This window comes from Epinephelus lanceolatus, chromosome 18 (assembly GCF_041903045.1).
Source record: "Epinephelus lanceolatus isolate andai-2023 chromosome 18, ASM4190304v1, whole genome shotgun sequence".
In the NCBI taxonomy this organism is placed as follows: domain Eukaryota; kingdom Metazoa; phylum Chordata; class Actinopteri; order Perciformes; family Serranidae; genus Epinephelus; species Epinephelus lanceolatus.
In genome coordinates this window covers 23,197,037-23,466,239 of record NC_135751.1, presented here as the reverse complement: position 1 = coordinate 23,466,239, position 269,203 = coordinate 23,197,037, and the positions used below count along the sequence as shown (strand labels likewise).

The window sequence follows — 269,203 nt, the reverse complement described above, 5'->3', positions numbered from 1 at the left end:
TGCAAACCTGCGATATTTAGAAATATAATATCACATGATTACAACTACATACCTCATGTTTGGAAGTCAGAGAAATATGGTTTTCAACACACAAAAAAACAGTTTCATGAATAGTTATGACACAACTGAAAGTAGTCAATAGATCTATGAGATTGCACAATATGAACTAAAAGTTTTCTGTGTCTAAACAAAGCTATTAGCCACAAATTCACATGGCAAACAAGTAAAAAATGACATGTTCATACTGCACTATTTTCACTATTAATCCTCATTAATGCAATTTATGGAAACATGAGAACACCAACCCTTTCTCCCTCCAAAGTCGTCAGCAGTGACTTGCAGCTTCAGACACTGATGAAAAAGCTGTCCTTTAATGTTTGCATGAAACACGGCCTGTCGCCGTTATAGTTTAATGGCGCTCAGGGGCCAGTGGATGAAAATTAAGGCAACGGTAGTCTGAGTGGGACGGGTGGGTCCAACAAACAATGACTTTCACTTGGGAGAGAGGTGTCCGTGGCCAAACCCTGTTCTTTTTTCCCAAAACCCAACCATGTGTTTTTGTTGTTGAAGGCCAAAAAAAACCCATCAATTTGTGGTGTTTTACCAACGTAGTACATTTATTTTGAAAGTGACTGCATGTAAACAGTCAATTTCCTGCAAAAACGGAAGTGTATTTTGAAGGAAGACAATGCATTTAACAAGCGTAACTTGACACGGCATCCCAAAATGTCAACAACCAACACACCCAGGGTACCTTACACATCGCATATGAATGTGGAATGTCTATGACCAAACCTTGATATGTGACGAGGTTGGAGTGAGAATGTGTTGAGAGTGTGTTTAGAAATTTAAAACGACAGTTTGAAAATTCCACGGCCATATTCTCCCAGGAGCAGAGTTGGGTATAACGCCTTACAAAGTAATGCGTTAGAGTACTTTGATTACTTTTTGCAGTAACGAGTAACTGTTAGTAACGCTTTAGTTTGCTGTTTGAGTAATCAAATACTTGAGTACATTTTCAAACAAGCCATCAGTTACTTCCGTTACTTTTAGAACGCTGGTCCTTCAGCTCCGAAACAGCAACGGCTGTCTTTTGGTTCTAATAACGGAGATAACGTTAAACCTATCAGTCCGAAAGAAGCCACGGAGCTTGTGGCTCGCTACGTGGTACAAGAAATGCTGCCATCATCTACGATGGAGTCTAAAACATTCCACAGGATCGTCAGTAAAATCCCCACGACTCTGAGCTTTCTGAAAGTCACTATGTCACATTACACGATTGTGGAGTCATAAAATCGTGCCATGACCCTTACCCAACTCTGCCCATGTAACACTGGGGGGACCATTTTCAATTTTCACCCTCTGCGAGCCAGTCCTTGAGGGGAGTCTGGAGGAAATTCCCCCCAGGAGAATTTTTAAGAAACTGAACAACTAAACTGACTATTTTAGAGCAACTTGAAACATAGAACTTAGATCAGAGGTTTTCAAACTTTTAATCACTGAGTGCCATTTTAAGGAGCCAGCATATGATTGAGGCCACACAGGAAAGGTACACACACACAATTAAATTTTAATGCATACTACACTATGTCTTTTTTATAAACTTTGACAGTATAAACAATGGACAGTGACATAACCTACGTAGCACTTAAATTACATTGTAGTTTTTCACTTTTTAATACATTTAAAAGTAATGAAATAGAAAGACAGTACAGCACAGGTATATGGATTGCATTTACCCACAGTAGTGGGTAGGTGCAACAGCTTCTGTTGGGGTACGGCAACACCATTTGCACAAACCACAAGCAGAACTGCAATATGCTGTAATACTAAAACCAGTAATAAAAATGCAAGGTTGTTAAGTTTATTGTGATTATGATTACATTTGCTGATGATATTTCAGACGGTGGTGCATGGTTGCCTGTGACAGCATACAGTAGCAATTTTTTTATTTAAATATATGTTTTATAATAATATACTGGGGGGTGCCTACCCAATACATATTTAAATTTTTGCTGAGGAATATACAGTAGTTATGATTAAATGCTTAATACAACATAATTTTTGCTGTTCAATTAATACCAAAAGTTCATACGCAGTTTTAATTTTTTTAGATTTTACACATTTTCCCCTCCTTCTCAAGTACCATAACTAGCATATTTAAGGATTAAACTGTATGAGAAAGAGAAGTAATAACTAAATTTGACCAATTCAAAATATGATAAAAGCTCCTTGAGACATTTTGATATAATGTGATACTTCAGCTGCTCCATACTTACAATACTTCACCTTGTCTCAGGTGCGTTCACTGACCTGCCAACACAAAGGACATTTTGAGCATGTGGATTCATCCTTAACTCTGTGAGAGGAGGAGATGCCGCTATTAAAATTAAATCAATCTGATTTATGCTGCCATCGATACACTTCATTTGCAGATCCTAAGTCTTAAAACAGCCTTGGGACTTTTGTTTTTTGTTCTTTGCATGTCACGCTTAAAAAGCTGACCTCTGAAGGGCCACTGTATTAGAGTAAAAAAAAAGGAAAATCCCGAACTTGGCATGTTATAAGCACTGTTACTGGAACTGAGGGCATGCAACAATATTAATATGCTCATTCAGGCACACCGTGATGCGCTAATGTTGACTTATTTGAGGTATAATCTGTATTTTTCTGAGGCACTGGTTTGTGATTTCTCTCTGAGTTTGCCATTCAAGTCTTAGCCAGCTGTAAGAAATATAAGCAGTGATTTAATATTAGACAAGGCAGGGATTCAGTACGCTGCTAAAGCCATTAAGAGCTTTCTCTTCTCTTTCATCATGTCCAGGATAGGAGGCCTCACATTGCCTGCTGCAAGGAGGAGACGGTGATCAGCGGATCAAATTTGGGGCCATAGATAATGTATGTGGCTAATTTACAGCTTGGAGGTTTCTTAATCTCGTCCTGCGCCGGTCCTGAGGTGACAAGCAAAGCTGCATTCAGAAACTCTGAGGTGTAATCAGCAATCAGAAAAAGGAAGCCGGATGTCAGGCTTTTATAAATGGTTTCCTCAGAGGAGTTTGATTTACCGTCCCGAGCACAGTTGAACTTACAGTGTGTGTGTGTGTGTGTGTGTGTGTGTGGAAGCGATGAAGGGGAGGTGCAGGGGATGCTTGAAGAGCTGGGTGAGCGCAGAACTACAAATTACATGTCAAAGCACAATAACCCAAAATCAACTCAAATGTTTCCATGTCTGAGGTATCGATTTATGCCAGGTTTAGGCAGTATAAAACATCATAAGCACTTGAGGTCTTGCCCCTTGACCCTGCTATCCCCACAGGGAAAAACATCTGTAACAGCTGCAGAGGGAATGGAGCGACATGAATTTTGTGAGCTGGAGTTCTTGTTGAAACATATAAAGCCCATTTTAGTTTTTATTTATTTAAACCCTGACAGCTGCAGAAATTACTGCTCTCCTTTTATTTCATGATTTTAAAATATAGTGCTCCTGTTTCAGTATTAAACTTGTATATGTAAGTGTAATATTGTCATTATTTCTCCCATTTTCTTGCATTGGACATTACCTAACCACACAAGAACCAAGGCTTCAAAATCCATCCAAAAACCTGGTGAGAAAGCGCTGAATTTTGGTTTCAGTTTAATATTTGTATTGGCCAGTAAGAACTAAGATACATACAGTACTGCTAATAAATAAGAGCAATATTTTTTGAGTCCTTTTTATCAACAAAAACAAAAAGTATTTACTGTGTTTATTATTACTGTCTAACTAACACATTATATGTGAAACAGAAAGCAGAAACATACCGCTGAGCCTTAGATACTGTAGCTGTGTTTCCACTGTTTTTATGCTCCTTCCCTCCCTGTCTGTCCATACAATGATAAAAAGTTATTACCATCCCTCTCTTTCACTTCCTCACAACAACACTGGCAGACGCATCGGGTTTTATTGGGTTCTTCTGATTTTGGACGAGCCGTCCTCTGACCCGTGCAGACCTTTCTGTATTCTGAATTTAATTGCGCCTAAAGCAGGTATGCAGGGTTTACAGTGCAATCTTAGCCAAACAGAAAAGATGACATGGATGACAGTCTTAAACGAAATGGACCGTGACGGCGGGATATAAAGTATTTTATTACTGTTTAGAGAAAATAAAACAAGAAAGACATGGACGGCAAATGTGAAAATAACTAAAGTTTGTGGAGTTCCAGAGATTGGAGTCACTGAATAGTTGATCTCAGTTGCTGCTGAATTTGCAGTCGTTATGTTGTTGTTGTTGATTTTAAAATCCAGTTCTGATGTATGCGTTCTTTCTCTTTTGTCATACATCACAACTTTTTGTTCTAAGTTTCCAAAATGTGATGATTTAGAGCCACTGATAACTTGAAATGCTAGTTACTGCCTCTCTAGGTCACAGCATGCACATATTATGAGGCTTTTATTTTTTATTTTCTGTCTCTTTGTGGTGGTAATGCATTTTTTCTTATTCTTTGTGGTCATTTTGTTTTTCTTTGAGGTAAGTTTATGTCTTTTATGGTTGATTTGTTTCTCTTTCTAGTCGTTTTATGTGTCTTCGCAGTCCTTTTGTGTTTCTTTGAAGTATGTTTGTGCCTTTTTTGGTCATTTTGTGTGTCATTGTAGTTTCTTTGCATCTCTTTGTTGTTGCTTTGTGTCTCTTTATAGTTCCTTGGCATCTCTTTGTTGTCATTTTCTGTGTCTTTGTAGTTCCTTTGCATCTCTTTGTTTTGGTTTTGTGTGTCTTTGAGGTGTATTTATGTCTTTTATGGTCTTTTTGTGTCTCTTTGTAGTTCCTTGCATCTCTTTGTTGTTGCTTTGTGTCTCTTTGTAGTTTCTTGGCATCTCTTTGTTGTTGCTTTGTGTCTCTTTATAGTTCCTTTGCATCTCTTTGTTTTCATTTTGTGTCTCTTTATAGTTCCTTTGCATCTCTTTGTTTTCATTTTGTGTCTCTTTATAGTTCCTTTGCATCTCTTTGTTTTCATTTTGTGTCTCTTTGTAGTTCCTTGGCATCTCTTTGTTGTCATTTTCTGTCTCTTTGTAGTTCCTTTGCATCTCTTTGTTTTGGTTTTGTGTGTCTTTGAGGTGTATTTTTGTCTTTCATGGTCTTTTTGTGTTTCTTTGTAGTTCCTTTGCATCTCTTTGTGGCCACTTTGAGTCTCCTTCTGGTTGGTACGTGTTATTGTGAGTGACATTTTGCAGGTGGGGGTCAGGGTGGCCCCTGACACTTTTGGCCCCCAGACCTCTGCCAGGTAGGCCCGCTCAGAATCCACCCATGACCCAGAGTAGTGCCACGCAGCGTCTTCAGATGCTCACTTGTGTGTGCCAATATGTTAGACACCACGTGAAGTGATGGCTTTAACATAGCAGTTCTCATGTATTTGAGTTATTATCTCTTCAACACATCCAGCCATGTCTTTTTTTCATAAGGATGCTGTTACCAGTCAGGGGGTCATATCCTGTCTTCATTAAAATGTTGGTCTTAGCAACTAAACTGCAATAAACAAATCTCAGTAAATCTAGAAACACATTTGCAGATAACTTATTGGTCTGTGGATGTCACGGCATAAGCGCTTATCCCCACATCCTCCCAGAGGGACCTACACCAAAGTGGGAAAGGGGCACATTACTCATATTTATGGAAATTATCTGGGAGAGCTCTCCCATGGTGCTCGGGCCTCTCAGCGGGTGCCATGCAAACTCAGACGATGATCTCTCCAGCAGCTGCCTAACTGAGACAGACCTGTGATTCCCATCAAAAGGCCACTGCAGGGTTTCCAAAACAAAACACAGCAAACATAGTTTGATCAGTCCTGTTGGGACTGGTGTTGATGAAATGTGGCTTAATTGAGGGATATGTTGATGAGTTTTTCCTCTGCAGCAGCTATAGGTGGTTAGAGGTTGAGAGAGGGGCAAAGGCTTTGTATTAAACTCACTTTGAAGGTAATTGTTGGCCCTTATTTGACCCCAAGATGCTTCTTTAAAAAGTATGACAAGTCATTAAAGACCAGGGTTTGAAAAAGTATCTATTGGGTTCCAAGAGTATTACACATTGTGATTGGATGTTGCAAAAGAACAAACTTTATATCTATTAATAATAAAAAGTTTTCAGAGCCATATTAATTCCAATATATCACAGGACACAGGCCTCTTAATTTGGATGACATCATTCTCATTCATTAGAAATTAGTAGGAGTGTGTTCTTAACATTCAAAATGTTCTCTACAAAGTTATGACGCATTCAAGTGCTTAAGTAAAACCCCAAATCCGAGCCAGTTTACCTGTCACCTTTCCTGCTTTCCTCTTTGTTTTCTTTGTCTGTTTTTTTTAAACTTTCATATCCTATTAAATCTAAAATAAAACAGACGTCTTAGGTTGTGGCAAAATCTGAATGATGTCACAGTTTTCAGGATGTGACCCAGACTAAGAACTTGTACATGATTATGAAATGTCAATGTGTCAGTATCATATCAGGTTTCCTTTAGCAAGCAGGTTTTCATACGCCAAGACAAAGGTGACTAATGCAGGTATGTTTGTTCTCTTCTATTCGCGATTGATGGCTCAGTTCATCTGCTGAGCTTCACTTTAAAGCCAGCAGAAACTGAATTGAGACTTTGTCTGTTGTCAGAATTTAGTGCTTAGGTTTATGGTTTAGCTGTAATTCCAGACATTGACATTATAATTTACATAACACTGCACAGCTTTAAGGCAAGCTTGAATATAACACCTCCATAAGATATCTGGGGATTATTAATGTGAAAAAGCTCCATGCCAAATAGCTAAGTTAACCTTTGAGTTTAAGGATTTAGGATGGTAGATGTAAATATAAGCTGTTTAATGATAGTATGTAACTGGTTATTTCTCAAGATGAGTTTCAAGAAGGAGAAGTAGCATTTATTTCTGTAAAGTTGAAATGAATTAATGAAGCGAAGAAGGCCCAGACAGGCCCTATACGACGACGGCATGTCACCCTTACTCTGGAAAAGTCATACTGAGACGCAACCGAAAGACGACAGCCAAAAAGAATATTTACAAAGGCAGTGAATCACCGTTTTGTGTGGCTTTGCCTGAGGCAGGCCACTTTTCTTGTGCTTAAATCAGAAGAACACGTAATGAAATACGTATCCAACTTATGACGTTTTAACTATCAGTGCTGGGCGAGCCAACTGCGAGCATGTCACCAATGTTAAAGAGTTTTATTTATTCTCTTCCGCTACAGTGTTACAAAGGCAGGTAATGTGTTGTACTAGTAAGCGCTTTAGGCTTTGAGTTGAGATGACCACAGTATTTCATAGTCAGGGAGACTGAATTATAAGGAAGTTATTAGAATGAAAAACTTCTTTGAAATAATGACTTAGTATCTCAAAATAATGACAAACTTTCCCAAAAGAGTTGCTTAATATCTCAAAATAATGAGAAATGATAGTAAGTCATTATTTTGAGATACTAAGTCACCATTTTTAAGAAAATGTCCCATTATTTTGACATTTTAACTCATTATTTTGAGATATTGAGTCATTATTAACTGATAATTTGAATAAAGTTTATCATTATTTTGAGATAATCAAGTCATTATTTTTTAGAAACTGAAGCTGATCAAGTGCCGCCCCTAGCACACACTGGACGTGTCGCGCTGTAGCTCATCAACAGACAACCACGCAAAGTTATTACTACTTTTACTCAAAGATCTGTACTTCCTCCACCATTTGGCCATTGTCTTTATAATGATGGGATAATGTGATGATAATGATCTCTACTCATCTATTCTTTGTCTCACACAAGACAAAGCAACAGCAACAGAGTTCTCTTTATACATCAGTGGTGACTAGAGGAGTCGAGCTGCCGTAGGAGCAGAGAAAAAGAGCTGCTACAGGAGCTGGTATGTACAAGCAGAGAGTGAGTGGGGGGAAAGTGCGTTTAATTCCAGGGGTGGTGAGACTAGAAATAGGACAGTGGCTTGAAGTGCCACAGGGCGGTGTGTCCAGGAGCACGACGCATGTCTAGCTGCCGCCGATGTGGGGTTGTACATTGAAAATAATAGAGACATACTTTTTTGACACATAAATTAGCTGCCGGTTGTGTTTTGGCCATAAGTCAAGAAATTTTGAGAGTTGCACTTGAGATAGTTCTGAATATTTTTCAGGTCTTCTCTTGTTTGCCTAGCTGCTAACTAAGCAGCAGTTGTAGCATTACTAGGTGCGTTAGCCTCACCCTCTCCACTTTCAGTGGTGGTTGGACGGTGTGTCAGAGTCTGTTAAAAAGTTATGAAACAATCCATTGTGGCACACAAGAATGCCTGTACACTTGGCATAGTAATACAGCTAACTGGCTAATATGCAAAAATAATTACAGGTGCCGCACAGTGATGTAGCGTTAGCTAGCTCACATGATCGCATAATGATTCCTAGGCAACAGTCAGCCTATCAAAAATGTTGTGTACTGTTAACTAATAGGTTTTATGAATAGGCTGATTATCTTGGCTAATTTGTTAGATTCACGTTAATGTGGATTTTCAGACACATTTTACTTAAAATGCTTTCATTAGTTAATTAGATTATTTAGAGGTCATTTGGTGGCCCCCCAAAAGTAACTCTGAGGACCCTCTCGGGGTCACAGACCCCCTGTTGAAGACCCAGGATTTAGAGGATCTTTTTTTAAATTTCATCACACTGGCCGAAATAGGCTTCCATAGTATTAGCGGTGTCACAGACTCAGAGTTCACATTCCTCCTGAGGCCAGGATGGATTTATCGTGCCTGTCCGTAAGACTGAATTCACATTTCTGTCTCCTGAAAGTATACCAGACTGAGGTGGCCTCTCACTTATTTTTGATGGCCTTGTGTGTGAGAGTGTATATATCAGCCATCTCACCTTTTTCAGGCTTGGCGCGGACAGCAGGCGCCGATGGAAATGCAGGGTGGATGCCACTGACCGTCATGCCATAGCGCGCTGGCCTCTCTCCTTTACCAGCAGGCAGACAGGAAAGGTAAAAACTGGGCCCTCACTAATATGTACAAACGCTGTTTCAGTCCGTGTAACCTGAGCGTCAGGGGAAAACGGCGTATGAATGACAGACATTTCATTGCTGCGTGCATCTATTAATCACAGACTCTCACTTCTCTCGAGTGTTCTGCTATTTCTCTATTTTCTCCTCTCCAAATGTATAAAAATCAATTGGGAAAAATGCTGCTTAACAGGGATTTAGAGGAAGTTGAGCAGTAATTTAAGAAAACTATCAAGCAGAGGAAGGAGATCCAGCTTCCCTTGGCATTTTAGAGTGCTCCAGAAATTGCATGATGGTTTTGGCAGGTTCTTCAGTTTGCTGTTTTCTTTTTTCTTCGGTTACATGCGCCTTCCCAATGATCAGATTCTGGCAACCACAAACTCTTCCCAGTGGACATCCTCAGGCTGTATTCCATCCAGTGTCCATCACAGCTCAGGACAGAGTGAGCCAAAGACCTGGCCATGGACCACACCTCACTGACCGGTAAAACATGTGTGTTGTTTCTTTAATTAATTGAATAGTAGAGAAATAAAATACACCCTAAAACAACCACTATGTAAAAAATATAGGGTGTCATAGATTTCCATGACTTCACAATGTTCATTGTTTCTTTTAACATTTAAAACAAGAAGAGAACTGGAGACCATCTTGCAGTGGAATCACTTGAGCCGTTTTACAGTGATCTGCGACTCAAAACAATTGGAGGGCGAGGCAATGGCCCCGTCCCTTCTTCCTACACCTCTGCTTCAGGCTCTCTTGCTCAGACCACACTAATCTTCAAACTTAGCCTTCATCGTGATCTCAGCTTGACATCTGAAAATTTCACAACTGCATCTCGCAAGGTTGTGATGCTACGAGGAGACAAAATCTGTCCACAGACACTTAAAACACCTGGCAAAGCACTAAAAATGCTTCTGCCCACTTCAGTAGGTGCCACCAGGACCCTTTTTTGCCATGGTGAAGCACACACACACACACACACACACACAGATTCACAAGGTAGAAACGATACCAGCCGTCACAACATTGCAGCTGGTTATCATTTATATTGCAATCTATGAACATATAACTCACCCATTCTTGTAAATTTGGATAAAATATGTCCTACCAAATAAAAAAAGATTAAAAAAAAGAACTTAAAATGATATCTTTTCAACATGCTAATTTCATTTTTAGAGTAAAACATTATTTTTATAGGATTTATGTGCATTAAATAAATATGATTTATAAAATATTTTAGATTTTGTGTGTGTGTGTGTATGTAAAAATGCTGGCCCTTTAATGACTCTGTAAAACTCTGTAAAATTACTACAAAAACATCATTTAATTGGACATAAAAGTGAGCTACAGTGCATCTCAAGGACTCCTGTCTCACTCCCTGGTTTCTATAAAGGCGAGAATGCTGCTCAAGAACTGGTAAGCTTTACATTTTAGGATATATTCATTAAATAATAATGCTATTGAGTGTGTTTCAACCATAACATATCAACTCTGCAGCCCTGCTGAATCAAAACTGAATAAGAATTATGGTTTAAAAAATATTATTTTGATTAGCAACTTCTAAAAAATAACCTGACAACTCATTACAACTGCAATGAAATTCATAAATATATAACTTTGTTGTCAGTTCCATAAGACGTCGGCTCTGTCAGACCTTACCTCTGACATCCATTATGTTATTTATTGCTATTTAAGAAAAAATTGAATCAATGAGAGGTTGGCCCTTTACAAGGTTTACAGTCAAGACTTTGATATTTCAAAGAGTCAGAGACAAAGACTAATACTAAAAATTAAAATTAAGAATAGATATATATAAAAAGACAAAGAAATAATACACTCTACTACACAAATGAGGGCTGTCCTGGTCACAATATATGACTCCAAAATTAAAGAAATCTCAAAATACAGTTCCGATCACATAGACAGTTCTGACATTAAAACATTTCCTTCTTTTAACTTGTTTAACCTTCACCATGCTCATTTATACTCATTAATGTTTCAGGAGTCACATTAAACTCATTAAACTTGAACTGATAAGTGGCCATCCTGGGAATTTCAAGGAAATCATTATGTTCTGTGATAATATGTGTAAACTGTATCATGCCTGGCTGTTACAGCAGGAGTGTATGACTGGTACAGTATCAAACAGTATCATGTGTTCATCTCTTCTGTATCTGATCCCTATGGAGTTGCTCCCTCTAGTGGAGCAGGCAGCGCTTGTTTAATCACTCTAGGGATAATTTCACTTAATCAATCTGATATTACTTTTTCACAGCACAACTGTAGTGCTATAAACACAGATTTGTGTAGAGCAAAGTGTTACAGAGGTGTACCCCCTTCAATTAAACACTTAAACTGAGCAGGGATCCAGAATAGAAAAAAACTTGTGAAAGCCTTCGAGGTGCTGGTGTGATTCTTCGCCATGTATGTCTCTGTTTATGTGTGTTATCATGTAAACATGAGTAATGAAAACACAACCGTGGCAAAATATTGTCTGAGACCTATTAAGTTAATTTCAATTTAATTGTTGCATCTGGGGAATCATTAATTAATCAATCAATCGCCCGCTGCTGTGACAAGGCGCCTGGGCTGTAGGGCGCAATGGAAACCACAGCTGGCCGTATGTAAATGGGAATTAATTAGCAAGCTTACGTTTCAGCGCCCGTATTTGGACTGAAAACATTCTAAGGAGTCCGAGCCAGGGCAGGAGAGTCTCCACCAGCCTGCTGTGGTCACATCCCATCTCTGTCGGACAGAATAATTTCACCTCATTACCTCTGCCATGTATAAATAGAACTCTTTCCACCCACCAGCTCTTTAACGACATGTGCTCTTTAAACACCTACAATTAACCCCTTGTGACTAGGGCCTTGTGTCTACCCCCATGTAGGCTCTGTGCTGAGCGTACTCCCAGTGGATTACACCCCCCTCCAACTCACGCTGAACCCATACACCCCATTCAGGCTCAGTCCAGTCCACTACACCTCCACCTCGGCTTGCGATCATTAAACAGCCATATATCTTGTGTTGTGTTTTCCCTCCAGCAGGATTTATTGGGTGACTGATAGAGTTTACAATGTGTCTTGAGCAGCACAAAACACGTCATGACAATCCGTACACGCATCGTGCTTACCGTTCCACCCCCCCCAAAACATGCCACACGTATGTCAGCCCACCCTCACACCCACCACACACACATACACACAAAAGATGTTACATGTCAAGTGATTTTTGAGTTGAGTCATAAGGCAGTTCTGTCTGAAAAAGAGAGAGGAAAAAAAGAACCTCAAAGTTTGTGATACGGCTCCCTGGAGCCCACTTGGTTGAAGTTATTTGTGGCAGGTATCCAGCTGATGGACTGTAACATGCTTGACATTATGGCTCTTCAGATAGAAAGATATAGTTTTTCCAAACCCACAGGCGCTCCCCAAATCTCAATCCCTCCATCAGGGAGATTTGCATGGAGGGTCTCTGCTTGTACACATGAGGTAAGTGCTGCCATACACAATGGCCCCATTGGAGTGTGGATCATAGTTTATTTCCCCTCAAAGGTCCCTTCGACATCTACAGTGGCAATCACCTCAAATCTTCCCATCCTTTCACTCATTTGTACCCATTTTAACAAACACAGTCAGCTTGTTCTAGACTTATTCCGATATTGTCTGCTCACACAAATGGACAACACACATGTGAGTATACATACTTAACACCCAGGCCTATCCACACTGCAGCGTGGCTGAGCTATAGCTCCTGGTAACAGACCGGGGACTCGCTCGCTTCCTCCCCACGGCAAATAATTCAGTCAAGTGCTACCTCAGAAAAGGTGAAGCTCACAATGGATTTCTCAGATATTCAGCACGAAAACCACAGCTTTCCTCACCCAGAGCACCACCTATAATCACTGTGTCAGACTCCGGCTCTGCGGCGACCTCAGACAAGTTGTTCTTGGACAGGTACCACACCAGTGGCGGGAGTCACCCGTGCTAAAACTGGCAGTGTAAAGGACTTTTCTCCAGGCTGGTGTAAGAAAAAAAACGTCCTAGCTATCAATTCTGACAAGATATAATGGCTGCTTTTGGTCAATGACGTGTGTCCTATTTGTCATGTTTGTCATGTTAGCAAATGACTAGCTAACTGTAGTTTTCCTCATGTAAGATGTGATGATTAAAACCTGTCTAGTGTATTTTGCTGGATTGGAGAATTACTCTAGCCGTCAGAGGACCTGCAGAAGCTCCCGAATGTCTTTGTTTTACCTAAATCTACACAAAGGTTTCTACCTCTATATTTTGTTTTCATTTTACATATCAGCCTTTTATTACTCATAGCTGTTTTCCTAACCTTGATTCCCAGTCAGTGTGTGCTGATAATGACATTACCATGGCTATTGTGGTATGCTTCATGACTTCGATTGTTTGTTTGAACCCGTGCTTTGGGGCAGACATGATGGAGAGAGGAGCAAGATGGTGAAATATTTTATACTCTTGTCAGACTTCCTATAAATGAGGATCATAGACATAGCAGCGTTAAATTCAGTGGCTGTTGATCTTGCTGAGGTTTCAGACTTTGCTGCCATTTACAAACTTATCAAGTAGATAGATATTTTGCATTGCTACAGTCCCATTATTTTAATTTTAGAAGAATAATTCATTAGATTAATCAAAAATTTTTTGATTTTTGTCCATTTAATTTGTGGAACATATTCATATAGTGTTTTTAACTTGGAGGCAGGGCCTTGTTTGCACTGTCAATTTATGTCCAATAAAAGTGCTTATTTTTTCCATTGACATGTTCAGATTATTTTTGTCGGTGTCGGACAACTTACGGAAAGCATCCCTACAGAGATGGACCTTTTTTGTTAAAGAATAAGATCCCTTTTGTTTAACTAGAAACAGACACAAAATCAGCTCCGCCAATTCCACCAGACTCCATTCATTTAAACAGTAATTTTAGAATTGTAAAATAAACTTAATTCAAACAACAAAACTGACAAAACAAAACTCACAAACACTGTCTTGGTTTGTTTTTCCACTGTTCCAACTATCGCCAACTCTGGTCTTCTTGAAATAAACCCTTAATTCGCCCACTTAGATGTGAAAACGTGGGGGCTTTATACACGCTAAAATTGCTGTTTATTTATCTTTAACGAAAGGTCTATCTCTGTATGGATCCTTTCCATAAGTTCTCAGACACTTAGAATAATAATCTGATCCTGTCAGTGGCAAAAAAGAAGCACTTTTAGTGGATATTAATCGAAGGTGCGAACATGCCCCGGGTGGTTATACTGTAGACTGTTTCCCACTGCCGATTGCAGCGCTCTTGTTCAATACTGGACCAAATTACAAAAAATGTTGTTACAATTAGTCACTAGCCCTTTTTAAATAGGAATTGTGCAAACCTTTTTCAGCATTGGCAGTATAAAAACAAAACATAAACAGTGACGTGGGAGGGAAGCCGTGGCTAGTCAGTCCTTCGGCGATTCATTCGTAAGTCAGCCCGTTCTTCACAGTCCCCGTCATTAGACGGTTAATGGCCTCTTCGTTTGCGCGAGCAAGGAAGGTGCACAATTCTTTGTCTCCCCAGTTGCTCATCTTTACAGTGTCTGTCAGGTTTGCGTTTCCCTCTTGCTACTAGCTGCTCGCTAATTCTTGCTATCAGCTGTTTCCTGTTTATCCACCTACAGTGGGTCGCACGTGCGGCGTCATCAACAGCCCCTCCCATGGCGGAAAGCCGCCTCGTTCGTTTCAAACCAAAAAGGTTCCGCCAGTATGTCAACCCAAGAGGGGGAAAACTGGGCACCTCGGATCAACTCGCCAATCCGGCTCTGTGTGTCTAAACGCTTGCAGCTTGCCGGCAAAACGGCCCAACATTTGCCAAAAATCTGGCAGTGTAAAAGGGGCTACTTAGACATAAAAAATAGAGGCCAAGTTGAAAAATATTGAACTTACTAAACCTAAAGTTGAGAAATTATTTTCTACTTTTCCAGTGGTTACATTTGCAAATGTTTTTAAAGTCAAAATGTCTTTTAACATTATTGATTATTTATCCTCTTGTGTTTTCAGGTAATTTTCTGTAATCCAAAATTTTTTATTCAGGACTTTAATTCAGGAGGATCGTTTTTGAATTAGAGAGAAAGATGATTTCTACAAAAAAAATCCTGTTTATTATGACAATGACATGCTCATGGGGCAGGAAGACCTTACCTGGAAATAGCCATGTTCACGCGAGGCATGTGCTGAATATTTACACCGTAATTACCATTGCATGCGACATGTGATGCAACCTGGGGAAATCACTTTGGCCTGTGTTAATTGGAGTCTAACTGCTCTCCAGACTTGCGGCTGGTTAGGCATAATTTGGCCACGGCAGTCTGATCTATGTCAGCCCGCTGCATCCTAATCACAGCCAGATAAGAAAAACAGAGGGAGTCTCACAGAGCGCTGCACACACTGGAATATATTTTCACATAAACTGTATGGGGTGATGTGTTGAATGTTGAAGTTATTTTAATATTCTGGTGTGACTGATATCAACCACTGATAAACCAGGCTTTTCTATTTAAACGTGGCAGTGGGGTTAGAGAAATACTGATATACTGTACATTAAACCTGATGTGGCCACAACCAGCATCATGTTGTGTCTTAGATATATTGGATTACATATATTAGATTAGAGCTAAAAATATCATATACTATACATAAGCTGCTGGAGAAAAGATCCTTTAACAGTCTGCCCTGGATTTATCTTGAAGTGTTAGCTGTGTGAGTATGAATGAAAGTCCATTTTTAATATTATATAAGGTAAAAAGCTGGATACAGTTTCCTAAAACAAGACAAAAACCACCTCTTTCTTTCCACAGTCTTACATCCTGCCGGTCTTACACCGCCTCTCAGACGCTGGTGGGGAAGTATGAAGACATTAGCTTAATGTCTCAACTCCAAAAGATGTGGCTGATTTAAAACACCTAAAGGAAGCACATAACCATGGCAGCATTTGGCCTTGCCTTGGATAAATAAAAGGATATGGTTTCTGCAGTAGTGACAGTCTCACATTATATATACTGTAAATGTGTCATCATGCCTCCGCCTGTGCCCCAGAATGATAGTTTACCTGAACTGATGGAAATTAATGGTGATGTGTCACTGTATCCAAGGGCTTTTGGTTTATATATTTTGACTTCTGATTACGGCCTGCATAATCACAACTTCTTTTTTTTTTATTCCCTCCCAAACCGTCGCACGCGTTCGTGTTGACTTTGTGGTTTTCCTAAATTGGACTCTGGCTCCAGTTGGCTGAGTTTCCAAAGCAACCTTTAGCCTTATCTGCTACTGGTGGGGACAAACAATGAGGTCTTTTACTTTCGTGACTCCCTCTTTACCTTTCCACGTCTTTAAGTAAAAAGGCTATTAATGTGAATATGAGCTATATTTAAAAATGGGCAAACAATATTAATAGCTGACATTTCAAATATGGTGTAAAATATGGAATATAGTGTTTGAACTAACTGTGATATTTAGAATATATCCCATCATTTTGTTTGTATCTAGCTTACAAGACCTTGTCTGAACATAAACATACAGTAAAAGAACAGATATACTTCTCCACCATGTATAAATATCTTTATTTGAATACTGTTGGTAAAAAACATCTGCAATATAGATGTTTAATATTTCAGTATGAACTGTACAAAACTCCTCTATTTTTAATACTGTTATTACAACTGCTAGTCACACGTAACACATTTTTATTTCGAAACAAAACCCAAAAAAAGGATAATTTTGCAACAGTATATTGCTTTTTCTCTCCAGTAGTTCAGTCTTCCTAATCAAGCTTGTTTGAGGACAGGACATTTCCTCAGATGCTGTAATGATCAGTCGACTTAATGTATAGCCTTTCTGATGGATGAGGCTGTGGTTCATTGAGCTGAGCCAACTCCTGCAACACATAGGGGAGGAGATGTGTAGTGTTTTCCTTGGTTTGACTCCTAGGTCAGTACATTTGTTCAATGCAAAACGTCATTATTAATATAACAGGAAAGAGACCAGACGATCCCCTGTTAAGCCATAAAGCCATTCTTCAAAGCAAAATTTGTAATGAAGTACTTGATCCTGTATCTGCCACTATGACCCAAAGCTAAATGGCAAATTTGTTAAATCAGAAGGCTGTTTAAGACTTATGCACCATGATAGCAATGACATGAATAAATGTAAAATTGTGAAACAAAAATGTAATTCAATGTAATAATAATAACAATAAGAAGAGCTCTCTTCAGTGTTACTCACATTGGAGTTGCTGCCAAATTACACAAAAAATAAACACATTCACAGTTTGAATATGACGTTAATGATATGTGGCTTTGTCAAGACTTACGTCATTAAAGAGGAGAGCTTTCAGGGTAAACTTCCCTTTGGCTTTATGAAGTCTATAGCTCAGGTACCCTTGGGAGTCATGCTAATAAATTTGGTTAAACAGGTAACACACTTGTCTTTATACACGTGTGTTGCAACATGTGGCTTACACACTCAAAAAACAGGACAGGTGTAATCAATTTAGTAAATTCTCTCATATTGCACTATCGCTAACTGGTGCTTCCTCCTCAGGCTCCACCTCACTCAGCTGCCCGACAGACTCGCTGCTTCTTCCCACTTTAACCTGAATAGCCGCAGCATGACCTGAAGCACAGCCAGTTAGCCTCCACTAGCCTCCCAGCTAGCCCCACCTCTCTGTTTGGATCCAACCAGAGCACCGAGCCCTGGTTTGTTATACAGATTAAAGTGGGAAGAAGCAGCGGGTTTGTCAGGCAGCTGAGTGAAGTGGAGCCTGCGGAGGAAACACTGGGACCGTCTGGATGTAATAGTCCGTGGAGGTGCTGCGGTGCTCGGCTGCACAGATAGGAAACCCCTCGGCTGACAGGATGTACCACTCTCTCACTCTGCTACTTTGTTTATCTCATGCATTCCTTGGACTTCCGGTTTCCCTTTTTGTGTTACGTACGTGCCACTTGGCCGTCGGATGTAGTCCATGTAGTGTGTTCAAATGCAACTGACACAGGGCAACGTGAGGCAATGTAGACAACGCAACAGTTGGCTTTCGTCGCAGCTAGTTCTTTGATGTCGGTTTGGTGTGTCAGCACCTTTAAAGCGAATGCACCAGTGACATCAAGTGGGGGGCCAGTGGTCCCTTCCCTACTTTCCACCACATTACTACTGGCCTCCTTGCTTGAAACACACCCATTTACAAAAGCTGTCTTCATTTTGATCTTAACTACACAACTGTAAAGTTTTATGGCTGCATTTTGCACGGTTGCGCAACCCAGTCTCACTCCAAAGTTGTCAAAATCCGGCACTTGGTGACAAAAGTTAGGGTAGGGCAAGCGGGAAGGGTGGTGGATGGGTCCAATTACCACCGACTTTTAACCAGGAGGCCGATCTTTCCTTTTCATAAGATTGTAAAGCCAAACCCTGTTCTTTTGTCCTAAACCCCACCACATGCGAATGTTGTTCAAATGTAACCACGTGCATTTGTTGTTGAAGGGAAAAAGGATACATTTCCTGTTAAAACGGAAGTAACAGGCTGAAGTTGACAAGTTTGCGTCCCAGACAACAACAAACAACAGACCCAGGGTACCTTGCATGTCATATCTGGATGTTACGAGGTTGTGTGGAGTGAGAATGTGTTGGGTTGCGATGTTATTGCATTGACAGAATCTTTCCACACAAATAAAGACAGACATAAACACCTGGCAGAACAATCAAAATGACTTCTGTGGTAGTTCCCGCTACAATATGTGTCTCCAGGACCACATTTTGCCATAATGACTGACACACTCACAAACTTACAAGATGAAAACAGTACCAGCTGTTGCGACATTGTTGCGCCAGGTAATAATTTATTTAACTGCACATTTTTCAGAAATAGCAGCATTTAATCCTGATGGTTGAATTACACTCTTCCACACATTTTCATCTTATTATGAACACAAGTGAAGCTCACACATCCGTCCACATCCAATCACAATCCAGACTACTAAGATTCCCACGTAACTGCCACTGTAATAATATTCAGCCTGTGTCAGCACAGAAGTGTGAAAACAAATTAGGACTATGATTAATGAACACTTCTAACAACTCCCATACTGACCACGGTGATGGGACTCCCAGTAAAGACTGCCTCCTGCCTCCAGAGCTAACATTAACCCCTTCAGCATCAACACCAATGCTCCCTTGACTCTCATCAATCCAGCGCTGACAACTGTACAACTCGTTCTCCCAATCAGCACGTTAAAGGTCTCACTTCCATGATGCCTGTCTGCTGTAAGGCCATAAAAAGAGGAAAAAAGTAGACAGGGTTCTGTTTTAAATGTCTTATGGAAAGCATTTTTTCATTTTGTTTGTTTTTTTCATGTCCTCTTAAAAGGATGTTGTTAAGACTTGTAACCTCCGGATTATTTTTGGCTTTGTTGTTAACTGACAGGGTATCCTTCCCTCAACATGCATCAGTGTCCACACATAAACATCCTCGAGCAGGATCCACGTGTGCCAATGTACAGCATTTATTTATGTTATATCCCTGGTGGTGATGATCCTTCAGCACTTGACTAGAATGCAATCAAACCGAGTGTGTGTCAATATGAGCTAAAAGACATCTTTGTCTGCTCCACAGTTCCTCATCACTCACTTTTCTCCACTGATACTGTACAATAAGAGCAAGCAGGAGAGAACTAGCTGGCAGGGATGGTGTGCTCTGCGCTGACAGCCATGTTGGAGTTGATAGACACGACGTGTCAGCACCCAGATTGCCCTCAGAGAGCGATGACGGTGGCCTTTACAAGGATGTCTTTCTGCGAATTAGTCACTGGGCAAATATACAAAAGCTGCCCATTGCCTGGCAAGCAGATTGTCCATCAGTGCTTAAAGTCCCTCGATGCCAGTTTGGGTAATTACTGAACTTAAAAGGTCCAACTGATATCAAAGGGACATATTTTTACCCTGACCCACCTCCTGTTTTATTTTAATCATTATTTTTTTGTGCATCTCATCATCTCATCACACGGTGGCATCTGTCTAGTGAAGGGAGATGTTAGTAGTCCAGAGTAAACTGCTGTCACACACCTGTTTTACATCATAGCTTCACTAATCCATCTTCAAAAACACACTCAAAACACTGACTCGAACACAACAGCCCAAACTGAAAAACAAGGGGACAAGAACTGCACTAAATATAGACTTTTTACTTTCTAACTTGAAGTCTATGAGTGTGAAATCTAAATCATAAAACAGTGTGACGCTTTAGGGGGTGAAGTATATTGCTTACAATACAAGGTAATTACTCACATTCATCACTCTGGTTATAAATGGAAATCTTTTCCCTCCTCAAGGCAAGCTGTAAAGTAATATAAACATTTACCCATAACCCAGCTACTTTATTAGTATAAAACACACCATATTTGCTCAACCTGCAGCTCTTTTCCAAGCATGTATTATGCAGTAATCTGCCTATTTTACAGTAATAGGTTTTAAATGTAATAAAGAAACACCAAGGGCACGTTTTGCTGCATGGGAAAAGTCATAAATCACAGTGTGTCTGCAGAGTGACAAATTACTGATGTCATCAACATGGCATGCCAAAAGCAGAATCTTACCGTCGGCTGGTGCACACTGACTTTTGGGCCAACACTGCTCACAGCATGGTGGTAAAAGTCTGTGAAACAAAAAAACCCAATCCTATCCCATAGCAATTCCCACGGTTAGAAGTAGTGTACAGTATAGACAGTACAGGACTTGGATGGTAGACAAACATCTGCTGTGATACTTTGTGGCTTCCCGGATGCTTTTGATACAATTGATTACAAATTTACAATTGACCGATTTTTGACAGGTTAAGTTCGTGGCCTTTCTCACTGTCTCCAACAGCCAACACCCTCAACTCATGACATACCGACGCTTATTTAGTGGCCCTTACACATTACAGTGTGATGCTTTAGGTACCCCCACCCCCTCAGCACCAGGAATTTACGCTTGTTTCATGCATTGTATCTTTTTAAAATAAACTTCAGTTTTTACAGGAAATATACAGTTTCTGCTCGTTAAATGTATACAGTCTCTTTTAAAAAGACGACACCGTTTGGCTCAAAATAAGTATGTTTGTTACCAATGTAATGTAATGTCACGTGACATACATCACTAACACGGTATGCTACAAATACTAGCACACTACATTGTTATGAAAAAATATTCGATTGACTTTTGGTTTCACACGGGTTACAAAAACAGCAGTCTTCCAGGTGAAGGTCTGGAGTTTGTTTGAGCCGTCCATCTCCCCTGTCACCCACCATATGGGGACTCTCTCGTTCTTTATACCACAGCAGTTGCTCGAAGTGTCAAAAATACCGCTGCCCGGTGCATCTCATACCTACACCAAAGGGTGTCTCGGCACAGTGATGTCTGATGATGTCAAGGGCAACAGACCTAGCATCGGTATTTGATGAGTTGGGAGTGAGACCAGGTTTCTCTCTCTTGTTTTGTTAGGAGATATTAATTTCTATATATCTTGTAATGTGCCCAAAGTTCAGTGAGAGCCCTTCCCTTTTCTCTGTCTATGTTTGCTGTCAATCGAGAACATGGTGTTTCTGTTAATATGCAGATGACACACAGGTCTCCATGTCTGCCTTAACTGAACATCTCCATCCTGTTAACAACCTTCTTCAATGCCAAATCAATTAATGGCTCTAGTTTCATTCGCAAAATAAGGATACTTTTTTATTTGATTTTATGTAGGATCTTCTCATAGACATTTTTCTCACCTATATGTCTATATATTCTGGTTTTGTTTTGGTTGTCAAAGTTCTCTCTTAAAGCACAACTTTTTTCTCCCCCCTTCTGGAAGTGGCAAAAGATATATGCCTGCATGAAAACTCACCCTATCTTCAATGCCTCCAAGGACACTTTCTTGAAGTCATGTTTTTGCTTTTTGTTTTTTTTTTTGTTTTTTTTTACTTTAATCTTTCCTGTGAATGCCAACTTTCTCAATTTATCTGCCATATCCACTCTAGAAACTTTTCTTGGAAGCTTGATCCTGCTCCATCACTATGGTCTCATTCTCCCTTCCATTTTAATAATAATCTTTATTGCAAACTATCAACACATACAGTAGTATCAGAAGAATACAAATGAAAATTTAAAAACACAAAATAATACAAAAATACAGAATGAAAAGCACTGCCAAAAAGTAAAAGACAACTAAGATAAAACATATCTAATACAGGGAGCTTTCCCTGGCAGTGATAGGCTCAATCAGCATTGCGTGAACTTGTTTGGAAAGAGCTTGAATGTTAATTTATATGTAAAAGTCCTTTTTCTTGGGTCTTTTAACTTAACTCAGCATTACAAGAACATTCTAAATGACTGCTCTGTAAAGCATTAACTGCAAAAATATATGAACAGTAATTAATACACAGTGTACCCTCTGAAACTCTGTTATTAATAGTCCATCAAAACCTGCAAAACCACCAGTAGAAGAAGAAATGCCCCTAATTTCTTTAACGGGCCAGGGAATATTGAAATGAGCAATCCCACCCTGGTAGATGGTTACAAATGACGAAGAACCACTGGAAAGATTTCTACTCAGCACTCTACCTGTATAAGTGTGACTACTGTACAGACCAGAAATTATACAGAGACAAAAGTAAACATCTCTAAGCAATGTTTGCTTTACAGCACACCTCATTTACCATGAAAAAAGTTTACTGAATTAAGGAAAGACACGGTGAGAACGGGAAGTGGCGAAAGGAAAGGAAAGCTGAAAAACAAGAGACATAGGGCCAAGGAGAGATACCGAACATCATGTATGCACACATGAATTAATCTTTTAAAATTTATTTAAGAAAGTGTGCGGTTGTATTCCCTGGCAGCAGGCCACATCAGTCATACAGGTGTGAGATCTGATTCACTCAGATGCATGCTCGCCCACAGCTCCTCTCTGCCGCAACGTTCAGACATGTTTATTTGGACACAAGCCATAAATCCCAAGCTGTCGGGGAGGCATGGGGTGGGTCTGCGTATGGTGCAGGAGGCCTGTCCTGCTCCAATGATAATTTGTGGTGTGGTGCATGTTTGACGGCCTACAAAGAGGCCTCAGACTGCCACTGGCTGGCTGCACCTATGGCCACGTCCACTACAAATAAGCCAAGGACCCTTATTCTGCAGAAGGAAATATTTTATAATATAAAGTTATTTTCCTGAATTTACCTTCAGAGGTCTTGGGAAACTGTTTTAATTTTAAAAGTGTATATATATACACTCTGAGGGAGAGGAAGAATGAGTTCAGTGAAAGTAGGACGGTAGGTAATAAAAGAATTGGAAACCAAATTAAGTCTACAATAAAGCCACATGACATACTTTCTTGAAATGACATTAAAAGCTTCCTTCTAATAAACTCTACAAGTACAGAAATACAGAACTTTACATTGATACATGTTGAGCTGATCTTCAAAATTTTAATTGTGATTTTATGGGAACTCGTTGGATAGCAATAGGGTGTAAATTAATCCTATTCATGAATGATGTCAATGATAACCTCCCAATCTCCTTTGGGCCCTGTACCTCTTAACCTCTGCTCTCTTCCAGGTCAACACACTCTGGACAAAGTCAATTTCCTTCCAACACTCCCTCATCCACTCGCAGTGTTTATAGACCTCCCTCTTCAGGGAAAGGCTGCTAATTTAAAGCTATGCTTGTGTCACCTGGTGAACCTCATGCCCCAGGACCCCGATCGGAACTGCTATGGGTCAGAGGTGACTGTCTGGCCCCTAGCTTATCAAAGCTGTGTTTATTTAAAGTCTACGTGCAGCAATGGACGACAACAAACAGAAGGACCACAGGCTATGGAGCAGTTTATTGGCAAATCCTGGTTGGGACTACAGATTAGGCGTGTACTTTTCAGAGTGTATAGCTGTTGAAATGGCAGCATTGTCACTCTTAATCCTAGTGACGATGGCTTGCTTTGCTCTGGAATACTGTAAGGTGAATGCGCCTCGGCACCTTGTGACATTCACAGAGAACCTGCAGAGGGGCTGAACTTGGGTGCATGTTTACAGGCTTTCCTTGGATAAACAATCTGTCTTGATTGGCACTTACTTGAGTACCCCCTACAAATCTGACTTACATCTGAGCCACAGGCATGTGGAACATATGGATAGTTAACAGTTTTCAACCTCTGCTAATATATTTATGGCCAGAGGTAACTGTCAAGCTGAGAGACCAGAGCTGTCCAACTGGATTCCTTACATTCTCCCATTGCATAATGTCATAGATAAATCAAACATTTCTTCACACTTGTTATGCCTTTAATCCCAAAGCAAAAGATTATGGAAACACTTGTAACACAATACATCAAATACAAATACATCAGAAAAACAGCTTGGGGCTCCATGGAGCCTGCGGGCCCTGCTCTAGGCATTACTTGCTACAATTTATTGAGCTAATTACTAAGGTGCTGAAGAAGCAAAAAGAGGTCTGACAGATATATTCTGAGATTGTCCCAAGAAATACAACAGCATTTTTGTTTTGACCAAGAGTCCCAAAACATCATATGTTTACATCCAAGTGACAAAACCCTCTAAGAGCCCTAGTGATTCTGACAGCAGCATAGGAGGTAGTAAGTTGATGTTGTGATAGAGCATCAGTCCGCGTAGGGTGGAGGACAGAGTGGATGGTTGGGTCAACCAAAAATCTGACCGGAGGCTGCTGTTTGTTTCCCATTTCCCGCATGACCACAAGTGTGGCTTTAAGTGTTTATTAATGTAATCTTGACAACGAAGGCCCCAACAAAGTACTTGTTTGAAACCAAAGTATGGTCTGTCTTTAAACCGACCACTCAGTATTTTTTGTTTTATCTCCACCCTCTACTGGACTTTATGGGTGATACTGCACTCCAATCATGAGCATGCATTCGCCCTAAAAACTTTGCATAAACTTAGCCAATCAGAGCATACCTATCCAAATCGTGCAGTGCCCACAGTATACATAGGAGGCATATGACATCATCTGTTATCCTTTCATTTCCAGCAACCATGTTTGTACACTGATCAGTGTGGCTTTGTTGATGTTATGTCCCGACAGGGCGTTTATTCATCTGACTCCACCCACTGTACCCATCGAGTCCAGTAGAGGGCAAAGCTAATGTAAGATAGAATGAAGGTTACATTACTGTAACCCTTGTTCTATTAGCATGGGTGGAGCCCCGTCTAGGGCCTTGTTGCTCCCACACTGCTTGCTGAAGAGGGTGTAGGATAGCTGTCATATGCCTCCTATATATATCTCAAGGCAACTGAATCAAATGCAACTGGACTTAATTTTGTCTTAGAAGACGTTTCACCTCTTATCCAAGAGGCTTCATCAGTTCATGCTTGTCTGACTAGTCAGACTAGTTCCAGCCTCATGAGAGATAACTAGCGTAGTCAGAGATAACTATGACCTGGATAAATGAGAATATCCACAGGCTCATATACTTTGAGCTCCGCACATTTTAAGGTAGTCACGCCCTGATTTGCTGGCTGCATGTATGCAAAATTCAGTGGGCAAATGCATGCTCTTGACTGAAGGATAGTACTACCCATAGAGTCCAGTAGAGGGTAGAACTTGTGCTAATAGAACTAGGATTACAACATTGGGTTACAAGGGGGAGGGATTTAATTTTTCTCTAACCAATCAGTAGAGATCAACGACTCACCCAGAATCTGACGTCATTAGTATCCATGCCTCGGGGGTGCCGAAAACAAGCGAGCATTGCCCGTTTAAAATGTCTCTGTCGTCATGCACGCCCAGCTGCACCACCGTTAAATCCAGTTTAGCAGCTTCCTTAATTTGGTCCGCCATTAACGCGAGTAGTGGCGAAATACCTCAATAGCATCGTTAATGTGGTCTGTAGGATCTGTAGCGGTCACCATTGTTGCTATCCTCACCAGTTACCTACTGGCGTACAGCTTGACATCAGCGTGGCACTGATTGGCTAATCGCTAGACCTGCCCCCACCCCCGGCGTTCATTGGTCCGTCCATCGTTTGGACAAGATAAATCGCAAATTCATTGCAGTATGCCAGACCAGAGATGCAAGCCTACTCAGTTGAGTGGGTGGGGTCTATGGTCTGGAACCAGGCTACTTAACCATAGCACTGGTACATCATAAAACTGATACCTTACATATTTTGTCATTTGATTTGAAGGCAATTTTTGACCCATCATGTAAATCATACTGTAATATTAACCCATATGCCCTTATTATACATCTTAAAACATGGGATAATCCTGGATGATTCATGCTTTATTGGTTGAATACAACAACAATCAGTCAGTTAAAACGAGTAGGAAATAGGTACACTCTCCAGTGGCTTTTGGTGCTGATAGGTGGGTATACTGTAAATGGCCAAAGAGGTGGGTATGCCCTGTTTACCTGTGTGTACTCCCTACTACACCACTGGACATGAGTGTCATTATAACACTATTACTTATTATCTGGGTCTTTGTACATGAATATTTAAAAACATGATGAGATATCTAACATTATTTTGGTCAAAATCAATTGTGACCTCACAGGGAAGTCATTAGATCAAGCTTTGGGGACCGCCACACACGACTGTAACAGAGTATCCTGAGAAAAGGTGAGGTGTTAATCACGTTTGACCCAGCTTTGTTTTCCCACCAGTCTGCACTGTACGTAGCCACACATGGTGTCAGGGATGGCTCCCCTGGTTTATTTACTCTCATCTCTGAATCTCTGAGAGCTGTGTGTGGCCTCCATGCTCCTGCGCTGTAAAGGCACTGCCAGAGGAAACGTAACATTTTACAGTACTCTCTACTGGTGACAGATCTAACACACGTGGCTGGTGGAGCTCAGACACAATGAGAGAGATCTGTTTCAGACTTCGGCTGTGACTGTGGATGAAAGTATCCAGAGGTCAGGTTTGTATGTTAACCAATGGAAGTATTTCTATAAAACCGTAATGTTTTAGTGATGACAAAACTTGACTGCTAAGCATTTCTGAAAAAAAAAATCCTAACTGATATCTGATTATTTTTCAGCATATTAAATTCCATATATAAGTGGCACACAAGAGTGCACTGTTTAATGTGAAACCACTGCCTGACCAGAAGTTTAACTTCCCTTTTAATAATGAACAGATCCATGTGGCGCTCTGCAGCTCTATATGAGAGGTGGAGGAAAGTCACCCCCTTTGTGCTTCACTTACTGCTGGCAGTATCAGGTCACCCATCCTCTGCGGGATTGATTTAGATGATCTCTCCTTCCCAGCCTGCTGTGATTGGCAATGGAGGCAGGTTTTTATTATGCAGTGGCAGGACCTGACTCCATCTCATTATGAAGTGTGGAGGGGGGATAGAAGGAGGAGAGGTAAGGGCAAGGGCGGGTGGACTGGGATAAGTTCCCCTTTGTGTACACACAAGGAGGTAAAAGGCAGACTGTATGCAGTGGCTAGGGGATCACTCGAGTGGCTCCACGGGTCCTGTCGCGTGGCCCTGAGGCTTTCCTTTGGTTAGCACGCTCAGCCCTCCCTGTTCACAGCTTTAGAAACGTACCATACAGTACGGCCACCCATTGCTCTGCCTCTCGTTGACACTCATAAAAGGAGAATACCAGCTGTTGTTAAATGATAACAGTAATTTTGAAAGTGGGTTTGTTGTATGTGCACATTTTATTCCAGTTACTGAGGTTAATCGGGTTATGGGAAGGTCATGGTCAATGATTTGGACAATTTACCAGTCAACTTAAATTTGGTGGAAATGTTACCCCAGGCCTAGTTTTTCTTCAGGTTGGCCTTATAAGTTGCTAGTGACGCAATGCAAAGTATTCGCACACCAACTTTATCAGTTCCTCCATTGTGTCTTCTTAATGCATCCATGATGCCCGCTATTTGATCGACAAAGGCCAGATGGCAGAAGTTCAACACAGTGAGCAAAATCTGTGTGCATTCACGTGGTTGCAACTACTTAATACCCGTACTGCCATGTTTGAAACTGCTGCCCCTCTGACGCTTTCCCCTCATTGAAATGACTGGAACTGGCAAGTTACCACACAGCAATGTAAAAGCCCCATTACTTAAAAAGCTATGACAAAAAGGAACCTGCTTCTGGCTATTTTGCAACAGAAGTAGTACGAGTATATTCCTGTCACCCACTATTACTAACACCCAAAGCCCAGAAAGAAAGACAGGAATATGGTGTGTGTAGACAGAGGGGGGCACATGCGTTCGTCAATGATGTATCATCTTGTTATTCCCTCTTAATAACCAGTTCATCATTCATTTCTTTATGATGTTGAATAACCTCAGCGGAGACAAGATGTAGAGATGTCTTGCAGAGCATTTGTGAATCAGTTCTGTGCAGATACAAGACAGTTGTGGTTTACAAGCTCAGCAGCTGAGTATAAAACGAGTTGGTAGTGAATCTGTTTCCTTGCCCTGTTTTTCTCTCAGTTCCTAAACTGGAGAAACCCAACGTGAGAGTTTTGAGGGACTATGTTTTACGTTCCCTGCTAACCGTCTCAGACATTCACCCCTTCCTATTGAGAAGGGCATGCGTGGGCACATGTGGTCTTAATTACGATGTTATATGATGCAAAAACACTATGGCACAGAGAATCAATGAGGTATGAAGTTTTGCCATGTCCTCTTTCAGATCCCATCATTCAATCCAGGAAACTTGGGCAGAATGCTGCTTTTTTTGTGCCTTCCTCAGCACACACCACTTCCTGTGTTTGACTGTAAACGCTTAATGAGTTGTTAGATGCATATAATAACTGCAAATTATTATGGAGAGTGACTGTTGTCCTTTAAAAAGGTTACATCAGTGTCTGGCAAGCAGAGCCAGAGAAACTCTGCACTGCATTGAGCACTTGAAGCGTGTTTCACCTGGGACATACTATACTATGACTTTTTTTCATGATTTTGGACGACATGCTATACTATAACTTTTTTCATGATTTTTGAAAACATACTATACTATGACTTTTTTTCATGAAGCTCAGAGTAAGTTTAATCAGGACGCCTTTCTTTGTGCTCATTCATTCAACTCTCCCCATCCCACTCCCACTGCTTCCTCAAATTAGCTGACTATGGGTGTCCACTCAAATCAAACGTTGCCACGATCTCTCTCAGCCAATCAGGATGCCACTGCAATATTTAAATCTGCTCTCTCTTCTGCTGCTGTCAGCCATCATTTTAAGCAGAATCTTTGTGCCCTCCTCCACCCGGATCACCTCCAGCCATCGTATCCAGAGTCCAGGACAAGCTCAGCAAAGGCTCATTCCTCTACTCATCCAGATCATCAGAACTTCTCCATCTTCCTCTCATCTCATCTTCACCACCTCTACCACCACCAGCATCTAGACCCCGGGGAGGGGTTCCATATTTAACTATGGATTCATCACCCGCCTTAAATCATACCATCTCTACGGGGTCTGATTGCCAAAGACTTTTCACATTTTGCATTCCTGTGTGCACATGTTAATAAATCTTCTTTTTACTAAAAAAAAACGCGTCTCTCCTGATTGAAATGATGTTGGACGAAATGATATACAATGACTTTTTTTCATGATTTTGGACAACATGCTATACTATGATTTTTTTTTTTAAAGATTTTGGGCAATATACTATACTATGACTTTTTTTCATGATTTTGGGCGACATACTACACTATGCCTTTTTTTCATGATTTTGGGCGACATACTATACTATGACTTTTTTTCATGATTTTGGGCAACATACTATACTATGACTTTTTTTCATGATTTTGGGCGACATAATATGACTTTTTTTCATGATTTTGGCGACATACTATACTATGACTTTTTTTCATGATTTTGGGCAACATACTATGACTTTTTTTCATGATTTTGGATGACATACCATACTATGACTTCTTTTCAGGATTTTGGACGACATACTATACTATGACTATTTTTTCATGATTTTGTTCGACATACTATAGTAACTATTTCTTTGATGATTTTGGGTGACATACTACACTATGACTTTTTTTCATGATTTTGGACGACATGCTATACTATGATTTTTTTTAAAGATTTTGGGCAATATACTATGCTATGACTTTTTTTCATGATTTTGGGCAACATACTATGACTTTTCATTATTTTGGGCGACATACTATGACTTTTTTTCATGATTTTGGGCAACATACTATACTATGACTTCTTTTCATGATTTTGGGCGACATACTATACTATGCCTTTTTTTCATGATTTTGGGTGACATACTACACTATGATTTTTTTTCATGATTTTGGACGACATGCTATGACTTTTCATTATTTTGGGCGACATACTATGACTTTTTTTCATGATGTTGGGTGACATACTATACTATGACTTTTTTTCATGATTTTGGACGACATACTATACTATGCCTTTTTTTCATGATTTTGGGTGACATACTACACTATGACTTTTTTTCATGATTTTGGACGACATGCTATACTATGACTTTTTTTCATGATTTTGGACGACATACTATAGTAACTATTTCTTTGATGATTTTGGGTGACATACTACACTATGACTTTTTTTCATGATTTTGGACGACATACTACACTATGACTTTTTTTCATGATTTTGGGCAACATACTATGACTTTTTTTCATGATTTTGGATGACATACCATACTATGACTTTTTTTCATGATTTTGGGCGACATACTATACTATGACTTTTCTTCATGATTTTGGATGACATACTATACCTTGAGATTTTTAAATGATTTTGAACAACATACTATACTATGACGTTTTTTCATGATTTTGGACAACATGCTATACTATGACTTTTCTTCATGATTTTGGATGACATACTATACCTTGAGATTTTTAAATGATTTTGAACAACATACTATACTATGACGTTTTTTCATGATTTTGGACAACATGCTATACTATGACTTTTTTCATGATTTTGGACAACATACTATACTGTGACTTTTTTTCATAATTTTGGACGACATGCTATACTATGACTGTTTTTTTCATGGTTTTGGGCGACATACTATACTATGACTTTTTTTCATGATTTTGGGCAACATACTATACTATGACTTTTTTTCATGATTTTGTTCAACATACTATGACTTTTCATTATTTTGGGTGACATACTATGACTTTTTTTCATGATTTTGGGCAAAATACTATACTATGACTTTTTTTCATGATTTTGGGTGACATACTATGACTTTTTTTCATGATTTTGGATGACATACTATGACTTTTTTTCATGGTTTTGGGCAACATACTATACTATGACTTTTTTTTCGTGATTTTGGGCGACATACTATGACTTTTTTTCATGATTTTGGACGACATACTATGACTTTTTTTCATGATTTTGGGCAACATACTATACTATGACTTTTTTTCGTGATTTTGGGCGACATACTATGACTTTTTTTCATGATTTTGCATGACATACTATGACTTTTTTTCATGGTTTTGGGCAACATACTATACTATGACTTTTTTTTCGTGATTTTGGGCGACATACTATGACTTTTTTTCATGATTTTGGACGACATACTATGACTTTTTTTCATGATTTTGGACAACATACTATACTATGACGTTTTTCATGATTTTGGGCAACATACTATACTATGACTTTTTTTTATGATTTTGGACAACATACTATACTATGACTTTTTTCATGATTTTGGGCAACATACTATACTATGACTTTTTTCATGATTTTGGGCAACATACTATGACTTTTTTTCATGATTTTGGATGACGTACTATGACTTTTTTTCATGGTTTTGGGCAACATACTATACTATGACTTTTTTTCATGATTTTGGGTGACATACTATGACTTTTTTCATGATCTTGGACAACATACTATGACTTTTTTTCATGGTTTTGGGCAACATACTATACTATGACTTTTTTTTCGTGATTTTGGGCGACATACTATGACTTTTTTTCATGATTTTGGACGACATACTATGACTTTTTTTCATGATTTTGGGCAACATACTATACTATGACTTTTTTTTCGTGATTTTGGGCGACATACTATGACTTTTTTTCATGATTTTGGATGACATACTATGACTTTTTTTCATGGTTTTGGGCAACATACTATACTATGACTTTTTTTTCGTGATTTTGGGTGACATACTATGACTTTTTTTCATGATTTTGGATGACATACTATGACTTTTTTTCATGATTTTGGACAACATACTATACTATGACGTTTTTCATGATTTTGGGCAACATACTATACTATGACTTTTTTCATGATTTTGGACAACACTATACTATGACTTTTTTCATGATTTTGGGCAACATACTATACTATGACTTTTTTCATGATTTTGGGCAACATACTATACTATGACTTTTTTTCATGATTTTGGATGACGTACTATGACTTTTTTTCATGGTTTTGGGCAACATACTATACTATGACTTTTTTTCATGATTTTGGATGACATACTATGACTTTTTTTCATGGTTTTGGGCAACATACTATACTATGACTTTTTTCATGATTTTGGGCGACATACTATGACTTTTTTTCATGACTTTGGACGACATACTATGACTTTTTTTCATGATTTTGGGCAACATGCTATACTATGACTTTTTTCATGATTTTGGGCAACATACTATACTATGACTTTTTTCATGATTTTGGGCAACATACTATGACTTTTTTTCATGATTTTGGATGACGTACTATGACTTTTTTTCATGGTTTTGGGCAACATACTATACTATGACTTTTTTTTCGTGATTTTGGGCGACATACTATGACTTTTTTTCATGATTTTGGATGACATACTATGACTTTTTTTCATGGTTTTGGGCAACATACTATACTATGACTTTTTTTTCGTGATTTTGGGCGACATACTATGACTTTTTTTCATGATTTTGGACGACATACTATGACTTTTTTTCATGATTTTGGGCAACATACTATACTATGACTTTTTTTTCGTGATTTTGGGCGACATACTATGACTTTTTTTCATGATTTTGGATGACATACTATGACTTTTTTTCATGGTTTTGGGCAACATACTATACTATGACTTTTTTTTTCGTGATTTTGGGCGACATACTATGACTTTTTTTCATGATTTTGGACGACATACTATGACTTTTTTTCATGGTTTTGGACAACATACTATACTATGACGTTTTTCATGATTTTGGGCAACATACTATACTATGACTTTTTTCATGATTTTGGACAACACTATACTATGACTTTTTTCATGATTTTGGGCAACATACTATACTATGACTTTTTTCATGATTTTGGGCAACATACTATACTATGACTTTTTTTCATGATTTTGGATGACGTACTATGACTTTTTTTCATGGTTTTGGGCAACATACTATACTATGACTTTTTTTCATGATTTTGGATGACATACTATGACTTTTTTTCATGGTTTTGGGCAACATACTATACTATGACTTTTTTCATGATTTTGGGCGACATACTATGACTTTTTTTCATGATTTTGGACAACATACTATACTATGACTTTTTTCATGATTTTGGATGACATACTATGACTTTTTTTCATGGTTTTGGGCAACATACTATACTATGACTTTTTTCATGATTTTGGGCGACATACTATGACTTTTTTTCATGGTTTTGGGCAACATACTATACTATGACTTTTTTTTCGTGATTTTGGGCGACATACTATGACTTTTTTTCATGACTTTGGACGACATACTATGACTTTTTTTCATGATTTTGGGCAACATACTATACTATGACTTTTTTCATGATTTTGGGCGACATACTATTGACTTTTTTCATGATGTTGGGTGACATACTATACTATGACTTTTTTTCATGATTTTGGACGACATACTATACTATGACTTTTTTTCATGATTTTGGACAACATACTATACTATGACTTTTTTCATGATTTTGGATGACATACCATACTATGACTTCTTTTCAGGATTTTGGACAACATACTATACTATGACTTTTTTTCATGATTTTGGACAACATACTATACTATGACTTTTTTTCATGATTTTGGACGACATACTATACTATGACTTTTTTCATGATTTTGGACAACATACTATACTATGACTTTTTTCATGATTTTGGATGACATACCATACTATGACTTCTTTTCAGGATTTTGGACAACATACTATACTATGACTTTTTTTTCATTTTTGTTCGACATACTATACTAACTATTTCTTTGATGATTTTGGATGACATACTATACTGTGACTTCTTTTCAGGATTTTGGACAACATACTACACTATGACTTTTTGTCATGATTTTGGATGACATACTACACTATGACTTTTTTTCATGATTTTGGATGACATACTATACTATGACTTTTTCTCATGATTTTGGATCACATACCATACTATGATTTTTTTTTTTCATGATTTTGGATGACACGAGTTTGGACTTCATGCTATACTATGACTTTCTTTTCATGATCTTAGACAACCTATTATACTCATGATTTTTGACGACATGCTACACCATGACTTTTTTCATGATTTTGGATGACATGTTATACTATGACTTTATTTTCATGGCTTTGGACGGCATGCTATTGTATGACATTTTTCATGATTTTGGACATAATCAGATCAAATCAACTTTATTTGCACAGACTCAAAGGTCCAGTAAAAACATACAACAACACATACTATACTATGACTTTTTTTTCATGATTTTAGACAACCTATTATTCTTTAACTTTTTTCATAATTTTGGACGACATACTATACTATAACTATTTTTCATGATTTTGGACAACATACTATACTATGACTTTTTTTTTCATGATTTTAGACAACCTATTATTCTTTAACTTTTTTCATAATTTTAGACGACATACTACATTATGACTATTTTTCATGATTTTGGACGACATACTACACTATGACTTTTTTTCATGATTTTGGACAACATGCTACACTATGACTTTTTTGCATGATTTTGGACAACATACTATACTATGACTTTTTTGCATGATTTTGGACAACATACTACACTATGACTTTTTTTTCATGATTTTGGACAATATACTACACTATGACTTTTTTTTCACGATTTTGGACCACATACTATACTATGACTATTTTTTCATGATTTTGGACAACATATTATATTACTAACTGATCTAACCCCCAGCAGAGGTCCGGAGCAATGGAGTGGCGATAACATGTCTCAACTTTGTCTATGAGCTTTAGTATATGAAGCCCAGCATGATAGTGGTGCTCCACACAGACCTGCCACCCTCAGCCTGCCTTTCAGCACCTTCTGGCCAACAGAAAGGGCTTCTTTGTTCAGCCGTGTGCTTGTGACGTTCACTCAAGCCATGCTTCCATTAGCAACAGCCTGCCAAATAACCAGGGATTGTGATGGAGCCTAATACCCACTGCATATGTAGTATTTACTTAAGAAGGAATAGAAAACTGTCCCTCCTATAGCGTCCAGACACAAGGCTACTGTTATAACTCACCTTAGTCACACTCACTGCCTTTTACCAGCATGATTGACTGATTGATTTCACCAGTATAGGGTTGCCCCATTTCTATATTTTTGATTTATTATCATCATCCTCACAGGGTTGATAATGATTAGACTGTTAACTTATTAATTCTCATTTTAAAGAATACCATGAAGCTAAAAAGATTAAGGTCAAAATGAAAAGTGTCCCACAGCTGACCAGCAGTAGCAGTTTGATTTAAAATCTTTGGTCCAGCTGTACAATCTTCCATGTAGTCAGAATTTTAGTTGAGCCAGCAGACTTTGCTACACACATTCAAGAAATTCATATTTTATTTGAGTCACCCAAAAGGTGTTTTATTGCACATGAAACACAATCCTGTACAAACATAACGAAAAGTTAACTTAAATTTCCCAAAACTTCTAGGAAGACTAAAGAAGTGACACCCTGGATTTGATTTGACCTGCAGTATTTTTCCACTGGGTAGACCTGATATTCCATGACCATGTTCAAAAATAAAGTATGCCAGTCTTTTGCTTATTTTACTTGGATACAGTGACACAGATTCTCTTATCACAGCTTTCCTTTTACTCACATTGTCCCGGTATAGACTCCTACAGTATGTGAATTGAATCCAGGCGCTCAATTCAAACATGTCTCAGAGACAGACTCACCTGCTGAGCCAAGTCTACAAGTATATGGAAATAAAACAATATTCAAACATCTCTTTTAAAATAAACATTTGCACTTGGTCGACATAGCTGGCAAATGCTCTTCTACGCTGTCTCTATTTAAGGAAATCCAATAGGTCTCTTCATATTTTCATGGATTACAATGATGGCCATGCAACATAAAATCATTTCATTAAAATGATTTCTACTTCAAATAAAAAAAAAAAAATTCAGCCATCTTCTTCTGCCTTCACTATGTATGTAGGTGCACAGCGTAGAGTGCAGCTGACCTTTGAGATTTTTAATCAGCTAAAATTATGAAAACATCAAATTCCATTGAGCAAACATTTTTAATGATAGTGATTACAAATCAGATTAAACACTTAAAACAATGGCGATATAACTATAAACCAAAGGTGCTGTGAAAATTTATTATTGGATTAACAGATGAACTGATGGAAATAGTATTCCATCTCTTGTCCCCATGATAATTTGCATAACTTGAATTATGGGTGTGACCTCTAGTGCTAAACTGGAACCAGCAACGATTAGTTTAGCGCTTTCCTGTAAGCTAATTGTCTGTCCCAAAGCAACTGGGACATAAAACATGGAACACACCACCTGTTACACCTCAGATGTCAGATTATATCCGTAATCTCATTCTTTCGGTCATTACCCATAGCTCATGACCATAGGTGTAGGCTGGGACGTAGATGGACCAGTAAATTGAAAGCTTTGCCTTCCAGCTCAGCTCCCTCTTTACCACGACAGGCGTCTGCAGTGATACGCCCATGTTATTGCAGAAGCTGTGCCAAACCGCCCATCCATCTCATGCTCCATTCTAAGCTCAGATTTGGAGGTGCTGATTCTCGTCCCAACTGCTTCACACCCTAGTGTAAAGGTCACGGTGTGATGAAGCCAATAGAACCACATCATCTGCAAAAAGCAGAGATGCAGTCCTGAGGTCACCAAATTGGACCCCTTCCTTCCCCAAACCGCGCCTTGAGATCCTGTCCATGAATATCACAAACGGAATTGGAGACAAGGGACAACCCTGGCGGAGGACAGTGCCCATCGGAAATGTATGCGGACACAGCTCTCACTTTGGTTATACAAGGACCAGATAGCTCATAGCAGCAACCCTGGTACCCCGTACTCCTGCAGTACCCCCCACAAGACTCCCCTTGGGATGTAGTGGTAAGCCTCTCCAGCCTTCCATCAGCTGATGACTCCTAACCACCTGTAGAAAATGAGGAGGAGAAAAAAAGGGATCAATATTGTTGAGACAGAATGACTTGCTGTTCCGTTTGTCTTTTTATTTACCAAAGCCTGCTATTTTCCACTTTTACAATCTTCTTTGTTTGCTTGACCAATTTTATCTGCATTGAATTTCTGGGGAAAACAAACAAGGTTACAGAGCCTCATAAAGGGGCCTATTCTTAACATTTCATTTAAGAGAAAAAAAAACCAGGGTCATTTTTGTGTATTTTTGTCCAAGACGGGAAACCCTGCCCATCTTCATTTTTACTGGAACGTCTCTCTTGGGGATTCGCTGTACACGTTAACTCTCAAGGTCCAAGGATGCTGACTCTACTTGTGTTTCTGACAGACATTTGCCCATTTCAGGTACTAAATATCCACAAATGCTTGTCATTTGATTATCTGCTCAGATAATCCATAGTACATATCAAACAGTGATGTAACCAAGCACATAGGAATTCCTTAGTCCTTTACCTGACTTAAACTGTCCTAGCAAACACATACTGAAAAGATGCATAACATATTTGAAAATATTAATTGACAGAACCACCAAATACTATGCTTTTTCTGTTTGCTAGACTGATGACAACCAGTGTGTGTGATACAGCCACCCACTCATTTGGACACACTCTTTTCTGTTCAGAGGTGTAACACAAATTTAGGCATAGTTCTGGTAAAATGTAAATTGTGGTTAAACATGAACTGCCCTATTCAAACCTAGGCAGGGCAGTCACCGCAGAGAATATTTTGGTTCATTTTCAAGACCTTCCGAATAGTTAAAGAAAAGTAGTGTGTGTTTTGTTTATTGGTGGTAACTGTCTTAGTAACCAACTGTCAGATGTTGAAATTAAGCCTTGTTTTACATGCTTTTAAAAAGTCTGACCACTTTGGTGAGTCCAACATACTTGGTTATAAATCTTGCAGGTACTGGAGAGAGATGCCGCACATGCATTAATTTTTCAGGCCCACCGCACACCTTTCCACAGGACTACACCAACAAAACAAGGAGTGTGGTCAGGTTTTCCAGTCCAGCCTAATTAAAGGGGAGGAATATGAAACATGTGTCCTGTGCTTACAAAGGGCTGTGGTAACCAAATGCATCACCAAGATCAACACTTATTTCAACAACCAACAGCCATGTCGCTGTTTACAGAGAGCCATATATTATAATGAAGAAAGGTTATACTATGAAGGCAAAGCTGAAATGCAAGTGGAATTAATTGCCTATTATGAATACTGTTGATATTTTTATTCGTATTTCTTTATGTCAGTATAATCTCACCACTTTGGTTGTTGGCAGTAATGCACCGTTAAGCTCTTATGACCAGCAAACATGAAGCCACTGTGCTGAAATTATTGTGACTACAAATCAAATATTCTGAAAATTAAAGATGAATTAAATCAAACACAATACATTTGGTCATTTTAAAGTGAATAAGAAACTGTCTAACTTTGGGAGGGCATTATTTTTAGATCAAAATATGTTACTCATTCAAGAATAATTTGATTTACTATTTAATAATCCCTTATGGTGAGTTGTTTGTTAATGTATTAAAAACCACTCAAAACGGATATAAGTTAATGTGGATCATGTGACCAATGCCCTGCTGAGTATAGAAGGAAGTAGTCCGCATAAGGAGGCAGGTTAGGGTGATGGATATGTCACAAAGCACAGGACTTTCTCCCAGGACTTTCCTCAAGAGACTCATATCGGAGCTGTGTGAAACCAAGTGAACTTTGAGTCATTTTAAGGTACTTTGTCACCATTTTTCCCCCCTAAAACTATCCAAAGTAACTTTACTTGCCTAAACCTAAAGACACCTTAACATGTTACTTTTCCTAAAACTCTACTTAAGTCTACTTGCTTAAACCATATCTACGTAAATTTACATGTAATGTCTTTTGTGGGGCACTAATTTGTTAGAAATCAGATGAACCTTTGTGTGTGCATTTTTGTAAGATAGCATATGAATCTTTGTATGAGGATACGTTGCCTCGGTACCAAGTCGATGCCAAATTTCTGAAAACATGACAAGCTACTTGTTTTTCTCCAGCACCGGTGGTACTAGGGATGCAATTCTTACAGACCTGACAGAGCAGCATTAATGCCTACAAGTGTTCTAGTCTGCCATTACATGCCAAGAAAGAAGAAGAATGCCTACCAACACAAAAAAACAACAATTACACAAGTTTAGCTGTAGCAATGGCTTCATCTTGACTCGTCAAAAAGAGGTTAATGTCTTTTGTTATTTTTTTTGCAATAGGAGTGCAATGTATTTACACAACGCTTCAAAGTGCCAGCAGAGTGACGAGGAGGAGCATGTATTGTGTTCTGAGTACTAAGAGTTGAAAAATGTTCAGCTTTGGGTAAAATGCTGCGCTCCTCACTGTCGCTTTTTACCCAGCCATCCAATCACAGTGGAGGAGGGATGGGACAAGTAGTGTACCACAAAGACCAAGCATCCCATTTCACATGTACAAGTGCTGAACAACAAAGACAGTGGAGGAGAAATATGTTAATATAGTGTAGGCAATATAAGTTACAATGTAACTGTAATGCAATCAAGAGCAACAAGGAACCTGATGTTTCTCGTGGTGTTTCTTTGAACTGGAGTAGTGGCTGACCTTCGTGTATAATGAGCCTATTCACACAATAATTGCTACATAGGAATACCTTGGGTAAACTAGTAAAGACGTATCAAAAACAATCAGGTGGTCGCAGTAAATCCTTGCCTCTCTGTGAGGAATTGGGAACAGAGGTGCTCAGTGAAAGTTTCAGTCCCATCTGCCAGCGAGCCCATCAGGACCTGGAAACCACACTGCTTTCTCTCACAAAAAGTCTGAAGGAATGAAGAGTGGGTTGGTTCCTGGGAGGTTGTGGCAGGACCTGGCTCACCTCAGCTCATCTCGGCCTGCGATACGCTCCAGTGTAAAGTATAAACTTCTAAAGCAATAAGGGTTTTTGAGAATTTGCATGGTTTTAGAGGAACAACTTGATATCATGTCAGGGGAACTGGAAGAGTTGGTGTGTCTATTTTGAGATTTCCTTTACCTCATAATTCAAAGGCACTGATTAAAACATGAATGCCCTTTTGAAAGCTGAGTCATGTTGGGAGTGCCATTCCCGTATTTCCCCTGTAACACCCTTGGAACGAGGGTCGACTCATACTTGAGCCCTGCCGTGAAGTGAGCAGTATCCCATACTCATGATGAATGAGGCTCCTAGCAGGACGGTGGCAAGGAGGACAGCTCCAGTGTTATCGCACAGCGTCTTGAAGCACTACACTTCTGAGGGCCCACTCACCTGGGAGGGTCCAGAGCATTAGGGCCTTCATCAATCACACCTAAGCCGGTCTCCACAGGCAGTAGCATGGACAGGCCTGACACAGCATTAAACAGCAAGCTACTCCCAAAATATAACTGGTAACTTTAAGTTCTGACCAAAAGGCTCTGTTGGGAAAAGTATTGGTATCACTGTTGCAAAGATAAGCAAGAAACTGTTTGCTGTTAATTAATAAAGTTAGAAAAGCAAGGGACCTTTTACTTTTGTTTGTACAATGCTGAAAAGTTACTGTTCATGCAAAATAAACACTTCATTGTTATGATAATATTAAAGTAATAGGAATCATTACTCAAACAAGACTTCTCATAATTCAAATTGAAGCAATGTGGATTTTATACAAGGCCCACGTTTAAACCTTCACAAACCTACTTGTCTGTGCTATAATTGGTCTTTGGGGACTCCCAATGGCTTTTCATAGAGTCATATTATCCTTGCCGTTGCCGGACGTTTTTCAAAGCTCGAGCAATCAATGCGGAGTTAATGAACCCAGTCCTGGGGCTCCTGTAGCCCACTGGAGGCACACGTTGAGAGGCCCCTATACCTGAGAGATCCATTTAAGGGTGAGATATTCCAAGCGGAAAAGCCTATTGGTAGCCAGGCCACAGTTTATAGGGGTCAGAACAATTGGGAGAAAAGCACACCCAATCTTTCAGGGGTCCAAATGCGCAGTAACACTGTCAACACACAAGGGAGAGCAGGACCCCTGAGGGTCGGTCATAGGGCAAAGCCTATGCCAGAGCCTCTCACCTTCTCCCATAAATCCTTACAATCTGAGCTCCTACTGAATGTTGTAGGAAGGTCAGGTGTTTGGGGCTTTCTCTGGAGAGGCCAGAGTTGTCCTGTGCACGCCTATCACTGTCGCAGAGAGACCCTTCAAACTTTTGACCTCTTCAACTGCATGCTACTGGTTACATTTGATACTTGAAGCAATGGCGATTGCTCCTGAATGGCAGTGTCAGTAAATACACTCCCAGCCCAGGCATGAAGAAAGAATGTTGTATGTTTCTGCAAACCAGGGATACGTTTGTACGTCTCATACGTATCAAAGCAACATTTCTTATGTGACTTAGAACTGATTACGTGTAAATGTGCTGATTTTGTCATCAGGAGGTGGAGCAGTTAATGGATGGCATCACACCAAGACCACTCTTCATGATCAATTAACAGTAAAGGTGGCACCAACTGGGTATTTTAAAAAATCCAAATCATGATCTTTTCCTAACCATAACAAAGTGTTTTTTGTGCCTAAATATAACCACACGTGAAGCACGATGTTGTCGAAATTTAAAGTTTCAACATATCGGCAAATGTTGTACAGAAACGTACAATGCCAACTTTTATTGCAGTGATTGGGTTCAACCGAAGTTCAAAACATGACCGAATTATCAAAAACCTGTGGAAGAGAAAAAAACTGAATGTCAAGCTATTGTTGAATAAACTTGCTTTGTTTTTAAGGCTGCCATGGGTTTAACTTGCCCATGGCCATTGTCCATTGTGAAAAAAAGAAATGCACTTGTGTTACTTTTTTCAATAAAACCTCCCACCAAATGGCCAAAGCTGTCCAATGAGCCTTCCAGCACACTGCGGTACATTGTGGTACACTGTTATGTACCCTGAGCAAGGTGTGCTGTGGTATCTGGCATCTGTTTTTTCTAAGAGGTGGAGCGTGCCTGTCTGCTGTCTGCTGGTCCGGCTTCGGAGGCTGTGGGAGAATAGGAGAGTGAGCAGCTATTTGGCTTGGCCCGGTCAGGACATGTGTACTGCACTACAGCGCGCTGGATAGGTGGATGTGGGCACTGGAAGTTGGCATGGTACATTCATACTCATTATGACAAGCGCACACACGCACATGTCCACACACCACACACAGACAGATGGACACATACACACACACACAGCACCTCTGGTGGATCCATTCCCAGAATATTTTGGAACTCAACCAGCTGCATGTACTGTATAGAGTGTATGCAGGTTGGCCGTTTGGTTTGGCATTGCCAGTAGACTGGAAACATGTCATGTGACTTCTGGAAAAAGTGGTTCCCACCAGCCTTATGTCTACATGCCAAACTGAGACATGGGCGATAGAATGCAGCACAGTCTGTGACTATTACAAGCTCCAAAACAAGGTAGGTAATTTAAGATACCTGCTGACAGTAGGTGGGTGTGTTAATTTATGCTTTTAGCAAACAATCTGAGTATCCATCATTTCTGTATTCGTCCTAAAATTCTTCAAAGCTTTGTGTTACCTGTACAATCATCATATCGTGTAAGGTGTTAAACCTGCAGCTTCCATGAGTTAAAGTAAGTTAGATGACTTAGAAACATGGTGCGAACAGGGCCAACAGCACTTGGGTGACCCAGCAAGGTGGCAGTTCACCTGAGCTGATAAACAGGTCGACAGAAACACAAGTCTGTTACCTTAAGAGGGATTTAAACCAGCAGACTTGCAGGGGCCTACACTGACACTGACAGCTTTATAGAAGCATGACACTGGCAGGACTGAAGCAGTAAAAACACTAAGACAACATACACCTTAGGAAATAATGATTCCACTCGCAAGTATGGTAAGTTTGTTTGTGTGTGTTAGTGTATGCATAGTGTAGCGTGTGAGAGCCACAATTTGGCGTACAAAACCCCATGTCTACATGCTTGTGTTCATGCAAATGCAAACAACTTGGCGTGGAGAAAGCAGCTTCTCTGTTCACTCAGGGTCAAGCGAGCGAATAATTATAGGAGGTGGCCTTCTCTGGAGTCTGTTTATAACTCTGGTAAGGGAGAGTGTCAGTGGCAGAAAATGTCATGCTTGCTTCATAAATACAATACCACCTTGCCTTTCTGAAGTGAGCTAAGAGCAGGGCAAACCTATGAGTGACTCCAATGCTACCACAGAAGCACACACACCCACACAGACAGGCAGCCAAGGCCAAACAAGACCAGCTATCTACATCTAAACCAGTTGACACAAACAAAGAAGCATGTAAACGCAAGCACATACAAACATGGTGGTAAAATAAAATGGCTGATGTCAGAGTCACTGGCACGTTTGGGCTGACACCTCCTGGGTGACACACTGCTGTTCGCAGGCCAGGGTTGCAGTGTTAGCAAGCTACGGTACCACAGCCACAGAGGACAAAGACAGCCTTCATGTGGTGTTCACTCAGCCCTGGAGACTACTTCTGGTTTTGTGTGTCTGGAAATGAGAATGTGAGGTGGCAGTGAGACCCCATCGACCCAAAATCAAGCACAGGAGTTATTTACACACTTGACATTTACTGGAGTTTACTCTGTCTTTCCTTCCCAATGCTGCTCCAGCATATTATGCATGTATACATCTCCTTTCCTTTCAATTTTGGATAATTGCAAAGGAGCAAAGGTACAGTGTGATTTCTCCAACAAGCAAATTCTGATTTCCCTCAGTGGGACATGGTTTCAGTTTTCACCGACTTCTATAATGACAAAGACAAGGCCATCACCAAGGTAACCCTCAATTTCAACACGTAGCAGTTTCAGTTTCTGATACACCAAACCTCTCTCCCTCTCCAACACCACTGAGAAGGAAATATTAGTTCCTTAATAAAACATAATTTTGTCTGGAGGCTGAGCCTGGAGGCCCTACGAAAACAGATGTTGTCTTGTCATGTTAGCAATACCACGCGTGAGGCCGGGGTCTATTTCATTCTGTTTTCATACTGAGCGGACTTCTTCCTCTCTGTCTGCTGTCTCTCACGTCAGTTTGTCTTGAAAACGGAGCCGCATTCCACACACTGTCGCCTTAATTTGCCAGCCTGATTTGAGGCCTGTTCTTGAGATGACAATATTAATTAAGGGCTAATTAAAGTTATGCAAACAAAAGCTCATATTCATATTTTCTCTGCAAAAGTAACCATATTAAATCAGAATAAGGCGAGCGGTGGCCTCGTGGGCAGACAGAAGTTGAAAGCTGCGCGTAATTAAATAACGTGACACCTCTCGGCCTGCTAGCTCCCCGTTAAGTAACCCTCCACAACATGAGATACATTCCAACACTTTCGTTTGTGTGTCTTGGAGTCAGTCAGCCCTCATTGTTAAAGCATGACCAGGCCACCGGAGTAGGGGAGGAATACAACCGTCCAAACATATGACGTGACTGACAAGAGGGATCCTCCTGAAAACAGCGTGGTGCCTCACAAAGGGCAGAAATGCTGTATGAAATTTGAAGGTATCTTTTTTCAGTATGGTGTGTTCTTCATTGGCATCTATTGGCTTCAAGAAACAAGAAAAATGTGCCACCTCATTTTCTTACTCACACATATTGACAGAAGTATGCTTTTTTGCCGTTTCAAACCTGGCTGTCAACAGAGAACCAATCAGATGCCTGCAACGGCTGTAACACTGTGTTTTCATTGCTGGTATGCATTTTAACAATACATCATCCCAAGGCTGGGCACCTCAGACTAAACACACGTCATCTATTGTTTCCAAAGTGGGCAACGACTCAACATCGAAAGGCTAAAAACAAATCTAATAAAGTCTGTTCATGTTTGTGAAGAAAGACCTTGAGGACAACGCTGTGGTCAGAAACAGATGAAGGCAAATGGTTTAAAGATGCTCTATCAGAGGATTTGTTTTCAAGACACTTAGAGCTACGGAATTGCATTGACTCGATCAAAGGGGTTGCAGCTATCTTTGCAGGTCTGCCTTTGAAGCGATTCCACAAGAGTAGTTTGAGATGCGTCAAAGCTCTTCCGCTTCTCTTTTCCTTTTCCCTTTGATGCCAGTCCAGCTGAGACATCTCTCTTTCTTTCTCCGGAAGTGATAGGTGGAGGGAGGGGGTGGAAGCTGCTGGCCTGACTGCAGCAGAGACAGGCTCCATGGTGTTGAAACGCTGTCTGAGCTAGTGCAGGGCTCAACTCTGGAAACACCAAATGTACAGAATGGAGAGAAGTTGCAGGCCTCCATATGTCCACCCACGCACCTCAGTACAGGCTGCACCAATGACAGGCATAGGAACAATTTAGAGTGATAAGACGCCCAATGTCCCCACAGAATTTCTCAATGAGACCGTTATCATAGTTTAAACAGCTCCAGAGACCCGTGCAGATGGTTGCATCTATTCAGTTTCAGTGAATTCAGTGAGGTCTGATGTTATTCAGATGGACACAAGTCTCTGTCAAAAGTCAAAACATGACTTTCAGAAGTACAGTGCAGTGTATATTCACTCTCTGGTGTACATTGGCTTGGATTATGCAGACAGTGTATGTTTAAACCAAGTCTGTTGCTGAGGTCTGAATGAACACACGCCGAATAACTGGACCTCTTTTCTGTCCATCGTCCTCAGTGTTTCATCAGAGCCAATACTGCACAGTTCCTGTTATGCTTAATTAGTACATGACTACGAAATCATAACATAAGCAGTGTCAGGTTCCTGCTGCCCAAAATGCTCGTTTCTAAAACAAACTGTTGCTGCGAAAGCAAGGTTTCTGAAACGGTGGTGGTGAATGTAACGGGTGTGATGGTGGCGGTAAGTACGGTGGGTGGTGTTTGGCAGTGGTGCAGCTCTGTGGGTTTGGAGGTCCCCTATGTTTATGCTTTTGTCAGACACTGTGTTGGCCCCCGGGCCAGGCCCCTGGAGGACCCCTCCTGGCTGCTGCTCTCGCTCCTGTCTGCTTGCCGTGACTGCTCCATAATAAATAAGCAGCTGTAGGCCTGGACCTGCGTTCTGCATATTCTCACACAACCTACTGTAAATGAGAGGGGAAGCTGCCCCAGCCCCAGCACTTCACACACTTAGAGCGTGCTGCACTTACCGTGTTACACAACGCTGGGTGAAGCCAGCATCAGCTTTGCTCTGTGAATCATATACTGAACTTTGTATACTCTCCTTTTGCAATTCAGTGTCACCTGTCCGTTATCTGCGTTTTTGCGACACATTTCAAATTGAATAGAATGTGTTTAATTAATCATATCTGCCTGTCCTTAGCATTAACTTTCTATGTTGCAATAGATAATAACTTGCTTTTGCCCTAAGGTTTGATTTCCTAGGTGACTGCAGCATTTTAGCAGAAAATTAGCAGAACTGAAAGCCAATGAAACATCATTTACAGAACGCCATTGCTCTAAATTATCAATAAAACTGTTGAGTAATTTGCAATTAGAGTTAAGGAGCAGTGTGTAGAATTGCGTGGCATCTAGCAGTGAGGACTGCAGACTGCAACCAGCTGAAACTTCTCCCATGTGCCAACCGTGAACTCCGGATCCTTCAGTGTTCATTTTTCAGGAGGTTTTTACCTGGAACCAAATTATTTACAGAGATATCTTCCTCTCCAACACAAACAGAACCGACGACTTTAACTGGTAAAAACACTGAATAAATCAGTTTCACATTAAAAATCTGTGTTTTTACGATGCTGTTCAACTTGTCGCAGAGGGCCGGCTAACTACAGTGGCTGCTGCGAAAATGCAAATGGCCCTATTGAGAGCCAGTGTTCAGTTTGTCTTTTCTGGGCTACTGCGAAAGCATGGCACCGCAACATGGCGGACTCCTCCCTCCAGACACTGTATGAGCAGGCTGTTCTCAGACAAGCACATAGAATACTATCTGATGCTTCCCACAATATCCACACTGATTATAAGCTTTTGCCTTTGGGTAGATGACACAGGATGTGCAAATTTAACCTGAATCATTTTAAAAATTCATTTTTGCCAACCTCAATTAAGATTTGAAATGATGCATAGGTGTTGTGTTGCACTTTAATCATGGTGCTCTGTTGTGTGCTTATGTTATGTGCAATATATGTAAGGCTGATGTGCAATGCTGTTACATGTAGTATGTGTTTTTATGTTTGTTTTTTTATGGTGTATGCTTTTCATTTCTTCTGGACTATTACTGTAAGGCAGCAATACTTGTGCAGCTCCTGAGTCCAAGACAAATTTCCCTAAGCGGACAATAAAGTATACTGTATTGTATCGCATCGCATTGTATCGTATCATATCGCATCGTATCTTGTCCGACTCTATGGATGAGGACCTGCTTGATGTTTCTTATTTTTAGGGAATAATACACTAAAGAAAACATACATATTATTCTATATTCCATTTCTGCCAAATATCCCCCAACACACTGGACCTTTAAATAAACATGTACTAAATTAAACAGGCAAAGCTCTGATGTCATTTGTCTGATGATATTAAATAAAGGGGGCCTATTACAGACAGTATGCAATAGGTCAAAAACTACGGACCGAGAACCAAAAGTGTCTGCAGAGGAAATTAAGGTTCAGGTTGAGCTTCTAAAATAGTTTCCGGAAAAGTTCCTATGATTAAAAAGGACAAATGGAAAGAGCCCTGAATAAAGAAAAATATAGTCAGGCATAACACTTCAAACCGAGGAATAACAGCATGAGAGAATCTTGCCTTCTGGACCCATTTACACATCACTGCAGCATATATTGCGGTTTTAACACTTTCTTAGAGATCATTAAGCCACAGAAATTGCATTTGTCAAAAGCTTATTTTTGACACCATGGGTACACTTGCACAATCTCCACATCCAGACTCCCCCAGACCCCATCAGAGCGAGCTGGCTGGAGGGTACTTCCACGCTTCAGAGAAGTATCAAAACTTTTACATCAGCAGAGGAGCCTCAGTCACGGTGCTGAGTCTGGCCTTTTTCTGACAGGTATAAACACACAGATATAAGTCTGCACCTCGCAGTCAGAGGTTCATTTTCAGGGAAGGCCCACAGTTGGCTGAAACCACAATGCGGTCATAAAATGCACATAGAGCGTAAAAGCCAGTCAAATGGACCCTGGAAGGCACCTTGGGTGCAATTCCCTTTCAGCCAAAACTTAAAAAACTCTGGTAATCAGGATGGCTGCAGGGCGAACGTGGCTTATAAGAGGCCCTGATGACAGACCCTCAGTTAAAGACAGCCATACTCTTTAAACCTGTGCACCTCAACTATACTTTAACGTCATTAAGGTTTATAGTATTGGCATCAAGTTGCATGATCAATTTAACGTGTCAGAGTCTGAGCTGGGATTGCTTGCACACAGCTCTCAACAAAGAGGTGGCTGAGATGGCTAGCAGCTAATAGTGCTAACAGTGCAAACAACAGCAACAGTGCAGACAGAGCTAATGGTGTTAACTGAGGGAGAACTGGAGGGTGGGCGTTATGCTTCTGCAACAATGACACACAACCACTGTGGGTCAGGACCACATTATCAGCGGTAAATTCATTAATTAGCTACCCAGCAGGATGCATTTTTTTCCCAATTCAGACTGGGCAGAACATGGTTGGGGAAGAAATAACACCAGTGGGATACACACACAGAGACTCACAAGCACTAACATGCTTGCACAGCTGAACCAGCTGCAAACAAAAAACAAAAAACAAAAAACAGAAAAAACAACGTGATCTCATCCCTATTCATCATATTTTGACGATTGCGTTAATACAATAATGCTGATGGCAGCCTTTTCTGTTGTGTCTTGGTACAGAAGGGGTCGGTAACTAGGTTTAGTCAACAAAACTACTTGGTTTGGGCTACGAAAAGATTATGGTTGTTGTAAGTCACGTGAGTCGACTCACACGACGAATGAGTGACCAACAATACATTTGACGAAAGACTCATGACAAAATAACTCAACGTTGACTTATAGTTTTACACAGGGCAAGAACACTGGTCTCCTGGGTAAAAGTCCTGTGCTTGTCCTACTAACCTTCCCTTCCACCTGCCCCAAGCAGACTGTCTAGCTCTCTGAACTACGTCTGTTGCTCTGACCATCTGATAATGACACAGCTGGGTTGTTAAAAGTCCAGCGCATCTCTTACAGATGCTAAAGGGTGCATTGTTCATCCATACCTGACGCTGAGGGCAATTGACCAAGTGCTAATTTTTGACGCAATGTGAGTGAGACCAGATTGAAAGAACAGAGAAACTTGTATTACATCACACAAAGAGGGAGCGTGACTTAATTCTCTGTTCAGGACACCATTACGCTACCATATCTTTATATTAATGTTCTCAATGTTATATACAGCTCCTTTAAAGATGACGAGAACTCTGTGTGAACTAATGGTTGTCATGGCTATGTCAATATTAATCTTTCACTAATAGCCCTATAATAACAAGTTTGCACAAATGTATAGGACAGAGTTAGAGATGGTTATTTAATGTATGAAGTCCTGAGGAAAAAAGACCTTCCAAAAACTACCCACTCCACTCACACCATGTCTCTGGCATGCTGTGTGAATATGAAATGCAAAGCAAACTTTGGACTTGGTAAGCATCATTAAAACGTTGCCGCTTGTTATTGCAATGAACCAGATGCCTCCAGCTGCCTCAGTTATTACATAACATGTAAATTCTGTCTGGTCTACCCTTTAAGGGACCCTCACATTTTAAACGTTTCATGGTAAATGACAACAAAATGTGACCGTAAACATTTATTCCGACAATTAGCCTGTATCTCTATGTTTGTGTCTGCAAACCTAACCTGACAGTGCAGACATGCTATCATGCCAGATGTCTTGGAGTTAGCCCACGCAGCCTCCGCTGGGGCTCAGGGGAGAGGCCAGACATGGCTGTAAGATGGCCAGAAGGTGGAAATTTGTGAGGCTCCAAATCCCCTCTTGCTACCATGAACATCTTTTTAGTTAGCATCTAAGGAGAGCTAAAGTGTGTGTTCTTTGGGGGGAAAAAATCCAGCTGATATCTGTCAGAGTTGTTGGTTTGCTTGCTAAGGTGCTAATATGCAATGGAAAATAAGTTATTAGTGGCCTTTACTTTTGTTCATGTAGAAAATCCCTTATCCTGCATTAATTGTTTTTGAATCAAAGATAATTTCTCCCTCAATTAAACTCAAAATGGGGATGTTGCAACACAACATCTGGTGCTTCATCATCTGGGAAATGTATTCTTGTTTATATCTGTATGCATGTGTGTGTGTGTGTGTGTGCATTCACTTGCAGCCTGGGAGTATTTACATGTGTACACTGGAGGAAGCAGGGCCTCCAGGAATTTGATACACCATCCCACTCAGGAAGAGAGCCCAAGTCACACACCAGATAACACCTCAGTAGAGTCGGGCACTGGATGTTTGGTTAAAGCCACATGCATTATGCATGCCCTCTCACTGTAAAAGTACACATGTGTCAAAAGGCTCCCATCATCATCACTCCACTTGACAGATCCGCTTCCATGGTACAGGGGTCCCTCAAGGAGACCTGGGCTCAATATTGGAGGGGAAATCAGTCATGACACTAATGAGGCCCAAGAAAAATGCTCTGAGATCCAGTCAAATTCTCCTTATTCATAATAGTCTTCAGGGAGGTTATTTCAGATTGATTTCATCTGTTAAACAATCTATTCAAGTCATTTTCAGAGAATGTGTTGTACTCATATTGTCAAGACCACAATCGTGCTGTATCCTTTCTATTACATCCTGTAACTTCCCATAAGGCCCAATGAGACAGATCTCGCTATCTTTCCTCCCATCTGGCTTCTTTACATGTGCTCAGTTCCTCCTGGGGTCAGTTGATGGTTAGAAATTCTCTGCTTGTGTCTCGGCTTGTTTTAGTAAACACAACCTCCTTTGCATTAACCCCAACAAGATGTTATCTGCTTTGGTGCCTTCTGATGCACAAGAGTTGCCACTGCTCTTCCGTCATGAAGATTTTCAGCGTGAATCCAATAGAGTTGTGGTGGGAAACACCACACCAACAGGCCATCGCCTTTGACCTGCAAATAGCAGGAAGAGGAGGAAGAAGCCGAGGTTTGACCCTCAGGGGGCCATTCCCAGACAGGGAATCTAGAGCGCTGAAGGAACATGTGTGGTTTTGATATCCGCTGTGCTGCTGAGCAGGAAACAGAGGTGAATGGCATGGGGAATCATCTGTTGATCATCTGGGATATTGGGCCCAAAAGGGCTCCACCTGTAGCCTATAGAAAACCTTCACACAACAATTTGGAAAAACCTTCACACAGCATGTGGACAAAAGAATATTCGAAATGCTAAATGGACGATGTCTTTTTTGCCGCAGAAGACTTGAATATTATCAACATACAGCCATGGTTGGATTAGTGAATGTGCCTACCAGGCACAGACCCAGGGACCCAAAGTGTCAGGGGCCTCCTGGCCTTCACCTCCAAATTAACACATACTGACCAGATAAAAACACAAAACAACCAGAAGGAGACACACAATTACCTTAATTAGGCACAAAAAGACCCTAAAGAGACACAAAATGACTGCCAGGAGGCACAAAACAAACACAAGGAGACAGAAAATGACTACAAAGAGACACAAAACTACCACAAAGAAACACAAAATTACACATTACCTCAAGGGGACACCATATTACCTCATAGTGACACAAATAGTCCTTAAACAGATACAGAACAACTGAAAAAGGCACAAAATTACCTTAAAAAAACACAAAATTGCCTCAAAGTGACCCAAAATTTCCATAGAGACACACAATGACTAGCAAGAGGCACAAAACCATCACAAGGAGACAGAAAATGACTACAAAGAGACACAAAATGACCAAAAAGACACAAAATTACCTAAAAAAAGACACAAAATCCCCTCAAAGTGACACAAAATTACCTCAAAAAGACACCTAATGGCTACAGAGAGACACAAAACAACCAAAAAAGACACAAAATTTCCACAAAGGGATACAAAACCACAAAAAGATGCATAAAAACTACAAAGTGAAGTAAAGTCACCACCAAGTGCATGTGTCTTGCTCCTCATTAGGAGAGGCAGTGGGACCTTTTACATATCTGTGCCCTCATAATCCACCCATGCATAGAGCTACAGTAAACCTGCTTTGACTGTGGCATCTGTGTGATCCTTCACCAGCAGAATGACACCATTAAAAAAAGAGAGAAGAAAGAGGTTATGGACATTTGGAAAAGGATTCATGATTGAGTTCGCCTAATACACTTACGCAACTGCAAAAGCCAAATCAGGTTTGTTTAAAAAATGATGGATGAGCTGCAAATCCTTTGAATATTCAGATTTTTAGATGCTAGCTGTGAAGCCCTGTCTTGGTGTGAGGTTGCTTCTATTTTAGTTGCAGGCGGTAAGGCTCGGGGGCTGCAGCAGACACTGTGGCGCTGCAAGTCCCAGGCAATGTTAGCCTGGCTGTGCTGCTCGAGGGGGTTTTACACCTGAATGTGAGAGGGCCCGGAGACGTCAGAACCATGTAAGCCAGAAGACCCCCTACAGCGCCTGTCCCAGCTTCAACTGGGTCTGCCGGCAGAACGCCTGTCAAAACAAGGATTTCTTTTGGTGAAGGGGCTTTAAGTGAGTCGTGGCTCTGACAGTGATAAATGGCCTTGTCCATCGAATATGAATTTGCACCCACAGAAATTACAAACCAAGATAACTTTATTTGTACAACGGAGCTGGCGATAAATTCAAATTCAAGCACCTGATGAATTGGCACATAAATGATCCGTACTCTGTAAAAGGAATTCTCCTGGTGAGCCCGCAAGGAATGAAACAGCAACAATGTGGTTTTCTGGTATATAATAGCCTGTTTGCTTTCAGTTGCTTCAGGGGTGATTAGCCTTCTCTACGATAACAAAACCGTACCTGTCACTCGCAACAGAATCATGCTACAGCCGTGTAACACGATCTGCTGAGCCTATGAGCTGTGAACAGCGGCTTTATTGATTTTTTTGGAGGTGGTTGATATTGTCACATTTAGAGCAGCACGTTGTATCTGTTTTCAAGGAGTCCAGTCACGTGCGTTAAAGTAAACAAATTGAGTTGCAGGGGGTATGGTAGGGTTTGCAGGGGGTGGGCTCATGTTGTAGGTTGTGACACATGCAGATCTTGTCAGGATCAGGAGGAGCATGTTGGGTTGACGACAAGGCAGAGGTGGTCAGGAAAACCTGATCTCTTTCCTCAGGGAGGACCAGTGTACTGTGGCTTCCTGTTTAAGGGGACAAAGCCACGGTGTACCTTAAGACGCTGTATCACCTCTACCATCCCACGTCAAGCCACATCACCTCCCACTCTACCCCATCCATCCCCACCTCCACGCGCGCTTTGATTTCCAGCCAAAGCAAACAGCAAACTTGGCAGCCGCGGTCCCCGTTCCCATGGTGACAGCGCACAAGGGCACAGCGTTGGCCTTGATGATTTGGATCTGCAGGGACGGACAAAGAGGCCAATTCAAAGCCAGCCGAGAGATTTGGATGCAGGCAGAGCTTTCTGCTGGACACTGGGCCTGAATACACAAGAAAAAAAAAAATCAGCAGCATGCAAGACTTATCGCATCCAATCAACCAAGTGATATTAACACATCCTGTCACTTGGAGGAGACTTGCTGAACAAAGAGGGCGCTTGTCAGGGTTGGATGGGACCAGTAATAGGGGTGTAATGGGGAAGGATACAACTTCAGCAAGTGTAATTAACTCTGTGTACTGTTGAGAGAGTCATGCTGTGTCTGGTCTAAAAATATGTCACAGTAAAGAGGGTGAGGACTCATGCAGTCTTATATTTGGTTTTGATTCATAGAGATTTGTGTGAAAAAATAATCTAAAAGGTCCACTTATGAGCTTTTTGGGGGGGTAGTGCAAACACATCTTAAGGTGATTGCAACAAAAAGTATCCATCAAAAGTTACAACCACAGTTACATCTGACCAACAGCATTATCTGTATTGATTTAGTATCACTCTGTCATTATTGATTAAAGATAGGCTAGGCAACTAATTTCAGTTATATTTGTTGAAATTCTCTTTACATCCTGGTAGCAATCAATAAATGAAATACTCTGGGAAAAAAATTGAAAAAATCTCATATCTGTGGCTATCGCAGGCCTGCAATCAACCCATCTAATAATCTTATTCAGGCCCAATGAAATGATTGTATAGCTTACCTGTCTGTCAGACAGAGGGCATTCCTATCGAGAGGGCTGATTCAATGGCAGAGAATTCTGGAGAGGAAGCTGATATTCCAGCATTGGCATCAACTGCTTACACTGCAACCCAAAAAAGGAAAACGGACTTATCGAAAGGAGAGTCTAAAAGGGAGTCTGACGATAAATGACATAAAACACAAATTTGCATCTGGTAACCAAAGCCAAAGTCTCACTGCTGCAACTTAATGTTCATGTTAAAGTAGCTAAAGTTAGCCAGAGCCTTGAATCAAAGTGTGTCCTCTGCCTCACTCCCCACCGCCAGACCACATCCACAGGAGGAGAGCAGGCAGCAGCTCCAGGGACGAACCCCCAACCAGGGTCCGCAGCAAGACAAGTTCAACCAGTGCAAATCCCCACCAGATCAGTTGACAGGTTAGACCTGGCACTGCTGCTGGACACTTGGCCATATTCAAGCCTCTACAGCCAGAAACCGAAGGTCTGTCTCCCAAACTACTGCCCACTTTCCTCCTGTGGAAGCAGTCCACAATGGCAGGTAGCGAGATGAAGGAACGGTGGGGTGGCTGGCGTTAGCTTGCCAATTCTTGTCTCACTTGTGATCCGATAAAGAGTAAAGGCGGGGCAAGGAGCGTCTGAGTTCATGTGCTGTGTGCAACTCTACAATGAAATAAGATCAACTGAGTCAGAGGAGCTGCAGCAGGAAGGTGAATTTATTCATCTATTTATTTTCCTTTCCCAGATTCCTGCCTACCCCACATTAATCTGAATATTTGGGCCTGTTGACACATTGATTGGGTGAAGAAATAAATGCAGGAGACAAATGTGCTCATCAGAGGTCGTTGAAATTTATATTACCTTTTTCTTTCTTTAAGTGGATACAAGATTTGACAAGAAATGTTAGTTTCCATATTTGAACGGTTGCATTACAACAAAATTGTCACTGAGTTTAGTCACAGCTCATATTTCCTTAATTGAATCTATCACAATCAAAACACAAGGAATGTGGGGGGTTTTTTCATAGGCAACCCAGCAGATTATAGAAAAATTATAATACGGTATAATAATAATTATTTCAGTTCAAGTGAATGGGATGTTAGTACGTGGAATACAGCATTAATCTCCCTGCGACACCCAAAAGTTTCCATGAAACATTACTCAGGTCGACATGTTTCCCTAAATTCCTTAATTCCTGTTACTTAAAGTCTGAAGTTAGTTTTAGTCTGTTAAAGTTCTCAGAAGTAATTTATTTCTTGAATGTCATTTCAGGAATACGTCAAGCAGCTGCTACCGAAACTAGCAGACGACAATGGATGAAATGCTTCTTTTGCAATTAAGCACAACTCAGAGCACTTTCTATTAACGCCTGGGGGGAAAAGGGCTGAGCTATGTGATCTGTAACTCAGACAATTTGTGCCAAATAAAACCTGAATAAATCAGAGCCATATTTCAGCGTTGCCTCACTGAGATGTAAATCTGGGTCTCAGAAAGGCTCTGTGGCCTCGCCCTGGGACTGGAGGTAGTGTGTTATTGTTGATTAAAATGGATTATGGGTGAGATTACAGTCTGTCTCCTCCCAAAGTCCGCTCTAAACTAGCCCAGCGCCAGCAGTCCAGGTCACTCCGAAGAGAAATAGACTTGGTGAGAGAGGCTCTTTCAAACCAGCCCTACAGTCTGTCTGACTGAGTGTGGTTTCAGTGACACAGTGCCTTTTTCTTTTTTATTGGACCACAGAGAGGGATAGGAGTCGATTGAGTGAGGACAAGAAAGAATGAAAAGAGAAAGCAAGAGGGGGAGAGAGGGAGAGGGTGAGGGTGAGGGTGAGTGAGACAGAAAAGTAGACTGATATATAACACCCAGACAGAGGGAGCGACAGCTATCAACATGTGCCTGCGAACTCCACAGACTGACCAGTCCTGTCTGCTGGTGGGCAGCCAGTTTGTGGACTGTGGCTGTGGTGACGAGTCCTCACAGGCCTGGATAGAATGTTTTCACATCTCTGCTAGAACACAAGTTCATGCATACAGCCAAGACTGCTTTGACACTGATGGAGGAGCTCTATCAGTGAATAAAGTACCCTTAATGCTCCGTGACATTCATTCACTGAAAGATGAATGAATGAATGCTTAATAGACTATAACAAGAGTAAGAGTCTACTGCCATGCTTGCAGTGTGAGGTATAGTTCAGTAGGGCCCACATGGGCACAGTGGTGCTTTGAGTTAAATGCTAACACCAGCAGGCTAATAGGATCTCAGTGGCAATGCTAACACAGGATTTTTACTTCTGTTTCGAATTGATGCCGTACCCTATGCCGGAGTCTGGCGTGCACCACCCTAGAAATGTACCTACACGCCACGGCGAAACAGACCTCAAAGTTTTTATTTACTTTAATTCAACAGACAATAAACAATAAATTGTGAAGACAATAAAGCCCCCACAAAAATAACATTTTAAGTCTTGTGTGTGATTTATTCTGGCTTCGTATGAGTAGAGAAAATCTGCTCGTCGCTAGGCTAACTTATTCAAGACAGTTGTTTTGTCTGTGAACCTTGTTAGCTGTAATGGAGCAGAATTTTGTAACATTACCTTTGTTAAATGTTGCTGTTGTCCCTGGCTTCATATGAGTGCAGGAAAAGTCCACTAGCCACTAGGCTAATTTATACAATGTAAAATGCCACAGGCTTGTGCTAAAAACATTAGCATGTTGTATTTTGGGGGAAAATGTGCTAATGTGCTAATTGCTATCAGCTGCAGCACCAACGTAGAGCACAATACTCGCGGCTCGTACAAAAACGAAATATAAATCTACACCTTGTGTGGAAATGTCATCGTCGCCCACAGGAAGGAGGAGGAGGAGGAGACAGCTAGCACTGTTAGCAATGCTGAGAGCCCTGCCAACTCGGGAGCGACCAGTGTTGAGGTGAGTGACCATAGATGGCTCACTTTTGATGGTGGACTTGACTTCTCTTCTGGCGGAAATGAACAACCGGCGCACCAGAATTTCCTGTCAATGGTCCAAAAGTCCGTACCATCCAATAAAATGCTTTCACACTAGTAAGGGACTGGACCATGGTTCCGTTTGGTCCGGACAGAGACCACCTCTTTTGGCCGGACCAAATTTCGGCCGTTTGGTCCGGACTGTGGTCCAGCGGTAGTTTTCACACCTGCGGAACAAACTGGAAAGTCCAGACCAAACGACTTAGGTGTGAAAAGGCCCTAAGTTATTGAATGTCATCCCTAGGGGGACATGACGCCTACAGCATAGCATGGCTAAAAAGTAATAACACCAACCATATTTATTTAAGGCTACACTGAACATCCACCTCTTCTGATGAGTAATGTGAATAAATTGCTTGTGCTAATCCCACTCTTAAGCTTTGAGCAGTTTTTAGACAGTCATATCATTGTTTTGGTGTGGCAGTATGAATGTGGCTCAGTGCCATCAGCTCCACCCCGAGAGTGAGCTTAAAGGTTTTGTAGTGCACACAAAATGAACTAAAAATTCTGCATTCAGCTATTGTATTTATAGGACATAACTTTCTCTGAGTGCTGAGAGAATTCTTCCCGATGATGCAACTCTGAACTGTCGAATGGCATTTTCCTTGTACTAGGGCCCTACTGTGGGAAATGTCAATGAGGTTGATTGCAAAAAATAACATAGACTCATTGTATTTCATTGCTTAAGTCTTCACCCAAGGATTGCTGGAAGGGATAGTTCATCCCCAAATGTATCTTTGAGAAATCATGACCTGGTTGCTCAACATAATCTTCAGTGAAATGAAGATGAAACTGCTCACAACAAGGTCTGTGTGTTATCTTGAGTAACTGAGTCATGATTTCTGGAAAGAGACATTGCTGTTGAGTTTTTCAAATGTATTTTTTGGCGCTTTTAGCACCACAAGCTGAGTGCCATCTGCTTCGATTATATTAGAGAGAAGGCAGACATCTCTACGGCTGATATCTCCAGCACTCAGCAACTCACACTAAAACAATCTAGATTAATAAATAGCACCATGGGTAAGAGGGAAAATATGTGTTTTTGTTTTTGATGTTAACTGTCCCATTCATTAAAAGTGACAGTTTAGGTTTGTCCACAGTTCACACACCTGTGCTAAAGATACATGATCAGATGGGACTTTGTGTTAAACTATGGAAAATGCAGCCACCACAGCTGTCATACACATGTGATCACTTTTGTTTTAGCTCAAAACAGATTCATCATTGTAAATGCTACAGTAATATCACACTTTGTCAAATATGATTTTATGTTTCGTAACTTTCCCTTCTGAGTCCTCCATGTCTCGTCTGTCTCTGTATATTTTAAAGGTAGCGCCATGAGATTTAAGGTCCAATTAAGATAACAGGCACAAGGTTGTAAAAAAAAAAGACACTCACTGCAATTGAGTTGATTACCCCTGTCTTAGCAAGAAAAATCTTAAGGGGATGGCTGAAGTGTGTGTAACAACCAGAGTGGTTCTGTTGTCATAAGGCAGTATTTATTTCTGTTTTTAATTAAAGAAAATGACTCCCATCTGTTAAAAGGTTATTGTTGTGCCTGTTATAAAAGGTTTCAGCAGAACAGTTGATTAATTGAGCATGTCTTCAGTGCTGCACTCGAGCTGGAGCTGACCAACCAATTATCATAATCCAGAGCTGTTTATTTTTTCTCCGCTGCCAGTCATGACACGTCGGCCGAGCCGGTGGTTTTACATTGCGAGGCCTGGTGACAGGAGATGCTCAGTAGCCAGTGAGACGGCGGGAGGAGGCAGGACAAGGCCTGTTCAGTCTGTCAGTCATCTAAAACGCTGTAATGACTGAAAGTTGATATGTCTGGGTTGGCTGAGCGAGCTGTACACTACCGACAGGGATGAAGAAAACACTGACACATTCAGATCAATTTAGTTCTGACCTAATTTACTGTATCAGCTATGATTTGTGTTTCTTATTTTCAGGTTCATTTCGTGGTCTTTTAATATCCCGAGGCCACACAGTGAGAGGACGTCACCAGTGATGCTACAGTATGAACAAGTAATACTTTAACTTTTTGATTTAGCGCTCTGTCTTCGCTCTCTTTAGAAGAAATACAGTCTCATCAGGCAGTTATTGGCTCCATTACTGATGCATTACTATAATGCATTCTCTAATGGAGGAAAAGCAAAGCTGCATTTACTGTTAGCTCATGAAAACCTTGGAAATGTTCAATCGGCTTAAATAGTAACAGCTGATATTTTCATTGGCCAAAAGGCAAAAAGTCAGGTTTCAACAAGGCTCTTTATTTTATGTCATTCTGTACGCCGCTATGTTTAGATGACACATTCACTGTCTCCTGCTCCAACAAAGTGAGCTTAGTCACATTTGGTGACCAAAAGTTGCTGCGGCTTGTCGACAAACGTCTAGCACATTAATCAAACGTTGCCCACAATTGTTTTGTTTTCCAAAAAAAATGAAGTATTTACTGTATGTCTTCTATTTTCACTTTTGGCAAAAGAGAGTAAATGTCAGAGTTAATAAGAGGTTATCGGGAAGGAAAAAGTAATTAAACTCCCTCCCTTTAGAATGAGTCCTTTTACAGTACATGCTGGCGGATATTTCTCCCTCTTCCTCTGTCTAGACACGCAGGGCAGGACTGCAGCTTACATACTGGACAAAAGAGCCATACACGTCTCTGGAGAACTGTGAAGACCAATCCAGCATTTCAGACTTCTCTGACCTGGGCTATAAACGTGAAAGAAACTGGGGAATCCACCATGTTTACCACCAGGTAGTCAGTTTGGGGGTTAAAAGAAATTGTAAAGGGGCTAACAGAAGCCACACAAAATACTGATTTCAACTAAAAGTGCTACAATATGCAGTAGTGGAGCACCCTCACCCCAAACTTACCCTGGTAGTCTGGTAAATTCTGGCTACTGTGCAGGTAGCCAACATGAGTTTAACAGTGGCCACTAAGGAAATTAAATTTCCTTTCCCACCTTCCATGCTTGATAATGGCCTCCTCCAGAAACCTGCTCCCTCCTGACCTTTGCTTCCACCTGTTATAGTCATGGTCTGCCTCATGTCACTCACCTCATAACATTGACAACACCGCTCCACCGGGTGTTAATTGCTACACTCACTACTCAGTGTCCCGGCTAATACTCCCTCGCGGCTGGCAACATGCGTGCCCTCGTATTAAACCGGTGGCACAACTGGTATCTCTGTGTCGCAGTTAACGACAACAGATGTGATCACTTTCCCAGCTACACCTATTTTCTATTGAGAAAAAAAACAAAAAACAGATTTCCAGGTTAGCTCAACAGCTACTAACGCTTGTAAAGTTTGTCTCAGGAGGAAACACAATATATTGTTTGTTTCCTTTTGCTTGGGAACAACTTGGTGGGAAATTGGAGCCTGAATGCAGTCCTTGTGTCAAAATCCTAAAGGCTTGTAAAGTTTTTAAATTTTATTTAGGGAAAAATATATCACACCAGCCAGGAAATACTTAAATGTTCAGCTTAATCTGAGGTGGAATGTAAATAAGTACATTTACTCAAGTACTTAAATTTTAAGGTACTTGTATTTTACTGGAGTATTTCCATTTTCAGGCTATTGTTAGTTTCTATTCCACTACATTTCAGAGGTAAATATTGTTCTTTGCAATCCACTATATTTATTTTTAGCTACGAGTGACTTAGTTTATTTATCTTTTATATCAAAAATATAAATTTGCAAACAGGTTATAATATATTCTTATAGGTTAAGCCACCGAGCAGTAGATCAATTTAAAGTATAGCTTCACCTTTAACAGCTGCAACATTAAAGTGATGAACACACAAATGCATCAATCATTATTCTTCAATAATATAATATAATATATAAGTCTGAAATAGATCTTTCTACATAATGAGTGCTTTTACTTTCAGAGCTGTAAGTATATGTTTTGATGCTAATATAAATGCAGAGTACTTTCGCACTGTAGTATTTCTACTTCTACTCAAGAAAAAGATCTGAATGCTTCGACCGCTTCTGAGCTTATGTATGTAAAAAAAGTCTTGTAATTGCAAAACTGAAAATTGCTTAGAAGACTGATATCTATTATCTCTATAAGTATAGTAAAAAGTCCAATCTGACTTCCTGTAGTCTGAGAGATTGGCCTTTAGTGTAAATCGAAGGCTCAGCCATCCATGGAGGAGGCATGAGGCCGTGACCCCTCTGTTCTCCTCTACCAGGAATGGAGGCTGCTGAAAGCATCATTAATTGCCAAATCACACAGAGACCGTAAACATCAGTAGCCTGCAAGGACATCCCATGAGAATCTTGTCGGCAAAGATGGAAAAAAAAATTGAGTGCAGGTTAAAGTCAAGCATTTTTTAGTCTTTTAATCTATTCAAATCTTGCTCTCAAAATTATTGTTTTTTTTTTGACAGGAAAATAATATTTTGAATAATTCATCATATCTGCAGTTTGATTTTTACAGTATACGCTGAACACAAGCACTCTCTCAGATATAATGTTACAAGTTAAAATATCTGTTAAAGTGACACTTTCAGCAGCTCGTAAAATTCCTACACTGTACCCTCGCTGCCAAGAGACTCTATTTTTCCTTATCATGTACAGTATCAGACTGTGAAAGTGGAGCAATAACATCCTTGAGTGTGCCTTGCCGGGGCAGTCAGCCGCCGTCCGTGGAGGAAATTAAAGTGAAATACATCCCCCCGCCTGGCTCTCGCACGTCACACACCCATAAAGCACTTCTCTGCGATTGTCATCTTTACAGCCTACATGTCGCTTAAGGAGGTTTTTTTCATGTGGCTGAATAAATCAATGTTTGAATATTTGTGATTTGCCTAGCAACAACAATCAAATGCAGAGAGCATTGCTGGCAGTGAAAGAATGGAGCTTGGTGTGTGTTCTTCAAGTGGCAATCTGTATTAATGCCAGTGAGGAAAGTGGGGTCAAGGACTTTAGTTTACTGTTTAAAGTGTTTTCATTGGGGTCGAAATGTAACTGAATATAAACCAAGCAGAGTGAAAAGTTCTATCATCAGCTTAAGAAAGTATTACATAAGAATTAGTAAAGCTTTAAAAGTAAGAAGTCTTTAGAGTTTGTGTCTGAAGTTCAGGTTGGTCGGGACTAGCCTGCGCTCACACTGAAAGGACCTTTTCATCCATGACAGAATGAATCAGAAGCATAATTTGGAGAAAGCTGCTGACAGAAAATCAGTTAGGAAAATATTTGGACGTCCATACACTCCCCCAAACACATCACATGTTAAAAATACAGAAGTTCCTGCACATGCGTGCGAGATGCAGGAGCTGGGGCGCCTGGCCGCCCTCTGGTCTCACTCCATCCGCCCCACACGCTCTGTAAATATCCCATCATCCCCAGGTGGTGGAGACACTAGTCAAGGCCAGGAAACTGCCAGCATGACGGACACATGTCTTACACTGCTATCCCATCGTACTCCCCCACGCACCCCCAGCTCCACCTCCCACAAGCAATACTTCAGATCCCATCCTCAGTCATCAGACCCCTCAGTTGATACATACATACAATACAATACAATACATAGGCGGGAATTCTGGTGTATTTCAACCTGACGTATTTCCCATAGAAGTGGCTATGGGTCACACTAACATTGCACAACACATATCTCTGAGTCAGGACCAAAAGTAAACACAGAATATGTAGGGTAGATTGCATTATTGGCACTTAATACTTTCTATTATATGGGTTACCATTTGGGTGAAAGTCTCAAGGGAATGGCTGCCTGTGTTGTACATTACAAACACACTGCTGCAGTCACAGTGCAAACAAAATGGGATTATGAGTCCACAATTTGTTCGAGTGGTTCAAATCTGAAGTGGTTCATTTCCTGGCAGACGGTGTAAAATACATAAATGTAGAACAAAGTAACTCTAACCCTCAATTTTACCAACCCTCAAAAATAATTACCATTCCCTCGACCATTACCACAAGGACAACATTTATAATGTACCCAAATAACAAAACAAAAGAATGTTTTCCTCAGGGCGAAACATAAAGGTTTGTTTTATGTGGGTCAAATAAATCATTTCAAATCCAGGTACATGACAAGTGAAGTGCAATACTCAGAAGTTTATGATTAAAGGTTTAGTGCAGTGGTTCCCAACTGGTCCAGCCACAGGGTCCAGATTTCTCCTTAGTCATCAGTTCAAGGTCCACACAGTTTAATACATTCAATGTCATACTTTCCCTTGCCCATGTGTTCCAGCTAGTTTGCTGTCTCTGTCAAGCAGTTGTCCGTTAGTCATTGACTCTACAGCTGGAAATGGCACTTTAAAATAAAAGCTCTGTGCTGGTAATTCTGCGACCCACCAGTAGGGAACCACTGGTCTAGTGTGAGCAATTTAGTGGCGCCTAGCTGTGAGGTTGCAGAACTGCAAACTGTTAGGAGGACTACGGTGGCAAGAACATGAAAATGCAAGTGGTTCTATCTAGAGTCAGTGTTTGGTTTGTCCATTCTGGGCTACTGTAGAACAACATGGCAAACCTGCTCCTTACGTAGATATATAAACGGCTAATTATAAAGTAACGACAACACAACAATTCTTATTTTCTGGTGATTATAAACTAATGAAAATATAGTTCAATTAATATTACGTACCATTTCTACCAAGAAACGGTGCTAAATTTTTGTTTTATTTTGTTTTGTTTTGGTTTGGTTTCTGCAGTGCTCAGGACCTGAGACCTGACCTGTAAGTATACAGGATGACTTTTCTGTAACATATTCATCTGGTATATGAGCAGGGGTGTAAATATAGACAGTGCAGGCAGTACAATAACACTAGGGCCCCTGGGGTGGAGGGGCCCATAGTGAGAGCAGGCCCTTGCAAGTGATTCAGATTGCCACCTTGGAAATATACCTGTGTTCAATGATAGATGATTAAAAAAAGAATATTATTAATTTAAAAATGGTGCTATTTGCTGAAAATGTCATCAAAAAGGCAAATCCATCTGTGTCATGGTTTTCTTTTTTCTTTTTACTTTTTCAAATAGTTTGTAGCCATATAAAACAAACTTACATGCTTTTTCTATATGCGATAAAATATATATAAATATAGCCTACTATAAAAACTACTCAATTAAATTATCTATTTCTTATTTTTTTAATATTTAAATATATACATAATAAATAAACATAATTTCAACTAAAGTGTGTGCAAGTTTTGTAAGTGTGGTACGAAATTGGCAGCATCTTCTAACATTAATTAAAAAATTATTTTATAACTGTTACATACAATTACATACAAGTCTGATGAAACATGTTTTAAAATTAGAAGGCATTTGGGCTATTTGATTTAAGTGTTTTACTTACAGAAAGAGCAAAACGTTTACAAAATACAGCCTGTTTAAAGGAAAATAAGCTTTGACTCATCCTTTAAACTACTATGCTCAACCTCTGAATGCACCCCAATCTGCTGGTTAAAACTAAATGACCATTATTCAGTGTTAAATTCACCGGATCTAATAGGCTAAGAGTTAGATACTTTTTATCAGATTTGTTATAATGCTATCTAAAAACATTTTCCTCTCAGTTTGGCGTAACAGACACACACACACACACACACACACACACACACAGACTCTCCAGTGTAGACTAAAACTAGGGTGGCAATGTCCAATTTATTAGCATGTTGTTTCAACTGCAAATGAGTGCATATGTGAGTCAATCTTGCACAGGAATTGCAGATCTAGTTCCATCTGTGGAAAATGCCATATATAAAAGTATATACAGAGTGCATGACTTTTGTTGTTAAAATGTGGGGGAAACTTTTAAATAGTATAATTTTAATTTGGAAATCTTAATAATTTTACAGTAAGATCTTCTGATTCATGTGTGCTGACAGGGATACAATAAAAGGCTTGAAGCAAGAGATACAAACATTTGCACATTTAGAAAAGAAGTCTGTTTTTTTACTGATGCGGTGGGACTGTATACAGTAAGGCTGCCATGGTCCATAAATGTAAATCAGCATGGCTTTTCTGAGAGAGAAATATATGGTCTGGTTACAGCAGAGGCCTCTGAGGATTAGCCTTACTCTCGAAGCATCCTTCAAGATGATGCAACAGGTCAGCAGTCAGACACTGTTGGCGGTCTGAGCTCCACGAAGATAAAGGCCTGATGTGAAGTGAAAGAAATCTGGTTTTAAATCATTTTCAGTGGATCTTTTCTGCTGTCTGTCACCGACTGCGCAGAGTGCTTTCTTACAGAAGCTCATTGGTCCTTAGCCCTCATGAGAGACACCAATGAAGCAATGCATCACAGTCGTTTTAACGCTTAAAAGACTCAGAGGAAAAGAAAAGTGTTCACAGTGGACCTGGGACTGAAAGAAATGAACCAGAAACCTATGTGTATATGCATGTGTGTGTGTTTGTGTTGTGCATGTACATGTGTGGGCCCTTGTGCGCTTCAAGCAATCTATAAAATTGCTTCTATTTATGCGGAGCAGAAAACAATAGATTTTATATGTTTGCATATGTCGAGGTAATTCCATAGTGGATTTAAAAGCCTAATGGCCTGAGTTGGAATCACTGAAGTATTTGGGATCTAAGATCTGATAGTTATAGTTAGCGACACAGTTGCTGGCACAGCTTGAGCTCTTGAGTTACAGAGAACAATGTTTAAAACGCACAACTCTGAAACTTTAACCACTGTAACCTTGTGCAAATGGACTGCAAACATGCAAGATAGACATCAAACAGATACCGAGAAAATTCTCTGATCTGTGGATGAAATGGCCAGTTCAGCTATTAACAAAACAGGCTACATTTATGTGCTATTAGGGCCATTTATTTTCAAAGAGATGGAAACAACAAGCTGATTAGTTGGACATTGCACCGCCCTCATTTCAATCTACAGTGGAGAGCCTGTTTGTGTGTCGGGCCAAACTGAGAGGAAAATATTCTTGTTTTAGATTGGATAATAACATCGCAAATCTGATAAATTCAATCTAACTCATAGCCTATTAGATCCGGTGAATTTAACACTGAAGAATGGTCATTTAGTTTTGACCAGCAGATTGGGGTGCATTCAGAGGTTGAGCATAGTAGTTTAAAGGATGAGTCCAAACTTATTTTCCGTCCAACAGGCTGTATTTTGTCGACGTCTTGCTCTTTTTTTCTGTAAGAAATTACCAGAAAATAATTAACTAGCCCAACTGCCTTGTAATTTAAAACACTTTCATTGCACTTACATGCAATTTTAGAGCAGTTATTAAAATTATTTCGCACTTAGTGTTACTACGTGTTGCAAATTCCGTACCACACTAACAAAACAGTGTGTGGGTACATGTGTTTCTTTGTGCATATGTGTGTATCCCTGTGTGTTGCTGCGCTCATAAGAATTCCTGAGGGATAATCCCATAATTAGGACAGATAGCACAGGAAGTTTATTCAGGTGGGCTTTTTAAACAGGCCTGTCTACCTACTCTACTGTATAAGAGACAGCCAAGCACAAAAGGCTGGAAATGAGAGCCTGTTTAGGTGCTTTCCACTCATACAAGACTATGAGATTAAGCACAGGAATCCTATCAGAGAAATCAGTGGTTTTACCGGTTGCAATCTGGCTGTGTGGTTGCAACAGGCTGCAAATGCTGCAGCTGTCAGGAGTTAACTGTTTGATGACAACTTGTGGAAATATGTTGTGTACAGACAAATTTATGTATGATATAAATACGGTTAGTGTTTAGTCATAGTTAGAGGGGGGAAAACCTGTATCCAATCATTTAAATGCTGGGAAAGCATGTTTAAAACTCACATAAGAGACACTATTACATTTAATATGGATATGATTAATTAATCAGTACCCGACAGCCATTAACACTATGATGTAATTCAACAGCAACATGTTTTAGTAAACTCCATGCACGTTTCCATCCCCATTAGTTTATGTTTTGATGACTTGCTGTAACATTATCATGCAGGGATTTGAAGGCATACAACGTTTTTACCAGTGATTAAACAATCTAACACAGCCTCAAAATCGCCATTGCCAAATGCACCAGACTCCATTCAAATAAACAGCAATTTTAGCATGAATAGAGTCAGCATATTTTCACATTACCTGAGTGAATTTCAGGTTTGTTTCAAACAAACCAGAGTGGGTGGTTGTTACAAGAGTGGGAAGATGAACCAAGATGGTTTTGTCAGTTTTATTTTGTGTCTGTCAACTTTCAATGAAGTGTGTTAAACAACGATTAAATTGCCATTTATTTGAATGGAGTCTGGTTGGTTTGATGGCAGTAATTTTGGGGCTGTTTCTGGTTAAACAAAGAAGGAGCTTACTCTCCAGCAAGAATGTCTGTCTCTGTATTGATCCTTTTAATAATCTTGTCAGACATTTATAACAATCTGAGCCTGTTGAGGCCAAAACAGGCACTTTTGGTAAATGTAAACTGACGATGCAAACATGCCCTGATATTAACATTGCAGCCTGGCCGCTGCTCTCGCTCAATAATGGACCAATTCCAAAACCTGTTGTTCCCATTAATCACTTAGACACAAAACTGAAAAATAAGGGTCCTGGCTGAATTTGATTTAATTTCCTTTACTGGTAACATACTATTGTTAGCTTTCATATTTTTTGGGAGCATTACACTCAAGTATTTCACTCAAAAGAAAAATAACAAACTATCTGGCTTGTGCTGAACTTACAACAAAGCCAAGGCTGCACTTTTGGACACCCAAAACAAACTCTCTCTGGGTCAGAGACAGGAAGCAGATGGCCTTCCTTCACTCTCCATGTGGGATCATATACCCTCCATAAGCCCATTAACACCTATGATACAATAGCCACACCGCCGTGCGGTGCATTAAACCAAGGTTGCACATCTTTAATTCGGCTGATCATTGTTTTCTCTTCTGACGAACACAAACAAAGCCACAACGAGGCTGCGTAGAGCCATTAGTTGTAAATTGCCAAGAACAGTGTGAAAATCCAGTTGAAACCATGTGGTTTTAAACTGCCTCCTCCTCGCCATGTTTTTGGAATCACTTCCAGCTGCTCCACAGCCACTAATGGCACCTTGGGCCCACATTGCCGTTTTAACACCGGCCAAGTCTCAGCCCCCTCCTGCCCGCTAGAAGCTGAGGAGGTTTTCAACTACTGTTGAACAAATGATTTTAGCCCGTATTACGAGCAATAAAAAGGCGCCCTGCTGAGCGGCCTGAACGTTGCGTTCATGTACATGACCAGATCCTACAATATTCTAACAGTAGCCTAAGTGGTTTATTGTCAGGGTTTAAGGAAATCCAAAAAGACATACTGTATAATCAAATGAAAGTCTTTAGATACACTTTTAGAAAAATAAATGTACAATACTCAGTTTAATATTCAATACCTACAGCTACAGTTAATCACATCACTCAGCCTCCTTTTTTGTGCACAATTTTTATTATTCTTCAAATGCACTGCACAGAGGTCTATATAATCCAAGGCCAGTGGGACCAAATGTGAGACATCCACCCCACCCCACCCTGATTTTTTAAATGTGCAAACTCATATCCTACTATATTATATTATATATCATAGGCAAGAAAGCTATACAGTATATTATGCAATAAATGAAAGCTTCTATAGTCTATATAAATCACACATGCTGTGCACCATAAAATATTGACACTTACGTGTATGAGGCTACGGCAACACCACTTGGACAAACTACATACAGAACTGTAAACAAGAACCTCTAAATAATTATAATGGCAATTTTTTAATGTTATTTATGATTATAATTACATTGGCTAATGGATATTTTGGACAGTGGTGCGTGGTTGCCTGTCGTAGAATAGCACCTTTTTTTTTCAAATTATATTTTATAATTGCTGCCTCAATATAACAGACTGAACAGAAAGAAAGCACATAAAGAAAAGTACAAAGACATCTTTGTAGAGGTGCTGCTTTGCGTGTAACAGCTATAACAGCATGTTCAGTTTAGTCCTGTTTACCAACAACAACACAACCGCCTCTGTTCAGTTCTGAACATGTACACAGCTGCACACACAATCTATGCCAAAGCACAGTAAAGATGTTCGGTCAGTTAACAATGATTAGACGCCCACTGTTTGTCTGTGTGTGTCCAGTGTGAGCAGTTAACAACTGCAACACATCTGCAGGTCTGGAACAATAAGGGGTCTTCATATGGATGGCCAGACAGTTTGGAGAAGCAATTGAGCGGTGTGAAAGGATTCTTTGACAGGTATAATCTCAGCGGTGATCAAAGACAGAGACTGCAGTTTGAGGGACAACCTCAGTAACCATTATGCAAAATGAACACATCCCAAACACAAATACGTGTGAGATGGCCTGGGGGAATATTTAAATGCATGTCATGGCAGGGACTTTAGTTTTGAGCTTGTGTTTATGTTAAAGGGAGCTCACTCAGTCTGTTGGAGGCTATCAGTGACATCATCTGAGAGGGAGGACTCTTGCTGATAACCCCTGACCCCACGCACGACCGTCAGTTATAGAAACAGCCAAGGTTTACAAGAGAGTGTGTGTGTGTGTGTGTGTGTGTGTGTGTGTGGGGGGGGGGGGGGGGGGTGGTAACACACTCAAACATGCAGCACTGAGGAACAAAAACACAACCAGTGGCCAGAAATATAGAAACAATTTAAAGCTTAAAAACTGTGTCAAAGAGGGTTTAACTAAAGTCGGTGGTGTTTCTTCAGGATGTACTTTACAGTAGTTGGATTGCATATTATTGAAAGATGTTTCAAATATTTACTTTCTCCATGTATGTAAATGGGAGTAAGTCTCATCAATCATCTAAAATTATAACAAGATTGTGTTCATTTTAGTCATTTTCTCTTGTGTATTGTTTGTAATTATGCCAAGGATTCCCTAGATAAAAGTGACATACATGTGTCTGATGAAAGTCATATATCAAACGTGTAATAATTTTGGTTCTCTGTGTAGAATATAAATATATAAATGCACTTTATACTGATATTTTCTGCATTGTTTCAGTTATTATGCTGCCTACTCTATGAATTCAGTGTGTATTACCTTGAAACCTGCAACAGAGACTGCATGTGTGCATACATACATACATGTATGTATTCATATGTTCATGTGTCAATTGACTGCTTATGAACCATGTTGGCTGGTCAGATGGCCAATTAGTGCTTGAACCTTTTCGCTCTAGCCCGAGAACAGCGGAGCAGGGCACATCTGGTGTCAATACATCTTAATAACCTATTGTAATTCTCCTTTTCCTGGACTGAACATGCTAGGACACAGGCCCATTTAAAAACTTGTCAAGCGTCGTGAGTGTACCTGTTTGAATGGAGCCAGATTGCCATCACTAGATCAGCACGGGTACTGCAGGAGAGGAACACTTTCTACAGCAGGGCAGTAAAACTGAGAGTCAATTTTTAATTGTAGTTAAAATCACACCTCTTGTGGAAAGAAAGGGAGATATTTTGATGGTGTTAAACTCAATCAGAAAGGGTTTTATGCATTCACACACTCACTGGCACACTAAGCATGGATACTAATCAAAGGTCTAAATTGTTCAATACAAGCCAATATATCACACTGCGTGCTGAGCGTTTGTGTGTCCTCTATTGTTGATACAGATTATAAAGTTTTTACAACACTGCATTTAACTCACCCCTGAAAAACAGAATTAAACCTGTGCACCAATGCTGGAAAATGCAATTAAAATGTATGCTAGAAATGTTGTTTCAGTGTATATCAATTTATGTCAGGCACTTTGAGTTGCCTTTTACAAAAAAAAAAAGGATCATTTCTTCAGTTGGTTTGATGGCTGGATAAAGGTGAGTGTTTGGCACCTTAGGCTTGTAGATGAAAGCGAGGACACGCTGTGGTGTTACAGTTTAGCCTCAAGGGCCCAATGTCCTACATTCTTTCTGTCTGTCTCACACATTCCTGCAACTAGAACAATACAGCTAAGGTTAATTCCCAATCATACTAGACATGTTCTGCATTTGTTTTGTTTCTGAGAGGTGTTTTAATTGCTGCTTTAACAATGCCATTAGTTTCTGCTGGGCGCACAGCGCTCGCTTTGCACAGATCATTATTTTCTCCATCGAAAAGCTAAGAGAAATAACAATAGCTAAATGTGCAGCCAATACTTTCATCAAGGTTAACTTTAACAGATGTTTGGGGGGAAATAAGCGGAATACTTTCTGTCAGTGAATGCCTTTGGAATTTCAAGGTCCATGGAAAATAAAGATTAAAACATCAGATACACAAAGGAAAGCTTTTCCGTGTAAGTACCTGTGTCTTATTTAATAGTTAGACAACAACGGGGTAATGCTGCAGGGAATGGATTGGAGGATACAGTCTTTAGGGAGCTTAGAGAGCAAATCTATCCAACATGCAATTTACTGATCTGACTTTTGGCTGGCCAGTATGTTATGAAACTAGACAAATGTCTTGATCTGTCAAACATACTTATTTTACGCAACCAAAACTATATAGTTTACGTGTCCTAGCTCGGCTGTCTGGGATGTGACAGAGCATAATGTATGAATTTCAACAGCCCTGGCAAAAACCAAATGAGCCATTTATAGTATCAAAGAGCAAATATTGACGTCAAAGATGCAAAAAATTGGCAGATGCCAGTGGTAACGCCTGGGCAGAAATGAAAGTGGTTTACACATGAGCAGCAAAGACAAAAAAAAAAGACCACAGTCATTCTGTGACACTGCCTATTACTGGCTCCTGCTGAGCCCTACAGGGCAGAGCACAGGGAGGAGTTCCCCAGAGGACAGATTACCTCATGCTGTCCCATGCTGTCACAGCAGGCATGCCATCATCCCCTGGCGTCCTCCATCTTCCTCAGGATGATGTGATGATTAGGAAGGCTGACGTCTCTGGGATCAGACCGGCATCCAAAGTCATGCTGCAGACCACTGGGTGAGGGAGATGCTGTGTCAGTATACCACTGGCTGTTTCCATAGCAAAAGCAGAGCAAATGCTGTGTATCGCTGTGTTGCTGTGGCTATGTTGGTGTCAGATGCAGTGGCCTGAAATCACCCTCTGACTGCAGCATGAAGGGTTGTGCAAGAGTGGTGAAAAATACTCATGTCTGATCAAACATGGCTTTATTATTTTTCATTTAGACCACTGGCCTGTACAGCAAAGCCTAAATGCTATTTATAGCCATAAATAGCACTGGATCTTAGACTAACGAGCAAAGAGCCACGGACCACAATCTGCGCAGAATAAAGCTCAAGTTGCTTTTTCTGTGAGCTCAGCCAGTGCAGTAGATAATATGGCTGGCTATTCCAAAACCACAAGTTTCAGCCATATTACAAAAATCCGCTGAAAACTCAAAGCGCCTTGTGGCTGACACGAAGGAAGTCGAGCTGGCTTTCCCAGTAGCCACCAGCCGTCGTCACAGCTCACTGACTTATATTGTTTAGGTGACACACAACGTGACACAACCAAGACTATAGTGCCTTCACCTTTGGGAGCTGAATCTAGCTGGCATACTGGCTCACTACATTGAAACCCTAAGGAGCTGCAGTGCCGACAGACTCACAAAAAATAAAGGGAGGAATACGGGGCTTCCTCCCCCCAGAGAATAACCCCACCACCCCACCATTAGCATACACATATACACAAATACTCCCCGCAGCTGCTGAACATGTGCATTTCCATCCAGCTCAGCTATATACATGGAGACGGTGACACATTCACACCTGTTAGCACCGGCAGCACCGGCCAGCTCTGACTGACAGCTTCCCTCTGGCCATCATCACCTCTCAATCGCAGGAGAACTGTCCAAGCAAACAGTCCATCAGCAGCGCGTCGGAAGTCTCTGCCGTACAGCATTAGTATCAACAACCTTTCCACATCTCTGCTGATTACTGGACAAAGGCTCTGAAAAAACAAGAGAAAATGTCTTTTTGGTTTGTTAATAGAAGCTCGCTTACTGGAATATGAGCCACCAGGTGGGAATAACTAAGTGTGTGTGTGTAATAAGACACAAATTACTGCTGTTTTGTGTTTCTGTATGTGTGTGTGTGCTGCCTGTGTGGTACTATTATGCTGTTTGTATCAAGGGTAGAACCAGTAAGTTAGTGCTATCTAATTTGTGGCCTTGAACATTAAAAGGAGGCATGTTGGCAGCTGCTCTCTTTTTATCCAGTTTTATCTTATAGATTTTACAAGAACAGATAAAGAAAACTGACTACAAAAGATTACTTTAAGTCAAGAGTATCTTTAGCTCCTGTACTTTGTTGTATTTCCCAGAATAAAGGAATATTTAATTGGTGTATGGTTACAAGAGGTAATTGAATCAAATCTTTTGCATTTGATTGGACAGCTAAAAAGTGGGCAGGCTTAGAGTTTAGCACAATACCAGCCATAGACTGCATAAAATAATGGATGAAGCTACCCCAACATCACCCGTGTTCTGTGGACTGCCATTTTGAAGCCTTGAGTTGGGTATTTCAGCCGTCGCCATCTTGGTTTTTTAGAGCCAGACGTGACCATATTTGGACAAGACGGTGGAGCTGTGGAAGAGCAAGAGGTGGATCTGACTCACACATTGTTGCAACCCCTTGCAGACAGCTTGTCACTCAACTGACCCCACCCTTTAATATGCACAAATTTGGGCTTTAGTAAAATATAAAAATGTAAAGTCATAAAAAAATTCACCCCCTTGTACAGTTGTCATGAATGTTGAAATTAGTTATAGACACCAAAACTATTTTTGTACCCAGCTGGAAACATGTTTATTTCTGCTCTAAAGTTGGGCATTTCAACATGGGTGTCTATGAGGATTGACTCGCTCTTGGAGGCAGCCTCAAGTGGCCATTAGAGGAACTGCAGTTTTTGGCACTTCTGCACTGGCTTCATGTTTTTAGCCTCTGAGGTTGTGGACTGCAGACTGCTGGCTCCACACACACACCCCTCAGCGTGAGATCAGGAGGAGGAAGATGGGAGAGACGAATGAATGAATGAATTAGACCTCAGCCACATTGGTTTGATCATTAAAAAGAGGGTGCATCATAACAGTGAGGCCCAAAGGTGTTAAGCTAACAGGATAGTGGGCGAATATCTGTCAGAGACAAAGCACATCGTAGGTTTCATGAAGGTTAGTTGCTGAAGCAGTCCATTCTAAAATGCCTTACACATAATCTGGTCCTGTCACAGATACCACTTTCCTCAAAGTGAATACATTTTAGCCTGCGCCCTGTAACCATGGTATTTTGGGAAAATGAAAACACATTGATGAAGCATGCTGTTGCTACCCCGCTAACTAACTGTGTGGCTAAAAATTGCAGACTAATTGCTGGGAGGATGTCATGATATTATTGGCTGAAATTGGCACAGGCTTACGTAAGCACACATCATATTTTGTTTTACAGGAAGAAAACATGATTGGATTTGACACAAGATAATGAAATTGTTTTTTGTAATATTTTGGGCATAGATTGTTAAATATGTGCAAATAAATGTCCGGGGATGTGATCTGAAAGGGTTAAAAAGGCATTTTTTCTTTACCTTACAGTGTGAGAAGACTCAAGAAATTCAAGACAGGGAAGGTTTTTACACACACACAAAAAGAGATATATACTTTTTTAAAACATATTTCTGGTGTGTGTTCCACAAATTTAAGGTACTCAGCATTGGTGTCTAAGAAAAAAGCTATTTAAAGAATCTATGATCATTGACAAAAAGAATTTTATTTTTTCTCAAAACAGCCAAACAATATTTTTTCTGCTGCTCACACCAGAGTCATACATATACTCTTTGTTTGTTATCATATGTTTTGCAGAAACTCAACAGAGCTGTGAGGTTTATTTAATGTGCTGAGAGGAATGGGCCCTGTCAGCGATAACAAATGGGGAGATAAACTGTCTGTTATCATGGATGAAGATCATAAGAAGTGCAGAGAGGAGATGTATAGGTATGGAAAGATATAAATCTCCGATAGCTCCTCTGAACTCAGAGGAGCGTCCCATATGGGAACACTCTGTTGAAGATCTTAAGGTTTTTTTATATTCAAATGACAGATTTACATGTTTGCAAGGTGGAGACAGATCAACAGAATATCCTTTTTCTGCACTGAGGGCCATGGTGGACATTAATCTTATACGCATGAGAAATGACCCTGCCCCTGTCTCTCTGTGTCTATCCTCATGGCAGGTGATTAAATGGCAGCGCTTGCTCCGTAGTGAGGGACATGGTGTGTTTTAAACACCTATCCAGCATGACCTTTGATCCCTCACTGTCTGCTTATCTGCACTGAAGACCTTCAGATGGATGAGTCCAAAGGGAGGATGAAGGCTGTGTGTTAAAGTCATCACACGATGACGTAAAGCAGGCGCACGCTGAGGCTTTTCCACAAGTTCAAAAGGAAATTAAATACTTACTTGATTTTTGTTTCACATTTTCCCCTCAGCAGCCCCCTTCCCTTCCATCCTGCCCATTGCCAGATTTATTCATGTTGTTCTTTAGATCATCTGCATAATGTATGTCAGAGATTTACATGGCTGACCAGATTTTTGTTCAAAGTCAAGGTCTGACATGGTAAGCCTGACTCAGAGAGCTGCTGAGTAACCTTAGTTTGACTCAGAGGATTAAAAAAGGATGTGTCTAAATGTCCTTTTGAAGACAAACTGCTCGTCCCCTCCCTCTGGAATCTTAAACTCAAGTCTCACAAACTTTGACGGCAGATATATCATACGCTGATAAACTGAAATTACATCTGATAGTCATAACCAATGATGTGGAACCTTACTGGGCTACGCAGTATGGTATAGATGTTGTATTTTCTTCTGGATATCACAAAATGTCTGCAGTCAGTCAGTGTTCTTCTTCTTCACCACAACCCATGAATCAGATCGAAAACTCGCTCCTCTACAGCTCCACCCCCTTGCCCAAATATGGTCACTTCTAGCACATAAAATCCAAGATGACGACAGCCGAAACACTAAAAATCAAGGCTTTAAAATGACAGTGTTCCAAATCAATTTCCAATGTAAGTACTGGCTGTTGGACTATAAGTATTTCTTATTCGTACAATGCCACTTCAAGGGTACGCAGGTGCATGGTAATCCATAAGTGTGTTTTTTACTTTTAAGATTTTAACCTTAATATGTGCACTGGCTTTAATTAATCACACAACAATTAATCCCCATTGAAACGTCTTCATTCCTCTTAAACAACAAGTTGTCTTCCGCAGGCTGAGCTGACCTTGGTTATCTCACAGTTAGGAAACAGTTGTGTGATATCTACGTGGGCGGGAGGTCATCCTAGGTTATCACCTGTTCCTCCTCCAACACTGCTCATCCTCTCTACCTTGAGGAGTTTAACAGTTTGCACAGAGCCGTGGCACGACTGATAAAGTCTATTCAATTAATCAGAGGGGATAAAGACACAAACTGCAATATGACCTGCGCTTCTGTCTGCTTCGGGAAAATAATTCACAACTCTGACATGCTAGTTTAGCGTGTCAAATACATAATACCTAGTTGCAGAAACGAGTTTTCAAACCTCTGGCTTGAGCTACGTACGCACACTTCATGTATGGTATCTTCTGTTTTCATGAGCTTATCACTGTTATCCACCTCTTAGCTGAGTCTGAAACCCTGAGGTCAAGAGACTACCACGATCCTTCCTCCCCTTTATGAAGAGTTTGAGTGTATTCTGACGTCTCATAGCTGTTCTCCCTCTGTATCACAGCGTGTCTCCTCTCACACCACGTAATGCTACAGCACAGAGAGCTGCACTGCTTTAACCGACTCACTCCTTCCATCATCATGATTTTAAAAGTGCATAGAGTGCAAACACATATACCCTCATTGTGTCTATTGGTTGATGGGCCCAGCTGCTTGTGGCCAGTAATTCAGCCATTAGTCCTTCATTGGCTAACAGCCCACATCACCGGCTGTGCTATCAGCCAAGCCAACAATCTGATGACTGTGGAATACTGATGCTCAGCTGTGGGGCCCTGTGAGGGTGGACCTCTTGCTTCTTAAAAACATCAAGGCTCTGTCTTGCTTTTTTTGTGCCAATCCCCTTTGTTTTTCTTTTTTTCTTAATAACGAGAGACCAAAGCGAAATAAATTGCCAGCAAACTGGGTGGAATAAGTCGAGGCTTACATGTTATTTAGTGGATTTAAAACTTTGGGTTTGATCTTTTTCAATTACTTTGTTGTGTCATAACTAATCAAAGGCGTTATTACTAAATTAGGTACTGGAAATCTACCAATCATAATCATCAAAGTTTACAAAATTGCTGCTTTTGTTTCACACAGATGCATAATGGCCTTGTTAAAATCAAATTTTTCAAAGAACATCAAACAATTAAAGTTACATTTCCTACCAAACGATTTGCCGCTGTGTGTTGTACACACTAGGAACTGAGCCTCAGACTTTACATAAACCATTTTTCTGTCTCTCCAACGGCTGAGTGTAATGTAAGCAGACAGTGGCCCCATCAGGCCAATGAATTCTGCAAATCATATTTGGAAAGAAGGTGGAGCTGATTTACTTACTGAATGTTCAAACAACATTCATTTTAGTCAGTATGCTCATTAATAACATTTAATTACATGTGACCTTCCTGTTATCACCAGCTAAATATCATGTAACTCAAGATACATTGTAATTAGTCTGTATTGTTTGTGCAAGCTTTGTGTATACAGTTTGGAAATCCAACCTATGGGGCATTACAAGGTAGAGTAAACAGGCTATTTTTCAAAGCCAGAGGCACTTCAGGAGCATATTTATAAGCGGCCGGGTTCAGACGTTTCATACGTTTCATTATAAACTGAAGTTTTCTAAAACCCCGAACCTTCATGATTCGCGATTGTGATTTGCCTGGAAATATTGCTGCTGTCGACAGAAGAAAAATATACATGTTTCATTTTGGAAATCAGAGACAGAACATGAGCGGGCTGCCAGTGAGCAGCAGTAATAACCAAATGACTGCCCCTGGCAGGAAATGACACGCATGTCGTTCCTGGGCATCACAGGGTAGTGCTGACTTGCCCAAAATAGGCCCTGCCAGTAACAACAATATTACACACAGATCTCTCTATGTGTGTGCAGGTTAAAAAAGCAGAGGCTGGCAGCCGCTCCTTCCCCTCATTATTTCCATCTACTTCCCCTGCTAGAAAATCCTCAATCCTCTGATGCCATCTCTAATAGCCAAGACAACCAACAAATCACAGGCTGATCCTCAATAAGAGCTCCAGCTTATACTGGATGCTGGCTGACCAGAAATGAGACGGATGATCTCAGGACATATGGGGTGCCACAGTTTGAGGCAATAAAGCCCATAGGTAATGGGATGCATATAATCCCTCAAGGGCCAAGTTAAATATTGCTCTTTATGTACAACATAGATTGGATTTTTACCCAAAATACATGCAATGTTATGAGCCTCCTTCACAATCACAGGTTAGCCTGACGTCATGTGGTAAAGAGCTGCTAGCTAATATGATATTTTGGGTCACTGAGTTTAGTGTAGCACATCTGTCGCAATCTTGTTCATTCATCACGACTTAAAAATGCTGAGCCTTATATCAATTCCAATAATAGCTGTATGTTGATGACTTTGAGGGTGCTTTCAGACCTAGAGTTGTCTTGCTTTGGTCTGCATCAGGGACTTATTCTGTCACAAAGTTGCGTAATTGCCTAGAGTTGGTTTGTGTTCTCACGGCAGCATTTACAAGCAGACCAGATCAAATGCCACGTGCAAGAAAGCTGCTCTTGATTGGTCAGAATTTCCATGTGGGGAAAAAATCCAGGAAGTAAACAAAATCTTCAGGAAGGGCACACTTGAAAGATAAATGTTACACTTTCTAATGTCACAATGGAGGGACAACTACGCAGGTTGATTTTAGCGCTGCTCATTGTGGACTATATTGCTGTCATTGTTCATTTTAGTCAAACCATACAGTTTGAAAACGAGGCGTGGCTCCAACCAGAAAACAATGTTTTGATGCACTGGATGTGCTGAATGCGCAACCCAAAGACAGACATTAACAATCCTCTAGGACTGTAACATGCTCATGTTTAACCCAAACAATGAGTAATGTGACTGCAGTTGGTTCAGATCAAGATCGGAACACGTTCTCATGGGAAGTACCCATTGGTCTGACAGCCCATTGTTCCGACCATATTAAACCCATTGTTCCGAAGTCCGTTCTGAAATCATCATGATGCCCTGTGGCTAAGGTCTGGTTAGGTTTAGGCACAAAAACCACTTGGTTAGGGTTAGGAAAAGATCATGGTGTGGGTTAAAATGAAAAAGAAAGTGACAAACACATAAGCTGTGAGCCTGCTTCGCCTCAAGCCTATCCCGGCTGACTCAGAGCGGGTTGCGGCGCACCATCAAGGCAGAAATACGCCTGCTGGGAGCCGTTAAGCACCACGGACTGTCGGACTAATGGGATGTCGGACCAATGGGCTGTTGGACCAATGACATGGACCCGTTCTCACCACATACGAATCCCACCAGAGTTCGTTTGTAACCGGACCGAGACCACCTCTTTAAGAAGGTCTCGATCCAGTTGTTTTGGTGCGCACCCAATTGTGATCGCTGTGTTCACACCTGCCAAAACAAACCGCACTTAAGGGGCAAATGAAATTGAGTTCGATTGAACCAAACCAAACAGGGCTGGTGTGAAAGCACCCTGAAGTTCCCATCAGGTAAGGAGTTAAGAGTGGAAAACAAACAATTTCTGAAATTTCACCTGGGACACTGCTGTTTGCATCCAGTATGAAACCAAAAGTAAGTTGAATTATTTTAATATCAACAGTGTAGTGTGCTGGTATGTGTCGCATGCTACGCTAGTGACGTATGCCGCAAAGGTCACATGACATTACATGAAATTAGTAGGATACTTATATATTTTATCCGAAACCATGATGTTTTTTTTCTAAACCTAACCATGTACTTTCATTGTCTAAACCTAAGGAAGTAAATGTTAAAGTTTGTTAACTTCATTCTCAGTTTATTTCAAAAAGAGACTGTATAAATTTAATTGATTGATTTCAAGGCCATCTCACAGCGCCCTCCAGTTTTGTTCTTCCTCCTGGGAAACCTATCAATAATCGTCACACTTGAATTCATAACCTTTATGTTTGTCTGACATTACCCTAGTTGCCGAATTTCTCATGAAACACAATTTACACAAATAATCCACACGCTGCATACAATTCAACCATCTGTCACCGCAATCCCAACAACCCACAACCCAGTTCAATGCACTGGCAGAGAGGCCTGCTTACGGTAATTAGCAATATCGCCTCACAGCAAGAGGCTTCCTCCCACAGTCCAAAGACATGCAGGTTCATTGGTGACTCTAAATTTGCTGTAGGTGTGAATGTGAGTGTGAATGGTTGTCTGTCTCTGTGTGTCAGCCCTGTTATAGTCGGGCGACCTGTCCAGGGCGTATCCTGCCTCTTGCTCAATGTCAGCTGGGATAAGCTCCAGCCCCTCCATAACCCCTAATAGGATAAGCGGTTACGGAAAATGAATGAATGTATTCCGAAACCTAAATGTTTGCAGGTATGCACATGCAAAACCAACAATGCAGCAATGTTGTTTCCCTTCTGGAAATTATTAATCATCTGGTTATTATCTATAATCCTAGAGAGTCTCTGCAGTCAGGCATGTTTCTCATACCTGTGTGAGAGACTGATTTACAACTTCATGGTTTATGGCGTTCTGTCCAACTGAAGTCATTAATACACTTATCTTTGACACTACCTAGTCTGGGGGGTTAATGCAGACGAGGCTGCAGCTCACAAGAAGCTGGATTCATTTATTTTAACTGTGACCACCCCTCACGTGTGACACTTAGTGTGTTTTGTAGCTGGTTTCACATTTCACTATCGCAATGCATGCACTCAACACAAGGACAAATATACAGCCAAGTGTTTCTCCAATGCATCGGAGCTCTTAATGGCTACATTGCTTATTTTGCCCCACTGCTGAAGAGAACACGAATTGTCTGGGGTTCACGCAGGAACCCACCTCAGGAAGGCCTAGTCGGGGGCTCAAGGCCGCTCTGCTTTGTCTGCTGCCACTGTACTCCACTCAAGAATCCATATCTGTGGAATTATAATTGAGGATAAATATTATCAAGTGCAATCGGAGAGGGTGTTGTGTATTTGTGCTGGGGCCAAGAAGAGAGAGGCTGTGAAACTGAACACCAACGTGGGCCCTGACCACAGGAGAGCTTAGTTGGAGGCAGAGGAACCATTTTCCTCTGTGGACCGCCACAGGCATCAGGGAATACCAAGGTGAAAGGTCAAGGTAGAAAGTGACGTCATTTCCACAACGAAGACTGTGCCCCATGGGCTACAGCTAACATAACACTGAAGAATGAACCAATGTTCAAAAGAAATATGGGGGCTGTGGTTTACTTTCACCCGGGACAACTCTGTTTCTGGGGGGGGGGTTGGCATTGTTACGTTTGGCCTTTTCTTCTACTCTCTCATCACCAGGTGGAGAAAAACAACCCATAATCCAAGTTCTCTAATCTTGTACAGGATAACTGTCAGCACCTCCATACACTGTGGAAGGCTTCCCCGGCTTGTTACAACACTGGCACCAGTAGTAATCACTCTAATCCTTTGGTATCCATGGTAAACAAAACCTCTCGCACAGTCATTATCTATTCACAGCCAAAGGCCGTCAGATAACAAAGCACATCAGGGAGAGGAGAATGAATGAAGGGAGATGCAAGAAAGCTAGAGAGAAAGTAAAAAAAAGAAGAGTGTGAGAGAAAGCAAACGGGGGAAAAAGACAAGGGGACAAAGAGGAGGGAGAGAACAGTATTTAATTGTATTATATAACACTCTTTGCTGTGTGCCAGGCAGCAACTGTTTTCACTCTTTCAAAGGAGAGTTTTATGTTGTAAAAGTTCCAGGCATTTCGCAGCCTTGATGTAAACTGATACTCTGTTGTTTGATTTATGTTACAAAATTCAAACCGGTCCAAGAATGAAAACGCTACACTGTCAGATTTTTTGGAAATCTTACATAATAACAATTTAGTGACATTTATGACTAAAACCTTAAATGTATAAAGATGGCAAGCACTTTAGTATTTTTAAAGAACAGCCATCCATCACTTGGCAGAAAAGAGAAACAGGGCTTTCAGGGACACACACATAATCAGTGGAGAGGCAAAACCTGGGTGGGAACCTGACAGGTCCACTAAGTCCTCCTCAGTCAAATTTGGACATGATTGCCAAAGGCCAGAAAGGTAGGTAGCTGTAAGCACAACCTATAATCCTTTCCTCTGTGTGGTGTCTGGTGCAGAGACTCAACAGATGAGGTGAAGTGCTGATTCTTGGAACAGCTGAAGATCTGCCGGTAGCAGGATGATTAACATCTGCCTGAGTGCCAGCCTAGCTTATTAGTCGGTGTTGCAGGGTTGTGGGTGACAGGCTAGGAGAAGAATTGTTCAAGATGGGTATAGACGTGCCATTGTGCATGTTCTAGTTCAAGTTCATTTGTAATCTCAACTATTAAAAATGTAACTGCATAAAAAAGTCAACAAAACATCCAGACTAGCGTAAGCAGGGTATCAATTCAGCTCAGATTAATTGGTCTTGAATGATAGGGATCTATAATCTAACATCAGCAAAAGCTGCCATACATTGTCATGTTGATTAGTGATAGTCCTTGACGAGATACCATTAATTAAAATCAATAATTAAAGATTTTTTATGCTCCATTTTATGGTGGAATGTCATGGTGCTGCCTGTTTCAACCATGCATAGTTTCTTCTCCTTCTTTCCTTTTTATGGCAGATTGCAATCATTGCTTTTGAGGTTACATGTAAGACTACAACTAATAATTAGTTTAATTATTGATTTGCCAATTTATTCCTTGTTTTGTCCATAAAATGTCAGAAAACACTGAAAAATGCTCTGTGTAATCACTATAAAGACGCCAAGAGCACTGCTTAGCGTCTGTGTGAGATGCACTGGGCTTTCCACCAACTCCAGTGTCACCCATCCATGTCATTACTGGAGAAGTAATAAGAGTGTGAGTCTGCTCATTGTGGGCAAACACTAAACTTGAGGTGGATGGGTCCAACAAACACTGAACCTTGACCCAGGAGAGTGGTGTTCAAGAACAACAAGCAACGACCTCGATTTTGGTGCTTGTGCCACTCAAAGTCGGCTGTTTTATTTAATCGACACGCCGCCTCCTTCCCAGTCGCAATGGTGTCGTTCAAAGTCATGCGTTTTTAGCGTCATCTGCAATATTTTCCTAACCATAACCAAGTAGTTTTGCCTAAACCTAACCGCCGGACCCATCTTACCATTGACACTTTCTGCGTCAAGACACAATGGAAATGGCTGCCCCTGGTGTCATTTTAACAACCCCCGGTGGCTCTGCTCACGAGGCGAAATATAAGTAGGGATCACGTCACATTGGTTTCATCTGACAGTCCAAAAATACAAAACTATTCCATTTATTGTCATGCATGTCAAAGAAAAGCAGCAAATTCTCACATTTAAGAAGCAGGCACTGGGGCAGTTTGCAGCCGAGTGTGAAGTGGTCAGGATGAGAGTCAGCACCTCCAAGTCTGAGGCCATGGTTCTCTGCCAGAAACTGGTGAATTGCCCCCTCTGGGTTGGGAGAGAGTTACTGCCTCAAGCGAGATAGTTCTAGTATGTTGGGGTCTTGTTCCCGAGTGAGGGTAGAATGGAGAGTGAGGATAGGCGGCGTCCGCAGTGATGCAGGCACTGCGCCGGACCATTGTGGTGAAGAGGAAGCTGAGCTAGAAGGTGAAGCTTTCAATTTACTGGTCCATATAGTTTCCAACCCTGACCTATGGTCATGAGGTAGTGTCCGAAAGAATAAGGTCACAGTTAAGAAACTGAAATGAGTTTCCCCTGTGGGGTGGCTGGGCTCAGCCTTCGAGATAGGGTAAGGAGCTCGGACATCTGGAGGGAGCTCAAAGTAGGGCAGCTGCTCCTTCACGTTGAAAGGGATCAGTTGAGGTGGTTCGGGCATCTAATCATGATGCTGGAGGTGTTCCAGGCACGTCCCACTGGTAGGAGGCCCTGGGGCAGACCCAGAACACACTGGAGGGATTACATATCTCAACTGGCCTGGGAACGCCTTGGGGTCCCTCAGGAGGAGCTGGAGGACGTTGCTGGGGAGAGGAACATCCGGGGTGCTTTGCTTGGCCTGCTGCCCCCACGACCTGCTTCCGGAGAAGTGGATGAAAATGGGTGGATTGATGGATGGAAGAAGAATGACATCAGCAAATGCTTGACTTTTTAACTTAAAGTCACGTTCTAGCAGTTAATTAAAATAAAAGTTTTCTGGTACTTTCATGCTTCTGTTGGTTGGAAGGACAAATGCACATGTCCCCTGTGCCCACCCCCCAAATACTATGCCTATGTCTGGGGGAACAAGACACTGGTATTAAAGCACAGCAGAAACCATTCTGTAACATTTGATCATTTGTACCCAGCCTTGTGACAGTGCTCCAAATTGTTCCCCTACAAACAAAATGCACGGATTAGCAATTCTGGCTTGTGTCCAGCGCCTTTACCTTTTTTCACTGCGCCCTTTTCCCCCCAAAACAAAAGTCTGTGAGAGCAGCAGGAGCTTCTTACAATGTAAATGTAACTCAGTACCTGACACATAACCCTGTCTTGCCTTTGCTTCTTCTTATTATTTGGGAATTGCTAGACATATTTCTGGGCTTCTCAAACACCCTCTCATCTTACCATAACAATCTGATTCAATATGTGGTTTTATTGTTATGGAACGCAAAGGCTGAGCTGTCTGCCTGTAGCAGACAGTTTGGTATTGAAATTCAAGCTGTTGTCATGAATCGGGTACAGTTAAGATTTCTCTGCCCAAGGTGAGTTTTGCAGCAGGCTCCACCTGGACTGGAGAGGCAGTATTGGGCAAAAACAGACTTTTTCCACTGAGGAAAGCCCATAATTTAAATTGCTAATGCTATTTTTGAAAGATTTAATTATTATTTATCTGTAGTTCACATCAAACAGATAGAGAGGTAAACTCAGAATGACCAAACAAAGATGTCTTAATTCAGAGCTGATGATCTCTTTGACCGCACATGAATTTTAAACGCAAGGAAATCTTTATTAAATGTTCTCTGCACTAATGTCGTCTGTTTTCTGCCCTCTGTTTGCATGTACATCTGTACATCGTACAACAGTGTTGCTGGCATACCTGGTCATGCGCATTGCAAAAAAATCAACTCCCTCTGAAATCTTGAAATGCTGTGCCTCTCATAATCCCATGTGGTATGTTCCCACTTAACCAGTAATTGTATTTTCTCTTCACGTATTTAATAGAACAACATGGCAGCAGTGCTCTTAATTTCTTCCTTGTGCTTGGAGGACAACCCAAGTGTTGAATGCAAGGAGAAGTGCACACAATTAGCTAATATAATTCACAGATGTGCTCACTGAGGTTTCTCTCTCTCCGTCATCTCAGCGTCGCACAGCAGGCTGAGCAACCTGAGAGTCTGGACACGCTCTCTGCTCTCACCCCACTGTGACCTACTGGCACATACATTTCAGATGACGTAGTAATTAAAATACACTAATTTGATAATAATGCAATAACAGCAGCACACCCTGAAGGGCTAATTTAAAGAAAACATTTTCCCAGACCGCCAGTAAAGCATGTGTAATGCCCCATAGAAAATACAGTAGCCTGTTGGTGCGCTTTCGGAGGTCTCGGGGGTATTTCAGGGTACTGATTTCATACCACAATCATTAAAATCTTAGCTCCCTTTTGGCTGAGAGCGCCTGACTGGCGACAGAGCCTGCAGATGATATTGGATCACCCAAGGTGTAAACTTGATGAATATCTGAGGCTGTTTTGCAAAGGGTTAAGCGTGAAGCTGCTCCACAGATCAAGGCACAGCGACGATTCAAAGCTGAACTTTATATTATTTCAACTGGATTGTGAAGTTCATAGGGCATCTCCAAAGGGTTAATTGTTACAATAGAGTAACTCAAGACAAGTTTCATTGATTAAAAATGCTGACCTAGATTTAACACTGCTGATTTTTTAAATGTTATTCGTAACATTATTTACCTTTCCTTAACAGTTCACGGAGGAGAGAGTATCAGGGACCATGTGGGGAAAAATCAAAGGATTACATTGTTACAAGGTTTGCTGGACAAATTTAAACCAAGCGTCTTCAACCAACTTGCCATGAGTAAAAATTTATTTCATTTTAAATGTGGTAAAAAACATAGTTTATCAAAGTTTGGCCTGTGGACCAGTGGCGGCCCTCAGAAGCATTTTGTGTGGCCCTAAACATAACATGAAATGCATGCATTATATTGTCATCCATGGTCCACTTTAACTCATCCAAAAAAATCTCTCCATGCCTTAAAATGGCTTAAGGCCCAGACACACCAAGGCCAACAGTTGCGACAGTTGTGTCGTCCCATGTCACCTGTGTCTCTGCCAAAAGGTACACTTGAACACCTCTCAAAGAATACAGCCAATGGCCAACTAACACATGTATTCTACGCCTGCATGAGAGGAAATCACTCTCTATGCCAGAAGGCAGGGGTAGTCTGTATTCGTCATTTAAAAAGGGAAAATGGATGAACGACAAGACGTATTTAAAACACTAATTAGCCAGTTAGCAGAGCGAACAATAACAATTACAAACTGTTTCTGTTAAAGAGCTCAGCAGCTTTGTTTCTATCTCACATCCTCTTGACCGCAGTTGTTGTTTTTGCTTTGCTCACTTCTGCTTCTCTTCTCGTGCATCAATGTTGATTTAACGTTATGAATCAGCCGCAAAAAAAGCAGACAATGCAGAACCAGTGCGACAGATGCTCACTGATGGCCCAACATTGATCATCAGTTTGGTGTGTCAGGGCCCTTTGATGTGACTCAACACATTTGCCTCATTCAGTATGCACAGACCTTTGAATGTGCAATTTAGTCCCACTGCTCAGCCACTCTATACCTGCTCATCTCTGACTCTGCTCATCAAACACACAAACATCTGCTTGTAAACAGTAAGAGATACCACAAGCTTCAGCTTGCCAGCTAATAATTTGTTGCTATTGTCAGATAAGCCTTGTTCCCGAACGCCTGCTCTGACATGCTGAAGTGAAGTTGACACCTAACTTGCCAGACATCAAAATGTAGCCTGGCTTCTCCTTTGATATCCCTTGTTATGCCATGTGATGGACAGCCTCACCCTGCAAGTTGATGTGATTGGTTCCTTAGGATTAAGGTAACAAACTTTGTCTCACTCCGAAGTCGTTCTCACTCCAAAGTCTTCTAATATTGGCATGATATGTGGCTGGTTGCCATTGCAGTAATTAATGGTGCCTGGCATCATCAGAGGGAAACGCGGCGGGACAAGAACAAAAGTTAAGGTGGTGAAAGTCAGATTAGGTGAGTGCGGGAGCGGTGGTGAATGGATCCAACAAACACCAGGGAGAGCGGTGTTTATGTCCCGTAAGATTTTAAAGCTAAACCCTGCTCTTTTTTCCTAAACCTTACCATGTGCGTTAATTGTTGAAGGAAAAAAACATCAATATGCAGTGTTGTAGGGACGTAGTGTGTTTATTTTGAACAAGACTGTATGTAAACGGTAAATCTATTTTGAAAGATGAAAATGCATATAACAGGCAGAACTTGACATGGATTCCCAGAACGTCAACAACCAAAGCACCCAGGGTATCTTTCACGTCTTATGTGGACATGGAAAGTCCATGACCAAACACTGATATGTGATGAGGTCGGAGTGAGAATGTGTTGGTCTGACTGCATATTTCACAAATAATATATGTCTTAATATATTAAACAAAACACCATAAGGATATGTTGACAAGAGAAAAAACTTAATTTTCACTGGAGCGGGTCTTCAGTGGGTATTAAGTCAAACTTCTATCAAGCGTCTCAAAGTTTGGGAATGTCGCAGGAATTAGCCCTACATTCTGTCATCAGCATCATTCTGTCACTGCGAAAGTTAGTTCAGTGAGCAAGTCTGCAGTTTAATTTGGAAGTTTTTTTCTCTTAATTGGCACTCAGTCATAAACACTGGTTTAAAGCAAAACCAGATCATTTAAATAGAGGGGTCAGATTTCCCTTAGTCTTTACTATTGGTTTCAAATTAGTGTCACGTCTCATTTAACTAAAGCTTTAAAGAATGGAGTCCTGATGCATTAATGGCCCAGCAGAACTTCTTATTTAGAGACCAAATGCCTATGATCCACCTCCAACATACTGTATCTGCAAACCAATTTCTGCACATCATTATCCAGCTCTGTTAATCATAAATACCCCCATGCTTGTGACCTGATCCCAGCCGTCCATCAACCATGAATATCATTAAATGTGAGCCATGATGCACAGTAATTCTGCCCCTAATTCCTCCTCATCAAGACACAAAGACAAAAACAAACCAAAAAACAAACAGAGAGCAGGGGAAAGAATTTGGCCTCTTTGTATCCTTCCCTTTGTGCCGTTGGCATGGTGGCTTTGAAGCCTACAGAAGTGGAAGTGAAAGTGATTGAACTTGCTCAGTGAGGCTTGTTCGACAGGACCGGGTTGTGCAAATCACGCCTCATGACCCATTTGTGGGTGTGTTTATTAACCCCATGTACAGTACTTCCACATTTTGGGTTTGCTAATGAGCAGTGGGTACATGGGTAGATGGCACATGTCAAAACAAAAAACAATTTTATCTGAAGATGGGACTTTATCTATTACATGGCACTACAAGTTCGGATGGCATAGACCCTGTCCTAAATTCCATTTAACTACCAAATATGGCAGAAGCACTGTTGTTAGGTCTGTATGGCAATGACAATGAAGATGGGGAACAACATGCACACCAACATAATGACTGAAAGGCCATCCAAACCTTAAGATGATTTCCCAGACCACATATTCATGGGCATATACTGACTGCCAAGAGGATTAACTTTGAATTTGATTAATTAGATAGGATTTCGGACACAATTAGTGATTCCCTGTAGCTAAAACTGAACACTTGTCTTTTGTCCATGATAGCAGGTAGCTAGCCAGAGACAAGTGAGCACCATTGATAGAACAGCTTTCCATCTTGACTAGTCTACTGCAGTGGTTCTCAAGTGGTCCATTCACAGGGGTCAAAATTTCTCCTTAGTCATTAGTCCAAGGTCCACACAGTTTAATACATCCGGCGTCATACTTGTGTTTGGCCATGCAGCGGAGCTACTTTGCTGTCTTTGTCAAGTAGTTGTCTGTCTACAGCAAAAAACAGAACTTCAAAATCAAAACTCGGTGCCAGAAATTCACTGTATTTAAAAATAACATGTTTTTTTTTTTTTTTTTTTTTACAAACTTGACATGTCTGCAAGTCACTTGCGGTCCATTCAGAATGGACTCGCAACCCCCTTTTGGACCAGGACCCACCAGTTGAGAACCACTGGCCTACCTGTTCATTCTAAACACAGATACAGCTACAAGCATGACAGGACAAGTGCTGACTTAAGAATCAAATTTACACTTATAAATATGATTTCTTAAGATAATATGGGGGTCTAAGACAGGACACAGATATGAGTTTAGGAATAGTAACAGGAAGAAAGGATTTTTCTTACCTGTGAAACTTTTTTTTTTTTTTTAATGAGGCCTGTGGTTGTATGCTGAATAACCATTGCTGTGGCCATTGTATGGTTTATTAGATAATTGCAATATGTAACCAACTGCTGTGTTTACATGGTTGACCCATATGACTTATATCATTAGAAAGCTGCGATCCTTCTAATTTGATTAATTACGGATCATTTCAAGGCACAACCACTGCAGCAGGTACTTTAAATGCGTCTGTCAGACAACCAACAAGCAAACAAATAGCTCATACTTACTTACCTATGATGATTTATCATAATCCACCTTCCCTATATATTTGCAAAGGCCCAGACGACCCATGCACTGAATACTGAGTCCAAACTCAACATTGCAACCATAGATATTCATGGACAGCTGTTGCATCATTTCAAATGTTTTGATTTCTCCAGGTACTGTCTGCAGTATCCTCAGTTTGCATGTAAATTTCCCTGATAACAAGATTTCAAAATGGCGACCAAACTCTGACCTTTTGATTGACACTTTACTTAAGCAAATAGGAGCTTCCATATCCTCTCCAAAACCTACAATAGCCAATGAGAGCCTGTGTTGGGAGAAAAGCCTGCCTCTTTTTTCACTCTGTAGAGCCAGCCAATAGCATGCAGCTGGTCCGATGACAGACAGGTCTTGCAGCCAGTGAAACCCCTGATCACAAGATGGGCTTTTAGGCCCATTATCTTTAACATAGACCATTTTAAATGCACATAAATGATAAACAGGTGGTTCTTCATTTGTCTTAAGAGGAAAAAACTCAGTCTTGTTATTAATTTAGGTTTTCAAAAAGTGTTTTCATATGTGGTAGGCTATGGTCCTCAAGAGATATTTTTGCTTTGATTGATGTGTTTTTAACTCTTACATTCAGTACATTATTTTACCCTTTGTTTGAAAGGCGTCTAACCAAAATCTTAGAAAATTGTGTGAAATTTTTATTATATTATTGTCTGCTTTAAATTTAGACAAGGTTAGATTTTATGTTATGGTCTTTGTTTTCCTGCCAATAAGTCCCAATCATTGTCATCTGTGGCATCTTTTTTTCGAGAAAATTTTCAAGCAGAGATTTAAAAAAAAATAGAATCTTTTTTAGTGTATTCAGACTTCTATTACTCAATGACAGTCACAGTTACACTGATTCTGACTGTCAGGGAAAATCTTCAGAGTCCATCCATGTACTTAAACATGGAATAAGAACAGCTTTCAGTTTACTTTGGGTATGCCTTGGATAGGCCTTTTAGATTAATTTTACAAGTATGGGAAGAGGTTTTTAATAGATGCATCAGCATGCCACTGAGATAAAGTTTAAAAAAAAACTGTCTGGAAGCCCGACAGTCTATGACTCCTCTTATGGATACTAAGTGCAGACTCCCAGAGGGTGGTCGCTGGCATGGTTTACTTTCATAGGCGCATGCTTCCATTTGTCATTGTTATGCTAAACATTGCTTTGGTATCGAGGAAATTGAATCAAGGAGCCGTCCAGCAGCAGTCTTGTGGCTGTCTTGTCCTTATCATTTCCATCAGCCTGATCAGGAACACATTGAGCTCCCACCAACAGAGGGTCAGAAAGTCACGTAACCTTAGGGCAGGCAGCCATTTCCTGAGCACTCCATCACGATAGCCTCTGTTGGCCTTCAGGCAGTGATGTAATATGCAAATACGGAGTCATTTAGTTGTGACCCACAGTGGTAATGCTGTTGATTATCAACTGTAAAAGACTCTCTCTTTACAACTGCACACAGAGAGAATTATAAGGGACCAGCAACAGAAATGTCAGAGATGGATATCGCAAAATCTGGCAAAGTAAAACCAAAATTAGCTCTATGGGCAGATACCAAGAGATATAAGTGATAAAATGTGTTTTATTTTTGTTTTGTTTTTGTAATTTAGGCAGTACCCTTTAAGCTAATGGCAGCATCACACAAGAAAGGAAAATGACAAGAGACACAATGGCATCTGCATAAGCCATAAATGATGTTAGTCTCACAGGAGGTGGATCTGAGCACGACATCAACATTTCATTATAGAAGTTGCTGCCAAACCCCTGCTGAGCAAAAATATTCTACTGTCACACTCCACTACGAGTACAGGATTTAAGGCGACTTTATAGCTGACTGAGAGAATAATCCAGTTTGCCTGCGATGGCAGATGGAAGCATTTACAATACACCAAAATGTATTTCTACTTCTGTAACTTATTGACAAATAATTAGACAAATTCTTGTAATATTAGTGTTATTGGACACCAAGGGGAGGCAGCACTGAGGCTATTGCCACACCAGCATGACGTGAATAAGATGCCCTGTTTAAACATGGATGTACTGTTATGTATTATTACCTTATATTAAATAGCACACAAACAAGCACACAAAAGGTGACAGCTCCACTTTATTGGAAGCAGTTTGAATTACCACACACACTTAACCAAAAAAAACTATACTAAATGGGCAAGTAAGACAATAAGGGTATATTGTATTCTGTAAATATGCTCAACATTACATGATGAGTTTAAAAAAAAAAAAGAAAAACTGGAATGTAAAAGAGAAATAAGTTGAAGGAAACTTCTGGACAGTGACTTTAAAAAGTGGAAGAAAGGCAAGTGCAAAGTTTGCATAGCCACAACAAAACATGAATAAACACTGATTCAAAAGAGGAATGAAAATGAGAAACCAGCCAAGTGAGAAAGAGAAAAGACACATTATACTTGATAAAGTGACTTCGGTCAGTGTTATTTTCAGACCCTAGTTATTCCACATTTGTACCTGAGTAGAATTCAGATTATTTTTCTGCCTCTTCAAGACAGACTTATTCACATTACAAGTAAAGTGCGAGAAAGAAGACTTTCAACTGTACGGAAATCGTACATGTTGGTGCTCAGGAAAATAGAAAATACAAAACAAGATCAAATAATAATAAAAAAAAAAATCCTGCACACTTATTCTGTGGCACTGTGAAGCTTACCATTTGTGCTAAAAAAGGCACGTCTCTGCATAAATATGTGTAAAACACAGAACATATCACACATTCATACGGATTCAATACTGTCAATTCACCATGATTGTAAACTTCATCTGTGGGGTTTGACGTTATTGTCTCTGGCTGCGCTCCTGTTTGAAGGCCATGATGAACTTCCAGGCTTCAACATACTGGGACAGACAGATCGCTTCTGGGAAGAGCTCCTCCACATCAGGGGGGATGTCCAGGTCTTTGCGCTCCATGTAAGACACCAGTGTGTCTTTCAGGCTTTTAAGAGACAAAAGATACTTTACACATGTGATCTAACACACACACACACACACACACACAACTACCAGTCTGAATAAAATAAAGCTATGTAGCTAAAAGACCTAGCACACTTCACTGAGGCTTAGGACGAGAGGTACATTTTGAATTGTTTATACTGTACTAATAGCCATGTTACTTAATAGCGCAGTATTTACTTAGGCACAGTGTTTCACCTTCATGGGTTGTCCCTGCGCCCAATCAAATAACAGAAATTTGTACAACATAACTTTTTGTCCCGGGCTTTTCCAGGACAACCAAATGTAATATGTAGGAGGCCAACTCTGACCAAAGTTAACCTCAGGTTTGTTTGCATGCAACACACTGAATCCCGCCAAGGTGGCTCAAAATGAATCAAACAGAAACCACTTTGTTTCAACTGAGACCAACAGCACAGCATGCGGTGTTTTTTCTCCTTTTTTTCCTGTCTTTTATTTTGTACATGATTTTAAAAGGAGCCTATTATGCTCATTTTCAGATTCATTCTTGTATTTTGGGTTTCTACAAGAACATGTTTACCTGCTCTGATCTTCCAAAAACACTTAATTTTCCTCATACTGTCTGTGCTGAAACACCTGTATTCATCCTCTGTCTGAAAGCACCTCTCCCAAAAAGCCCTGCTCCGATTGGTCAGCAATAGGCTCATTCGAGATGAACTGCGTCTCGCCTGAAAAGTAGATGAGAGCAGGCAGCCACAGCGGGGGCAGTGACAAAAAGCTGCCGTGAAGTCGGACAGTTTCCCGACAGTTTCCAGCAGCCTTCAGTCTGTACAGGAAGTCACAGACACACTAACATCCTGTCTGGAATGATGTCACTTCATTAAAAAAGTGATCAGACCCATATATCAGTTTGTTTTCATCATCAGTCACACAACATGTTTTCTGTTCACAGAATAAACCTTCAGATCAGACAAATACAATCTTAATCTCTAAAATTCAACAAAAATGAGTAGTTTATCTAAAACGTCATATTGTTGAGTCGGCATCTAAACCAATCAGCTGTTAGATCAGGTGAGAGCCAGACGGTGCAGTCGGTGGAGAGCAACTGCAGCACCTGGCTCTACAAACTGCGGCCGCCTCGCTCTCGCGGCTTTATCGCCGTCCACTTTTGTAATACGTCAGAGCAAGTCGGGATGAAGTCGGACACAAAACTAACCGGCATGCATTGTGCGCCGATCGCCGGTGATCAAATCTGCGCAGGACTCGCTCACCTCGAACGAACCTATTTCTGGGTCTTCAATAACTGACCCTTTGCTAAGTCCCACCCCCAGACGCAGACTGGTCAATCATAACATAGCATCAGGCTGACTCAGACCAGGGTACGACAACAACACAGCTGTGCTCCATTGACTCTAATACAATCGTTTCAGATTTCCTCCATTTTCAGGCTGGTTTTGTGGATTTGGAGTTAAATGTTGTGCCTGGGGCACGTCGTGTATTAATGATACTCGTTACCTGGAGAGGTTGGAAAAAGATATACATTTCTTCCCTGTTCCAAAACCAAAATCAAATCCTGAAAAGTGTAGGGTTAGCTGGCTAGCTACTGAAGATATAGCCTACTGAATGTATACACGTGCTGCTTTTGCTTTTTAATGATTGTAACAGTGAAGACCGACCCTGCTGTACAGGAACCAGTGAAGGGAAGCAGGGAAACTTTGCTCATATTCAACCAGCTGTGTGTCATCGCATTGTGCACAGATCAATGTTGTGTGACTTCTGGGTGCTGGCAGCGGTATAGGGTGAAGCCAAACACTGTTCATCTGCACACACTGCGATGCCACACAGCTGGTTCAATATCAGCAAAGTTTCCCTTTATATTCATTGTCTTGTGTGGCGATCAGCAGTGATGTGGTGGTTCACTTTTACACTGTGATCTGTAGCCTATAGTTCGACTTTAGCTTCTAACTATCTTTGTCTTTTTAACCTGTTGTTGCTGCTGAGTCAGTTTGACATCCTGGATATATCCTTCAAACACAGACTGTAGACCCCTCTGTCTGCTTCTCTGTGGAATCACTGTTTACTTTTTCCAAAAATATGAATCGATTTTATTTAAAAAAAAAAAAAAAAAAAAGAAGAAGAAGAAGAAGAAGAAGAAGAAGAAGAAGAAGTGTTACCTCCAGTCAGGCCTGTAGGTGTCAGGTGCATCGGGCTTTTTAAGGACCAGCACCAGGAACTCGTGCATCTCCAGCAGGAATGTGTCAGCACTGCTCTTAGAAAAGAAGCCAGTCAGCAGCCTGTGCTTGTCCTCACTCAGGGCCTGTTTGTACTTCTCTGAGACTTCCACAAATGGATCCTGAAGAACACAGGGAGTGCATGAAACAGGGATAATAATAATGATGATAATAATGCCATTTTCACCATACTGGTAGCCATGTGTTACCCTCTTGAGCCGCAGCATATTTTCTGATTTGAGTGAGGCCAGCAGCTGCCACAGAGCCACACAGTGCTTCAGACAGCACATGCTCAGGGCCTGTGAACAAAACAGGGAGAACATGAAGTTTTTTCTCATGTGTAGCTAATAAAAAAAGGACCCACACTAATTAAAACCACGTTTATTTTAAATCCAATACTCTGACTTTTAGTGCTGTTATACTATACTTTACTCTCGGACAAGAGAATTTGCTCTTAGGGGCAGATTTGGCAAACTGTTTGTATACAAAGTAACATCTCTGGAAGTGAGAGAACTTCAATAGGATAATATAACCGGTGTCCCAGATAGGCCGACCTTGAGGATATGCGGAGCCATCTGGTTTCCCATCTGCAGCACCTCCTCCAGGTAGCTGGACAGCTGCATGTGAGGCTCTCCCCCAGTCATGGCAAGGAAACCGAGGGCTACTTCCAGTGTGGACAAGGCCTCGCACACCTCGCTGTAGGAGTGCAGCTCCCCAGCCACGGCGAACAGGGTGAGAGTCTGAAGAGGCTCCTATTGGCACACAGACACGGGTCGTATCATCTCTACAGCAGCATGCTCAGTTGGGCTACCTACTGTGCTGTATGTCACAACTTACCTGCTGGACTTTTGCTTTTACATCCTTTAGGATAACCTCATAGTTGCGGTCATGTCTGTTCACCAGTGTTGGAATGCCCTGTGGGAAAGAGTGAGTATTTTAACATGTATCTCCAACAAAAAGGTGTCATAACTGTACTTTGCATGTGCTCTCAGATCGCTCACATTGAGAGTGATGAGAGGTTTGCCCTGTAAGAAGCGAGAGACGATCTGCTGCTGGATCTTGGGCAGGTCATACTCATGAAGGGTTTCCTGGCCTCTCTCAATGCTGTACTGGGTGTTGGACAGAACCAGAGGCATCAGGTCCCTCTCCAGCTCGTACCGAATCACGTGCAGGTCAGTCAGATCTGCAGGGCTCACTTTGTAGCTGGGGGAGGGAGAAACACAAGACACAGTGTCTCTGAATCATGAGAGTACATCTGTTTGTTTGTTTTTAACCTTTCTAGCTATGAGTTGGTAATTCTAAAGTTATCTTTCTAACCTTTTTACAATCTCTCAGTAAAAGCAGCACACAAATGAGATACACATTCAGGGAAGAAGTTCACACACTGTGTTCCGACAGCCAAACATGTGCAAGTGAGAAAAATGTGGCATGAGCGCCCCCACCTGGTCTCCTCTCCAGTGTGCTTATCCACACAGTAGACCAGGTCATTGTGCAGGGCGATGAGGTAGCTGACAAGGGCTGTGGAGCACAGGCCTGGGCCTTGTCGCCGCGGCAACAGCACCTTGAAGTCAGTGTTGACGTCCAGGTCCTTCTGGCAGAAATCCGCCGGGATCTTGATCTCACCTGAGCGACAGCATTTCATTTGAGGTCAGATCACGATGTTGGACAGGGCCAGTGTTAGTGTTACTAAGTGTCTGTGTATTTACCGTTCGTTGCCAACGACACTCGGAGCTGATTCCAGGTTGTCAGGAAGATTTTGATGTATTTATCATACCAGGCTTTCAGCGAAACTGCACACATGAGGAAAACAAAATTTCATCCCAAGTGCACAAACGTCCCTCAGAGGCACGACTTGCAGCACGTTGGACGGACCGACTACAGCATTTTAAGGCATCTCACGTGTGGAAGAGATTTAGCTCTTTTAAGAATACTCAATCATTGTCTCCTCCCAGGTTAAAACAACTCATTCCTTGGCAGGCAGCGTTTTTAACTGTGCGCTGCCAGCTATTTTACTATGACATTTCTGAGAAAGAGGTAATTAGGAAATGCGTGGAACTTTGTATCTCTTGTGTGAGTGAGTCATGCAATTGAAAAAGCTGGCGCAGACAGTTAGTTTCAGTACCTGCTTTCTGACTCTGGAGGAATTCAGCAATGGTGCCACAAGTCAGATCGGTGATGTTTTGGAACTTCTTGACCAGATCTCTCTGGAGCGTGAGGATGTCAGGAAGGTGTTTCACCAGTCGGACCTCTGCTTCCTTAAAAAATAAAAATAAGAAATTGCCTCAGTGGTGCGTTCAGGCGGACATCACGTCACATCTCTTGTATATTCTTGGGTTACTCCAATGATTTTTCAGTTTTCTTAACAGGATTGCAGGATTTTCTTTAAAAATGTATAGATTCATACAAAAGTAATCCCTCTCAATCATCACTTATGACCCCCTAAAAGTTTGTGGCAGTGTATTTATCTGCAGAGGTCCTGCCTTTTACCTGTCTATTTTTATTTTCTTCTTATTTTGTTGTTTTCAGGATGTCTCTGGGCATGTAGCCCCCAGCCAAAACAGCACAAAGGTGAGGTGAGGACTAAATAAAAAGGCAATTACTGGGTGCCAAAGTGTAATCAGCACGTATTTGAGAGGAGGCAAAAACAAAATGCAGACACAGTGCCAAAAAAAAACGCAAATATAGCACAGTGAAATGCCAAGAGGACAAAGTTTGTTTCAAAATGAGAGTGAATCTGGGTTGGTTTTCACTTTTATTTCCTCTGGTGTGCACTGGAGGAGAGGATGGGGATCATGAGTGACGTAAGTTGACCTTTTTTTCTGATGAACAGGCTGGTGCTGGTAGTTAGCTTAGTTAACTTGCTTAAGTATCTGCTTTTCCGTGACAAAAAATGAAACGTTCCAACAGTAGGATCTTGCAGAGTGCACACACTCAGTGTAGAGAGGAGGGGACAACTGTGAATATGTTGTTCACAAACCAGTAACCAACAATCTCTGGATAGTATGCCTTTAAATAGTAAGTATTCTTTTTTTAATTTGTGATTAAACAGTAGGGTTAATGAAACTGGATTCCTTTGCAAATGTGGAGCGTTTTCTTACCCTATGCAGAAATCTCCAGAGCACCGGCAGAGTGTCTTTGCCGTCATTCTGCTCCACAATGTGGGTGAGACTCAGCAGAGACACTTTCTCCCTGCAGCTCCAAACAGCCGAACCATGGATCAGTGAATTTTGGGGAAGTGACGCCAGGAAGAGACGAGGTTCTCCGAACATGAGCTTCATGATTGGATTGGCAGAGATGCGGGAGTCAGCCCGGATGAATGTGTTCACTTCCTTTAGCTGCCTATCCAAGTGCTGTGGAGGAGGAGGAGGTGGCAATAGACAACGTGTTGGATGCAGATCTCTTACAAACAGGCAGAACTAATTGCTGAAATTCAAATATGTGCTGTATTTGTTCCAGTTTAGAACAAGTAGATTATTTAAAAAGTATTTCTACCTTCAACTGAGGTGTGATGATGATGTTGCTCACTTCCATCTCCCATCCATTTCTAGCCTCTTTGGTGGAGAGCACATTGTCATAAGGAGCAGGCCCTAAAAGGAAAGACCAGTTTAATTGTTTCATAGTCGAAGGTTAAGTCTCAAAACAAATTAAAAAAATGCACATAACGAAGTTGCTATAGTTACCACTGTAATCACACTACCATATCATCCTGGATCATACAGAAAGCTAGAGGAAGCATTGCAGAGGGCAGTGCTGACCCATAACTCCCACATTTGTTGAGTTAAGTGACCTAAATTGACTCCATATCCATCTTTATATCATCCAATATGAGTACATAAATTGCAAAAGGAATGCAATGCAATTTCTGACCACTAGAGGGCACCCCTTTCCTATGTTCTGTCACTACCCTGCAGGCTACAACTTTACAGCAACAGGTAGACGATGATTTAGGTGCAATAAACTTTAGAAACATGTTTTTACGACCTTTAAAATAGAGGTGAAAAAGGAAACACAGCTGTTGATATTCAAACTCAAATAACTTCATTTTGGTATTGTTATGTTTCTATAAATATCCACACAGCACTTAATAGTTTTATAGTAGGTCTGTTGGTCCTTACATGTTTGTTGTTTGGGCACCATGAGGCTGCTGATGAGCAGGTGAACAGCGCTGACTGTGTCGTCAGTGCCTTTACCCAGGGACCTGATGAGATGTTCTAGGTCCTTTCGCAGGTGCGCAAGTAGAAAAGCACCTGTGTCAGGGACTGGTGGCTTGATGATTGTAGAGATGGACTAGAAACACAAATAAAGTGGATGAGCGACCAGACTCCCCCTCTCTACGAGCAGGGTATTAACAGTGCTCTAACACTTGAATGATAGCTTGTGTTGTTTGTGAGCATTTTTGTTTTGCTGCACCTCTAAACATAAGAATATATTGCTTGAAGAAAGGATCTACATTGGAATTGTTCTCATAATTTAAGCTACCTGTGGGTGGTTGCAGGCGCCGAGCAGCATGGCCATGTGAGTGAGCATGCGGACCATCGTGAAGGGAACAGGAGAAATGCTCTTTGTGTCCAGCATGTCCGGATTGTCCCTGCGGCTGGGGTCGCCGAGGATGTGGCCTGTCTGAGTGCGGTCACCCCTGTGAGAGGACAATGAATAAATAAATACAAATTTTAAAAAAGAAAATACACAATGAATTTTCTTCTGTGTTACAATTTGTCCTCGACTGAACTTTAAGACCACTTACTGCAGGCCAGTAACTTGAAATCCCTGCACAGGCCTGTGATTGTCTCCTCCAATCTCAGCACCACAGTCCACACAGTGACTTTTCTCCATGGGCTGGCCACACTAGAGAAAAAGAAACAAGATTTTAGAAAATAAATTCTTAAGAGTACGGAAATAAGACTGATTACAAACGTTTTTATGGATCACAGTGAAGCAACATACCTCTCCAATGGTGCAGGGGTGACCATTTGGACAACCTATGGTGAGAGTAAATAAAAAATTACTTACATAGAATTTTCAACAATATTTCAAATTTTAGAGTACATTTTCTTTCTCCTGTCTGTGACTTACGGTACCACTGCAAATGCCCCATAGCTTTTTGAGCCACTGCTAACATGTCCTCCGGCATGCTAGGCAAGAAGGCGGCCTGTACCGACAGATAAAAACATTCAATTCACTTCAAAAAAACAGAGAAAGCCTAGCTTCCAACATTGACAACAGCTGACTGTACACATACCTGCATGTTGGCAGGAGCCATTGCCAGCTGCTGCAGGGGAGCTAAGATCCCCTGGTTCCCGCAGAGCAAGACAGCAGCCAGGTGAATAGCTAAGTCCACCAACACACAACGGGCACCAGACGCACCCGGACGAACATCCAACAGCTCGAGGTTGTTGGTCACCAGACCCCTAGCAAAGGCCTTCATCTGCGGGCTGGCAAGGACTTTTGAGTTTTCGATGTAACCCATCAGGGCTTCCAATTGCTGTGAGTACAAACACACAAAAATATATAGATATGTACTTTTACACTTTAAACCACATCTCAACCAAGAGAAGTGTCTCCTTTGGATAAAGTTGTGTGGTAACGTTAGACCACAACATCAACTCAACGTGAATAAGATTAACAAGGATGTCTACATCTGTTTTAAGGTAAGTCAACATTGTGTTTGAGGCAACATATTGTCACTTTGCTGGAAAGAAATATAAAGTTATCTTTAACATCTCTAGCTAATGTTAGCTAAAGTTAGCCTAACGTTAGCTCCTAGCTGCGTTGTTCATCATGTCACTTTGTTTGCTGGGAGTTCATTAGTCTATTTTGTTCTAGTTTTGTACTTTGGTGATCGTACATCATTGTTAGCTGTTGTCCAAAGGGCTCTAGTTAAGCTAACGTTAACTTCTGGAGCTTAGCTTCATTAATTTATCTGTAATCGCAGAGATAACAAAAGTTGGCAAACATTATGCCGAATGATATGAAATACTGTAGCACCAAACTAACGGAGAGACACTCTTGGTAAAGGTGGTAAAAGGCCGTTATCCTTTTCTCATATTCTGAGCCAAAAACCTTAACTTCAGTGGCACTTTAACTTGTTGTCTTTGATGATAACGCCAACGAGATGCTGTTCACAAGCGTACACTGTGACCTGTAAATTTTGGTTTGTAATTTAAGCTTTTCATCGACCTTCTCAACAATAAAATGATGAATATAGCCTATCCCTCCAATGCGTAGTTTAGGCCCTTTTGGTTACTTCTCAATGACGCCTTATCATTATGTCCCCAAAAATCATCAATTGCCTCCTGCAAAATGCCGTGTACTGTGACACCTGCCATAGCACCGGTCACTGAATGTTGATAGTTTGTCCGAGTGAGTGGAGGGGGGCGTGGCTTAGCCATAGGTCAATTGCAAGCAAGTTGGATGAATGCAGAACAAGTCTTGATGATAGTCATTTGCACAAATGGGTGTAAACAAGCATGACCGATTATTTCAGAGCACCTCATTGGGTCTTATTGTAAAGATCTACCTCAAGCTTGGGATGGAAGCTGGCATTGGCTTCTCTGTAGAGAGTGGTGACTTCTCTGTACAGTGCCAATAGAAGATAAACTGTTGTACACTGTGGTAAACATCGGCACCCCTGTGAAGAAAGAGAGCAGTGAGATACCCACATAAACGCACAGACATGCACAAAAGCAGTCCTGACTTTATGTTCGGTTACAAACAAGAAAGTGATGTAATGTTACCTTGCAAGTCTCATCCAGTCCATCCATTTTGCCCTCCATAACTCCCTTTGCCACAGCGTTTCTGATGGTCTTGTAGTCTTCCCCACACACAAGATACTGGTCTGTTGGGGTGGCTTCTTCACTCTGGGTGTAATGGAAATTGAACCACACTCTTTAGTTACTTGTAGCATTACATCTGGAGCACAACCTTGCCTTTATTAAAGCACTAACACTGAAAATCACAATGTGGGTAACTGAACCTTTTGCAGCACTTCTTCAGGGAAGAGCCAACGCATTTCTTCCTTTTTGAGGAGTTTCAGGACAAACTCCACTCCATGCTGGCTGCAGATCTTACGGATCACGTAGACACGATACCAGTCGTTTCTACTGCGCCTACACAAGTTCACCACACTGGTCAGGAAGGCTGTGGTTCCACTTTGACCAGCCTCTGCTGTGATTAAAAAGAGAGGAAGTACAGTTTAGTAAAATGAACGCATTCTAAAACCCAATCACACTTGGGGCCCATACACATGCTGCGTCTTTAATCGCCTGGAGAACGCAAGGTCGAGTGTTGGGTGCTACTCTGTGCCAACTTTCAAGAACACAGAGCCAGGCTGCGTCTGAGGTTGCTAAGCGACCCTAACAAGCACCATATCATTGTCTACTTACCTGAAATCCTGAGTGCAGAGCTGATTTTTTAACAAGCATTGTTCTCTAAGTGTGTAGGCCTAAAGTATTGTCTGTGGGACGGATGTAAAGCTCTGAGTAGCCCTGCTCTAAAATGATCAACTACTTCTCCATATTTACCACAGAATGATATTTACAGAAGAACAGAAATGTATCTGTCGGCAGTGATTGGTTGTTTCTTGTCACATGATGTGGAGTGCACTGCTGCATTCCAAAAGTTGAACCCTGTTTATTTCAGGGCGCAGACATCAGGCACTGAAAAACAGGCACCTGGGAACGCTTGCGAGTCACAGCATCGCTTTGGCTTTTGTGCGTATTGAAAACAATGGATTTGAGGGCAAAAAAAACGCAGCATGAGCACGACCCCTCATACTGTATTTCATCCAAATTACACACCTGCGGTTCTGAGTTTTTCCATAATGAGGCTTGCAGCCATATCCAGGTCCATACGCACTCTGGCCAACTGCTGTAGATACTCCACAGTGGCTGCTTCAGCAGACTGACCATGTGATTGCAGGTAGTCGGTCAGGAAGGCACTTTCATCCTGCAGACACACCTGCTGGTCTGCGACGGACCTGAACTGCAACCTTTCAAACATGGAGTCCTAGAGAAATGAAAAGTGAATATATCCGATGAAAACAAGTTGTATCAAAACTAACTGTGTCACGATTTCAATCCTAAATCAAAAATTGATCGAAATGAACTTTCAATTTCAGTCAAATCAAAAGCAGGATATGCCAGTCTCCCAGTATTCTTTTTCTTTTTTTCCTACTCGTACACATCCGAGGAAAAAATTAAAAACAAGCAACACTTCCAAAATGACACAGTCTAGCTTACTGGTAGCCTGAAGCTGCACTTTTTGAGACAGCATGGCCACTGCTAGAGTCAGTAATGAAGGACAAACAACAGAACTGGACAATTCTCCTGCTTCCCTGAAGTCACCACTGTGGCAACATTTTGCTTTTGCCATGTAAACAATGAACACATTGTTGACAAAAAACTATATAGACTACAAACAAACAGTTTGTAGTCTATAGTATCCATGCGGGTACCATACGCTGCCTCGGGCAACACAAGGATCAACAGAAGGAAGAAGGATCTAGTGGCAGATGAGGAAACTTCTTTTTGTTTTTTGTGTCTTATATTAATCAATTAAATATGACCATATGGCCTCAGTGTGGTAGATTCCAAAACATATATGGCAGTATAAACACTTGATACCACTTTTTAAAGAACAATGTAGAAATGACTGTTCTGTTGTCAGGGCATAAAACCCTACTGATCTTTACGAATCAAGACTTCATAGTCTAAAAATGGCATAGCTGTCAGTGCTGGAAAAAAATTAATAAATAAAATAAAATGGTGACTGTGAAATCAAAAACATTCAAATATACAGCAGAGTCAGAATTCATGTGTACCTCCAGGCAGTTGATGTACAACAAGTAGAGCTCAGTTTTGTCCGTCTCCTCCAAGATGTTGCTCTGCTCAACTGCCACCAGATGCTGCTGCAGGTACTCTTTCACCTCATCAAAGCTTTAGAAAGAGTACAATTTATACTACAATGAGAAACACAGCTAAAAATGTTTGAGGCATACACAAGTAGGCTTTACATGTAACCACAGCACCTCACCTGTACTTCAGCAGGAGTTTGAGCACTACTGACCGGACCACTGGATTTTTATCCACAGAGTCATCAAACGGAGAGAGCACCTTTGTCAACACTTGTCGATTAACTGGTAAATATACAAAAGAAAGGGTTCGTCAGAGGTGACAGCACACGTATAAATAGAGACATGACTGTGCACACACACACAAACACACACACACACAAGTGAATTGGGTAAGAGCAGCCTCCTACTTCGGAGAATGGGAACAGTGTTGGCCTCGACCATGAGGAAGGACAGCAGATGGACAATGACAGCCGAAGAGGGGGGAGAGTTGTCCTTGAAGCACACAGTGGACACCAGTTCGATGAAGAAAGCGTTGCACTGCTTCCTGAACTGAGCGTGTCGGTTGACGAGAACCCTGCACAAAACAAGAGACACAAGATAAATGATATGCGCCTTTTATGAGGAACACAAATGTAAACAATCCGGTTGTTGTATCGACATGCAGTTACAAACCTTATGGCATCTGAAGGAACCATGGGGAAGTCATCGTTAACTGGCTGCATGCACAGGGGACAGTACATCTGACCGGGGATCAGCCACTGTTTGATACAGGCTACACAATAGATGTGGTCACATGGCAGGCAGAGCGGGTCTTGTGGGTCTCCCATACACACTGGGCATAGTTTAAGCCCAAACCTGGAAAAAACATACACGCAAGGTGAAGACACAGGGTCGAGGGAAATTACAGTAGAAGAGATTTTGATAAAAATTTCTTACTTGAAGATGCGTTCAACGGCTCCATCTTTGCAAGCTTTGAGCAAACCGATTACTGCCTCAAATGACCGCTGAGTTTTGAGGTCTGAATTCTTTTCCAGTATCTTGATGAGAGAGCAGACGCAATACGTTTCTTTATTGATGGCGGCATTATTGTGGATATACTTTAAAGGTAATTTATTGAAGTCGTGAAGATTCAGATTAGTACAAAGAACCAAGACCAACCTGGCAAAGACCTCTTGTATGCTCCAAAAGTAAAGGCGTCAGCTTCTTCTCTAATTGCTCAATGCCCAACAGCATGTGTTCCACAAAGAGCGAGAGGGTGAATATGCGATTCCATCCAGCTCTAAAAGCAAAGAAACACGAACAAATAATCATCCAAGTCAATGCAGCTAAAGTAGTTTCTAAAGACAACCTAACAACCTCAGCATAAACAGTACAACAGTCCCACCTGGACCATTTCAATATATTTAGTAAAGCTTGACTTACTGGACTCTGCAGACCATCGCCTTGCTCCTCTCGCCATAGCGTCTCACACTGTCTTCTGAGCAGATCAGCTCAATGGGAACCTGGAGTTTTTTGACCTGTCTGAGCCAGGCTTGTCGTTGGGCATCTGTGTTAAGGAGCTGAGGCTCCAGGTACTCCACACATGCAAAGGCAGCGTACACATCGAGTACCTTGGATAGAGGGGTAATATGATCACTACACATCACAGGCCAATAAAAGGGCAACATAAATATCAGATATTATCAAACATAATTTACTCTTAAAGTTATACTATGCAGGATTGTCGGTTACAGTTGTAAACACGTTCACCAGCAAAAGTGAAAATAAAAGCCCCAGATTCACTAATTTGGTGTTTCGTCTCACAAAAATTGAAGTGCTATTTAAAATACTTAAACAGTCTTTACAGACTCACCAGTTCAACCCCGTCTCTTGTATGATGATTCTGCAAGAGGTGCTGGGTGACTTGGGGCTCGATGCAGATCATCCTGGAGAGGTTCTGCAGTCTGTTCTTGAACTCGTGATAAGCAGCATGGACCCATGCAAGCGATGTCGGCATATCTGTAGCATTGAGCTGCAATCGCAGCTCATTGACGCAACAATTCAGAGCGCCAGAGAGGAGCTAGCAAAGCAATAATGTGCGTTAGTATATGCGCGCACACACCATCACACAGATGCAGCATTACAATCAAAGTATGATTTAAGGATTACAGGAAAACAACCTGCAGATCTTCCTGACAAGTCACATTCATTGTCATGTAGATGAAGTCTTGAAGGTAGCGCTGGAAAAACTCTGTCTGGATCTCTTGGTCTGCTTTCATAATGTATGGTCCCAGTGGTGTCTTCCAAAAGAACTCATCAAACTCTTGTTGAGTGTGGCCTAACAGACATATACATTTAATTCACACAACAACATCATGGTGGTGACATGCCAGTTATGAGAGTAACTGATGACAGGCTATTACCTTCATGCTGAAGCGCATGAACCCAGAGTTCTTCCAGGTAGTCCTTGATCCTCCAGCTGAAGGGCATGCTGCAGCTTACATTCCTGTTTTGGGCAATGTAGTTCTGTACAAGGACTGTTCTTGTCTCTGAGCTGTGAAAAGAGAAAATGTTAAAAACATTAAAATGGGCAAAAGGTAATAGTGTTAAATCTTACCAAGTACAGGAATTTGGCGTCCTTTATGTAAAGTGCCACTCACTTGTGGTCCATCGTTAGGCGTGGGATTTTCAGCAGCTTAACATTGCCAAAGATGTCTAACCACAGCCTCTTGACATGTTCACCACAGTTTCTATCAAGCAGGATGTCCAAGTTCTGGTCACGGTCAATGACTGAAACCAGTTGTGCCAAGAGGGGGATCACCACAGCCTGAACACGCTTCCATAAGGTGTGCCTGTCATGAACCCCAAAAAGTTGACAGTGCTGTTCAAAAAAAAGGAACATAAAGGCAAACATAGAAATGTTTTATTCTGCAGCTGACACACTCACCTAAAGGTACCTCCTTCTTGCAAGGCATCAATGTTTGAGGCCTCCTTCATGACCCAGTTGCTTTTGATGGCTGAGAAGGCGTTGCCCTCGTTAGTCGCCAGCAATGAGTGAAGATGCCTCTTCACAGTTTGTAGAAATTCACCTGACAAGAGTTAGCGAACATGTTGAGCACTGCCCTGCTGTATCAACAACAAAAACACTGGGGAAAAAAAGTTGGCCGTTAGTACCTTTTATTTCGTCACTGTCATTGAGGAGCATCAGCAGAATCTCAACTCTCCGAGTACTGCGGAAGCCGCTTTCCATCTGGTCCCTGAGCATGCCTACTGCACTCTGCACACAGCTCCGCACCAGTGCTGTAGTGTCCACAACGTTATCCCAGCCCTGCAGCCGGAGGATATGCTGGTTAAAAACTAGTGTCACAAGCAGCACAGAATAAAAAATATGTCATTGTTGTCAGAAAAAAATAGTGTGGAGGGAACAATTTTGTCTAAAATTGATGCACATATGGTGAATGTTATGAATGTAGATTTTAAATTTAAGGCTGAAAAGTGTCTGAAATAAATGTCTGTTCTCACATTTTCCTCTGCCTCTGCCTCCTCCTGCTCATTCTCAGTGTACATGTCATCCACCTCCATGGCTGAAGAAAAAAAAACATTTACTGCCACACATTTTTTATGTAGACAAAATTGTTATTTGCTGTCAATTATTTATCGATTAATTACCATCAGGCCGACTCGTCTTTGCTTCAAACATTTGACAGATTGTCATGTTTTGCAAGGCTTTGATGTCTGAAACGATGTCTTCTGACCGTCTGAGGTCATCAATGTGAACTGATTTCCAAGGGCCTGTAAATATCAACATGTCTCAGATTATTCTTCAAACAATTTGATAAAACATTTAAAATAAAGTCGGTGTAGTCTTACCTCCATGAAAGCCGATGTAGGAGGTCCCACCTTCCATTCTTGGCAGTCTGGTGATAAAGTACACAAACACCCTGCTTCCCATGCTCTCCTGAGTTAGCTTGTTGATTTCATTGATGGATGAATACCTACAAACGAACAACAAAATTCAATATGGCGAAAGCACACAGCGGTGCATTACCCAGCAGAGAGAAATTGTTGAACCTACTTTGCAGATGCAATGAGATTTGCACTATGAGAGGCTTCATCAAAATCACTCTGAATGAGGAGAATCTTGTTGCAGGGTCCAATGTTGCGGTTTCCATTTTCAGCAGTGAGGACGTTTCTACAAGAAAACAGGGATTTGATCTTTAGACTGAGATCATACAAAAGGATCACAGGAGTCATTCTTGCTGATGATTATTCCATGCTTTTGAACATATAGTATATCCTTACAAACTTACTTTAACAATACAGATGTCAAAATATTTGAAAGGCTCTAAAACAACCGGAATAAACCGTAAATTTAATATAATTGCCCTCTGAAAAGACAGTTTAAGTCTGTGGCTCTTTAATATTGTTTCTTACAACCAAACATACCAGTATTCACATGAAAAGTAATTATTTTTATTGCAATATTTATTGTAGTTTACTGTGTGAGCATACCGACATATTTCAGGTTAATGGGCCATAACTGTTATCAAGTGTAAAACAATACATTGCCCCACATATTAACAAACCTGATCTTCTTCAGGAAGGAGTGCTCTGTGTCAAACTGCTGGAGTGAGAGAAGCTCAACACTATGCAGCACTTGCTCCAAAGGTTCCAGGTCAGATGCTGTCAGGAGTCTGGAGAATGTTGTCACCTATGGTTTAAAATTACAATCAGGGCTTTAAAACCTAATACTAACAGCTTCAGAATATATTTGAAAGTAGTATTGTATCACACGCTTAAAGTTACCTCTGTGAAGGAGGAGTAGCAATGGACTTCCTGCCTTGTGTGAGCAAGAATGAAGTCCGCCAAGCAGCTGTTATTTTGCTCTTCAAAGTAGACCCTGGCCAGGTTTTCACTCTCCACTTTGGGAAGGCCTGTGCAGTCCAACCGCACAACTGAGTCTGGTGTGGCGCATCTGAGCAGAATGAGTTTAGCCTCATCCAGTATTCTCCTCTCAGGATCTGAGATGTCCAAACTGTCCTTCTGCTTCTCTATTACTTGAAGTACCACAGAAGCACAAGTGTCCGAGTGGTAGCCAATGAAGACGTCTGGTGGCTGGTACTTGTAAACCTGAGCTGCTGCTGCTGCGTGTTGACTGCTGAGAGACACAAAAATCCTCAACCATTTCTCCAATTCATCCACCAACCTCTTCTGCTCAGTTTTAAGGACAGTGTGGATGTCCAGGTAGTGTTTCTCCAGCCTGTTGATGAGAGGTATTGGGAACTGTTTGTACACCACCTCTCTTTCCTCAATGACAATTAGTCGGAAGTCTTTGTGCACCCGGCATTTCACACGGTGGGTTCCCAGTCCAAGGTCAACATATTTCTGTCCTCCCAAGCAGACATAGTATTGGTTGAGGGCATCGTAGAGACTTTCATAGAGGTTCTGCAAGTTTAGCAGCACAACTGTTTGACCTGTCTCCATGCAGATCTTTACTCTGTTGATGTTGCGGCAGATTTGGGTATACTCTTGGTCTTTTGGGAAACTGGATCCAAAGATTATCTCTGGCTGACCACTTTCTGAAAAGAAGACTTGCTGCAGGATCTGTAGGGCTGCGTAGTTTTTTGTTAGCACCAGCAGGTACCTACATTCTTCTTCTTGTCCAACTGCCTGAATGTTTTCTCTCACAAACTCAATGGCACTGATGTTCTCCAGGTTGGGTGCAATCTGCAGTCGTTTGGTAAAGACCTTAACTGCGTCCACTTCATCCCTGCCACTGAAATTTCTCAGCACAGCCTTCACGGTTTCCTCTGCAGTGGGCCGTCTTTGAGAAGCTTTTGCCACTGCAAAAATCATCTTAATCAAGCTGTAATAGTCACGAAGGCCAAAAAAGCCTTTGCCTTGTTTGCGGCAGATGTTCAAGTAGGCTCTTGCAAAGGGTTGGAAGAAATCCCTGACCTTCTCCAAAACCATTGCATCAGATTTGCATATGCCTTTAGCACTCTCAATGAGTTCCCTCTCATCAGGGTCACCACGGGAGACAAAAATGCCTCTATTCATCTTTGCAGGGTCTAAAGCCCAGTTTGAGATGCCAATGAATCCAACCTTCTTGTGTGGTAGTGGCTCATCATCAATGCATCCCTCTTCTAGCAGTGGATGAAGAGTTTTCAGTGGCATCTTTGGAGAGTCCTCAGCCAGCCCAATCTCATCAAGAACCACAACTGAAATGTACTCATCCAGGTTCTTTCCTTCCTGGAAGCGTCCGCATTGCTTGAACGTATTAATGATGCCTTCTGGGGTTGAGTGAGGGCTACACTGGAAGGACACCAAATGGACTTGTTTGAGCTTTTTGTAGAGGTCCGAATGAGCAGCTTGGCCCTGCATTGCATCTGCCACCAGAGTTTTAGACAGGGATTTGGAACTTCCAGGTTTTCCAACTAAGAAGAGAGGGATTCTTAGCTCAATGCAGAGAACCATCATGAAGACATTCTCTTTGAGGGCACTGTTTCTTGCAATAGTATCCCCCATTGGCACGCCACTAAGAAGTAAATCTTGCATGAGTGTGATTTCCTGCATCACCTTCATTGGGCTGTATTGTGGTGGTAGGCTTTTGCTGATTTTCTGTCTGTATTTATCCTTATTTTCCAGACAGGCATGGTAGCACACTCCTATGGCCATGACCAGAGACCAGAGCACAGGATCTCTGACCTCAGGTTGTCTGTGATGCCGTTCACTCTTCTCTGCATTTTGATTACTCTCAAAGTCTTCAAGCTCTGCAAAGAACATGACGTGGTTGTTGTAGAACCAAACAAAAGACTGCATGCAACGTTCGACATCTCTCAGGCTGACAAAGCTACATTCATCTTTTCTTGTCCGCATGTACTTCTGTGAAGCTGAGAGGACATCAGTGATCCACTTGATGTAACTTTGATCAATTGCTCTGTTTTCAACCACTCTTTGTACAATCTGCTGGATGTATATTTTCTCTGTGTGATCGTTGAGCTGTCCAAAGTCCCACACGAGAGGGATCATGCTTGGTGGTAATGCTTGAACTCTGTAGACCAACTGCCGGAGAGGGATAGACCCAAGCTTTTCATCTGTCTCTTCAGCTCGAACTCTGTATCCAAGGCCAGAAGCTTCTAACCTCTCAATCATCGTATCTGTGTGTTTTCGGTAAGGGTTGCATGCTGCGATAATCTGCAACCCACAGTTGGGTGTCAAAGGTTCGCCCTTGACTGTCTTGTCACAGAGAACCTCCTTAATACTGCTGATGGCCTCAGTAGTGTTGGCCTCATCAAAGAAAAGAACAGAGTCAAATCCGTAGTCTTGCTTGTTAATAGCAGCTATGTCTTCTGCTTCTCTGACTTTGGTGTAAATCATCTCCGAAGTTGTCCCTCCATGTACCTTGACCAGTTTCATGTTCTCGGTAGCCACTCCACTCCTCCGCAACTCACAAAGGAATTTGATGAGTCTCGTCTTGCCACACCCTGTCTCTCCCATGATAATGACAGGGATGCCACACCTGAACCGCATATGGATTGCCAGCATCTTCAGTATGTTGTCAGTTGTAAGCTCATATGTTTCATCGGGGTCAAGAGGCCACTGGATTCCAAGAACATTGCAGATTCGCTCTATTTTCTCCCCTCTTGGAAGGCGATCAAAGTCGATGTTGAAAGGTACTTTCTGTAGGTTTAGGCCTTCATACAACGCCCTTGTCATGACATTCTTTTTTATTACCCTTCCAGAGGTGGGCTCAATGGCATCAACAAAGTTCTGTTCATTGGGCTGGAGATGGAAACCAATGAAGGTCATGGACACATGGTCATCATTAAAGAAGATGTATGGATGTGGTTCTGTTTCCCATCTCTTTCTGATCAGGAAAGGAGCCAGGTCTTCATCCCGGACATTAGTCAGGTCCATCTGCAGCCTGCCAGGACTCTGGTCTGAGATGCTGAGTGATGGAGTGGCAAAGTCCTTTGCCATCAGAATCATGAAGTCCACCACAAAGGTTTTGAATCCAGCAAGCGTGTCTCCAGTGAAAGTGGCATCACAAAAAACGGATGTCTCACAGTCTTGCAACTGGTGGTTCAGAAACCATGCAAAATTTCTCAGTTCTGCCCAGGATGGATCCATAATGCCACAGAACATGAGAAACATCTGAAGACATTCAACATGAGACCCTTCAACCCCCTGATATGTGAACACATCAAGATCAATGTGGTTATGAAATCGTGTAAGATACTGGTATGGCCGCTGAAAGGCTGCACTCCTGAATTCTTTATCATCCATCAGTGGGTCATCAGTGCTTACAATGGTAGGATTTTCTTGCTTGCTCATCTCTAGCATTAGCACCTCTTTCGGTGGTCGGCAGAAAATATTTGGAAACACTTCTGTGAACGTGCTGTTCACATTTTGAGCCTATGCAGAAAACAAATATAAAAACAACAGAGTTAGCAACAGTTTAAAATCCAATTACAAATGATCAGCATCAGTGCCAAACTAACTTGTAAACTCATACCTGTCGTGGAGTATTTCTGGTTGACATGATAGTTGGCTCTAAAATTTCAATGACATACAAGTGCTTGTCACTGCACTTCCATGTCTTTCCCTCAGAGTCCATCAAATAACGCAGAATCAGCAACTTGAAAAGAAACTCATGGAGACCTCTCTGCACCTTTTCAATCATATAAAACAGTCTATTAACACCATATGCAAGCTGTCAAGACAAATCCTAATAATAAGGCTATATTGCCTTAAGCTAAGCATTAACTTGAGACTCATTATTACCGATGATGTGATGTCAAAGTGGAACATCATGAGTTCTTTCCTCTTGGGGGTGTTCAACAGAGACTGGACGATAACATTCTCATCAACATTTGGTTCGATCAAGGGGATGCATTTCATCATTGACGGCTTTTTGGTTGAGTGCTTCAGTTTTTCATACAGCCTCTTGATGTAGAGAGATTTACCTGCAAATTAAAAAAGGTTATTATCATTCATATCAATCATTTTAGGAGTGAAATATTAATCAATTTCAGATATTCGAGTACTGTATATAAATACTAACCAACACCAGCCCTTTTGGATGAGATGACACCAACGCACAGTCGGTCTTTGAATACAGCTCCTGCACTGTCTTGATCTGCTGGGACAACATAGTGGTTGTGAAGGTACCTCTGGATCCTCGCCAGTGGCTCCTGTGGGACCATGTGCAATCTGTACTGGCTGAAGGCTGAAGGAAGGTAGGCATGTTCTCTTTCCGAGCTGCAGATGATAACAAGTCTGTAGTCTTTCCTGCTCCGCATTTTCATTCGCTGAAAAAAGTTCTCAACTTTGGAGCTCACATCATAAGAGAGCAGATCTCCATACAGTAGAGAGTATATCTTCTGCCCCCTGTAGCCTGTGCTCAGACAGCGTCTGAGGAATAGCTCCACTTGTTCGTATGGTGTTGATGAGTTGCACAGGAGGACTTCGTCATAGGTGGGAAGTGTCTCGTCTTTGCTACTCATGTAAATGGAGATGCAAGATGTCAAGACCTCATCGTGCGGGCAAACAATGAGGTTTGGATTTCCTATGGCCAGGCCTTGAGGTAGCTTCCTCTGTATGAAATCCCCAGTGTTGTCATCAGAAATGTCCTCTTCGCTTTCGCCTCTGTCACTCTCATCTTCTTTGTTGGCCAGTATTTCCAGCAGTCTTCCAAGACTTCTTATATCGAGGATGTGGGGAAGATAGTTCTTCATGTCTTTCATATAGGCATTCCATATCAGATCAAATTTCTGCAAACCATTTGCTTGTTCCACAAGACTTTGCAGAGAGTCCAACTCACTGTCGAAGTCTGCACCTCCAAGCTCACTTCTTGGCACCGTAACAAAAGTCTGAAACTCAATGTCTTCATTTTGCTCTTGTGGTTTAGTGAGGATCTCATACTGGAGTGCATGCCAGACCTGCCTCAAGTCTGAGGCTGTGCAATTTGGCTTGACAAAGGAGAGCATCATGAGAACTTGGTCCTCCACATTGATCACATTTCGCTGAGTCAGCTTGCTGCAGAGGTAGACAATCTGTTCAGCCGTATAGTAGTTCAGATAGTAATGCTGGGACCTCTGTTTGTCCACAAAATTCATCCAATAGTCCAGGCATTTCTCCATTTTCCTGCAAAGGTCAGGAAGCTGCTCCTCTATGCTGCCCTCCGCAATGACAACACCAACAACACTGTCTAGGTTGAAGTCCATCATAATACTGGGTTCTTCGCTGCTTAAACAGCAGTGGATTTGTGCTTCCCAGTGTCTGAACAGAGGATTCCCAGCATTGTAGAGGGCAATGAATGCCTCAGCTAGCCTTTGAACACTGGCAAAAACCTGAAAAATAAACAGTCAGATGCAACTATGAATCCTTTTTTGTATGTACGGTGTAATCAAGAGGCATACTGTGTATCCTTTAGCTGTCAAACACTGAGCTATTGAGGATGAGTCCATATTCATTGCATTTCATGCATTAAGTACACTCATCACTGTTAATGATAATGGATATTAGTTCTCTACCTTTCAAATGTGATAGAAAATACTTTTTCACCATAAATTGTTATTCCTTTTATTTTGGTATTTTATTGTTATTTTAATTACTTTTATCTCTGTGGTTTTTGTCAAGGTTTACATAGTACATACAGAGTAGTAGTAGTAGTAGTAGTAGTAGTAGTAGATGCACTGGTAGAATTAGGAGTAGCATTTTGGATTCTTTGCTAAACGAAGCAACCTATGTTAATTGTATAAAAGGGAAACATTTCAGTATACCTCTGCAAAGTGATCAACTTCATTCTGCCCTTGATCCCCTTTCCCAGACATGAGCATGAGCTTGTTCTGCAGCTCCCGCAGGTCCTCCAGAGAATAGCCACGCATCTGCTGACCTTCATCATGCTCCTCTGGAATCTGCAGCTTCAGGGCGGTGTCAAGGTTCAGCTGGATTGAGAAACAGAAATACACTTTCACTGTAAGAACTCTGTTCTCAGAGACAACCTCTGTGCTGCCTGGATATAGGGATGCCATCATGTTGGATGTTGTTATTTACCTTTTTCACATTTTGTGCACTGATCAGGTAGATCCCCTTATTGTTGATGGCTGATGCTAAAGAGAGAGATGACAGCTCCACTGACCCATGACTGTCCTTCACGGTTTTCAGCCATTCCAAATGGCGTGCACTGTCCCGCTAATAAAAAGATGATTATTAACTGTGATTTAAATATTCATTTTCTATTTCATACTGTCAGGGTCAACCCAAGCATCCTGGTTGTTTGGAAGTTTGAGGTTGTAAGCTTTAGTGTTTTTAGTATAAGTATAAGCAAGGTGTCCTCTTACCAGTTTTTTTGGTAGATTGTTGTCATTCTCCAAAGCTCTCCAGAGCTTCTTGAGCACCTCTTTGAAGACAGGAAAACCAGAGTCTGGTTTGAGCTCATATAGCATTGAAGAGTAGCCGAGGACAGCATCATGGAAGCAAGCGACACGATCCACGTCCATGTCATTCTCTCCCGCCGAGATGGAAGCCAGGTCAACGAACACCTTCAACTCATTGATATCTTTAACAAAAATAAAAATAGAATTAGTAAGTTGTCTGAGTGAGCCTTTAAATAAAGTACTACTGTGACTACAGCAGATAACTATTCTTACCTTCAAGTGCATCTTTTACCCATTTTACAAAGTGTCCTCTGAGTCCCAGCTCCTGTAGGCACAGTCTGCGAGGTTCGGTGATGTCAACCAGGACCATCTTTGCCTGCATCAAGTCATTGTCAATCCGGTTGAGCTGCTCTCTCTGAAAGTCAGCATGATTCTGAAAGGAGAAGGGAGTCAAAAGTTCAACACAATGCAGTAACTTAATGCACCTATGGTACGCACAGGGAGCTTTTCAGCCTGATGAGTTTTCACATAATGTGCAATGTTCCTGGATGCAATATACTTGGTTTAAAACACTGCCACTTACAGCTTCTGTGAGTGTCTCCAGAACCCTGAAGTCCCCTTGAAGGCGAAGAGTCTCTTTGACCATCATGATAATCTGAGCTGAAGCCACAGCTAGATGAAGTTCGTGATACTGCTCGATCTGTTGAACCCTGCTGTAGATCCACTGTTTGTCGATGGATTTATCAACTCTGCACATGATGTCCAGGTCCTGTGCAAGCTCATCGTACTTGCCCTTGTAATCTCTGAAGAGCTGATTTACCTCCTCAAGCCTTATGCTGCCATTCTTCAGACAAGTGTAGATGTCTTTGTAATCAGCAAAGCAAGGCTCGAAAATGTTATCATGTATCATTTCTGGTGTTGCCATAATGTCCACTACTTCATGTTGGTCAGGGTTCTCATCTTCCATTTCTTCAGTGGCCACGCATTTGGCTTGTTTCTCCCAACACACTTTGAATATATAGCTGTCTCTGAAGGTGAACAGGATCTCTGCCATGTGTCTGGTATCTTCACTCAGATCAAAGTAGGTGACAATACCAGCCATGGGTGAAGGAACTCGGTCAAATGGATGAACCTCCATGAAACAGTTCAGGGGTTTAATCTCGACGTTGACCTGCTGTCTCTCTTCCATGTCGGCAACGTCAACTGTCATAAAAATAAAGCATGTGTTAAATTATGTATGCAGGCGTTTAATTGCCTGATCAAAACAAACTGATGGATTATCCACAATACCTGTCATGTGTTCCTCAAGTTTGTGGCTCATTGTTAAGAAGACGTCCACAAGCTCCTTCTCATGGTACACAGCTTTCACTTCATCCTCTCTGCACTGTAACAGCCTCCTCATTTTGGCATTATCCTTGTATTGTTCTTTCTCAGAGAGGCAATCTGTTAATTTCAAATCACACACACAAGTCAATATTTCGAATAGGCCAGTGCACGTCATAATATGAAATGCACACATTCTGGGGTTATTCATTATTAAATGTTGAACAAATTTCTTTGGAAATATGTAATAACAAGCAGACTGTTATTACCAATCTTCAGCAGATCTAAGAAGGCATTTCTCTTGTCCAAAATGATATTGAGCAGGCTGATCTTAATGCCTCCGTGGACCAGTTGATTGTTGATGGCTGTGAATGATGATATGGCTATAGCAATTCTGTCCCTGGCATCTTGAGAGAGCTTCTCAATCAGCTTTTCGTCTGCGCCTGCGATGACAGAAATTACATGTCAGTGTTTTTTATCCAAAACCACATCAATAATTACAATTCTTCTGCTTCTGCCATGAAGTCATAAACTGAGGCCTGGTTTTCTACCTTCCTAACCTTTCCCAAGGACATACCATGCAGTTGGAAAATGTCTTTGGCGGCAGTCCAGGAGAGGAGGTGCTGAAGGACCAATTCTTCATCTTCCTGGAAATTTCCTTGACGATCCTTCGGCCAGGATTTTTGGATAATCGCTGAGATGAGTTTCCCAAACTTCCAGTTTATCTCGATCCTCTCAAACAGCCTTCCCTCAGACTTAGTCTGCAGTGAGGTAAAACAGCCATAAACATTATTGTGTGTATTTTAAATAGTTGCAGAGAATCTAGTATACAGTTGTTATAGTTCTTAAATATGGCTAGGGCTGTTATAACCTATGCCATCAATACATGTAAATGTATTTACATGTTTTGCATAGTTCAAAAGTGAATGAGAACACTTCATACCTGGCACAAAGATGTAACGGCCTCAAGAGCACACCTCTCAATACTAGCAGCAATGTGTGGATGGGATTCACTGAGTTCCTCTATCTTTGTGCAGTAGAATTCAATTTGATCCACAGCAGACTCCTAAAACCAGACAGACACATGAGATATGTCTAACATGTTGTAGTTAAAACAAAACAGAACAGGGGTCTGCAACAGATGTATCACATACCTGTCTGTACTTGCCCTCAAAATCCATTATGAATGTCTGTCTCCATTTTTTTGTGCAGTCTTCATCTTTGAATTGCACAGAAATGATGTTGTTCCAAATCTGTAAAAGGCAATCACCAAATTAACCATTTTCCAGCTTTCTTTACCAATGAGCATCTGTATGTACATTTTGTGTTGTATTTCCAAACGTAACAAAGCTGCTCACCTCAATTTCTGCTTTGGTCTCATCTCGTAACATGGATGACCAACCCTTTTTGAGCAGACTCTGTCTGAAGGACACACTGATCCAGTCTCTCATAATGACCATCGCCTGAGAGATCACCAAGTCTTTTGCATTTCGTTCTTCTCTTTCCCCTTCTGGAGTCTCCTAAGTGAGAATTTTTAGTTCAGTATTTGAAAATTCTGTCTGAAATACCAACAGCTTGCCTTACAAGATTCACTTTACATACCTGTTGCTTTTTAGAGTGAATAAAGTCTGACACTGATGCAACCAGATTCATGCACGCTACAGGAATATCAGGGAAGTTCTGGGTATAGGATGCCGGTTTGACTCCTTTGCAGAGCATCTCTAACAGTCTCACTGCTGTTGCAAGGCATTCTCTCCTATAAACCTCGGTAAAAGGACTACAATAAAACAAGAGAGAATGGAGGATTAAAAGTATATGTCATCCACAAAATGCTACCTTGAATTCATTAAGAAAACTTTGTTTTTCTTGCATGCCTCCACTGTGAACGAAGAATCCAACAAAGGCGAACATTCTTCATGAATTAACGTCATTGGGGACCACAATTTGTCAGCAGCAAAATTATATCAAAACATCCGTTTACAAACTCTCATACAACTCGTGCAATATAATCCAAGTCTCATTTATCAAGTTGTATGCTCAGTACTTCCCAAACACATGCATTTTCACTCAAACGTACAACATAAAATACTTAAACGCAGTCCCCGTTTACCTCAATTCATGAAGAATGTTCGTGTTTTTTTGGATTTCTCATTAAACGTTGAGGCATGAGAGAATATTTAAGGTAACAGGCAGTGAGTAACTGATGTAGAAATGACGGTTTGCCAGTGAAGTATTGATGTCGGTGAAGATTCTCAGTCATCCAGGTCATGGTAATCGTAAGCGCTATATCGTAGGCAACTGGACTTGCTTGTGTTTCTTGAAGACGTTTCGCCTCTCATCCAAGAAACTTCTTCAATTCAGCTTCTTGGATGAGAGGCGCAATGTCTTCAAGAAACACAAGCAAGTCCAGTTGCCTATGATATAGCACTTACAATTAATTTATGATAAACGTGTCTAACTCAAATTACCTGTATTTTTCTTCAATGAGGTTTTCTTGGATATGTGAGAGAATGGCAGACACTGTCTGTGAAGCAAGATTCAAGAGCATTAATTTGTTTAATGTTCTGTACTATATGCATGAAATGTATTATTTTCAACTACTGTTTCCACTTCACCTGGACATTACTGCTTGTAATATCCGCAGGAGTCTTATAAGTGAAAACTTGAAGTATGTCCAAAAGCTCAGTGTTGATGTTGATGATACACTCCATAAGTTCGTCAAGTGGCATCAAGTACGAACAGGATCGCACCAAAAGTGCGTCCACGTTCATCAAGTGACTGTGGCTTTTCATCAGATTCACCAGTGCCCTGAAGAACAGAAGAGACAGAAGAGCAAGTGAACATATGTAATATCCATCTAATGGAAGATCTTTGTGTAAGCTGTACTTTGGCAAAGGTAGGGGGACTCTTACTTCCTCTCTTGACTGCTCATGTGTGCTGAGGTGTTCATTTCCAGGCCTTGCAAACCTGCCCAGGATAGGCCGTACTTTAAGTTTCCAAAGGACAGCATTTCAAAGGGCTTTACGTTGCCTCTGAGCAGGTGGAGGAGCGGTAGGACCAGAATCCATCGGGGCATTCCTGTTGTTTTTACAGCGTTTATCAGAGACGCCAAGTGAACTGTCAGACTGCAACAAAGAAAATTTGATGAGCATCTGAAAAGAAAATGACTTATTAAAGCAAATAAAACAGTAGGTTATTCATGAGTAGCTTAGGTACCTACTTTTTAAGAATAGAGACATCTTGTGTAAAATCTGCCCAGTACTGAAGGAACTCATCTTTGTTTAGGCTGGGCAGGCACAGTGCAGTGCAGAGCCGATGGAGTTCACCTTCATTCAGTCTGATACCATGGTGTTTGCATACATAGAGCATGATAACAGCAGCTCTCATGGAATCCTGGATAAAGAGCATCTTGCCATCTCCATCTTTCACCAACTGAGGAATCACGTTCATCAGCATGAATTCCTTTATCATCCTCCTCACCTAAGATATGAAACCAAAGAAACAGTAGTCATTAGAGATGGTGTTTCTACTACTTCTGTGTGACGTTTACAAAGTTACAAACTTACATCCTCTTTCCCATAGTCTAAGGAGGTCCATTTCTTATGGGTGTCCTCATACACAAAAGGGTCGCCATAAATCTGAAAGAACTGGTCCAGCTGGATGAGGAAACTTTTGAAATTTGTGGCGGTCCAGGTCCTGAGAAGATCAAATATGGTCTCCAGCATCACTTTCCCTGCGATCTCTCTGCCTTGAATCAGATCCCTCCTTTGATCAGGCCAGATCTTTTCTTTGATGCGTTTGAGCATGTTCTTGGATGGCTCGGCACAGATGATGTCATCATACTGATGCCAGTCCCCTTTTACAAAATGAAAACATAACTAATATGAGATTTCAGAATAATGATCAGAATATGGTTGCTACCATGCAGGAAGTTATGTAATTGCAAATGGCCTCAGAGATGGCTGCATTTACCTTCTTCATTGAGGAGGTGGGACTTCACAAACAAGCATCTGTTAGTTGGGTGTTGTGAAGCATCCAGCTTGTATATGAACTCATAATCATATTTGCCCTTTTTTTTGTTATAGACAATGTATTTGTACGGTATCGACACAGATACAGCTTTACTTTTGAGTGTCAGCAGACTGCCCTCCACCAGAAAGCCGTGTTCTCCAAGATCCCTGCGTGAAAAGGGAAAGAAAGTCAAATGTACATGTTGTTTAGTCAGTCAGATAGGACATTAAAGATTCAGTGTGTAGGATTTAACAGGACATACTGTCAGAAATGAAATATATTATAGTAAGAATGTTTTCTTTAGTGTATAATCGTCTGATAATAAGAACTGTCAAATTTTTGTTACCTTAGAATGAGCCATTTATGTCTACATAGGGAGCAGGTCCTTGTCTACAGAGATCTTCAAGTTGCATTGCCATGTTACAATGGTCCCGGATGAACCAAACACTGGCTCTAGATAGAGCCATTAGTGTTTTTGCGTTGGCTACTGTAGTCAGAAGCCGCTCCATAACGAGAGCACCGGAAAAACACTGATTTTTTTTTAACATGAAACTGCTTTATTTTAGTGTTTTTACTGGTTTAAATCACCAGGTCCGCTTGTTTAGAGGAGGAAGAGATCTCTGCAGAAAATTTGGCTCCTGGTAAAAACTTCCTAAACGTGGATCTGAACGGTATCAGAGTAGATGAGCACACATTAGCAGGTGCTGGGCCAACAGCCCGTCTCCAATATACCAAAGAGCATCTGAGAAACAATGATTTGTAACGCAAAACTGCTTTATTCAGCATTTCTACCAATTTAAATCACCAGGTCCATTTGTTATGCAGAGGAGGAGACCTCTGCAGATAATACAGCTCATGGTAAAAATCTCTCGAACAAAGAACACTAACAGAATTCTAACCAGAATAAGTTTCAGGTAGTTGTAATCTGCAATCTCCACCACTAGATGCCACTAAATCCCCCTAAATCTCACACACGTTTCCTTTAATAACTCCCCAGTTTGTCAATGAACTCATCAAAAGCCCAAGTTATCCCTCCATCTGCCACTAGGGGAGGCAGCTGAACCCCAAGTTGAGGATCACAGATGTGTTAAAGCCAGTTTATCAACACACAACAAGCATCATATGTGTTGTACATTGTATGTGTGTGTACAGTGATTGCGTGGAGAAAAAGTGTATGTTTAAAAATGTAAGGAAAAAAAAGAGAACTCAAACATTTTCTTCTTGCCCAAAGAAAGTTTGGAGAATTATTTGATTTGCCTATAGAGTAAACTACCATCTGAGCCTTAACTGGCAATTGTTTCACGATTACGTACCTGCTCACAAACAGCTCAACTGTATCTTCCTTCCAATTCCCAATGGGGTTGCCAGCCCTGATGAAGATACGATCTTCATTTGGAGCAAACTTAAAATCCTTTGAGAGAACTGCGTGGAAGTAAATTGTGAGTCTGTCACGTGCGGCGATGGTGTTGTTCCTGGTCAACCTAAAAAACAAAAACAAATGCATACAGATATAGCAAATATACCACATGGCTGTGATCCAAAGCAAATGTGTACAACAAACTGAGGGAGCTTCCTAACGTTTTGGGTGGTTGGCCAGCTGGGGTACTGGATTCTGCGTTATCTTTATTGCCGTCTTTACTTCCCGATTCATCATCTGATGTTTGTGCTGCGGTTGAGTCCTCCTCGCCCCCAGACTGCTGAACCTCCATGTCCCCTCCTGTCTCCACCGGGTCCACACTGGAGCCTGTGCTGTCAGCCTGTACAAGCAGCATTAACCATTATCCATTAAATATGCATCTTAATCTACTAAAAGAATAAATTCATATATCTTAGTAAGTATTACCTTTGATGATAACTGAGGGCCAAAAACCATCTTCTGTTGTGCTGGTGCGGTCTGCTTCTGTTCCTGCTCCAGCTGGCTCTTTCCCTTCTGTTTGCTTTGTCCTTTCTGTTTTACATTTGTCTCCATTTTGGCATTCTGGTCCGACGCAGGTTGCTTGGCCGTGTCTTTCTTGTTGCTTTCTTCTGCTTTCCTCTCCTGGTCCCCAGTGGAGCCTTTGCTGTCAGCCTGCACAAGCAGCATTAAACATGCATCTTAACAATGAAACTGAGCTTGCGTGCTTTCTCCACTAAAAGAATAAAGTGCAGGCTTCTGTCAGAACTTTTCGGACATTTTAGTCAGCATTACCTTTGATGATTTTTGAGGGCTAGCTGCTGCAGGCTGCTTCTGTTTCTGCTCCTGCTGGCTCTTTCCTTTCTGTTTGCTTTGTTCCTTCTGTTTTACATTTGTCTCCATGTTGGCATTCTGGTCCAGCGTGGATTGTTTGGCCGTGTCTTTCTTGTTGCTTTCTCCTGCTTTCCTCTCCTGGTCCCCAGTGGAGCCTTTGCTGTCAGCCTGCACAAGCAGCATTAACCATACATGTTAAATATACATGTTAAACTCGTGAAAATTAACAGATGTACTTTCTTTACTAAAAGAATAAAGTACAGGCACCTGTTAAAACTGTTTATACATTTTAGTTTGTGTTACCTTTGATGATTTTTGAGGGCTAGCTGCTGCCGTCTGCTTCTGTGTCTGCTCCTGCTGGCTCTTCCCCTTCTGTTTGCTTTGTTCCGTCTGTTTCACACTTGTCTCCATGTTGGCATTCTGGTCCAATGAAGGCTGTTGTGCCATGTCTTTCTTGTTCTTTACGTTTTTCGTGTCAGTCTTTTGATCTTTAGGGTTAATGGGATTTGTCCCTTTGCCTGAACCTGCCTGAGAAGTCGTACTCTTGCCATCCTCTGAGATGGGAGTCGGAGTGTCAGCTGTCTCGATTGTCTGATCCTGAGTTGATCTTGGTGTATTGCTTTCTCCCTCACCTGGGTCACCTGGAGCTTCCTCAGACTGCATCGCAGTCACTGCTTCTTCTGTGGCAGCAGCCTTTTCACTCTTAACAACTTGTGCGTCTTCAGGTGGCGCAGCAGGAATGTTAGCGGCTACAGAACCAGGCTGGTTCTCTAGTGAGGAGGGCCCGTCGTGGAGTGAATCTGGTGCGTCATCCATGGCATTATCTGAGCTTTCACTGTCAGAGGAGTCTTTTCCATCCTGCGTCTTCTTCCCCTGGTTGTCTCCGAGGGAGAGAAGGGACAGCTCTTGGTCTGCTGACAAGTTGCCATCTTTCTTCTTTTTGTTCCTCTTCCTCTTTTTTTTCTATTAAAGCCAGAAGGAAGAAGATACGTTTTACAAATCCTGCTGTACTTTTAAATGAAACCATGCCATATTCTAAATACAGAGTGAAAGGTTAAAAGGTCATTCTACTTATGGTTTACTGTGTGCGCTGCTATGTTCCTGTGACATCAGGTCTGTTTGTCGGTGATGTTGTGCCTGGTGGATCTTGCCCAAGTTTCCAAATTTGAATTTTTTTTTAGCCTTTATTTGATAGGACAGACAAGTGTGAAAGGGGGGAGAGAGAGAGGGAGAGACATGCAGCAAAGGGCCACAGGCTGAAGTCGAACCCGAGCCGCTGCGGCAACAGCCTTGTACATGGGGCACCTGCTCTACCACTAAGCCACCGACGCCCCGAATTCCTGCGTTTATACTCGTTCAATTGTGGGGAACAATCGTTCAATCACTTTGATAAATTCTATTTATTATTGCTAAGTTTAGTGTACATCGCCATCCTTTGTTGCGGCCCATGAGCCAGTCGGAACAATACCAAATATCAGAATGGATGATAGCATTCAGCCTTGAAGAATAACTCTTTGCAAACTTAAGATAAGTTTAAAGTTGCCATAACATTTGCTTGACAATCATAAAGTCACTGTACACCAAAAGCAGCTGCACTTAGACTCATATATAGAGACAGAAAATTGAAAAGCGAGGCCACACACTGATAGCTACACTAACCTTTTTCCTTAGGTTGCTGGTGGTCTCATCGTTCGGTCGTTTGGTGGATTTATTGGGGTCTTTGCCGTCCGCAGGTGGGTCGTTTTCCTGTGACACTGATTTCTCAGATGCACTTTCTGAGTCTGCTACCAAGGATTTAGGCTGATCTCCAGTGTCTGGAATAAAGACATGTGGTGTACAAATCAGACTGCACCCAAAGACAAAGCATTCGTACTTTACAGCATTTTGTCACACCTGCCTGCACTTGGTAGTGTTTGTTCAACCAAATAAACCCTTCTATTTTCATTCCTTTACGGATCATTGTAACTGATAATAACAATAGTAATACTGATAATAATAGTGTAATATCACATACTGTGACAGCATGATATTTTCTGAGACAGTTATCATACTGTGAAAATCTCTTACCACTACAACCCTAGCCACGTGGTTCAAGTCTGCATTTTCCCCATTGCCCTTTATAGATCACAATATTGACCTTGTTCTCAAATGTAATCTTGCCATTTGTGTAACTACAACCTGTCCTGCTGTCTGCGAACATGTGGACAGATGATGCAGAGATGCTGCCATCTTGAGGTACAGTAGGAGAATAACATGAACATCTGGCTGCAAACTTGTTTCATTTTTTATGTTAAGCACTTTCTAATTTTTTGCATGTTCTATGTAAGTAACAAAATGTATACTGTCATCATAATCTACAGAAAAAAAGGTTTTGAACAGTTGAACATAATTTTCATCATTCTTTCCTTTCACACAAGTTGTTAAATTTATCATTTAGGGAGAAAGTGATATTTAATTGTGTTTTTTTTTTTTTAGCAGTTAATGGCATTGATAGGGTAGTCCTCTGTTGCTGTGGTGCCCAACCAGGGGTCTGAGGACACCCAGGGGTCCTTGAAGAAGTTCCAGGGGATTCCCAAAAAATGAGGAGTACCCACTGTGAGTAGGAGTGATACCAGTGACTCTGTTGGTAAGTTTCACTTCCTCCACAGTTAACACCTCAAATCAACTGTAGAATTCTGGTCTTAATCAGATCTAACAGCCAAAACCTTTTCAGGTGCAGGTCCCTGAAATGAAACCTTATTAATTTAGGGGTCCTTGACACACACACACACACACACACACACACACACACACACACACACACACACACAAAAAAGGTTGAGAACCACTGTTCTTCAATGCACAGTACACCCCAGATGTCTCACAAATTATATTCTGATAGCTGTATCAAAAACAGCATTCTTTTATACACTGTGTGAACATCATTTATGAAACCCTGTATGCAAATATGTAATATTAAACCACATCTCTACTCACCCTGTGTGTTTGCAGGTTGGACACACAGCCTGTGGCCACACTTGCTGCAGAAATTGGCATCATTCTCCAAAATATCACGGCCACAACCAGGACACTTCATCTTCACACTTCAGTTATCTCTGCAGAGAAAGAAACAAGGCTGAACTGTAGTGTGCCTTGAGGTCCCACCCTGAGGAAGATTCCTTTCACTTTCAATTTCCCCTCTCATGAGGCCTCATGACAGTTTTCAGCTGTGCATAACAACCGCCCGCAACAAAGCTGTTTCTATCACCGACATGGACTTTGAGCAGTGTTGCCCAACACACTGACCAATAAACACTTAGTAAGGCTGAGTGATTGAAATAGGAATAATCATGCAGCAGTGAGGCAATGCAAGCCCACTTCAGTCCCGCTAACTCACAGCCAATAACCAAGTCACTGCAGCCAAAGAGGTGGAAAAACTAAGAGGTCTCGCTGCGCACTATAATACACTGAGTTCCTCAAAGAATATTGCACTAGCCTGAGGCTTTAGGGAGATAAAATGGACCAAAACTACTTAAAAGAAGAGCTCTTATGTAGAAAAAATAAACTTGCCTATTTATAGAATATTTAAGACATGTGGTGGCACCAAATAATTACCTTTCCAAGGGTGCAAAGGACAGATGGGCTTGACAGGATGCCCTCTTATCTTTACTACTTTTCTATTTGGTGGACACGCCTAAGTTTGCAGCTACTAGTAAAAGCTGATCATACATTTAATTCCTTTTTTATTGTCATGGGAAATAAATACAACAAAATTCAATGAACAGACTAAAACAGAACTCATCATAAAAGTAATAAATAGATAATAAAGGAGGGGATAGGGTATCATTCATTCACACTCTGAACACACACACACACACACACACACACACAAGCAGTGCCAACACATGCAGTGAACATAAAATATGAGTTACAATTCTGAGCTGCAGAGTTATTTATATATGTGATTGGTTTTGATGTTATAGCATGACGTGTCTTAATATGATCACTGCTTATTAAAAATCATTTGTGAAAACAAGGAAAGGGGGTTCAGTTAGACTTTAGTTAAACGCTGCTGTGCTCCCTTTTTCATTGAAACACTTTGGCTTTCTGGCTACACCCTGAGGCATTAAATAGCTCGAGCATTTAAACCCATAGCAGTGTTTGAGTGTGATTAAGTTTGTTTGTTTGCACTTTGTCCAAAAGTGTTTTTGTGAATCTGTTTTGTCATGTCCAACAGAGCCAGTGAAAAAAATCAGTCACATTTTATTCTGTGCATACTTAAATACTTAAATTGTATGACTCCAATCTTTCTTTTGCACTTTTTATGTGTGTGTGTGTGTGTGTGTGTGTAAACATATTTTCAGGTCTATGTTACTGTGCTATTATTGATATGCAGGGAAAATGCACAAAAAAAACAGGAAATAGGCTTGTCAGTGTACTTAATTATACAGTAATCTGCGCTATTTTAAATCTGGAATACTTGTAACACAGCACTGTAAAAGAAGTATAATGTAAATCACTTATGATCTGAGGTAAAATAAAAATAACAAGGAAAAACTACAGACTGGAACGTGGGTCGACGTTTTTCATGTACCGAGTGATTCCTCTTGTTTGTGAAAAGATCTTTGGCTCCACAGGTCAGCCAATCACATGCTTCCTTCGGAAATAACGTCACTACCTGTTTATATACCATCATTTAACCCTCACAACAACAGCTAAACTGAGAATACAGCCTAAATAAACACACAGCAGCCATTATTACTGTTGTATAGCAACACATTTAAGACTGTAGTTACAGCTCTTACTAAATAAATGTCCTCGCTACGTTTTAGCAGCGCGCTAGCTAACTAGCTAAACTCGCTCGCGCTGCGTAACAGTGACGTTAGCTAGCATGAGCATTAGCTGTGTCTGTCTGCTCTCTGGCACACTTTCCAGAAAACCAATAAACTGTGCAGGTGCAGGTGCAATGACAGCTGTCACTCAAAAGGACACGGGGTTTAAACCCAGTTTGAGCCAGACTTACTCAGAGGTGTCCCGTGACAGCGAGGTCAGATAGCTCCTCCAGCTAATAGGATTAGTTTATTGCTAATTTTGTCATAACGTAAAGTCTGACGTTGTCGCCTCCATATCTACAAAGCAAACATGTTAGCAGTCCTACCTGAGCTGGCGGTGTCGCGAGCTGTTCGTGTGTGGTGCGTAAAGGAAAAGCGCACAGGTCATGTCTGCTGGACCTGTCGCTGTACCGGCTGTGTGGAGCCGATGTGTTTGCGTTTCCGCATGTCTTCTAAAGTTTCGTTTTGTCAGAAATGGGCGTCAGCTAATAAAGTTCACTTTCTGCATGAGTCATATCCATATTTTTATTTCACTACGCTGGGCAAGACAGAGCAGGGTCTCATGCGCAGGTGTGGGGAGTGACTAATCAGGCTTCTCATTAGGACACTGTACCCAAGTGGTTAATAAGAACCTCTTCTAATAACACCTTCACTCAGGGGTGTCAAACATATGCCCCGAGGGCCACAACAGGCCCCGCAAATGGTCCAATCCGGCCCACTAGATGACTTTACAGGCTTTTCCACCCTGACCACAATACCGCCCTCTGAAATAACAATGACTACTTCCTGTGGTCATATTTTAAGATACTGAATATTGTGAAACATATTGTCAGGCCTCTGATCAGGATGCCTCCTGGGTACCTCCCATTTGAGGTGTTTTAGGCACATCCTGGTTTTGTAGAAGGCCCCGGGGCAGACCCAGAACAAGCTGGAGGGACTATATCTCATCTGGTTTGGGGATGGCTCGGGGTCCCCCAGGAAGAGCTGGAAAGCGTTGCTGGGGAGAGGGACGTCTGGGGTGCTTTGCTCAGCCTGCTGCCCCCGTGACCTGGCCCTGGATAAGTGGATGAAAATGGATGGATGATGGATGGATAGTGTTGGCCAGCAGCTTCAGTACAAAAGAAGCTGTATCAGACTTTGCACATCATTTGTCTGAGGATATCGCATACTGTTCATTTGTTTTGTAAATGAATGAATGTTTTCACAATCTTTACACTAACTGTCTGCCCCATGGCTTGTGTGTTGGTGCATTTGTCCATACATAATAGCTATTGTGTTTTATCTATGTGTCCTTTCGATTGCTGCTCTGCATGTCTGAATGTGGTGCTAATCTGTGTGTTGGTGCTTCACGTTGCTTGCATGTCTGTTTGCTAACATGCCATTTGTTGTTGTTGTGTTATTGTATTGTACTGATGCTCTGCTGTTGCTTGTTGCTTTGCATGCTGCTGTCTTCATGCTGTCTTTGTCCTGTGAACTTTATCCTGTTATTGGTTTCAAAACATCTCACCAAAGGACTGCAGTTGAAATTTAGCCAGCTGGCTAACACTGACACATTTACAGAAATGCTGATTAATGTGCGTTGTCCTTATAAATAAAATAAAGTAAATACACTAAAAAGAGTTATTGATATTTATAGGTTATTATGTATTGATTTTACTGGTCCGGCCCACTTGAGATCAAACTGGGCTGTATGTGGCCCCTGAACTAAAATGAGTTTGACACCCGCTCTAATCAATATTTTTGATTTAGGCTGTGATACAGTGACATTTAAGTGCTTTATAAGGCAAGAACAGAGTAGCTATGTGTCATGGCATCCACAAGGCAACATTTGCTTTCTCACTATGAATTGTCACCACTGAAAAGCGTGATGGGCGAATACATAGGGAGCCATGACCGAGTGATTTAGTTACACATTTATACAATGTGGGATTTCCCTTTTGTCTTTTTACTGTTTTATAAAGAAATGTGTCTTAGAGCACTAAAGTTAAGTTTCCAAATGTGTATGTGCACCCCTTAGAGAGCACTGTCACACAGCTTGATGACCTGTGGCATAAAAAGCACATCACTGTTTTAATGTGAGGAGGAAGTGGGTATATTCTCTTATATCTTCCAATGGTGTTTAGGCTGATAGGTGGGTATACTGTAAAAACCCAGAAAAAATGGTGGGTAAACCCTCCACTACACCACTGGTTGGCTCTCTTTGCGTTAAACAAGGGTCGTCAGTAGCCTACATAACCATGCATGCAGAAATTAACTTAAAGTCTATTAGCTGCAGCCACTGGTCACATTTAAATGATCACAACACATTCAGGCCCTCAAAGAAATACAGCTTGTGGATGTATTGTACTTTGATTTTCACTCTGAGTAAGGACACACACAGCAGATCGTTAGAAAAATAGTTGCAGCCTACTGGAAACCCCCTTCATGATGTGCTTCAGTGTGGACATTTTACCGTTTGTTTCATTGTCATTTTAAAGCTACACATGGATTCAGGCTGAGCAATGAGTGAAAGCAGAGGACAAAGATTACATTTGCGTAACACTGTCTCAAGGTAATCTGTAATAGAAACTAATGTACGAGCAACAGATCCACTATCCTGTTTCAATTCTCAGTAAAGTGAAACATGCTCAACCTGCAGATGTTTACAGTTACACTCAGCATCCTGTGATGCCTGTGGGATTGACCTTTTATCCAGTTATGAGCTGCTCCTCTCCACAGCTCTCACATGACACCCACTTCTCCACTGAGGAGTGTTGTGTTCTGCATCGTGCAGTTGGAGTAACAGGGGCTCGATATGAACTTGTCTCAGGATGCTGTACTTTAAAATTGTCAACAGAGGGCAGACAAATCTGAAAGCTTGGGTAAGAATGTGCCATGGAGTGCAGGGACCATGCAAGTTTTCACATTAACCACACATTTGTAGCAAGACTTCCACATCTCTAAGAGATCAGTCACCTAAGTTATCCTGCTGAAACACCAATCGTGAGGGTTTCAGGTTCTTTTTGTGCAAGTATGTTACCATGGTAACCTGGACTGCACTCCCAGATCAGGGGTGTGTTACATTCAGGCTGTCAGATCCACAGGTATTCAAACTAGTCACATGCAACCTGTATAAACAATAAGTTTAGAGAGTCCCGAGTAAGAGGAGATGTTCGGAGTGTGTTTGTTGTCTCAGACACAAGAAGCATGTCAAGGCTATTTTATGGCTGCTTGCATTCACTGGCAGGTAGCTTATATAGGATGACAGAGGAGACACCTGCACACCAACTGGGCTGGACAGCCACGAAAATGTCCACAGGCTGAGATCAATGCCAAAATAGTCAATTTATTTAAGACATCCGTTCACAAAAAGAAGAGTGCTCAAAGTGCAAATAATAAAAAGTGACTAAAAACAGCAGCAAACGTTTCAGTCCTCGTCTCGACTATCATCAGTGCTACCATCAGTGCTGTCATCAGGGCACCGTTTCACAGCAGCCCTCAGACTGCAGGTAGCTTATAAACATTAAATGAGCAGGGCATCAGTAAGCAGTCTCTGTGGGTCCCCCACCCTGCCATGCACCTTTTTCCTTCTTTCTTTCTTTCCTACTTTCTTTCCTACTTTCTTTCTCTCTTTCCTTCTTTTCCTCTTTCCTTCTCTCTTTCCTTCTTTCCCTTTTTCCTTCTCTCTTCCCTTCTTTCTCTCTCTCTTTCTCTCTTTCCTTTCTTTCTCTTTCCTTCCTTCCTTCTTTCCTTCCTTCTTTCCTTCCTTCTTTCTCTCTTTCCCTCTTTCATTCTTTCTCTCTTTCCCTATTTCTTTCTCTCTCTCTCTCTTTCTCTTTCCCTCTTTCTCTCTTTCCTCCTTTCTTTCTCTCTTTTTCTCTATCTCTCCTTCCTTCCTTCTTTCTCTCTTTCCTCCTTTCTTTCTCTGTCCCTCTTTCTTTCTCTCTCTCTCTCTCTCTCTCTTTTTCTCTCTCTTTCCCTCTTTCTCTCTCTCTCCCTCCTTCCTTCTTTTTCTTTCTCTCCTTCCTTCCTTCTTTCTCTTTCTCTCCTTCCTTCCTTATTTCTCTCTTTCCTCTTTTCTTTCTCTCTTTATTCCTTTCTTTCTCTCTTTCCTTCCTTCTTTCTCTCCTTCTCTCCTTCCTTCCTTCCTTCTTCCTCTCCTTCCTTCCTTCCTTCCTTCCTTCTCTCCCTTCCTTCCTTCCTTCCTTCCTTCTCTTCCTTCCCTCCTTCCTTCCTTCCGCTCACTCAGCTCTGGTTGAGTTTAGAGCTGAATCCTAGAGCAGGAGTGGATTAAACCATTTTATCCTTTAAGGGGGTGGGAGGGGCCTTAGAGAGCTTCCACATATTTTTTATTACAACATTCAGTCTTTCAACCTATGTATATATAGAACCAATTTTAATTTAATTGTGGCATTAAACATTTAGAAATAAAATAGTAATGATAATAATAACTTAATTTGTATAGCAGCTTTAAAAACAGAGTTTCCAAAGTGCTTTGACAAATGAAACAAAAGCAGACACGGGATACTGAGAAGGCAATTTAGCAACAGAAAGCCAAACTGTCCTACTAAATATAATCGAGACAAAACTAGGGAAGAGTTAAGATAAAGTCAAAACAAGAGGACAAAAAATGCAAAATGCAAAATATCCATATAAATAAATAAACAAATATAAAGACCAGAAACAACATTAAGCAATAAAACAACAAAATAAATAAAACAAATAACATATAAATAAAATGAAATAAGAAGATGACATCACATTAAAGCAAGTCTATAAAAATGGGTTTTAAGAAGTGATTTGAAAGAAGTCACTGATTCTGTGAGCCAATTAAAACATTGCAAACAAAACCAAACGTTTCATCCCAGGCTTTTCAAGGGCCCCTTTCCCATTCTCTCCCCCACACTATGTCAAAGAGGAATGAGTGTCACATCCACAGAGAGAAACATGACCGAACCTTAATGAGTCATGAGTTGACTTGTTTCACATTCACTTTGAGTGCAGTTTTCCCACAAATTTTTACTGTTTTGGGTGCCATTCCCCTCCTATAACACTGAGAGAAGAGCAGAGACAACAAAGCATCATGTGACAATGTGTCAGTGGGGTCTCTTGACTCACAGGCGCTCCTCTACACTGATTCAGACACGAAAAGAGAATTAAGTGACACCCTAAACACTAAAAACATTTATTGAATTCCCAATGTGCAGCTTACAGAATCATTGCAAACATGTAAATGAGTCATTTAAAAACACAAATTCCCAGCATGTCTTTCACCAGATTACCTTTACCGACATAATCTAACAGGTTACTATTAAAGAGTTGAGGCTGGAGTTAATTTGTTAACACTAAAATATACCTTAAAGTACACGTAACACAAAGACAATACACAAAACACACACGTAAAGGAGATGTTTGCAATAATATCGACATACTTATTCACATTTCACATCTTTTCATGTCCATATTCATCAATAATTAATACATCTCAATGGTGATGTTGCCTTCTAGGATACTAGATCAGCATATTATCATTTATAATCTACTGAAAAATTCACAAGAAATGTACAACAAAACAATACTACTAATTCCATTGAAGGAAAAAAAGGGGGGCGATTGTTCATTAAACCTGTCCATTTCTAACTGTAGTCTTGCTGTGATTTTTTTTACATATTATAGACACTTTTTACCCTCTCTCTCTGTAGGTTTATCCTGGGGGGCTGGAGTTTTAGACAGGAGGCTGTTATAAGTTGTTCGATGAAAAATAAAAAAAGGAAATAAAGCATTTGCACTGTCTTGAGACAGCCATTATTGATGAAATGTGTGAGTGCTCGCAGAGCTTCACCTGCACACTGTGCTGTAGATCACACCTTTGTCATCATCAAGAGAGTCCACCTACTGTAGTACATGTGCCTCTGATGCAACATGAATTATTATTTGAAAAATAGGTGAAATATTAAAAAACTATCTCACGTTTGACTTTCTCCAGTCTGACACAATTTAGTCTCAAGTCAGCATTTGCGTATATGAGTGCTCCTTCACACTGATTTCGAAAACAGGCCAGTTGATGTAGTCTGTGTTTTGAATATAATAAATGGTGAATTAGTGTAGAACAATATCCATCTATTACATTCAGTTCTACCTTTCTTTCTCTACTGTAAACTACTCCATGCACTTTTTACTCACACAACAAAAACAGCCTCGTCATGTGGGTTTAACTTGCTCATAATACTCTGCTCTACATGTCGACCACCTCAGTGCTGCCAACAGCTAAATACGGTATACATACAGTATAGATATGTCAGCTGAAATTCACCTTCAGTGAGCACAGTAGAGCCATAATAAGCTTTAAATAGTCGATATAATGAATGTGCCACCTACAAGCTCTCTTCATAGTCAGCCTCTAGGGCTTTGTCCTTCATTTTCTCAAGTCTGAAACACAAACAGACTATTAAACATCATCATGTGATTGCTGTATGAGAGATATAAAAGTGATATGATGTAAATGTAGCTTCTCTTACGATGGCAAAAACAGTTGTCACAATCAGAGGACGGCAACAGTTGCAATGATAAACCCACATCTGCTAAATGTTGTCGAATATTCTGTGTGATAACAAACTTGCTAGCTTGTTAGCCTTGCGAGAGCACAAGAATGAAGTGCTCAAGTTAAAGTCAAAATATGTTACACGACATAATCTACTCATTTAAAAAAGACAGTTTCAATTAATGACCCTTAAACAGTGAAAATGATTTTTTTTTTTTCAAATTTAAGATTTCAAGCAGGGGCTCAGATTTTGTCTCAGCATGGGGGACATCTAAAGCAGGGGGTTTGGGACAGCCTCGGGGCCCTGATTGCAAAAGCTCTGCCCCCTTTGGTTTTCAGTCTGGACTCTGGGACAAGAAGAAGACCTCTGGCACATAGAGTTTCATAAAGGACTAACAGGTCTGAAATATAATTTGGAGCCAGGCCATGAAGAGTTTTGGTTTTGGTTAAAAACCTTGCAGTTGAGTTCTGAACAATCCGAAGTCATTGCAAGGTTTTTTGATTAAGACGGGAATAAAGGCTGTTGCAATAATCAAAACATGAAGAGATAAAAGCATGTACGACAGTTTCTGTATCTCTGAAAGTTAAAATAGTTCTTATAGCAGGTTTTCTGAGGTGATAAAAACATGATTGGACAAGATTAGTGACATGTTGTTCAAAACATAAATTATTATCAAACATGACACTAAGATTTCTTCCAACAGGCTTTATGTGTTGAGACAGGTGACCAGTAGATGGCAGTATTTGTTTCGTGATATGATGTGACCCAATTACAAGGATCACTGTTTTCTTAGAACTGAGCTGAAGAACATTTAAAGACACCCAATTTTTGATATCATAAAGACAGTCCTGTGGAGAACTCAGCATGCTGAGGTCAGTGGGTTTAACAGGGAGGTACAGCTGAGTGTCATCTGCATAACAGTGGAGAGAAACACCATGTGGAAGGATGGCATCACCCTAGGGGAGCATGTAGGCTATGAGAACAAGACTGGACCATGGACTGACCCTTGAGTCTTGACCCTTTGAATCTTTATGCATCAATTCATGGTGGATATGTCCTCTAAAACAAAAGTCTAGTGCATTCAGAGACACCACGCTGCAGGTTTAATTTTCATTATATAAATAATAAAGATTTCCCTGTCATTCTGTAAAGTGTTGACCTTGTGTCCAATACTCACATTCAACATCAATATTTTTACAACTCCTGAAGTTGTGTCTGTGTGTGTTTCTAGAGAACAGATGCAGTTTCCAGAGCTTGTGTAGGACTTGTTGCTTAAATAAAGTACAGATCCTTTAGTCATGGGTTCTTCATTCTTAAACCAGAGAAAGCAGATGAAAGGTTACCGCCATCACATCTGTTTAAGCAGGTCAGATTCACAGCCATCAGGTTCCCATCAGGTTTAGTCAACAAAATGTTCATATCTAAGAGAGCAAAGTTCTGCTTGAATTTACCAACGTCTTTTCTCTTCTAGATCTACTGAGCAAAGCTTCCTGTATGAAAAAGTTTTGGATTGTCTTGTAAAGCTTCACAAACTCTGAAATCAGGTCAGTCTCACCACAGACTCAATGTAGGGCTTCAATCTGAACCTGAGTGGTAGGTATATGAAACCAGGCCCTGCGTAGAGGAAATATGTCAAGCGATAATGATGTTGCTTTCTTGTTAGCAAAGCACAGTCACAGGTACTTTGACATTAAGCAGTACAAACAAACTGTTGCTGCACTAATGACTGCACTAAATTGTTTGTTTTGTTCATTTCCCATGTTTACGTTTGGTAACTTAGAGCTTAAAACCAAATTGTAATATCTGTGTACATCACAAGACATTAGCTATGTCCACCACTTTTACACATTTAAGTATTTAGGAAAACTCCTGCATACGTGAAAAAAAGTTATATGAAGCGTTTTTTTGGCTCCAGAAGAAGCTGAACAAAGTCTGATAAACTGCCTAAAGTGATGATTCAGTCAGCGTTAGCAAAGTGGTGAAGGAATGAGTCCTAACATGCAGAAATGACTGAGCATTTTTGCACCTCTGGCTCTATTGTCGTGAAGTCAGTGGGTTTTTAATTAAGTAATATCACACAAGAGGGAGTGCTGTTGTACTATATATCAGCATGGCTGTGATTTGGTCATAGAGTGGTGTAGTGGTAGTTGATGAGGTGGGTGTACTACCAGCAGTGGTCGAAATGAGGGGGGATGCCATCCCCTTTGTTAGAAAATTGACCAAAAAGCATCCCCCTTGTTAATCTAGAATCTGTGTGTGCAGGCACAGACATATTTTGAGGGGGGGAGCACAGGGAACACATCCCCCGCACTTCCCGTATTTGTGCCCTCTGTCACCTGCATTTTTTTATAGCTGTTACAACCGTTCAATTCATTTTTAACATGTGATAACGTGTTTTAAACCCACTCCTCCTTAATTTCTGCGCAGAACTTGTGCTCACTATTGCTTTGCACATATTTTTTTAATCTTTATTGCTACAATAGAAAGAGCAGGGTCAGGGAGGAGACAGTGGACCAGAGACCAGCAAGGATGATGATGACATGCAGGATTGTCACAGGTGAGGAGAGATTATAACTGGCTGAGAGAAAATATCTATAGCATAAAAGTGACCAAGTGTGTGATTAATTTCCACAGCTATGTCACCGCTACTATTCTTAATTCTATTATAAATTTTGCTTTGCACATTTATTATCTATATTATTGCAATAGATAGAAGAGGGACAGGGAGAAACCAGGCAGGCATCAGGACAGGGATCTGACAGCAACACAAATTATCAGCCCAAGGCTTCACAGGTAAGGAGAAACTATAACTGGTGAAGGAAATGTCTATAGGATAAGAGTGACTCTAAGATTAATTTTCACAGCTATTTCAGAACTACTCTTATTTACACTCTAAAATGTTTTTGTCTGTATTGCAATAGCAATACTACTGCATTATTTGTGTTTGTAAAGGCAGCAGGTATAGGTCATGCCATTTTTCTTTGATCTTGATTAATTTTGCACATCTGTGCTGTCATATTTCATCATGTGTGCATGCAAAAAAAATCAAAGTTATATTGCATCCCCTTCGTTAAAAATTAACAATTCCACCACTGACTACCAGGTAGATGTGCAGGTTACTGAGGAAGAAGTTGGTTCACTCTCCCAGATATTCCACTGGCTTTTTGGCTGATAAGTGGGTACATTATAACCAGCCAGAAAAAGAGATGGGTATACCCCGTATACCTGTGTGTACCCTCCAAACCACTGTCCATGATTAACACAAGCTTAAGATATTTTCACATTTTGTTCCACAATACAAAGTAGCCTACATCAGTAAATTCCCCACCACTGAATTCTTAAAAATGGCGGCTGATGTCAAGTTGCTAAATGAGAGTGCAGAATGTCATCACACCAAACACAGCTATTGCCTAACGTCAATTCTGGTAATTGTATTTATACTTCAAAAATCATAAAAGTAGGGTTTACTTGTGAAGATTATCACACTGAATATAACATGTAAGTATCATGAACTTTTGTTTGCCACAGAGTTGATTTCTACAATAATCCAAAATGGAAAAATCCGACTGGCTTTTTGTTGAGGCAACAGTGGCAACGCTAACTTCCTAGTCAGCCCACCAAAAAAAACGTCATCCTTGCAGCACTCTGTTGAGGCTGAAGAATGCGTAGTGTGGAGTCTTATGTGAAGTACAATCTAAACAAAAGACAAAGATCCCTATGTGCACAGCTGCACTCAGGAACGTTACCATTAGCCTTAGAGACTGGAGGAGGACAGAATTTGTTGTGTAATTTAGGTGAAGAGAATGAGGTTCATTTCTTGTTTTGCTGTCCTGTATATGAAGACACACCAAATGTACTTTTCAGTAAAGTGACCTCTATTTATGTTGATTTGTTTTGGCTGGATGATCATGATAAACATTTGTTTTGTCTCAGAAAGGGAACCTTTTTTGTGGAGTTTTCATTGCCAGCACCAGGATAGAAGTATTCCGTTTCTATACTGGAGTGGTAAAATAACATGTACTTTTGGATTTGGATTTAAAGGTGTCAACCCATGAGGGTTGGGCGCATGCAAGTGATCAATTAATCAATTAACCAATCAGTCAATACAAGTTTAAACATGAGAGAATTCTGGTGTTGTGGAGTTAGGAAGAAGTGAGTTTACCAGCCCTCTGTAGCCTGTTCCTCATCTCTGCTGGAGGCTAGCAGCTCCATGCTATAGCGTGCTAGAGGCTACCTATATCTACAATAGCAAACCCAAATTTCCAATTAAACTGTCAGTGGTCAAGTTGCATTGTGGGTAATGTAGGTGCAAGGTTTTAAAACAGATGAAGAATGCATGGGGGAAAAAAAACAAAAAAAAAACATCTTTGGTTCTGCTGAATTGATTTTGCTCCTTTTTTAAATACTGTCCATCATGAGACCGACAATGTTATAGGAGTGTGACACTAAAGCAGTGCAGTTTTCTTTCAGTTATCTAAAGGATTACTAGAAACAAGTGAAGTCACCTCATTTTCTTGGTGAAGAATACTTAAGGGTTTAAACATTATGCAGTGAAGACTTAGATGCATCACTCTATGTATTACTGTATGCAGTGAGCAGACCTGGTATCTCGTGCATCAATTAAAAGAAATACCACTAAACCGCTGCAAGCAAATATGTTTTACCGTTTCCCTGAACAATGTTTCTGTTATGCTCTCATTTGTCCAATATAACACTTAGTTTCTCACCTAATTATTCTTTCACATATTTCCAGTTTTTACAACCTGTGTAACTTATTGTAGTTGTCAGTATGTTTACAGCTGGGAACACAATTTTAGACTCTTGAGAAGCTCAGGAACTAAAGACTACAGGCATCAAATGAACATTCAGTGCCAAAAGCACAAAACAGGAGTTTATGTGATTTATAAAACACTCAGCACCAGTAGGCAACTTAACAGCTCGTGTGAGCGTGCACACCCAGAGGCATGGTGAAAGAATTACAACAAAATGCAGTAAAGACAAATCATTTTTTCCCCTTTGATGAAACCTTGATGTATGTTTGATCATTTGATAGTCATTTTGTTTGCCAGCAGACGTCACCCTCCTGTAACACTGAAGGAAACAAAGAGACAACAAACGGCATCATGTCTCAGGCTCACAGTCGTTCCTTTGTATTGAACTAGGAATAAGTTTCATCAACTCTCACACACACACAACCAACAACAAAATCACTGCAGCAAAATGATGCACAAAACACTTATTCCCTTTCCAGCGTGTTTATCTAAATTTCCTATTGGATTACCTTTTGATGCCAAGACATGCATCCCTCTTACACACTCAGCTAACATAACAGTACAAGAGTAGAGGCTGATGTCAGACTTACTGTCCAAAAGCCAATTTCTTTTCTTAATTAAATTCTCTTAAAGCTTTTTGTGAATGTGTACCCTCTATAGGCATCTCTTATGCATATATTGCATATGAGATTATGTTGAACTCTGTTTTGGTTAATGACTCTTGGTGGTGTCTTTTCTTTTTAGTTAAAAAGTTTAAGTGGCCCAGTGCGTCATTGTCTTGTTGTCTAGATTGAAATATTTATATTTACTGCAATGCATGTGCATTACATCTCACACATTTGTAAAATGTAAGGAAATATTTAACCAAATACCCTCAAAACACTCAGCTCAATCTCATCCATCGGTCATCAAATATGGATGCTTTGTCAGCCCCTTGGTGTGAGAAATCAACACCCTTTAGCTTCTTTATGGGATACACCAGGCTTTCAACTCCCTCTTATGTAAACCCATCTTGACGTTGAAAGCAACAGATGTAGCAAAAGAGCATGAAAGTGCATGTAGGACAGTAGGTAAGGGAGGTGGATGGGTCAAACGAAACAAGACTTTCACCCACAAGACCACAAATGAAGTTAGTTTGTTACCTTAGGTTTAGGAGCAGGGCCACGCCTCAACCACACCTCTAATTACCTGCCACACCTATGTATACCTGGTCAACCCATCATGCTCTGCTTGCTGTAGATTTCTTGACCCACCCTCCCTTTCCCTTTCCTTCATCCATCATCCTCCCAACCTCATCCCTGCCAACATTCCTTCATCCTCTCTTCCCCTCTCCCCACATCTTTTCTTATTCAATCTGGTGCATACCTCTCCCATATCTCACTCTAGGTACCGTCTGGGGGGCCTGTCATCACCTCGGGTGAGTCTGACTCTGTGCAATTTCCAGTACATCCTCCCAGATCAACCTAGCAGAAGACATCCATTCACCAGCCCTCAACAACTAACACCTCCTGAATTACAATTAAAAGGGCATGACAAAGACTCAGAATTTGATGACGTGGGAACGAGAACGGGCTGAGACACTATGACACACTCATTTCAATCAGCAGAGACTCGTTCTAAGAGACAAGAATATTTATTTACATGTGCAAATAAGTATGAGAAATGTGAAATGTCTTTGGCGATTAGACCCCATTGTGATGACGTATATTCCAGGGGGGCGGGAAAGACGTAGTAGATTAGGGAACCCCCCTGTGGAGTCTAGACGCTGGTGGTGGTAATAGTGAGATGAGATGAAGATGGAGCTGAGGATCTGGATGTGAAGAGGAGCGGGCTGTTTTATATTATAAGATGAGCTCATCCTGGGCTCTGGATAAGGTGACTGGAGGTGAATGGGGTGGAGGAGGGTGTGATGATTCCGCCTAAAATGACAGCTGACAGGAGCAGAGAGGAGAACAGAGTTAAAGTTTGGCAGCAGCAATATGAATGACTGACGGAGATTGTGGAAGTTTGATTGGCTAACTAGGAGAGAGGACGCCCATAGTCAGCTGATTGGAGGAAGTGGTGGCAGTTGGATAGAGAGAGAATTGTGAATGGATATTCCTGATTGAACTTACGCTGAGCTTCATTAGGGAGGCTCAACATATGAAGGGTTTGGCGGTTGGTTCCTGAAAAAGAGAGGCAAAAAGTTTGCACTTGAGATGTAATCATTCTTTCAATCAGCAAGTCTTTCCTGAGCTTTACCTGCACACTGTGATGTAAATGACATCATTATGGTCGTCCATCTGCTGCTCCCTGCAAGTGATACAGTCAATCAGTACATGTGCCTCAAATGCAACATGTGTGACACAATGGATGACATGAAGTGTAAAAATATCTCACATGTTTGACTTTCTTTTCTTGTTGAAGTACACAGCTGTATAGACGACTTCTGTTGTTTCTCCCTCACGCTGATTTCCCTCTTGTGATTGACTGTCATAGTTGAGCCAGTTGACGTAGTCTGCATCCTGCATACCATCGTGAAGAAACAACCCAAGATTAACATCAGATTTTGCCTTTATGTGCCTATTGTGAGTTCCTGTTTCACTCGCACAAAAAGAACAGCCTGTCTTCTCTTATCTGACGCCCATCATGGTATCTGTCAGTCAGCAGGAACTTACGGATGTGGGTTTGATTTGCCTTTCACCTGTTTTAATCATCTGTAGGCAACCTCTGTGCAACTGGCAGCTCTAATTGTGATATAGACTACAGAGTTCTGTATAAAATGTATGGCACGAAAAGGTCACCTGGGTGTCTTCCTCCTCAAAGTCTGTATTTGGAGCCCACCTTCTTTTTTTGTGGAGTCTGAAATAATAAGTAGAATCATGACATGATCATTGGTATAAGACAATGAATGGACTCATGAGCAGTGAATGATTACAAGGATTATATTTGTGGTCTGTGATAAAATCTGCCACATCAGAGCCATACCTGTCAAGTTTTGGATTTGAAAATAAGGGAAATTTTTCGGTGCCTTTTTTACGGTAGTTTCCCGGCCAAAACGGGAGACTTGACAGCTATGATCAGAGCATGTTTAGCGAAAGCAAGAAGATGCTTTTGATCCACAGTGTGTTTTGCTGACAGGACTCATATGACACCAGTGGGCTGTAACAAGGACGTGAGTTAATCTCAATCAATCAATTTTATTTATAAAGCCCAATATCACAAATCACAATTTGCCTCACAGGGCTTTACAGCATACGACCCTCTCTCCTTTGGACCCTCACAGCGGATAAGGAAAAACTCCCCAAAAAAACCCCTTTAACAGGGGAAAAAAAATGGTAGAAACCTCAGGAAGAGCAACTGAGGAGGGATCCCTCTTCCAGGACGGACAGACATGCAATAGATGTCGTACAGAACAGATCAACATAATAAATTAACAGTAAACCGTATGACACAATGAGACAGAGAGAGACAGAGAGACAGAGAGAGATGCAGGACAGACGGTAATGACAGTAGCTTACAACAACATTAATGAAAGTAATAATATGAAATTAATAATAATATATTAATATCTGATAGTATACATATGTGACAATAATCATATGTGTATAATAACAGTAGAAGTATGACTAATGATAACAGCAGCAGCAGGAGGCATCTGGCAGGACCACGGCAGCAGCACAACCACACATGTCACGCTGTCCAGGCACCGCTGCGGTATGAGTTAATCTGAGAGACAGTGGAGCACAAAGGCTCCGGAGAAGAAGCCGAGTTAGTGACATCCAGAATGGCCGAGTTAGCAAGATGCAGTAATAGGATACGAGAGAGAGAGAGAGAAGGAGAGAAGGTGCCCAGTGTATTATAAGGGGGTCCTCCGGCAGACTAGGCCTAAGTCAGCCTAACTAGGGGCTGGTACAGGGCAAGCCTGAGCCAGCCCTAACTATAAGCTTTATCAAAGAGGAAAGTCTTAAGTCTAGTCTTAAATGTGGAGACGGTGTCTGCCTCCCGGACCGTAACAGGAAGATGATTCCACAGGAGAGGAGCCTGATTAGCCTCACGTCACCAGGCTCTTCAAGTGAAGAGCCTGGTGTCTATTCACTCTGAATTTTGTCTGGATTCTGGTTCCGGTCTAGGGAGCGGATGCGGTATTCACCAAATTCACCAAACTAAAAGTGTTCACCATAGTAAAACTTTAAATTCTGGCGCACCATCGATTTGGGGTGATGAGGAGTGTAAGAAAATCGATTAACTTAATGGCTTGGGGCTTTTCTTGTAAATTATATTTTTTAAATTAAAAGTTTCACTGCATTTTTATTAGCTTGGTGCTTTTATTTTTACGGAAAGGCACATCCATCGAATTCCGGATCCTGTCTCACTTGCCCTGGTTCCGATTCCTTACCAAAAGGGCCACTAACGGCCGCAGACTGGAGCCTGATAGCTGAAGGCTCTGGCTCCTGATCTACTTTTGGAGACTTTAGGGACCACGAGTAACCCTGCGTTCGCAGAGCGCAGAGTTCTGGTGGGATAATATGGCACTATGAGCTCTCTAAGATATGACGGAGCTTGACCATTTAGAGCTTTATAAGTTAACAGTAGGATTTTAAATTCAATTCTGGATTTTACAGGGAGCCAGTGCAGAGAAGCTAAAACAGGAGAAATATGATCTCGTTTCTTAGTTCCTGTTAGTACACGTGCTGCTGCATTCTGAATTAGCTGGAGAGTTTTTAAGGACTTACTAGAGCTACCAGATAATAGAGAGTTACAGTAATCCAGCCTTGAGGTAACAAAAGCGTGGACCAATTTTTCTGCATCTTTTCGGGTCAGGATAGGCCTAATTTTCGCAATATTACGCAGATTAAAAAATGCAGTCCGTGAGGTTTGAGGGCAATAGCTGCGTCTCAATTCAGGGGCTGCAGCCAATGAAAGATGCAGCCTTCACAGTCCACATCGGCCACGTCCTTTGAAGACCGCATCAGCCAAACCAAACGGTCTCCGAAATGAGTCGGTCTGGTCTGTGAAGGATATCCTGGGTGCATCACCAGTTGTTCTTGCCCCGACCAATTCACATTACTGTCACATAGCAACCAGCTGCGCTTGACGCAAGAAGGAATAAGCTAGTAAATCAGCTAGCCCTAAATCATGGACCCAGAAGTTGCTGTTATATGTATTTTCTTAAATTTAATACTTGAGGACATGATTAACCGCCGGAGTCGCAGCTGTTTGATATATTTCAGGCTGATGGAGGACTGTTTTCAGGTTAAATTATAAAATTAGGATTGTATTAGCTGTGTGCTTTTAGCTAATAGTAATGCTAACAACAATTAACTAAGTTAGTTAACTTAATATGTAATCGCCACCAATGCATCTTGGGATAGGCTGGGCCACGAAGGATTCATCCATGGCGTCCTCCAAATTCTGGGAAAGACAGCTGCATTTCTCAGCTGCATTTGAAGGAGCCTATGAAATGGGACAGTCATGGTCATGCTGATGTGATGCAATTGGTCTTCAAATGCAGCCTTCCAAGGCTGCAGCTCCTGAATTGAGACACAGCTATTAGCCCCTTTTAGACAGGAATTGTACAAATTTACAGGAAAGCCCAGTTAGTCTTTTTTCAGCATTGGGAGTATAAAAACAAAATCGGGGAGTGCAGCAAAATGCCACCTGCCTACTTTTGTTTATACAGAATGCGCCTTTTTTGGGGCAATGGGGGGCGTGAGCAAGTAACAAAACATGTAGCTCAACGTGTGACGTAAACAGTGACGTGGGAGGGAAGCCGTTGCTAGTCAGTCCTTCAGCGATTCTCTCGTAAGTCGGCCCGTTCATCACCACCTCCGTCATCTGACGGTTAATGGCCTCTTCATTGGCGAGAGCAAGGAGGGTGCGCAATTCCTTGTCTCCCCAGTTGCTCATCTTTACAGTGTCTGTCAGGTTTGCGTTTCCCTCTTGCTACTAGCTGCTCGCTAATTCCTGCTATCAGCTGTTTCCTGTTTATCCACCGCCAGTGGGTCGCACGTGCGGCGTCATCAACAGCTCCTCCCACAAGTCTTCAACAGCCCCTCCCGTTGCGGAAGGCCACTTTGGTCTGTTTAAACTAAAAGGGTTCCGCCAATATGTCTACCATACGAAGCGGAAAATTGGGCACCTTGGACCAACTCGCCAATCCAGCTCTGTGTGTCTAAACGCTTGTAGCTTGCCGGCAAAACAGCCCAACATTCGCGGAAAATCTGGCAGTGTAAAAGGGGCTATAGTGTATAGTCCTGATCTGAAACCGACATGTTAAACTGCTGTAATATTAAGATAGATGGGTGCAGTGGTGGAAAGTAACTCATTATATTTCTCATTATATTATAAGTCAGTGGTGTAAGGTAGTTGCGACAGGCCATAGTGCACGCTATTGTGCACATATCGTCTTGTCACATGATCAGAGACTTGTCATTGGATAACATCAACATACAGACTACCCAACAATCATCACTGCATATCTGTATATGACAAAAAACACCAAAGAAAATAACAAAAATTAATTTTTAACAGGTTATTAGTTTATTTGGAATAGACATATCATTTTGTTATAGATGCTATTGGATATTTTACAATCAAAAAAAACATGACAAAGTCAGGTTTGCCTTTTTTTTAAGGGCATATATAGCAAATGTTCTTAATCTTAATAAGAATTCTTTAAGCACATGCAAATGTTTAGGTGGCAATCACTCATGAGAACCACATTGTTGGAGGGCCCACTCTTTCTACAGCCTCCCCCACCTCACCGGCCCTGGTGCAACCATACTGCCTGCACTGTCTATATTTACACTTCTGATTCAAGTACTGTACTTAATTTAACTATATGGCACCAAAAAACACATTTGAAAAACTGTTTTTCAGAAATCATGACCTGCTTACTAAAGGTAATCCACAGACCTTGTTGCTTCATGCAGGAGCTATTTTCTCTCCACCAGTCTCCACCTGACAACTGTATCACCGTGCAGAAGGAAGTGTGCATCTACGGCTAGCTCACCTAGCACCACTGAGCTAGCTTACATTACAGCTCAGCTGCTCTGCTTTTACATCTCGCACTGTCATGAGCACAAGCCTCTCATCCATTAATAGATATAAACAATCTACTCATGCAGTAGATGAATGAGTAGATGATTGGGAGGTGAGTGTCATCTAGTTTCGATATATATCCAATTAGAAGGCAGACCTTTTAGTGGCTGACGCAACTTACACAAAAACATTTAACATTTAAATGCTGCTAATACATCTATCAGAAATAACAAATCAATAACTTACTTTTTATTATTCATAATACATTTCTCTGATAATACTTACATACTTTATACTTGTATACTTTTACTCATCTTTAGTAAGTGGGTCACTATACCTTCAGTGACAGGCTGCTTCACCCACAGTGTTTCAAGGAGAGATACTGCATGTCCTTCCTTCCTGCTGCTGTCAGACTATTCAGACCACACATACTAAATCTACGGACAATCAGTCATCACTCATGTGCAATATCTGTATCTGTATAGCAACTGTGAAACAGCTATACGTGCAATAAAATAAATTCTGCCACTCAGCCTATTTATTTTAATATCTTGCTTTTATTTTTCACTTCTGACAATGACTCAGGTACAATATCAGTATTGTTAAACTGTGCAATATTTATACTGATTCAGTCAGTCAGTCTGTCTCTTTATCATATTCTGCTTCTTTCTGATGCTTCCTTATGATATTGGTTTGTGTTTTATACTGTTTGCTTATTCTGCTCTCTGTTTTTGTACAGTTTACTTACTTTACCTATTCATATATTGCTTTGTATTTTATTTTTTTCTACTGACGCTTCCTTTTTGCAATCTCCCGTTGCTGCTGTAATGTTGCAAATTTCCCTGTTGTGGGATGAATAAAGGATTATCTTAATTTATCTTAAGTAGAATGTAAAAGCAGGACTTAATACTAATATTTTCACTTAAGTTAAGCATCTAAATGGTTCTTACAGCTTACCTTTTGATGGCGATAACAGTGGTCCCAATCAGAAGCAGAGCAAAAGCAGCAATGATGAGTGCATCTCTGGTAAATGTTATCCAACATGCTGTGAAACAAAGGCAGCGTGTTAGAGCAGTTTTAATACCTTGATTTTTTGTTTTTCTTGTTTGATTGTTTTTTGTGTTAAATCAATGTGACATAAAAAAGGCAATTAATTCAATTAATCTTAATGTTCTGACTACTTCTTTTAAAACTGTTGATAAGAGTCTAACTTCCTGTTTGACCTCTCTGGGATCTAATTCACATAACATCCCTAATCCACACATGTCCTTGTCAATTAGTTTTTAACAGACAAAAATATTCTGTATATTCTATATAACACATGGTTTATTTTGCATTCACTAAACAACTGGTAATAAACAGTATCAATCTACTTACGTTTGATCGTCACAGTCACAACAGAGGAGTTTTGACTTCCATGTTTGTTGGTGGCACTGCAGAAATACTGACCACCAGTACCAGGGAGGAACACAGGCTGGTGTTTGACATCCATTATATCATCATTATTTCTTTTAAACCAAGTATAGATCTTCACTGGAGGGTTTGCACGGCTGCTGCAGACGAGGGTGATGTTACTGCCAGCGCACACCTCCGTCAATGGTCTGGCAGACACTGAAGTGTTCTTAGGGCCATCTGAAGGAAGACTGTTTACTGTCAGAAAAATCATGTGGCACACCCTCAAAATGGCAGATTTAATTTCTGTTATCTAAATTTTATTGTATTCATTTCTTTCTCATTCTGTAAAGTGTTGATTTTGAGTCCAATACTCACATTCAACATCAATATTTACGACTCCTGAAGCTGTTCCTGTGTGTGCTTCTAGAGAGCAAGTGTAGCTTCCCGAGGTAGCGGTGGACATGTTGCTTAAATAAAGTACAGGTCCTTCATTTATGAGTTCTCCATTCTTAAACCAGGTGAAAGCAGACGAGAGGTTACCCCCATCACAGCTGTTTATGCAGGTCAGATTCACAGAGTCGCCTTCCTTTGTTCTTCTGTTCCCATCAGGCTTAGTCACCAAAATGTTCAAATCTAGAAGAGCAAAGGGCTGCGTCAGTTTCAAACTCCACAGACTGAATTGTGGAGCAGACTGACAACTATATGAGAAAGAAAACTTACCAACAACCTTTAATGTTGAGCCAGATGGACCAGGCCATTTGCCTTCCTTGGAGTTTGTTATAAATGTGAAGGCATATTTTCCTGCATCATTATGCTCCACTTGGTGTATCTTTAAAGAACAATTGTGACGTTTGTCACCAATATACTGAAATCTTGAGCTGAACTTTCCCAAGTTCCTGCCAGATATGAAGCGACCACTGAGAAGATTAGACTTTACAATACCCCACATGAATCTCTTCCCTCTCAGCTCGTCAGCATAGTAAAATGAACAAAGAATGACAACAGACGAGCCTCTCACTGCACAGATATGCTGCTGCTGATACACCACTTTCCACTGACTGCAAAGAGCACCTGAAAGAGATGGATTTATTAACACCCTTTAAGATTGTGTCATTTTAATAAAACATTAAATGAGATGTAAGTACTTACCAGCCAGAAAAAGTGGCATCAATGTCCACATCAAGTTCCTGGGTTCAACGTGCATGTTTCCAGTCACAAATCAAGTTAATCCTCAATTAATTGTTAAACGTGTGTAAAAAGCTTCACTGGGATCGTTGATGGTCTTTTAAAATACACAGTGAAAGAGCATTGTCTTGTCTTCATCTGTTTCTTAATCTACGTACTACTGACACAGCTTCCTGTGATGGAAAAAATAAGGTGTTGAGTTGCCCATACAAGGTGGAAATGAGGTCACGCATCAGAGACTCAGTGTGCCATTTCAGCTTTTTCTGTTTGAATGTGTGAAACCAGCCCCCCTGTGTAGAGAAAACATATGTCTTGTGTACATGTCTGGAAGTCTTTTGTTGCTTTGTTGTGGTCACAGCACAGTCACATTAGAAAAACGCACAACCAATTGTTACTGTTACTGTCAAAAAGTGTTAGGGCATTTTTTTAAATATATTTTCCATTTTGTAGTGAAAAAATGGCACCGTCCAACAAGACAAACAAGAATACTGTGAATTTAGAATTAGCTTTAGACTGACTGGTTCATGTTTGAGTACTTTAACGGCAACATTAGGTGTTCTTTAAGTTTATTTCAAATGAAAAGTGTCTCATGTTTTATTCCAGTAGTTCCTGCTTTGTTCTGCTTTAAAGGTCCGGGGTGTAGGATTTAGGGTGGGGAGGGGGGCAACCTGCGGCTCTGGAGCCACATGCAGCTCAATAGCCCCTCTCCAATGGCTTCCTGTGGCTCTGACAAAGTACAACAATAGAAAATAAAAATAACATTTGTCTATGTTGTAGACCTAAAGTGATTCTTAAATTCTCCAACTGTAAAAATGTGTAGCCTATACACCAAATAGAAAAAAAAGGTGCATCGATTCATACATCGATTTCCTCTGAATTTTGCTGGACCTCAATGGGGAGGGGGCTTGTCTCCCTAGCTCTCTAATAGAGAATTTAATCGCCAACTAATTCATTTGCTTTCACTGCCAACATTACAAAGTTAAACTACGAGGCGGGGTACACCCTGGACAGGTCGCCAGACTATCACAAGGCTGACGCATAGAGACACAACCATTCACGCTCACATTCACACCTATGGGCAAGTTAGAGTCACCAATTAACCTGCATGTCTTTGGATTGCGGGAGGAAGCCAGAGTAGCCTGAGAAAACTGGGCAAGACACCCTGGACAGGTCGCCAAACTATTGTAGGGCTGACACATAGAGACAGACAACCATACACGCTCACATTCATGCCTACAGACAATTTAGAGTCACCAAATCACCTGCATGTCTTTGGACTGTGGGAGGAAGCCGGAGTACCCGGAGAAGACCCACGCTGACACGGGGAGAACATGCAAGCTCCATACAGAGGGGCTCCCCCACCCTGGGTTCGAACCAGGAACCGTGCACCACCGTGCCACCAAATAATCATAAATATCCCACTGCAGAGTAGCCACCTTCTGGTACAACATTTTAATGAATGGTGGATGCTCATTTAGACCTAATTTAGACTTAACAGGTTGTGCTAGCAGGATATATTGGCAGAAATGGAACATAGTATAATGTTTTTTTCAGTGTGTCATCACCTGAAAAAAAGAAATGCTGTGCTTTCGATACCGTAGAATGAGCCATTTATATCTGAATCATGAGCAGGTCCTCGTCTGCGGAGATCACCATGTTGCATCACCACCTCCGCAGTTAATACAGCTTCCATCAAAAACCCTCTAAACCAGTGGTTCCCAACCAGTCCAGCCACAGGTTCCAGATTTCTCCTTAGTCATTAGTTCAAGGTCCAAACAGTTTAATATATTCAGCGTCACACTTGCGTTTGGCCATGTCATTGAGCTAGTTTGCTCTGTATGTTTAATAGCTTTTTCACTCACTCTACTGCAGGAAACAGCACTTCAAAGTAAAAGCTTTGTGTCGGAAATCCACTGTACTTAAAAATAAAGTGTGTTTTTTTGTTTTTGTTTTTTTTTTCAAACTTTTGCAGTCACTTGTGATCAATTTACAAAGGACCCACGACCCCCACCAGTTGGCCGCTGCTCTAAACAATGAACACTGAAGGAATCCTAGTCTCGCTCACCAGACCTTTCTCAAGAAAAGAAAGGTCTGGCTGGGCTGACTCTCACTGTGAGATTGGAGGAAAAAACGCCCCGGCTGCTTGTACTTCTTTCAACCAATCACAATCGTTCTGGGCGGTGCCACAGCAAATATTGCCGGAGGAAACAGATTTTGGTGTAACACGCCCACAAAAATATCACCTACAAGACGCGAACCATGGCAGAAAAATGGCTACATCCCCGCAAGATCAAACACTGCAAAAGTTAGTAAAGAATGTGTTGAAAACGGTTGAAAACTGCTACACAACCGGAGGTGGTAGGGCGGGACTTCAGCGGGCTCGTTCTGCCCAATGAGAGGCTGATCTCTGCAGCAAACTTCCACCCACTCAGACTAAAGAAATCCTAACCACAAGTTTCAGCTGGCTGCAATCTGCAATCCTCACCACTAGGTGCCACCAAAGCCCCCTCTTACACACTGCTCCTTTAACTCAGGTTAAATACAGATTTATCAGACTTTAACTGGAATATTTCACAAGTGCTTTCACAAATTTGATGCATTTAAGTTCAACTTTTTATTTAAATGTTGATGATAGACAGATAAACAAAAAGCATTGGCCAGGAGGAGTGAATTTCTCTGAGGTGTGTGTGGGTGTGTGTGAAACACTCACTCTGGGTCAGTTTACGTTGATCACGGGTCCATATAAAGACCGGAGCAGTGTGCGGTGACAGAGAGGAGGACCAGTCAGTCAGAGTTGCACAGGACCTAGCCTCAGTGCTCGACATGGACATGCCCGCTAAACTCGTGTTCCCCATCGTGGTGATCTCCGTGCTGGTGGCTTGCAGTCCGACGGAGGCGTGGTACAAGCAGATGGCCGGTCCGAGCTACTACTCAGTGGGCAGGGCGTCCGGCTTGCTGTCCGGAATCCGGAGGTCACCGTACATCAGGAGAGCCGAGCCGCAGCCGTCAGACGGCGAAGAGCTGGCGACTAACAACGTGTTTCCTGAGTTCACTGCGCAGAGTTACATCCTGAAGACCATGGTCAGTGATCACTGTGTTTTATCAAGGCGTTATTGTTTGGATGGGAGTGCCATTACGCAGCGTAAAAGCGCATTATCCGAGTTTAATATGATTTGTTTAACCTGAAAATCCAATTTTCCTTAAAAGTACAAAACAGCATTTGGTTGTCTTGAACACAGACTAAACAGGTGAAGTTACTGAAGGATTTTGCTTTTGAAATGTCAGATGTTGAACTTTTATGCTCATTATGAGTTTGGCATAAACTCTGGCTAGTTTGTAGTACCATTTGTTTTATTTTTGCAGTGAATCCCCTCTTTCTAGCGCTATATATATATATATATATATATATATATATATATATATATATATATATATATATATATATATATATATATATATATATATATATATATATATATATTATTTATATATTCTTATTTTTTGTTACTTTATGTATTTTTACCTGAAGACGGAGTGCCTCAGCATTTTTCCTTGGTCGTCTGCATTTTCTACAAACAGCAAGACCTCCTTGGTTTTTGTTCCATATCAAAAATAATGTGTTATATTGATGTATTATTACTGAAAAATAATGTAGCTGGTTAATTTTGGGCAGTTTAATCCTTCTTGGTGCATCCAATTTTATAAACTGACTTCATGTTTTGTATTTTAAAACCTTAATCTACCAAACTACTACTAAATACAAAACTGTCTCAAGTACAAAGTGCAGTATTTCTCTCTGAAATGTAGGATGGAAACTATGGTAGTAAATGTATTTGGTTGTCACATAAAAGGAGACAAACTTCTGAGATGAGGTCCAGTGTGTTATATTTGTTAGGATATCACACATCACAGTTTGTCTGATTTAAGCGTACAGAATTTAAAAGGTTAAGTTTTTCCTAAGGTAACAAAATCATTTGTCTGTGTCTCTCCAAACAGCCTGTTTGCATCAAAGACATCACACCAAACCTGCAGAGCTGTGAACTCTTCCAGGCAACGAAGGGTTCATTTAAGTGCAAAGCGGACATCTTCCTCACTCTGGACTCCGCAGACTGTGCAGCAGACTGAGCAGTGAAGCCGACAGCTGGGCTGGATGATGAAGCCTACTTCTTGAAAGCGTGCCATTTTTAATGACTGTACATTTCTCAGACTTCAACCTCAATGTTAATGTTGCACTAGATGGAAGATATGATACTTTTCATTTACCATTTCACCAGGTTATTGATTTTAAGAAAAAATGTGTCTTAAATCTTTAAGCTGTAAAAGTAATGTATGACTGTACATATTTTATGAGTTTTCATTAATAAATTAATCACATTGCAGCCTCTTGTTGAAATTACTGAATGAAAAACTTTTTTCCTCATATATACTGATAAAAAACACACTGCACTTTTTGCAAGCTAATGTGTCATAATCAGTACTTGAACAATCCTTTTGGGGATTAATTCAGTTCTGGATGATTTAAATGTATATGAATCAAACCTTAAAAACATAACTAAAAATTGGTGCAGTTTCCAAGTTACAGTTAACATGCATGCATTAAACAGCTCATAAATAAAAACTCCTGCATGGATATCGTCTTTGAAATGGAAGATATAACAAACGGCACTAAAAGGACTAGGCATGTTTATCAATAAATATTTTATTTAAAATGTTTTAAAATAAATTTGGGAAAGTGCATCTTAACAGAACATCATCATCTGCTTAAATAAGTTATTCTAAAATGGTGAAACCAATCGTGATAAAACTAAAAGTCCAGCGCTGGATGACTAAAAACACAACTTCACAGTCCTAACAGCCCTCAGGAGATGTTTACAGCAGCTGCACAGCCGCTAGATTCTCACTCATAACCTGATCTATGACCATGTGGAAGACAACCTGTACGTTAGCGGTGTCTGTGGCAGTGGTGAAGTGGTGGTAGATGGGCTTGTCCGGGCGGCTGTTGCATGACGAGAACATGGCAGCGATGTGGTGGGCTGCAGCGTCCACGTCACCATCGGCTCCTGGATTTCAGTGAAGTGAGGAGTCAGTGTTAAGGACAGTCCAAACTGCACACAGTCGGTCTGATTCATTGATTAAATATTGATAAGCAAGACACGGTCTTCCGGTGAGAAACTCAACACAAGTTTTCCACCTCAATCCTCAAACACACAAATAAAACATGACACAGAGTTCAGTACTCAGTTGTTGTGAATGAGTGTGAAATATGTATGACAATGATCTGGCCAGAATTAATGATATACACACAAACAGATGACTGTATGTGAATACTCTGATGCTCTCTGGCCAGAAGGAATTCTGATTACCCAATGGACACAGAGGATTCAGCGACCACCCAGCAAAAACAGACAGACACACAGACACACACAACCAATTCCATGAGGTAGTAAGAATTTTAAAATATACCTCTGAGTTACAAGTTGTGAACTCCAGAGTTGCACACAGCTGATAGCATATGTCAGCAGTTCCTCAAGTTTGGGGTCAGAACACTGGGGCAGTTGCAATGTAAATGTGAGATTCCCAAGATTACTATTAAGATACTAAGATAACTAAATATGTTTAAAATCTATCATCTTTGTTTAAATAACTATTTGAACTGTCTTGGTTTGCCCAAAACAAAAAGGCAAAAGTATGCCATACTCAAAATCGCACAGATATTTGACAGCTCTACCTGCGTCAGAAAACATAAAACAATCAATCCTCTCTAAAGTACCTTTGTAACTAGGCAGGTAAAATCTCAAGTGTCTTCCCGAGTGTAGGATCTTGTCTCGGAAAAGGTCGGTTTTGTTCATAAACAGAATCTGTAGGAGAGATAGAGCACCAGAATTGTAAATTTAAAAAAGAAAATCCACAGTGACAACAGTCAAATAACCCTCTAGTCGATGACTTTGGGTACAATTTCACAACATAACTCATGGGTGTGAAATGTATCACATTCACAACATTTAAGTATCAGTTTAAAATTATGAAAAGACTGCATGAGCCTCATGAATAAAATATTATCTCCATACTGCTGTATATCACACACAGAGCATCCTGACATCCTCTGTAATGAGGATACGGTGGATCTCCTAACTCACGAGGGAATAAATACCCTCCATACATACAAGCGTCCTGCTCCACACTGAGCCTGCACCTCTAGAGCCAAAACACACTAATGCACAACGTGTGTATCAGACTAGTCCATGAAAACACACACTACTGGCACTTAACACAAAAATGAACCACACTTGGTGAAAAATGAAAATCCTACAAATACCTACAAATATATTTTGGTTTTCAGTAGCCTTGCCTTGAATGCATAATAATGCATAATCTCTATTTAAAGCAAATCTCTTCACACCGCTAATAGAGAAGCAATACACTGTCCAGCATTGGAAACACAATTAACATTTTTAAAAATGATGCAAGAGAATATCTGTAAGATATCCCTTGCCCCTCCACCAGGTGTTAAACAGTGCTCACAGCCAACTTACTAAACACACATCACCTGCCCTACATCTCAGCTAGACTTTGTATGCTAATTATGTCTGTCAGACGCAATCATACCCAGTTTGTGTCACGTCTGCTTGGCATGAGTGATTACCGAAAAAGCCCCTCAGTGCCTTCGTCACCTCCGCACATTTAGATGAGCTTTGAAACAGACGGGGCAACAAGAGCTGAGAATAAAGGCACACTTCTGTGGTTGGCTGTGGTAAGTCAGTCTGGTTCATACGTCTGTTTCCTGTTTATGGAGTTAGCATCGTTAGCTTCTCACCACCAGCTCAGCCACCTTCATGTTGAAAAGACAACTCATGTGCTCTGAATTTTGCATAAAGCCCTTGTAAGAAGGCCAGGGTGTGAATAAACTTACCAGTGAGGCGCTGCTGAAAACTGCGTTGGTGCAGACGGATGTAAAAAGTTTGAGACTTTCTTGCAGGCGATTCTGAAGGAAAATGAAGTAGAGGCGCCGAGGGCAACACATTCAGCTAAAATCAGTGACTTTTCTGCCAAGTAATAACACACAGTATCAAATTTGATTTATGCCATCACAAAAATTACCATACCCCTGAAGGCTCCTCCGTCTGTATATCATAGCTGCTGAGGGCCACGACAAACAACACGGCCTGAATACAGTCAAAGCAGCTGAGCCACTTCCTCCTCTCACTGCGCTGGCCCCCGACATCATACAACCTGTCAGTAAGCAAAAAGCAATCCAGTCATGCTTTATTCATCCAGTGAGTTGCTTACAACAGCTCACATAGACCGTACGTCAAAGGAGAGAGAAAAGTATGATTCACTGTGTGTGTTTTACACCTTAAATCACTCTTAACAATCTATAAAGACATGATGGAGCGCTTGTGTGTGCTAAACTCTCCAGAGACTGGTCACATGAGTTTATTAGAAATATCAGAAAACTGTTTCAGTCTAGGGTGATATCCTTTATATTGAATAATGATATTAATTCAAACCCAGTTCAAATATTGGGGCAATCCACTTCAAATTATGGTGCGGCACGATAGTGCAGTCGAGGGTCTTGGTGACACAGGTAATGAGTTCCCATTTGGGCCAGACGGTCTCCAGGTGCATGATTGCAGTACTCATGTCAGAGGCAATGAAGCATTTATCCCCTGGGTCAAGAGTCAGATTTAACAAGCCGGGGGACAATAAGCCTTAACTGTGGTGTTTGACGGCTGTAGTTTCTGAGCTGCAGAAAAGAAAACCATCATTCATGTCCGTAAGAAGGCTTTTATGGTTTTTCAGATTTAGTGGAAGAGCAAGATCAGACCTGTAAACTGATACACCTCACAAGACCTGAGGAAATAACGTTATTGAATTTAGGTATTTAGTGAAATCAGCTCAAGACATATGAGACTGACTCAGTCTGATGCTGTTTTAGCCATGCGTATGACAATTGCGTGAGAACATATTAAAATCATATGCCTATAATTCAATAAGGAGATGGAAAGCAAAGCCACATAAACTGCTTCTATGTAACATGTCTGTTAGTATTATAGTATTATAAGTGCTGCAGGGAACATAATAACAGACTGCATATGGACAGTTATAATATTTACATGGTCTTCAATGTTGCACAATTTTGGCTGGCTTATTGTTCTGTGGTATCTGAATGGAAATGTTGCTTGATGACCTTGAACCACCTACACACTGACTGTATTCAGCATGAAAGTAAAACAAAAAGACATTGCACCACTACAGTAAGCAATAAAAACACAACTTTATACTTTGGTAGGTTATGAAGTATCAAATATTTCTGTGCAGTTCCGGCTTTGAAAATTGGCAAAGGTGATAAAAAATGCTTTAAGTACACTGCAGTTGTTTTCCCAAATGCCTTTTGAACATCTAGAATATCATATGATGAAATGTCCTTTAATGAAAGTTTAGCATTTCACCAGGAGCATTTCTGTAGCACCACAATGCTTCATTTATAATGGTATGTTGCAACACCATTCCATTTTTATCCGCTTATCCAGGGCCAGGTTGCGGGGGCAGCAGGCCAAGCAAAGTACTTTGTACTTCCCTCTCCCCAGCAATGCTTTCCAGCTCCTCCAGGGGGACTCCAAGGGTTCCCAGGCCAGATGAGATATGCAATCCCTCCAGCATGTTCTGGGTCTGCCCCGGGGCCTCCTACCAGTGGGACACCCAGGAGGCATCCTGATTAGATGCCCGAACCACCTCAGCTCATCCCTTTCGACGCGAAGGAGCAGCGGCTCTACTCCGAGCTCCCTCTGGATGTCCGAGCTCCTTACCCTATCTCTAAGGCTGAGCCCAGACACCCCACGGAGAAAACTCATTTCAGCCGCTTGTATCCGCGATCTCATTCTTTCGGGTACTACCCAGAGCTCATGACCATAGGTGAGGGTTGGGACGTAGATGAGGCAGTAAATCAAAAGCTTCACTGTCCGGCTCAGCTCCCTCTTCACCATGACAGACCAGCGCAGCGCCTGCATCACTGCAGAAGCTGCACCAAATCTCTGATCAATCTTACGCTCCATTCTACCCTCAGGCATGAACAGGACTCAAAGATACTTGAACTCCTTCGCTTGAGGCAGTAACTCTCTTCCAACCTGGAGGGGGCAATCCACCAGTTTCCGGCAGAGAACTATGGCCTCAGATTTGGAGGTGCTGACCTTTATCCCTGCCGCTTCACACTCAGCTGCAAACTGCCCCAGTGCATGCTGGAGGTCATGGATGTTCCAACACATTTAACCTTTATCAAAAAAATGCAGGTCCTGAAATTTGGATACTGAACTTGCCCATATTAAGATTCTGATAATAATGTGATTCATTGTGCAGCCCTAACTCTGAAGCAGGTCTAACGTTGAAGAAGCTACAGTGTTTACAATATTAATGATGTCCTGGTCTGTATGGATTCTATTTCTTATAATGACCCACACACTGAATGCAGTCGTAGCACAAGGCGCAGGGGGAATCAAGAATGACTGCTTACTCTGTATGCTTCCTCCATATTTGTGTTATTATTCCTGGAATAACCAGGTGGAGTCAAGCCATCAATATTTCATGTCTGAGCCATGCCCAGGCAGCTGCTTCCTGCAGCTCAGAAGAGTTCAGCTTCAATCAGGGACCCTTCAAGAGTTGGTGGTGAGGCCGAGTCTCTGGAGGCTCAACAAACTGCTTTCTAGGACAGCATCTTAAAGAGTGTATGACAACTCCATGAGCAGTAACTCTGATGGAAAATAAATTTAAGTCCAAGTCCTCAATGCACCATAGAATAGGTTTTGTGTTTAACCCATTGATTGAAAATTGAGTATACTGACATTATTGACACCCACTTCCCAAAGTTATTTATTGTTGATCAGTTCCATAGCCTCTCAGTCATCACAAGTTTTACTGAAAATCTACTTAGAGAGTGGTAAAATATGGTTGTTGTCACTACAGCCAACATTTAATCAAATGTACTTATTTAAAATTTGAAGTTACGATATTTTGTGCTACAGGCTTATGAATGATAAATTCTCTCTCCCACTGTTTCTTGACTGTCTGTATGCTGTCAACTGTCCAATAAAAGGACAAACATGCAGAACAATAACCATAAAAACAACTGAGCAACTACACCTTCTAACAGTTCCAAAGCCATCTTTATTACAGGCTGCTCTTCGTTTCCAAGCAAGCTAATTACTAACATAATCAAAACCTTTTAAAGGCAGCGGCGCAAGGCACAAATCTGCTAAACAACCAAAAAAATAGGGAACTGGTTCCAGTTGAGAACCGGTTTTAAATTGTCTGATCCATTGGAATCTTAGCTTAGCAATTGCTTTTACTGATGCTGGCATGTTTTTCTGCCAAACAATGACATCGAGCTCACGCGCATAAACTGGAAACCTGCAACAAGGAGTTGCGACACAGAGGAAGAAATGGTTCAAAGCACTGCTTCATTTCACAAACAAAGATGACATCAGTGCTGGTGGTAATTTCTATAATTTCTATAAAATTATCATTTCAAGTAAGGGTGGGGGAAAAAACACTATAAATTCTGCAAATGCTTTGTATCTGACACTCTATGCACATGTGACACTGCTTACCAACTGCGCAGCATGTCCATTACCAAGGGTCAATATCCTGTGTAACAATAGCATTAGCACCATGAAGACAGTCTTGGCATGTTTTTCATTTGACTAAGAAATACTCGCTGAATTTGAAGGCTGTACAAATATTCTCATTTCATCAACACTATGTTCAGACTCAGAGATAATTAGAATTACAATTATTGGTTGTATGCCTCCACGAACTTGGCAAGTTGCAATTACAGTTTACATCAATGTCTGTGGAAAAACATGGACGCTTCACACCCATCTTCCCCAAATTTGCAAATAAATTCCTAAGTTATGGCCAAAAACATGTTTTGTGAGGTCACAGTGACCTTGATCTTGAGGATTGACCTTCAATCCTCAAATTCTTATCAGTCCATGTGGACATTTGTGCCAAATTTGAAAAAAAAATCCCTCAGGGCGCTCTTGACACAAAACATTCACAAAATTAGACATACGCAAGGTCACAGTGACCTTAACCTTCGACCCCCAAACTCTCAACAGTTCACTGTTGGCCGCAAGTTGATATTTGTGCCAAATTTGAAAATATTCCCTTACTGTGTTCCTGAAATATTGCTTTCATGAGAATGAGACAGATGCAAGGTCCCAGTGCCCTTTGACAATTAAAATAACTAATTTCGTCCTTGAGTCCAAGTGAACGTTTGTGCCAAAGTTGGAAAAATGTCCTTAAGGTGTTCTTAAGGCATTGTGTTCATAAGAATGGGACGGGCGGACAACCTGAAAATATGCCTCCAGCCACAGCTATTGCCTGTGTGAAGGCAAAACAAAATTGTTGCGTTGATGCTGAAAACTTTTTTCCCCAAACAGAAAACTGATCAAGAATCAATAAGGCAATCAATAAAGTATCAGAAAGACTGAAGCAGAACAGATAATGGAATAAGGAGCAATAAAATCTTACCATTTCTCATCCCTGACCAAAACTGATTTGTTATTCATCTACAGATACATATTGAAACACACTTAGTATGCAATGTAAAGCCTACAGTCTGACATCAAGTGTTTTGTGTGTGTGTGTAACAGCATGCTTGTGTTAAACTGCATGTGTACATGTGGTTGCCATGTATACACATTGACTGTGCGTGCAGTGATGTCTATACCACCCAAGTTTGCATTAAATGTTGCTTTTAGACTTAATATCCATACTATACTTCATAATGCCATAAGACATGAATAGCTTGACTGTTCATTTTTAAGTATAAAAAGCAAAGAGTTCAACTGTTCTTTGAAAGTGAAGGCAGGTGAAATATTGTGTTAATATTAACAGTGCATATTCAGCAATGTATTTCTGTATAATATACTTTTTGAGAGCCCAGTGTGACTTAATAAAACCTTTACCTTTATTAACTCAATATACGGCATTGGCACTATATCATGTTGCAACCACTGCTGAATTCACACTGCCAGTTTAATAAGTCTTACCGAAAGATCATTTCATTAAGTTGAAACTGCGTCTCAATGATTCCACAGGTCCTCACTCGCACTCTCAGAACATCTGTCTCGGTGGGGACGTATTTGGGAGCGATGATTCGACTCATGTTCTCGAAGAAACTGGAGAGGGAATAGGAAGGAGAAGAAGCAGCAGCATCAGACCAACATTACAGAAAGTCTATTATGAGAAGATACGCATCCAGATTTTGCTTTTGTCAGATTTCCTTTTAATATCACACTAAGACAGCAAATGCTTGAGGTTTTCATACAGAGGCTTTGGGCTTTGAGAGCTAGTTTAATGAAACTGGGCAGTAAAAAGTAATTTCTCACCTGCACAAGCTTTCTTTCTTTTTGATTCAAGCTATTACTCAGCTACTTCTACACCCAGTTGCCACAAGTGAAAACTAATTTCTAAAGACAACAGCCTTGCACCAAATTCCACCTCCATGGAGGGCAAAATGTTCGTTTTTTGTTGAAACTGGTTTGGTGGGTTTTGTGACTTACTGCAGAGGTGTTGATTTTACTTAATTTTGGAGACTGTTGAATTGTAATGTGTTAAACTGAGAGGCGTTTCTAATATATAGTCTCCCTGATCGATATAACTTCCATTACAGTCGAGAAGAAACACTGAAGTTAAAGAGGAATTGCACAGATTTTACACATCAAAGTCTGTTTATAGGTGTTAGGGGGTACTGCTGCATATGGGGAAAGAAGTTGTATAAAGTATTGTGTCTCCACAGGGAGCTGTGTGAGGAAGTGTCAAGAGATGTCACTTGAGTGAGCGCTGGTCATTTTGCAAGCCCCTGTAGTCTGCGCCTCATCTCTGCTTGAGGCAAATGGGTGAAGACTACATTAGCAACTAAAGAATAGGATCTCTCTTGTTCTACTGCATGGATTTTTTATTTTCTTTTGGACTGTCCATCATGAGTCTGACAATGTGATGAGAGTGTATATAAAGTATAGTATGTGCCATTACGTGACCTACAGATTAGAAAATATCTTTGCCTACTTTACTGGCTGCAGGTCTGTTGTGTGTGACTTGTGTTGTTGTAGACTACACAAACGATTCCCAACAATGATTTTATGTCAGTTAGTGTTGTCACGATACCAAAATCTTTGTTTCGGTACCCATACCAGTATGAATTTAGATACTTTTTGGTACTTTTCCTAAGGAAAAGTCCTTTTGGCTACAAACCTTTAGAACAATAAATAGTAGGGGTGTAACGGTACCAAAAAATCATGGTTCTGTAAGTACCTCGGTACGGATGGTTTGGTTGCTCAAATGTTTCACCAAGTTGGTGTTGTCTCGTGTTGTCTCCCTTTGCGAGGCAGACTTTCTCTTGTCTTTTTTCACGTGCGCCAGCTGTGAATGTTGATACAGGTGTTGTCATACACACCACTTGTGCAATCTGTGCTCCAATAAGAACAAGAAAGGCGTTTGTGTGCATAAATGAGTAAAATAAATTAACTAAATTCAATGAATTGAATCAATTTCAAAGTACCGGTATTTTCCAAATGCAGTATAGTACCGTTTGGAATACTCTAGTACCGCGGTACTATTTTAGTACCGGTATACCGTGCAACACTAATGTCAGTGATACGGTTGATACTGATACAGTATCTTCTAACCTGGTCCCTATTAATGAGAGTTTTGTGTCTAAAAGTTTTTGATATTGAGTGAGAGGGCTGTAGCCAGCAGCTGCAAAACAGGCTGCAATGTCATTTTACCTTCACTAAAAGTGCTTGTTTTTGCCACTGCAGGCTCAAATTGTTATTCTGAGTGTCTGAGAACATCATGGGAAGGATCCATACAGAAACAGACCTTTCTGTCAAAGAGTAAGATCCTTTTTGATTAACCAGAAACAGCCCCGAAATTGCTATCGCCTAACCCACCGTCCTCAATTTAAAGAAACAGTAATTCTATCATAAAAAAAATACTTCATTCAAAGCTGACAGAAACAATATTAAACTCACATGTTAAAAATATGCTGGCTCTGTACAACTAAAATTAGTGTTATTCAAATGGAGCCTGGTGGTCTGGCGATATTAATTCTTTGAATAGTAAGATTACATTGGATTTATATAGCGGTGGAGGAGCTCAGACAGGAAGGAGGAGCAAGATTGTGGAGAGCTTTGTAAGTGATGATGAGTTTGAATTGGATACGCTGGTGGATGGGGAGCCAGTGGAGGTTATGAAGGATGAAGGTAATGTGGTCACGGGTGCGGGAGTGTGTGAAAGACGAGCAGCTGACTTCTGGATATACTGTTTGTTTTGGCTGACAAACCATAGTGGAGGCTACTGAAGTGATGTCGATTTTGGGGGCTGTTTACTCTTGAACAAAAAAGCTCTCTAGGGATCCCTTCCATGATGTTGTGAGACTCACTTCCACTTTTAGTGAACGTAAATGTAGATTGTGCACACGCCTCGAATGGTTATATTGCTGTCCGTTTTGCTGCTGTTGGCTGCAGCGCTCTTGCTCAAACTGGTGCAATTTCAAATATTGTTGCTCTTATTAGTCACTTGAACAAAAAATGTGGGAAAATAGGGTCACGATTAAAAAATCCCACAGCTACCCTTGATTCGTTTAGAAACACAAACACTGATTGACTGGATTCATGTCATTCTTCATGCTGATTTCCAAACCACAATGTCCATTTCTCAACAGCAGTGACTTCAACCTAATAAAGCTCATGTTGATTAGAATGGATTTCTAAAACACATATTTTACATCAATAGTTAACTTCCTCTAACTTCACATTTCTTTCTAGCTACATTAACAGTTCAGTTCGTGTCGAAGCTAATGTCCGAGAAGTCATTTTACACGTTGAGGTGCCTTCAGGTCCCGGGGAAGTCAAGTGTGTCACGACACAGTCTAATCCAATATTACTGGAGGGAGAAATCAATGTGGGGTCCGGCAGAGTGAGAATACTGTAAGGCAGTCAGTTGAGTTTCATATCATCCTCCTGCTCCCAAACTTATCGAGTTCCAATAATGAAGCTGTCACATCATCTTTCTCAGTCTGGCCAGCTAGAGTACCTTTTAACTTGGCAGACCTCCTCCCTGTTGCCTCGGAGATAAGACCTCGTCCTCAGTCTATTTATTCAAAGTTTATTTAAAGACAAATTAGTCATCCTTTACTTCATTTCAAAGACTGTATGCAACCACCACGATAAGTCACAAAACAGAATTTTGTGCTGTAGTTTGTAAGTGATGCATCAGCAATTTAAGCATCAACTAAATTACAGAAGGCATCTAAATATGAGCAACATAAGTGGGCCATTCAGTCAATCGAATAAGTAGCAGATACCTTTAATGACATCTGACGATAACCCTCAAAAGGGAAATACTGCAACTTACTGAGGTATAGATCAGTATTAATGGGGTACACAGCTGCTGTGTGAATTCTCTGTTCATTCAGTGTCTTCACTGATTATTGTGAGATAAACTGCTTCCCATTAAAAAGGTCCAGTGTGTAGGATTTAGGGGCATCTATTAGCAGAAATGCTATGTAATAATCATAACCATGTTTTCATTATCGCCTGAATATAAGAAATGTGTTTTCGTTACCTAAGCATGAGCCGTTTTTATCTACATACAGAGGCCGTCCTCTTCCACAGAGTCCACCATGTTGTTCTACAGTAGCCTAGATTAGATAAATCAAACAGTGGCTCTAAATACAGCCATTTGCCTATTTGTGTCGGCCACTGTAGTTTGCCTACACGATTGGCACACTGGAGAAGTTTCAGTTCTGCAACCTCACCGTTACACACTGGACCTTTAAAAAAGGTGCCAAATTATGTCTTGTAATTTCCTACATTTCCCAGAATGGCCCTCAAAACTGTCCATGGACCACGCATTAAGCTTTAATTAATAGAGAAAGCGGAAGTCACACACTCTTTTTGATTTTGCTGCAGTATGAAACACTGACTGGTGCAAACAAACATCCTGACATCGATTTTCCTCGTACATAAAGCTCTAAATTCAGTTATTTTACACGTGAACTGTAAAGTGTGTTAGAGGTTGAGTTTTAAACAAATAATCACACTTTATAGTTGGCCTGAAACTGAGAGAGCAGAACAATAATACTGCCATTTACCAAATGTATTCCACACTCAAGTTAATGATCCACACTTCAGCCAATGATACAACCCACACTGACAAAGGATCCACGCGGAGAAGTGGGGTAGGATTTCATGACAATGTGCATGATGGGTGTTTTTGCTTGTTTGGGTTTTTCATTTTTTAGGATGACCAATTCAAAGAGCACACTGCTAAAGGACAGCAATTGGAAAAAACACAGTTCTGCCCACATAAAGATAAAATTTGGAAAAACATGCTGGCAGTATTTCAAGAACTTCTGATTGATAATAAGTGGACATAATCGGACAGGGAGATGTACTGTGATAAATGACAGTTACATTAAAAGTTTTAAATAAAAACTAATGCTACAGATTCATCAAAACCTCTGTCACAATTCTCCCTGCTCCTCACATGATGCTGTTTGACTTCTTACTCAGTAAACAAGAAAACTGACTCCTTAACCAAGTCTGTTTCATCTGCTCCACCGTAACTCCCTGGATATCTGCAAACAGTGCTTTTTAAATTTGGACCCAATTAAGCCTCCCATTAAACAAATGTCACATGAATCATTTCCTGAGACAAGTTTTTTCTCAGCACTTGTTTCGCCGTTGCTCTGTATTGATAAACTGCGACGACACGCATCTTACTGGGCAACTTCCCTTGACATTTCCACTGTCTATCACAATTGGGCGGCATTGATAGATCACTTGAGGTCATTCTACTCACTAGAGTGCAGAGTCATTCAGCTCAAACTCGTAACCTCTGGCTGCAGCTGCTCGCACCCCTTGGTCGGCCCAAAGTGTACAGACGGCATGAGCTACAAAAGGAAGCAGCTCCTGGTCGTCCCCTAAACACTGGTTGCAGGACAGGATGGAGCGGGCGTGCATCTGCAGTAAATGGACCAAACCAGGACAGGACATTATATATACATATACATCTTTATACTCAAAGTAAAAAGTACAAAAGTACAGGTGATGCACTGTCTGAAGGTACAAATATGTCGTGCCTTCCAACATAATGATCACCGATCTCTATCAGTCATCTCTACTGACAATGTGTACTGTCTACAGATGAAGACTGACATCTAGTGTGACAGTGAGGAGCTGCATGAAAACTGGGCTACCACAAAGCAGATTTAATGAAACCTAATCTAAAAGCGCATCATCCCTTCTCACCTTGTTCTTCTTGTTAGCGAGGTTAATCCTCAGCATCCCCATTCCTCGGAGAACAAACTTCATAGAGGTCAGCAGGTTGTCTAGTACTGCAGGCTGCAGAGGGAATGGCAGTCAACCTTTTGTCCCATTGACTCATAACTTTAATATTTCAGGTCATTAAAATAAATCCTCCATTTGTTTCGCTGCAGTCCAATACCTTGAAACTACTGAGCTCTTGTTTGGAGAAGCCGTGACTGTGGATTATCTTTATCTGTTTGATCAGGGTGCTCTTTCCACTCTCTGCAGCCCCTGGCACACACAAACAAGAGAGATGCTTCACTTTAAAATCACTTCAGTGAAACCTGAAACTACAGACATGTCAGTGCCTTTAAACTTACCAAGCATGAGGATTTTCACCACGTTCGTCTCAGTCTTGGCCTGTTCACAAAGGTCTTGCTCTATTTTAGAGCTCTGGAGTTTAGCCTTTTTACCCTCTTCTGTGATATCCTGGTGCAGGCACATTCCCAAGCAGATCTGAGGAAAGATTCAATTTTCACAGTGAAGCTTAAGTACTATTGTAAAGCACTGACTGCAAAAAATAAGGCTAATTATTCCTACATTGCTAATATTAACATTTCATAAATGATTAGGACGTTTACTGAGAGTTTTAAAAAGCAACACTGACTAAAAATGCAGTAGACGACATTCCTCATTTCCCTAAGCATCAAGATAATATCTTCAGCACTCAAATATAGCATAGAGGAGTAATTTAAAACTAAATAGCATACAGAAATGTAATTTTAATGTCAATATTTTATGACTAGCTTATAAGAAACTATGTTGTCTATTTTTCACCCATAATGGTGGGTTAATTTCACCAATTTTGTAATCTAAAATGTCATAAAACTTACAAAAAGAAAAAAGAAAAAAAGAATAACAAACAAGACAAAGGTAAGTGTCCGAAAAGGAGTAGGTAGAAGTAAAACTTTTGTCCCTTGCCCTTTCTTACATTTCTTCTTTTACCTCATATTATTTCAACAAATTCCCAAATTTATTTACAACCAATATACAACAATCCCCAGTCTATTTACCACCCAATTAAATAAATAAGTAATTTTACTTTACTTTATTTTTGTATAGCACTTTTCAAAACAGTTACAAAGTGCTTTATGAGACAAATAAAAGAGCATACACCATCAAGATAAAAACAGCAATAAAACTTTGAGCATGGGCTAAGACCAGAAAAAACAAAGTGTATAATTGAAATAAATAAAGTATAAATTTGATAAAATAAGGATAGAAACTGGACACAACAGAATTAGTTAAAAAAGCCTTTCTATAAAAGTATGTTTTGAGGAGTGTAAACCCAGTGTTACAAAATAAATATGCACTTCCCTTACACAACCTTCTCATAAAATTATTTTTAGGCAAAACTTTGAGGCAAAATTCTCATTTTTATGTGACTATAACACCAACTGAATGAATGTTGTACCTGCAGTGGGACTGGCAGTAAATGAAGGCAGCAAAACATGTCTCTGCTCCTGCTCAGCACGCCGGTGTCGTTGAGCTTCTGCCTGAACTGTTAGCAAACAAAGTTAGCAACCAGCGGAAGTGCTAATTAGCTTAATTAGGCGCACGTGCTCATTCCCTGTAGACTGGTCGTTGCTCTCAGCTTGATGCCGAGAGGACGCCGGGAAATGTATTTTTGTTTTAAATTAAGGACACAATTTCATTCAACAAGTAGGCCTACAGTAACGTCTTAAGATGTTAGATAACTCACTTAGCACAAGAGTTTATAATGTAACAGACTGTTCTATATTGCTTGACCCTCTTGAGTTGCCGTAGGGCAGTAGGTTTTAATGGGCTGTGCTTGTGTGAGAGTTTTGGGTGTGAAGGAAAAGAATGGGCAGCGGTTGCTGTTGGAGCTCTTACACCGTCTCCTGTCCCGTTTAATTTTTCCACGCCCAACACTTTTACACAGGTATGAGCCCCTTAAAACCATGCTTAAAACAGTGGACCGTCACCCCAAAACCTTTTTTGCCCTACGGCAACGCAAGAGGGACAAACAATACAGAACAGTCTGTTACAATAATACTTCATGCTTCTTCTGAACTGCCTCAGAGAAAGGTTCTTTTTACCACATGACATTTAATCTGACAGCTTACTTTTCAAAACAATTTCATAAATACTTCACTTTATAGAATCTATATTGTTATAGATTCACCTACCACAGTATAACAAGCTTCTAATTACTCTGTCTTGCATAGGTTTAGATAAGAGGTGAGAGGTCTTAGGGGACATGTATCATATATATGTATATACACACACACACACACACACACACATATATATATATATATATATATATATACATATAGGTTATATGTGCATTTGTCTTTCCCAGTGAAACAAGAAAGAAGCAAAAGACTTTAATTTTGACAAAATGAAAGACATTTACACCATAATTTGGTGCATAAAAATTCACCAGAATGCAGAAAACTAAGTATATGATGCACAAAATTTTCTAGGGGAGGACCACCAAATTCCCCTTTTAAGAATTAAAACTTCAATTAAACATACAGTCCCTTTTATTAGCCAGGTGTGGCTACACATTTTGACAAATATGGGCCTGTCTCAATTAGGCACCTGTCTGGTTGCCAAGCAGTTCATTTTTATAAAAGTTCTTCACATGTATAAAACTGGGTTGTTAGGTACTTCAAATTATGTGTCCATTCCTCCATTATCCTGTATGTTATTCATATTCCTTTAGTGCATAAGGGTCCTCAGATCAAAAGAATCAAAAAGGTTTTTCATAAAAAATTCATCCAAGTTGTGAGTGTTGTTTGAACAGGATAAAGTGGTGTTGTGTCAGTATGTTGGGTGCCATAACTCACTCCCTCTCTGATGTGCTGTCTGTCAGAGCTAGATCAGATGAATGATTCATAATTGATATATTATCTGAAGCTTTTTTAAACAAGTAATATTCATACTGGTTTAAACAAACAATTTGATTAAATTTCCTAATCTTTGCAGAGCAACAGTTTTGTGTGAAAGGAATTAAAGGCCTGTCCCATATATAGGCCGGTTGATTGTAGTGATTTAAGCAAATAATAGCACAGGCTATTAACTGAAGTTTTACGCATATGTTGAAACTCACACCCTTGCTACTTTGGAAACATTAAAATGCTGGTTACATGCAGGCCTACATGTTAATGAATCAGTGATAATATTTAAATATATCCATATATCTTTTGCAAAATTAATACTTTCACTTTTAAGACTTTAAGATAAGATGTAAGATTTTGAATGCAGGGCCTTTCTCTTAATGGAGTATTGATTTATTGTACCGTGCTACTTTTTAAAATGACAATACTTCTGTCACCACACTGCCTGCATGATACAGTGCATGGGGATTGCCAAAATTCATTATGACCACTTCAAATGTCCCTAAAAGCACCTTTAAGTGACCTTAATTTTTTTGATTATGTTAATGAATTACGTATGCTTTGTTTTATTAACATACGGCCAACATGAGCCAAAGGTTCTGGGGCACTAAGAAATATACTGTAGTCCTAAACCGTAATGTTTCCAATTTAAATCGAGGTCACAATTAGGTCATGATGCCTGTGTATTTTTCTTTATTAATAAAAACCTGACAGATAGATTTTTTTTTCTAATCAAAGGTCATTTCTGTGTCCAAACATGACCTTAACCCTTTCATAATATGACGTATGTACAGCCTACCTACATTATACTGAAGACATGGATCAGACATTGCAGCACTACACCCAGATATTTTGCATTTCAGGGAAAAGAAGACGACAAGTAGCCTTTCAGATTAGAATGTTATTATTGTCAGCGACAGTAAACTGTAGTCCAATCAGTTCCTACAGTATCTGTCAACTGAGAGTTGTCAATAACATATACATTATAGCCTACACTGAGTACATTCCAACTTGACATACAGACAAATTATTATGCTTTTTTTTAAACAATATGAAACCATCTATACAGTAGTTAATGGAGAGGAGGTGAGTAAAATATACATCTACAAAAAATATATTATTTAATCCCATTTGATATAGAGACAGAGGTTAAATTGTTCAGGGCTCAATGACAGTAAGAGGTCTATTTCATGATCAAGTCAACAACACTGAGCATCTGTCATAGTTCTCTGGTTCTACTAATAAAACTAAAGGTTAAAAGCAGTCTGTTAAAACTCTCTAGTGTTCTCTATGTTAGGATAAACCTAAGAAGTGGTTTTAAAAAAAATACAATTGCACTCAAAAGGCCAGGCGTGCAGGTCTTGACAGTGTGCATTTTCGAGTTAAAAACCTGCTCTACCAGTAAAACAGAAACAGTTCTGATGATTTCTGAGCAGTCAGTGCAGTCTGGAGAAAGGTCTGATATGTACATGAGGTCCCGAAAGAGTTTCAACACCTTCGCACGTCCAAACAACCCAAGTTAGATGCAGAGAGGCGGGGGGTTTCTCCCCTGATTCTCTCGTGGTTTTAGCATCCTCCAGAGAGCCTTTAATGACTCTATAATACATAGATACAGTACGTACAGTATATACATTGATAGATCAGTTGTGGGGCTACACCCATTGCTGGGCAGAAAGCAGCAATGACCCCATGGAAATGACTGATCAAATCACTTCCTGGTTACAGTTTAATGCCTCAACAACATCTCAGGTCCCCACACTTGCCCTTCATATGTCCAAATCCTATAATATAATCACTTAAAAATTCATTTTTGAAGGCAAAAAAAATAAAAGGAATTAAAAATATCCAAAGACATAAAATAGATCTTCCTTGCTTCAACTTTTTTTTCTGTCCATAACTGCTTAGTTAGACATCTGTATGAGTGATTGTTGACTGACATGAACATGTATTTGCATATGCCGAATATATTAATACACAGAAGATCCCACACACACACACGCACGCACACGCACACACACACACGCTGTATACCTGATGATCCCACAGCAGACTATGCCGGCGCCCTGGCCATAAACGGGCTGTTGTAAGGACTGCTGTTACTAACCAGGATCGTGTGTGGAGGGTGTCATAACACATAGAAAAGGGCTGATTTTCCTGTACATGAGTCTAGATTCATTGAGCTTGTCAGTTTGATGTTGACACGTGGTCTACGGTGCTCGGTCAAGGCTTTTCCTACAGCACGGCCTGGGCTCTTTCTTTAGTCTTTTCCTCCTCTTGTCGCTTCATGGCCTGGATCACAGCGATCTCTTTGGCCTCTTTCTTCTGGTTCCTCGCTTCAAATAGCAACCTGAATCGAAACAAGGAAAATGGAGAAAGTCTCAATATAATATATGACTTATCACAGAGGCAAACAAATTATGTCTGATTCATTTTTAAAGGTCCAGTGTGTAGGATTCAAGGGGGATATACTGGCAGAAATTAAATAAGTATGTTTTCTTTAGTGTATAATAACCTAAAAACTAAGGATTTGCTGTGTTTTCATTACCTGAATTAGCCGTTTATATCTACATAGGGAGCAGGTTCTCTCCCCGAGGTTGCCATGTCACACCGCTACGTTTCTACAGTAGCCCAGAACGTACAACCAAACACTGGCTCAAGATAGGCCCATGTTCGTGTCGGCCACTGTTGAACTGATCAACCCCAGCGGAACGGCTTTATTCAGTGTTTTTACCGGTTTTAATCACCTAGTCTGTTTGTTTTGGAGAGGAAGAAACCTCTGCAGATAATTTGGCTCCCGGTAAAATCCTCTGTCACTTGATGAGTTTTTAACCAATATTTTAATGCTAACAGGAAATATGAGGTTGATGTTTGTTGGACTGTGTATACATTTTACTGGAAAATAAGAAATAATATAAAGTCTGATCGACATTAGACATTGATGCATATTTTTGATAAAATATGAAGACCGATGTTAGATTAACAGTCAAGTTTTGGTATGTAAAAATAATAATTATACTTAGAATAAGTGATATTAAACAATGGACGTTAAAAATTTACTTGAATAACTTTTAAAATCCTGTCTGTGACGGAATTGAACCCAAAGCGACTATTAGTTTTAAAGAATGGATAATAATGATTAGTCCTTTTGTCTGAGGTGGGAAAATATATTTTCCCAGAGGGTTTAACTAGTCTACTATCAAAATGTTGAGAGCCAAAAGGCACCCTCTTTAACGTAAACACTTACAAGATTCTTTCAGACAAAGGCAAAGTTTTCACGCTGGGCCCCGTAGTTACCGCTAGATGCCAGTAAATCCCCTACACACTGGATCCTTCTGTCAGAAAAATACTGATTTGCCCAATATAACATTGGCTATTTCTGCCCTCAAGCCTTTGTTGCTGTTGTTTTTTTTAGAAGTTGACTGGAATTTTGCCTTCTTTTTACCTGTTTTTGATTATCCTTTGCACAATGGCATCTGTAGTGAGGCTGTTCCCACTGTCAACAGTGCGCAGGATTCCTTTCCTCCTCGGCTCCTGGTGAAGAAAACAACCCAAATGAATGTGATTCAGCATCTCTGCAGATTACAGCATTTCATGGAGGTGTTTTTTTTTTTTTAAAAAAAGCTTTGTGTCGGCATTTAGGGTGTTTTCACATATAGTCCTTTTTAAACAAACCAAACTCAGTCCTCTTAAGTGCACCAAAAAGTGGACCAACAGAAAAGGGACTCCTTTTTGTGTTCACATTGTCAGTCTACTTGATGAGGACTCCGTTCTCTTTCTGGTCAGCTTCAGCTCTGATGAGGTCTCAGTCCTCTTTTTGTTCACTATAGCCAATGTATAATACATATTGATATGGTTTTGTTTTTACTGTGACATGGGACTGCAGTGCAGTTATGAAGCCCCACGTTTTCAGATTAACATATAAGGAAAGCCTTAGCATTTCTGTGCTGTAGACTGTTGCCGTTTAATTTATTCTACGTTCCACATCTGGAGACATGCAGTATCTTTCATGGACCAAACTACTCCTCGTTCTGCATCCTTGCAAGTGCAACAGGCCGGCGTGGTTTCGTCTTTTCTTTCAAACGTCCCGGTGCAACAGCATGTGATAAAGTAAAAAGTAAAGTAAATACAGTGGCAAAGAGCAAAGCAAACCTGGAGTGCTTTGGTGTGGCTTTGGAGTATGGTCTGCTTCAGAGGGGTCTGAGTTCTCTTGGAGTGTTTCACATATGCACGAAAAAGTGATCAGTTTCGTCAGAGTCAGTTAAGAGGGCTAAAAAAGACCACGTGTGAAAACACCCCTAGAGTCTTACAGCATAAGGGTCGGATCCATCCTTGTCAGGATATATTTCAGTCTTTCCATGGCATACAAGATCCACCTGTGAATAAAAAGTTGTGCTACTTTATTGATTCTTTATTGCAAAGAACATCATTATCTAATGGTGAGTGTTAATTGTATTGCCTAAACTTACCTTGAAATGGTCCAGCAAATCTTTTGTGACTGCAAAGGGTGCACCGATCACCACTTCTGACACATACTGAGGGGAAAAAGCAACACAACAAATTCAGTAATCAGTCACACAAAATGAATAGTAGATAAGTACTTGCAATGCACTGTGTTGATGGCGGTAGAACCACATACTGCATAAAAGAAGTGGACGTTGCCACTGTGATGTGACTCATTGGTTTGCAGACTACTGTGTGGCACCTTGGCCGTCGCCATCTCGGCTTTTTTAGAGTGAGGGGTGACAATATTGGACGAGAGGATGGAGCTGGCATGGATACACACTGCTACACCTCTATCCTGATTGACAGGGCTCCGTGGTAACCACCTATTAATCACAGGGCAGCCATGCCTTAAGCATACCCTGCTTTATCATCTATTTCACTCTAAATGGGAACATCATTTACAAAATGAACCTCATGCTTAATTGAAGAAGACTTGAAACTAGTGATTGAGACAATAAACTCATTTAGAAAACGTCCACTGAGGTAATAAATTAAATGAGAAGTGGGGTCATTTCCTCATAGACTTGTACAGGTTTAAAGCACTTCCACACTGGCTTCACTTTTCAGACCTGGAGGCTACGTTCACTTCTTTAACAGTCTACAGAAAACGAGAAGAGGAACCTACTCGACAAGCCAGGACGCTGAGGGTTCTCTCGTGGACATTCATGATGGGGTAGTTTTTCCCTTTGTAGCGGTTCACCTCCTGTAAATTTGAAGAAAGAGGAAATGTGAAGTAAAATGTCAATGCTCAACTTGAGGAAGCAGCAACTGTCTCACATGGCTGAATAAGAGCACAAGTAGAGTCACCTGATCAAAGTGCAACCCCACTATAATGTATGGCTTTTCTGCAAGTTTATGTACTGCTTCCAGGAAGTCCACATGGCCAATGTCTGACAGGAGGCCAGTTAAGGGTGAATAGGCAGATAAGTTGACTATTCTTTAACAGCAGTTCACAGAATTGTAAATAATTCGCACAAGTCTTTTCTTAGTGAGGGTTTAAAAGGATACGGAAGAGGTCAAAAGCTCCTGCCACATAGATGATAGTGTCTCCAGGTTGAGGCTCCTGGCCTGAAGCAAACTGGATGATCTTCTGTGAAGTCTGCAGGAACTGAGACACCCCGGTCCAGGGACTGTGGCCCTTCTGACCATGCGACCCCCATAATCCAGAAACAGGCACAATGAGTACAAACAGCGTAACAATAAGACAGATACACTTCAGTATCATCACTGGAGTATGTTGAGTGCATGAGACAAGAGCGCTGCATCACTGCCACCTAGTGGTGTGAGCAGCAATGTCCCCTTTGCTCCATAGCGAACTCAAGGCTGTCCCACAAATCCCCAGCACATGTATTCAGCCCTCGCCAAATGAACAGCATCACTCTGCCAGTCTTAAATGTCCAAATGTGGAGAGACCCTCTGCTGCTTTCACACTATTCAAATCCCCAGCGTGTTGACTCTGAGCTACTTTACCCATCCAGGAACAGAAGTGGCATTCACTGTTTTACTGGCAAGGCCTGCAACTTGATTATAACGTGGGTACACAGTAAAGGCCTTTGTTTAATAATGGTTGACGTCTGGCCCACTTAGCAACTTTGACTACTTGAATGACAAAACAGTGAAGGAAGAGGAAGCTGAAGGAGAAGAAGACTACCAAGAATTGAGCTTTAAAGGGGGACTATTATGCTTTCACATATCTTGTGTCTTAGATATAGTGTTACAGTGAGGGATGTTCAAATTAAACATGGTCAAAGTTCTAGATAATAAGGTAAACATATGTAGAAGTAGAAAAAAACTCAGCTTTCCTTTCATTTTTTTCTATTTTGTCTACAATATGATATAGCGTGCCAGATTTCCTTATATGGTCATCTGCTCCAGGCACGCTTCTGCAAGTGTTTACATAGCCTACACTGCTACATGTAGCTACATGCTAACTTCAGGGAAACATGTAAATTCGGTTGCTGATGTTGTGAACTTATCCTCGATTTTGGATCATATTCCTGCTGGAATATATCCGTTTTTGTTTAGAAGCTATTGTTGGTGATACTTCATAGTGGAAGAGCCGCTGTGCTCTATTATAGTCATTCCCTGACCCTGGAAAACGGACTGATCAGAGCAGACTGGGCCCAGAAGTCCTCTGCATAGCAAACGATACGTCACATCGACTGAGCTGCAAACAGATGACTGCCGTTTGACAGCTGTCAGAAGTCCCAATGACGGAAGACAGCGCATTCAAGAAACCGATGACCAGTCAAATAGTAATAATAGGAACATCAATTGTTTAAGTTACCAAAATAAATGCCACAAACACCAATAGGACAAAATGAAAACGACAGGGAACTGCAGATGTAATTTCACTGTTGCAAATATAATATGTTAGAATCTACAATCTGTGCAGCTATAACTTTAAAGTTAAACTACATACACTGCAAAGTAACAACAGCAGAGCTCTGTGGGTTTATCTACATCCCTGATAATCTCAGTAAGTGGTGTTTGCTTATCTCCGAGGTAACAGATGCAAAAGCAAGGGGGTCAAAGTTCAGGGCGTAACGTTATGAGAAAGTGGTATGTCCCGCTGTATGTGTGCATACTGCATGCAACAGTTCATACTGTTTAAGGGCAGCTGCAGTACCTACTAAAAGCAGAAAGAAAAAGTATGCGATTCGGGACGCACCCACAGTAGAGACCTCAAATAAAGTATGAACCTGAAAATGAGCGTAATAGATCCTCTTTAAAAACACATTGGTAATAAGCGGAGGATTTGATATTGACTACGTGACATTCAAATAATCTGTGAATATGTTTGGTACCTACCTTTCCAAAGTTGTCTGTGTGCTGCTGATAGTCTGAACTATCCTAAAGAGAAGAGAGGATTGAATTAGGGTTGTGCTGTGCACTGAGACTGAGATTTGGAGAGAATAAGGCTGCACATACAATGTTGCTGTGATGTGCTTTGGTCATCAGTAGCATCCTGCCAACCAGATCTGTGGTTGAAACTCCCTGGGTTCTCTTACACTCCCTGGAACAGCATAAAACACAATTAAAAAACTTCAGAAACACATGCATTTTGTCAAAACTGTTATCAATCTTCTGCATATTAACTCACCTGTACCGCCCTGACTTCTTCACCTCTTCATATGTGTCCTTCCCATCCACTGTTAGAGTTATATCATCTGCAACGACAAAAAATCAGCAATCTAGCATTATACTGAGAGCTTATGACAATGAATCTGTTTGTGCATCTAAATAAGGACATGAGGTTGTGATAGAAGTGTACCTCCATGCACACAGAAATCACAGTTGTACTTGTCGAGGGTCTGGAGGGTGGTAACGTAAGGCGCTCCTTCCACGACCTCATCCACCCACTTTATGGCCCGCACCATCTTGTATCTTTCTGCCTGAGTGAAGACTGGCGGACCCTTGTGCTTCGCAATCTCACCTTAAAAACAAAACATGTACACTCAGATGAAACCATACTGTTGACACATAAATAAACTGAGACTAAACAGAACAGCGAGCCAGAAATCTCCCTTTGCGTGACATTCTGATAAGCAGTTTTTACAGTCACTGAACGCAGCATCGCCCTCGTCACTGAGATAATTTATTTGCACTTCAGCAGATATCTGTGCTGGGCCTGACTACTAAGTCACTCTGAGTTATCTTAACGTCAGAATGCTCCAGCGTACCATAGGAGGGCGAGATGCAATCACCCTGAGTCGCTGCACTAGTGTCACCACAGCCCCTCCAAAGGGTACAGGGCACAGCTGGTGTCTGCCTGGTAATGATGGGACTGAAGATCATAAACAGAGGCTACAGGTGCCATGGCTCCCCAGACCCAGCAGCTCCAGGCTGAACCATGCATGAAGAGTATTAGGAGGAGTATTAGAATTAAGGATGGGGAAAAAAAAGTCATGTACAGATAAGCTAGACTTTTAAGACAGGGTTTCCACCGAAGATGTGCAGTTGTAGTGTTGGAGGGGAAAATGAGTCAATGGCTCTGAGCCTTACTATCTGTGTGTACTCCAACGATGAGGTAATCTCCCATAGCCTTGGCCTGTCGCAGCTGGTTGGAGTGTCCATAATGGACCATGTCATAGCTGGGAGGATGAAAAGAGAAGAAGTCACATAAAAGTTACATGATCGTAGTGAGGCAAAGGAGCTGTAGGAATTAAAGGATTGTTTGTAAAACTCTTGGTTAGAAAATCAAAGATAAAGGATTCTTTGAATTAGAGTAATAAGGTTTGGCAGCCACTCTTTAATCAAAGTTAAAACACGTTGCACATGTATGTCTTCCCCAGTACACATGCTTTATCCTGATGATAGCAAGATAGTTAGAAACATCTGGTGGATAAAGCACAGTGTACTGGACTGTACACAGATGTCTGAGTGTCCCTGAATGCACCAATTAGGTTTTTTCCCACAACTTTTAGTTCATTTTGACTAAAAAAAAAAAAAAAAGAAAGTTGATTAAAACATTGTGAAATAAATGAAAAATAATGACTACCTGGGGTGTGGGAGATCAATACATTTTAATGGATGGGCTAAAACATGCAAACTACTAGTGTGAGCCTTTAAAGGAGCAGTGTGTGGAATTTAGTGGCACCTAGTGGTGAGGATTGCAGATTGCAGCTGCCAAGCATGAACTCCCAGTTAGGATTTGTTTTGTGTTTAATGTTCAGGAGGGTATTTTTTTTTATTTTTTATCAGGAGTCAAGTCTCCACAGAGGTCTCTTCATCTCCAAAACAAATGCACCTGGGGTCTCATTTAAAAACACTGCGTATGCACAAAATGAGTCCTGAAAGAGGTGTACACTGCCTACATAAAAGTTGTGATCTATAATAACAGACCTGATGGGAGAAACTTTGACCCATGCTTATGAACATTTTGGAGACAGGAAATTGGTGACGCAGATGGTGAGCAGGAAGCCTGGTCGTACACATCGTCAAGTATTTTTTAGCGCACGCCATTTTTGGCTTTTGTGTGTATGTACATTTTTAGTTTGGATCCTATGCATTGTTTCATAAATGAGACCCTTGGTGATTTAAGCACTGAATAAAGCAGTTGACGGTTAAAAAAATCTGTGTTTTTGCGAGGCTGTGCATCATCATCGCAAATGGGCCGCTAGCCCAGCACCTGCTAATGTGAACTCACTTTCTTCCTTTGATAACACAGAGGTCTCTTCCTCTCTAAAACAATTGGATGCAGGATTTAAACCGGTAAAAACACTGAATAAAGCAGTTATACGTGAAAAATCTGTTTTTTTTTCAACGTTATTTGGCTCGTCTTGGAGGGACTGCTCAGTATGGTGGCTAGGGATGCATCGATCGAATATCTGGATCAAATATCGGCCCCGATATCATCAAAACAGACGGATCGGGTATCAGAAAATGCAACCTATACCTGCGGCAATCCTTTCCCTTTAAATCTATTGCGACGTGAGCTACGTCATACGTCATGGAGTGAAGGAGAGAATCTGCTCTTTCAACTGCTGTTGCACAATTATTTGTTTTTGTTAAAAATAAATAGTTCATCATTGCATTAATCTGTTTCATCTTTTTTCATTTTATCTTAGGAAACAACTGTGTAGTCATCAATGCCTGATGCCTCTAGTCTTTTCTGTTCTACATATAAAGGTATATAGCTTTTTAGGTCAACCATGGTATCGGCTGATACTCAAAGCCACAGCATCAGGATCGGTATCGAAACTGAAAAAGCTGGATCGGAGCATCTCTAATGGTGGCTGATGCGAAAACATGAATAGCCCTATCTAGATAGTGTTTGAATGGTCCGTTCATGGCAGTACAACATGTTGATCTCCATATACGAGGACCTGCCCCCTATGTAGACATAAGCTAATTATTCTAACGTAAACACAACAATTCTTATCATACTCTGACGAAACATACTTATTATATTGCATTCCATTTCCGCCTGTATATCCCTCTAAATCCTGCACACTGGACCTTTAATATTCAGTGTTTCTGATATTATCGACCCATCAAACTAATCCACGCACATTCATTCATGCAGTCTCCTAGATATCTGATCAAAGTCTCAACATAAAAAAGTCACCAGCACAGCCAGTGTGTTTTACCCTCCCACTTCACTCCACCCCAGCCATGATACCATCTGTAGATAATTAGATTAGCACAGATTGGAGACTGAGATTGTAACATGGTAATCTAGCATAGTAATAGAGAACAGATGGGCATTAGCCTTCCATCACTATTTCTACAGCCAACAGCTGACATCAGTCCGATCATTCTCCTTTCTGCTCTACTTGGAACGTGAGATTGACATCTGCACAGAAAAGAGAAGAATGTGCTCTGACTGGTGAGAGCGACCGCAGGTGTCACTGAGGATGCATTGAGTTCATTAGCATATTAGCAGAGAAATTTGGTGACAATAGCTACTATCATCATTAGCATTTCTGTAACGGATATTAACTGGCTGAAATGGGGGGAGAAATACATTAAAACTGGCACCTGCGTCCTCTTTAGTACATTAAATTACACGTCAGGTCTCTCAGGAGTCAGGTGTAAAGCAGCACTATGAATAGCATCTTCAAAAAATCAATAAGAAAACAGATGAGCACTGCCAGGACTACAGTATGTACACAGCCACAACAGCAACAGGATCCCATGTTGTTTGCAGCCCCAGGCTATGCTAATGAAAGACAGCATCTGTGCCCTGCTGTGGTGTCACTACACACAGCCTGACTGGAAACAGCCTGGACTGCACTTGAGTGGATTGTAACACAAAAACAACTATTCCCAGACTCCGGGGCTTCTCTATACGTGATTCAGATGCATCCACTACAGAATGCACAAAGGTGAGCCACAAAAAGAGGCTTGTTGTGGAGGAAGCAAGATGTTCTGTGTGTGTGTGTGTGTGTGTGTGTCTTGTGCTGTCAATCTGTTGAAATGGGATCCACGTGTTTGGGCTCTGAGGCGATAGTGCGGGGCCGGAAGAATGCAGCAAAGGGGAGCATTTGGAGGTGAATGAATAGGGAAGGAAACTCGGAGACCCAGACAGAGTTACATAAGACTAGGAGGCTGCTTTTGGGGGTGTTACACTAGCTCAATGGCCAACATGTGTTACCGTATTCCTGTTGTATTTTTTAGCAGGGATGGATCATGACCGTGACATGGTTAAATATTAATTAGCTTAGGCTGTTAGCGGACACCCAAACATCACCTGTAGACGCTTCTGGAGAACAAAGCCACACAGACATCTGTGGACACTGAGAGAATACAATGGGACACGTGTAGGGATTGAGGGAATACAAAAATTATAATCTTGAATTAAAAATTTAAATACACGCACACATAGTAATGATGTTTTTATTGAGTAATTCTCAGGATACCAATAGTCGCAATAGTTGCTTCACTGAGGCTTTAGATAGCACATTTATGGTCCTGCATGGACGGACTACCTCAGCAGAGACACAGTGGAAGTGGACTTTACCCTCCTCTTGCTGATGCTTCACTGACAACTGATCTTTAACCCCTGTCACCTCTTGTCATTGTGACAAATAAGCATCTGTGTGCAGAGAAGAAGGGGCCGGGTCAACACATGAAGTGACTGTGCTCTTTCCTTGGAATTTTCCTTTCATACCACTGACAACGCTGAATGTCAGTAAGTGCGCGGTGGCATCCAGTAGGGCTCCGGGGGGGGAGGACAATGCACTCAGTGACGGGAATGGCTGCACGGGCCACAACGGCCATAGCAGGTGTGGGCCGGAGGGGTTAGAGGGGGTTAATGGCATGAGCTCTGTTGACATTGGCTCTCTTTGCATGCTCACCCCACCGGTTAACATTCTGGCATCCCAAATATTCTGCAACATTCCATCAAACCACGGATAGACAGCCACACCTAAATGGCAGGAATTCGACCAGAGAAAGCCACCGTAATCCTGGCCTTCATACAGATATTCAAAACATTTATTTTTCCGCCGCACCATGGAGCCCACACTCTGTCCACCAAGGCTTGGTGCTTCTCCCAGAGGGGGCATCTTAGAGGGTCACGTCTAGGGGCTGCAGCTAATGATTATAGTCATTAGCAAATAATAGTTTTGTGTAGAAACTTAAGTATTTAAATATCTTGTTTGGGTCAGCCAACAGCCCAAAACCCAAAGATGGTCAGTTTACTATCACCTACGCAATGAAAAGCATCAAATCACCTCTGGTACCAGTAAATATTTGGCATATTTGGCATTTTTGCTTTAAAACACCAATTAATCAATTGCAAAACAGTTGGCAACACATTTCCTGTCAATTGATTAATCGATTAATCAGTTCCTCGTCATTTTTGAGATGCATACAGCTGAAAATTCTGCTGCCACCTCAATATAATAGCGGAGGAAAATCATTTTTGTTTTCAGCAGCGTCCCGTTTCAAAGCCAAAGACCTCACTGTCAAGAGTTTTAATTATTTTCTGCAGAAAACACACTCATTTTAGAGGTGTTTTCTGCCTCCAGTAGAAAATAATTTCTTGAAGTGTTCAGATTAAGGTGTGGACGGTGGTTGTGGAAAGAGATCTATAGTTTGCTTACTGTTTTTCAAATGCAAGGAGCACAACTTTTTTTGCACGGTTACATACAAACATGTCTACATGAATTATTATTGCATCTTTTTTCTAGTTTAACTAGTTCTAGTTTAAGTTTAACCCGCATATAGATTGCCATTGTATTTTCTTGCATGTTTTACCAGCATTTAGCTAGTGGATGGTGCCAATTTTGTACCCTGACTGTCACTGTGTGATCCATTTTGTCATTTAAAACTGAAATTTATTCATTGGCCAGTTTCTTGGTCTTCCATAATGTCCTGTTAAGCAGGCTGCAGCAAAGAAGTATTCTGTATCTGACCCTCTACATGACAGTCCTCCTGAAAGTGTCATGGTGAGGTGGCTGAAATATTAGTGCACTGACCGAGCCCCATACGTGGATCTGAGAAGACACCAAAACTTCTAACCTCACCTAGTCCAGTTAATGAAACCTGTAGAGCGTGTTCAGCATCATTTAGCTTGTTAAAAGTTAATATGGCTGCCTGTCATTTTTTTAACAAGGAGGACATTATTGCTGCTGCTGCTGCCGAAGTGTTTTAGTTGGACACTGAATTTTTCCCAAGGAACCAAGAAAAAAAAACAAAAAACATTAATAATATAAGTTGAAAAGTATGACATAAGACCATAAAGCTGGAGGAGCAGAGCGAACAAAGCTCCTCTTTGGTTGTGACCTTTGTTGTACATGCTTTGCCAATCGATGTGAACGAAAGTGCTAATTTTCTCTGGTTAGTCTCGCCCTTCCCACAGCTGTGTGTGTGCTCACTTTAATCACCTGTATTGCATTAAAGGCCGCGTCTGGCGCTGCGTGAGCGCCTTGCCCAACTCCCAATATAATTGTTCTTTATTACATTACACTGTGCTGAAAGAAGACACCTTGTTTGTACAGGTGCCATTATGGCATCATGAAAGTAATCCACTGAAAAGTCAAACTGAGCATGTTTGGAGTGTTCTTAGCCTCACGCCCCAAAATAAATAAACGTATTGTTTTTAAATTAAATGTGTGTACATTATCATGCTGTGGTGTTAGAATATTTGAATAGACATTTTGACTTTTAGGAGGAGAAGCACAAGGGTTGCCAATAAGATTAATGATGGCTCGTTATATTCATTTGTACAAGTGTCAAAATATCCTGCATGTTTGTGCTGCAATAATTGTAGTCTAAACATCCATCTCGTAAAGCTGACATGGTCACACACATATGCCATCAATTCAGCCTAATACGTCTGTGCCTCCTTGTGCCTAATATCACCGCTGTGACCACCTGAACACCTTCGTGGCAATGTGACCTTCTTGGTTGTGTCTCAAGGCGTGGCATTATGGATTTTATATAGACCTATAAACATATTATATAAGCTTTTATACCAGTAAAGGATTTTTGGAAGCATCTATGCAAAATCTTACACATAAATTCAACATTTAGCCTGTGCTATGCTTGACAATGGTGTCTTGATTCTTATAGGCTTGATTACTGTGTTAAGTTTGTACAACAAATTAATTTTGACCACATACATTGCCATTATAAGCATTACCACAGAATATACTGGTCATATTTTGGAGGCTCCCTCTTCATGACAGTGAGTTATAATAAATGGCAGCAGTAAAGATCAATATTAATCTGTCCTGGTATTATTATGTAATAATGTGTTTACTGATGAGGAAAATTGACACCAGGATGCCCCAGTGATAATGTAGAGTAAGTGATAGAATAAGTCCTGAGTTATACAGGTTATATGGTGGTCATTGAAGCCCTCATGGCAGAATATATGCAGTGGGATATCCAGTTAAAAGTTGAGTGTATAGTGATATCTCTGGAGGATGAAGCAGCAGTCCTGAGAGCTGTGTCACCTGCAGCAGGCCTGTCCGGAGGTAGGTGACACACAGCCTGACACATTCATTAGATGGTGCACGATGCAGACAGTAAGGACAATACTGCATCTTCATCTTGCCATAATTTATCCCGTGCATTACTCACCAGCCATCACACCACACCCGGATTCTTCGCCTCCTCTTCTCGGGACTGCACGCTGCAGCGCCGGGGGTCGTCCCTGCGTCTTTCCCGGCTGCTGTGTTCACTTGGTGGTGGTGATGTCCGTTCTTGATCATGGTGAGGCTGCCGGGTGATGACCGCGTCAGGTGCCACAGATCCCTCCAGGTGAGATGGTGAGCGGTGGCAGTTGTGTGCCCCGTTTCAGTGCAGGACAGCCGGTTTCTGTGTCAGCACCAGCAGCAGCAGCGGCTCCAGCAGCAGCAGCAGCAGCGGTGAATGCGATGCGCAAACGCCTCCTCCACGGGCGACGCAACGACGCACGACGCGTTACGTCAAGCCGGCCAAAGAAAGCAGATAAACCACGAAGGAAATGAAGCACTGCTTATAAAACTCACTGCAACACACCTCTGTGGTGTCTGCTTTTATTTTGAAAAGACCAAACATGAAGTAGTGAGTTCATTACGACAGACTTGACACAGGTTGAATCGTACGATGGAGTGCCGGTGCACGCAGCCGACATGTTGTTACATAATAGCGGCGTTTTCCACTGTCATGTGACGGTATCTGGATTCCCACAGAAATAGCAGGCTATCTGCCAGAGTGTCTTTGATGACGTGCCAGTTTGGGGTCAGCACCTTCACCTCAAGTAAGATAACCACAACAATATATTTCTTTTTGTCTTTAAAATATAGTTATTACACTTTGTACACTTTATAGTTTATTTAATATGGACCTCACAGCAGCATTAGAAATGTATATTAATGCTTACTCAGTTTCTTTTTATATAAAGAATGGTACACCTTTTGTCCACTATTATTTTTACTATTATTTTACTTTTTTCTCTCTACTAATTTAATACATTTTACAGTAGTAGTAGTAGTAGTAGCATCTATTATCATTATTGTTATTATTATTTAATTAATTAATATTATTATTTCAAGTAAATAATCTAGTTGTTTATTTTATTTATTTTTGTGTGTGTGTGCTCCCCCCAGTCCTCCTTTCTACCCTATCTCACACACACCCTAAATCTATGCTTGCCTACCCTCACACACACACACACACACACACACACACTCACCTGCACACCCATATGTGACAAAACTGACCCGTACTTGTGTTATTCATGTTGCTCTGCCATCTATTTTTCGTTTCGTACCCTGTTCTATGTTCTGTCTCATACATGTACTGTTCTGTCCCTTGTCTTGAAATAAAAAAAAAAAGAAATGTATATTAATGCACAAGAACCAGAAACTAATTTACAACACCTGTCCACCGGAGGCCTGAAAGAAGAAAGAAAATACAAATTATGATATTAAAAAGAAAAGAAAATGCATCCACAAACACATACACAGATTTAAAAAGATCAGCATCTCCATTCACAGTGTGCATCCACAAATATTCACCTAAGATACATCCACAAATAAACACATGAATTGCATCCCCATATCCAAACACAGAACCTGCTTAGCTGAATAAAACAAGTAACATTGGAGATATGGTAAGAATAATGAACTTTAACTTGTATAGCACCTTTCAAAACACAGCTACAATAAAACTAAACACACTTCAAAGACAAGGAGAACAAAACAAAGCAATCTAAGTCATAAAATAAGGAAGGCCAAAACTAAAATCAAGATCAAGATAATAAATGGGAAATAACATCAATAAGATAGCAATAAAATAGACAGACAGCTGATAGAAGTATGTTTTTAGAGAGACTAAAATGAAGACAGTGACTCAGACAGCCTTACACCCTCAGGCAGGTCATTCCAGAGCCTCGGGGCCCTGGTGGCAAAAGCTTTGTCTCCTTTGGTCTTCAGTCTGGACTCTGGGACAAGCAGAAGACCTCTGCCTGAGGATCTCAAACTACACAGGGGTTCATAAGGGACTAGCAGGTCTGAAATGTAATCTGGAGCCAGGCCATCAAGAGCCTTAAAGTCAGTCCTAAAACAAATGGGGAGCCAGTGTAAAGAGGCTAAAACTGGTGTGATGTGGTCGTGCTTCTTGGTTATTAAGATATGAATAAAGGTTGTTGCAATAATCAAGACATGAAGAGATAAAAGCAGTTTCTGTATCTCTGAAAGATAAAATAGATCTTCTTATAGCAGTGTTTCTGAGGTGATGGAAACATGATTGGATAAGCTCAGTGACATGTTGTTGCTTTATGTGTTGAGACAGGTGACCAGTAGATGGCAGTATTTGTTTTGTGATATGTTGTGACCCAGTTACAAGGATTTCTGTTTTCTTAGAACTGAGCTGAAGAAAATTTAAAGACACCCAGTTTTTGATATCATAAAGACAGTCGTGTAGAGAACTCAGCATGCTGAGGTCAGTGGGTTTAACAGGGAGGTACAGCTGAGTGTCATCTGCATAACAGTGGAGAGAGACACACCTTCCTCCTTTGTGCTTCTAGGAAAAATATCACAAACAATAATGCTATTTTTTTTAATTTAACAAGGGAAACCTGGCCAAGACAGCAGCATACAAAAAGTTTCAGCCAAACAGCCACACAATAAGCATAAAAGACACACAGTAACTTGTAGAAATATTAGAACAACTATGCACAATGACAAACAGATTCATTCATCCTTGTACTTCTGAGAGCTTTAAAATCAGGCAGTGGGACCAGTTCACATAGTTTCAACTCTTTGAAGGTTATTCCAAGTGAGAGGAGCAGAGCACATAAAAGCTTTCCTTCCCAGCTCAGTCTGTGCACCAGGAGCACACAACAACACTAAGTCTTGTGATCTCAGACTAAAGCTATTGATCTCTGTTCAATCACAGTACAAATGTATGAAGGGAGTTTACCCAGTATGGGTTTATAAATGAACAAATACCAGTTCTGACTGAGCTATAGGAAAGGTTAAAGATGGCCAACCAGCCTGGAATAAAGTGTACAGTGATGAGTGAAGACTTTACAATGTGTAACAAATCTCAGTGCACTATGATATGCTGTATATAACATGTGCAAACAATGTGCAGATGCATTCATGTACAACAGATCACCATAATCCAGAACTGGTAAAAACATAGCAGCAACTAGTCTTTCTCTGGCCTCAAAGGCGACACAGGACTTTCTGAGATATAACCCAAACTTCAGCCTCAGCTTTTCAAGATTATTAACCTGAGGTTTAAAAGGCAGGGAGTCTGTAAAATTAAACAAAATTAAACGGAATTAAATTAAATTAAATCAAATTAAAATCATTTAAAAAAGAGTTAAAGGCTAAATAAATACAAACTGGTGACTAATAAGATCACAAGCAAGAAGAAAATAATTCCATACTGGGCAATTTTTATGTGCATCTAAAACCAATAATAATTACTGGTATAATTCTCCAATTTCTACGTATATAAATTTATTTTTGTTGTGTGTTTTTTCCTTAATTTTTAAAAATTTGTTGTTGTCTTTTCTGCTCTCTGTTTATGTTCCTTACATGTGTGTATGTATTCCCTGATGTAATTGATGTAATATATGTATATATGTATATATATATATATATATATATATATATATACATACAGACATACATTTTTAGAACTTTAAAGTCCAACTAAGGTGGATAAAATAAAACATATGCAATCAATAAAAATTAAAAAAAGACAAAAATCCAGTACAAACAGGCTTAGCTAATAAATCATGAAGTGCATGAAAAAATAAATATAAATATATAAATAATTACAGGCATGCAACCTAACAGCCCTGCAGTAAATCTTTATTTTACTGCTTGATTTTTGTTGACACTCTTATCAGTGTTCATTGTCAAGGTCAAGGTCAAATTTATTTATATAGCACATTTAAAAACAAGCAGAGTTGACCAAAGTGCTTCACAAGCATACAATAAACTAACAATAAACAGAAACACATGGCAAACAAACAAAAAACAATATATGGAGATGTTAAAGATCAGCTCACATTAAAAGCCAAAGAAAAAGGTACGTCTTTAGTAAAGTCTTGAAAGATTCAGCGGTCTGAGCAGTTCTTATCTGCATGGGTAAACTATTCCAAAGGTTAGGAGCAGCCACAGAAAAAACTCGGTCACCTCTATTTTTTAGTCTGGATCTAGAGACACCCAGCAACATCTGACTGGATGACCTCAAAGCTCTGACAGGTGTGTGGATGCGTAACATCTCACATAAGTAAGGAGGTGCCGTGCCGTTTAAAACCTTAAAAACAAGCAATAAAATCTTAAAATCAATCCTGAAGCGGACAGGAAGCCAGTGAAGTGAGATCAAGACTGGAGTGGTGTGCTCATGTTTTCTTGTTTTATTTAAAACAAGAAAATTATTCCACAAAAAAAAGATAATGTTTTGTTATATTTTAAGTTTGTCTAATTGGCTTATACAACATCACCAACCATGCTTTCAAAAGGTTAAATAAACGCCTCACTTGCACAGTGTCAACAAAATCTGAACTCACAAACCTTTACTGTGATGCTGTTAGTGATTTTCCTAACTGACATAGTAAAGCTGTGCAGTGTAGGGGAAATCCTTCTGTTAAGAGTGTGTGGCGTCATCTTGTGGAAAAACCCTGTTAAATCACACAAGGTCTTTACACAGACGTGCCAGCAGAGGGAAACCCAGCCCCACTTATTGCATGTGAGCTGGGGCAAGGTGAACTCCTCACTACATCCTGGTATCTGCTGTCTGGAGTCTTCAACTTGGCTTTTATCCTGTGGGTTTTTCTTATAGCTGCAATGGCACTGACTGTCTGAAAAATCATGGTGTTTGATAAAATAAGAATCCTTCATATGATGTGTCATCACTACAGCTGTATGTGGTTCAAATATTTGCTGATGGTACGAGGAGTAATACACCTCTCACCCAGTGCAGCATCTCTTACAAACAGGCATGTCCTCTGCCGTGGTGACATTTGCAGAGCGGAGCCCCATGCCAAGCTTTGGCACGGCAGACGTGCTAAATGAACAGCCTTGCTGATGGGGATGGCAACATTAATTGTACAGCGGGGCTCTGGTCTGAGAACTGGGGCAGGCACCTGCTGCAGAAGTGGGTGAAGATGAAGAATGCTGTCCTAGATTGCCCACCAGCTCACCTTAACCCAACCCGCCAAATTAATCAACTCTTCAGAGGCCATCCGGTTGTCTGGGGCAGGCATCCAGAGGAAGAGGAGCCTGATTTAAGGCACAGGTCACACAGACCTGTAGGAGTCTCTTCAATTTAAGACAAAGGGGGGAACAATACCACTCTGCATCGCTGCAGAGGCACTGGGGTTTAGACTCACCCCCGCAGGATGGAGGGGTAAGATGTAGCTCGTCTTCAGCCATCTGTCTCTTTGTCTCCGCATGTTCTCTCATGAGATGTGTTTTGAATGTGCTGGGGTTGAAACGCTGCTGAGGAGGGTGATGTTTGATGAGGTGCGCTGAGACAGAGGGGGGGTTTAGGAGGCCCATAGGGAGCACAGATGACTAACTCACTACTCCTCCTAATCTAGGACAAGCACACCTAGACATCCTTCATGACTCTAATGTTTTACTCGTGTCGGGCCAAAAATATGTCCGCTGAGGTTAGCCAAAGTGGGTCGCCCAACGGCTTTTTTTGGATCACAGAAAAAGAAATCGTGCCATCTAAATGATCGCTGTCTTCTAAAACCCACCCTGGACGGCAAAGAGCCTTCCCCACCAGTTTATTTTTACAAGTATCAAACTGGGTCAATGACGCCACAGAATATGACAAAACCCCATTTCAACAGTGTTTAAAGGCCTCCAAAGAGACAGAGTAGTGTCCTTTTTCAAAACATTTTATTGGTCTTATAGAAAATAAAGTAAGCTGTATCAACAAACATACAATATATACATCAATAACTTAGACACCTCAGAGAATCACGTTTAAATCCACAGTTGTTACTGTATATATGAATACATAGTACTTATCTACAGATTGCAAAAAGTACAATAATTTAATTTATAAATAGTTACAATTAACTATTGTCTGTTTTCATACAAAGTACTGCAATATTTTATTACAACCCATACAGAAAAATAACAAAAACAGATAATTAACTTTGTATTACTCGCTTTAGTCAGATTTTTATACCTTTGAAACACAGACCCACTCCATAGAGTAAGAGGAAGAAACCTGCACAGTCAACTGTTTTCAAAGCATAATTTCATGGAGAAAAAAAAAAAAAAAAAAAAAAAGCCAATGTCTTGAGAGCTATTAAATTCAACTGCCACACAAGAGCTGTTATTTATCCTCTCTAACACGTTGCCTGTAAAAACAAAATAAGAAGAAAACAAAAGCCATAACCAATTAAAATAGAAATCTGCAGAACAAATTACAGTGTTAAGATCAATTTCAAATACACACTCGACACGTAATGAGAACAGAAAACGCCGTGGATGATGCTACAGCAAACAACGAGCATTAATGACTGGTGTAGCAGCAGAGGAACCTCAAACGTACAAAAACACACGCACGCGCTCGCACACACACCGAAGAAAGTAAAATATTGCAAGTGGCCCTTGTGACAGAATCTACTGTAGCATCCATTTCACTCAGTGCACAGACGTTTACAGAATAGCATTATCTTTCAGTCAGATATCCAAGTCCAATGTATGGATCCGGGTGAATCAGCCAATTTGAGACCAGAGTAATTAGTGAGTAAGGCTTGAGTGCAACTGTCCCATGATTCCTTTGAAGCACTGTACACTACTACAGCTTTAGCTACGATAAACAAGGGCCAATTGCTCTTCCTTTGAGGGATTCAAAATCTGAGGGCGAAATAAAAAACACATCTTTACAAAAAAAAACCTACAAAACAGCAAGAATTATTAAATAACAGACCATAGTCACTTTGACAATATTGATTACTCTTACATCTACTCTTTCACACCTTTCCACTGAGTTGCATATTAAGGGTCACTTTTTCACAATGGTCATTAATACCTACTGTAGCTACATACTATACACCTGTATGTGTGAGAAAGAGAGTCGTCATCTCTTGGCGGAGATCGAGAGATTGGTCGGCGGTGCCGCTCGAACACCTTGAAAGACACTTGACACGAAAAAAGATTCACTCCACAAGACTGCCACAGCAATAAGGACGCCAACATCAATACTGGGCTATGTCAAGAGTCAGATATATATTTTCCCACAGTTAACCAGTCAATGTAGATAGCTAAGCATGTTGAGGATAGGATACTTGCACACAGACAGTATAACCAGCACCCAGGAGTTTTTGCTGAGGCGTAGCTTTGAGAGTGACCGCAGATTAACACCTTGCCGACACTATAAGACATTCTGACCAGCAGGAGAGTGAGATCCGGATGAAGTGCATTCGGTTAACGTCATTACACAACTACTTTCACCTTGAGGTGTAAAACCGCTCCACTGTTAAATTCCTTCTTTTTTTTTTTTTTGTTTTGTTTTAGAGGACCAGGAGAGTGATGTGACGCTTGGCACAGGAGCGGCTGCTGGCAGCAGTTGTTGATTGTAATTCTACATGGTCTTGCTGTGTCTCTTTCTGAGTGTGGATTGAAGCCCTTTATGAAATGCTTATTATTATTATAAAAAAAAAAAAAGGAAAACAAAAATTGAACAGAGCTGCCATCCCCTGCTTCTCATCTAGAATGGTTTGTTCATTTTTAGAGTGACCTGTTTTGTCCTGAGCAAAACAAGCAGGAGCTTAGTGCATACAAACCCTCAGCCAAACCCTACCGCTTTTAATCTGACAATCTGAAGTCCAGTGGGGAAATTTACACGAGTGATGCTGCACCATTTGGCCTGTTACCCTTTCAGTTCATTGATGCAATCTTAGTGAGAGTATTGAGGAAGTTTCTCAACATTTGGAGGGGAAAAAAAAAAACAGTATTAAAGGAGCAGTGTGTAAGATTTAGGGGGATCTAGCTGTGAGGATGCAGATTGTAAACAGCTGAAACTTCTCCTGGTTAGAATTCCTTCGGTGTTCATTGTTCATGAGGTTTTTACAGGGACCCGAATTATCAGCGAATGTCTCTTCCTCTCCAAAACAAACGGACCAGAGGATTAAAACAGGTAAAAACACTGAAAAAAAGCACAATAAAAAAAATCAGTGTTTCTCTGATGCTGTTCGGCTTGATGCAAAAGGAACGCTAGCCCAGCACCTGTTAATGTGTCTCTGTCTGATAATTTAAGATACAGATGTTCAGGAGATTTTAACTGGGGGTCAAATTATCCACAGAGGTCTGTTCCTCTCCAGAAAAAACAAATGTGGCGTTTTAAACTGGTAAAAACACTGAGTACACCCAGCTGGCCTCAAACATCATTAGACGATGATATTTGGTTGGATTTTGTAAACCCATCCTAATTTCACTGCTGATATCTGATATGCAATACGCAATATCTCATTTGGCTGATAACCGTTACTGGTATCAATATATCCATATATAATGGAAAATTATGCATCTCTCTTTTCCGAATCCTATGACTGAATATACCTCTTTATCTGTATGCTTGTACCCAGTTTTTTAATTTTACATGTCTTTTCATTTTTGTCGGCCTACTTGTGTAAGACCTGGTTTAAGAGCATGTAGCCTACTTGTGTTTGCATTGTATAGTGCTGTTTTTTTACTGTCTGATTTATATGTATTTATAAAGAACGTTCCCTTTAAAATTTGAAAAGCCCTAAGAAAAATAAGACTTCAGTCTTTTGTTTTCCTTGGTGGTGGTTAAAGAAATTTGTAAAGTAGAGTTTATTTAGTGGAGTTCAAGTTGAATGGGTGTTAATTTGCTTGTTAAGCTGTCAGTAGTGGTAGAGACGGTAGCATGTACTAAATAGTGAGCCGAAAAGAGCTGACTGTAAGCACAGGAGCATGCTGACTGTGGGGCTTTTGCTCAGTGTCTTGGAATGACTGTAAAAAAACTTCTGACAAAGTGCCATGCCGGAAGAATTGTGTGGATGGTTTAGCCCACTAGCATCTAGCTAGCTGCTTTGGCAGCCTCCAACTAGTGTGGACTGTATCTTGCTAACCGTTAGCTAGCTTAGCAGTTGAGTTTACATTGTTTGTTGGATCAAGAGAGGATAACGCCACATCAGAACACAGCACTGCAGGACTCATCCTTTAACATCGTAGTTTTTTTGGCATCAGTCTTCGGATTTTAAAGTGTTTTTTTCTGCGAAGGACCTTGTTAGGCAGCTTCCTCTAGATTAACCTTAGACAGGACAGTGCAGTGTCGTAAGTTACTGAACTCTGAACACACGGATTCACTCCTCTGAGCTCAACTACTACATAGACTTTCACAGACTGTAACAGTAACACATCTGTGGGCCCAATTGTTTCATTGTTCAGTATGTTTTATTCCTAACAGTTTGTTAATAGACTCAAATGACAAACGTATTGGGTTACTGGTTAATTTATGGTGATTGTGAACATTATCTTCACACTGGGTATCAGCATTTCATACTATATTGTAAGTGCTTTTGCACCAAAAAGTAAGTAAATAATAAATAGTAAATCATAAACATTTAAGACATGTTGTCTTTGGTTAATGGCCCTTTCATTGTAATTTACAAGCACGTGAGATACCTTTTCTGCTTCATTCCTACTTACATACTTGTATATATTTCAGATATGTTGTTTTGCTACCTGTGCTGTATCATTTAACTGTCAGTTAAAAAAATATATAGGTTTGTCATATCGGTAAAAATCTGCATGTTGGACGATTCCAATGTTTCATTTTAAAGCCAATATCGGCCGATAGATAATGTGCTGATATTATTGTGCATCCCTAAATTTCACATAGATTACTGACAACAGATGATGCTAATATTTTGTTGGTATTAAGTTTTGTTAAATCCAAAATCCAGCATCTTCCAAATGTCTCATGCTGATGGCGACTTAACGGAGAATAACATAATAATGTTAACGTCCACACAAAGTGAAATTCTAACGTTAGACATTTAAAATCGTCAACTCGATTTTCATTCCAACCAAAATTTTACATTTGTCTGATAAAAGAGTCCAACGTCTTTCTAACATCACATGACATCTGGTGCCAGCTGGGAAGCAATTTCATGTTAAAAAATGTGTGTTTTTCCAAACAACGTGTCACAGAGGGGCCCCTAACTATGGTGGCCAACGCGAAAGCACGAACAGCCCCAGCTAGAGCCAGTGGTTTGTCTGGTCTGGGCAACTGTAGAAACGTGTTGATGCAACATCTCCCTATTTAGATATGAACAGCTTATTTTAAGGTAACAAAAGCGCAACAATTCTTATTTAAAGTGATTATACACTAAAAAAAAAAAAAACTTTACATATTCATTTTATCCCCCTAAATCCTACACACTGGACGTTTCACTTCACATTTCATTTAGTCTGTCAAATTTGAAGGGTTTTTCATTTCTATTCCTGCAATCTATTTCAAATAAATTCAGTGGCTGGAATGGATACGATGATGAAATCGTCCCAACAATGAAGTCATTTACTACCAGATTACAGAGGATATTTTTAGAGGGCATCCAGCACCAAGTGGAAACATTATTCAGATTCTGCAATGACAGCATCACTTTAAGCTTCAGGTAAAAGTCACTAATGCGATTCCACCCAATTCTGTCTTACATGGCTCAATGTGGTAAACTCTTGATGACAATATGATTTGTAACTAACACCGAGGAAGCGGAGGATATCACAGATGCCAATACGCACAAAGACAATTGACCTTGTTTACACCACCTAGTTTAGCTCTACAGATTTGTTTTAAATAGCACAGCATTGACATCTATACAGTGAACGACACTGCCAACTTGTCACTTACACATCACGTCACGCGCTACCCCACAGTACGCGCCTAGTCACTAGAAAAAAGCTATCAGACTTCAATAGTAAGCCACTTTCGGTACAATTGCAAAAAGATGTCACAGGATTTTTTTTTTTTTACGTTTTCGTTATCTGTATTTCTATAAACAATGGAAGGTAATCTACCTAGTAATAAAAACCAAGAACTCAACATTAGACAAAGTTTTCTACACCTTAACAATTCAAACAGTAAAGCTTGTGTAAAGATTTTTCTTTTGGAAATATCTGACGGCCCTGTCAACAAGTAATTACAAAAAATGCAATATATATCTTTCAAACAAAACAACTTGAACGTATTTTCTCTATGAGCAAAAATTATGTTTCAAAATGTTTGTGGATTTCACCGTCCCCACAAAACACGAGGATATTACTGTTATAACATTCAGGTATTCAGATATTGTAGAAGAATCTTGTCATATTGGAATGGCACTCAGCTCTGGAACAATATCATTAAGAACTGCTGATCATTTTTAACGTTTCCACTTAACCATAAATATGCAAGACCTCTTTGTATTTTCAGTGCATACATATATTATTGCATCTACCAGTCATATTGATAATGACAAGTTCATTAAAGCCTGTCACAGATAAACAGAAATGAATGCTAGATTTGGGAGCATTATTTCACGCTTATGTTCTTGACAGACGACCAACAAAATCACAAATTTGACTAATTTACTAGTTTTGGGTTAGTCAGGCTGTTATGAAGACATCTGTAGCATCCACACCAAGAGTTTGTGACCATTTGTTATTCATTCAAATTTAAGTCAGTGCATAATAACAGGCAAAGGGCTTCAGGGGCAAGGACTAATATCTAAAACATATTATTTTACTGTTTGTGAGACTCTATAAATGCCAATTTTTAGGACGGAAAGATCTTTAGAGCTCAGCCTCAAGGAAACAAACACATCACACACAGTACCTTACCAAAAATCAACAAGCTATTAACAGTCTGAATTTGATTCAATTTTTGTCCTTTTTCTACCCAGCATTCCCTTCATGAGTATTTGTAACCACAGTCTGCTTTTTAAATAAAACGTTTCAGTATTTTCAATACCTCGTCATTCTTAGACAACCAACTGCCAGACTGCTGAGTCATACTTTAAGAGTGAATTTGGGAAGCATATTTTTAGTGTTAGTGCCAAGGGTTAAAACAGAGAACTTACACAGGTAATCCTGCAGCATGTTACAATGCACTGACTAGTTTAGTCTTGAATATCTTCCTCCCGCCCTTTCTGCTACTACGACCTAGCCTCCGTTTTGGATTTGACGATGGTGATGACGCTGGTGGCAGCTACTTTACCAGGGATGAGGGGCCCTATGACAGAGGCCATGGGTCCCCTGGCTGAGGCAACGGGGTTGCGGGCCACAGTCCTAGCAAAGCTCTGGAGGGCCTCATACTTTGAACGCAGAGCGTCCAGCTCCACCTTCATGCTGGCGTTCTCTGTGGCCAGCTTGTCCACTTCCTGCTGCAGCTGAGCCTTTTGCTTCTCCAGCTCCTCTTTCTGGGTGACACGCTTCACCCGGCAGCTGGCAGCGTAGCCACGGTTTTTCAGGGTACGCCGCCGCTGCTTCAGCTGAAGGATTTCCTCCTTCGTCAGGCCTCGTAGATGCTGGTTCAGCTCTCGCACTGACATGGTCACCAGCTCGTCATCTGTCAGGCTGGTGCCATTTTCCCCTGGCTCCCGCTTCACCTGGGGATGGGGATTAGTAAGTGTTGGTCTTTATATTGGCATTTAACACTGACTTTTTCACAATTTGTAGGGTTGGGTACCATTCACATTTGAACCGATACCAGTTCACCTTGAATTCAGTACCACTACCAAACAGTACTGTTTCTTGGTACTTTCTGTAATAAGCTAAAGTCAACAAGCAATTCAGCTCCTCTTCTCTTTTCTAATCACACATAGAGCTTAATCTCTGTCTATCTGCTTCCTGTGTGTGAGTGTGTGTGCACGTGTGTGTATGTGTCTGCTCGTCTCTCTGTTTAGACACAACTGATAAACATGAGAAATAAGTATGTAAATTGAAAAAACCACAATCACAAACAGAAGTGATACTAGGCTATTTCTAAAATAAAAATAAAAGAAAGCAGGTCAGATAGAATGGAACTATTGGTGCTGCAGGAGTAGGTTTGACTCACTGGGAAGCCGACGGAGCACCCTGGCCGGGTTCCCGTCTTTTGGGCATTTCGCAGCACTACCGGCTCTGTGGAGTTTTGTTGTCTCCCCTGCAAAGCATCCCAAAGCCGGCCAGGGAGTTCCACAGGCAGCTTCCCGCTTTGGGGTGCTTCGCGGTGCTTCGGCGTCCTGTCTGAACCCAGCCCTTTCACCCAGGTGCACTCTTAAGTACTGAAATTTGGCACTGACTGATTTAATGTTAATCAGTACTTGCGAGTACCGATGCAATTTGGTAGGTTCCCTTAAAAGTACAGAGTTCAGCACCCAACCCTTGCAATTTGACAAATAAATCTGTGTCATACATGCTAATTACCTTCAAGGCCTTGTTTCCCTTGTTTGTGGTAGTCATGCCACGAGAGCCGCGTCCACCTGTACTGCTGGTTGGTCTGTGGGTAAGAAAAGTCACCATCAGTACACAGAACAATACCACCAGGAAAAAAACAAGCTCAGAGGAAGAACATTTCTGTGAAATGTTCTGGCAAAGATACTACAGCATGACAAAGTCCTTCAAATACACAAGGCACAAAGTGGGTCAAGGACTTATGACTTCCTTGCAAGTGATGCCAAGTCTGTTCAGCAAGTGGTACCTGGACCATTACTGCACCTGTCACTATGAACAAATACCTTGGCGGTATGCATTTCCCCCTCCAACATAGGTCTCTCACTCCAAGCCTGCGCTGCATTCAAACAGCAGCGTGGCAGGTCACAAGGAGGATGACATTTAGTTGGCTGGCAGCAATTCACAACGATTTCTTGGAAAACAAAGCTCAAGAGTCACTTCTGTTAAGTGCAGCCTCTCAGAGCAGCAACAGCAGAGGATGCGGATGGACTAAAACAAAGCCTTCAGCCTCTCTACTGTACATACAACCTCAGCTAAAATATATCACTGGAGGGACACAGGGCAGACTTTCATCTACTGTATGAGCTATCCAGTCTAGACAGTCACACCTGTCTAGATTTGGCTGGTGTGAGACTATAATCCCATAAATCAATGAAAAGGGGATATGCTGTAACTGCTGCAGAGCCCAGCTACCATCCAGAACAACAGGGCTGCACTGCAGTTTATTCTGTCATGTCAGTACTGAGGAAAGACCAAAGGAAGCTGTGCAGAGGAGAAATCTAACCTACTGGTGTTAAGACAGACAGACAGACAGACAGAAGGCTGGGTGTCTTTCACCGTGTGAGTTCTGCCACAGGATAAGTATGCACACACAAACACGCACACGTGCGCACACACACACACACACACACACACACACACACACACACACAGTTGTGGCCCTGGGTGCTTTACACTACACACAGTAAATGCTGTGTCAGCGACACAGGCACCCACCACAGTCAGCCCAGCCAGCACATTGCCTCTGTAAGCTGATTTACACAGCCCAGCAGTGTGTGTTTGTACTGAGCACATAAACAAATGCATGTGGGCTCTTACAACTTTTTAGCATCAAAACAGGAAACAAAAGAATCTCCAAAAAAAAAAAAAAAAAAAAAGAAGGAATCCTAAAAAGAACTACTGTCAGTGTGTGCATGTGTTTATAGTCTACACGCCCACTAAGATAGTCATCATGTATATGCATGATGTGTGCAAAGAAGCTCAGTGAGGGAGGGGGTAAAAAAAGAAAAAGAAAGAGATGAGTCGTAGCTCTGAAGTGCACTAAGATGGCCAGGATATTTCCATGGCAACAAAAGGGTGCTACAGGTGGACCGGTCACCTGAGCCAAACAGGCAGAGACAGACGCTTGTTAAAAATGACCTGAATACGACACTATCACACAGGCTGGGGACATAACATGAGGTCAGATTGTGACTCGCATTCTTGATGCCTTCACTTCAAAAAGTCCTCTGGCTCCTCATAAAACGGCAATGTTTCCCCGTGCTGCAGATGCCCATTTAAAAAAAGCCTTTCACGTTCTGCGGAGGACTTTTTAAATGTGATACTTTCATCCCTGTTGGGCTGGCTATGAATAGCTGACTGATAGTAACACCTACCTTTCACCGGCCTTTGTGGTGACTCATTTCCAGTAAGCATTTGGACCACAGATGCAAAACATAATGGGATAATGGTCTGCCTGATGATGCACAGATAATGGACAAATAGACAGGAAAGTACTCCACTAATAGCTACTGAGATGAGAGTAGAAAAAAAAAGCCCTGCTTCTTCCAAATTTCATATAAGCCTATCATTTCCCCCTCAGCCGCCTAGACCCAACATTGTTCAAAAACCAGTTGGAATCTTGAAAATGCAAAGAGATGGCACATTGTCCAGGTTGAAGAGGCGTATTCTGTCACACAGCTGTGTAGGGTGACATAGTAGGCACGGCTTGGCATGGCTGAAAGCTCACCATATGACACTGTGGAATGATTGAGCCCAGGCTGCAACCCTCCAGCACAGGCTGCTGCCAACAGACGGCTACCAATGACAGGGCATGGCAGCACAACACAGACAAGGTCCAATGCACAGCTGCTCCCTTCCACTACCAGGCATGTCATACCTCACAGAGACAAAGAGGCATGCTCACACAAACACAGAGGGATGAAAAGAAAGGAAAAACACACCTATATTGTTAAAGATATGTGAGGAAAATTTCAGATTTGCTGCGCTAATTTAATCGCAACAGAATGCCCTTGCATTTTGATAGGTTCACCCTTTCAAGAGTCACGATGGAAGACACTAGGCACCAATGTCTTCCTCGCACACATGTATTACCTCCTAGTAATGATTTCAGGTCTTTTGTGTGAGCAGGAGACAAATGCGGCAGCTTGGAGCACAGGGGCAGCAGAGGTAGGGAGCAAGCGCAGGGACACAGACGTCTTTTGTAGGTGCTTGCTGAATTTTTATGAATCGCCTGGAAGAACGCTGACAAATCAGAGCTGATTGCTTGTGGAGGAGAGACATCACACCCACAGGAAATAGAAATCGCTGAGTGTGGTCACCCGGAGAAAGAGAAGGAGGGGATAGTGAGGGAGACGGACAGAGAAAGAGAGAGGGAAAGAGAGGGTGAGAAGAAAGAAACAGAGAGAGAGTGAGCGCAAAGAGCCTTGTGAAAAATGCACGATCGACACATTTAGAGGAGCTTGAGAAGAACAGGTTGAGAAAAAAAAAATACTGATCTCAGCAAGGACCAAAACCAAGGTGCCAATTAGGAAGTTGTGAAGTTGAACTAACACGACGAGAGCAACCCAGCCAACCTTCAAAAGCTGTCTGTGTTCATCTAAATCTATAGAGTGCAGCTCGTGAAGGTGGGTTCGGCTTAGGTTGAGACTCAAGGGGGGGGGGGACTGGTGGGATAAATGCTGATGTGACATGATAGGTCCGGCCTTGAGCCCGTGTCATGCTTTAATGATCTCATCCCCTCCACAGGATCTCTCCAGGGGGGCTGCCAAGGATGGACACCATTAGCTGGGGGACCCTTTGTTGAGGGGGAACCGAGGCTACAGCATCCACGCACTGCGTCCCCTGATGAATATTTATCACTGTCGTTCACCGCCTAAGGTGGGGGTGGGAGACAGGGGCGGGGGTGGGAGGCTGAATAAAGATGCTCAGGAGGTGATTCTTCAAGGATACATCCAAGGCTCTTCCATCAACGGCTGTCTCAAAATGGCGGTAGGCTGGTGGGGGCGGCGAGGGGGGAGGAAGGGGGGGTGGATTTCTGGTACTGGAGGTGGCATGCATGGTGGTTCAGGGCTGCAGGGAGAGCCAGCTCCACTTGACAGCGGTGTAACAAGATTATCAGGGCCATAAGAGCAAACAAAAACCCCAGCAACCTGCCTCAGAATCCAGATTACAACAGCGCCTGCTCTCTGAATACTAAACATGGCTAGGGAGGACTAACGGGGCGCGGGCTTTACTGAGACATGACAGTGGGTTGCATATCACGTTAACTAATCGCATGCACATGTATCCACGCACCAACAGATTACCAAAACCACACAAGCACATATACATTTAACTTGTCATGATCACTTCTTGGAAAGAAGCGTCCTAGCACTTCGCACTGGCAGCTTGCTAATGAAGTGAATAAAACTAGACAGTGGAGGTGCATGCTGATGAAAGACTGTTTTCAGGAAAGCACAGGCAGCATCCAACAATGGCAACTCAGTTCTGTGAAACTAACAGCTGAATATCATCTCACACCAAACAATGCATTTCACTCCAAAAGAGCAGACGCACAATGTGGCTCATTTTGCTCATATTCCTAGTTTAAATTTCGTTCCTTTGCTGTTCCTCGTCCAGACTTGTAAAGGTTTGTACAGCTTGAAGAAGACAGTTAGGAGCTGTGGCCCAAATTTAACATAGGCCTTGAATGATACATTGGTTCAGCACCATTTTCGATTGCCTTCGCTAAGCCTGCACATATTAAACGATTAACACAACACAAAAGAAGTGAGCTGAATGTGAAATCAGTATGATCACCTATTCAGTTTCCCTGATCAATAATGTATGAGACTTGTAGCCTCTCGCTCCATTATCATGGACTTTCCACAGGAAATAGAATGATGATAACCACAAAGATACTGAAAAGCACATGATGAGATAAGCGTGACAGAAAAAAAAAATGTCAGCATTTTCTTGTTATTGTTTAGCTCGTTAATTTACACTGTGCTTGTTTGTTATCGAGATGCTGAAAGCAGAGAGCCAAAAGTTTCACCCTGTTTGCCATAAATAGCCATTCTCACCACTTCTTGCCTGATCAGAGGAGCCACTACTTTTACTCCCTCCCTTCTAATTTGGAGTCGAAAAAGATCGTCTAGATATTCAGATCTAATCATTCCTCCCTTCAGCTGAGTGAAGTCAATTATCAAGCAGGCTGCATGTGTTGGGCGCCATTTAACCGCAAATTAAAAATCAGACTCCTCTGATAGCTCTGGAAGAGTTACTGGAAGACTGGTGTAAACTTGTGTGTGGGGAAAACACAGTGTGCGAGTGTGTCTGTGTGAGAGAAAGGTACGACGGGAAGAGGGGAGGGAAGCTATTAACTACTAAGTATTCAGAGCGTGAAATAAGAGTGACAAAAAGAAGGAGAGGGGAAATCATTCAGCAGCTTTCAGAGGGAAATGTGATATGCTTGTAGTAGAGGGGAAATACTAAGCCTATACTGTTGACCAGTGGAAGTTCGGGGCAACGCTAAAATAGCAGCTAACCAAAATCTTATGCCTGCTTTTTGGAGGGACTGTGTGACCATCATGAAGGGTTAAATGATTGCTCAAACATTCTACCCTCTACTGATATTGCTCTTACCTGCAAATTAAGTCATGTTAAATGAATAGATAGACAAGGACTACGATATTAAATCAAAACACACTATGATCAACAGATTAGCGACGAAATAAACGCATTGTAAAACAACAGGATTTAGTGAGAAGAAGAAGGAGTGCCCTTTTCCCCTCGTACTGTCGGTGAAGACCTGAAAAAGCCTTTCAGGATTAAAGCCAAATGTTGTAGGGTTTATAGTAGGGATGTGCACGATTAGTTGACTACTCAATTTAACATTGCTACCCTGGCTAGTCAGCACCAGAAATAGGCCTACTAGTTGGTTAAACCTAAACTTATCGATATTTTATTAATGTACACATTTAAATTACATAGTGACATACTGTGTGTGGAAATGTCATGTCATCCTGGTTAAATGCTTTGTAAAAAATGAGCATCTATTAATGTTAAAGCCAGATTTAGAAAACAAAAACAACAGAGGTATGAGGCAAAAGTTGGACAAAGCTCAAATCTCGTAATTCCAATGTGGTTCAGCAGTGTTTTGATTTTATTCAGTGAGTTGTTGTCATGTTTTGTAGGTTAATGTGCACTGTTAATAATGCACCGTGCTGAGAACATATTTCAGCAGCATTTCAAATTTTATTTGGTTGTTAAAAATGTGATGAACGATTTTAAATGGCAATATTAAGCCGTATGCAATATTTTTTAAAACAATGTTTAAATTTAAAGATTAAATTGGGCCCAATTTTGACTGTTTTCTAAGTGCTTTCCTACTTTTAGACTAGTCTAAGCTTAACCTTCTGTTCAGCATCAGAGAAATGAGTCATTAGGAAGATCTCTAGCTAGTAATTATCTAAATGTGTGGTAATTCTCTCATTTGTTCCTGTCAAAATATTTTGTTTAATTTCCAAAATATGTGTCACCATTTGACATCGATCACAAAGTATAAAGAAATTCTGGTTGTAAGATGGAGACAAACAGTAGATGGTGAAAGCAGAAAAAGTTAAATGTCTGTAGATATTTTGTAACATTCATTTGGCACATTATATGCCATGTGCTAAAAAAAACCCACATTTGATAACTGATTATTTGTCACAAGGTGAAAATAGACACCATAACATAATGTACCATAATGAACGCTGGCACTGAAAGTGTCCCATATGGGAGCTAGTTTGTTATACCATGCAGAAGAGCATGTGGTACATTTATGTCTGGAATTTGCATCCAGTTCATGTGGTTTAAAGTGAAAACATGAATCACCTCCCTCAAGGGATTTCGTATTTCTGAAGTCAATGATAATGTGAGGCTTATTTAAAGGGATTCGGGTTAGACTGGTTTGCATTAACCAATGTTTCGATACATACAAAATATATTTCCGAGCTCAGTAGCTGCTGTTTACTCTCTGTGCTGCTCTGTTAGTACAAGCGGTATGACAGGAGAAGAGACTCCATTGGCCTTCCACAGTATCTGCCTGGAGGACTTGATTAAACAGGAAGAGAATAGCTCTTGATACTTCGGCCTTGCACTGGCAGAGGAAGTAAGGGTTGCAGGCAACCCACACACTGGCAAAATATCCAGGAGCTTTACTACACTGGTTGCATACATATTAAATGCATATTGCTCTGACCTGGCAGCAACAAGGCAGCCTTTATAGCACAAAAGGTTAAACTAAAGCAGTTCGACACATTTTAAATGCTATTTAAAGTAAAATAAAACTGAAATATTTCAGGTCCTTCACTGGTACAACTGCACAGCTATGATTTGAGGTGGATTCTCTTCAATTAAAACACAACTCTGTGATAAGGCCATCAAACAAACAGAGCACAGCAGCATCACTGACAAACAAAAAAAGAGAAAGAAAACAAATTTATCATCTTATTTTTCCCGGGGAGTGCTTTGATTCAAATGCAGTCGGCTAGCCAGAGTTATTACCTGGAAGTAACAAAGATGCTAATTTCTATTAATAACATTGCCACCACTCAGTTCAAATTATGGCAAGTGATTGATGATGTCTGCCCACAGGATATTTGATGGAGCCTCACACTTGATGTGGTTGTCCAAAAAAAATAAATTAAAAAAATTACAATTACGTCACTCCAGAATGCAGTCTGAATATGTGATCACACGATCAGTACCAGGAATTTTAACTCAGGTTGTCAATGTAACCCTCCTTTCAGTTCCTCACATATTTCCCTCACAAGCTTCGAGTGCTGGAACAAATTAAAAAATCAATTACATATCAAAGACAGTGGAAAAGGGAAAAAGATGGTTCAATAGTCTGAAGGTTAAAAACATCATTTTGTAAGAGTAAGGTCGCAAGGTTGATCCCAAAAGCACCCACTGTGTCCATCCACAGATGAGTTGCAATATTATTAAAAGGAAAATGAACCACAACCTGCTCTGTAAATATTGAGTAAACTATTAAATAAAGAATCCAACTCTGTATTCAGCAATACAGATTGTCCAAGGACAGTTTTATTGATTTTATTTTTGTCCCTTTGCTTTTGTATTTGTTTTAAGTTCTGAATAATAAACACCTCACATTCATAAATTTAGATTATTGTCAAATGGTCTTCTGGTGCCAGTAAAGGGGTATTGGCTAGACAGAGCAAGTAATAAAAAGATATGAATGCTGGATCCTGTTGCATGTGGGGCATAATTTAATCAGGTACAAACAGCAGGCATTTATTTGGGAAACCCACAGTTATTTACAAAGAATCTGTTAATTTAATCAAGAACTAATAAAAACAGCACTAACTGTAGTCTAATGATCTGCCTGAGCTCCTTTCTAATGTGGGTTATACACTGCTTATCTTAGAACAAGGTCTCGCTATCTTTAACCTCCTTAGAAAATTTTATACATATCCAGCTGAGAACATATCAGAACATAGCTTCCTCAAAAATGCACTGACACTGACTGTTTCTTCCCTGCCTCATTCACTAGTATCATTTTAACTTGGCCTATTACACAAATATGGGTACGGTTAAATCACTTGTTTTTAATGTCAGTTCACCACTGATACGTCTCAAACATTAATCAGCCAAGATAAAAGTAGGTTACATGAAAAACACCAGCCAGTGCACGGCTCCACGCTTATGCTCTCCATGTTCTGTCCGATATTGGCTAATCTAAATTATGAACACACAGAGAGCAGTAATGAACATGCCAAGTCGAACTCAAGTTCCAAACAGAAATTCATCAAACACACTTGCTACTCTGTCTGGATGAAAGTATTACTTTGAGAAGTGGAGCGGGCATATCGCAACGCTAAGCAATCATAATCCGCACTACACTTGCAAGAGGTTTCATCACCAGCATTCCCTCCCTATTGCAAAAAAAGGGGGAAAAAAAACTATATTGATCTTTTTCTCCCTTCCTTCCAGGCATTCCCATTTCCCCGTGCAGCTTAAGCAGCACTTTTGTGGACAAATCCCACATTTGTGTTCCTTTCTGGAGGCTATTAATTGTCCTGAATAGGCGTAACTATTCCCAAGGCACAGCTGTGTTGGCCATACAGAGGTGTTGGTGGCCAGAGTGTACTCTATTCTGTGCAAAGTCTTGCCTCGTGTTTCATCAACCTCAAATATCCTCTTCCACCCTCCGCCGCCTGCCCAGTCTGAGCAACGCCACTGGGTATGAGTTGTGCACTCGGTTCACCTCTGTGGTATCCAGCCTTATTTTATCGTCGCTACCTCAATACAAGAGGCGATAAATCTCAGAGCTGATCTCCACCACTCCCTGCCTCCATCCGCACACTATTGCCAGCCCCATCGGGCTCTTATATGGGCCCTCATCTGTTCTTGTTACCTGCAGAGAAAGGCAGAGATGGGCATTACGCTTTATTGCGAAGCCGAGCTTCTGATGTAGGGCTGGCCTGTCTGCTAAACACACTTCAATGCCCTGCTCGCATGAACAGAGATGATGAAATAAGTTGGATATCTGAGCAAGAATGGGCAACTTCTATCTGTTTAGCCGTGCCTATATATGCTCAACAGTTTCCAAGGTGACTTTTCAAATTGCACAGAGATTCTCCATGGATAATTCATTACCTGCCCTCCATAAGCGTGCACTCTAATAGGCAGCAAATTTCATCATGTCACACACAGGGAAACAAGAGCATCTGCCAGCCCAAAATAAAAGAAATTGAGCGTTATACCGCATTAAATAATATCACAAGCAAGCTGGTACTCCATAGCATACTATTCAATAACAAAAATATAAAGCTACACAGCATGCCACACACACACACACACACACACACACACCAAAATATTTTTGCCCACACAGACATTTTTATCTCAAATTCTACCTGCATTAGGTGTTGTTTTTAACTTCCCATATATCCCATAATTACACATGACCCAATTTAAACAGCCACTCATTGCAGGACTCCATTATAACAACACAGGCATAAGATATTGCTTATCATGCATTTTTTAAATGGATTTGACATCGCAGTTGACATCTAAGCACTTAGTCTAAATGTACTCACACCCTGGTTTGTTGATGTAGCATGACAGCACTGCAATAAAATGCACATTCTCAGCTGAATGTAGATGAGGCTATTGATAAATGCATGATGGTCATCACTTGATGCTCATGGCTTGATGACTGACTTGCACGACAGATCAGCACCATTTCGATCCATCTCCTTATTAACGGCGGCGTGGTGATAAACATCGACCCTTATCCACCGAGCAGACCTTTGTCCGGTGGTGCCATATTTCGGGGTGGATTCTGAGGAACGTCTAAATACATCATTGTGATGATTCAGCACGATATAAAAAAAATACCGCTGGTTGTTTGTTGGGTATGATAATAAAACAAATAACTGCCTGGCTGTGATATTAAAGCCAAGGACGGCGGGTTTGATTTGGCACTGCCATTGTTACAGTTTAACCACCGGTTAAATGAATTGTCACTTCAGGTGAACCAATTCAATCCGAAGCGATGCTTTGCATTCCCTTAAAGATTAAATCCATGCATGCATTTTTAATATAAAAAAAAAGCTGCACAAAAGCACAACACACTGCCCAGATTCCAAAATCACATTCATGTTTGACAGAAATGTCATGAGGGGAAAATATTGGAAACCAACCTGATCTCGCTAAACCGCTGCCTCGGCTCGCTCTTGCTCCTCTCCACAACGAGGTGATGAAGCAGCAGGTTTAAACAGCAAGAAGCGCATGAGTTGATAAACCAGCAAGAAGCGCTGTGATGTGATACAGAGGCACACGCGACGCCTTGGCAAACTGTTTCTCACAAAAGCAGCCTAGTTACACAGTTTTGACATTCCTCGACTCTTGTCTCCAACCTCTCAGCGCCCTGCTTGTGAAAGTGGCAAACAACTCCCCGCCTACAAAACAAGCAGGCGAGGAAATCCCCGTGCTCAGTCTTTCCTACTATAACTGAAGCAACACGGCACCACACGCCATTCCTCCACCGGGGATATCACCATTTAGGCGCCAAACAGCTGGCCTGTACGCTACATCAAACCCCAAATCTGAATGACATGTTTTATTTGCGGCTCATGAGTGTGTACAAAAGCTTAGCTGCCATCTCAGCATAGTAGGAACCTGACCGTTGTCAGCTCCCAACGGGTACACGAGCATTTCCGGTATGCGCTTTCAAAATAAAACCAAACACTTCAAAGAAGGTGCGTTTAACACCAGGAGTGATGCGGATACTCTTAGTTTGAAAACACATCCTGGTATAAACTGAGCCGACTTGACAAAGATAGATGTAAGAAGCTAGGTATGCTAGCCCATGAAGCTAGCCGCGGCCAGCTTGTCAGCGGCGAGGCGAAGGCATGCACACTCAGCATAACAACACCGACTCTGTTTGGGTTTACAGACCTACCTGGCTTGAAAATGACGCCCTCTGAAGTCGGTGCCGTCAAGGTCCTCTTTCTACACCGACAAGACGGTGACCGGACATGAGAGGCACGGTTAAATGTCGGTTTAACTGACAGAAGCGACAGCGCTTCCAAATGCCAGCTCGTGCTCTCCTTGTTGATTCCTTTCTCTTGTATCGAAGCCAGACGTCATCGTGTTTGGTCACGTGCCTTCATTCATGAAGGATCTTCTTTCCTCACAAGGAGAAAACATTTTAACCAAATATATACCACCTATTGTTAAACCGTGGCTGCTGAGAACTGCTAGGTGGCTGGGAAACAGCAGTGAATCTAACACCTGCCAATTCACAGAATAAACAACACTCAAACAATTTTTTTTTTTTAATAATAACACAAGGTTTTGATAACATCCTCAGTTTCCTTGCATCAGAAAATATTGCATTCAGCTCATTTTGTTTGAGAACACTTTAAAGTACAATTTTTAAAATGATGTTGAGATTACACAAATACAACTACAAACATAACTGTAACACCATTTAAAAACGTACAGCAGAGCTCACTGCTTCACCGCATACCACTGAATTGCATTGTTATTTAGTCAACCTAACTTCCCCAATCAGAAAGACTGACTGCAATAAGATTTATAACTCTGTATCAAACACAGGTATTGGCATTATTACTCTAGTCTTATCTAGCCTGAGAAAGTAAAGGCATTTCATTACAAGAAGAAATATGGCTCGTGCCGTTTTTACAGCATCATCCAACATTTAGCTTATTTTAAAATCTAGGAATAAATCCACTTTTGTTCTAAAAATCACCTGCCAGTAGTGGTTTATTCACAGCATATCCTGCCTCCTCACTGATGTGACATACCATAAAACTTCAATTAAATGCCCAGTCCCTTTTACTGGCCTGGACAAATAAAGGCCACCTCAAATTATGTGTCCATTCCTCGATTACCCTGCAAGTTATTCATATTCCTCTAGTCCATAAGGGTCCTCAGATCATAAGAATCTGAAGTGTTTTTCTTAAAAAATTAAGCCAAGTTACCAGTATTGTTTTAACAGGATAAAGTGGTGTTGTGTCGGTTGCCGTAATCCTCGAGTGCTGTCACTCTCTCTCTGTCTGATGTGCTGTCTATCAGAGCTGTTTTAAAAAAAATGATTCATAATTGATATATTGTCTGAAGCCTAATTTTTAAACAAGTAATATTCATACTGGTTTATATAAACAATTTTATTGTATTTCCCAATTTTTGCAGAGCAACCGTTTTGTCTGAAAGGAATTAACGCCTGTCCCATATATAGGCCTGTTGATTTCAGTGATTTAAGCCAATAATAAATAAGCAGGCTATTAACTGAAGTTTTACGGTATATTAAAATGTGCTGTTTCAAAGCCTGACAAAAAAAAAAGATCACTTCTTCTTGGTCCTCTGGTTGCTGTTACTGAACAAACTGATCCCATGAGATCTGACTCCGACTGCCTCTGGAGTCACTCCTGGCTGCTGCAGCACTTTGTCCAGAGTTGTCTTCTTTATGGCAGCTGGGGAGATTTTCTCTTGGTCGGCCAAAAACTGAAGCTCCCTTTTTAGAGAAGGGGCGGGAACACAGAGGCATTTACAACATAGTATGCAACATACATATTCAGCACAGCACAGTATCTGGGTATAATATCAATCCTATCACTAGGTAACTTACAACCAGAGGACAAACTCTCATTGTAACATTATTTGCATATAGCTCCATCTACTGTCTGAAATATAAACTTGTAAAGAAATATATCACCCTTTGGCCATTTAAATAGAACAATTAACTTAAAAGCATTTCTTGTGTGACCCTGTGACAGGAAATATGATTTGTTAGTTTGTTTGTCTGACACTTTTGTTGTCAACCTACCTGGTCCTAACGCAAGAGGCCTCTACAGCATTGATGAGGAGGCTGCGGAAGCCCCCGCTCTCCATGACGTGCAGGGCGTGGATAGTGGCGCCCCCTGGTGAACACACATTGTCCTTGAGCTGGCCAGGGTGCTGCTCTGAATCTAGCAGCATTCGAGCAGCCCCCTTGAAAGAAACACACAGGGAGATGCACGTTAGACAAACACAGTATTGATTATGTCACGTTGAACCTGTATTTTTTAAAAAGATGCTGTACATTCAGACTGTGTAGAGAAAAATCAAGACAGACTGCAGCCAACAACAGGCACAACTGTATCTGGATTTATAGATTTTACAGGGAAAATGCAAATTTAAATGTTTATTAGAACAAATGAAGAATGTTATGGCCATAGCTAAGGCAAATAAGGCTTGTATAACATAAATTTGTTTAAATATAACAGGTAATACCAGCAGAGCTTGGGCTCCAAGGCGTACAGCCAATCTCCTGGGCAGGCCCATTTTAACTCCACCATCAGCAAGAGCATCTACAGCTGTGAACGCCTGCAAAACCACAATCATAATTGTTAACATAATGAAACAAGGGAGAACAACCACATGACTGATTTATCACAATTGCTACAGGTAATGCAACATTTTAAAACATGCTGGACATGATATAAATGACTCACGTAAGCAGGACCACTGCCGCTGAGGCCTGTGACAGCATCAATCAGGTCCTCTTCCACCTCAGTGCAGTATCCCACACTGGCCATCAGCTGCTCCAGAAGCTTTCCATCCTCCACTTGTGCATGGGTGCCCGTGGCGTACACAGTTGCCCCCTCCCGCACCACCACTGGAGTATTTGTCATTGCACGCATTACCTTTGGATCAGGACGATACTGCTGCAGCTTCTGTAACAGATAGCAATGTAGTTAATTTACAGTTACTCAGTCCACAAGTCTAGAATAGTTGACATTTCATTTGCTTTGAGATAAGATATCTTAGGCTGCATTAAATGGACAGGGGTGTCTCAAGTTCAGGCAGCTAACCAATGTCATGTTACAACATGTGACGGTTGTGCCCGAGGGTTTGCAATGTGTGAGCCCAGAAATACAGTGAGAACCTCAAGTTAAAATAAACAGTGAAGCCAGTATTTCACAAGCATTAGCCAACATCTGGATAAAAACATGATTAATACCATGTCTTACAAAATTACATATCATCTGGCATAGATAGACAGATAGATAGATAGATAGATAGATAGACAGATAGATAGATAGATAGATAGATAATAGTCCCAAGGGAAACTGAGGCACCCAGTGGCTTTTTACACAATGCATACAAAAACACAGATACACAAAGGGACAGAGAATATATGCAGAAAAATTAAACAAAAGAATAAAAAATACACAGCAGTGAAATGATAGTCTAGTACTAGAGCTACCACAGAGAGCTGTTACTACAGTACATAACAGCAAATTGAAGATAAATACGCGCACAGATACCAATTCAAATACAGATTGTGCATAAGGCTAACATAGCCAGTGATTTGCGGTACACTTCGCTTTTTTAAAAAATGTGATAATCACAAAATTATTTTTCTGGCCTTACAGGCAGCTTTAAAGCAAAACTGACTTTCATTTAGGTTAAACACTGTACATGCAGTAACGCCAATACTCCCAGATTATGTATTATGACTTAGTATTAAGTGAAAAATGTGTATTTGATTTTGTCATATTGACCAGGTGTGCTATTATCAACCTGTGTTCAGTTAGTAACATGGGAATACAGATAACTATGACTTGCCTTCTCTATAGAGCTGATGGTGACACCCGCAGCACAGGACACAATAAGGTGACGATCTTCGATGTCTGGTCCAACCTCATCCAGTACAAAAGGGATGATGTGTGGCTTCACAGCCAAAAAGAGAACATCACTTTTGCTCACTGTCTCTTTGTTGCTGGTGGTGAAATTGACACCCAGTTTCTGTACAAGAGGCACAAAAGACATCTTTTAGTACTTTGGTGGACAGAGGTAAGCTTATACTATAAATAGGAACTCATAACATGCAAGCAAAGTATTTCTTTATCCCTTGAAAACCCCACAAACATATTCAGAATTTAACAGAATCACCGGTGGAGTGCAATATTGATCCCCATTTGTCTACCCACCCGCAGTCCCTGCACTGTGGGGAGATCTGTGTCTGGGGAACTGGCTGTGATTCTGTGGGTGGCAATCACGCCTTGAAGGGGACAAAATGTCCAGAAGTCATTTCAGTGTCTGATTGCAATCAACATACATCAACAACACAAGTCAGATTTGAATAATAGTCCTAAAAACATTTGAAAGTGTGATTCAAAACTCACCTGCAGCTGTGAAGCCTCTCACCAGAGCGTGGGCCAGCTGGCCTGCTCCTATGAAACCCACACTCATCCTACCTGTGTGTGTGTGTGTGTGTGTGTGTGTGTGTGTGTGTGGGGACAGAGTTGAAAACTTTAACAGTGATTAATCCATTTCATTTCAACACAAACTAATCATTTTCTACGTTTAACAACTCATGTGCAGCGTGTAGCCTCTTTACATCTCTGGGTATGTTGTCCTTTAAGTTAGTTAGTAGTAAACAAACTCTTACTTCCTTATGAAGCAAAGTGAACGACATTCGTTAACACACAGTGGGGGCAGCCATGTTGTTGTACAGTAAACACATTCGTTCAGAAAACACTTACGGATAAACTGAAGAGCTCCTAAGTTGACCGACTGACCGACCGAAACAGCAACCGCCTAACCGAAACACCTGAAATTACGACATGTCAACGTGGCCAGAGCGGCTGTCTAGCGTTCTACTGTACCTGCGGAGATACACTTAACTGACGAGCGACAGAGCCAATCAGCGTACAAGTTTGGTCAATACGTCACAAGTTCGACCAATCACAGTAGTGCTAGCATAACTTTGGGGCGGGGTCTTTAAAGCCGGAAAGCCAGTTGCATCAGGTTGTGCTCTGGGGGAGAAAAGTTGTTGGTGGAGGCTATTTACTGGGAAGGGAGACACACAAATTAGCTTAACCCAGAAAGACAATCTGTAGCCCAATTACCAGCCTGGAGTAAGTAATACATTTTGGGTATTTATCTTGAGTAACTGCGCAGCTACATGTCATAGCCTTTTCGTTTATGTTGTGCATTTATGCCATAACAACATAATTAATTTACTGTAAAATTTAAAAAATATTTGGACATGAGTTTAGCATATGCAGAATGATGATGCACAAACCAACACACTGTTGGTGGAGTAGCTAACTGTGTTGTAATTAGAACAAAAATGAAAATTAGTTAGTGGCAGTTTATTTCAAACATGTAAGTAGCAAATAAACAAAATAGTCATACATTTTCTAAAGGAAGCTTCAAAACTGTAAACAACATACTGATTTGATTAGATGTCCAAAAGGAGTGGGAGGAAGTACAAACTTATTTATTCCCACCCCTTCTCCATGTATTAATAATAGTCAATTATGTAGCTCCCCATCATTAGAAAGCTGTACAATAATTCATTCTCCTAGACCTATGATCATATATTAAATTAATCACCAATAATATTTGGCTTATAGCATGATATGAATAATTACAAAAATATAAACACACACACACACACACCTATATATAATCTCATCTTTATATGCTTATCCAACCATGACAGATATCTTTTGCTTTGTCAAACTATATGTATACACATGTACATGCACCCAAACTTTGCACATATACACAAAATTTATATTTATTATATAAATTATTAATATTACAAAGACAAATAAAACTTCAGGTAGCCTACTAGAATACATAATATGATTAATTGCTTTTTCGGTCCACTAGATACATTTTACTGAAGAAAAAAAAAAAGTTTTCTTTAGGGGACATAATTCATAATTGACAAAAGGTAATAAATTTCAGTATATCACAATATATTTTATCCAAACAATCAGCATGTTGCAACATATTTAAATCGCAATAATATTGTATCATGATAATATCCTATTGTGGATCCTCTGGTGATTCCCACACCCTATTGACTACAAGTAGCTTAGAAAATGTACATAATATTTGGAGGCAGGATGCTCTTGCGGGTTTCTTGCTCCGAAGGTCTAACTTTTCATTTTTTTTAAAGGAAAAAAATATTTTTTTTTATTAGAAACCAATTGAATGACCCTCCAAACTGATCCCCCATCATGATATTTATATCAAAGCTTGTTATGTATATCTTAACATGAAACATGGATCACAATTATCCATTGATCAAAAAAAAAGCAATCAGTTTCCCCCTGAAATGGTTGTTGTGGAATAAATCTTAAAAATGCAAGAATCCAAATTAATTGTCACAATTCACCAGAGCAAAGCCATTAAATGCATGTGTTAATAGTAGATTTAGTGCCATCTGTTGGTTAGGAGAGGGGTTAGGGGAGGGAGATCTTTGCCCATCTTACCCTGCACTTTAAGAGGCAGAGTAGGACCATCCAGCACAACTTCAACTTTTTTCAAGATGCATGGAGAATTGAAGACAGTCTTAAGAGGTAAAACTCCCATTACACTTGTAGCATTAGCTATAGAACAACTTTATCATTAGACAGACATATTTCAGCTTATGGCCTTCATCAGGGTCATCGGGGTGGGTTTGAAGCAGAGATTGTTTTAAAGCAATGCACTTGACACTGATAAGTTAGTGGCTAAAGATTTCACCAGTTTGGTTTGGCGGCTCAGGAATCCAACAAACATGCTTTTCAGGAAACTGTTTTCTGACACTGTCGAGATAACATGTAATTTAATAGATTTATAAATGACTCTGGTGCACTATCAAATATTAAAATGTTAATTTGATTTAATCAGGCCATGAATCAAATGCACTTTAGCAATCAACATAACTGTACCAATTTCAATTTTGATTTGAACCCTAGCCAATAAACAAACCAGATTTATGATGTCAAAGTGTGTAATAGAGGAGTCTTCGGTCTTCTGAAAGTGGAGAGTAAAAGTTCACATATCAATTAAGACCTAACATTACTTCATACAAAGTAAAGGGTACAGGATACTATCAAATATTGAAATGTTTATTTGATTTAATCAGGCTATGAATCAAATGTACTTTAACAATCAACATAACTGTAGATCAATTTCAATTTTGATTTGATCCTTAGCCAATAAACAAATGATTTATTTCAATGTGTGATAGAGCAGTCTTCTGTCTTCTGAAAGTGGCAAGTTAAAGGTTCACATATCAATTAAGACCTCACGTTAGTTCATGCAGTAAAGGGTAAAAATATTTTTAAAAAAAAGACAGACAAAACATCCTGTTCGATATTTTATTGAACATGGAACATATCAGAAATATAGCAAAAGGAGAGTTATTACACTACATGATTGTGTTTATCCCAAGTAAAGTGAAAAATTAATACTTTTGTCAAAATTTCGCCTTCAAAAATGAATGTATCAGATACATTTAACATTCAATGGATGTCAGAAAAGCCTAATGAACTTCAACTTTTTGCACATATGAGGACAAAATGTGGAAAAAATGCAACAAAATGGTTAAACTGAAACCAAAAGCTATGTTCAGTGCAAACTGTAAACCTAACATTAGCTATTCATCTCTATGAGCTGTATGTTTACATACATTTTAATACATATATTAATACATAAATAAATTGTTCAGCCACTGTAATCTGACTGACATAACACTGCTCTGATGTTCTAAACATTATCCCACACTCCCATAGGTACATCCTGTGTGCAAACACCAAAGGAACCAGACGCAGAGGGATGTGTTAGGTGCTGAGATGGACATACTTCCCAGGGTCCTTTGTGAACAAAGTTGCTGAGATCAGCTCATCGGCGCACCCGGCAGTCTCTCCCTGGTAGGTCACCGCAGAACTGGGAAAAGGCCTCTAAGTTTATAGCATAGGGTAATACTGTCAGTTTTGCTGCCTACAGGCTCAATTCTAGATGAATACTGATAATAAAAAATGTCACACATAAATACGACACCATGAATCTATGGATCCAAGGAAATGAGTCCTTCACAGAGACCTGACTGTGGAGAGTATGATGGATGAGGCCTCAAACTTTCTTTATTTGTCTCTGAGGCTAAGAAGTCTTGAGGGGGGAAAGTTTCTCAGGCAGCAGAGCTGGAGACAAAGCGAATCCTCTGGGAGTAAACAAGGTCAACAAAATACAGGATCACGTTGACGTTGGTGAACACCGCCACCACCAGCTTACTATCCCAGGGACATTCTCCACGTGGGCAGTCCTCAGGACGAGTAGTGGTGCCGTACTTCCTGTCAAAGCTGAATATGGGCCAGATCAGTGCAGTACTGAGGTAGAGGATCAGGGCGAAGAAGGTGTAGACAACCACGAACCGATCAAAGGGGAACCGCAGGGCAGAGGTCCTCCCAGAAACTGTCAGTATGATCACTATAACGGTGACGGAGAAGCACAGGCTGTACACCACTACACAGTACTGGGTGGCGATGTAGAGGTTGTACTCGCTGTCGTGGGCCAGGGCCCCGAAAATGATGCAGGCCGCAAAAGCCTGGACCACCTTGAGTAGACCGGACACAGTGGCCATGTAACCCACCACAGCTCCTGGCTTGGCTCGAGTCAGAATCACCTCAGCACCGTAGGGGAAGCAGCAGACGCTGGAGCAGACAGTGACAACAATGCGGTAGATTTGGACTTCACAGCTCTCATCAGGGCACTCTGTTTGGAGGAAGTAAACAGGGTAGACCACGGAGGCGGTGATGTACATGAGCGTTGCCAGCATGGCAAACGCCACAGTGAAGTTATCCCAGGAAATGGGCATGCATGCGTGGAGGCGTGTGATGTCCAAGGTGAACACAACCAGTGTGACGGCGAAGCAGAAGCACCACACAAACATGCAAAAGGTCCCATAGTCTGCGCTGTAGCCCGCACTGTGGGATACAAGGGCAATTATGGTGCAACCGAGTAGCAGCTGGCAAATTCGGGCTGCACCCAAAGGTGACAGCACAGCTTTTTTGTTGAGGTAGTGTCCGCCATGAGGATCCATGGTGTGTGTTGTCTCCCAGTAGCAGCTGTTTTTCTTGGTTTCTTGATGTCCTGTTCTCTGTCTTGGTGTCCTTGAGGCCCACTTTTTTTTGTCACAGACCTCACCCTTTCCTTTGGTTGCCTTTTATAGATGGTCCTTAATTACAAATGTCTGTAATTCTTCCCTGAGCTTGCTTTGTAATTACCGTGGTGGGCCTTAGATCCAGTCACATTTATACGCTGTTATGTAGACGTCTGTACAGTAGCTTGTAGTCGTAAAGGATGGGCCTTGAATGAGATATCTTTTTGATTTTTGTTGTTTTAAAGTAATGTCTCTACTTGGCTGCAGAGGTCTATGAAGTAAGCATACAGATCATAATTTCTGTAAATCATAAAACACTGGTTTCAGTCTTTCATAGTGTTTTAAAATGTTCTAGAGATTAGGAATTTGATCCTGGTCTTACTCAAAGCCGTAGTGTATGTCCTCGGAAATCTTAGGTTTCGCCCGCGTGCTCTCTTCAGTCACCAAGTTGTCCAGTGTATCGAAAGTTCAAAGTGAAGTAAGGTCCTCTATAAGCCGTATCCAGAGATCAATCTTCCAACAATAGCCCCAAGTGCCGAGCAGGTGGACTAGTTTGTTGTCCTGTCAGTCAAGTTCCATTACTCAGTGACTCAGTCCTTGTAATCTCTCCACTGTAGGCCCTTACAGCCCGTCAGAATCACTCAAACTGTTGGCTCTCTTTGTCTAGCTGTTTCTACCTCCTTTTGCCTTTTGGATTTGGTCTCCCACTCTTTCTCGCTCACACAAACACACACACCCTCTCCCTCCAGTGTGCACTCGGCAGATTGCAAGGGGCGGTTGTTTAAATGAAAGTTTGCACCGAGCCCAGGGTTACAGGCCTCGCCAGCTCTAAAAATAGGGGTTCTATATTCCACAGAGGGGTGGGAGGCTGCATGTGGCAGTCAGGATGGGAGTCGTATTTCTAGGGAGCACCCAGAGAGGCTGAGTCAGAGCACCCTTGGTATGAAACTGGCATTTATATGCCGTGTAATGACAGGGAGGGAGGCTAAGACTCCCATTAGAGGCAGAAATTACATACAGGTCCAGAGAGATGATTATGCACAAGTGATGGCAGATTTGAGCGATGCTTGTAAGGCTTGTAAGAGGGAAGTGGGAATAATTAGTAGTTGCTTAAAATACTTTAACCTGTGATATTAGTATGCTGTGATTTTTGAGTTACAGTGAGCAAGGTGAACATATTCATTTTTTACAGCCTGTGAAGTGTGGTATATTTCAGCAAGATTATTTTCCACTGATTTGCCGGAGGTGAGTATGGTGGGATTCAGACTGAATGAGGAGAGGTAACGGTTTAAATGATGAAACTGATGAGGATATGGACTCTGCATTTTAATGGGATTGGATAACAAAAAAGACTTTCCTGTGTGTCCTGTTTTATGTGGCCTGCCCCAAACTGCAAAATCCACCAATACGCCCCCTGTGGGTAGTGCTTTTGCCTCTTCCTATCATTTTAAGGGCCTATGGGAAAAGAAATTCATGCGTAACCCACTCCATCGCTTTATGGCAAACATACGCTGATGATATTGTCATCTTATTAAGAGGTTGGAGGGCTGACCGATTTTTAAAATATACATTCTAATACTATCTTTCTTTCACTAGAAAACCATGAAACCTTGATTTGCTTCATAGACTTAACTCTATATAAGGGAAGCAACAAGACTACAATTTATCGCAAACCCTTAAGCAGAAATTAACTTCTAAATAGGGCCTCTAAATTGACCCAAATAACCAAGTACCAAAAAGTATCAAAACTTCTCCAGTAAAGTGACACCTTCAATCATATTTGTACCCAGATCTAGAAAAAAAAGACTCTGTAAGGTTGTGTCCGTTGCCAGTCACCGCAAGTGTTCGTCTATTTAAAGGGGAACGCCACCTAAATTAAGAATTCCAACATGTTATTTCTATGGCCTAGGAAAGTTCAGTCAATATTTGTGAACATGAGCTACTCTCTCTCGAAGCCAGAAACCACAGAAGTGATGTAATCAAGTATAAAGTCTGGAGCTGCTCCACAGACAATGAATGGGAGCCTGATTTTATGAACCCACAACTTTCATGTTTTTTTTTTTTATACCCAAATTAGTTTTATTCTATTCTAGTGAGCTCAGTCCTGAAACCGAAAATGTGCTCATGCTATAACATTCCCCTCTGTGCTCGAAGCGTCATGTTTAGTATACTTTCATCATACACTGGGTGCGGTTACATGATGGCTTCTCATTCGGAATGAAATAAATCTGAATGAAATCATTCAGATTTAAGTTGTTTCCAGGTAGTTTACATGGGAAATATTCATTCCGAATGAGGGTTTACACGGGAGATCAGTTTAATCGCCTTTATTCGGGTCCGCGCAAGGTTCAGGGCAGGGAAGGTTTCTCATCGGATAGGGGGCGGGGCGGATGTTGCATGTTTACGCTTACCGGAAGAAAACACTGTAGTCCTCGCTCCGGATAACAAGATGCTTGACGACGCCGTTCTTAGTGCCTTTTTCAGGCTTCTCTTGCTTATATTCTTGAAGCAGCAGTACGACAACAACCTTGTTCTGCTAATGCTTCGTCTGTTGAGGAGGAGAAGGGAGGTAGAAGGTCAAAGAAGGGAGATAGAAGACCGTGCTTTGGCGTATGGAAACCGGTGAGTGCAACGAGTCCGACTGCTCTATCTCAGCCCGTTGCTATGCGCGCTATATACGTCATCGCGCCAGAAGGGCAAGGAAACGAGCATGTGTAGAAAGACCGGAATGAACTTAAAGAGGAATGAGTGTATACATGCACACAAAATTCTTTCATTCAGAATGACAAACGGAATAAACCACCCCCTTTAATCGGATTTAATTTTCAATCAGAATGACCGTTTACATGACCACTTTTAATCGGAATGGCCTTTCATTCCGAATGAAAGTGGAATTAAACTGTCCATGTAAACGCACTCACTGTCTGTGGAACAGCTCCAGACTTTATACTCTATGACATCGCAAATGTAAGGTTTAGCACTCTAATTTTTGGATTCAGGAGAGAGTTGTTCATTTTTACTAATATTTCTGGACTGTTTTTGACCATAGAGATAAAATGTATGAATCTTTAAAGTGGGTGAAGTTCCCCTTCAGTGTGACATTTGATAAGGCCACTATCGCAGCAGCTTCAGCCCAGGTTGGTGTCAAGTATTAAGTATAAAAAAAGGTATCAAATGGAGTACTCTCTTGATATCGGTATCACTTTAACAGTACTGTTGGTACTGGTACCATAATGCTTTTAAATGATTCCCAGCCCTGCATCTAAAAGCTAAGAGTAATCACCCAAATCAGCCCATCTGTCATTAAAGTCCTGGGGAATAAAAAATAATTTCACCGTCGCCTAGCAGTGGTGACATTATCAACTCACTGCTCTGCAGAGGAGGCCTCAATGAAGAACTGAATTGTCATGATTTAATTTATTACACTTCCGTCTTTGTTACTTTAAGATAAATCTGTGTTCTTTTGTTTCTGACGTGACTATAGAAGTGTAGCACTTGGACATTGGCTATGGACTAAGGCTAAGACCGCAAGTCAGTCAGTGAGCTGCTCCAGTCCCCCCTTTTTTCCCTCACAAATTTACTTTACAGCATCATGTTTGGCACATTAAAGTCACCCTAACTATGAATGTGGCAGACGTAGATCTGCAAACAAAATCAGACGTAAGTGTGAGTGTGGGAGGATGGCTGTAGCTCAGCAAACAGCACAGGTGGTGCTCTCATCGAAGGGGTTAATAGCTTGATCTCTGGCTCCTCCTGACCACATGTCGAAATGTCCTTGAGCAGGAAACTGAACCCCAATTGCTCATGAGGGTTAGGCCGGTGCCTTCGACGTGTGAGTGTATGTGTGAATAGGCGATTGAATGTCAAATTTGAAAGCAATGTCAAAACAGACCAGCCGTAGCCAGTATAAGACCTTTTATGTTAGAACATGTAGTGTAGCCTGGTTATTTTAAGTCTGAGTTTATCAGCTCATCAGGTCATTTTTTATTACTTATGTGCCATTTTCAATAAAATAAATACGCCACATTTCTCACTTTCGCTTCACCTACTCTGAAATATTTTCCTGTTTTTGTAAATTGACCACATTTCTTGAGATTTCACGAAGGCTCTTCAAAAATAAGGGCTTGAAAACCCTTTGAATTTCAGTGTGTGTACACTGACCCTCATATCTATTATCAGATATGTCAGAATGGTGACAAACTGTTGAGAGCCCGAGGGAGCTGTTGACCTTTCCTCCTGCGAAAGGTTTTTGTGCCGTGAATGTAAAATGGGAATGAGAATTGTGCAAATACCACTGATACCTTTTCTATCACTGCCATTAATAACAATAATAACAACAAGACTGCGCAGCAATATTCACCTTGTAGTATATGTAATGTGTCTTTTCTTTCAGGTCTGATACAAAGACATGCAATCAACACAAAGAGAAAAAACAGCAATGTATTTACAATTTACAAAGAATCACTTCTCTGTGAAAATAGCACTTATAAATATGATTTACATAACAAAATAAATATGTAAATTACCAATGTAGCTTGAGTTTTTTTTTTCTTCTGTTAAAAAATATGTTACAGAATAAAATTACAATTAGTAATACCTTTTCCTTCTCAGGTGTGATGTGAAATAGAGGTCCTTTAAAAACATCATTTATAAAGACATCATTACATACAACATTGTCATTATATTAAAAAGTGATCTCTATTATGAAATATAAGAAGGGAGTTACAATAGTGAACACTTGAAAGAACCTATACAAATACTCAAAAAAATATACAATACACGATATTTGTCTCCCTTTAAATGTTCATTGCATTGATCCGAGGATTGCTGAACTACTGACCTAGAATGAGTGTGTGCCCGATGTTTCGGGTTTGAACAGTCCTCTTGTGATGATGCGGCCCGTGACAAAGAGGTATAGACTAGATGTAATGGCACTGTGGTGTGTGTATAGCTACTCAAAGACCATTAAAGTATTTTTTCGGTCCGCTTTAGCACCACAATCAGCTTGAGGAAACGACTAAACCAGCCATCGTGGCATCTTTACAGCTATCTAAACTGAAAATACGCCACTTAGATGTCAACACTGTCAGGTATGGGTTACTGTAATCTTTTCTCTTAACCCATGATAATCACTACAATATCCGTTTTCTGAGCATTGTCTGTCTTTTGTCATTTTCACTATTTTTTTTTTTTTGGCTACTTTTATTAGCAAGGAATATTGTCCATTTGTGGCTTTATTTCCAGTCGCCTAACTAAGGCTCTGTTTACACCTGGTATTAACATGCGTCTTTGTAGATTGGATCACAAGTGGACAGCTCTAAAAACAGTTTTGAATGCTCCCATCGCGTCCTTAGACCACATTCGGAGGGGGTCTGGTCTGCATATGGCCATGTGCTTTCAGCAGTATACACAAATGTGTCCCGGGCCACATTACGGACCGCCTACTCAGCTCTCGTCCTGGCTTATCTGACTCCCCTCCAGATATTACCTGTCGGTTGCTGCTCCCCTGGAGCCACTGTCCTTCTGACGAGTGGTCAGTTCAATGTCTACCTGTTTAGCACAGGAAATGACCAAACCAGGCATCGTGGCCTCTTTACAGCTATCTAATCTGAAAATACGGCATTTAGGTTACTATAATCTTTTCTCTAAACCCATGATAATCAATCATCAATAATCAATAATATCCTTTTTCTTAGCAGTTTGTCTTTTGTCATTTTCACTATATCTTTTTGGCAACTTTTATTGGCCTAACTAAGGCCCTGTTTACACCTGGTATTAACATGCGTCTTGGTAGATCAGATCTCATGTGGAAAGCTCTAAGTACAATTTTGAATATGCCACCTGCGTCCACAGACTACATTCAGAGGTGGTCTGGACATACTGTATGATTTTAGCAGTGTACGCCAATGTGTCCTGAGCCACATTTAGGACCACCTACTCAACTCTCGTCCTTGCTTATCTGACTCCCCTCTGGAGCCACTGTCCTTCTGACGAGTGGTCAGTTCAACATCTGCCTGGTTAGCACAAGCTAACACAGCTGTTAAATGCTCCCATTCAATTTAAAGTGACATTGGAAACAGATCAACTCTGCTGTTAAACCCTTATTTTTCCCAATTTCTCGCCAGCTGTCCCCGGCACAGAGCTCACACTCCTGCAGCAGTTGTCTCTGAGAGGCAGGGGGACTGTGGGATGCACTTGTCTCATGTCTCAAGTGAGAAGGGGCAAAGCAAATCAATATACTGCACTCATCTCTACAATGAAATATGATTTTACTAATTTTAAATAAGCTGTGAGTGTGCCTATAGCAACATAGTCCTCCAACTGGTTAAAAACATTCTGTCTTTGCAAATGGAAATGATATATGTGTTCATTTGCATAAAGAGCAAGAAAGACAGATCCAATCCCAAGTGGTCACTTGAGACGCAAGTGGAGACGCATTCTAATACCAGGTGTGAACAGACAAACTGTCCACTTGTCATCAGATCACCCAAGATGCATGTTAAATCCAACCTGGTCTTATACCACAAGCTAATGAGAGGTGTTTTGGTGTCAGTTGTCTCGCTATCGTTATTGCTATTGTTTTTGAGATAAATACAAAATTTCCTGTCTGATCCAGTGCCTTTCTCACCCTATGACGTATGTCCCTGTTTCTGCCTTGATGTAGGTTTATGTATGATGAGAAACTGTAAAACATTATACCCTTATATACTCTATAGTGACTACTTAACAAAGACAGCATTCTTACGTCATTGTGGCATTTTCTTTCTTTTCTTAACAATGACTGAATATAATCTATATGGAAGACACATATAGATACATCTATATGGACACATCAATGAGCATCCTTAAAACTGGATTACATTCGTGATATTTTTTTTCTTTTACAAAGCAAAAGATAATTTAAATGGAGAGTAGCAGAGAGTTGTGCCTTGTCGTGGCGGCATGTTGCCCCCTTGTACTTGTCACCAGTTGCGAGGGAAGGGATTGTGGGAGAAATCTAAGCCCCTGTGTTTGACTGAGGCTCAGACTAAAGTAAACAGGAGGTCAAAGGGGAATCGACTATAGGTAGAATGGGTTGTGAAGGTGGAGTTGGAGGTATCAGGCATAGGAGACTGGCCGGAGAGACCAGCCAACCCTGCTCGGGCTTAGCTTGTTGATACTGTGTGTACGCGTGTCCTTTTTAGCTGCCACTGCTGAGCATGCCCAGTAGCTTGCTGGGGTCCATGCCCTGCTGCTGGGCCATCTTCTGCACGTCAAAGCCCATGTGCATGAGGAACTGAATGACGTTCATCTCTTGTCCCGTGAACTGGTCTCGGATGGTGGGACAGGTGGGGTTGCAGTGTGGCCATGGGCAGCTGTCAATCAAATGTACGGGGCAGCCTTTGGGCGGGGCCTTGTTGTTCCTGTTGTCGTTGAGGCTGCGGTCCCAGCAGTGCAGAGCTCGGGGCAAGGAGGTGCCTTTAACCTGCACGTCAATCCAGTAACTGGAATACAACACAAGAGGGCGCTGTCAGCTCACAGGAAGAAAGTCTGACACACAAAGCTGAGCGTCCCCTGGTATTAACACACTGGAAAATGGAGTTGAAATTAAATCATACTCACTTTCTGGTGATAACTTCATGTGATAGACACGCTGGAGCAAACATAGCCCTGGAAATAGAAAAAAAATCCAAATGCATAAATCTGAAACCACGCTTTAATCAATTCTCTTCCTAAAATGCAGAAACACGGCCTTACGGGACGTCTTTGAGTGTGTTCCTCAGCTCAATGCCCAGGTTTTGGATGTAGCGCCACTGGCCTTCTTGCACAGGCTGGCCTGTTAGCTGGATGTTGTCCACTGTTAACTGGGCCTCGTCAAACAGCCACTGGACAACAAACACAGGGCCTGCACAGGGAGAATGGAAGAAGATTAATATGTGGCACACAGACGTTTTAGGCTTGCACTGATATGTTGATGAAGCCCACTAACATTAGCATGTACAGAGTGAATCCCCAAACTCACTTTTTATTGATGGGAAGACTCTATATCCAAAGAAACAGTTCCACTCCTCTCCTTCATGGGTCTTCTTGCACCTCTCTGGTACCACACCTCCCCAGTACCTGATGGGGCAGGTGAAAAGGACAGATGTTAGGTTAGCCGCCACCATGCTAAAATAAGTCTATCTCACAAAACATCTCGTCTATTTAATGATCATAATCCCTGGCTCCCATACTTGATGCCTCTCTTGATGGTCTCTGTGGGGGCACAGCTGACAGCGTCCACACAATCCGTGCAGTGGTACTGCTTATTGTCCAGGAACCAGCCAGAATCGGATAGGCCTCGCACTTGTATCCCAGTGTGCCCCAGTCCCTCCAGCAGCTCTGCCACATTGTCCACGTTCAGAAGGACCCCAGTACCACCCGCACTGCATGCATAAATAGAAAATATTCTCATTAAGACATATATGGGAATATTAATAAAATGCAGAATATCTTAAATAAATAAGTCACAAGCAAAATTGTCTACCTGCTTCCTGCTAATAGCAGAACTTTTGCGTTGTCCAGACCTTTGTTCAGCAGGTCCTTCACAACCTCCTGAATAATCAGCGAGCCCATAAAGGCATAGCCACCTAAACATAACACAAAGAGAGCAGCACTGTAGAATGATACATTGCTTACAGAAGATCACACGTGACTGTTTGTTTTGATAATTCAGTGATGTCTTACTTTGCTCTGTTTTGGCTGTAGCTCCGCTCCACACATCGCTGGAGCAGTACGGGACGAACCTGCACAACCATCATGAAATTTAAATTTGCAGTCGTGATTAAAAATTGAGCTCCAATAAACACACAAACATGAGTCAACTTACACCATGTTGGCGTTCCACCAGTGAGGGTTCTCCTCAGGCAGCGGAGACAGGATCCCCGTGCCTGCAGAGACAGATCGACATGTATCATTAGCCATCCTGGCACTCCCAGACACATCCTCTTCTTCCTCATCATCATTACCACATGGATTACAGTTATTACACTGCAATGAGAGAGGGAGGCGTCTCGGTTCCTACAAAAGCGGGCGCCAGGTAGCCGCGCAACGCGGCTACATTATGACGGGGTGACAGATACATCCGATCCTTTTAATTACTGAGACATTACAGTGGGATCTGGCTACTTTTTTCACCATGTTAGGGGGTCAGGCTGTGCTACGGGCCACAGGTGGAGTAACAGTGGTGCTTATGGGAGCATAGTGAGCTATACAGACCAGCTGACCTGTTTTAGTTTGGGGCCACTTGGATGAGCTCATCAATCTCCTCATGGTCTCGTATCGGCTGTCGCAGTTCTCCTTGTTGAAGCAGTACCAGCCGCCTGGACACAGATACACACAGAAAACAAAACATGGAGAATTTATCACATAAATTGTCTACAATTATGAAAGAAGAAACATAATGAAATTACTCAAATGAATACTGACCCTCTAAGAATATCAACCACCTTCTGCTGCCTCGAGATTCTTTCAGGTAGTACCTGCAAGAGACCGAAGAATATCAAATCAGCACATCATAGCAGACACATCCGTAATGCTTGAATCTATGGGAATATGGTTTATTCAACACCGCCTGCATAACAATGTATCCAAACAACACACATTCCACAATTGTGATATGGTGCACTTTCTTCAGAAAGACGAGATAAACACTGAAAAATAATACCCTCACTGTTTCTACCACCAGTGACGGAATCCAGGCATGAAATATAAACACATACAACATCGTTGCTTTAAACTAAACAAGGACGTCTCTTCACTTTGTTGATTTCTATCTCTTAAAAGGTGACAGACAATGGCAGAAATAAAATCACGCTGACATAAATTCAGTGAGCGTACAGGAGAGAACAATGAGGTTGTGTGTACAGTCTGCACTTGGGAAACTGATATAGTGATTAAACAGGAGATAAACATCATCTTGTCCCCTATCCTGTTCGTACTGCCGATGCCAGTAGATGGTGTTCGTCATGCTTAATGCAGCAAGAGTAGGTCATGTACCATCATCGTCTCACTCTGAGGTCATCATCATCAGCTCACAACATACATGACATGGATAAAATCAAGGCTCTTGCCCATAGAAATGATATGATACGAGATACCACATTTGGCTGGCAACACACAGTTTGCCTTTTTCACCCCATGTATGTCCAAGATAATGCTCCTTAAATGCACCCGTGGTACGATAAAGGGATTTATCTGTACGTGCTCAGCTACAACTTTAAAAAGAAGCTCAGCTAGAGATGTGTGTGTGTTGTCAGCCCAGAAGAGGGCAATGCTATCAAGATTCACCCATGCTACTGGATGCACTCATGTCAGACGCATCATCAACAGGATTTTTATTTAATACTGATGCCAGAGAAAAATCAAAGAACTTTCTGGTGTGTTAAGTAGCTTTAGCCACAAAATCAAGATGCTACAAATGTGCTTCTGTGATGCTGAGAGCTTTTTTTTTTTTAATATTCAATCAGTATCCACCCGACTTTACCAATGACTAAACTCAAGGGATTGCCAAAAACACTTCAGTGACTTTAAAGAAAACAGACTTGGCTGAGGCTCTGAGCTGTTTGCTCAGACTGTGAATCACACTTTGGCTGCAGCTAATGTCTTGTACTATTATTGCGAGCCACAGTCAATGATGTAGGCTGAGGACGGTGCACTCTACTTACTACTTCCAAACAACAAAGTGAAGGCGGGCTTGGCAAGCTGAGCAAGCCAAGAGGGGAAAAAGGCGCTGCATCAACCCACTCACTCTAACAAGTGCAACTCCAGAAGATGAATCACGCGGTTCCACCTTCCCCGTCTAGTGAATGATTTTACTCATTGCATCTAACTGTGACTGTAACCGTCTTCTCTGGAAAATACTGTTTGTAGCTTATGGATTAGCATCTCAACTGACAACAGCCACAGCAGTAAATGAGACGGCCATCTGCCAGTAACTGTCCCCTGCGTCTCTAAAGAGCTTTACCGCACTAACAGACAGCTCTCTCCACCGGGCACTTTGGGGTTTTACAGGAATTAGACGGGATAGTAAATCCATAAAGAGACATGTATAGAAAAAGCCATTTCAGACATGTCTGGTCATCACTGAACTGGTCCCACATAAGTTCTTATTCACAAACATCAAAGCCTCTTGTTAAGGAACAGGCAACATCAACACTAAAGCATTTATATAATTCTGCTTTTCAATAATTTTCCTATATTACCAGTAAATTATGGGGTCATGCAAGTTAAATGTTGTTCTTTGGTTGTGTTTGTGATACAAAATATCGTGTTGACAGTTTGAGACACAGTCAGATCCACTGTCCTTTATTTGCCATGGCTTTGAAAGAAAAAATTACATATTGTACAAGCGCTTTTTATTTGATCCATGCACACCTGCTAGAAGTCAGTTTAACCTACAGTACTCAGTTTCACTCCCTGCAACCAAATGGAACATAAAAGAGAGTCTATATGACTGAGTATTGTGTATTATAAAATATAAGAGGCAGTGGATCTGTCTGATATTAATATGCTTTTAGTGCCATGGCTTATCCCGCTTTAGTAGAGAAATCATGCAGGCTTTCTTACTGCCAAATGGATTTCTGCTTAACAACAGTGTCAACATTAGATATCAATGCAAATAAATGTAGTGATGCATTGTTTATGAAAAATGATTTTACTGTAGCAAGTTATAAAAAGCAATGTGCAGAAATGTGTACACGTTTTATAGTGAGGAAAACACACTGTCAAAGGGCTGTAGAATGATAATTCAGCAGTGTGCGCACTGGGCGCAATCATCAGAGAGAGACAGGCACAGAGAGATGGGCGGGGGTCTGAAAACTTAAATCTAAACTTTCTGCAGAACAAATCCTGCATTCTAATTTGAAGCAAAGGAAATGAAGCATAGGCCATGTGGCTATCCGCAAATTTCACGCTTCGCTGACGCAAAGCAGCTGTTTATCTCATCCCGTCATTCTGTCCTAGGACATTGCTCTCTTGAAAATCCCCACATTTTTTCTTCTTTTTCATTTATGTATATATTTCTGTTTCTTGTTCAGCATTTTTAGGGATCTAAAACCAATTTGGAACCAGCCAAAATAAGGAGAAGTTGTCTTTTGCGCGCACGCTCCACTGAGAGGAGCCTTGCTGTCCCCAGGCCAGATACATGTGGGTTACTTCGGGTAGCAGGATGACCAGCAGGACGGGGTGCGCCCTGCTCAAGCAAAATAACAATTCCTGCTATAGCTCCAGGCTGCACAGCTGACCCTGCCCTGACCTGCTTGTGATTCAATCACGATTTATAACACTCTACATGTGTATTGTCACTTGGCACATACCCCGCGGGACTCCCATCATTGCAGGTGACTGATGTATTCTCCAAAAAGTTCAGCTTCATGTCGTAGTCGAGCTTCTGCGCCGAGCACGGGTAGAGGGACTGCGCAAGGTTCTTCACTTGTGTCATGAAGTTATCCATGTTCTCCTCCACGGCGGTGAAATCCAGAGGGAAGCTCTCCGTGGTGTCTCCCCGATCCGCCCGGTATGTGGGAGGAGGTGGTGAGCGGCGTGGCTGTGGGTTGCGGCCACCCCGGAACCTCCGTGCGCAAAGAGCTCCGGACTGCATCAGCACCAGCACCAGCACTGATGAAACCATTCTGATCGCTGTCATCTTATTCCGGTGTTAGATTGTCCGTTCTCCAAATGCAATACTTCGTCAGGGAAGCGCAAACTTTCACTGATGGAGCTGAGGAAGAAACGACAATTACGCACGGTTTAAAAGACGCCACAACTCTTATCATCCGCTCCCAGAAACGCTTACATTTAAGGTTAACTAAATTAAAAGTCCCTTTAGATCAATCACAGTCATACGCCGAGTTCTCTGGATATATTTTAAACTTTCGGAGTGCGCCTACAAGTGTTTGCCCATGTACCTTCACAACTCAAACGCTGCTGGACCAAGCGCACAAGCTTGAACGACAACACTCGTGCCATGCTCTTGTATTTTATTCAAACTTTCCCCCCTTGTGTGTCCGTCCAGCCAATCGCAGGAGCGGGGCAGGACTCAGGGCATGATCAAGCGTGGCAGACTAGCCTACCCCCCTTTTTAATTTATAGAGGGAAAAAAATGTCCATGCGTTGGTTCTTTTGATCCGCGATGTCTTATTTGATGTGGTGGCTTTTATTGGCCTTGAAATGCCCATTTCCCATTCCACCACAAATTTATGAAGTGAGAATACGCATCTTGTTACACACTTGCCTGAAAATCAAGTGGGGAAAAAAACAGAACACAATCAAAACTGGTGCAAAGAGTTCCAGCAATATTTGGCCAGGAAAATACAAATCAATCTCACCAGATTTTACCTGCTTAAACAAGGGAAACAAATTATTTTCATTTATATAATTCCACTTATTTTTTAAGGCAAATTAAAGCATGGCATTATTCAGAAACCTCCACCCCACAAAAAAAAACTTACTTTAAGAAGCACTTTCAGTTCTGAGTAGTTGAGTTGCTCTTGTTTTCTTAAGGTTTAGAAAAAGGGACTTGGACACTTGTTTTTTTTTTTTTTTTTTTAATCCAGACAGGGCCTCCAAAGATCAAAGCAACCATCACTCTTTCTCCCCCCCTCCTCCCTCCCACTTCAGTCTCTTCCAAACTTTCCTGGTCTACTGTATATTTTAAGTCGAGCAGAGCATCCTGATGGGAAGCCAGCTTTTTAACACAGGAATGCCTCGTTACGGTTGAGGTAGGCCTCCCTCGAACAACCTCTCATTTTAAGGACACATTTAAGTTAAAGTGTAGCCCGCAGCGATTACATAAGAATAACAGTGATTACTCATCAAGGTGACACTTCATGGTGGCTTTTGTCTGTGATTGAGCTCCTTCCTCCCATGTGAAACAGTTGTAATTCAGTTTAGTTTTAAGACACTGGGCACAGATAGTCTACCTGTACATATATAAAACCAACAAAGTTTTTACTCTACAGCAGCTTAAGGGAGTTACTCTCAACTTGTTGTCATGTCCATACAACTGTGGCTGATCAAAACACAGACTCAGGTAGCGTATTGACAGTGTATTTCAGCTTTGGCAGTAAGATTGGAGAGAGCTTAGGGGTCGTAAATTGAGACACCGAGAGTCTTTCTTCAGATCATCAGATGTAGTTTTTGTGAAAATGACACCGTCATTGTGGTCGAAGGTCGACATCAAAGAACTAGCAGCGATGAAGGCCAACTGTCGTGTTGCCTCACGTTGCCTGTGTCAATGCCAAAAAGTTGCACTTGAACACACCGCAAAGAACACAGCCAATGGCCAACCACAGCATTTTGTCCTGGGCCTGTGTGAGAGGAAACACCTCCATACCAGCAGGTGGCAGTAGTCTGTGTTTGTCATTAAAAAAGGGGAATGGAAGACTGACAAGATTTATTCAAGATGCTAGTTAGCCAATTAGCACTTTAACAACACAACCCATTGTTGAAAGAACAAATGATATTGCTGTGACTCAGTGGCTAGAAAAAATAATCTTGCCCAATATAACAAGCTTGTTTCGCTCTTTCGCAACTCGTTTCTCTTTTCGTACACAGAGCTGAACTGCCAGTCAGAGCAATTGCACCCACCGACAGGCTCCGCCATCTCCAACGCAGGTTTACCATGCTGAATCGATTTTAAAAAACCCGAAAGAAAAGCCAACAAGGGCCGCCAAGGGCCAATGGTGCGGGACAGACAGCAAAAACTATGGCGACAGATGCTCAGCAATGGCCCAACATTGAACAGCCGTCCGTCAGTTTGGTGTGTCAGGACTCTTACTCTTTGTCTGTAAAAATATTTCAAAAGATGGATTTGGAGATTTTAGAAGATGCCCGCGTTCGTCTCGAGCACAACATAACACCTAAATCTGCCTCATATCCTCTCAGGAAAAGAACCTCTCGCCCGATGCTTCATCAGTGTGCCTAAAGGGTGTCAGAGCCGTTCTGAGCCAGGTAAGATGGATATGAAGTCACCAACAGGACTGATGGTATTCATTGGGAACTTCAAACAGATGCTTGTATAGATTAAAACATGTGGTAGGGCCCAGGAGGAGAGGCTCTGTCACAGATTGAGTCTAGTCACTTTGACCCATACCTCCCTGTTTTATCACACGTCATCCCCAAAAATGTAACCCTTAAATCACTCGCAGATGGACGCTGGCCTCTGACACACACGCTACCATGAAGAGATGCCTCGGCCGGCGGTGTGTCGAAACGTCCTCTGACCCAAGAGAGTGAGCCACAGATGCTCGCGCTTAGAGTGATCTTACTGTGTAGATTCCGTCTTAAATTTAGCCGATGGTACGAGGCAGAATCACTGGTTAAGTTTGCTACTGTTGGTGCACAGTGGTTTGTTCTCTACTGTGTGCACCTTGTTTGAACTCCAAGTGCTAAGCCTTTCTGGCTTTCGCTGGAAATTCTCTCTCCCTTTTTCTTTGCCTCCCATCGTGTGTGTGGAGCAGAGACACAAATTTAACCATGCAAGTCCGAATGGATTAATCCTAGAATTAGGTCATTTGAAAATGACCCAGCTGTTCTGATGGCAGTCCCTCAGAAGTGCCCCCGTAGCCCCCACCCCGACTCCAGGCCTCCTGTGAAAGTCAAAGCCTGTCTTTCATCTCCGATCAGTTGCATGTGCCCTCACAGATCCACAGGTTTTACTGCTTAAGTCTGGGCTGGCAGCATTGATCATGTGACCGTTGCCTGCCTGGCGTTTAGACACATCATAGCTCTGTGAGCGCTCTCTCTGTCTGCGCAGCCTGCCAGTTCTGCTCACACATCCCCATCGTCCGTCTCCCCATGCCTGTTAGTTGTGATTTGCACATGCTGTTGTCGAGGGTCCATCCGTGATCATCAAATCCTGCTAGTTGGAACTGTTAGGTCAGGTTACATCAAAGAGATCAGGAGGGATCAGCCTCTTGAAAGCGACAGGCTCTGGCTCACATCATCAGAAACAGGTGGAGGTCCTCATTGGAAGAACAAAGGAGAGATCACCATCTATAAAACTTTTATATTTCATAGAAGAGTTTCTTTAAATTCCCTTAAATTGCCACCCTCTCCTATACAGAGCGCTAGCTCCAGTCAGCACCAGCATAAAACATATGATATCAGGTTAAGGATTGTGGGACTCAACCGCAGCACTAAATCCCATGAAGGTCACAACAGCAAAGCCTGAGACTTAGTGGTATTATGCCACAAAGTGTTTAAGTGTGGAAATCTGCTAAAAGCCGGGACAAAAAGGGAACTGGAAATGTATGGAATACGACTCAGGTGTTGTGAATTAGTTGGAAAGTTGTTGAAACCTTCAGAGGTTTTTGTGTATATTGTAGTAATTTCTCCTGCGGCTAACATTCCTCTGCTGGTTTCTCAAGAAAACACACCAGACTTTGACATTTTGTTTATTGCTTGTCATCTTAGGAGTAGAGTCACTGCACTGTGATCAAAAAAGAAAACAAAATATTGTGAAGATTATTCGTGCAAACATCCAGATTTTTCCCTGCATCATTTTAATGACAGCTTCATTAACGAGTTGATCTGACTGTAATGTTAGAGAGCTTTGACGTTTCAGGCTATCTACCCCTGTGCAAACACTTCAGCTTCTGTTCTGTGTCACCTTGAGGCAAACCTCCGGAAGCAGGTCCCCCTAATTTCATGTTGAAACTATTGTTTAAAACCCAAAACAAACATGTACAGAGGTTTTGGGTGTTAACACACAGTTGAGTTCCTTTCATGTGCGCCCACCACATGTTCCTGATATTACCCAGAGAATTGGTAAACAACCTTGATCCTGACTTAAGTCAAGAGGTGCCATCTAAGATGTGGATGTAAATGGGGAGTAAGAGAGAGTAAGAGAGGCAGGAGACATCTGTCGAGCAGGCTCTCATTTCGTAAGAGGAGGCCGTCTATTGGTTACAGATGATGCCCTGTTTGATAAAAATGAACTCTTTCAAGATAGGACAGCTTGCATTAGGGGTCTCTCTGGCACCGAAGGGCAATCAAATAGTTCAGCTGACAGGTCAGCTGTTTGTTGTTGATCTTTCATCTGAATGATGGTCACAAAATAGCTGCTGTTGCCTGTAAACAGTTATGTCACGTCATTCACACTAAGCAAGATGGATGTTTGTGTGTGTCAGGATGGGGGTACGTGCATGTTTGCCTGCGTGTGTGTATGAATGTGTTGTCATAAAGGAGGATGAGTGAGGTGGAAGTGGCCATCTTGGAGGTAACGGTGTGGAGGAGTTTTCCATTCATGCCTCGATCCTGAATCACCCCTTGCAATGCCCTCTGCCAGGTAGCGACAGAGGAGGGAGCAGAGACCAATTACCATTCGAAACCTGCTATTATTATCATCAGAGAGGCGGCAGACCTCCTTCCCCTGCGCTTATTCCCATCTCCAGTGAGACAGAAGGAGAATCAGGCCCTTTTGTCTCGGAAATGTTTATTTATGCCGCAGATTTGCCAAAGGACATGGAAAAGCCCTTATTACAGGTCATGACAGTAGAGCCACAACACATGATTCATTTTCTGTCCTTTAACCTGGTAGTCTCTATGGGGAAATTCTTTTGAAGTCCACACCCTGCTGTAAAACACGGTCATTATTCAATTATGTGAGAGCTGTATTTGAAACTGTAGGCCTTAAAGTATCTACGTCAGAAGAGTCAAGGATTACCTTTATTTTTTTAAAAGATTTCTGTTTTATGAAGTACACAGATCCAAAGAAGAAAGAGTTGCTGACATGCGGCGTAAATCTGATGTTTGGTCGGAACTCTTGGTGCCAGTTTGTCAGACAGGGATTAAGACTAGACCTAGACTAAAGGCAAGATTCACTGGAAATATCCGCTGAAAAGTGCCATAGTCTTGGACTAGGCTTAATCCCTGTCCGGGAACACGGCCCATAATGTTGTAAGTACACGGTATGCGCTTCCATCCACGGAGCCACTGGGACACCATTAGTGCATGGTATGTGCCTCATTATTTTTGACACTCTCTTAACACCAAGCAGCCGTTTTCTTTTATCCTCTCAGCAAGAAGATGAAGCTACTGTAATCAAAGAAGACAATGATCAGTGCCAGCCTCTTGGCCTGGCCTGGTACCTGCTTTGATGTCATATTTTGGTGTATAGCGGGCTGTGGCCCATGCCAAAGAGCACCCATCGTCGCCAACTGTCTGACAGGCTGCCTTTCATCAGAATGACATCACTATGCTACTTGATTACTTTCCACAGGCTCTTCCAGGCCTGGGAATTTTCTCCCAGGAATCTGAAATCATCATCCCACGCCTTTACACCCTTAGTCTCAAAATAAAAGAAACACACATCTGAGGCACACATAAGCCTGTGTGGCATACAGACAGTATTTATATTCAACGCTAACAGTACACTAACTGTAAATACTTTGATATATTTGCCTTTAAGGGGACCTATTATGCTCATTTTTAGATTCACACTTGCATTTTGGGTTTCGACTAGAACATGTTTGCATGCTTAAATGTTCAAAAAACATTTTATTTTTCTCATAGTGTCTGTGCTGGACATAGACTGTTTAATAAAGATGAAGGATGGGTCTCTACTTACTTCCATGAAAATGAAGCCAAAATATTCTGGATACAGCTGCTGCCATCTTGATCTGGTGATGTCATTTGGAACCAGAGTCTGTGCAGTAAAAAGATTAAGTACCCGCCCATACACCTGTCCAACCAGCCTTGATCAGCACTGTTAATCATGAGCACACTAATTGGCATGCATACATGTCAATCATGATGTCAACCCGCCCCCCATCATAGCTTCAAATAACTTCGGAAAACCAAACTTATCAGAAAATCAAACACTTAAGTAAATAGCAGCGTGATAAAAACTATCTAAAATGACAGAAACCATGACGTGTACTTGATTCTTTCAGTTTGGCCCATGTCCCACTTGCTAACCTGGAGGGGGCGGGGTTTATGACAAAAACCTCCAGCCAGCAACCAGGGGGCAATCGAGATGTTTTTGGCTTTACTTTTGCATTGGTTGCTGATGTTCTGGGACACTGTGTCAAGTTCTGCCCGTTACATGCATTGTCTTCTTTCAAGAGTTTTCACAGGAAATTTAACATTTACGTACAGTCTCTTTCAAAATAAATGCACTCCATCGGTACAACGTCGCAAATTTACTTTATTTTTTTCCTTCAACAACAAACACACATGGTTGGGTTTAGGAAAAACGAACAGGGTTTGGCTTTAGAATCTTACGGGACACCAACACAGCTCTCTCAGGTGAAAGTCGGTCTTTGTTGGACCCATTCACCACCCCTCGGACTTTCGCCACCTTACCTTTGGTTATTGTCCTGCCACATTTCCCCCTGACACCACCAGGAGCCATTAAACTATAACAGCAATTGGCCGTGTATCATTAGGACGTTAAAGAACGCCTTTTTTTCGTTGGTTTCTGACGCTGCAAGTCACTGCCCAAGTGAGGGATTTCAACGACTTCAGACTGAGACCGGGCTCGTCATAGAGGCTTTGTTTAAATGTCTGTCTCTTTAAGCCCCTGTCCCAAATAAGTCCAGTCTGCTCTGATTGGTCAGCGCTTAAGGGTCTTCCTCATCTCAGCATCGCTGCCCTGTCATTGCAGCCAGGGGAACAACAAACAGAGAAACAGAGAATAGTGGCACTTTCTACCTTGACAAATCACCAGTAAGACAAAATCTTCACAAGTGGACATATTTCACCAGGTAGCTGATACGAAATCTGGAAGAAATTAACAAAACTAGCAACCAAGACTGCTTGTTTCCCTGACATTCGCATGAAGCTACATGTAGCGGTGTAGGCGATGTAACGTAAACACCTGCAGTAATGTGCTTGGAGCAGATGACCATATAGAGAAATTTGCCATTAGCTGACGTCAGCTTGTCTTGAAAGTGAGAAAGAAAATGTTACATACTTACATACTTGTAACTCATATTTGAAACTGGCCACATTTAATATGAACATCTGACATTGTAATGTTTTATATTTATGACAGAAAATAAAAAGTATAGTAGATCCCCTTTTGGATCTTGTCAGGCGTTGTTCTGCAAGAGACATTTCTTAAGACAAGCTGAGATAGGATTTTTTTTTTAAGGATTTTTTAATACAGTGTACGTTGTGATGCTAGTGAAACCAGATGGAGCTCAATAAATATTAACAGGCAACACGACGAGACAAAATGAAACATGGAAAATACAAACAACTGTACACACTGCAATCTTTCAACTCGACATCTCCCCTCCCTTGATTTTCCCTCCACAGTGGGGAAAGAGAAGTGATAAATTACAAGGTAGAATCTGAAGTGTTTGCTTTTGGAGGAAACTGAGAAAACTGCTGTGTGAGGTGGATATTTATATCCGACTTCTCTGGCTGGCAGCGTTGCCTCTCTGCCCAGCGTTGGCTTCACAGGACCGCTGTCTGTCTTCACCTGTAGGTCAGGCGCAGACGGCCGCTCCTCCCCACATCATACAGACTCTCCTGTAGATGCCCCGAGGATCAAGAGGTGTCTGCGGGCCCCGACCATCCCTCTGACTGGAAACTAGAGTTTAGGATTTTCAAAAGAAAAAAAAAACGTTTCAAAGGATTAGAGAGTGTTTGTTTATTCTTAGCAGAAAGGATGTAGAGAATGACAGTACATAACTCATGTGGCTGCGCTGCTCTTTGATGTATTCAGATGCATCCAGCACGTATCGTCTTACAAACACCATTAGCTATAATTATCATCGTGTGATCTAATTAGAAACACTGACTGAGATACGTTGAAGTCAATCTAACCGAGGTAGAGTACTACTTAAGCACCACCTAAGCCGTTGAAATCTGGGCGTCTTCCCGCAGAGATCTCGTCTCTGCTCATGAGGTCACCTGTGGTCGGCCAGTGGAAACATTTGTTCAGAACAAGGTAACGTATCTGTTTGGGAATATACAGCACCCACTTCCCTTTCTCCAGGAAGAAGGTGGTCATTTGTGGGAGGAAGAAAGTGTTACTCAGGCTTTACTCACAAAGGGTGCAAGAAGAGCCGTCACGGGGACACATCATCTTGTTTTTGCGATGACTAATGAGCAGATTGCTACCAGCACCTTTTGCTATGTCTATCTGGTTTTCATCTGTTGATAAATCACATCCCTGGAATCAGGGGAAGGGTGCTCTATTTGGGCACTCCCTGAAAAGCAGCGGGGAAGGCAATAAATGTAAACTATATATAGACTGTTAGTCAATCTATGAGTAATTCCACATTTTTCTCTTCACTGTAAGTCCGTAAACCCAGCAAATGTTGTATATAAATAAAGGAAAAGTAGAACTAAATACAAGGTACCACCACCATCAAATAGTATCCCTAAAGTGAACGCTACAAAAACAATTAAGCCAGGAGAATGAGATGAAATTCCATCAAAGTGAATGCCCTCACATCTGGAGGACAGGTGTAGGCCTAATTCTCATGTGTCAGAACTTTCTCCTTAATTTACTTATTTAAGAGTCCACAAAAGCGAGAGTGAAGCTGTTTGCACACCTCCGGATTTGACACGGGACACGACTCAACCCAAAAGGCATGGTTATCCCTCTAAAAATGAAAGCACGGCGGGCAGGTAGAGGAGAGGACAACTGTAACGTGTCTGAAGCGTAACCTGTTCTCCGGCCCTCGCTTTGAAACCAGATGAAGATCGGCTGCGGCCCTGAAGTCATTACACCTTCAAAGGTAATTAACACATGGCTTTTGTTTGGGCCCGATGAGCCCCAGATTATGTAGGTACAGATGGTCAGGGGGGCGGACGACAGATACCAAGAGCAAGGTGTGCTTGGATGTGCTTTCATGTCAGCAGGAAGTGCTTGACCCCTGGCCCCCTCCTGACCTCAAATCTAGGCTGTCAACGCCATTTCCTTGAGTGCCCTGTAAAGATTAACATGTGGACAGAGACAGAGGGCCTTTGGACCCCTGCACGATGAGCTCGAGGACCCAGCTGGCATCACTGCCCTGCAACACCTTTTGCCAGTTATGCTAATGTAAGGTTATATAAGATCAAAGGCTTGTTTTTATCTCTTTTTGCTGAGGTGTTGTGGATTAAACTGCAACATTCATCTCTGGAAACTGTAAAAGCTTGGGAGCTGGAGACCAGAAAAATGTTTCTCAATGTTTGTCACCATCGACGGGTTTGTTCTGCTCTGCTTTAATGTTTTGAGTGGCTGTTTCACTTTGGGCTAAAAACTGCCACCTGGCGTATTTCTCGAGGTGGTAAATAGCAGCACTTCCTCCTTTTGCCATCAAAGGGAAGGAGGTCTTGCCTTGACCTTGGAGCAACTTTACCCCTCAACCCCTCTGATCTCTCTCCCAGTACAGATACTGCAGGGACTCTGGGCAGCATCACGTATAGAGAGGCATTTTGGGTCATCAGGATGATACCACCTTAGTTTTCATCTGTGATCGATTTTGTTTTATTAGCAGAACTTTTAAGGAAAAGTTTGGGGAAATACACTTTCTTGTAGACTGATGCCACTTTCTTATCTGTTTGTGAACTATAAAGCTGCCGCCATTAAGCTAAATGTTATCTGTTTGTTTAATCTGTACAAAAATCAAAGTGTAAAAACGGTAATTCGCCATTTCACCAGAGGCTATGTACCTAACTATTTCTTGGCCAGGACTACGGCTGCGCAATATCCAGTTTGCAGAAGATAAAGGTATAAACGAAGTATTGTCACACTACAGAGAAGCCCTGAGTATATCATGCACCCCTAGCCAGGACCAGTACCTTCCTGGAGCCCTCATGGTTGCCATGCAACTTGTTCTGGCCAAGAAATAGTATGGCACATTGACTCCCCTGTAAAATTCTGATTTGTGATTTTTACACTTTAGCTTATGCATGGATTAATTACTGACATTTAGAGGTTCTTGCTGACAGATATTGTTACCTTTCCAAAAGACAGGCTGGCGGTTTTCCCTGTTTTAAGTCCAGTGCTGGGTGCTCACATGAGCTAGCTCAAAGTTCAGTCAACACAGATGAAGATGAACACGTTCACTCTTTAAATTTTGAACAACATTCACAGTCCTAAAAAATGTATTTGTTTTACATTCATGTCCATTTTTTAAAAGTAAATAAAATAAAATATTACAATCATCATTCACTCGCAGATAGACTGATCTGATGCTTCAACTCACTGTGTTGCTTTAAATACGTCACCGATGTGGCTGATGTGTAGACTTGTTTTTTGGGTACAACTGGCATATATGTGAGATTTTTTTCAGTTGGAATCTTTACTGGTTTGTTCATAAAAGTCCTTCAAATATCCATATGAACTGGCTTTAGCAGTACGGGTAGCTGCATTGTCTCAAGTGCCAGTAGCACAAGCCAACAGGAAGGAAACACCACACGATGGGGGAAAAGACTTCGATTCAAATCCTCTGGTGCTGTAAAACGTGCGTCGCTAATTGTTCATGTTCACAAGTTATAAATTAATGTATTTTCACCCAAAAATATGAACGTGTTAAATGGGTGGCCATTTTAGCCCTTCACGCACAACACTGGCTGGCATTTCTTCATATTTACTGCACAGTCAAATGTGATATCCATCGTCTCATCTAACTAACAGTAAGAAAGTGAAAAAAAGCGCATTTCCTTTATCCGTTATCGCCCTTTACTCAAAGTGATGAAATACAAAGTCAATGTCATAAAGGAGGAGTAATGGGCTCCAGTCAATGCTGAATGGTAATGATAGAGCACTTCCTGTTTTGTGTTGAGGCAATTGGGAGTTTTTTTGTTTGTTTGAGTGATTTGTGTGCTTTTGATTCTGTGTGACAAAGAATTGAAATATTCTTTGCAAAGGCTGAGTAATGCTGAAATTATAGGGCAGATGCGTTTCTTGAAAGAATGGATACTTTGGTGCTGAGATCACATTGTAGCAGAGAGTACGTCACCATGTAAATGCACTAGAAGGTGGTATGATTCAGATTTAGATAGCAGTAGTAAACCGCACTCCACGTGTTGTCAGTCATGATGTGTGCCCCTGCAAGCATCAAACACACAGGCAGACGCATACATACACAGGCCCAGTGATCTCTACAGTTTAATATGAATTATCTCAAGCAGACACTTGGATCTGTGGGTCAGCAGTCTGTCTCAGGAGAGTGTTTGATGATTGCGTTTTATTGTTCCAGAAGGTCAAGATCTTCAAAGCTCTCCTTCTGTTCTCTGCAGGGCACCCGGGCAGCAGCTGTCGGAATACACTCGGCTTTGTGTTTTTATACGAGAGAAGAGGTAGGTCAAGCCCACTCTCACAGAAATGTTTTTACTGGGGGGTAGGCACTCAGTGGACACCATAATATTGTTGTTCTGCCCTTTTGTGCCGGAGAGTGGGGAGCGTGTGAATCCTCTTGGATGGGACGTCACCTCTCCCGGGTCTGACGCTGATCAAATGGCCTTTTTGGCATGATTCAGCAGTATCTCCATGTGTGTGAATGGATGTGTATGTGTGTGAATTATTACAGACAAAACAGACCACCACTTGGGCTTTAGATCAAATGTCTTCTCTCTTGTGCTCCTATAATGCACTGCGTCAGAGCTTATACGCCAAGGCAACACCAAAGTCTTGTACAACCCATGTTATTTTTGACAGTTTTACGCAGCAGATGATCTGACCTGACTCGCTGCTCTTGTTAGAAACATACCAAAGTACGTATGAATTTTTCCTGTCATATTATTGGCTCCCATAAAGCATTCCTGGTCTCTGCTGTATCGATTGGGTCCAAGATTACATGTTGTAGGAGGCAATATTTTAAAATTTGCCATTTGTAATAATACAAATGTCTTCACACAGTGATAACAGTGGATATTTTTAGTACATATAAGCCTCTTAGCTGACAATTACAGGCCTTGATACACCAAGCCGACGGTCGGCCTTTGGTAAGCTTTTGTTGCCCTATTGTTTTACAGTGTGTCCCACACTGTTGACACTACTCAGCCCTTGTATGTTTTTCAGCCTTTTCAGCTGGTTGACTTAGAGTCCGAGAAGCAGGAGCCAGTCGCTGAGAGAAATCACCCTGATTGGCAGTTAAGCTCAGTACACGAGAAGCAAAACTATAGTGAGGAAGACGGTAAATATCCTCTTTCAACATCGGGTTGTGTTATCAATGTGCTAACTGGCTACCTTTTCGAGTAACAATTACAGACTGCTGCCACCTGCTGGTATGGAGAGTTATTCCCCCTCACACAGGCGCAGAACGTACATGGTTGTTGGCTGTGTGTTCAAGTGCAGCTATTTGGCGAGACGAGGGCGACTTGAGGCGATGCAACAGTCGGTCTTCGCCGCCACTGGTTCTTTGATGTTGGTTTGGTGTGTCTGGGCCTTAAGGGTCTCTTTTGAAGGAATGATCTCACTTAACCTGACACAAAAAAGACTTGAGCATCTGTAAGTGCAGATAAGACATGGTGGAACTACAATAGGCCCACATTGCACCATTTTGTTCACTTAGAGCCGTTTAAAAAGACGTTATACCACATTTTTCTCCTCATGACATCTTCCAGCACAGAATGCAGTCAATAAAATGAGTCCGTTAGTTAAGAGAAGTGGCCAAATAAAAACATATTACGATGAGAGCTTTCTTCTAGCTGACAACAGGCTAAGTGCCAGTGGTTTAGATCTGTCATGAGAGTCAGCGGCCCCCCCCATCAGCTTGGAAACTCAAAGCCAACAAGGACGCAGTGATAAGACCTGGATGGTGCGGTGTGGTGTGGAATAGTTCACACACTGTTTCCCTGACCTCCTGCACTCTTCGGCTGACCACCCTGAAACGCTGACTTTTCTTACGCCCGCTGTGATGCTGCTCCACCCGCGCCCTTCCCTCTTGACAGGATGTCCATGAAAGACTCCCTCTCGTCCTCCCCCCTCCACCTGTTTTCACACCCAGCAAGCTGAAGAGGCTCCTTTTCATGCCGTTGCTATGCATTTGAAGTGTCCAGTTGCTGAACACATACACTTAAGACGGTCTGTGGTTTGTGCCTTTGATAGCTGGAATGCTGTTTTGGACTTTCTTACACAGCTACGGGTCAAAATGCACCAAAACCTAAGCCAATTTATTTTCCAGTTTTAAAGATATGTAGAAGAAGTGTGACTTTGTTTAACTGTGCATCTCATCCTTTATATAGCCCATTGAAATACCAGATTGTTTTAGGGCTGCACAATTTTTTATCACTGTATGTCAACTTGTGCCATAAATGCAACTTGAAAAACTGCAGTATTGCACTCAATATTTTTTTGAGTTAGTTAAAAAAGAGTGTCAGTAGAAAACTGCACTATAAAATGTGTCATTCTTTTTTACTGGTGCCTTTTGTGTTCAGATCAATAGTTAATTTGTTCAATAAAAGAACATCTTTGTATTTTAGCAGTATACTGAAAGCAGCTGAAAGGCAGAACTAGCATTGGGTACAGTTCACATTTAAAGTGATACTGGTTCCTCGAATTCAGTACTGGTACCCAGTGATACCTTTTTCGGGTGCTCTGCTGTTTTCTAATGACACACGGAGTTAAGTCTCTGTCTGTCTGTCGGTGTCTGCTCGTCTCTCTAGCTCTGTTTCCGCTCACTAGGAAGCTGACCAAGTTCTGTGGCCAGCTTCGGGGTTCTTTGCAGTGCTTCTGTCTTTCTTCTCCATCCTGAAGCGCCCAAAAGCCAGGAAGCCAGCCATGGAGTTAAGTGGGCAGTTTTCCGCCTTTGGGTCACTTAACAGTGCTTTAGCCTCCTTTCTGAACATGGCGTTCTCACCCAGGTGTGTTCTTGGGTACCAAAATGTGGCACCGATTGATTTAACATGAATTGGTGCTTCTTAGTACAGACATACTACGGTCGGAAACCTTAGGGTGCTTTCAGACACAGAGTTCGCTTGCTTTGGTCTGAATCAAGGACTTATTTTGTTACCAAGTTGCATAATTGCCGAGAGTTGCTTCATGTTCTCACGGCAGCATTTACAAGCAGACCAGAGAAAATGCTTTGAGTGAGAAAGCTGCTCTTGATTGGTCAGAATTTCCATGCTGGAAAAATCCAGGAAATAAACAAAACGTTGAAGAAGAGTACACTTGCAAGATAAATGTGACACTTTCTAATGTCACAATGGAGGGACAATTACGCAGGTTGATTTTAGAGCTGGTCATCGTGGACTATATTGCTGTCATTGTTCATTTTAGTCAAACCATACAGTTTGAAAACGAGGCGCGGCTCCAACTAGAAAACAATGTTCTGATGCATTGGATGTGCTGAATGTGCATATTAAGGCAGTACAGGAGGAGGTGCACATTAATAATCCTCCAGGACTGTAACATGCTCATGTTTAACCCAAACAATGTGTCATGCGACTGCAGTTGGTTCAGATCGAGGTTGGACCAGAGTTCATTTGTAGCTGGACTGAGACCACCTCATCAAGAAGGTCTCGGTCTGGTTGTTTTGGTGCGCACCTGAGTGTGATTGTTGTGTTCACACCTGCCCAAACGAACCGCACTTAGGGGGCAAACGAACTTGAGTTTGATTGAACCAACCCAAACAGGGCAGGTGTGAAAGCACCCTTAAAAGAGTTCGGTATCCAGCCCTAGTCAGAAGTAAGTACACTTTAATATGTGATATGTTTACCACGATTTTCAACTTCATCGCATTCCATTTTCCTCATATTGTATTTTCCTCAGCCCTAATTTGTTTCCACTTAACCCGCTGCAATTCACCCAGTTTTTTTCTTAATTGTAACTTAACTTGAAGTGATGAAAGTAGCAGTCATCGACTCTGCTCCACAGTATATCAATAGTTTGTCACAACTGGTGTGGATAATTCCTACTCTACAATAACAGAGCTGTTTTATGTTTCCCCCGAGAGCCACTAACATTGAAGACAGTCGGTCGACTCACTTTGCCAGATTTCTGCAATCTGCAATTCCCAACATTCCCCAGGCTTTTCTTTTTTTACAATGCCAAGAAATAACAAAACACAGATTACACACAAATATGACAGGAAGTTTGAAGCAGTTTATCTCCTCTGCAGCATCAACACAAACAGTGAAACACACACCACAGCAAAGCAGTTGCGAGACTTTTGTCGTTTCATGGGATCTATAACGAAGCAGTGAACTTGCCGGAGAGCAGGACACAGTAGCAGGGAGGGTTTAGCGCTCAAACAAAATGCCGTCACTTTGATCATTTCCTACTGCTCTTTGATCTCAGCACTCTTTAAAGGGCCGATAATGATGTTTAATTGATTATGTAGAATGAACAAGCATGGTTTGCTCTCATATCATTCATTCCTCCCCTTTTTTGTGTGTGCTCTCTCCAAAAGAAGATCGCTCGCATGCCATATTGCCCCTTCCCTTTCTTCTTCTAAAACAAATAAAGACGTCAAACATCAAAGCTGTTCTTGGTTAATAAAAGAAGACCTCAAATATTTTCCATTATGTTTGACATGGTTTTGGGTTTCGCCAACCAGAGGAATAACAACAGGACGGAATAAAATGACGCTTTTTTTTTGTTGTTGCTCCGTTTCTGTGTTACAGAGGTTAAGCAGACCAAACTTGAGCCTGTTCTTTGATCTTGTTGGCTCTAATTATTCAAAGGTAGTCTTTCTCTCTTCTACTTCTCTTCTGAGACACTCGTCCCCCCGCCCATCTCTACAACACACTCCATCGCTCTCTCCTCTTACTGTCCCTTTCCACCCTCCTGATTATGATATCCAGAGTTCCCGGCTAAAACAACAGTCTGTCAGAGGATCACTTTCCTTTGAAGTCGATGTCAGTCAGTTGTGTTTCTGTCTTGGGCCAGAGCACTGACCCCTGACCTGCAGTGATTACTTCCGTGGCGCAGCCAAGCAGAGATAACTGTAAATGCAGGCCTTTGATATCCGCTTGAGAGCGGGAGGTTGAGCCTGAAGGGAAATACAATGATGGTCAGGCATCTTAGCATGTGCGTGTGTGCACACGCTCGCACACAGACAAGGCACCATATGGCAGAGGTCAAGGAGACATGGGTATGACTTCCTGATCAAAGCTGTAACACAGTGATACTTGAACCTCTCAGAACCCAAATCACAGAAGATTTGTGGGGGAATGCTAATAAAATCTCCACTATAAATCCTCCTACTGGTGTCAAGCTTTGGTCTTGACTCAAGAAAACATATTAGAAACCAAACTAATATTAATGTGAAATTGTTGGAGGAATAGTTACACTTATTGTGGCTTTCAAACGGAGAACTAGATAAGAAAATTAATACCACTCTTGTATCTGTCCAATAGATAAGAGGCTACAGCTACCAGCCAGTTAGCATAGCTTAGCAAAAAGACAGAAAACAGCTAGTCTGGCTGTGTTGTAACAAAGTCCACCTAAAAACACCTCTAACTTTTACTTATAGACATGTTATATTTCTAAAAATGGCACTTTGCACTAGTGGTTACGTGCAAGACTTAAGTCAAAAATCCAACGTGCTATATAGTACAGTAAAACAGTACTTTTTTTTGTATGTCTAGAACCTTGGTCTGAAACTGGTAATACATGAATTGCCTACAATTACGACCAAAGTAGCTCTGTAAAGTCGATAACACCACATAAGCTAGATGCTAAATAAAAATTACCTGCGCCCATTGGACTAGGTATTTACCTTTTACAGTAATTTAAGCATTATCTGGCAAGATGCCTGTGAGATACGCAACAAGAAAGTTTGGCTTGGCACATGGTACCATGGTTACGCATCTCCAATCAACAATAAGGCCCTTAGAAAGTCGCTTCGGAGAAGATACATGCTACTGTTAAAGCAACACTTACCTTTCTGGAAATTTTACACTTTCCTTTGTTTAGGTTAAAATGCTATTAATAAGCTGATGGCACACTAAAATGTAAGTGAATTCCACCAGAGATACAAACTCATCATTATACCATTCTCATATGGTTCTAAGAAAACTCCGACCAATCATTGCATTCGGACCAAATGCAATGATTGGTCAGAGTTTTCTCCTGTCTTGTCTGTCTTCCCCACGTGGAGGCCTCCGACTGACGTAACCACTCGCGCAGCATCATCTGGTAAGCTCCGGCAATATACACAAACATTTCATGGTGCTGTGATGTGAGGATCTACCAGTTCTGCTGTCAGGATGTGTTGATGAGTTTTTGACTGTGAAATGTCAACCCTTTTCATCCTACTATTGCACTATATTCTTTCTTATATGTTGCATAAATTGTTTTTAAATGTTTTGTTTCTTTTTGCTTGGGGTATGCGAAATGTCGCATGCCAGTTGCTAATGGCTAACGTTAGCCTACTGTAGCGTAGCCTCTAAAACATTAACGTTATCTTCCTTGTGCGTTTCCACTTACTAGTAATGTTAACGCTACTATCTAACGTTAGCACTGTAACCTTATTCTAAAACTCATTAGTCATCACTGACTATTCCTGCTGAATTTTACCTTGCAGAAGAAAACATGAAAGTCTCTGAAGCATGTGTAACCACAGACCTTATTTCAGGCATCTACTGTTACTAAAAACCCATTAAGTTTGAGACGAGGGAACCAGGAGTGCTAAAATGCTAACTCGTTCACGGGCTTTAGGACATTGCAGCACTCCAGTCTGACACTTAACAGAATTTTTTTTACATCTGACTGAATGGTGAATTTTGTTTATTAGGTTACACTGTTGGTGACAAATACAAGCTAGCTGTTTCCTGCTATTTTGTGTAAAGCTAAGCTAACCGGCTGCTGGCTGTAGCTTCATGTACGAGATGGCTCTTTCCCTTGATGAAAAGATTTTTCACAGTTCCTCCTTCAAATCTCACATCAGTCGCAGTGTCTGTTTGCATCTGGATAAATGAGTGTTATCTGTTTTCACTCACTCAGAGGTTTTGCTGGAGTGAAGGCTGTAAAACAGTCCAAGTTCTGTACTGTCTGCGATGATGAAGAGACGGGGAAATGGAGACAGAAAGGCTGTTGAGATTAATACTTCCCCAGCAGGAGCCACTTGTTGAGGTCTATTAGAAAAAGTGTGGGGTGAATCAAAGAAGAGTAGAAATAGAGAGTTTAACACTCATCATTCAACACATGCATCAGTGACGGGAGAGCACAAAGAGTTTTGTTATTCAGAGGATTTTTTTTTTTTTTTTTTTTGTTCCTGCAGATGCCATTTTTCCTGCGGATGTTCTTTTATCTTTGAAATAAGTATTTAGTCAACGTGACAGTCCATTTTCATCTGTGTCCAGATGGCAGACTTAAAAATCACATCCAACAAGAATGCACGGATAATATCCATTCTCACATGCATAAAAATGTAAACAAATGTAAATATTCAGGCTGCATTTGGCCCGTGAGCCAAACCCACTGTCATAGCTGATTAAGTCTTTGAGAATGGTGTTACGAAGCTATTATAATCATGTTTTGTTTAAATCAGCCTGAGCGAGTGGATTTAAGTCTTCAGAGAACAAGGGCCCAACACTCTCACATCAGCATATATAGTCATTACTGGAATGACTGTTGACATGTTCCGCTAAACAAGACCAGAGTCGACCGCGTTCTCATGTGAGGGACAAATGAAGATGAGCAGATGAGAGTTCCCGATGGGGACTCACTCTCTCTCTTCATCCCCCGCTGTAATTACGGCCTTTCTTTTTTCACTCTGTACTTCCAGTCGGCTGTGGTATTTTCTTGTTTTTTTGTTTTTTTTGTTTTGGTTTTTTTTTTTTCTGAAGCAAAGAAAAAAGCCAAAAGACCAGCATGCTGCTGGACTGAATGTCATGTTTGAGCTCAGAATAGTAAACACAAAGCCTTGTAATTTGCAGAATGCTTTTGTCATCTTTACCTCTAATTTCTCTTTCAGCACAGAGTGACTGCCACATATGAAGAGAGCGGGAATCAAAGGAAGCCATGGAATGCGTCAGAGTAAAAATGAACACGAGAGTGAATGACGGTTGCTCGGAAGGCTGATGTTACTATATGTGCCGCTGCTCCTCATTTCACACCCAGATGATTCTCGGCTCACATCATGTGAGAATGAATTTGAACAGGAGAGAAGATACAGAAGATGTTAAACATTAAATTGTTTTTTCATTCCAACTTGTCCCTACTGCAGGTGGGTTTCTCCCCTCTGGTTTAAACTATTATTATTGAGTATATCAGAATAACAACAATCAGTTAAATCACTTGGTCCGTCGTTGATGTCTGCACATTGTTTGTACTCAACAGCACATTTTAGCAACACGAATGTACATTAACTTTCTAAGCCAAAGTGCTGATGAGTATTAATCTATACTTGGTGCATGCAAATCCAAAAATCCTGCAGGACTTCAGCCCTCCACATGCCCCACTACAGACATAATACTCTCTCAGTAAGCACCTCTGAAAGTTCCTATTGAAGCACTTGGTAATAATCCTGATCCTGAACCTAAAATGAAAATATGGGATGTGTCAAGCAGCTTTATGTTGTTTCAAACAGCTGCCTCAGGAGGGAGCTGCAACTGCTCTGGATTCTGCTCTAATTTCAGTCACAGCTATCGACTGCAGGCTCTGTCACCTGTCACCTTTTCAGCCTGCTCCTGTTTGTCTGCACCACGCTATTCCACATGACATAAAATGTCAGCAACAGCTTTGGTTGTGGAGAAACAGTGCAGAGTAAAATGACAGTAGCAGTCAGTACAGTGCCTATGATCTGCCCGCTGTGTCCTTTCATGACAGGAGAGTCAGACTTTGACAACCTGCTGGACGGCTTCCTCCAGGTGACAACTTTTGTCTGTCTTTGCTCTGTGCACATTCTGTGTAACTCTACACCTGCGTCGGTATTGTCTTTGTTTTCATATTTATCCTCGTGGACGAGTGAAGAGTTCACATAACGCACTTGTTTAGTTGACGGGACAGGACACCTCTTTCATGTCCCCTCTGTAATCACTTCAATTAGTCATGCAAGGGAGCAGGGTTTCAGCTGCTCTCTGAGATGTTGTTTGCTCTCATGCCAAGGTAAAGTCCACTGATTACAAGAGTCCTCGGCATATTTGTCATTTTCATTTCTGTCAATTCCGCCGAAGGGTAACAGGATAAAAGACATCAAAAAGATAGCCCTTTTATTCAAAGACATCATATTAAGTTGTTACATTTTTGAACGGTGCCGTTTTCGAATTGTCTTTTTCCCTTCCTTACATTAAACAGCAGCATGTTGTCCTCTCTCTTTGAAATGTAAATAATTTGACCGCTCCCATGGTAACACCTCCCATGTAAACAGCCTCAGCGCCATGCGCCAACCCTCCACTGATATGGACTTTGTTTAGGGGCAGAGCGGAGAGAGGGAACCACTCAAGGAGACGTAATTTTAAAAATCCCTTTCATGTCATGGAAAAGCGATGAACTTCTGTTGTAGTTTATTGCCGGTGTGATTTTTAAAAGCATCCCCCTTGCTCTTTGAAGTGAGAACGGGTCTGTTTTTCCTCTGCAGGAGTGTCACTATGTCACTGCTCATCTGTTTCTTGTCTCTGATTGGATCAGATGAAATCCTTCTTCAGTGTCCAGTGTTTGACTGGTCAGACTGAACTGAAACTGGTGTAACACAGAGCAACAAATTACACTCTGCAGATGCACTTCAGTCAAGCAGGTGTCTTAATAAATCCGGTGACTTGTTTTATATGAAATTAAGATGATTTGTTTGACACTTTGTTGTTGCTTTACAGTATATGTTAACCTTAGAAGAAGATTTAAAAAACAGTGTGACATTTTGGGAAATACACTTATCCACTGTCTTGCAGTGAGTTAGATGAGAAGCATGGCTTTGTTCATCGGAAACATTCCACTTACCAGCACCTCTAAAACTCAGTAATTAACATATTATATCTTACTTGTTTAATTAGTAGAAAAACAAAGTGTAAAGGCCATTTATGAAGAGATTTGTGTCAGACTATTTCTTGGCTGGGACACGTAACTTCCTGGAGTGTTGCTGGTTGCCCGACAACTGCTCAGAGCAACTAAATAGTCGAACAAATAACCCCTCCATGAACAGGACTGGGTATTGTTTAAAAAAATTGCGCTACCATTATCAATACCAGTACCTTCAAAGTGATTCCAATACCAGTAGAGTACTTTGATACCCATCATTTAAATGTAGTGGTGTGAAGTAGCCATGCTGTCTGACATTTGAGTGACATTTCGGGAACTGAACTGTCAACTCTGTCAGCACACTGGGCTCGACTTCACCACACCACAGACTGTATGAGTTGTAGCTGCTGCTGCAGGAGTGTGAGCTCTGAGCCAGGGAGAGTTCGACCAGCCGCACGTACACAGTGACAGGGCTAACTGTTAGCATCACATGTCTAACGTTACCTGCAGATCATTAAGGGGTTTATTGACATAGACAAAGTCTAGCCGTTTCGGTGTCGGTGTGAGTTTGTTGGGACTGTTTAACAGCACAGCGCTATGTTGCGATATCAATGTTAGCCGCTGCTGCTTGCTACGTCAATCGTCCACAGCTTTTGAAGAAATACATAGTCCTTGTGAATGCCTGTTTGCTTGTTTTTTTATTTCAATGTCAAAACATACTGGGCAGACGTCGAGCTGACTTCAGGAAGAGAGAGGCTTTTGCGACTGCAGCAACAGAAAGTTTGCAGATCTGAGCTGGGATGGTCCGGGATCAAATCCCCGGTGCAAAAATGATTGAATGTGGGTATCTTTTGACTGGAGATGTATCAATACTACTAGTATACGAGGTTACTGGATTATTTCAGTTGGTACCTTAAAGGTATAGATTACCAATACTCATCCTTACCCATGAATTAGTGAACTGATGTGTTTACACTTCAGTTTTTCCATGGAATAAACAAACAAGATGAAACATATTGATTTGTGAGCTTAAGATGTGCTGGTAGGCAGATTTTATAACCTTTGGACAGAGCCAAACAGAGCTAGCTGTTTCCCCCTGTTTCCAGTCTTTATGCTAAGCTAAGCTAACCAGCTGTTGTTCATGAGAGTGGTATCAATCTTGCCATCTAACTCTCAGCAAGAAAGCAAGTCAGTGCATTTCCCAAAATGTTGATTCTTCCTTTAATATGGCTGTTTCTGTAGTCCTGTTTCTATTAACTGAGCATAAAGGCTTTGGTGAATGATTGGACTTAAGAAGATTGATGCCTTCAATAACAAAAACAAAAAATCCCCCCTCTTCAAAGTTAGCTGACCAGACCATAATCGTAGTATCTTTCCTCACTTTTTACAGATTTTGTCATGCATGCCTTCATGTTGCTGAAGCCAGTGCTTCATTATGCTTTTATGGCCTATTCCGGTCAAACTCGCGCTGCGGTCACACACATCGAATTGTTCTCCTGACAGCTGTCTGTGCCTTTTATAATAGCTACTTGAAACAGAGGAAGGTTTTATTTTCCTTCTGAGCATCATTTTTACTGATTCATGTGTCTTTTTATGATGTTATTTCAGCTCCGAGCGGGTTTAGAAATAGTCTCAAAGTGCTATTCCCAAGCATTTATATACCTAACATATAAACATTTTTATTGCTCAAATGTAATTTTGTGGGCAGAAGTAAGAAGGGAAGACAAAAAAGACACGCATTTCTTGATTTCCTTCCAATAAATGTTTGGAATTGTAATAACCTCTGGGACAGACAGCCTGTTACTGTCTCATGTGGCTAGAGGATCCGGGTTGCTCTCTCTCTCTGTGGTATGCGTGTCCAAGGGCTTGTTACTCTTTGAGGTCTTGGTTTGTTTAATGAAGTGGTAATCTGTCTACACAGAGGATCACCCTCGAATCTTAAGTTCACTGTGTCAAGTGACTCTGTTTATAAACTTCTTAGCGTCTCTAATAAAAATGGCTGTTACTCCCCCCCACCATGCTTGTGAATGGTATATCCGATATAATGATGTATTCCAGCGGCGTCGACTGTTCTTTCTCCTCTGCGATGCCACCACCTCTGGGTTTGTATATGCTCAACCCGTTGCTGACATTGAAACCTATGCTTGTGGCTCCACTGTGCTGAGGGCCAAATGCAAATTGTATCCTAGTGGGCAGCTGGCAGGGGAGTCCACGCAGGCCAAAGGAGGTTGTGTTCTGCCTGACTCGGGTGTGTTTGTGCAGCCATTTTTTAAGGGTGCTGAGGACTTTCCAGCTGTGCCACTACAGTTTGCCTCGGGACCATCAGAAAAACAACATCAATGTTCGAGTTACAGAGAAGGGACTGAAAACACGATCCACTCCGCAGTGTGTTTGAAATGTTAACTAAAGAAAACAAGCTGGCTAATGGTTTTGTATTTATATATTTTCTTTGGAGGCTTTGAAGTCAGAACCCATGTTGCATGTCAGCCCCAGGCAATGCTGGAAAGTAGCCTAACTGTGAATGTAAAGACACACACACACAAAAGCTTGATTTCACTTCTGCCTTGGAGGACTTCACAGATTTAGCTGAAACATTTCCCGACATTTTTGTGTCGAGCCAGAAATTTACCAGCTTTAGTTCAAGTGTTATCGCCACTGCTCCAAATGAACAGCGGATCATTTTTGTGGAAGCACTTTTCACATTCAGTGATGGAGAGAATTAAATAAACGTATCAAGGAAAAAGAGGATTGCTCACTATTTAAAATCACTACAAGCAGAGTAAAGGCCCAGACACACCAAACCGAAATCAAGCAGCTAGTGGTGACAAAGGTTGACCGTTGCATCGCCTCATGTCACCTGTGTCTCCGCCAAAAAGTTGCATTAATTACTACACAAAGACTTGAGCAAATGGCCAACTAGCATGTACTGTACATTCTGTACGTACAATATGTGAGGGAAAATACCCCTCCGTACCAGCAGGCGGTGATTTGTCATTAAAAAAGAGAAATCAGAAGACCGACAGAACGCATCCAAGACGCTAGTTAGCCAGTTAGCATATTAACAACACAATGCAATTTTGACAAAACAAGGATATTTATCGTGTGCGAATAACAACACAAACAATTACAAGCCGTTTCTGCCTAAAGCTCAATGGCTAAATAAACAGTCTTATCTTAAATAATGAATTTGTTTTGATGTCACGCCCTCATGACTTCAGTTGTTTGTTTACTTTCCTCACTTCCATTTATTTATTTTTGGCTTTATTAGATAGGACAGTCCAAGTGTCAGAGGGGATGACATGCAGCAAAGGGCTGTAGGCTGAAATTGAACCTTCAGCGACTGCGGCAAGGACGCTGCCTTAGAACATGGGATGTCTGCTCTACCCACTAAGCCACCAGGCGCCATCATCCCCTTTTTCCACCAAAATTAGCACATGCATGCATTTTTTTTTAAACACAGGAAAAGCTGCTAAAAATAGGCTATAGACTCCTTTCCCATTGCCAGTAGACTAGAGCCATGTCTGCAGTAGACGAGTGTGTCTTTCTGTGTGTTTTTTTCTTTTTCTGGTGTGTCACGTTCAACGTTATGAAGGGGCCACCATTGTCCAGAAAACAGGTTAGTAAAGAGTAGAAAGCAGCATGGAGGCTAGTGAAAATATTACGGTGGTTACCTCTTTTTTATATCTCTTACTAATTCAGTCTCTCTTTCAAACTTGGGGCAGACTATATGGAATGATGACCAAGTCCTGCTGGGGCTGACACCTTTGTATTTTCTGGAGGCTCGTCATTGTATCACACCGGTCATGGTGCTAAAATTAGCATATTCACCTGCGGTGTTGTATTGCCATCACTATTGATGGAAGCTGGTCAGAGCTGGAGTCAATGAATTCCCGTGACTACTGCAGCCTCATTTGACCCAAGAGTGAATGCCGATTTTAACCTTTCCCATTGAACTGTGTTCAATCAAGAACACAAGGCTGCAGACCATGAATGTATGAATTAGCCAATCCAGTGAGCCACTTACCGCAGTTTTTGCTGTGAGGCTCAGTGATGTTTCCGTACCCCATCATTTATTTATAAGTCCAATACAATACCCTGTAATTTTACAAAGTACAACAGTCAAAACATGATCCATTAAAAGTCTTTTATAAGTTTTTACCTTTAAGCTTCCTCTTTTGTTCCCGTAACCATATCATTGTACCCCCTATTTATTGTGTAATTGCCCCATAAATACTGAATAATTACACCATAATTTGCAGGCTTTTATCAAAGGCATTGGCTTGTCTTTTTATGCCCGAAATCTAAACTAAATGGCGATCTTTAAACATTACTTTTCGACCAGACAATAAATTATTTTCCCCGTCTTCTCCAAGAAATTCTTCCTTTTTTGCATTTAACCCTAATTATTGTCTTCATCATTTACCAGTGAGTTTGGAACAACTTGTGACCATGGAAAAAGTCACTATGAAAAAAGTGGGATCAACCCGTTAAATGTGGACAATGTGTGCAGAAAAAAAATGCTGACATTTTTATGTAATGTATGGACATCTGAAAACCTGCGCGATCAAAACCCAAGATATCTGGAGAGATACCACCAGAGTCACATGAGAAAATACGGGTTTTTTTGGACCAAGTTTGGAGCCACATTTAATGTTTTGAAGAAAATTCAGTGCACTCTGCCAGGTCCTGTGTGTCAGTGTATGTGTTTGTTTTGTTTGCTTGTGTGTGTGAGTGTGTGCACGAGTGTGTGGGCTGGGGGGGGTTATTACTGCTTCTTGATGGTTGCGGCGCAGTCCTGTCTGTCCTGTGGGACATCTGTGGGTTGCGTGATGGGCTTTGTGGAACGGTGCTCTGTTAGTGGAGTTAAACAGGCACAGTCACGAGCTCTACCAGACGCCATGGGCACAAGTGGCCTTGTCTCTTTGAGGCTTCGTACACACGCACATATGCCGACATGCTACAACATAAAAACACCAAAGTGACACTGATACACAAACATAAAGCACATTCAGTTGTAACCACAGGCAGATATACTGACAAATGTTTAGGAATACTTAATGCCACAGAAAATGTTTCAATGGAGGACCTGTAACATCCACGTTCCCTCTCTCCTGCCCAAGCTGCCAAAATCTCCAAAAGCTGTGAATGAATTGTCCTGCAGCTGCCAGCAGTTTTGGTCTTTATTGGCCTAGCACATGTTTGATACATCCCGACCACACCATCCATTTATCAGTGATGTGTGCGGCCCGCACCGTCTTTGAAAGCCTTTACACATCAGCCAAAATCCTACTTTTATTCCTAATGTGTAGCTATCCAACACTTTAATAGCTGCCTTTTTATGGTTATTGATTTATTTTATTTCAGGGGGGAGTGGGTGTCTGTGTGTGTTAGCGTTTTATCTCCCTCTTGCCCATTTGTCAAAAAGCGAGCCATAAACCTCCCTGGAGGTCGAGAACAGAACATCCATTACAACTACCAACCGTTCCGTTCAAAGCGACGCGAGATCCCACATAAGATGTGTAATTTGGTAGGAGATGAAGTGATATTGGCTGGTAAATGTTGTGTATCGAAGTGGTCACTGCGCAGCTCTTTCTTATTCTGTAGCTCCCTTCTCATGTCAGACCCTGATAGATTTTAAATGATTTTAAGGGCAGAGGAGGATAATGAAGACCAGAGTGTAAACGGGCCAGAGTGATGTTAAAAAGAGAGGAAAAACTTGGGGAGATCAAACAGCCAGTCTATTGACTTTGATGTTTGTCTCTTTTCGTTCTGAGTCGCGGTGGTTTCAGACATTTTATTAGTCTTCCACCAAGACGCTTCATCTCGTCTTCCTGCCACCTATTTTTCACACGCAAATTTTAGGTTTTACTGGAAAAAAATGGCAGTGACTTCGTGTAAGTTTGCTCAATGCTAAACTCTCAGATGACAACATAAAGCCTCCTTTTAATCTTTTGGCCACAGTTCATGTATATTTCCGTGAAATATTTCACATAAATCAGGATCCCTAAGTGCCACATCGTAGGCAACTGGACTTGCTTGAGTTTCTTGAAGACGTTTCAACTCTCATCTAAGAGGCGAAATGTCTTTAAGAAACTCAAGCAAGTCCAGTTGCCTACAATATAGCAGGATCACCATGACCATTGCCATACAGTCCAAGTAATGTTAAATCAGAAATTTCTGTCTAAACACATTATACATTTCAGAAAATACTTGTTGAAAACATGTGAAAAGACGGATGTGGAATGAGAACTTGAAGAGTCGAAGGGGATTATTCCTATGAAAGTTGCTCAGTGGCTCATGAAGCCAAAATGGTTTAACTGCTGCATACAAAATTACCGGGATGATCAGCACTGTGTGGCCCATAGAGTAGGCATGCAAGAGACTTCCGCTGGCCAAGCCAACAACTTCCAGTTTAGTGCTTAGTTAACTTGAATAGGGATAAAATGATTGAATTGTGCTGCTTTTCTAGACTTTCCAAATGCTATTGGACAAAATGGATTTAATTCCGATAGTGAAATGAGTCATTTAGCAAGGGTTGTGATACTCAAAAAAATGCATACACTGATTTACAGACCTCTCATTCTCCGTTTAAAGGCTCTCTAAGTCTTCTTAAGCTTGAAAAGTTTTGGTCACATACAGCATCTCCTCACCCTCCGCTAGCTACATGTCCTCTGAATATGCTGTGAAAAAGTCCGGTCTCTGTAGGCAGCCCAGGCTCCGCAAATGGCAACATAAACATTTTGGTCGAGGCTGCACCAACCAGCCAGCGCGAGCCCAGCGAAAACAAGCATACACACATGAGCGTGGTGCCCATGTCTCACGGTCTCGCGCAAACACGCACACGTGAACGCAGTGCCCAGAGAGGCAGTTAGAGCTACAGGCTACAATGAGGCTAAAAACAGAGTTCAAATGACATTTTTCCAAACAACTTTCTATGTCAGGGCTTCAGGACACTTGGATCACTACGGACGAGCAGTATGGAGATATTTTATGGTTTCAATTATGTGTTTTTGGATGTTTGAACCTGGGGCACAGTAAGCCTCCATTAGGTGGCGTTGTGTTGCTACCTCCTCTCCCCTTGGATCTCCGCAAGTGTTGTGAGGACTCTAAAACTTCACCTGAGCCTCCATCGGCATATGGGTGAGTAGATAATGGCTGAATTTTCATGTTGGGTGCACTATCCCTTGAACAGGTGTGTAAATCCAGGGTAACTAGCAGCTATCGCTCATTCATGACAGAGTCATGGAGGACGAGGGGGGAGGGGCAAGCTAGCTTCATAGTGTTTGATAACATTGTTGAACGTAAACAGAAGTGACGCCCAACGTTGCTTAGTGTGCCTTTAAGTCTATGGGAAAAAGTCTTTATGGGCCACAGGGCATCAGGTGATGGTGTAATTACACTGTTTAGCCACTACGAAAATTGGCTTCAAAGGCCAGCACACTTCCTGAGGGCCTGAAATCAGAGCTTGATGACACACAAGAGCCACCTTTATCATAACCTCCCCCCCATGGTATAAAAAATATGTTACTACTAACGTTTCGGTTTCTAGGTTTTTCACTTTTTTCACCCCATGCGTGAGTGGCAGGTTTGCTACATTCAAAAAGCTCCCTTAGCGCTTTCATTCTAAGGACTACATGAATAAACAACTCTGTTAAAAACTGCAAACACATAAACAAAAGCAAGATCGCCATCGTGTAAGTACCTTTCAGTCTTTAAGCCTAAATCGGCCACCAGCCGGGAAGTTACTGCCCATTGCTGTTGGGGTGTGCTGTGTGCTAATGTTAGCTGCTCACAAAAGTTTCACTTCATCACCTTCAAACGACGAATTTTTTTCATGGTTTTGAAACCTACTTTTATATACTTGGCTTTTTTTTAATGATTTAGATTTGGCTGGTTAGTGACACATTATTCTGTGGTGTGACAAACTCATAACACATTTATTTTTGCTTTACCCAAGCTTGAAAAATAATTGCATACATCCACCTCATCACGTTGTAGCCTCTTCCCTCTTAAATGGGTCTGCTCCCCGTGTGCATACTGAGAAAAGAAAGCGACCCCAATGTGGTGTACTCTCAATGCATCCTCAAAGTGATGCTCTTCATGCCGTCATTCAGCCTTGTTTTGTTTTCCTCCTAAGTCTGATTTTCAGGAAAGAACTAACAGAGCCACACACACTGAGATGCCAGCATGGGAGGCCCGGCTGGCTTCGCAGGCAGGCTCAGTCCATCAGAGTGGTCGGCCTTTTATGAGATTACATGAAAGAGCGGGAAATAACGACAAGCGTTTGATCATCGGAGACCAAGCTGATTTACTGCCGAACCCAACACCGTAGCTCAGACCTGGCAGTGCATCACCTATGCCCGCCTGAGAGAAAGATGAGAGTGAAACAACACACCCCTCTCACTTTCCCGCGGTTTACTGCGATGGCTTCAGGTAGAGGTTCAGTGCCAGAACTTCTAGTCCTGTCCAACCACAAAGCTTTATCTTTACTGCGTTGCACTAATGAGCTGATATAGAGGAAATCTTTAACTTGTATCAGACATCCACGCTCAGCAGAAAGGAATTAACAGAATTCTTGTCAAACAAAATGGAAACGTCTGTTTTTCATTTCTGGGCATTATGTCATGGGATCACACTCCACTTTTGAAGTTGTTTCACCTGAGTGCGGTGGGATTATTAACCACATGTTTGTGTTGATTAAATACTTGATCGTGTTATTTGTGTTGGCAGTTGGAGACTTGGAGCGGTTTGTAAAGAAGCACCTGGTTAATTCTCAGCGCCAGTTTTGTTGCTGCTTGAGTGAGGCATTGTAACAACTTGGTAATACAAGTCAACAAAGGGCAATAAAATCTTCATTCACACCAAATGCTCTTGCCTAATACTTCTCCTGTGAGCACAGTCTGACACATGGCTATCAATGGCTGAGTCAATGTCAAGACCACAGGGAAAAGCAACGTAACTGTGTTGCCATAATGGGAAGCTAGTTTCTACCTTTCAGGAATTATTTTTTTTTTTGATAGCGGGTTGCTTTTTTGCTTAAAGGGCAGCTATTGTATTTTAAACCTTGACCCTTTACATGTTGTTGTGTCTTAATGAGTATAGAGATTAGGGCTGCAACTAACGATTATTTTCATTGTCGACTAATCTGTCGATTATTTCTTCAATTAGTCGGCTAATCATTTTATCGAAAAATGTGTTAAAATGTTGAAAAATGTTGGTCTGTCTCTCCCAAATCCCAAAATTATGTCATCTAATGTCTTGTTTCATACTCACGCCAAAGGGTTTTAGTTGACCGTCATGGGAGAGTGTGTAAAGCTGCCAATATTTGAATGTAAGAAGCTGCAATAAGAGTATTTTGGGGTGCGTTTATAGTACTTCACTTTGAAAATTGACTCAAACCGATTAGTCAACAACTAAAATAGTCACCGATTATTTTAATAGTCGATTAGTCATTGATTAGTTGACTAATCGATGTAGCCCTAATAGAGATAACACTTAATGAAAGTGGTGTAGTATTGAGCGAGAGCGCTGTAGCTGGCAGCAGCGAAATGGGCTGCCATATTACCACTCAGGGCATTTGTGCTTCGCCACTTTACGCCCACTAGCAGTGCTTGTTTTTGCCTCTGACAGGTTCCGATTATTTTAAGTGTCTGACATTTTTATGGAACGGATTCCTACAGAGATAGATCTTTTTGTTAAGTCAAAGTTTATTTATTTATAAATAGGGTCAAGGTTAAAAATATAATAGTTGCCCTTTAAGCAAAAAAGCAACCCGCTATCAAACAAATAAATAATTCCTGAAAGGTAGAAACTAGCTTACCATTATGGCAACACGGTTACTTTGCTGTAAAACAGTAAGATCCTTTTTCTTGTAAGATCCTTCTTCCCTAATATAATCAGACACTCATAATAGCAATCTGAGCCTGTCAGTGGCAAAAACCCATACTCTCAGTAGCAGTGCATATTAACCTTACATTGCAGCATGTCGGCTGCAGGGCTCTTGCTCAATACTGGACCACATTCAAAAACTGTCATTCCCATTAGTCACTTTGGCACAAAAACATTTAAAAAATGGGGTCCTGGTTAAAAAATACCAAAGTTATCCTTTAACATGCTGCAAAAGTGGCATCTATGAGTTTGTTTGATTATTTTATGTAATATCCTTAAATTAAAGTCTGGCATTGGTGATTGATTATGTAAAAATTAGCCAAAGAAATGAAACCACAAACTGGGGTTTGAAATATTTCTGCCCTCCACTGTGTGTCCAAAAGGTCTTTGATGAGCAAATGCCTGACAGAGATGGAGACAGACGAGAAAAGACAGAGACCCACTAGAAACCACAGTAGTCAATGGCATGTTTTACAAGAGACAAAACATTGAACAAAAGAAAAAATTGGATAAAGGAAGTATTTGCTTCAAAGGTCTTACTGTAAGTGTAATTTTCAAAAGGGCTGGGTTGCCCCCGTTCTGTAATTAAGTTCTTCACATTGGGTTTGTCTGGAATTAAAAGGACTATTGCCACTTTTCAACATGGATGTTTTTATATGTCTATGTTTGTCTGTGGTGAAGGATGAAAGGGAGATGCCTTCCCCTGTCTCCTGAAAAGTCTTTACACCAGTGGAAAGTAGACGAGGAAGAGACTCTGCAGTGTTTGAACTTGTGTCTCGTGCCTTTCTCGTCTTCAACCAGTCAACAGAGGTGGTTTCATTTTTATTGTTTGCCTGACACTATGATGCTTTTGTTTTCTGTCCATAAACTCTGCCCAGATGACTGCAGATGATCCCAACAGTGAAGACAGCATCAGAAGTGTCTCCTCTTGATGAGAGAATGCTTTATTTATCTTGTCAGATACTGACAGACCTTCCAATTTCCTTCCTGATCCATTTCAGTTTCTCAATTTATTCCCTAAAGTAATCATCTATGACTCTTTTGACACGTCTCCTGCTCCTCACTCGTCTCAAGTTTGACATCAGTGTGATGCCCTTTGCTCTGGAGGAAACCCGGAACGACAATCTTTTTCAAGTGTCTTACAAAGTGAAAATTTGATGACAGTAGTTGAGACTAGTGGACTGTAAAGCATTATCTGTGGTTCCGTGGTTTCTTCCTCAAAGTACAGCTCCGGGGCAGCTCTCAGAGTTCAATCACAACCCCTGCTCCGCTTCCAAGACTACTCTCGAAATGACAATGATACACTGACGTCAGACGCGGGTGTTTTGCTAGAAAAAAGAAAAACAAGGCAGAAAAATAATAATGATACAATAAGACGCTGCTGATTTTCCTGGAAGCTCTGATTCATCGGAGCCAATGAATTGAAGCGTCTTTGCTTTCTTAAGTCTTGTGTCTTTTTTTCTGCGCCAGACATTATGTCTTCCTGATGAAGGAAAGAATTCTTCAAAGGCACTTAAGATGTATAATTAATAACAGAAATCGGTGATTTGAAATTACAGCAGAGGACACATAGGTCTCTTTGAACCCATGAAATCTCCATGGATGACTTGTGGTCCTTTAATTAGCCAGGGATGAAGAAATTGGGTGGGGTCCGTCTGCCTTGTACCCACCACCTACCACAGGCACCTCCACCCAACACCCTAGACGAAGAAGAGAAGTTATTCTTGATGCGCAAACATTTTCTTCTTATCTGACCTCAAAACATAAGCTTGAAGTCATCCCTTGACAGTGATTTTTCCCTCTTGGAAAACATCTCTTCAATCAGACAGCCATATTGGTTGGCCTGTGATGAAAAACACCACCAACAATCCACACCGGCATCCCGCAGGCTACTGACGGAGCCTGCCTTGGTCTTTTGCAGGGCTTTTCTGTCAGTCAAAGCCCTGAGACGAACCACAAGCCTCAACCAGAGTCTTTGGTGGTGGTGTCTGTAAACTTCATGTGGTACAGCCGTTCACGTATCCTTCCACCCCTCACTGTCTCTGGACCCCGTGGTTTGTACCTCAGGCAGCAGAGTGCAACCATCACATGCTTGTCTAAGCTCTGCCAGCTTTGTTTACGGCTCTGACTTACAGCTACAACAGTCAAGAGGTCTGTCAAAGAGACAGGAGCTAAATATAGACCGGGCCTGTCATTATCAGGATCATTTGAGAGTAAAGCTGTTCCCATTATGTGATAAGCCAGCAACCCAAACAATGACATACAGTGTGTTGTGATAGCGTGGCCTAACTATAACGTAGAATTAAATATCTCTGATGTTCTTTGAAATGACGCCCAATGAGACTAAAAGGTGCCAGTGTTTGTTCTTGAGATGCTTCTGTCAACCAATGCAAGATGATGTCATTCACAAAAAGGGACACATCTTTTTGAAGGTGTCAGGACAAAAAAAAAAACAACCTCTGTCCGTCTTCTCTCTCCTTCCTATATTGGCCGTGCCATGGAGGTCTCAGTGAAAAACAGAGCATGTGGCCAGTCTCATGTTTCTTTCTACTCTCTGTGGGTGGTCCCATGGGGGGCCGTTTGATTATTCTGGGATAATCTTTTGATTACAATTCAATATGGCCCTCTTGTGTGAGAGAGAGTGAGAGCCAATGGAATTTCCTTTTTTCCTCTCCTGTGTGAATGAACTGATTACATGAGCAAAAGCAGGCATCTTCTCTCTGCCCCTACCTTGAAGTCAAGAAGAGTTCGGCGTTCGTTTTTGTTAGGTTTCACATCTTTCAGTGGATCTGTCCCAAAATCTGTTGTATTTGCTAATGCTTTGCAAATGCTTGGAAGTAGAAATATGACAATGATTCAAAAAGCGTATCCACGTATGCATACTTGGCAAGATTCTGTCTGTCAAACGTTTGTTTCGTTTGACATGTGCGTCTGGAGAGAGTTTGGGCATTCAAGAAAGAGGTGATTTACAAAAGCAAGAGAACACTGGGGCTTTGGGAAAAGATTAATGAAATACCACCATATATGCAAGTGTTTGGTCCGGATGACGCAATTATCTCCCAAGGAAATTCAAAGAAGTTGAAGGGGTGCATTTGTATCATTCTTGTAAATTCGTTCAGCCAAGTCCCTACAACCAAGATCAGATGACTTTTACAACTTGGAGCACTGCCCTTTGGTATTACCTCCAAGACAACAAGCTCATATCTGAGAGCTTCAGTGTGTTGCTGTATGGTGTGTATGTTTTTCTTGATGTGTAGTGGTGAGCAGGTGCACCTGTACGCGCAAAGACTGGCAGGAATTTTGTTTTTACCGTGAGGATAAGGTTGCAATTTCTGGGGTATATTAAGATGCAAGCGTGCAATTGAGAAAGTATCCGCATGCCCCCCTTGTTTTCCAACTATTTCCATTCTTTCCTCCACCCTCCTCACTGTCCCTTTTGCTTTCTGTGCCCATAAAGGGACAATGGATTAGCCTCCCCCTTTTCCATGTGACCTCATCTGTGTTTGATTTTTCTGCCTACTTGAAACTGGCCACGGGGTTAACATTGAGTCCTTTGATCAGTCCTGCCAGGAATTGGACTTGTTTATCTTGTTTATCTGATGATGGCCCCCTTAATGGGGGGGCATACATTTGGCAGGGGCATGCCTTGATGTGGGCCTTGATAGCTGCAGGACACAGAGAGAAGAGAGGACCAGGACCCTGTAATGGTCGGAGGTGAAGGAAAGACGATTACAGATGTGGCTCCAGGGCATCTGAACCTTGTCTCTCCCTCAGCCTCTTTCCTCCAACACTTATCTGACCCCATACAGATGGCCCCTCATCATCATCAAAAAGCGCAGATATCCAGCATCTTTTCTCTTTACAACCCAAGCAGCTCCTCTCTGTAGCTTGTTTAGATTGACAGTTATTAATCCACATGCTGACAGCTTTTCTAGGCGGCCTGTAAGTGCAGGAAATGGCACGTAATCAACAAGCTTCTCAAACGGGATGTTGCCCTGTTCCCCTGTTCATTGACTTGCTGATGGAGATGCAAGGAAATGGTGCGGGTAGACAGCCAGGCCCCATCCCTTCACTTGCCTGGCTCGACCTCAGCCCCCTGAAATGAAAGCTTTCCTCTCCTGCGCCGCAGCTGGACTCCAGGGAGCCTGCAGAGGGCCTGTTTATTTGTGCAACAATGTAATCAGTGGGTCTGTCGTTACAAGACCTAGCCTTTGCACCTTTTCTCCCTCCACCAGCCCTGTCCTTTCTTCTCTTCCCATCAGCTCCCCTCCCCTTCTTTTACCATCTCTCTTTCACCACCCTCAATCTTTTTCTTTGAGCCTCATCATTATCCAAATCCTTTCGCTGACCCTTGTTGACCTCGGGATTTGTTTGATGTGGTACTGGCGAGGAGAGGAGATGAAATAAAGTTGAAAGTTTATTGTTTAAAAGGGGAGATTTCCATGATTAGGGTTTTAGAAATAAACTTTCCATCTCTTTACCTAAGAGATTGCCGAGTCCTGTGTGTTTCTGTGTGTTTCTGTGTGTGTGTGTGAGATGGCAGTAGAGAGAGACGTCTTGCAGTGTCCGTGTGTTAATCTCCCACGATGCCCATTGATGTTGGTTGACACATGCGCACTTTCTCCTGTTCCAATCAAAGGGGGAAAAAGTGTGTAGTGCGGTAACATGCTAATAATTTACTCTGTTATGTTGTGGTTTAAATCATGAGATTCCTGCAGTTAAAAGCCAAGCGAAAGTAAACAAGCTCACACATGTGGCCACAATATTGCTGTTCCTCTGTCCAGAGAAGTTCTTTCTATGGGAAAAGGGGTTGTTATCCATCCTTTTGATTCAGCGTTTGCCACTGATACATGACAGAACCCACAAGGGCATTGAGGTTTTGTCCAAATGTATGGAAATGTTGTACCAAACGAATGACTGACAAACATGTTGCACATTCACAGACCTATGTTAGGCAAAACAATGTATTTTCAACCTTTTTAGTGGCATTTTCTTGCATTATCTTATCAATACATGTTAAGGTGGCGAAAGTCAGAGTAGGGTGTGCGGGATGGGTGGTGGATGGGTCCAACAAACATCGTCTTTTACCTGAGACAGCGGTGTTCGCATCCCGCAAGATTCTAAAGCCAAACCCTGTTCTTTTTTCCTAAACCTAACCACATGCTTTTGTTGCCTAAACCCAACCATGTGTGTTTGTTGTTGAAGGAAAAAAACATCATTTGCGGTGTTGTACCAATATAGTGCATTTATTTTGAAAGCCTGAACGGTAAATTTCCTGTGAAAACGAAAGTGTATATTGAAGGAAGACAATGTATGTAACAGGCAGAACTTGACCCACAAGGTCATCAACCAATGCACCCAGGGTACCTTGTATGTCTTATGTGGACGTGGAAAGTCCATGACCAAAACATCAATATGTGACGAGGTCGGAGTGAGAATGTGTTGCAATTACAGACTATTGCCGCCTGCTGGTACAGTATGGAGAGTTATTTCCTCTCACCCAGGCGCAGAAGGTACATGTGAGTTGGTTGTTGCCTGTTGTGTTTGCGGTGTCTTCAGTGCAACTTTTTGGCTGAGACATAGGCGACAAGAGGCAAGGCAAGAGTTAGCTTTCAGCGCCACTAGCTCTTTGATGTCAGTTTGGTGTGTGTGAGCCTTTAGGGTAAACTCTGAGATCGTAGAATTAATCCTTCAAAATCCCTGAATGTTTACATCTTTATAACCTGTTGTGTTTCACTACTCTGAATTAAAGTCTGCAGCCCATCCTGCTCTCTGACTCATAATGATTTCCAAGTCCCTCTGCGAATCTATGATGTCTCTTGTTTCCCTGTTTGTCTCAAGAGACAGACAGGCGGGTTAGTTTGGGCTGGTCCGCCTTCTGAACAACAGCATCTCCAGTCTGCGCCGCTCTGCACAGAAGAAGCATCTTGTTTTTCAACTGGTGGTTTTCTTAAGCCACAGTGTTTGATGTGGGCTTCCCTTAATCACACAACATGCTCTCTAAACATGAACTACATTCATCTTCGCTCCACGACTTCTGGACTCTTTTTTCCCCCCTCTGGTTCGTCGCTGCTTTTGTTGAGTTATTGTGCAACTGAGCAGTGAGACAAGAGGAAGACAGTGGCCTTGATCTCAATGAAGTGATTTTGATCTGGCCAATCCAGCAATTAGGCTACTGAGGAAAGAGTGAACCTCTAATCCTGGATGGGACACATGTGTTCTTTGTAGTCCTAATGTCTCTCTTCCTCCTCTGTCCACATCACTATCTGATGGGACACAGAGTAAGTATTAAACCAATGCCTCAGATGGAAGCCTACCATTAAGATGGAGATGCTGTGCTCTTTGAGGCTGAGGACTTTTAATTATAAGCTGTGGGCCCGATGTAGTTGTGTTTCCTTCATTCTGCTGAATAGAGGGTTTGCTCTGTGCTGGCTGGAGACCTGGTGCCAGGCTCTGGAGTCAGCGTGTCACTGGCGGGTACTTTGTGGGTACGAGACAAGGCATGCCGCCACGCCAAGCGTGACTCTACAGGAGTCCCACATGGGGGCAGAGATAAAAGGCTTTTATCTCTCCTTCCCACCATCTCTCCCCTTCCCCTCGTGGCTCCGACTGGCAGGGCAGTAGGTGGAGGATAGAACTAGAATAACCAGACCGGTTGTTAACATATCAGCCGTTGTTGGAGCTTCAAGGGCGACCAGTGAGATCAAAGCGAAGCATTCAGTCCAAAAGCATGACATTGTCTTGTACAACAATCCATCAAGCCTCCAATTCAGCTGTCAGTGAATGAGGAAGTGGTCACGAACAGCAATGGAAGGCCTTTCACTGTCTGTCCCCTAATGGGCTTTGATGATCCAGCACAAAGAAAGTGTCATAATGGTCTCATACAAAGTCTAATGTCATTTTTTCATTTGTTTATTGTTGTCATTAAAGCAAGAATGACCCAACCCACACCTTTGTGTATTCAGTAAATGATGATGAATGTCTGACAAACGACTGCCACTGAGCAAGTTAGGATGTCTTTCTTTCTCTCTTGCTTTTCTTTCTTGCTTTCTTTCTCCCTGTTTCTTTATTTCCTCCTGTACACAGCAGCTCTTTTTCCTTCCCTCTCCGGGGTGCTGTTGTGAATATCTCCCATCCCCTCTGGGACTTCTTTATTTTTCAGTTTTGTTTTGTTTTTCAGGCACTCTGCATTTACACCCAGCAGCCCTTTGATGTTGTTGCCTGGGTGCCGGTGGACAAAAGAGCCTCCATCAGCTGGATTTAAGGATGGGGTGGGGGGGGGGCTGAATAAAGAATCAAAGTAACTGGAATGGGGTTTGGAGGCGGAGGACTCCATGTGAAACTGTGAACCATGTACCGCTCTTAAATATGGGCCAGGAGTTCACAGTTGTCATTGCGTTTCTTTTTTGGCTCTGGTCCCCTTTGTGCTACATGTCATTGTCTCCATATGTCTATTTGTGGCCATGCTTGTTCATGCCTTTGTTGGCACTGTATGTTCTCATTCTTTAAGTCAACCAATGGGGCCCGTGTTTCACTCTTTGCAGTCAGGTGATGTGAAAGCCACCAGCTGCTGTTGCACCAAGTAAAAGTTTCTTCTGGGCGCCGCTGCCCAGCTTTTCCCAGTGTCACAATGCCACGCTGTTCTGTGGCACTGCGGTTATAACCTCTTCCACTCTGCGCTTTCTGCCCGCCTAGCCATGCACAGCAAGGGCTACTGATGCTACTGCAGCCCCTCACACCCCCACAGTGGGGGAGAGACAGTCTGTGCTCCCTCAGCCCATCAAATCCCCGCAGGACCACTCTGGTCCACTGGAGGTGAATTCAAGGAGCAGCCTTTGGTGGTGCCGACACAGCAGCCCTCTTTCACCGAGGGCCTCATTAAACCTGACAACATCCCCTCAGCCTGGGCTTTATTGTTCAGCCA

General features: G+C 41.3%; 9 protein-coding genes and 2 long non-coding RNA genes across 16 annotated transcripts; 2 read left to right on the top strand and 9 right to left on the bottom strand.

Moving 5' to 3' along the window:
- Positions 1-36,557: 36,557 nt before the first annotated feature.
- LOC117268132 (uncharacterized) lies at positions 36,558-90,768 on the bottom strand. Of its 2 annotated transcripts, XR_013488014.1 has the most exons (6): positions 90,568-90,768; positions 73,398-74,213; positions 72,470-72,605; positions 54,710-54,811; positions 50,797-54,057; positions 36,558-37,466 (listed from the first exon to the last, which is right to left on the bottom strand). It is a non-coding gene; the product is annotated as an uncharacterized LOC117268132 (long non-coding RNA). The 2 variants fall into 2 exon arrangements; XR_004502623.2 differs by lacking the exon at positions 73,398-74,213.
- A 1,916-nt stretch (positions 90,769-92,684) lies between these two features.
- Positions 92,685-128,797, bottom strand: LOC117268263 (E3 ubiquitin-protein ligase rnf213-alpha). Of its 2 annotated transcripts, none has more exons than XM_078161700.1 (69): positions 128,679-128,797; positions 126,518-126,636; positions 125,201-125,355; positions 123,845-124,504; positions 123,503-123,709; positions 123,158-123,382; positions 122,893-123,071; positions 122,628-122,795; positions 121,276-121,481; positions 120,870-121,159; positions 120,524-120,783; positions 120,216-120,428; positions 119,919-120,111; positions 119,772-119,827; positions 118,906-119,080; positions 118,662-118,823; positions 118,458-118,556; positions 118,247-118,369; positions 117,881-118,064; positions 117,573-117,746; positions 117,271-117,423; positions 116,564-117,183; positions 116,254-116,413; positions 115,945-116,162; positions 115,658-115,795; positions 115,384-115,548; positions 113,664-114,951; positions 113,384-113,565; positions 113,115-113,270; positions 109,403-113,014; positions 109,183-109,307; positions 108,672-108,788; positions 108,467-108,591; positions 108,266-108,388; positions 108,119-108,180; positions 107,771-107,924; positions 107,544-107,685; positions 107,257-107,448; positions 107,020-107,150; positions 106,777-106,934; positions 106,470-106,676; positions 106,040-106,227; positions 105,776-105,896; positions 105,554-105,654; positions 105,290-105,472; positions 105,025-105,191; positions 104,797-104,899; positions 104,585-104,699; positions 103,563-103,770; positions 102,740-102,930; positions 102,501-102,623; positions 102,284-102,394; positions 101,006-101,248; positions 100,840-100,915; positions 100,711-100,745; positions 100,511-100,611; positions 100,246-100,402; positions 99,882-100,053; positions 99,259-99,353; positions 98,865-99,116; positions 97,889-98,021; positions 97,473-97,556; positions 97,209-97,389; positions 96,768-96,969; positions 96,604-96,681; positions 96,321-96,518; positions 95,976-96,065; positions 95,710-95,888; positions 92,685-93,557 (listed from the first exon to the last, which is right to left on the bottom strand). In XM_078161700.1, exons 2-69 carry the CDS (start codon positions 126,615-126,617, stop codon positions 93,401-93,403), a joined length of 16,101 nt encoding a protein of 5,366 aa, XP_078017826.1. In that variant the 5' UTR covers positions 126,618-126,636; positions 128,679-128,797; the 3' UTR covers positions 92,685-93,400. The 2 variants fall into 2 exon arrangements, with proteins under 2 accessions (XP_078017826.1, XP_078017827.1); XM_078161701.1 differs by having other exon boundaries at positions 102,740-102,927.
- A 12,170-nt stretch (positions 128,798-140,967) lies between these two features.
- LOC117268897 (B-cell receptor CD22-like) lies at positions 140,968-149,428 on the bottom strand. Its single transcript, XM_033645646.2, has 10 exons — positions 149,213-149,428; positions 148,784-149,134; positions 148,439-148,696; positions 148,046-148,300; positions 147,626-147,713; positions 142,429-142,486; positions 142,025-142,149; positions 141,887-141,937; positions 141,760-141,810; positions 140,968-141,576 (listed from the first exon to the last, which is right to left on the bottom strand). Exons 1-9 carry the CDS (start codon positions 149,265-149,267, stop codon positions 141,771-141,773), a joined length of 1,281 nt encoding a protein of 426 aa, XP_033501537.1. The 5' UTR covers positions 149,268-149,428; the 3' UTR covers positions 140,968-141,576; positions 141,760-141,770.
- A 2,388-nt stretch (positions 149,429-151,816) lies between these two features.
- Positions 151,817-153,627, top strand: LOC117268961 (neuropeptide B-like). Its single transcript, XM_033645755.2, has 2 exons — positions 151,817-152,329; positions 153,245-153,627. The coding sequence occupies exons 1-2, from the start codon at positions 152,072-152,074 to the stop codon at positions 153,371-153,373; spliced, it is 387 nt and encodes a 128-aa protein (XP_033501646.1). The 5' UTR covers positions 151,817-152,071; the 3' UTR covers positions 153,374-153,627.
- A 300-nt stretch (positions 153,628-153,927) lies between these two features.
- On the bottom strand, positions 153,928-168,153 carry LOC117268997 (guanine nucleotide-binding protein G(o) subunit alpha-like). Of its 2 annotated transcripts, XM_033645806.2 has the most exons (10): positions 168,032-168,153; positions 166,938-167,073; positions 166,757-166,848; positions 166,561-166,653; positions 166,112-166,272; positions 161,296-161,424; positions 156,352-156,478; positions 156,159-156,230; positions 155,019-155,106; positions 153,928-154,308 (listed from the first exon to the last, which is right to left on the bottom strand). In XM_033645806.2, the coding sequence occupies exons 1-10, from the start codon at positions 168,068-168,070 to the stop codon at positions 154,118-154,120; spliced, it is 1,128 nt and encodes a 375-aa protein (XP_033501697.1). In that variant the 5' UTR covers positions 168,071-168,153; the 3' UTR covers positions 153,928-154,117. The 2 variants fall into 2 exon arrangements, with proteins under 2 accessions (XP_033501697.1, XP_078017606.1); XM_078161480.1 differs by lacking the exon at positions 155,019-155,106.
- Positions 168,154-170,375: 2,222 nt separating this feature from the next.
- Positions 170,376-184,802, bottom strand: LOC117269046 (ethanolamine-phosphate cytidylyltransferase-like). Of its 2 annotated transcripts, none has more exons than XM_033645864.2 (13): positions 184,524-184,802; positions 177,993-178,081; positions 177,262-177,423; positions 177,091-177,157; positions 176,919-177,003; positions 176,799-176,840; positions 174,996-175,128; positions 174,795-174,877; positions 174,613-174,690; positions 173,951-174,016; positions 173,792-173,857; positions 172,927-173,015; positions 170,376-171,831 (listed from the first exon to the last, which is right to left on the bottom strand). In XM_033645864.2, exons 1-13 carry the CDS (start codon positions 184,652-184,654, stop codon positions 171,717-171,719), a joined length of 1,206 nt encoding a protein of 401 aa, XP_033501755.1. In that variant the 5' UTR covers positions 184,655-184,802; the 3' UTR covers positions 170,376-171,716. The 2 variants fall into 2 exon arrangements, with proteins under 2 accessions (XP_033501755.1, XP_078017476.1); XM_078161350.1 differs by having other exon boundaries at positions 174,996-175,144; positions 176,800-176,840.
- Positions 184,803-190,278: 5,476 nt separating this feature from the next.
- Positions 190,279-208,824, bottom strand: LOC117268569 (transcription factor MafG). 2 transcript variants are annotated; one of them, XM_033645140.2, is made up of 3 exons: positions 208,590-208,824; positions 197,825-197,897; positions 190,279-197,025 (listed from the first exon to the last, which is right to left on the bottom strand). In XM_033645140.2, exons 2-3 carry the CDS (start codon positions 197,858-197,860, stop codon positions 196,573-196,575), a joined length of 489 nt encoding a protein of 162 aa, XP_033501031.1. In that variant the 5' UTR covers positions 197,861-197,897; positions 208,590-208,824; the 3' UTR covers positions 190,279-196,572. The 2 variants fall into 2 exon arrangements, with proteins under 2 accessions (XP_033501031.1, XP_033501032.1); XM_033645141.2 differs by lacking the exon at positions 208,590-208,824 and adding an exon at positions 207,829-208,333.
- Positions 208,825-208,952: 128 nt separating this feature from the next.
- On the bottom strand, positions 208,953-213,321 carry LOC117268082 (pyrroline-5-carboxylate reductase 1, mitochondrial). The gene is made up of 8 exons (XM_033644248.2): positions 213,184-213,321; positions 212,824-212,895; positions 212,629-212,699; positions 212,264-212,443; positions 211,147-211,368; positions 210,926-211,018; positions 210,480-210,643; positions 208,953-210,167 (listed from the first exon to the last, which is right to left on the bottom strand). The coding sequence occupies exons 2-8, from the start codon at positions 212,888-212,890 to the stop codon at positions 209,999-210,001; spliced, it is 966 nt and encodes a 321-aa protein (XP_033500139.1). The 5' UTR covers positions 212,891-212,895; positions 213,184-213,321; the 3' UTR covers positions 208,953-209,998.
- A 144-nt stretch (positions 213,322-213,465) lies between these two features.
- On the top strand, positions 213,466-249,645 carry LOC117268928 (uncharacterized). The gene is made up of 4 exons (XR_004502680.2): positions 213,466-213,558; positions 216,217-216,354; positions 241,791-241,850; positions 249,413-249,645. It is a non-coding gene; the product is annotated as an uncharacterized LOC117268928 (long non-coding RNA).
- Positions 215,789-218,332, bottom strand: myadml2 (myeloid associated differentiation marker like 2). The gene has a single exon (XM_033645699.2). The coding sequence runs from the start codon at positions 217,521-217,523 to the stop codon at positions 216,612-216,614; it is 912 nt and encodes a 303-aa protein (XP_033501590.1). The 5' UTR covers positions 217,524-218,332; the 3' UTR covers positions 215,789-216,611.
- On the bottom strand, positions 221,939-230,542 carry notum1a (notum, palmitoleoyl-protein carboxylesterase a). Its single transcript, XM_033645696.2, has 11 exons — positions 229,919-230,542; positions 227,031-227,083; positions 226,829-226,924; positions 226,432-226,492; positions 226,290-226,348; positions 226,090-226,192; positions 225,797-225,988; positions 225,586-225,683; positions 225,321-225,468; positions 225,186-225,233; positions 221,939-225,067 (listed from the first exon to the last, which is right to left on the bottom strand). The coding sequence occupies exons 1-11, from the start codon at positions 230,245-230,247 to the stop codon at positions 224,764-224,766; spliced, it is 1,491 nt and encodes a 496-aa protein (XP_033501587.1). The 5' UTR covers positions 230,248-230,542; the 3' UTR covers positions 221,939-224,763.
- Positions 249,646-269,203: the final 19,558 nt, after the last annotated feature.

Coding starts and splice junctions, on each gene's coding strand:
- LOC117268263 (XM_078161700.1), bottom strand. CDS start 126,617: ATGAAGTGTCCTGGTTGTGGCCGTGATATTTTGGAGAATGATGCCAAT. Junction 108,789..109,182: donor TCCTTCCTGAAGAAGATCAG/GTTTGTTAATAT, acceptor GTTTTCTTGTAG/AAACGTCCTCACTGCTGAAA. Junction 95,889..95,975: donor ATATGCTGCGGCTCAAGAGG/GTAACACATGGC, acceptor TGTGTTCTTCAG/GATCCATTTGTGGAAGTCTC.
- LOC117268897 (XM_033645646.2), bottom strand. CDS start 149,267: ATGCACGTTGAACCCAGGAACTTGATGTGGACATTGATGCCACTTTTT. Junction 149,135..149,212: donor GATGCCACTTTTTCTGGCTG/GTAAGTACTTAC, acceptor CATCTCTTTCAG/GTGCTCTTTGCAGTCAGTGG. Junction 141,811..141,886: donor ATTTACATCACAGTGTGCAG/GTAAAGCTCAGG, acceptor TCTCTTTTTCAG/GAACCAACCGCCAAACCCTT.
- LOC117268961 (XM_033645755.2), top strand. CDS start 152,072: ATGGACATGCCCGCTAAACTCGTGTTCCCCATCGTGGTGATCTCCGTG. Junction 152,330..153,244: donor GTTACATCCTGAAGACCATG/GTCAGTGATCAC, acceptor CTCTCCAAACAG/CCTGTTTGCATCAAAGACAT.
- LOC117268997 (XM_033645806.2), bottom strand. CDS start 168,070: ATGTTTTGCTGCCTTCATTTACTGCCAGTCCCACTGCAG. Junction 161,425..166,111: donor CTGAATGACTCTGCACTCTA/GTGAGTAGAATG, acceptor TTCCCTCTCCAG/TTTCTTCGAGAACATGAGTC. Junction 154,309..155,018: donor TTACCTGCCTAGTTACAAAG/GTACTTTAGAGA, acceptor ACTGAAATCCAG/GAGCCGATGGTGACGTGGAC.
- LOC117269046 (XM_078161350.1), bottom strand. CDS start 184,654: ATGATCAAGAACGGACATCACCACCACCAAGTGAACACAGCAGCCGGG. Junction 177,158..177,261: donor TGATTTCTGTGTGCATGGAG/GTACACTTCTAT, acceptor TTGTCGTTGCAG/ATGATATAACTCTAACAGTG. Junction 174,691..174,794: donor TGGGGTTGCACTTTGATCAG/GTGACTCTACTT, acceptor TCAAATTTACAG/GAGGTGAACCGCTACAAAGG.
- LOC117268569 (XM_033645140.2), bottom strand. CDS start 197,860: ATGACTACCACAAACAAGGGAAACAAGGCCTTGAAG. Junction 197,026..197,824: donor AGGGAAACAAGGCCTTGAAG/GTAATTAGCATG, acceptor CCCCATCCCCAG/GTGAAGCGGGAGCCAGGGGA.
- LOC117268082 (XM_033644248.2), bottom strand. CDS start 212,890: ATGAGTGTGGGTTTCATAGGAGCAGGCCAGCTGGCCCACGCTCTGGTG. Junction 212,700..212,823: donor GAGAGGCTTCACAGCTGCAG/GTGAGTTTTGAA, acceptor GTCCCCTTCAAG/GCGTGATTGCCACCCACAGA. Junction 212,444..212,628: donor CCACAGTGCAGGGACTGCGG/GTGGGTAGACAA, acceptor CCTCTTGTACAG/AAACTGGGTGTCAATTTCAC.
- myadml2 (XM_033645699.2), bottom strand. CDS start 217,523: ATGGATCCTCATGGCGGACACTACCTCAACAAAAAAGCTGTGCTGTCA.
- notum1a (XM_033645696.2), bottom strand. CDS start 230,247: ATGACAGCGATCAGAATGGTTTCATCAGTGCTGGTGCTGGTGCTGATG. Junction 225,684..225,796: donor ACCATCAAGAGAGGCATCAA/GTATGGGAGCCA, acceptor CTGCCCCATCAG/GTACTGGGGAGGTGTGGTAC. Junction 225,068..225,185: donor CATGAAGTTATCACCAGAAA/GTGAGTATGATT, acceptor GTTGTATTCCAG/TTACTGGATTGACGTGCAGG.